The sequence below is a fragment of the Prionailurus bengalensis genome, chromosome B2 (genome assembly GCF_016509475.1).
Source record: "Prionailurus bengalensis isolate Pbe53 chromosome B2, Fcat_Pben_1.1_paternal_pri, whole genome shotgun sequence".
In the NCBI taxonomy this organism is placed as follows: domain Eukaryota; kingdom Metazoa; phylum Chordata; class Mammalia; order Carnivora; family Felidae; genus Prionailurus; species Prionailurus bengalensis.
Genome location: NC_057349.1, coordinates 100,153,372 through 100,441,729, shown reverse-complemented (window position 1 = coordinate 100,441,729; position 288,358 = coordinate 100,153,372). Strand labels below are relative to the sequence as shown.

Below are 288,358 nucleotides of genomic sequence, written 5' to 3'. Positions count from 1 at the left end.
GCTGGGAGCTGACCGATTGTCAGCATCCTGTGTTATCTGGGATACGGGCCAAGGGTTCCTTGAGTTCAGGGATTAACCGACTCTATCTTCCAATCTGTACTTATCTACAAAGTTCAGTTACTCGGAAACTTGCGGAGAGTGGCTGTTTCCCTGAGCTTTAAATCCCTCTCAGATGGGTTCCGGGGTGGTAGATACTCATGTTCAAAACGTGCACAAAATGCGGAGATTTTATAAAAATCCTCCCAAGTTAAACAGAGAAGTTTCGCTTGTTTTTTTTTTTTTTTTAATTGTTACAAGGCCAAATGAATGGTAGGTGGGATGGTCCTGTTTTCATTTTTCTCACTTTGTGACTGAAAGAAAACTTCTCCTAGCTTCTCATGGATTTTGAAAACAGGATGCTCATTCACCAACAGGCTCCAAGAACACAAGACAATGCTAAACCAGGTTGTGGCCAAACCACTGAACTGGGGAGAACTTGTACACCGGGGGCCAGGCCACTCAGTGTAGACCTGTCAAGCGGGGCTTACCGTTCAGCAGCTCCAACCCTCTTTCCGCTTCTGTCCTGCTCTAGTTTTCCTCCCCAAAGAGGCCCAGCACCAACGCTCCTGCCCCCCTTGTCAAGTCCCAGTTCCCCAGATGAGGCCCTGGGGGCCCCTTCACACATCACCTTACCTTTGACCCTAATAAGTAAAAAACGAATGGCTGAAAAACTAATTTAAGCTCTGGTGTCAGTGGAGGAAAAAGTTGCATGCGGTAATTTTCCCAGGTGAAACAGCATCACAAAGTTCAGGTGCTGAGCCATGCTGTGAGGTGACTTACGTCGGGTGGAAGGGTGGGCATTCCAAACTCGGTGGGCAGGGCCTCTCCACACCCAGGTTTTTAAAATTCAAGATTCCAAACCAGGTCTTTGGATACCAGCACATAGCTGTTTGTTGAAAAGGCACGTGAAGCAGAAGTCCCTGACACCCTAGTGTGAGCAGAAAGGTTCAGGTTCCATCACGCTACCATCTCTGTTGAGCCGGTCATTGAAAAGCTAATCCCCGAAAGTAACAGGGTGGGAACTAGGCAGCAGCTAGAGATCAGCAACCAATCTACAATTAGTTATTAAGTGCCTACGGTGTGCAAGGTACTATGCTTGGCATAAAGATGACTCATGCCCTTGCCTTCAAATTATTTCAAATCTAGGGACGTGGATAAAATTATTTCAAACCTAGGATGGCATGAGCCACGTGAAAAGACTGAATCAAAGCAGCAGGCAGTAGAGGCCAAGCAAGGGGCAGCTGCTCTCTTTTCCCCGACCCTCACTAGGACCCAGGACTGAGCCCACATTTAGGCAGTTTCAAGGTCAGATCCTCCAAGGAGCAGATGACTGGACATTTCTCCTAATAAACAGAAGACTTGTTCACTCCTCCTCCCCACAGACACCTTTGAGATGATAATATTCAAAATCCCTATGTATCACTCCAAGATTAGGAGACGCAATGTAAGGGACAGCTGAGTGGCCCGGTTAAGCATCCAACTCTCGATTTTGGCTCAGGTCGTGATCTCATGGTTCATGAGGTCGAGCCCTGCCTCGGGCTCTGCACTGAGAGTGGAGCCTGTTTGGGATTCTCTCTCTCTCTCTCTGTCCCTTTCCTGCTTGCTCTCTCTTTCTCTCTCTCTCTCTCCCTCAAAATAAATAAACATTAAAAAAAAAAGAGAGAGACACAATGTAAGAACAGGAAAGTAAGGAAAAGCATTGCAGAGTGTATATAATTAAACCACTACATGACAATGCAGCCTGCAGGGCATACATCAGCCCTCTCTAAAGACAGCCTAGGTCCATCTGGCAAGAAGGGCCAGACCACACTGTGGCGAGAGGGACGGTGGGGATGTGCTTTTTACACTGCGCCCTCCAATGATCTGGGAAGGCAGAGACCTGGCTGGCGATGGGATCAACGGGGAGAGAGGAAGTGGGTTTCTATACCCTACTAAATAGGGAGTGGGGAATGTTTTGAAGTTGAGCCTGTCAGCTAAATCCACAAACAACTGCGTGAGAAAGCAGAAAATGATAATTTGCTGGAGTGGGCAAGGAAGCTCTCTTCATGAATGAATATCGGCATTGTCCAATTTTCCCAAGCAAAATATGCGGCAGAAAGCACTGACCAAATGGACTCTGTCTTAACTAGCTTAACAAGTGTCTTAACAAGTTTCTCACTTGCGCATGCAGAGTAGCTTTGTAATCAGAAAAACCTGAGTCCCTGTTCATTTGTAAGTTGTGTGACCTTAGGCAAGTTACTTTCAGAGTTTCAGCTACAGAAAGAAGAGGACAGAACCAACTCCTGGGAAGACTGTCAGGGTGAGTTAAGGGTGGGGGCGGGGGGGGCTGGGTGGTTCTGTCGTTAAGCGTCTAACTTTGGCTCAGGTCATGATCTCATGGCTCATGGGTTCGAGGACCTCATCGGGCTCTGTGCTGACAGCTCAGAGCCTGGAGCCTGCTCTGGATTCTGTGTTTTCCTCTCTCTCTGCCCCTCCCCTGCTCATACTCTGTCTCTCTCTCTCTTTCAAAAATAAATTAAAAAAAAAAATAAATAAATCTTAAAAAAATTTTTTTTTAAAGATTAAGGTAAGATGGATTATATAAATCTTCTAGAGTAGTGCCTGGCAGGCAGTAAGTACTCAGTAAACGTTCCTTTCTTGCCCTTTGTGTCCTTTCTTTCTTGCTTTCTCCCTCATAACCAATGATTATTTATAGGGACTTTGAATATTTTCTTATTTCCAAAAAGTAAAACAGCAAATCCTAATGAAAAAAAAAAATCTTTCATTTTAAAAATGAAGCCTTAGGAGAGGTCAACGTATAAGCTTTTAAGCTAAAAACACTTCTATCTAGTTTTCCAGAGGAGCTAATCAGCTTAGTTTGTTTTCTTACTAAGGCCTGGACCACAGCAGACTCACACAACAATCACGGCATCTGGAGACAGCCTTCTTCCTTCTAGCAGGTTGCTAAGGAGCAAGCTTCTCAGCAGCACTGGCTAGGATGATTAAAGGTATAACATATCAAACCTGGCAATGATGTTTGACTTTAAAGGAAACTAACTTTAGAGATTCACAATGGGGCCTCAAAAATAGAATAATGGATTTGAAAGTATTTTGAAAAGTAATTTTAAAGGCAGTATTGTGTTCATATTATCCCCATTATTAAAAGGGAAATTTTGAATTCAGGCTGGGAAAACTGCTATGCTCTCTGTGGCTTTGCTTTTTTCAAGAAATGAGGTATCATTGTCACCTGCAAAACAGCCCACTCCAAGCTATCTAGCCTGGAAGGAAAAGAGGGGAGGGTTGCTTAAGCAAACATTTAAACTGAAACATAGTTACCATATTGACTGGCTTTTCTCAAACCTTTTTTTTTCCCCCAAAGAAAAAAGTTCTCTTGAAACTTTCCCCATGTTGGCTTAAGTAATTTTCATTATAATATTCCTTAAATATGTACCCATATATAATTAGGTATAAATGCTTCATCCTTGTAGCTCACTAAAAGCTACAAAAACACAAAATGAAAATGTTCTAGAGATCTGTTGTGCAACCATGTGAATATACTTAACATTACCAAACTATACGCTTCAAAATGGTCGAGATGGTGAATTTTATGTTACGTGGTTTTTACAATCTAAAAAAAACTATAAGAACAAACTAAACTTACAAATTAATTAAAAATGACATCACCAGATAAATTCAAATAAAAAAATAATTTAGTATGAAAATGGTAACATTTTGCTGAAACTAAATAACCAATGTTAGGTTTAATTTATACATGTAATTAAAAAAGCATAAGGAGATGCTTTTATGCACTTTATCTTTCAATTGTTGACTTAAATATTTGTGGAACGTGATGGACAGTCTTTGACTCACAATTGTTATCATTGTTACAATTTTTCCTCCCATCAGGTTACTCATTTTTTTAATGTTTACTTCTTTTTGAGAGAGAGAAAGCGTGAGCGGGGATGGGGCAGAGAGAGAGAGGGAGACACAGAATCCAAAGCAGGCTCCAGGCTCTGAGCTATCAGCACAGAGCCCAAGGCAGGGCTCGAACCCACAAGCCTTGAGATCAAGACCTAAGCTGAAGTCCCACACTTAACCAACTGAGTCACCCAGGCGCCCCTCAGGTTACTCATTTGAAACTATCAGCTGTTTATTTTAATTGGTCCAGCTGATTTTAAAATGTTTCTCTCCAAAATGTGGTATTGATAGATTTTTTTTAAAAAGCTCCTAACAAAAAGTTCTTCATGGAGAATGTTTGCAAGCTGGTATGTCATAAAAACACAGAATCAAACCAACACATCTGCTTATAATCTGAATTAAGTGACTGATTTGCCTAGTTTCTTTTGAATCCAACTCATGCTACCATGAGACCTGTAATGACTCAATTTTCTCTCCATTTTTCTCTTTGAACGACTGTAAAACTTCATTTATGCTGGTGCCACGAGGCCTTTGGCCTTCCCTTTGCATGAACGCATCATCTGTGTGTTCAGTCGGCCCAGTTCTTTTCTCATTAGCCTGTGACAATTAAAGTAGCATGGTTATTTTCATGACAGAAAAGCGAAATTAATTTATTAAATACATCAAGAGACTACATTGCATCTTACCACTGAAAAAGAGCAACTTTAGCTTTCTTATTGGTAAGATAGCTCAGTGTGATTTTTATCAAATGGAAAGCAAGACAGTTTTTGTTATTTTGATGCCAGCAATGCCCATCTAAAGATTACCAACACATTAAAAGTTGAATAGTGCCACATTAATGATCACGTGGTGCCAATTTTAAACACAAAGCACTAACACTGAGAGTATGTGGCTATAAAATAAACCTCCCAGTTGAACCAAATAAGCTTATATTGTATTATATAAGTGTTTTTAGATTGTCGTTGAAATGAAAACATTATTTGATGGACCATCAATAATATATAGAGACTTCTGTAGTGTGAGGAAAAACTGATATATAGAGAGATAAAAAAAATCTTCAAAGATTTTTTTAATGTTTATTTAATTTTGAGAGAGAGAGGAAAAAAAGCTCGAGTGGGGGAGGGGGAGAGAGAGGGAGACAGAAGATCTGAAGCAGGCCCCCCCGCTGACAGCAGCAAGCCCCACGTGGGGCTTGAACTCATGAACTGTGAGATCATGACCTGAGCCAAAGTCAGACGCTCAACCAAGCCACCCAGGCACCCTCAAATCTTTAAAAAATTTAAATAACACCACCAAAGCCTGCTTCAGGTTCTGTGTCTCCCTCTCTCTCTGCCCCTTCCCTGCTCATGCTCTGTCTCTCTCAAGAATGAATAAACATTAAAAAAAAAAAAAAGGTCTTAAAGAATTTAAAGAACACCAGAAAATTGGGGTGAGGAGGGCATGTACACGTGAGGGAGGCCTCGTGCAGGGTGTTGGGCCCAAGCAAGACAAAAGAGGCATTCCTGCAGAGGGTGGCATGGCTCGGTCTGAACCAAAGCAGGCTGAGTGGAGGGCTCGGTGCAGGTTTTTGGATACCAGGTGGGATTGGGGCGGTAGCCCAGCATGGGGTTTCAGAGCCCACGTGAGTTTTGTACCTTACTTGCAACTTTGTCAAAAATTTGAAATTGTCTCAAAATTTAAAATTTAATGGCACGATGTCGAGTTTAAAAAAGGATAAATATGCACGTATAAAGTGCAACCAATTATGCAGAATATCTTGCAAAGTAGTAAGAGTTCTCCTATTTGGGCATTTATTATGTGTCAGATACTGCGGGAAGAAGTTTGTATGTTTTATCTCATTTAAATTTCATACCAACCTTACAAAGTGAGTATTACTAGTTTCATTTTATAGATGAGGAAATCTGAGGCTCGGAGAGGTTAAGTAACTTGTCCAGGCTCTTAACTAACCTGGTGTGCTGCTCAGAGAAAAGACTGGGAAAAACCTCCAAAAAGATTGTGTAGGGACTAAGGGCATGCTACCCCATGATGGGCCCCTTTGGCATGAAGATTATTCTGAGCTGGGCAGTTAAGACCCTACTGGCTCAAGAGAAACTTCTACCCCTTCCTTAACTACATAGCAGAGCCTAAATTGGGGGTCTTTTCCAGAGTAAGCGTTATTAGCAGAGATAAATTTTATCTGAGTGACCCATCTGGATAGCAGGGCAAACATCTAATTATAATCATCTAATTATCATCTAATTATAATCTGCTCCTATCACTCCGCGAAGTACATTCCTTTCCTCTGAAGTTCTAGACCCTTCTCCCCTTCTCCTTAGTTCAGAATGACATATATACCTCATCTTGCCTGTCTTTGGAATTTCCATGTCCATGTGGATTTCCTGTACGTACGCTATTAAATTTTATTTTCTCTTGTTAATCTGTCTCATGTCAATTTGATTCTTAGTCCAGCTAGAAGGACCCTGGAAGGCAACAGGAATTCTTGGTTCCTGACAATTGGAAAATGTTCAAAGCAGAAGTCTCTGGGTAGTGGGACTATGAATGACTTTTAGTTTTTCCCTTTGTCGTTTTCAGTATTTCGCAAAAAATCTACAATGGCATGTTGCTTTTGTAATTAGAGACAAAGATAAAGCTTTCATTTAAAAAGTAAATCATTTGTTGTGGAGCAATGTTATAAAAATGTGCTGATTATTCAAAACCATATTGAGAAACCCAAATTATTGATAGTGATGTTATCTTTTTATAGTGGCATTATCAGTGACTTTCGCTTTTAAGTTTTTGCTTCACTATAATTTGTTTCTATAATTAATTAACTCATTCAACAAATACCGAGCATCTGCTATGATTTATTTTTATATGAAAAACAATTTTTAATGTACTATATAGAAGTCCAAAGTTGTACATTTTTTTCAAAAATAGCAGAAAGGAAGGACATGTATGCCTAGAAAAAGACAGGGCACCAAAATATTAATAGCAGTTATATTTTAGTGGAAATTTTATCTTTTAAAAATACTTTTCTGTGCTTCCCCAGTTTTCAACAATATGAATTACTTACATAGTCTATTCATGGCTGTGTCTTCAGTGCTTAGAACTTGAGCAGCACTGGCATGCACAGAGGAGTTCAGGAAGATTTGTTGAATGAATAAATGCTTTTGAGTACAAATATTCCAAAAACATAGTTTTTAAAAATAACATTGACTTTTACTGATTCATTCCCTCATGGTGGCTGGCAGACCTTGCATTCAACCTCTGCTCTCTTCCACTGGAAAAGACGTAAGAGGAGGCCCAGGGATGGTGGGGAGGAGGTCTAGTGCCATTTACCGGGTGGTCGTGAGATGGAGAGCCATGTTACAGGAAGACAGCATGAGCAGACAGAGGGACGCACTATTCCGAAAAACATCCCAATGTTGTTTTATTAAGATTCCTATTCAAACTATTTCTCGGAGGAGGTGACACCCTACTATACTACTGTCCATTGAGGACAGACCTCGTATTGTAATAGGTGGGTTTCTTGATAGTGATATCCAAGGTTCACAGTGGAATGGAGGGGTGGGATAAGGTGGGAATGGCTTAGTCATAAGCTCCCTTTTTGCCTGTAATTATGAAGCTCATTTCTCTGATTTTACAAATGAACTTGGATCATAAACCTTAAGGGACAGCAGATACAAGGCCAACGTGGGGAAAGAAGTCCCTCAGCTAGTGCGTAACTCAAGCCGACTGCCCAGCATGCACATCTCCACTTCGGTGTCCAACTCTCAACTCATTTATGGAGGAGGTTACACGTGATCGTGATATGCCAAATTTGATGGTTCTAAAAAACCATACCAGGTAATCCTCATGTATATCCAGGGATTACTGGAAGAAACAAGCCTTTGAAGTCATCCTGGAATCTTCTTTCTCTTTGGCAAATTCCATTGGTTCTACCTTCAGACTATCCAGAATCTGACCATCACCCAACCCCCCCCCCCCACTCCTTATCTCACTTGGAGATAAGAGCCTCTTAACTACTCCTTGCTTGGCCCCAAACAGCAGCCACAATAATCCTTTTTTTTTTCTTTTAATTTTTTAAGTTTATTTTTGTGTGTGCGAGAGAGGGAGAGAGAGACAGAGTGTGAACACGGGAGGGGCAGAGAGCAAGGGAGACAGAATCTGAAGCAGGCTTCAGGCTCTGAGCTGTCAGCACAGATCCGCATGCAGGGCTTGAACTCACAGTGAAATCATGACCTGAGCCAAAGTCAGATACTTAACCGACTGAGCCACCCAGGACCCCAACAAGAATCCTTTTGAAACCTAACTCAGACCATGTTTTTACACAAACAATTGTAATGGCCATACCTAGTGTCCTACAACTCTATGACCTCTCTGACCTGATTTTCTACTGCTTTCCCCTTGCTCACTCCACACTAGCCACCTCAACTTGCGATTCCTCACACACGCCAGGCACACTTTGCCCTTGCTGTATCCTCTGCAGGAAGTAGTCCCCACCCCCATCCAAATGGCTTTCTCTCCCTTAAGACCTTTCCTCAAATGTCACCTTATCAGAGAGACCTTTCCTGACCCCCTCTGTCAAGCAGAAACCACCTACCTGTACACCATCTCCTCTATCTTGTTTTTTATTTCATGGCAACTCTTATCATCCGGGACAGTTCTGCCCACAAAATGTGTCCGATTTTCCCAAACCCGTGGTATGATTACACTTCCTCACCTTTTGAAGTTGGACGCAGCCATGTGACTTGCTTTGTCCAGGGACATGTGAGAAGTGCCATGTGTCACTTTCAGGCATAAGCTTTAAGATCCAGTGTACAATTCACCACTCTGTCTTCTCCCTCTCCCCTGGAGTCTAGCCATACTCCGGCGGATGGTTCTCCAGGCAGCCTGGGCTTCAGAGTAAAGGTGCACAGAGCCCCCAGCTGACATGCAACGAACATGCAATATAAGTGAGAAACTGTTGTTTGAAGCCACTGATACCTTGGGTTGATTATTGCCCCCAAATAGCTAGCGTATCCTGACAGACTCTCTGATATAGTACATATTTATTTGTTTACTGTCTTGCGCCTCCCCCTCGAGAATGTACGTTTATGATTGTAGGACTCTGTTTACTGTTGTATCTCCAGTGCCTGGCACAGTGCCTGGCACATGGTAGGTATTCAGTAAATAGGTGTCGTCTGACTGAATGAATCATAAATTGATCACACCAACTGAAATAGGAAGATTTAACAATGGCAGGTGAATCTGATCCCAGACGCAGCCACAAAAACATTCATTGCACCTGCTCTGAATGTGAATGAACTTGCCGATTCGAGATCAGAAGTGTGTGTGGCTGCTTATCTCACCAGACACGGTTTGAAAGCACAAATCGCCTATGGGTACATGACATAGCTGGTCATGAAAGCCCATAAAGTAGTTAAAGTTACTACACAAATGGAGATCTGGCATACTGCTGAGGGGACTCAGTGACAACCATAAATAAAAAGCATTAGCAGTGTGTTGTGTCGATGCTGAATACTGATGCGGTTTCCTTTCCCTGTGTGGACATTAGCATTTGTAATGAACCGAGCTTCAGAGGACTGGGATTTTATCTGCCGTTATCATAAATTGGTGTATGAGCCCCTCTCAGGACTTTTGCAAAAGCTGTGTGTGCTTTTGTGAGCTGCTTTCTTTTCACGTGCTTCCTCCTGGTATGTCTGAATTTGGATGGGGATAATGCATTTCCTGTATCATGTGGCACAGCACAAGGAAACTCATTGTATCCCTTCAGAGGAAGAGTACATCTGTAAGTAGTTTTTAAGAGTGTACTGAAGGATCTTGTTAGGGTGACTTATTCTCCCAGTTCCATTTGGTTGATGAAGTGGATCACGTGACAGATGTGCATAATGAACTGCTTCAGCTGCTGCCAGTGGGAAGCTCAACCTATAAAACACGAAATCTCATGGACTCATTGAGGGCATAGCAAGCTGATCACATGAGAGAGAAGCCTGCCTCATTCCGAGCTGTCATTTCTTACTGCCGCACACAATGCACCAGTGTTGCCGAGGTTTTTGCTTTTACTTTCCCCCAAAGTCACAGCCTCCCCAGCTTAATCCTAATTCACTCTGGAAAGGTACTTCTTTCCGCATACAATTCCCTAAAAAGCTGAGGTTATTAGGATATGCAAGTCATTGTCTACAAAATGCACAGGCAAGGAGCCTTTATGTTGTGTCATTAAAAAGGGAAATATATTTATATCAGAGACTAAGATTGGTGGATTGTTTTTGTGAAGTTGGTTTTTATTTATTTTTTTGCCCTCTTCCTTGTCTCTTTTCCTCTCTCCCTTTTCTGTATTTTCTTTCTCTGTTCCATTACTTGTTTTTTCCTCTTTATACTCATTGGTAATTCCCTAATGACTGCAATCATAAAGGATGTAATTTGTCTCCCATTTTCCATGGTTGGTCCAGAATGGTGATGTCCCAAGCCAAAAAATACAAGTGATGAGTCTATTCCAGGAGTGATCCAACTTGCAGCTCACTCTGGATGCTTCTAGGTCACTGAGGGACACATAGGTAATGGAGAAATAAAAAAGTAATAATGCAAACTCTAGCTTTCAACGGAATAATAGAAGAAATGATGAAAAAGGCTATGTCAATTTAACTCCCTTCTACCACAAAGCGTTCACACGTGTTCACCACTATGCTAGGCGCTGTGCAGGGAGCTGAAGAGAGTATGTGTCCCTTGAAATGGAAAAAGTCAGTGAATAAATGATGGCGTATGATGACATATCCAAATGCCATAACAGCTGCATAAGAATAGGGCTTCAGATGGTCCCAGAGGGAAGATCTCAGTGAGAACTTAAGTTTTCAGGCAAGCTCTGGGCTGGAGGCAGGAACTGAACTAGATCTGGTACAACAGGCAAGTTTCAGATGCTGTCAGAAGAGCAAAACACTGTATTATAAAGAGGTCAAGAGTTCATGACATCTCGATCGATTTCAGCTGTTTGGGGCACCTTACTTCATAGCCCCAGTTTCCCAACTAACAACACATGTCAGGTGTACAGGTTATCTAAAGAACTTTATAAAAAAAAAATAGGGGCGCCTGGGTGGCTCAGTTGGTTAAGTGTCCAACTCTTGACTTCAGCTCAGGTCATCATCTCATGGTTCGTGAGTTTGAGCCATGAATCGGGTTCTGCACTCATAGCGCGGAGCCTGCTTGGGATTCTGTCTCCCTCTCTCTCTGCCCCTCCCCTGTTTGCTCTTTATCTCTCTCTCAAAATAAATAAAAAGAGACTAAAAAGAAATAGTCATCAGGGGCACCTGGGTGGCTCAGTCAGTTGAGCTTCCGATTCTTTTTTTTTTTTTTTTTTTTAATTTTTTTTTTCAACGTTTATTTATTTTTGGGACAGAGAGAGACAGAGCATGAACGGGGGAGGGGCAGAGAGAGAGGGAGACACAGAATCGGAAACAGGCTCCAGGCTCTGAGCCATCAACCCAGAGCCTGACGCGGGGCTCGAACTCCCGGACCGCGAGATCGTGACCTGGCTGAAGTCGGACGCTCAACCGACTGCGCCACCCAGGCGCCCCGAGCTTCCGATTCTTGATTTCAGCTCAGGTCATGATCCCAGGGTCATGGAATTGAGCCCCGTATTGCATTCTGCACTGAGCGTGGAGCCTGCTTAAGATTCTCTTTCTCCCTCTCCCCTGTTTGCATGCTTCTCTCTCTCTAAAATAAAATTTTTAAAAAATTTAAAAAATAGCCATCAGATGTTAGTGTAAGGCAATTAATCATGATATAAAGTACCAAGATGTTACAGCTGTAAGCTTTAAATTTATTATGAAGATAGCAGAATTCTTTTATATACCAATGGATGTCATGGATTAAAAATACTGCTGAGGGGAGCCTGGGTGGCTCAGTAGGTTGAGTGTCTGACTTTGGTTGAGGACATGATCTTGTAGTTCATGAGTTCAAGCCCCAAGTCAGGCTCTGTGCTGACAACTCAGAGCCTGGAGCCTACTTTGGATTCTGTGTCTCCCTCTTTCTCTGCCCCTCCCCCACTCACACTCTGTCTCTCTCAAAAATAAATAAACATTTAAAAAAACTAAAAAAAAAATGCCAAATTTAAGGAGAATAGAAAACATAATCTAAAAAATGAGAACTTAGTCTTCTAGTAGAAAAAACAGCTTACAAAACTTCTTTTGGAGACCTTTAAATATGTCAGCTTTGGCTTTAGCGAGTTCAGTGAATTTTCCTTTGTAGACAGAAAGCTGGCATCGGGCGCTATAGAAAGCCCCTTGGCACCTCAGTTACCCCCTCCTGACTTGGATGCTGGCTGGCGGCCTCTGGTGAAAACCCCTGGCTCTTCTCCACAGAGGAGTGGCCAGACTTGGCAGCGACTGTTGGGTTCACAAAGAGACGGGAGTCACTTGTTCTCAGGGTCATAGGGGGTGGGGGTGAGAGGCAGCTCAAGGCCAAGAGTTTGACTTCCTGACCCTTCCAGAAAAGTATGGCACTCTTTAATTTATTCCTAATTGGAATACTTTGCTGTGGTTTTCCTGGCCACAAGATGTGCCCTTTTAACCATTTCTTCTCAAAAGACCTTTGTTAGATCTGATTTTGTTATTTCAGTGTCAAAATAGCTTCCACGTTAAAATCAGTGCGAAAAAATGTCCTGTATTCCTGTTTCACATAACTAAGTAACATGCTTTCTGAGATCTTGAGCCCAGGACTTTTATAGTCCTTTTGGTTCTGAGGGATTGGAAGGAAAAATTAAATAGAGTTTATGAAAAATAGAAAGAAACGCTTTGAGACCACCTCCCTTGTTCTGAATGTCACGAGTACTTGAACGTACACGCACATGGTTTGCGTGCTTGTATGCGCACATACACACACACGTCCTCACACATTACCTATTATACTGAAAAATATTATCATAGCTTTATTATTTTTCATTAGGTCCTGGCTGTAGTCCTTCAACGATGGGCACCTGAGAGGCATAAGTTCGTAGGCTGCTGGAGGTATAGCTAAGTGGTCTGGCTGCAGCCTAAAATGAGATTGAGTTGATGATTCTACCGGGAGAAATTTTTCCCTGTGTTTTCATTCCCAAACTCCGCTACTCCCACTGCCTCTAGGGACTGAAGTCATGGTAGATAGTACTCAAAAGTAATAACTCCTGAGAGACTCTCTCTGGAAAATCAGCATGCAAAAGGCAGTTGGCCCCAGAAGCCAAGGACCCTTGGCTACAGCAGCAGAATGTTAAATCCACACAACGGAATAAAGGATTCTGGGTTTCCTATATTTTAAATTGTCTACTGTTTCAGCCTTAGCTTCAGTGAAATCCAGAGAATAAATTAAAGATTTTTCTTTTAGACTCTTTATAAAAATAAGGTATTTTTGTGGTTATTCCTTAAAAGATGATGAAAATTAGGTGCTGAAATTTAGGTGCCTTCTGAAAATGACTTGGAATAATTATATTTGTTAAACGGGGCAGTCCTGATATTGTATGCTGTATAAATCAACTTTCATTATTCTTTAATGACTCTTTGCAATTCTTTTTTCTAGAACTTTGCAAGCTTGACTTGTGTTCACCTTGCTGTGGAATGCTTTAAAGGGCATTTCATCTAATAGCAGAGAAAAATGATAAATTATAGATGCCAAATCATATAGTAGTGATTTAGGTAGCACTAGGGTAAGGTTGTAAGCAATAAAATAAAAATTTTCTCAATCAACCTCTATATTAGGAGCAAAAAAGAAATAGCTGTCTGCATAATTAAAGAGCAACATGTCAACACGCTTGTTAATATGCTAATCTGAGGGTTTTTTAAAAAAAACTTGAAATCACAAAGCAGAATACTGGGCATATGTATCAGTTTAAGTGAAGAAATTCTATATTTATGAGTGAGTATGAAGAAATTTCATTGTAAGTGTGCTCTTGAAATACAGATATCAAGGAAGGGGAAAAAAAAAAAGAATTTGGTCTCAATCTCTTAAGCATTTGTGGAGTCAGGACAATGAGGTGGTTAAGAGTGACCAGGTTCTAAATTTTGGCCAAGTCCCCGCTAGCTGTGTGACCTCAGGCAAGTTACTTAACCTCTTTGAGCCTCTGTTTCCTCAGTTGTAAAGTGGGAAAGATAATGGGTTCTACCTCACAAGGTTATTTGTGTAGATTACAAATAAAGCATTTATTTTTTAAACTTTTTTTTTTTTAATTTGAGAGAGAGAGAGAGAGAGAGAGAGAGAGAGAGAATCTTAAGCAGGCTCCACACGGAGTGTGGAGCCCAACACAAGGCTCAATCCCATAGCCCCGGGATCATGACCTGAGCTGAAATCAAGGGTTGGATGTGCAACCGAATGAGCCTCTCAGACGCCCCAATAAAGGATTTAAAATAGAATCCACAGAGTAAGCACTCAATAAGTACGGGTTATATTATACCTTGTCATTCCTCTACCCAAACTCCCTGGTGGTTTCTTTTCTTACTCTGAGTGAAAGCCAAAGACCTTACCATGTACTATAAGCCCCAACACAACCAGCTTGTTTTCTCTATGACCTGATTTCCAGCTGCTTCCCCGTCCCCCCTCAGCTCACACGCTGGCCTCCTGGCTGTTCCTCAGACACAGACACACTAGGCACCCTCCCATCCCAGGACCTTTGAAGTTACCGTTCCCCTGCCTTGAAAGTTGTTGCAGGGATTGTTCTAGTCACTGCTGCATCCCCAGTGCCTAGACATGTGTTTGTCACCATAGTAGCTATCGACAAATATTTGAAGGCTGAATGAATGATGTCCCTTAATTTCTAAAAAATAATTTTAGGGGCACCTGGCTGGCTCAGTTGGAAGAGCATGCAACTTGATCTCAGGGGCGTGAGTTTGAGCCCCACGTTGGATGTGGAGATTACTAAAAAAATAAGTAAACTTAAATAATAATAATTATAATTCTATCCTACACATATATTTCCTCACTTCACAGTTTAGTGAAATGTAATTTTTTTGCCAGAGAAGTTCTTCTTGGCTGTTACGATGACTGTCAACCATAGATACAGCAACAACCACTCCTTAAAGGCCTGCTAACTACATAACGACAGTGAAAAGAGCAAGGTTACTGCCCTGGCCATGGTGCAGCTGCTTTTCTAAGTCCCCACCAGTTCACCTGGAGGCAGAAATAATGCTGTTTGCTGGACCTCCCTATTTCCTAGTCCTTTATCCACAGATAAACCGGGGACAACTCCTGATTTGCCCTTTCTACCTTGTCCTTTTACTAGATAAAATGGTGAGGAAGTTTCTTAAGTAAATATGGCACATAATTTCCAAAATCTGAATGTATGCAAGGACAGAGTATATAAAGTATATAAAGTTTTCTCTCTCTCTCTTTCTCTCTCTCTATTCCCTCCACCCCCCAAGGGTTTTTTAAAAAGGCATTGCTAGGGGTGCGTGGGTGGCTCAGTTGGGTAAGCTTCCGACTTCGGCTCAGGTCATGTTCTCGCTGTCCAGGAGTTCGAGCCCCATGTCAGGCTCTGTGTTGACAGCTGAGAGCCTGGAGCCTGCTTCAGATTCTGGGTCTCCCTGCCCCTCCCCTGCTCTCTCTCTGATCATCCCCTGCTCATGCTCTCTCTCTCTCTCTCTCACTCTCTCAAAAATAAAGATTTTTAAAAAATTAAAAATAAATAAAAATAAAAAAGGCGTTGCTAAACATTGACCTGTTTAGGGCGTCAGAAAGGAAGATGGAACATAAGATTTCCTGGATGCCTACTGTGCTCCAGACCTTACACTAGGTACATCTGATTTATTCCCTCACCACAATACTGCAAGGGTGATACTATTATCCCCAATCTCTAGATGAGGAACTGAGGTGGAACCAAGGCTCAGAGAAGATAGGGACCTGCTCAAGGGCACCTGACTAGTAAGCGGCAGAGCAAGACATAGAGCATTTATCAGAAACGTGACAACCACTTTCGTTTTCTCTTTGCTCCTGTCAGCAGTTTCCTAGGCATTAGCCCAATGTGGGTGTCTTGAGCCAACAACTTCTGAATTAGGGGGTAGTAGATTTTCGTGATGGATTTCTGCGGCAGCTTACAGCTACTGGGGTCTCTCTCAGTAGCTTTTCTTCTCATCAGTGAGGCGAGGACCTACACACCAGGGACAGGCTGACGTCAGAGGAAGAGCAGCATCTGTGCCCGTCGGTGCCCCCCATTAGTAACTAGGTGAGATCGCTCCCTCCTCATTTTATTTTTTTTTTTAATGTTTATTTATTTTTGAGAGAGACAGAGAGAGAGAGAGAGAGAGAATCCCAAGCAGGCTCCGTGCTGTCAGCGCAGAGCCCAACACGGCGCTCAAACTCACGAACCATGAGATCATGACCTGAACCGAAATCAAGAGTCTGATGCTTAAGTGACTGAGTCACCCAGGCATCCCCGCATTTTACTTCTTTGATGACACTTACACTGCTCTGCTTTGTTTGATTAAAATATATGTATTCATCATATTCTAAACCCCTTACGAGTATAACTGCCCCTCCTACCTGATGTCAGATAGAATTCCACTGATAGGGTGTAATAGCCCCTGCATCCAACCACCACACAATGGTGGAGTGGGAAAAGATCAGCCAGTCCAACTTCCTAATGCTACTAATCAGGAAAGTGAAGCCTAGCACGGATATGTGATGTGGCCAAGGTCACAGAATTGAAACCAGAGCCCTGGCTTTTTAGTTGCTTAGTTTTCCAGTATGCCACACTACCTTCCTTGTCTTTAAGCAGAAGTACAATGTGAATGGAATGTGCTTTAAGAGAAAAGCTATCTGGGGGCACCTGGGTGGCTTAGTTGGGTAAGCATCCGACTTTGCTCTGGTCATGATCTCACAGTTTGTGGGTTCATGCCCCTCGTCGTGCTCTGTGCTGACAGCTTGGAGCTTGGAGCCTGCTTTAGATTCTGTGTCTCCCTCTCTCTCTCTGCCCCTCCCCCACTCACAATCTGTCTCTCTCTCTCTCTCAAGAAATAAATAAACGTTAAAAAAAATTTAAAGAAAACTATCTGGCAAAAGTTGTGTAGGCAGCACAGGGTCCTGCAGAGACTGCAGTGGGGACAGGATAGCAATAGTTCAGGAAATAAATAGCAATCATTTAACTAGGTTGGTGGCAGCAGAAATGGAAAAAGGGGGGCAAATGCGAGAAAACGTCATGATATGGATTTGCTAGGACTCATAACCGATTTGGGGGATAAGTTCACGGGGTGACAAAAGGAAAGTCAAAGTTGAGGCAAGAGCAAGTGGGGCATAGGGGTTAAGTCGATCTGCTTTCAAATCCCAGATCCTGTATGCTTGTTGTTTGACCCTCCATTCATTCAATAAATATTGATTGAACACCAGTGTGGGCCAGGTGTTGTTCTAGGCACTCTGGCTATATCAGGGAATAAAATGGACAAAGATCCTGAAGCGTATATTCTAGTTTTACCTTAACTTTGCTAAGCCTTAGTGTCCTCATACGTAAAGTAGATAGAATAGTAGCCATTCATACGGTCGTTGTGAGGATTAAGTACCCAACAAACATTAGGGATCATTATGCCCAAGTTTTGAGTAACTATGGTAAAAGTGATATCGAAGAAATTGTGAAATTGGAAACATAAGAGGGTCTTGAGGCAAGATTCAGCGTGGGCATATCAAGTTACAGTCCTATATCATCCCATCCCATCACGTATGTTTCTGACCCAGGATTGCTACAGAGTTTGGTCTGTGTATGTGCCTTGGGAGATGGTGATTTGAATTTGCCTATATTTAAATAAAAGAAAAGATGTCCTTTAAATAAAAGAAGTTGATACTGTAACCCAAAATCCCAGATTCTCTAGTTTGACGTGTGCTAGGTAGAAGTGAGTGGCCTCTGTGGAAGGACACTCGTTCTGTGCTGCTGGGTCTGGGCTCCGTCTTGATATGCAAGAGCCCTGGGGCAATTGGGAATAAGGTGGGCTATGGCTGGCCAGCAGGCAAAGATGAATCCCCAGCCATTCTCTGAAAAGAACTGTGGCACTCTGCTGTTGGAGCTTAAGAATGTACAACAAGCAATCTCCAAGGGGGCAGAGGAAAGAGCAGTTCAAACCTCGAGGCTGAAAGAAGACGACTGGACAGAAAACCAACACTGTTTGATGTCAGTACGTAGGTCATCAGGAGAGAGAGATTCTGGGGTGTCCATGAACTCAGTACAGGTGCAGATGGGAAAGGAACCTAAATAGCCAACAGTGTCTAAGAACACCCAGATTAATAGGAGCTACATGTCTAGCCACCAGGGGTTCTCAAAGTGTGGTCCCCAGACCAGCAGCATCAGCATCACCTGGGAACTTGTTAGAGATGCAGATTCTTGGGTCCCATTTCAGAATCTCTTGGGGTACAGACCAGTAATCTGTGTTTTCACCAGCATCCAGATGATTCTCTGATATTAAAGCGTGACAGCTACTGAGACACATTATTGAGCTATGAAATATCTTCCTAGCTGGGTGTCTCCGGCCTCCATTGCCCACCTTCCAAAATGTATCTCTTTTGATTGCCTCTGTGTTTACATATTTCCAGTTGGGTTTTTTTTGTTGTTGTTGTTGTTCTTTTTTTTTAATGCACAAGGTTTTTTGTTTTTTTGTGTGTTTTTGTTTTTGTTTTTCTATACAAGGTGCTGTGAGGTAAAGAAAAGATAAATACCGAGTTCCCACTAGGGCTTGAGTCAGTAAAGACCCTAAACTTTATCCTCTCACTCAAAATCTGACAAGAAGGTTGCATAGAGATATTTATCCCTATAGAACTGTCCACTTAATTTCATGTTCATAAGTAAGGTACTTCTGATTTTTCAGTCTTCTCTGTAGGACTGTGAACAGGATCAAATTGGGCCTTAAAACTAGGTGAATTAAAGGAGTCATGGATAATAAAGATAAAAATAGCAGCTATGATTGAACACTTACTACATCATAGGCACTGTGCTATATTTTATATGACTTACTTAATTCTCTAACCACCCTACATTAAACATTTTTTAAGTTCATTTATTTACTTTTTAGTAATCTCTACACCCAACGTGGGGTTCGAACTCACCACCCTGAGATCAAGAGCCACATGCTCTACCAACTAAGCCAGCCATGTGCCCTTACATTAAACTCTTTTTTTTTTTAAATGTTTATTTATTTTTGAGAGAGAGAGAAAGAGAGAGAGTGAGGTAGGGGCAGAGACAGAGAGAGGGACAGAGGATCTGAAGTGGGTTCTGCGTTGACAGCAGTGAGCCCAATGTGGGGCTCAAACTCACAAACTGTGAGATCATGACCTGAGCCCAAGTCAGACACTCAACTGACTGAGCCACCCAGGTGCCCCTACATTAAACTCTTATTAATAAATCTTACCATTAAGAACACGGAGGCTCAGACAGGTGAAGTACATCATCCAAGGTCAAATACCATGATGCGGCATGTCTTGTAGAGTGAACCCAAGCAATTTGACTCCAGAGCCAAAGTTTTAATCATTATGCCATTGGTCCATAACATTAGACTCAAAAGATGTTGCTTTTGAAAAATATTTTCATGACTTCTTAAATAATCTAAAGTTGTCATCATCATCTTCATCTTCTTTTAAAGGTTTGGCTTCTAGAAAGTATTCTGAGTATAATGGCAAAACACTCAGTTTTCCTATGAGCTTATAAATTGAAGTGGTTCTTTGGGATAAACAAAAAATCTTTTCATCTAAAAATTTAATTGAGACCAATTCAGTGCCCTGGGAATTAGCTCCAATGTTTGGCTCAGGTTTCTGGCACTGAGCACTGGGCCTTGGCCTCAAGCCTGCATTGGGTCACCTTACAGCTGCACCTCAGGGCTATTTGCCAAGAAGCTGGTCTCAAGGCAGCACTACTCTGTGGCTTAACACCAGAACACTGAGCCTCGATATCCAACCTGGCTGAAAGCAATTCACATGGTTGCAACTCTGTATAGCAAACAACCTACAGGAGTCATCTCGTGTAGCACTATAGCACCCTCTGACATTTCTGGGAGAAAAGAGGACTGATTTTCAGGAGTTTGTCTAGGAGCAGAGAAGGGCGTTTCTCAAAGTTTAATTTATAACCAGAAAGTTGTGGATTGATATAGCCATCACATAAAAGGGAAAACGTCTGTCACTTCCATTTGTAGCCAAGTTGGTAGCAGCTTTTTCAAAAAGGGAAAAAGATGATGGACCAGCTATCCTGGTTCAGGGACAAGAGAGATCAGGACTTGAAATGTGGTCTTCCCACTAACCAGGTAGGTTTAGGCAGATAACTTAATCTTATTGTGCCTCAGTTTCCTCATATGTAAAATAAGGTTTGGGCTCATTAAATGAATTCTAAATATCAGCCCTAAAATTGTATTATATGTATGAATATATATTTATAGTTTTTCTAATTTGGTATAACCACTTGAAACATCCCTTTACTAGAGAAAATCTGAATTTCTAAAAATCTGAGGTTGACATTAAGGATGGAACTTAACAAGAAATTGTAGATTTTTAGCTGTACAAGGCTATTTAGACAACGTACTCCAACTTGCTCATTTTATCTTCTCCCTTTCTGTCTCCTCTTTCCTTTCTTTCTTTTTCAACAAAAACTTTTTTTTTTCTTAATGTTTATTTATTTTTGAGAGACAGAGTACAAGCAGGGGAGGAGCAGAGACAGAGGGAGACAGAGAATCTGAAGCAGGCTCCAGACTCTGAGCTATCAGCACAGAGCCTGATATGCGGCCCAATGTGGGGCTCGAACCCATGAGCTGTGAGATCATGACCTGAGCCAAAGTTGGATGCTTAACTGACTGAGCCACCCAGGCACCCACCAAGTCCTTAGTCTTAAAGAATTTCCAGTACAGTAGACACAGGAAGCAAGTTATCAACACACAATGAAGTAAGTACTATAACAGAGGTGAGCAGAAGGGACAAGGGCAAACAGAGGCTTAGTCTCAGGGTCGGGTAGGGGTGCGAGTCAGGCTAGGGTTCCTGGAGAAATGACATCTGAGCTGAGGGCAGGAGAAGGGGCCACTTTCTAGGCAGAAAAGCAGGCATAGGCCTTTGCGTATCATAGAGGGAACTCCAAAACGGTGGGGAGGATTGCCCAAGGCCATGCAACTGACCACTGGCAGAGTTGGAGCTCAAGACCCTAACCTCCAAATTATAGGACTGGTTGAATGTCAATGACATGAATTAATAATTTTTGTGTCTGGGTTTTTTTCGCAAAGGTGGGACATTACAATGCCTGCCTTTGTTGCCATCAACTTAATTAAAATTCTGGACTCTTCCTAGGCTCTCTAGGCTTCAGCTCTCCCCTGTCTGGCTCCAGTGTTGTCAGCAGTAACTCATCAACACAACCACATCACAGACCCATCAACTGAGAAGCACCACCACCGATCTTCTCTAGGGATGAGGCTCTTTCAGTGGCTGAGGGGTGTGGATGAATACAGCTCCTACTGTGACTGGTTTAGGAGACAAGTCTTAGTGATGGCTCAGTTAAAGAACACTTTAAGTCATGATGATTGTCTTCAGATATTTGAAAAGTTGTAGGAGGGATTAGATCTATGCTGTGTGGAGTGAAGTCGGGAAGAATAAGAATCAAATGAAGGTACAGGTACAGTTAAGTATATTTCCATAAATAAGAACTTGAGGTTGGTTGTACTAATAAGTTTTGGGTATCCCTACACCTAAGTATTAAAAAAAAATTTTTTTTAATGTTTGTTTATTTTTGAGAGAGAGAGAGAGAGAGAGAGAGAGAGAGAGAGCAGGGGAGGGACAAAGAGAGAGGGAGACAGAATCTGAAGCAGGCTCCAGGCTCTGAGCTGTCAGCACAGAGCCCAACGCGGGGCTTGAACCCATGAGCTGTGAGATTGTGACCTGAGCCGAAGTCTGACGCCCAACCGAATGAGCCACCCAGGCGCCCTTACACCTAAGTATTTAAAAAGAGGGCAGAATGACTACTTAACTGGGATGTTACTAAGGAGATATAAGAGTTTAATTATAGAGGCCTAATCAAATCCTTCCAGCTCAGAGCTTCTGTATTCTCACAGTTGGCCCAGGCCAACCGAGACCTAATTGTTCTAGTTTCTTATCTATTCTTCATAAAGTATTTATTCTCAGTTCTAGTTAATTCACATTATTTTTACATTTCTTTCTTAAATTTCTTTTTTATTAGATTTTTAAAAAGTTCATTTATTTATTTTGAGAGAGAGAGAGAGAGAGAACATGCATGCGGGAGGAGCAGACAGACAGAATCCCAAGCAGGCTCCACACTGTCAACATGGAGCCCGGTGTAGGGCTCCCCAGGCACCCCTCCTCTTACATTTCTAAACAAAGAAAAACTTATTGTGTGGTGTGATATTTAAGAAGGCTATTTAGTGGGAGGTTTTTTCCCCATAAAGCATAATATATTTACTGGTAGGCAGTGAAACTGCTATATTTAAGTGAGAAGATCGTTGGTCTGGAACATGCACGTACCACACCCACCTATCTGGTCTGTTCGTGGGCACTGACCTATTTCAGGTATACTTGGCCTGTGGACTTACACCCTGTTCACACTAGTGTCCATCCTCTTACATACCCAAAAGAAACTTTATAAAGTCTTCCTGTCCTTCCCTTTCTTTTACCTTTGTTTTTCTTTGTGGAAACTGTTCCAGTTCTCCATTTGGTCTGAAGATATGGAGAGAAGGGAGAGTAGAGTCAGTGAAAATTGAAGATATTACTGGCAGTTCTGACAGGTGCAATTTAGATTTTGTTAACCCCAAATTACTTTCAGAGAACAGTGGTAAAAGATGATTTATATTGCTTTGTAAGGCAGACTATTCTGTTGCCAACGTAGTAAAATAAAACATATAATTTGTTTTTACCTGCTTTCTATGCTCGTCCATGTAATGTGTTATAAATCAACTGTATTAAATATATATTTTTTTAAATTACTATTTGGATAATATATTGCCTGAGGTCTAAAATATGTATGTTTTAAAACTACATAATAGCTTTTTTCAAAAAGAGAGAAAGAATGCAAGCCCATTTTCTAAGTGTTCAAAATCAAACATTAAAAGGACCAGTCAAAATGAGCTGGCTCTTCCCTAAAAGCCATGGAACATAAATTACTTTAACATATTATGCAAAGGAACTTGTCCCATACTAGCTCCCATAGTCTACCTTAGAAGCTTATGCTCAACTACACTCTGAAAGAAAAAGAAGTTCTGTGGCTGCTGGTTATAACGGTTTATTATGCATTAAGTGCAATGCTAGCAGCGGCTCAGACAGTCCCCAAGCACTCTGTGCAAAGTTACAGGGACAGGCCTCTGGTATAGCTGTTTACTGTGCATGGGATGAATAAACCTTTTCTCTCCAGGTAATCCTGTGGAGGACTTCCCCTCAAAGAGTCATAATCATCTGGCATCTGCATGCACATGTATGATTGTAGCTTTATAGTAAACTGATATGGTAGCACACTGAAAAAAGCACCACCAGAAATGACAAGCAGAGCTCGTGAGGGCAGCAGCAAGTGGCTATGTGTTGGCTGATGGACTTTGTTTTTTCCTTCTGTTGTTTTCCATGTGATAGAAATGTTTTTTTTTTTTTTTTACCGTAAAGAATGGTAACGGCAAGGGGACACCAGGCAAAGTCCCCTGAAATCACGGCAGGGACAGAGCCAGGACTCAGGTGGGGCACTGGGAGGAAGAGGGCAGTGCGCCATTTTGAAAGGACAACTGGGGGCGGAGGATGGGACAGTCTGCAAAGCAGGGGAGCAGATGACACAGAAGATTCTACAGCTGCTTGCTGCAGCTGCTCTAACAGCCTCCTCTGCTTCAGAGTAGAGGCAAATGTGTTTAGAAATGAAAGGCAAGAGGGGATAGGAAAAACGTACCTTCCATTTCTAACCAACTGGAATATATTCTTCACAAAGCTCACTTTGTTCTCATGAGGTGGTTATTTTTAGGATTCAAATATAGGCAAAATACTAACCAACAAACTCTATGTACTTCTTAGCTATAAGCACAATTGGGTACACCTAAATTACGTAGCAATTTCCAAGGACAAGCTTGTAGTTGGAGTTTTGAACAGTAGAAATGGTAGTAATGTAGTAATGTGATAGTTTATGGCCTTGCCCGACTGTTTCTACTCACAAAATGCTTTGACACATGTAGTTTTAATTTTCATATGCTTTAGGGCACATAATGGCTTTAAGCACTATTTCTTGTTTTAAACTCAATACAAATAAGGGTAGTTGAGCCCCACAAGATGATTTCCAAGAACTCTGGATCCTTTGGACTATCCTAAGGACTGGCTGTGGTTGAAATCCTATCCCGAGGAAATAAACACAGGGACGGGAGGATAGGGTGGGCCAGCCCCATCCACCCCCATGTTTTCTTCAGGATCCACAGTCATCTTAACCATAGAGTTTTCACCTTCTTGATAGCAGAGAGCATTTACAATCAAAAGAAGTTCCTCAAGAATGTCAGGGACTGAGAGAATTCACAAAAGAAAAGTAGGAGAGTTAACAGTAACTGCTTAGTAACTGGGCTGTTTTACAGATTAAAAAATAAAAGTCTTGGGGTGCTTGGGTGGCTCAGTCAGGTGACTTCGGCTCAGGTCATGATCTCATGGTTCATGGGTTCAAGCCCAGCATCAGGCTCTGCGCTGACAGCTTAGAGCCTGGAGCCTCCTTCAGATTCTGTGTCTCCTTTTCTCTCTCAGCCACTCCCCAACTTGTGTGTGCGCGTGTGCACTCTCTCAAAAATAAACAAAAATAAATAAAAATCTTATAAAGTTTAGTAAAGTCACACAGGAGGGTCAGAAATCAAATAAAGGTCTGTGAGACACCAAAACTTCTTTCTACAACCACAAGATGGCCAGGGGGTGGGGGTTCTCAAAATTCTATAGAGCTCTTCCCTCATAGGGTTTATAAAATGCAGACAGAAAGTATGTCACCAATTCTAAAAGGTGACGCCATTCCTCAGCCTATCTGCCTTTGCAGGTAGGGTGCTGTCCTCTCAGCTCCAGTCAGGCACTTAGAACCATGCAAGCTCACTCCAGGTGTCCACAGTGAGGCCTGAGTCTAGGGAGGCCTAGGGCCGACAGCTGCCTGATACCCCAGCTCAACGAGGCATGACACAACTCCAGAATGGACAGCAGTCCTTGGAGTATGTTGTTGTGGTCTGAGCAGCCTCAAAGAAAACAAACATGCTACTAAAGCAAAGCACTTAGTTCTGTTGAGATGTGTTCCTATAAACATGCTAGGAAAAATGAGATAACTTCGATGCACAGATCAACTACCAGAATAATAATGCTGACCTCCAGCATGAAGTCATACTTAAACTGGGCCCCTGTCTGAGCCTAAAATCTGTCCCATAAGTCCCTCAAATCTGTCTGTTCGAAGAGAGGATGTCTCTCCGTTGTTCCCACATGCTTCCCTCATTCTGGCTTCCCTGCCCCAGTTGCTGCCCTCAGGCTAAAACGCCTTCACATTGCCCCATCCAGCAAATCCTACCCCATCTCTCAAGGCCCTTATCAAATCCACCTTTTCTCTGTGGAGTTTGTTGTGATAACTCCTGGCAGCAGTGGCCTCTACAATCCTGAACAGCCATCACAGTATCTCCGCTGTTCATTTTCATATTTGATTATGTCCAGCTTAGAACGTGGCCTTGAGGGCTCTGTAAACTTTCATTAATTCATCTTTGGAAATCCTACCAGTCGCCATACTGTAATAGCATCTGTTGACACACTAAAAGCAAGCACCACGGCAGCATTTCTTAACCTCAAATCTATTCTTTTTCTCATTTTGGGTTTTTACCAGATGTGAGCTGAGGAATGCTGTCCTTTGAGACACAACTAAATTGGCTCAAATCCCATTCCTTTGTGCAGTGGGAGCCAAATCTCCTGTTGGAGATTCTGGAAGGGGATGGGGATAGTTGATAATTTCTTTTCCTAGTCACTTCTGGCTCCAAGTTCTTGCCTTCTGTAGACTTAGTTCAGTGGCTGGAAGAGTGCATTGCTCTCTCTGAACCAAACATCTCCAGATAGGAACTCAGCTCCTTTTTTTTTGCTTCAGTAAAATGGGCTTAAAGCAGGAATGATGCCCACTTAGGAGAAAAACCAAAAGTGAGGCAGATGTGTGCTAGGTCTTCAAATATTAATACTTCATGCACATGCTATTTGCTTTTGAAGATTTAGAAGAAAAATACTTCGTATTAATTAACTCTTTGTTACACCAAGTAGACGGCAAGAATTTTCTTTGCCATTTTCTAAGTGACTCTGATTTATTACTGTGCCATAACAGAAGAATAAATGAAAGCTGCTTCATTATTTTTCGTATATAATAGCTTAGTAATTGCTAATTAAACATGTACAAACTTTTGAAGTTAATCATAATTTTACCTCAAATACGGATTACTGTGTTTTCTGTTTCTTTGTTCCAAATGGGATGCTTTTTGTTGAGAGGAGCAGTTGAATATAGTGGATGAGTCCAGACTCTGGCATCAGACTGTGTGGATTCAAATCCTGTCCTACGATTTACTTTATATGTGACTCTGGACCAACTACTTAACCTCTCAGTAACAAACAGGGATAAGAATAGTTCTACCCCATATGGATTACATGAACGTGTGTAAAGTGCTTTTACACAGTGTTTGACACACAGTAAACCATATATAGGGGTTATTTTCTTTTTTATTTGGTATCACATGGTTTATGCTACAAATGCATCATTATGGGCTGAACTGTCTCCCCAAATTCATATGTTGAAGCCTTACCCCTCAGGATCTCAAAATGTAACTATATTTGGAGATAGGGCCTTTAACGAGGTAATTAAGTTAAAATGGGGTCATTAACCCAAAATGTGTTCTCATAAGAAGCGGAGATTAGGACACAAACAACACAGAGGGAGGGAAGACTATGAGAGGGCACAGAAAGAAGACGGCCATCTGCAAGCCAAGGAGAGAGGCCTCAGAAGAAACCAAACCTGGCAACACCTTGATCTCAGACTTTCAGCCTCCAGAGCTGTGAGAAAATAATCTCCTGTTGTTTAAGTCACTCGGTCTTTGGTATTTTGTTAGGGCAGCCTTAACAAACTGATACATGCATCAAAAACAAATTTGTTCACAAAAAATTAAATATGGTGAGAAACTAATGGTCTGTCATTACAAGTGAAATTACAAAACCTCTAAGAGATTTTGATTTTGGTGAGGCTGAAATATAAGTGGTTAAGAGCACTGGGTTCTAGCCATGGTTCGGTTACTTTCTGGCCACATACCTGTAGGCAAACAACTTAGAGACACATGTAAAGCCTTTCTGAGTTCCAGGACTTCATGGGTGTGTAAGAGTAAATAAGAGAATGTGTAGCACAATGCCTGGCAAGGGGTACCTGGGTGGCTCAGTTGGTTAGGCCTCCAACCTCGGCTCAGGTCATGATCTCACAGCTCGTGAGTTCAAGCCCCACGTGGGGCTCTGCGCTGACAGCTCACAGACTGGAGCTTGCTTCAGATTCTGTGTCTCCTTCTCTCTCTGCCCCTCCCCCACGTGCACTCTGTCTCTCTCTCAAAAATAAATAAACGTTAAAAAATATTAAGGAAAAGAAAAGGCTAAGTTTATAAATTCTATCTAGCTATTTACATTCTCCTAATAGAGGTGGTATAGTAGGGGAACAGGGGAGACGTTTTCTCAGGACCTAACATTTTCTGCTTTGGGTGTGTGTGTGTGTTTAAACCAGATAAGATGGGTGCCTGGGTTTCCCAGTCGGTTAAGTGTCCAACTTCAGCTTAGGTCATTATCTCACGGTTCGTGAGTTCCAGCTCTGCGTCAGGCTCTGTGCTGACAGCTCAGAGCCTGGAGAGTGCTTCGGATTCTGTGTCTCCCTCTCTCTCTCTCTCTCTCTGCCCTCCCCTGCTCACACTCTGTCTCTCTCTATCTCAAAAATAAGAGAAAAAATTAAAATAAATTTTAAAACCAGATAAGCTGAGGCCCTTAGAAATTAAGTGATTTCTCCAAGGTTATAGAGAGTATGGTGGAGATGGGATTCATAGGCAGGTGTATCTGACCCCAAGACTTATTCTCTTTCCACTCTATCACATTACCTTTCCCATTAATTTTCTAAAACCTTTAGGTTCTAGTATGCAGTCCACAATGCTCACCTGAATACATGCTTCCCAACATATTTTATTTGTGAGGGATCATGGGGCCAGAGCAAGAGGACATTAAATATCCTTCTCAAAGGGTCTTCTCATATATAAAAGAAAAGCAAAAAAATAAAAAATAAAAACCAAGCTTCAGGTAGAAGTAATTGTAGCTTTGGTAACTCTACTGTTCTGTAATGGAAACAGCCATGGTATAATGGTCTCATAAGAATATGGCATAAGTGATTATGTTCTCACATTGCAGTGTCCTGATATGAACCAAGAGACTACGATTTCTAAAGGATTATAACTTGTGCTGCTATTGGACCTCCCCCAATGTCTAATTTTAGCACTGAACTTGCTCCAACACTACTTAGTCCTGGTTAAATAAGCAAAGGGTGTTCTTACTGAATGATAGCTCTTCATTTCATTTTATAACTTGTACACACCATCAGTCAGGAATCACACACCAGCTACCTATGGAGATATTTTTAAATACCAAAACAAGGTGTTTTTCCAACTAGTTTCTTTAACAAAGAAACAAACAAATAAATCAATGAATCATACAGCTTTTACTAAATTACCTCCCAGAAAATACTTGATACTGTAATGTGAGCAGTTAACTCACATATTTACTTTATTATTTTTTAAATTTAGATTCAAGTTGGCTAACATATAGTATAGTATTTGTTTCAGGAGTAGAATTTAATGATTCATCACTTACATATAACCAGGGCTCATCCCAGCAAGTGCCCTCCTTAATGCCCATCGCCCATTTAGCCCATCCTCCCACCACTTCCTCTCCATCAACCCTCAGTTCTCCTTATTTAAGAGTCTCTTATGGTTTGCCTCCCTCTGTGTGTGTGTGTGTGTGTGTGTGTGTGTGTGTGTTAAGCTTATTTATTTATTTTGAGAGACAGAGACAAAGTGAGCAGGTGGGGGTAGAGAGAAAGGGAGAGAGAGAATTCTAAGCAGGGTCCGTGCTGCTGACCTGATCAAGCCTGATGCGAGGCTTGATCTCATGAACCGTGAGATCATGACCTGAGCTGAAATCAAGATTGGTTGCTTAACAGGAAAGAATATCCAATGGAAAAAAGACAGTCTCTTCAGCAAATGGTGCTGAGAAAACCGGACAGCAACATGCAGAAGAATGAATCTGGACCATTTTCTTACACCATACACAAAAATAAACTCAAGATGGATGAAAGACCTAAATGTAAGACAGGAAGCCATCAAAATCCTACAGGGGAAAGCAGGCAAAAAACTCTTGACCTCTGCTGTAGCAACTTCTTACTCAATACATTTCCAGAGGCAAGAGAAACAAAAGCAAAAATGAACTATTGGGACCCCATCAAGATAAAAAGCTTCTGCACAGCAAAGGAAACAATCAGTAAAACTAAAAAGCAACTGACAGAATGGGAGAAGATATTTGCAAACAGCATATCAGAATAAGGGTTAGTATCCAAAATCTATAAAGAACTTATCAAACTCAACACCAAAAAAACATAATCCAGAGAAGAAATGGGCAAAAGACATGAATGGACACTTTTCCAAAGAAGACATCCAGATGGCTAACAGACACATGAAAAAATGCTCCACGTCACTCATCATCAGGGAAATACAAATCAAAACCACAATGAGATACCACCTCACACCCGTCAGAATAGCTAACATTAACAACTCAAGCAACAACAGATGTTGGAGAGGATGTGGAGAAAGAGGATCTCTTTTGCACTATTGGTGGGAATGCAAACTGGTGCAGCCACTCTGGATAACAGGATGGAGGTTCCTCAAAAAATTAAAAATAGAACTACCCTACAACCCGGCAATTACACTACTAAGTACTTATCCAAAGGATACCAAAATGCTGATTCGAAGGGGCAATATGCACCCTACTGTTTGTAGCAGCAATAGCCAAAGCCAACATATGGCTGTCAATAATAGCCAAAGTATGGAAAGAGCCCAAGTGTCCATCAACTGATGAATGGATAAAGAAGATGTGGTATATGTATGTATACACACACACACACACACACACACACACACACATGCAATGGAGTATTACCTGGCAATCAAAAAGAATGAAATCTTGCCATTTGCAACTATGTGGATGGAACTAGAGTGTATTATGCTAAGTGAAATAAGTTAGAGAAAGACAAATATCATATGATTTCACTCATGTGGAATTTAAGATACAAAACAGATGAACATAAGGGAGGGGAAGCAAAAATAATATAAAAAGAGTAGAAGATAAACCATAAGAGACTCTTAAATACAAAGAACAAACTGAGGGTTGCTGGTGGAGTTTGGGGTGGGGGGATGGGCTAAATGGGCAATAGGCATTAAGGAGGGCACTTGTTGGGATGAGCACTGTGTGTTATATATAAGTGATGAATCACTAGATTCTATTCCTGAAATCATTATTACACTATATATTAACTAACTTGGATTTAAATTAAAATAGAAATGAAAATTCAAAAGAATAATAAAATAAAAGTTAAAAGTTAAAAAAAAAGAATCAGTCGCTTAACTGACTGAGACACCCAGGCACGCCCATCTCTGTTTTTATCTTATATTTTTCCTTCCCTTCCCCTATGTTCATCTGTTTTGCTTCTTAAATTCCACATATATATGGATGAGTGAAATCATGTATTTGTCTTTCTCTGATTGACTTATTTTGCTTAGCATAATACACTCTAGTTCCATCCATGTTGCTGCAAATGGCAAGATTTCATTCTTTTTGATAGCCAAGTAATATTTATTTTTATTAAAAATAGACTGGCTTGGGGTGCCTGATGGCTCAGTTGGTTGAGCATTCGACTGTGGTTCAGGTTGTGATCTCGTAGTTCGTGAGTTCAAGCTCCACATCAGGCTCTGTGCTGACAGCTCAGAGCCTGGAGCCTGCTTCAGATTCTCTGTCTCCCTCTCTCTCTGCCCCTCCCCCACTCACACTCTGTGTCTCTCTCTCTCTCTCTCTCTCAAAAATAAAGATTAAAAAAAAAGTAGACTGGCTCTTAAAGATGATACCATGCAATCCTAGTTTTTATTTTTTGTAAGTTGTATGTATTTATTTTGAGAGAGAGAGGGAGTGTGAGCAGGGAAAGGGCAGAGAGAGGGAGAGAGAGAATCTCAAGCAGGCTCTGCAATGTCAGTGCCGAGCCAAATGTGAGGCTCTAACTCATAAACCATGATATGAGATCATGACCTGAGCTGAAATCAGGAGTCAGATGTTTAACCGACTGAGCACCTAGAAGCCTGCAATCCTAGTTTTTAAATGTTTCCATTAGCATGGCCACATATACATTTCTACCACTTTAATTAAAAATAGAAAACTGGGGCCCCTGGCTGCCTCTATCGGAAGAGCATGAGACTCTTGATCTCAGGGTTGTGAGTTCAAGCTCCATATTGGGTATAGAGATTACTAAAAATAAGTAAATAAACTAAAAAATAATAGTAAAAACAGAGGACCAAAGCTGAGTGATGGGGATATTTTTCCATGTAGAGCTAACGGTTAGTGTGAACTACTATCTTGCTCTAGAAGGTATTTTTTGCTACTGCACTAGTTTTACACTGTTGCAGAAACTTGGTGTGCATAATAATTTATTTTTTTAGGTTTATTTATTTATTTAAGTAATCTCTACACCTAATGTGGGGCTGGAACTCACAACCCAGAGACTGAGAGTCACCTGCTCCTGGGACTGAGCTGGCCAGGCATCCTGTTTTGCATAAAATGTAGACACTTGGGGTTAAAATTTAAAAACCCTTATTTTCAAAAACTCTTTAATCCAGTAAATAAAGCAGGCTGTTAAATTACATAATTGCCTAAACTAAGACAATATCAAAGTGAAAAAGAACCAGCAGAATTTCCTGTCAAGGTGACACAGTAAATTCATGCTTCAATTCATCCTGTATACTCTAAACACACAGTAATGACAGATACAATAGAAAAAGAGAAAACTGAAAGGTCATTGCGGGGCTCAAAAAACAAGATAAACATCTTTGTGGATCAGAAATACAACAAAAATACAAAGCAGTGAGCTGGGCTAATGCTGCAGCCTATCAGGCTCTGACTCTTAAAGCTGCTAGTGGCAACTGGAAATTCAGCTCTGGTGGAACAGTGGGGCTAAGATGCTCTACTCAAGATGGAGACCAAAGCCAGCATTGTTACTGAAAGCCAGGAACTGGAGCAGACAAACAATCCCGGTTTTCCCAGGACTGTCCCTGTTTTAGCCCTGAAAATCCCAAGTCCCAGGATAACCCCTTAGTTCTGGGCAAATAGCAATGATTGGTCACTTGACTTTCCCTAGCCTCATGATAAGAAACTGAATGAAACTACTGCCAACATACTGCCTGGAGCTGTGGATTTATGGGAAGCAGTGGGCCCATAAAAGCAAAAGGACAAAAGACAAACATCAATACAGCAAATGAACTGAGATACCAGCTGGCTTAGATACTAGATCAGCCATATTCCTAATATGGATAAGGAGCATTAATGGCCTCTAAAGCCATTTTAAGGTCTTGTTCTAGAGTGGGGCATGGAATGGAGAGAAGAGCAGGTGGGAAATAGTCATCAAATAGGAGATCGGTTAAGAAAGGATGACAGAAATAACTCTCACTCAACGTGACTGCGCAAATCAAAATTCCAAAACATATAAAGAAGTTAATGCTAAAAGAGACAGTTGGGCAATGATGGAGGAAGTGGCACTAGACCACTGCTCCTGCTATAAACAGTTATAAAAATAGGCTATATATAACACAACCATTTTCAGAAGTTGAACAACAAGCACTATGGGACTGTGATCCCTGGGAGAAACAAAACAAATGAGTTCCATGAGTGCCCCAGCTTTCTGCCTGGAGGCTCTCTGTGGATCAACATACAGAAAGGCAGAACTCAAGCACAGCACAGTGGTTTTGCTGTATTTAAGAATGATTGGAACTCAGGAAAGTGACCACAATCTGAGTAACAGGGTACCGGAAAAGAGAAAGATATGCAGAGACAGAGCTCCAGAAATCTGCCTAAGGGTCACCTTGAGTGTTTGAATATTAAGATGCATAAGCATAAGGGAGGATCTCATAAAGCCAGGCAAAACAGCTACTGGGAGAAGAATAGCACTCGGAGAAAGAATTACTGGGGATCTGAGACTTGGGCAACACTTTCACAACCTGGCAAGCATTTGAGTTCCAACCAGTGGAGGGTCCTCATAAACATGGGGGGCTAAGAGACAATCTTCCCTGACATTCCTCCATGTCTTCTGAGAACCGTTGTCCCTATCTTGCTAAGGATATTTGTATAGTCAATAGCCTTTGGAAAGTATGGTATCACCTTCTAGGAGAAAGGGCAAATTTGTTTCCTGACCAAGATAATGGAAAATACCTCCTCCCAGGGCAAAGTTTGGACAGATTTGCTAGCAGCTATCTTATAAAACGAGGTTTTCTAAGCTCAGGATTCTACAGCTGTGATTCAGACCCATGGTGTATGTAACATCCACTTGGACCCACTCTGCATTTGCCTCATGAGGTTTGAGGGACAAGGGAAACCAATAGAACATGGAACTCATGCTGCCTGCTATGCTGTGAGTAGTAAAGTCTTTTGTCTCTGACCTAGAAGTCTCATGTCTTCTGCCAGCATCTAGGCAATCATTACCGGCTTGCAAGTAGGGTAAAATCTCAGACACTAACTAGCCCCTGACTTGACAACAGGCATTTAATAGAGACCTTAGAAAGGCCATCCAGCCCACAAGCTAAATCCAACCTATAGCCGGATTTTGTATAGCTTTTGAGCAAAGAGTATTTCTTTCTTTCTTTTTTTTTTTACATTTTTAAAAAGGATATAAAAAAATAAAAAACAACCAAGAATATGCAAGAGACTGAATATAGCCTGTAGAGCCTAAAATACTTACTATCTGGCCCTTTAAAGAAAAACATTGTCTACTTCTACTTTAGAACCATCTTAACAAAGCTTTAAAATACGACTTGAAAGGATCAAGTTGATGTGCAAGTAATTAACTGCTGGCTGAAACAATGCACTTTTAAAAAGAAGACAAATCTAGAAATTCAACAGCATGGTAAACACAGTGTCCAGCACCAATAAAAAATTATTAGACATGTAAAGAAGCAAGGAAATGTAACTCATAACCAGGATCAAATCAGTCAATAGAAACAGAATTGACAGCGATGGTAGAATTAATAGAGAAAGACTTTAAAACAGTTCTTATAAGTATGTGCAAAGATATAATGGAAAACATGAAATAATTTGGAAACAAATCAGGTATCTCAATGGAGACAGTAAAAGAATTTTTAAAAAGGACTATATATGGCTTTTAGAGATGAAGATATATTATTTAAAATAAAAATTTTTGGGGCGCCTGGGTGGCGCAGTCGGTTAAGCGTCCAACTTCAGCCAGGTCACGATCTCGCGGTCCGCGAGTTCGAGCCCCGCGTCGGGCTCTGGGCTGATGGCTCAGAGCCTGGAGCCTGTTTCCAATTCTGTGTCTCCCTCTCTCTCTGCCCCTCCCCCGTTCATGCTCTGTCTCTCTCTGTCCCCAAAATAAATAAACGTTGAAAAAAAAAAAATTTTTTTTAAATAAAATAAAATAAAATAAAAATTTTTAATTTCATTGGATGGGCTTAACAGCAGCAGATTATATACTACAGAAGATCAGTGAACCTGAAAAATGGGCAATGGGAATTATACAACCTGAAGCACAAAGGAGAAATGTAGGAAGGACAGAGCCTCAGTGAGAAGCAATACCGAGGAGCACGGTTCAGAAGAAGAAAGAGTATGGCAGAAAAACATATCTGAAGAAATAAAGGTTGAAATGTTACCAAATTAGGTGAGAATTTTAAACTCACGAATCCAAGAAATTCCATTTCTATGGAAACAAAAGAAAAAAAATAAAGGTTAATGATTGGAGAAGATGGTAATCCCAGTTTCTGAGTCTTGAAGGCAGCCAATGGAGATTTCTAGATTGTCAGGCTTTTAGTATCTTCAGATGGAGTGAGGGCAGAAAGTGGCAATCTAATAGATTTCCTGGTTTGCAGTTTGAATGTCTCTGGTGATCTCTCTGAGGGCCCACACAGTAACAGGCACAAAGATTTGTCCATACATCAGCTGTCGTCATTTCTCTTAAGTTTATATCAAGTCGTCCCACTTGTTTGCTTGGCTTTGGGAAAAGGGTGGTTTTAGTTCTCAATTCCAAGCCAAAGGGGTGGGAGAAAAAGCAGAAATATTAGTTTGAAGAGTTATAGTCAAGTATACGAGGAAATGAGAAGAATTCAGGATCCAGTAGAAAACAAAACCTCAAAGACAACAGAACTAGAATCTAATATCCACGAGTATGTATTATTCTACTGAAACATAACTTTTCTCTCTACAATCACCCTTGTTCCTATCAAAGATAATTGTAGAAAGACTAATTTTTTTCCAAATTAAGTCTGGTTTCAATATACTTGGCCTGATTATTTAAATAAATGCAACAAAAATAGTTATTGACCATTTAGGTCCTAAGTCTGCTTTGCTGGAACTTTTCATAAGGAATCTCAAGTTGAACTTTCAAAAGCCTCTCAAGGCTAGGAAGCCAAGCCAAGGACTCATCATCAGACTTTGCCTGCAATATCTATGGATTTGGGAGAATTTCTCTCTTTTTTGGGGTCCCCCCAAATATCTTTAGGTTCCTGCACCTACCAGGAAGCAGCCTTCCTTACTCACCTTGCAAGATGGCTGGGAACAGTATAATCAAGATACCAGGCAAAATTTTTCAAGGGGCTTTATTGGCTCCATAAAATCAATCTTAGTTCCTTAAAGCTGCCTGGTGATATCTGAGTTTGTACATACCACTCTCAAATATGACAATAAAATCAAAGCCTTGGTGATATAACCAATGTTTCCAAGTATGCCCTGTTACAGAGAGAACAGATTGTCATTGAGCTGATGCAAATAACTATATTGCCATGAAAATAAGAATATTCACTGAGAGTTTCTGAATCCTGGAAAGATTGGGGAAGGGGGAAAAAAGTAACTGTTCCATCTTTGTTCGCAAAGATACCTTACCAAATTGCTGTGAGTCATAGTTAGCTAAAAAAAATAATAACAACAAATAATTTTTAAATTTTTAAAAAATTTCCTTAAATCTAGAAAACAAAAGATTAAAGAACCAGCAATGTTTTTGAACAAAAATCCTATAAAATTAGAATCAACTCACTGGCTTATTCAGTCCTATGTAATTAATTTTTTAATTTTTATTTATTTTTTTAAAACTTTAAAAAAGTTTATTCATTTATTTTGAGAGAGAGCATGTGCACAAACAGGGGAGAGGCAGAAAGAGGAAGAAAGAGAATCCGAAGCAGGCTCTGCACTGTCTGCAGAGTCTGATTGGGGACTGGATCCCACCAACTGTGAGATCGTGAGCTGAGCCAAAATCAAGAGTCAACTGCTTAACCTACTGAGCCACCCAGGAACCCCTGTAATTAATTCTTGATCTTGATCTTTTGTTAGCAGTTGTATGAATTTGGTTTTTCCTTTGAGTTCTGTTAATTCTTTTTTGTTGTTGTTTTAAATGTTTATTTATTTTTGAGAGAGACACAGAGTGTGAGCAGGGGAGGGGTAGAGAGAGAGGGAGACACAGAATCTGAAGCAGGCTCCAGGCTCTGAGCTGTCAGCACAGAGTCTGACGCGGGATTTGAACTCACAAACTGTGAGATCATGACCTGAGCCGAAGTTGGGCGCTCAACCAACTGAGCCACCCAGGCTCCCCCAGAGTTCTGTAAATTCTTATCCTGTTCAGTGGTATGATCTGAAAAGTCATCAGAAACCTATACTTGTCAGAATCCTTTTCATGAATCTCCTCCAAGATGGACTACTTTTGAAAAGCATCAGAGTAAAACAATAAAGGTCTGTAAATGACAAAAAACTTAAAAATGCCCATGTTTAAGATCTGATGAGAGTTCATTATGTTACTGACAGAGAAAGTTGGTTATTTCTGCGACAAACATTCTAAGACAGTAACTAGAATTACAAATGTTTTTAGGTGAACTTTTCTGCAATTATTATGTTATATTATGTCTACTGAAAAATAGTTCCCCAAATTTTTGGTAGGACATATCAGATTTTTAGGAATTTCATACAATTTCTAGAACACTTATATAATAGCATTTGCCCATGTAATATAACCTAAGAAAGTTTATCATCCCTCATTTGATTATGTTTCTCATGTAATTTAATATGACAATATATGAGAGAGAGAGAGAGAACAAAGTTTTTGAGATGTTCCAGGGACTCTCTAAAAGTCTTAAGTTAGTGTCTTAAGTGTCGCCTGGGTGGCTCAGTCAGTTAAGTGTCCAACTTTGGCTCAGGTCATGATCTCACAGTTTGTGAGTTTTAGCCCTGCATCAGGCTCTGTGCTGACAGCTCAGAGCCTAGAAGCTGCTTCTGATTCTTTAGTCTCCCTCTCTCTCTCTCTCTCTCTCTCTGCCCCTCCCCTGCTTGTGCTCTCTCTCTCTCTCTCAGAAATAATAAAATGAATCAACTTTAAAAAAAGAGAAATTTTTGAAAAAGTCTCAAGTTAGTAAGAAATAAAAAATAGTTCATTTAGAATTTGAATTTTATAAGATTTGTCAAAATATCAGAAAGGCTTGGATGCAATACTTAATTACCCATTTAAAGTGACAAAAAAAGATTTCAAAAGCAAATATACAGATGAACATAAGGGAAGGGAAGCAAAAGTAATATAAAAACAGGGATGGGGACAAAACATAAGAGACTCTTAAATTTGGAGAACAAACAGGTTTACTGGAGGGGCTGTGGGAGGGGGGATGGGCTAAATGGGTAAGGGGCATTAAGGAATCTACTCCTGAAATTATTGTTGCACTATATGCTAACTAACTTGGAGGTAAATTTTAAAAAAAAATTAATAAAAAAAATTTTTTTTTAACTTTGACCAAAAAAAAAAAAAAGGCAAATATAGAAGGTTACATGGTTCTGAGCAAAACTTAGCTCTTTTAATACAGAAGACTTGGATTAAGTAATCAAAGACCCAATAAAGACAGTGAAGCACAGTTGATAAGACACAAAACCTTGACTTTCTAAGCTGATCACTTAAAAGGTAAAGAAAAGCCTTTGTTTAAATTTTGTGTTACAAGCAGACCAAAAATCTAAGAAACCTGTCTTTTGGCAGATGAAATAAAAATTAGTTTCATATAAGCACACTATTGGTATTAAAGCTTAATTTTAAAATCCTTATAAACAAGAATTCCATTTTCAGCCAACTCGACCACACAAGATTCTGTCTCTTTCCCCCCACCTCCTCCCTCCGTCTCTCCCTTCTTTCTAGGTATGTAGTTTGTCCTTCATTTTCTCCTTTCCCATTCTGAAATGACCAGCTTTATTTTAGAACAAAATCCCTTTCATTGCCCTCAACAAAAATGCATCTCCATATCTCATATCTTTTCTAACAAAAAAAAAAAAGGAAAAAAACAAAACAGAACACCATACATCCTCCTTTTCTTACATACAGAATTGTTTCCTGTATAATGTCTAGTAGTTAATTACATACATTAGAATCCTTAACACTTAAAAACTTAATTTCTAGTGAAAATTAATAAGTAGAAATTGTGAACTGTTACACCAGTACTCTTTAGACTGGCAAATTTATGAATACATTTCATGATTTCTAGAAACATACATTTCCTCATAGTATTTTTTTTTTAATGCAGCACAACATATGTTTTGTAACAGACCCAAATATCTTCATTTTCTCTGCAATAAGAGGTCAAACATAGGTAACCTTAAGTTTGTTTAACAATTAATGTTTCAGTATTTTATCTTATATGGAAATGATTCAGACATTCAATGAATTCCCATCATTTAAATGAACTTAGCAAAATTCTAAGGGTGGAAGTTACCAAAGTTTGGGAAACTATTTTGGTGTGGGGTGCAGGGAAGGGTTTATTTTTAAGTAGACATAACATAATGATTGCTGAAAAGTTCACTTATCCCACTTACATCTGTCTAAATTATTTGCTCCCAGCAATTGTGTTTAGACCACCCATGAAAACTTCATTAGACTCCAGACAAAGTCAGCCATCATACGAAGCTACTTTTCTAGCTGACAAATGTTGTAATAGAGAGAACATAAATTTGTTTGACTGGTAAACTCAGGTAGAATAAAAGTTGTTTATCTGCATAATATTTAATGCTGACAACTCTGAAGACACCCGAACTTAAACTAGCTTTTATTTACCAAAGATTATGCCAGATTGCATGAATTTGAAAAACATTTGGGTTAGTTTCCATATTTCTGAGTTTTGGAGATACTTAATACCTAAGTGTTTCTTTCTAAGCCGATTAAATAGGGCTCTTTTACAAATTAATTTTGGCAATACCATCCAGAGTTAGAGAGAAAGAAAAGAACAAGAAATCACATACATAACTTACATCTGCAGACACACAGAGAAACACAGATATAAACAGAGACCCTATAAGCTTCCATTTCAAACTTTTAGCCATGGGTCAGATACAATATAAAATTCACTAGTTATGAAAAACAGTTGAATCCAAACTGCTTCTGACAGAGGAACAAGTTATGGTTACCCACTCCATGGCTAAAGTTTTTTTTTTACTCTTTGTAGAGAAGACTTTTAAGTCTTTGTATTTGCCCTTGACAAATAATGTTAGGGATCATTATCAGCGTTTGGACAAGAGACGTTTCATAGCAGTTTATATTTTAAAAGGCCTCTTACCTCTGCCCCCCTTTTTTCCTGCAATCTCAGGCAGCGCTTTAGTTCCCTCCTGGGGTGTTTACATTACAAAGACATGGTAAGATTTACGTCTTCAAGGGACAGAGGAAGAATGTAACTTTTCTCCTGGGAGTTCCAGTGCCCTTTGGATGGTTTCGCAGTCCCCCCAAAATGTAGTAATGCCCTACTGTAGTTAGGGTGAGTGCCCTATAAAAATAATTTTCAGGGTCAAATGGGGCCTCTTTAGGTTGGAAATGCAGAAGGGGTCATCTGGGTCACTGTGTCAGGGGAATGATGAACGCATTGGATCATGGGAATTTTGTGCAGCAGGAGATGGGCTTCCTCTGTGAGCCTCAGCAGTAACCATGGTGATGGAAGGACGGGTGCAGTACCAGGCAGTATATATCCAGGTGAGTATATATCCAGGGAGGGCTCGGCTATGAGTATCAGTGGCTCTAGGGGCCTTTGCCTTCCCAGTTCCCTCTTCCTCCTCTAGGAGAGGCCTCGATAATCCTGTCAGCTCTTCCCTTGTTGGAAGGGACACCTCGTGAGGCATGCTTCTAGTGGAAAGCTGTTCAGTGGAAAGCCGAGGGGGCTCAGGATTTATGGTATCTCAGAAGGAAGGACAATATAGCCCCGATGGATCTCTGAGAAAGTTATGGATTTTAGGGTCTTTAGATACTGGCCTGTCAGTGCATTTTGGCCACTGTGAGGCATTTAGAGCCTGTTCCAAACAAACAAGAAAATCCACAATAGCCAATTAGCTCTCTTCTCTCCTTCCTGCTGCATAAAATCTTTAAGCAAGGTTTGAGTTTCATTAAGGTATAGTTTTTGATCTCGGTTTCTACGTGTTTTTTCTCCTGTGACCTTAATCTTCCATGTTGTTACCAGAAAATTTTGGATGACATCACTGTCAGCCCTCTTCATAGGTGGTCGCTTTCTTTTCCAGGGTGTCCCAATAGACATCTCCAGGATTGGAGTCTGTCTTCAGTAGCATGATATGCACAGGCTGTTTGGGAAAAGTCCCTGGGCCTCTGGAGCATAAACCAGAGTCTTGGCATGTTGGCGTGCATGACATTGAATAATACCCAGGAAGCATCCATGGGGTTTCACATTCATCAAGGAGCTGGTGTACCTCCTCGGGGTTCTTAGGAGGTGCTGGCTCCAGATGTTCAAAACATTTATGTTTGTTCACTGATTTTTAAAAAAAAATTTTTTTTTAACGTTTATTTATTTTTGAGACAGAGAGAGACAGAGCATGAACAGGGGAGGGTCAGAGAGAGGGAGACACAGAATCTGAAACAGGCTCCAGGCTCTGAGCTGTCAGCACAGAGCCCGACGTGGGGCTCGAACCCACGGACCACGAGATCATGACCTGAGCCGAAGTCGGCCGCCCAACCGACTGAGCCACCCAGGTGCCCCAACACTGATTTTTTTTAGTAACACCATACCAAGGAATTGAATCCACAATAAATATCTCATTGGGTCAGGAGAAAAGAGCAACAGTAGTGAATGAAGGGGTGACACAGAGGCTGTAGGCCTTTGTTGTATTTTCCTTCTGTGATGCCATTGGCTTCCAGTTGCAACACTATTTCACCCTTCTGGGTTAGGACACATAGTCCCGGCACAACCCACCGACTCAGTGGTCACAGACAGAGGTCTCCTATCCACACCGACAGGAATCTTTTTTTGTGCCTTTAGCCCAGAGCCCTCCTTGGGCAGTGACAACAGCCTTGCAATCTAATCCACCCTCCTTACCTCTCCTTGGTGTGGAGGACCCTTATGCACATTAATGGTCACTTAAGGCCTTTGTAACTAGTGTTCTAATCATCTTGTTATACCATATGGCCCGATCATACTGCTCTGGGAAGATTGTTGGATTATTATGCCAGCCTCTTGCACTGGATACTATAGGCAACACACGACAGAGGCAATATGTGAAAGCACACAGCAGCATGACAGACCCCAGCTAGTGGTGCTTCCTTCTTAGATGGTGTTACCCACCTGAGTTTGGCAGTCAGTAAGCAAGTCGCAGATAAAGACGTTTCCCTCAGTTAGTTGCAAGGGCAATCATACAATCCTGCCAACTATGCCAGTTGTGTATTGGTTCCAGCCTGTCAATAACCAGTGTTGTGGCCAGAGCGGTCCTTATGGTTCTGATCATTACTAGGTACCCTTCAGCAATAACTATCAGGAAACTTAAAAAAAATATATATATATAAAGGTTTATGACTCAGAGGACCTGGAAATTACACAGCACATTTGGGGCCACACAGCAAGGCCATGGGTAGAAAGAGGAAGAGAGCACGGTGCATGCAGGGGTCTGGGGTTCTGCTTTTATTGGGCGTCAAGGTGGGAGTCGAAGGTTTCATGCTCACGCTTTATTGATGAGTTTAAAATGTAAAAGCAGGAATTTAAAGACTGGAAAGAGGAAAAAACAAACAAACAAAAAAAAACAAGTGGCCCAAATGGTTAGATATCAAGATCAACCAAGATCTCTAAAACAAAGGAACCACACTTCGGGGAGGTGGCCTGGCTCTATGTCCAGTAGTGTGGCTGGTCAATGTATTTGTTAGATATGCCCATCTTTGAAGTGGATGCAATCAAAGCTTAAATAAGGCACTTGCAAACTAAACCAAACCAAACCAAAACAAAACAAACCAAAACACAAAAAGCAATCATCAGGGCTTATACTACACCCATGTTATTTTCCAGTTTTCCAGTTACACTTTCATAAAGACAGATTCATTCTTGGGGCCCCTGGGTGGCTCAGTTGGTTAAGCATCCAACTCTTGATTTCAGCTCAGGTCATGATCTCCTGGCTCGTGGTCTTGAGTCCCACATTGGGCTCTGCGCTGATAGCGCAGAGCCTGCTTGGGATTCTCTCCCTCTCTCTGCTCCTCCCCAGCTATCTCTCTCTCTCTCTCTCTCTCTCTCTCTCTCTCTCTCAAAAAGAAATAAACTTATTTTTTAAAAAGAGAGATTAAGGGGCGCCTGGGTGGCGCAGCCGGTTAAGCGTCCGACTTCAGCCAGGTCACGATCTTGCGGTCCGGGAGTTCGAGCCCCGCGTCGGGCTCTGGGCTAATGGCTCAGAGCCTGGAGCCTGTTTCCAATTCTGTGTCTCCCTCTCTCTCTGCCCCTCCCCCATTCATGCTCTGTCTCTCTCTGTCCCAAAAATAAATAAACGTTGAAAAAAAAATTTTTTTTAAAAGAGAGATTAATTCTTTCAACAGATATTTATTGAGAATTTACTATGTGCAGCATGCTATACCAGTAATATGGAAAGGAGGTAAAAAGGGGAAAAGATGTCCCAACCACTCATGGATTTTATTTGGGGTGAAGGTTACAGGCAAACAGACTATAAACAGTAATTAACAAGTGAAAACATATAGAATGTCACCACATGAAGAGAAGTGAAAAATAGAGCAGGAGAGGTAGGGGGAATTACAATGTTCAAGAGTGGGCAGAAAAGACCTTATTTGAGAAGGTGGTGTTTGAGGAAAGATCAAAAGAAAGGAAGGAATGGGGCGCCTGGGTGGCGCAGTCGGTTAAGTGTCCATGTCTGACTTCGGCTCAGGTCATGATCTCGCGGTTTGTGGGTTCAAGCCCCACGTCCGGCTCTATGCTGACAGCTCAGAGCCTGAAGCTGGCTTCAGATTCTGTGTCTCCTTCTCTCTCTGCCCCTCCCCTGCTCGTGCTGTTTCTCTGTCTCTCAGAAATGAATAAACACTTAAAAAAAGAAAGAAAGGGAACAATCCATGTGAAAATCTGGAACAAGAAGTATGTAGTATCCATGTGGCTGGTGCAGGAAGAGCCCAGGGAGAGCAGCAGGAGATGAAGTGCAAGTGAGAAAGGGAGGGGGAGTCCCTTCATCCCTAAACACCACTGTAGGGACTCCAGTTTTTATACTCATACATGTGAAGCCTCGGGAGGGTTTTTGAGCACAGGGGTGACAAGATCTCCTTGGATTTCTGCAGAAGCATGCTGGCTGTGGTGAGGAGTACAGACTGAAGGGGAGCAGAGGCTGAAAGAAGGAGGCCAGTTAGGAAGCCCCTGCAAGAATCCAGGAGAGAGCTGATAGCTGCTTCCACCAACAGTTATGTGAATGGGAATGATCCAGTAGAAAGGGAGGGAATGATAACTGTGGGAGAGAGTTACCGATTCACTATCCTGGAGCAGGGCAAGGGATGGAATCTGGCATACAAGCCGCAGAGATGCGGGGCTAGGAATGTCTCATTCAGAGTAACGAACAGGAAGACAGGAGGAGAATCTGGACGCAGGCGCTGGTAGGTGACTGTGGCACTGGCGGGGGGGGGGGGGGGGGGGGGGGGGGAGGGTCTGTGAAAAGTAATTCTTTTCAGATTACTCCTATTTCCCAGGGAGATAGGAAGCAAGGGCTGACAAAGAAGATGGGGGAGGAGGGATTGCTGGCTTGAGGAGGAAAAAGTATGAACCAGTAGAAGAGTAAGAAAACTAGTAGTTTGGGATTTGCCATGGTTGGTCTTTTCAACCCAACATACATTTGAGATGGCTCTCTAAACATTTTGCTCCTAAATCTATGGACATGAAGAAAGCATCATTTTGAAGCCAAGTAATTATCAGTGTCTATCATCTTTATTATGCCCCTTCTACTCCGGAGAGAGAGGGAAAATTCTGCCCTCAGAAATGTATAGCTAAACGTGAATGGAATGCTGGCAGATTTGTAGCTTTCTCGTACTTTCGCAGAAACTAGATTGAGTTTCTGTTTTGAATTCCTTCTTTATTACAAGACTCCTTTCAAAAGAGAATCAGCGTATTAAAAATGTAAATGCACTTATTATTATACTTCCCATTTCCCCTAAAATTACAGCTGAAGTAAGCACTTGAAGGAGAAATTAATGTCGTAGAGGGGAAAATGCTTAAAGGGCTGGTTATTAGAAATTTTTTCAAAAAGGCCATGAAGCTTTCTAATGACCAGCTACCATGGAAAGCTTAGAAAAAAATAAGTGGTCGTTTTTTTCACAGCCTGAAGATAGCATCTAATAATTCATCTCAAAATAAATAAGGGTGTAAGTTGTGTCATAAATATGCTATACATCAAAATTATAAATCTAGAAAACCTATGATGAAGTGACAAGACTAATTATCATTTTATATTTTTTCTATGGACGCAACTCAGGAAAATAGAAAAGCAATCCTGGTGGTTTACAAGACATGAGCTGTGTTGATTCTTCTAAGACATCTTATCCTCCTAACACTCTGTATTTGAGGGAAAAAAAAATCACACTTAAATTACATTATTGGACTACATTTACATGTATATATTTTTCCAGAATCTAAACCTTTTGTAAATGTCTCATCATCCCAAATCCCTCCATTAGGGGATCTTTATGACAGGAATTTCAAGACAAGAATCTCCTGCACCCTGCAACATGGGGATCCAAAGAACACGTATCTTTATAACTGATGACTTTTTAACAAGGAAATGATGAGTTTTCCTTTTGTGCATGGTGGGGTGGTGAGATAGCAGATTATTATTTTTAAAAAATTAGGCCACTTCCTATAAATAATTTACTGCTCATGCTTGGGACTGAGGTGTTTAAAATATCATTAGGAATATTCAAAGCCAACCGAAGACTCAATATATTCTACCTTTTGGCATGAATGAAGCAAAATCAAGGAAACAAACTCACTGCTTGCTAGCAAACATTTAAGGTTCTAGAAATGCTGTTTCAATTACTCTTAGAGGAAAGCAGTTATAATTTTTAGGCAGAACTATTTATTCAGCTTAGTTCAAGTTTTAGTTTTGAATGGCTTTAGGCAGTTTTTCACTCTTGGGCAAGGCCCATTTGGCCATTCGTAGGTAGGTGTGACTTTTTCCAGATGGGCAATTTAAAAAATATTAGTTGAAAATGAATAATACAAACGTTCAGATTAGATCCAACCCATGATCACATGGCCGTTGGGTCTGTGCATGTAATGAGGGACAGGTTAAAAATACATACCAAAGCAACCTGGATTCCTTTAACTATACTATAAATGGTTGAAACATGGCAGGAGGGCAGGGAGAAGACTCAGATTTTAACTAAAAAAATTAAAAAAATTTAAGGGTTATTTATATTTTCAGCCCATACTACGTCTTAAACAAAAATTTTCATAATTCACTGAAATGCTTTTTTTTTTTTTAAATGTCTATTTTTGAGGGGGGGAGGGGATCCAAAGTGGGCTCTATGCTGACAGCAGACAGCCCAGTGTGGGGCTCGAACCCACGAGCTGTGAGATCATGACCTGAGCTGAAGTCCAAAGCTCAACCGACTGAGTCACCCAGCCGCCCCTCGCTGAAATGCTTTATTATTTATTCTAAATTTGTCTTTTCACTCCTTCACAGAAAGGAAGTGTAACTCAGACAACAAATTTCAGTTGTGATGTCTCTGGTGTAAGCTATTCTTGATAAATAAGTTTTAAAAAAATCACTAAAATGAGCTTTTTGTTTTATTCATAGCTTTTAATCACCTCAGCACTTCTTGCTCCTCATTTGCACACATAATTGAAGGTTGATGGTGCCGCTGCTACGCTCTGAATTTCATTCTGCCGCCATCAACCGCGTTCAGAGTTTCAAAGTTTCTCAGGTGTAAACATTTGTGCTTTCTGGTAATTGTGTCTTTTGTGTGAAAGAGGAGAGGGGACAGCATGCCTTATGTTGATTCTTTAAATAAGTTAATCCTGAAGTCTCATTTGCATCCTTAATACCAAACAGAAGCTATCAAACCTGGGGAAACTTAGAGCCAGCCCAACAAGCCCTCTCTCGTGGGGCTTATCTGATTCTTCCTCAGGAAAATGGAGGCTGTGCTGGCCTCTGTGTTTGTGAGTCCTCTGTCAACATGCCTCATGGGGCCGTGTTACAGACCACTGTCATCATTCTTAGCTTCTTCAGGGGAGCCTCACTGTTGTCACTTACCTATCATGTAAGTATCTATTCAGCACTTACAGATATGAGGTACTGAATCCATCTTTGTCAAACTGATAAAGAATTCCATAAGACAAGGAGTCTGAACTTGATGACCTCAGAGTTTCCTACCTGGTCTAAAATTTTATGATTTTTATTTGTCTCAATCTCTACCTATAGATTTTCCTACGAATGCGAATATACAAAAGTTGCCAGTTTGGTCATTCATGGGGTGTGAATCCTTTTCCTCCATTATGTTGGTGAGCTTAGACCCAGAGTGAAGTAAAATCCTATTAATAGTTATTCTAGATCAGTGCTATCCAATAAAAATATAATACATGCCAAAAATACAAACCACAAATGTAATTTAAAATTTTCTAGTAGTCATCCAAATGATAAAAAGAAACATGTGAAATTAATTTTAATGATCTATTTAACACCATACGTCCAAAAAATCACCTCGACATATATTAATATAAAATAATTGTTAAGGTGTTAATACAGTCTTTGTGTGTGTGTGTTAAGTCTTCAAAAGCCAGCGTGTATTTTACATCTGCACATCTCATTTCTGACTAGCCATATTTCAAAGACTTAATAGCCACACGTGGCTAATTAGTGGCTGCTTTCTTGGCAGGGTAGTTTTAGAGCCTTGATACTCAAAGTTCTCTGTGGACCAGGAGCAGTGGAATCATGTGGGAGCTTGTTAGAATTCTAACACAGATTCTTGGAATGAGAATCTGCATCCCAGCAAGCACTATGGCTGATATGTGTGGACTTTCAGAAGCACTGTTTTAGAAGGTGTATCCAAATTCTTTTTTTCAGTGATACTTAATTTCAATATTTTTATAACATTCATATTTCTCATTTGTATACATTTTTTATGAGTCAGTATGCTTCCAGGTCTCCCCCCCCATTAAAAAAAACCTATTTATTTACTTATTTATTTAGAAAGCAAGCAAGCAGGGGGGTGGGGGGGGGGTGGAGAGAGAGAGAGAGAGAGAGAGAGAGTGTCCCAAGTAGGATCTATGCCATCGGCACAGAGCCTGATGCAGAGCTAGATCTCACCAACTGTGAGATCATGACCTGAGCTGAAATAAAGAGTGGGATGCTTAACTGATTGAGCCAGCCAGGCACACCCCCCCCCCCCCCCCCGTCATTTCTAAAAGTAATTCGTTTTTTTCTAGTTACAAAAGCGTAACTTGTTTATCCTGAAAAATTAGAAACTACAAACAGGAAAAAAGAAAACAAAACCACTTGTCACCCCACCAACCAGAGATAACTACTATTAACATTTTGGGTGTTTATCCTTCCAGTCTCTAAAATGTTGTTTCTTTCTTAATTACATAATATGTAAATAAATTATTAAAAATAATTCACAGGGCGCCTGGGTGGCTCAGTCGGTTAAGTGTCTGACTCTTGACTTTGGCCCAGGTCTTAATTTCATGGTGGTGGGATCAAGCCCTGTGTAGGGCTCCACACTGGGTGTGGATCCTGCTTAAGAATCACTCCCTGCCCCTCCCCCACTCACACTCTCTTTTCCTTTCTCTCAAGAAAAATAATTCAAACAGTAACATATAAAATAAGATCCCTTTAATTACTTCCCAAAATGCAGTCCCTGCCTGATTCACTCATCAGGTGAAGACCATTTGGATTGTTTGGGGCAATTATGAATAGAGTTGCTATAAACATTGACTTCCAGGTTTTTTAAATTTTTTTTTTCAACGTTTATTTATTTTGGGGACAGAGAGAGACAGAGCATGAACGGGGGAGGGGCAGAGAGAAAGGGAGACACAGAATTGGAAACAGGCTCCAGCCTCTGAGCCATCAGCCCAGAGCCTGACGCGGGGCTCGAACTCCCGGACCGCGAGATCGTGACCTGGCTGAAGTCGGACGCTTAACCGACTGCGCCACCCAGGCGCCCCAAGGTTTTTTAGTAAATACACAGGAGTGGGATTGCTATTAGAAAATATCTTTTTTTTATGCCACATTGTACTTCAGGACTTGAATGTATATGAAGATATATTCAGTCAACAAATACTGAATATGTGCGCTGTATTAGGCAGTAAGAATATAGCGAATGTAGTACAGGTCAGTGTTGGACCCAATCCTCATAGAATTTTTGTTAATGTTTATTTTTACAATTTTTTTTTTCAACGTTTATTTATTTTTGGGACAGAGAGAGACCGAGCATGAACGGGGGAGGGGCAGAGAGAGAGGGAGACACAGAATCGGAGGAAACAGGCTCCAGCCTCTGAGCCATCAGCCCAGAGCCTGACGCAGGGGCTCGAACTCCCGGACCGCGAGATCGTGACCTGGCTGAAGTCGGAAGCTTAACTGACTGCGCCACCCAGGCGCCCCTTAATGTTTATTTTTGAGAGAAAGAGTGTGCGAGCAGGAGAGGGGCAGGGGTGGGGGGAAGGGGTGGGACAGAAGCAAGCTATGCACTGAGAGCAGAGAGCCTGATGCAGGGTTCAAACTCATGAACCGTGAGATCATAACCTGAGCCGAAGTTGGACGCTTAACCAACTGCGCCACCCAGGCACCCCTAGAATTTATTTTTAATAGAATCTCTATTAATAGACATTTATTTTCAATTTATCTATTATAAACAATGTGTTTTAAAATTTCAGTTCAGTCACTACTGATCATCTGCTATCTGCCCAAAATTCTCCTAGGAGTTTTCAAGGAAAATAACGAGCAACTAGATAGTCTTGGTTGAGAGAGTCACCTAACTCTAAGCACTGAGCCTAGCACTGGTTAGAGTCGGGGCGGGGAAGGAGAAGGGAGACTCTACCCCCAGGCAGGTGTTGTAGGTGAATTCTAGGTTAATGTGGAGAACCAGGGATTCTCCTTCATCTTCCTAGGCCAATAGTTTTCACACTTTAGTGTATATCAGGATCACCTGGACAGTTTGTTAAAACACAGATTCTTAGATCCCACTTCTGATTTAGGAGGTCTGGGATGGGCCCAATAATTTGTATTTTTAACAAGTTCCCAGGTGAGGCTAACGCTGCTGATCCCAGGAACATACCTTGAGAACAGCCCGCTGCTATTTCTGGGAGTTTCTGGCCCTGATACCTTAAATTTGTACTCTCCTTCATCAGCAGTTAGGAATTCAGAGATCTAGAAGTAGCCATCCTTGAAGTCACCGGAGAAGTTACCGATGCAGAAGAAACTTCAGTGCGCCTAAAAGCTCCTTTGTAGGACTGGCTGACAACTCCAGTTCCTAGCATTTTATTTCTATTCCTCTTGAGCTACTACTTCATGCAGGCTTTTCCCCGAGTTGCACTGGTTGGCCGGGGAACTTGTCCTCCTGCACTCTCAGCACCCTCGGTGGGCAGGGAGGGGCTTCGCACTTGAAGGGTTCTTCTGGAACAGCATCTTGATATGAAGCTCCAGAGTTTCCTCCTCTGGGTTAGAGGGGACTGCGTTTCTGGTGGCAGGAGCCTTGTGAAAGCTGCAGGCCGTTCTCCTGAGACTTCAGAACGGCTGGGAGAGGACAGGCTTACCCTGAATTTGTGTGTGGGTGGGGAGGCCCTGAAGAAATGAGCTAGCTCTGGGAGCTGCAAGGGTCCAGGTCCCACAGGCAGAGGAGCCAGAGTTCTCAGAGTGGCTGGTGAGGGTAAAGCTAACTGCATAGAAGCCTTCTTAGTTTTCTCTCCTTAGCTAGCTTAGTGGGCAGGTTTAAAGAAGGGATCCGTAGCTCATTCTCCTCATAGCAGGGTTGAATGCAGTTTTACCATTCACTAACTCCATCACCAATGTTCCTAGGAAATTTCCTCATCTGTAAAATGAGGACAACACCCCCATCCTCAGGGTTACTGTGGCGATTAATACAGTCACATAAGTAAAGTGCCTCATTACTACAGTACTTAACACACAGTAGGCCCCTCTTTATCTGATGGGAGCACGGGTCAGTAGTGAAGCTGTTATACCATGCCGTGGGACCTTCAGTGGACTCAACACAAGAGGTTCTTTTTGTACTTAAAAGTATGGGCATCACTTCCTCTGGAAATGAGGCTAGCTAGCTTTGGGGGCCTGTTGTCAAGTGCTAACAAGCATACACATGGAGCCTAACATAGCTGACAGGATAACAGTCACACCATGCTAGCATTTAAGGACTTTACAGGGTCTACGGTGACAATTCACAGATGGGACTTTTAGAAATAGGGCTGATTCATTTCAATCATTCATTTTACTATTTTGGGAGGTTAAATGACTGTCTCAGGCTTAGAGAACATTGTCATGTTTGGAGTTCCTAATTCTGAGCTGGTCTTGTTTTCAGCTATTCCACACTTTCTGGATCTTGACTGTTGCTCTATCTATAAAGCACTTGCTCTATTCCCCCCCCCCCTTTTTTTTTTAATGTTTATTTATTTATTTTGACAGGGAGAGGGTCAGAGAGGGAGAGGGAGAGAGAATCCCAAGCAGGCTCTGCACTGTCAGTACAGAGCCCGACACAGGGCTCGAACTTATGAACTGAGAGATCACGACCTGGGCTGAAATCAAGAGTCGGATGCTTAATTGACTTGAGCCACCCAGGCGCCTGCTCTATTTCCCTTCTTATTTCATACTGCACACAAAGGGAGAAGAAGTTGATAAGCGCAGTTCTGTGGCTCCAAGTTCTTGCTTAGAGAAGGGTTTTGGAAGAATAAGAATTTAAGGTCAGTTTGCAGGAGTTAGAGTATAGGTTGGCATAATGAAAGCATAAGAGCCCATCTTTCTGTTTTGTCATTCCCAGATACTGTAAAACTTAATGCTACTTATAGGTTCCTATAAACATTATTGCAACAACCTGATTTTAGCTTATTGGCAATTTGATACTTATGTTTATATTCCAATTTTCTGTTTTAGTAGTCAGGAATCTTCTTGTTATTTTAGGCATATCTCAGCAGTGAAAATAGTTTTCCTCTATGTCAGAAACTTACCCAAAGAAGAAAGTAATCATAAGCCTACTTCTGAAAGTCTGTAAAATGTAAACTTTAGATACGACACAGAGTATTCATTTTATAAAGGAAGGTTTCTTTTTGATTTTTTTTTTTTAATAAAAAGGCCTTAAAAAAAAAAGGGCACAAACTCCACTAGCAGAAGGAAAGGTAAGTAAATTCAGAATGATATGTACAGAGTGCAATCCCACCCCCACCCCCTCTTATTGTCTTCTCAGCGTTCCCACTGGTGTTGCGGAGAGAATCAAGAACGCATCATGGACACGAATCTCCATCCCAGGTGCCTGACTCCCCACTTTCCTATCCCCCATACTTAGTAGAAGGGAAGATGGGTAGCAGTTGTCTGTAGCATTCCAATTGCAAAGGAAGTATCTTCCTACTGAAACGATGTTAAAAGAGGTGCACGGACTTCCCTTAATGTGAATTAGATAAATCACTGAGAGTTGGCCTGAAAAGCAAATAGCCATTTTAAGATTATTTCTACAAGAATCATATTTATACATCCAAAAATTAGCTGACCATCAACAAACATTTGAAATACAATCTGTCATAGGTTGGGAAATAGTTGGATATTTTTAAAATTTTGATTTATACAAATTCTTTCAAATATGCATTAGGCCACAACCATTTCTTGAGTTCCTGAACATCTGTTGCATTAATAAATGTGGTACCTATATTAACATATCACTTAAAGCTCAAACATAACTTGGGGGTTCATCATACTATTTGCTCTGCTTTTGCATATGTTTGAAATTTTTTGTAATAAAAAGGATATAAATTTCAAAATTCCCCAAGGATTAACCTAGGGCAAAATTAGGTGGCAATACAAAAAACTCTAATAAGAAGTAAAAACTTGAGGCGCCAGGGTGGCTCAGTAAGTTAAGCATCTGACTCTTGATTTCGGCTCAGGTCATAATCCACTGTGGTTTGTTAGCTAGAGTCCTGAGTCAGGCTCTGTCTTTACTACCAGTGTGGTGCCTGCTCGGGATTCTTTCTCTGCCCCAGTCCCATGCACGTGCACATGCACACGCTCTCTCAAAATAAAAAAACATTAAACAAAAGGTAAAAACTTAAATTAAAAAAAATTTTTTTAAACTTGAATTTCTAATTGCATCCATTATATAGACAGCAAACTAGCTATCAAAACATTGAAACTATTTCAAACGTGGACCTATTTTAAAGCCTCCAAAATCTCATGTCACTATTGTTTATAATTAAGAATATCTTTCAAATGCCTAAGTATGACATTTTTAAAAATCCATAGCAATTAATATAAAAAGGAAAATTAAATTCAGATTTTAAGCCTCTCTCTTTACCACATTTATCTCTAAAATATAGCTTAGGGGCGCCTGGGTGGCTTGGTCGGTTGAGCGTCCGACTTCGGCTCAGGTCATGATCTCATGGTCCCTGAGTTCGAGCCCCGCGTCGGGCTCTGTGCTGACAGCTCGGAGCCTGGAGCCTGTTTCAGATTCTGTGTCTCCCTCTCTCTCTGCTCCTCCCCTGTTCATGCTCTGTCTCTCTCTGTCTCAAAAATAAATAAACATTAAAAAAATAAAATAAAATAAAATAAAAATAAAATATAGTTTAACAAAAAAGCTACTTCTTAAGATATAATTTTATTAAATTCAGAGTTAAAACATTCACTCTTTAGATATCTGCAATCAGCTAATAAATTTTCTGTAACATCCTTTCATAGCTTTTATAAACAAAATATTTTGAAGACCTACAGCGACATGATAGAAAAGAGCAATAATTATAGTAGACAAAATAATAATAAGTGAAAATAATAAGTGAAATATGATATAGCTTCTGCTATACACCTATGAGTTTTACAAAATAATCATTACAACAGATGTCCTTAGAGAACAAAGAGGAATGAGAAAGTAAAAGGTGAAGGAAGGCATGGAAGATATTTTCTGTTATCTTCTACTGTGTGGTCTCTCGCTGCACTATTCTTTAAACAAAAAAAGGTCTCCACAAGGGCAGGTCCTGTTTCAAATGTCCCCTTACCCTTCTGACTAGAGAATAATGTGTTTGTGTAGTATATGATTACACCAGACAAGGCTGTGAACACATGTGACTTACTCAATGATCCTATTCTGCTTCCTTTTAAAGATAAAGAATGCATTTAAGTCGATTGTGTATGAGACTCTAGTAATTCCTTAGAAGGCTCCATTCAAACAGAGAATAATATTACCTTACTTTAAAATGTTAGGAGCATGGCCATTTCCTCAGTCTTCATTTTCTTTCCAGACAATATGAATTAATACTTTCATTTATTTTGAAGGAGAAAAATAGGACACATGTAATTGCTTTAAAATAGTTTTAATTTTTCTTTGTATAAGCAAAACACCCCCATAAAACATTTACTTTCAAAAATGTTTATATACAAATAACTGTAAGATGGAAGAAACAACTAAAAAAAAAACACAGCCACCAATACAACTCCTAACAGTAGGCCAAGTCAGGGTGCAGATCTCATGAAAACAAGCTGCTCACATTCCCAGAACCACAATCTCCTGGGAGGAATCTTGTCCTGTTTAACTCGCTGGGTGGTGGAGCCCAGAGGAATTAACTCAAACTATGAAAATCCCAAAGCATGGTCACCTATGGGGAAATGAGGAGAGAGATATAACTCGAGCATGGTAATTATTTTCTTGTAGTAACGATAAAGAAAACAACTGTAAATGGTAAAGGTTTTGTGGGCCCCAACCTCCACAGGTAGCTAATTGTGTATTTACCAAACATAAATTTGTTGGCTATGGTGGAAAACATACGACGTATGATTGCCATTTGTCTTTAAAATGATATTCTCTAGAGCACTAACATGTACTGATTATAGATGCATGTAAGTAGTATGTAAAATAATAAAACACAGCCCAACATTTGAGGGTTTACTGTGTCTCAGACATACTCTTCTAGGTTCTTCATATGGTTTGTTTCACCTAATCCCCACAAGAACCCTAAGAGGTAAGAACTATTATTATTCCTATTTTTACAAAGAGCTAAGGCATGGAAAAGTTAAAGGTTACACAAATAGAATGCAAAGCCAGGTGCCTTGTCTGCAGAGCTCTTGTTTTTCATTTAGGGCCAATGCTGTAATGTGAAACTGGATTTTATTTTTACTTTAAAAAAAATGTTTATTTAGGGGCACATGGGTGGCTCACTCAGTTAAGCAACTGACTCTTGATTTCGGCTCAGGTTGTGCTCACACCTGATGACAACAGTGTGACAACAGGTTCAAGCTCTCCCTCTCTCTCCCCCAAATAAATAAATATTTTAAAATAAAATAAAGTGTTTATTTATTTTGGGAGAGAGATTGAGAGAGCAGCATGAGGGAAGGGTCAGAGAGAAAGGGAGAAAGAGAAAATCCCAAGCAGGCTCAATGCTGTCAGCACAGAACCCAACACAGGGGTCAATCCCACGAACCGTGAGATCATGACCTGAGTGGAAATTAAGAGTCGGACGCTTCGCTGACTGAGCCACCCAAGCGCCCCTGAAATTGGATTTTAAACCCCATTATCATACAGAACTGTTCCTCTACAGAAAGTCCATTTCCTAACTTCTACCTCCTACTACCACTCTGACTCACTGTTCACCTTCTGCTTCCCAAGTCACCTTCTGGTTTCACCTGCTTCCATATACAACCTGGACCCCTAGTCATTTCAATTATACCCCAAAGTCCTGCCCTGGCCTCTCCTACTGAAGTCAAACCAAGGTGGTGGCCTGCACCAGCAATCTCTGGTGCTATTACTGCTCCCTAGCAGTGAAACATTACTGCTGATTTAATGCAAGAAAAAGTCATGCTTCCTCTTGCTAAGTGGGCCTTCACTGCTACTCAGCAATCCTTTCACTGACACTTCATAGCATCCACAGCAGCTGTTCCCAACTTCTTCCAGAATTAAATCCCCAAATGCACCCATCTATCCCTTTGTAGATTATTTTACTATGGATTTACTTAAAACTCATCCAAAGTCGAGTTGCCAGATAAAATACAGGTTGCCCAATTAAATCTGAGTTTCCAATAAACAAGGAATCATATTTTATTTTAGTTTAAGTATGTCCCAAATATTGCATTATAGAAACATTTAAATGGCATGTAAAATAATAATAATAATAAAAAAAAAAAACCCAGCAAGCTAGGTACTGAGAGCCTGCCAAATATTGTACAGAACATACCTAATACTAAAAATTTGCTCATTGTTTATCTGAAAATCGAATTTTACCTGGCATCACATATTTTAATTTGCTAAATCCAATCCAATCAAATTCCCTTCTTTCCATTCCCAGAAGTACCCTTCCTTTTTTCAAAGGTTAATTCTCCTCTGAGCTATGGTACTGGTCTCTCTCCGTAGTTCACTTTCTTCTTCATTCTACATATTCCTTCTTTTCTACCTTCAAGAATGCTCAGGTCATCCCTACTACAGTATTAATGATTCTAATTCTATACCCCTCCAGGAGTCCACCCATGCCCTTTGCCATGTCACTTTGCCTTTTCTCTGCAAAGGTAAGTTCTACTTCCTTAAATCTGAACTTAGCCATATAATCTGATCTGGTCAACAGAATGAGGCAGAAGTGCCAGTGTGTCAGTTTGGAATCCAGGTTTCCAGGGGCCTCGTGTATTTCTGCTCATCTTCTTAAAATTCCTTTCCACCTCCATGAGAAGAGTATGCCAGGGTAAGCCAGAAAGGAGGAGGATGTCAGGTGAAATAGAGTCAGCATAGAGCAAAGTCCCCCAGTAGGCTTGTAGATGCACAAGCAAGCCTCACTAAGATCAGCCAACCCTCAGGTATGACCTATAATTACAGTCTCAAGTCAGTGAGTTTTCAAGTGTTTGTTATGCAGCAAAAGCTAATGGAAATATCTACCCTGAAAAAGATCTTCTTGACCTTACTATTCTAACTTTTCTTTCTTGCACCCCCGAACTGCTGCAAAAAGTATTATTTTTTTTTTACCTCTGCTCTCTCACCACTTATTTTTGTTACCTGTACCACTTCTCTTAATTGACACCAAAAACCTCCTAATGGGCGCTCCTATAGCTTTGACTCTGTCCTGATCCACCTTGGCCTCTGTGTAGCACCTGACACTGTAGATCACCTGACACCTCTGTTAAATTTCCCCCTCCCTGATTGTACTGCACTGGTCTCAACGTCTTTGATTATATTGTCTATGTTTATTCATTCCCCCAACAGTAACTATCATACATTTGACTCACACATCTTTATCTCCACCCCAAATCTCCTTTCAAGCTCTAGTTGAATTGGTTCTCAAACTATAGTTTGAGTGCATTAGACTCACCCAGAGGGCATACTAATATTCAGGTTATTAGGGCCCCACTGCTTGAGTTTCATATTCAGTAAGTCTGGAGCAGAGCCTGAGAATTTACCTTATTAACAAGTTCTCAGGTGATGCTGATGCATGACTTTGAGAACCGCTAGTTTTATATTTCCTACTACATAACAGTCTCCACCTGGTTACCCAAAGGTGCCTCAAACATTACATACAGGGTCAATTCGGTTTTTTGTTTGTTTGTTTTAACTATAAGCCCTGGGAACCAATTTGGGCTAGCCAAAACAAGAACCAAGAATATATCGGGGAGCTCACAGAATCAATGTGAAGGCAGGTGAACCATGCTCCAAATAAGGAAACCAGAAAACAGACTACTTGACAGTAGGAGCATTTCCTCTAAATCTGAAGAAGTACACAGTGTTTCTTGTGTCTTAGTCCCTCTGTTCAAGATTCAATTCCAAACAAGAGTCCCCTACCCATCCTTTAGTTGTACCAGGGCAGGGATAGAAAGGATTATAGCGGAAGTAGCTACCAAGGATTGCTCGTCTTTCATACTGTCTTTATTCAGGCCCTCACAATCAAGCGAGTGGATTACTACAACAACCTCTTAACTGGTTTTCTTGCCCCTAATCTAACCTCCAATTCATTCTCCACATCAACCTCAGTTATCTCTTTAAAACACATGTCATTTTCTTCTTTGCCTTGTCTGGTAGTGTTCCTGTCTTATCTTATTTTAAGTAATAAATTGCTTTTCTTTATGTGCAAGTGGATGGGATACTTCTGCCTTAGCAGACTCATAAAATGGAAAAGTAGTTTTAAAAGGTAGGAAATACATTTCGTTGTTAAATGAGGACCTAATTCCTTAGTATCCAGGCAAGGGTCAGAAGTGGTCCCAAAATAGAGACCCTTCTAGGAGCCTTTAAAAGATCAACGCCTCACCAGATTGAAAACCCCCTCATGACACGGACTAGTCCTCACTGCATGACCAGCACCTAGCTTATAGCAGGCACTTAATGAGATGAATACAGTCTTCATCTCTGGGCCCTCCCTACTTCAGATTACTGTATTAGTCTCCTGACTTCCTGGTCTGCAATCTCTGCCTGCCTATCTCCTCACTACCAACTCCTTCCCGTATACCACTGTTAATCAAGCCAGTTATCATTTCCTGCTCGAAACCTTCTGACTTCCAGCTATGTTTGCCAACTCTAACCTTCTTTGTACTCAAACCCTTCCATTATAATCTGGTTCCAACCAGTTTCTCTAAGCTTTCTTTCATTTCTACTTATACTGTCCACTACTCTAGATGAATATTTTTTAAACACAATTTACTTTTTCTGTTCCTGTTTGCTTGGTTCTACTTTTTGGGATGCCTTTCTCCCATGGTGTTTATCCTACCCTACCTTCAAAGTCTGTTAACTTAACCTGTCAGTATTCTCAATCTTTTTAAACCCATGACCCACCACCCCAGGTTCTTTTGGTCGTGTCCCCTGGTACCCCATATCCCTCATTCCCTCGTTAGAAAGTTTTCTATTTGAAGCTTTTGTTAATTGATGTCTTATGTGTATACATACTTCCTAAGAGTTGAACACATACTATCTTAAATTATCACTATATACTTTTGTCTATTTGTCCTACCCAATTTTAAGAGCTTTCTATCACTAATTAATCTTCTATATTCCTCCAGAAACTACTCTGGTGGTTTACACATAGTAGTGATGAATGAAATCTGTTGAGCAGATGAATAAATGGATGTTTAGATTCTGGGCTAGTATTTGGGGCTGGTCTTGGAGGCAGCAGCCAGTGGCTATGCTAGGAATTCCAGAACTGCTAGAATCAAGGGGTATAAATCCTGGCAGCTTGGAAGTAGGTGAGTCTAAACCAAAGATGATCAGATCGAGCACAGAGTCAAGTGCCAACAAGCCAAAAGTAAGCATCAAGTAAAAAGATCCAAAGGTCAAACCTGACTTGAAGGGTAGAGCAAAGGGTTTTGGAATCAGGCAAAGACACAGTAGAAGCAACAATAGTTTAATATTAGGTTGATGGGGATCTGGAAAAGTGGACTTCTTTTAGGGGCTTGTGCAGAGGATTTATGGAATTAAAATGAGTGGTTTATTAGCAAAATGGAGTTGCCTAGGAGTCAGAAGTTGAGTGGGCAGCCATTTATCATTTCTAGCAAAGAAATACATGGAAACAAATGTATAATAGCAAATATGGTGAAATATAAATAGACCTGCTTTGAGAGTATTTCATCTGAGCTTCATTTTCTTGCTTCTGCCCTGTCATTTTAATTTGTTTCACACATTTGCATAAGTTCACATCCAAGTTCTAATGCATTTTTGATCCCTCCATATTATAGGTAAAGAAAAATATGTTTTAAGAGATGTAATATCATAGTACCCAATACCAAACACAAAAACTCACAATGTTTTTGCTGTATATTTTAGACTTTTAAAGTATCAGTCAATAAAGCTACAATAAGAATGCTGTACCTAATAACAACTGATTTTTTTTTTCCTACACTAACTGTTCATAGACTGGAAAAGTCTAAGAATATTTTACAAAGGTTTAAAAAATAAAATGTAAAACAAAAAAAATCCTATTTATAAAAAATGCATATTTTATTATTGAGAATTCTAAAAAGTTTAATTCCTACACCTACCTTTCCCTATAAAGAATTTGTTTGCTTTCAGTCTGTGAGGCTGGATCGAAGAGCTCTCTGCCACACACAGTGTTTCCTTGTACTAATTAGCAGCAAGCATTGTGGCAAAGACTAATGTCCACATGAAAAGCACAGCAAAATTCACTTTAAATCCTACTGTAAATGTGCAATAGTTCTTTGCATGAATTATAAAATAAATTTTGTTACTTTGAATTAAACAATGAATAAAGTACACTTTTCAAGCCTATTTTATTCTTCCTGATAAACTCCCATATTAGTTCCTTGATAAGTTAATATATTTTGGCAGGCAACATAGAAGAATAGTAAAATCAGTTATCCAGGAGCTAGGTGACCTTGATCCTACCAATTATATGGGGTCTTAGGCAGGTCATTTATTCTTTCTAAGTCTCACTATCCTCATCATAAAATACAAAGACTTGAATTACTTCAGTGGTTCTTGCAAGGAAGACTGCATTGGGATTGCCTGTGGACATTTTATTTTGACTTGGTAGATGTGAGAAGGGAGGGCCTCGGTAACTGGAGCTTTACAACACTTCATAAGTGATTCTGATGCATAAGATTGGCTAAAAACCAATGGTCTAAATAATTTCTTGACTCTTTTGCAATTCTAAAAGTCTACTTTTTACATCCAATCAATGGAATTTTAATAGCTCCTAGCTTTCATCATTAGTCTCTTCTTGTAATGAATAAATGTATTTTAAGAAATAGAGAAGCTGCCTCTAAATTATGAATAATAGCTTACAGTTACTGAGTGCTTACCAGTTCTAAGGTATTAACTCATTTACTATATGGAATTTAATCTTCACAACAACATTGTGAGGTTGGTACTAGTATTATTGTCTATGTATCACAGATGGGAAAACTGAGGCATACAGACTAATTTGCCCAAAGTTACAGAGCAGGTAAGTATAGAAACTGGGTCATAGAGCCTGCACTCTTAACCAGTATGCCACGGCCATTCAGTAAGTGACCTACACCTGCAAACAGTACCCACCACTGTTCCCTACCCAAGTAGCACTGTTTTCTCTGTCACTTGCAGAAAAAAGAGGGGTTTGTTTTTAGAAAATTTGTGGGATCAAAAATGATGGGAGGGGGAAGCTGGGAAAGGCAAGAATGAAATGACTCAAGGGACTGAGCCTAAGGCCCTTGACCTAGAGATTACTTAGATTCACAAAAGCCTTGCTTTCTAGGGTAATCATATGCAGGAGTGATTTTCCTTCAGTTATTACTTCATCCCATAATGTTTAAAACATGTCCTTTTGGACTGGTCAAATATTAATTTAAAAAAAAACATTAGAAATTCACCTTATTGGGTGAACTAGACCCAAAACTATAAAGTTAAAACAGGAAAGGGGCGCCGGGGTGACTCAGTCAGTTGGGCGTCTGGCTTCGGCTCAGGTCACGATCTTGCGCTCTGTGGGTTTGAGCCACGCGTTGGGCTCTGTGCTGACAGCTCAGAGCCTGGAGCCTGCTTTGGACTCTGTGTCTCCTCTCTCTGCCCCTCCCCTGCTCACACACTCTCTCTCTCCCTCAAAAATGAATAAACATAAAAAAAAATTAAAAAAAAAAACAGGAAAGTAAGCACAAAAGCTAGGATAGAGAGTCAGGGAGAAGGTAATGACAATTGAAATTATCCAGTCTATTACTAATTTGGGGTATATAAAAGAGAATTTATGACAACTGTACTTTGGCATATGGAGTAGAGTCTAGTGCATTATAAGGATAACCTTCCCTTCCCAACATCATGGACACAGTGACCTAACTGGTCTGTGGTCCTGGTTGTGCAGTGTTAAAGGCCAATCTGCACAGCCAAGCTATCTCTTCCTAACTGGGTGCATGCACTTAGCAATCTGGGTGAAGGCACCCAGTTAGAGCTGGTGTTTTGCCAGGTCAGTGACAGCAGGGCAAGCAGGGCAAAGGAGATGTGGTTTTTGGCAACAGAGGCAATTTAAGCTGGAATGCAGCAAAAAAAAATCAAAGGGAGTGAAGGAAGGAGAAGGCTGATAGGGAGAAAAAAGTGAAGTCTGGATCAGAGGTCTCACGTCAGAGAAATCTGAGAAGGACAAAAGGCTGAGGTAGAGAGAGGAAGAACACTGGAGACATCAGGGAACTGAGAATGATGTACTGGGAGGAACTGAGTGAGAGAGCTGGGATGAGTGTTGTGGCCAGAGAACGTGAAGTCTGCGTTTATGGAGTTAGAGGGGAAACAGACTGGGTGTGTGACAAGATCTAGCGTGTGGCAACAGAAATGAGTGACTAAACATCACTGGAGATGAGAGGTCAAGGGACTTCAAGACTGGTATTCTGGCTTTTTCGGCGACGCATTCACTCAGGACGAGGGTAGTAGTTAAGGGAAACAGGAAGACTGTAAGCCATGTGTCAGACTTTAATAATTTAAGTCTTGAAAGACTTTGGATATGCTTAGTATAGGGGACTGGATATTCTAGAAAGGGGATCATTCCCCCCTTATCTATGAGTTTTCAGTCTAAAAACAGTTGATACTACTGCAGAAGCAAGCAGCAGCTTAAGAAAAATAAGTAATGTTTTCCTTCATTCTTAAGACTAATCTTTGCTCCACTTTTCAGACTTGGTAAGAATCTGTGTTTCACATTTTCATCCTAGGGCTAGCTTAGTATTTTGCTAAAACTGAATAGAGAATGAAATTAACCTGCTAATTCAGGCAAGAAAAATCTCCGTTCCCTGTTCTCATAAGTTTGTGAAAATAAAGTTTAAAAAATAAATTACAACTCAGTTGCCCCACTCCTGATTTGAAAACATCTGGTGAGGGGCGCCTGGGTGGCTCAGTCGGTTAAGCGTCCGACTTCGGCTCAGGTCATGATCTCACGGTCCGTGGGTTCGAGCCCCGCGTCGGGCTCTGTGCTGACAGCTCAGAGCCTGGAGCCTGCTTCCGATTCTGTGTCTCCCTCTCTCTCTGCCCCTCCCCCATTCATGCTCTGTCTCTCTCTGTCTCAAAAATAAACAAACATTAAAAAAAAAAAGAAAACAACTGGTGAGATCACTGGGTATAGCTTCCCACCACTTTTTTAAGTGTAAAAAACACACGTACAAAGGTTTCTTATAATCTTGAAAGAACAGGGTGGCATGCTATTTACTGACAGGTTGACCTTTACACAAAGAACCTTCACCTTCAACAAGCTGAAATTACTGTTACTGATGCCTTCAGAATATCATTGCCTCAGAATGAAGCATGTTTTGTCCAAGCCATACAGAAGTGTCTAGATAGACACCATTTGGTCACCAAATGGTGCAACGCAGAGGGTAGGGGCAAATTATTTCTACAGTACCAACCATATGTCTGATGCTGTGCAAAGAATAAAAAAGGAAATGTCAAATATGATTCCTAATACCAAGAAGCTTACAATTTATTGGTCAATTACATAATACTTGAGCCCAGACCCATGTCTTACATTTTCGTAATTACTCACAGCATCTAACATAGGAATTTATATATATCAGTAAGAAGTGAATAACAAAATAACAATACAAAAAGTTTAGAATTAAGTAATAAAACACACGTTTAACATAGGTGACTGAGAAAAGAGAGAGAACAGTTGAGCTAGTGTCATTGTAATCTGTGAGAAATCTTGTTCCTATTCTATTTTGAGCAGGTACTGACACAGGAAGGTCCCTGTTCCTACTCACTGAAATCTTCAGGGAAGAAAAGAATCAGGTCAGCTTTTCCTACAGGTAGAAACTGAAGGTCAGGTTTATCCTGCACCAGGGCATCCAGAGGGGCTGTGTCCTTACCGGCATCTTTTCCCAGTTAGCCAAGGAAACTGGCCTTGAGCAAAAGCTCTTTTAAATACATAAAACTATTGGCCAACCTGTTATTGAAATCCTTTCCCTCTTGGATTCTTTGATTTTACATTGTTAACCTTTCATTCATCTATCAAAAAATTATTGAGCACCTACTATATACCAGCAATGTATTCCTATCTTTTTACTTCTGATTCCTTTGCTACCTCTTTTCTACTCTATGACCCCTCCCCTCCACCTCTTGTTCAGCTCTCAGCTCTATTCTTTCTCTCTGTATCCCATCCTTCAAAAGGTGAAGTTTGCTGAGGTTCACGTAGCCTTTAGGCTGATATCTACCAACCAACATATCCTACACATACAGATGGAAGAGGAGGTTCGAGTGTCTCCAAGGTCTTAAATTTCCTGCTACTGGTATGCTTCATTGATCGTTCCTTCTCAGTCTTTCCTACTGGCAATGCTTCCTCTAGAGAGTATTAGTTTTTGAAAATTTGTCAATACTCTGAATCTGTCTTTGCCCTCTATACTTTATCCTTACACAATTTCATCTCCCTCTCCCTATCACTCTCCAAGCTTAAGAATGAATTTCTTTCTATTCTTGTTCTTTCTATACCTTGGGTCTTCATTGAGTCTGTTGCCCCTGCTTTATCCAGGTAGTTCCTCTTTCTTAAATCTTAAGTCCTATTCCTTAAGGAAGTCTTTGTTCTTCTCCCTCAACTAGGTTACACAGCTCTGCCATGTGACTTTATTGCACCCTGTCCTTTTCTTTGGAAGTATTCATCATCTCATATGATCTGTGTAGTGGTTGTCTTGTCCAACAGACCAGGAGTAAACAATAGCCTATGCATCAAATCCAGCCCCACTGCATGTTTTATTGGAACACTCTTATGTATTGTTGACGATTGCTTTTGCATTTCAAAGGCAGAGTGGTTGTGAGAGAGGCTATATAGCCTGAAAGCCCCAAATATTTATTATCTGGGCCTTTACAGGAAAAGTTTGCCAAATGCTGCATTAGACTATAAGGACCACGAAGACTAAAATCATGCCTGTTGTTCTCATTTCTATATTCCCAGCACCTAGAATAATGCCTGACACATCAGTATTTCTGGACTAACTGTATTTCAGTCTCAAGCTTTAACCCATCTTGTCAGTGATCAGAATGAGATCACATTAATCAGCCTGTGTTTATAACAGCATTATAATCACTGCTTATCCAGATAATGATTGTAGTATTGTAGTCTAAGGGAAATTAAGTAATATACAAATGAATAGATTATTACAACCAGAGATAAGTGCTATGGAAAAAAGGAACACTGTACAATTAGAATATATAACAGAAAACCATAATCAAATATAAAGTTTGGGAAGACTTCCTGGAAGAAGTGGCCTTTGACTTGAAATCTAAAGAGTGAACTAAATGGGCAAAAAGAGGTAGACAGAAGGAACATGGTATGTACAAGGAATTGATGCTCATGTCAAATAATACACTATAAAGTAAGTTCCTTGAGAAGTTAAGGGTAGGGTTCAAAATGGAGCAAACGCTCAGTGGGACATTTATTATAATGTAAAACCTGAAACACTGTTGTTGGCCAACAATGGCAAAATGGTGAACTATCAAATGTCCATAGCCCAGCATATTCTGTATCCATTAAAACAATGGATATGAAGAATTTTAATGTATGGAAAATGATTTTACTATAATGCAAAGTTAAAGAAACGGGGACATTGTTTCAGCTAGGTAATATATTCATAGAAAAATTTTCTAGAAGAAAAATGGACTAAAATGTTAATTATAACTGCCTCCAAGTGGGAATGAGTATCCTATATTTTCTTTATGGTTTTCCTATTTTTTATTGAGAAAATAAATAAAAGCGTTGATCTTCATGCACACATCTGAGGACAGTCTTTCCTGAACCCTGGAATGAGGATGTAAAATGACAATCAAAACCCAGGAGAGTTCACTGTCAATAAAGATTATTAGTGGAAGTTTTCTTGGAATATGATTTAAACTGTAGGTATAAAAGTGCAATAGGGACATTAGGACCAGGAAAAACTATCCTGAGATACGGTGCTGTATATAGACACCTTGCTTCTGGGATTCTGTATCTTGACTAGTTAAATTGGGAACTTAATCTAACCTTATTCTATGTGTGTTTGGTCTCTTCCTGCCTAGCCATAATCCATCAGAAATGCTCAGTTTCAATTCTGGATACATAATTTAAATGAGGGTCCTGGAGAGCTCATGCATCAGTTCTAATACTACTCTATTCTGAAGGCTTCTTTTATTTTTTGTTCTGCAAATATCATCTTTAATTTATAGGCTCATTGGTCTCTCCCTTAAAACTATTACTGCTAATTTATGGAAGTGGGTGAGTTGAGAGTTGTTTTTAAAAAGTTTTGCTTCTTCCTGTAACTGAAATAAAAAGAGAAGAACAGAAATTCTCACCACAATGATTAATTTGACTTCCCTCAAGTTAAAAAAAATAATAAAACTCCATTCTTCTGGTTAAAATATATTTTATTAATCATTCAAGCAATACATATTTATGTGCCTATCTTATACCCAGGCAGGCACTATGAATCCTTTGGGGAAACCTGCATGAAGCCTTTTGATAGTGCGTAGTTATAGCAATTGCCTCCAGAGTTTGCCATACAGGGCTTCCAAATCCCTTTTGGGAGGGGGATGAGTTTCTTTTCCATCTTGATTTCCTACAGGCAACAGAGTGGATGAAGGGCTTAGTAAAAACTTCCTTTAGACTAGATCAAATTTGGCTCTACTGACATTTGGGGTCAGATAATTCCCTGTTATGGGGGCTGTCCTATGCATGATAAGATATTTAGCTGCATCCTTGGATGCTTACCTACGGGATACTGGTAGCAATCTTTCTGATATGATAATCAAAAAGGTGTCCAGACATTTTACCAAATGTCCTCTGGGGGTGGGGAGGACTTTCACTCAATTTACTGGAAAACAAACAAAAGCAACCAAACAAATTGGAAGAAAGAGAATACAAATTTTGCCAGATCACTATGCCCTTCTGGGTGTTCCCTAGATTAGAGGTGAATGGAAAGACACTGACAAGACAGGCTGTTGTACAACAGAAAGGATTGGCATTTAAACACTGTTCAGAAGATTCTCTGCAGTAAGGAGTAAAAGTAATAGATCTGGAGTTAGAGGACTTGGGTTCTCAATAAATAGCTTCATTTCTTTGGGACTCAGTTTCCTGATCTGTAAAATGGAGGTGGAGGGGGAAGGCAGTAAGAAGAGTCGTAAAAAGATCTTTTAATTAAAAAAGAAAAATTATGTTCATTTATTTTATTTTTTAACGTTTATTTATTTTTGAGACAGAGAGAGACAGAGCATGAAAGGGGGAGGGGCAGAGAGAGAGGGAGACACAGAATGGGAAGCAGGCTCCAGGCTCCGAGCCATCAGCCCAGAGCCCGACATGGGGCTGGAACTCACGGACCGCGAGATCGTGACCTGAGCTGAAGTCAGACGCTTAACCGACTGAGCCATCCAGGCGCCCCTGTTTATTTATTTTTTGAGAGAGAGAGAGAGAGAGAGCGCAAGCTGGGAGGGGCAGAGAGAGGGGTGGGGGGAGAGAGAAACCCCAAGCAGGCTCTGCACTGTCTATGCAGAGCCCGATATGGGGCTCGAACCCACAAACCGTGAGATCATGACCTGAGCTGAAACCAAGTCAGATGCTCAACTGACTGAGCCACCCAGGCACCCCAGATCTTTTAATTTTTTAATTCCATTAATGTTGAAGACTTATTCTAGCCACTATACATGTATATGAAAGATAAAAAGGGTCTCTTTCTTCAAGGAGATTATAGTCTTTTAGAATGACAAACAAGTAACTACAGTAATCTAAGAGTCACAACAGAATCATGTACAAAAAGCAGTGGAAGCCTGGAAAGAACACCTAAATTTGCTTGCAGAAATGAGGGAGACCTTTACAAGGGAAGTGGCATTTTAACTAAAACTTGAAAGATGAATAAAAATTTTGACATGAGACAAGGGGGAAGACATTCCAGTTAGAAAGGCAAAAGCAGAGAAATCTGATGCTTCTTCCGAAAAAAAAAAAAAAAAAAAGAGGTGTATTTAGGGAAATATAAGTACTCCAGTGGTTCTAAACGATATATGGAAAAGGTGAAATGACATATTCTACTGTAGATGATAATTTAAAATTTATGTGATCTATCACCCTTGCAATACTATAGAAAATAATTTTGGAGAGGAATGAGCCAAGAGGCCAATCAAATGACTATTACAACAGTCCACCTAAAGATAGTGAAAGCCTACAGAAGGCCAATTATGTGGGTAGGAATGGAGAATATTCAGAGAATGGACAAGATTTGTAGTCAGAATGTTGGAGGGATTATAGCTAAGACTTATTGAGCATTTTGGTAACCACTTTTTGTGTGTGTGCAATAGCTCATTTAATCCATATAATAAGCCTAATAAGTATTTGCTAAAAGTTAATTTGCCAAATGATCAGGTAGTTACATTTATCAAATACTTGTTTTACAGAAAATTCACATTAAGTTTACTGAACAAATGTATTCTTTGGTAAGATTACTTTTTAGTGCATTGGCTTTTGGTGAAATGATAACCTAAGATAATATACTATTATCCTCATTTTACTGAGGAGAAAACTGAGGTTCGGCGTTAGCAAAGGTAAGACCAGGTCTATAGAGCTAGTGCTTTTAATCTCTACGTGGCTAATAATAGTATGGCGATAAAGGAAACAAATGATCTACGATATCCTGTTTCAGCTCTAATATGCTATGATTTTAATAATCCTTTTTTTTAAGTTTATTTATTTTGAGGGAGGGGGAGGGGCAGAAAGAGCGGGAGATTGTGAGATTGTGACCTGAGCCTAAGTTGGATGCTTAACTGACTGAGCCACCCAGGTGCCCTATGATGTTAATATTCTTAAATCACAAACCAAAACTTAAAAAAACATAGACATAATGAAACTAAGTTCAAAATCTATTAAGAGTACCATAGCTTCTTATGGAAACTTCCTTAATTTTTCTGGAGAGCATTTAAAATTTTTCTCCCTTCAGCCCATTGACGAAGATAATGACAGTAAGATGGTTTTACTTTTCTGTAGTTCTCTGCTCTTTTTCTTAACTATCAGACATTGCCTTCTATCTGGAGTCAACTACCATCTATACCCACGTGACACATAAAAACCCACTGATCACCTTTAAACTGTCATCCCAAATATCTGTTTCATCACCAACGCAGATGGTATTATTTTTCTAACAATCGGAAGAAGGTCACCATAATTCTGTTCTCTCAGATAGGAGACTTGTGAAATTTTAAAAACTCAACTTTGTATTTTTCCCTGCCTGAGAATCACTAGCAAAAACTGCACATGACCTTTCCTGGATCTGTAATGACCATGGTTCCCAGCTGCAGACAGTGGAGTGCACTCCAGTTCAGTGGAAAGCAGTAACTCCTATTTGGGCACATTTTCGTTATAGTAGCATGTAGTGCCCAGGGGCCAGGATGTTAAATATCCTGCACGATGTAGAATTGTTTCACCTAAAACATCAGGAGAAGCCCCCCCCTTGAGAAACACTGAGCTCAGGGTCCACTTCATGGGCATGTAAACTGTGCAGTCCTACAGGGCACAGTGCTTGGTTTAGTGCTCTGCAGTCACCATTTTGAAGATCTTCATATTATGTTTGAACATCTATTTTATAAATGAAGTCCTGTGGTACAATGGATCACACACGCAAGCAGAGGAGCAGAGGAAGTGAGGCAATGTATGCCTCTTTTCTTCCTTGCCACCCCGTTTGCATATAGTCTTCATGGTGTCTCATAAACACAGGATTCTGATGGACCTAATGAGGTGTAGGAACTCAGAGAGTCACAAAGTGATTACAAGGCAAGCATATTACATCTATGGCTGATTTAGTGGACTCTTCCAAGAGGCTACACTTTCCATTTGAACCAGAACTTGCTTCAGATGCAAAAAGAAGGCAACGGCATCCTAAAAAATACACGTGACAAAAGAATCCTGTCATATCCTTTCTTACTAGTGCATATTACTTCCCTGTATTACTATTTACATTGAAAATGATGACACAGAAGGAAGGGGAGAGGTAGAACAACCCATGGTTCCCTTTCCTTTCAGTCCTCCCATATTCAGATTGGTAGGATGTATGCATATCAAAAAGGGAAACAAAAACAGGTGAGTTGGTTTTGTGCAGCATTTACGCATTCTGATAAGCACAAAATGCATATACATGTAAAACTAGGATATGAATTGTGTACTTTTAATGATTTTGTGTATGAGTTAATTGGTTTTTATATTTGCATTTTAAATGGCATTGCACAAAATAAAGATGAATGGTAAAACTCATTCTAATAATTTAAAATTCTAATTTTCCTTTACTTAGAATGACATTAAAAAGCAAATAAAACACATCATTACAAGTCAAAAGACAGATGACAGAAGAAAGAAAAAGCTTTATATTTCAGTACATACAATGGTACTTTTTACCTGCTTTTGGAGCAAGGGGCCCCACATTTTTCATTTTGCTCTGGGCTCAGCAAATTATGTAGCTGACCATGACAGAGCTAGTTTAAGCAGAAAGGGATTAAATGAGTACTTAGCTCACAGATCTCAGAGAGGACCGGAGAACTAGGCTTGGATAATACACAGCTAGCTAGAAACAACATTCCGGAAAAACCAAACCAGGAAGAACACTCATCCCACCTCACCAAGCTCTTCTAGTGGAAAGCTATCCAAACACCAACCGCCAGTCAGCACCTATGACTCTAAAAATGTGAGAGCCCTTCCTCAGCTACCCAGAAGAACCAGACATCTCCACTATGGCATTTGCCAGAAAATCCCATATCCCTGAATGCAGTTGCTCACCTTCACAAACAGGTCTTGAATGGGTGCATCTGATTACTGGAAACTAGGTCACATGTACTGATATGCTGAAGCCAGCTAGTGATTGTTAGCATCTTGTCCAACTAACTCCACATTCAGTGAAGTCATTTTGGTAGCTTGGGAGTATTCACACCATGAAAACTGGTCAATGCAACAAATCAGAGTGTTTTCCCTCCCCCAGCCGTTAGTAAACATTTACCAGCACACCATCATCTATAAGCGGCACTCTAGATTCAAGGGAGTCTGGAAACTGTCGTTTTTAACTTGCTAGTTTCTAATGTACAAGCTAGACAGGGGCTGGATGAGTGCTGGGTAAGCCATTGTATAATACCTGCTGAAAGGTTATAGCATCCATTGCCTTCTGCTCTAAATTGCTAGTAGGCAAATACTAATAGAGGTTGAACAGTTGTGGTACAGAAGGTTGGGCAGGCTTTTACTAAAAGCATGACATGATGAGTATACATCAGTGGACTAGAAGAGATATATATCAACTGATAAGACTAAAATACATTTCTATGATGCTAGACTATGAACTCTGTAAGAGCAGGGGCCATGTCTGTTTTGTCTTTCACTGTATCTTATATATCACCTGGCAAATAGAAGCCACTCAACAATAACAACAACAAAAATAACTTTAAGAATAGAGAGTTCAATTTTGGCATTTCCCTTATTCTGTGCACATAAGACAATGCCATATGATTTTATTTACTCCTTTTAGATGAATTAAACTTCTGGATGTCAACAGTTTACAATGATACTTTCATAGGTTATCTCATTTGCACCTATACCATCCCTGAGAAAACAGGAATTACTATCCATTTCATAGATGAGGAAACAAACTCCAAAAAATAAAGTGATCTTTCCAAACTCATTTAGCTAGTAAATGATTTAAAATTTTCATTTCCTAACTCAAAATTCCAGAACTCTTTCTTATGTCAGGAGACTGTATTTATAAAACACATTTGATAATGATTAATTAGGGAAGTATTGTCAAGTTTTCAATTTGAGCATCAACTTAAACTCAGTTACATGCAATGGACAAAATATCCTGATTTCATGCCACAAATGTTTTTCTTCAAAGTGAACATTCTTCCCTTGGCACTTTAGAAGGATTAGAATTGTGGTTGCAATTATCTTTTCTTAAAGTCAATGATGTTGATTCAAGAGGTAGGGGGAAATAAACCCTTTTCTAGAAATAGCTAATCCATGAATTCTATGCTTTTACTTTTTCCTAGCTAGGAATAGTATAACTTAAATGTTATGATGTACTTGGATTAAAATATAGTACAGGGACTCTCAGTTTTATATTACTTTAGAATCATGAGTGATGGGTGAGGAGGTTGCTAATACAGATTTCCAGGCCTCATCCTAAAAATGTGACTTTGTAAAGGCCAAAATATTAAATTCTAAAGAACACTCAAGAGCCCAGAATACTAAGAATGGTGCCTCTGACATTCAGGTTGTACAAGAGTATCTATTTTACCAGAAAATGCATTTTAGCATGGTAGTGCTATTTTTAAATCACTTCCATAGCCTCCTAAAATTTAAACCAATTTAAGAGATTTGCCTCTTAAAATTATTAGGTAATTTCCTGTATATTAGAAATCTTGCTACCTATGTTATTATAATCATGCTCCGAGGTTGAAAACTGCAGGTTAATTTACTGTCCTAATCAGTCTCAAATCTCTTTGAGTATAAATTCTTACTAGCATTATATGTCATGGAATTTATAGACAGCTTCTTACCAGTGATCTGTCCCTTTGAGTCTTTTGATTTCCCATTTGAAGAGACACAATGGTTCCAAACGAAGATCTCTTACACCACTTAAAATACATGGCAAACTACTAACCATTAAAATATACCAGTATAATACATAAGAGTGGATGCATGATCTCTAATTAGGGTAGACTGAAAATGACTGTCAAAAGTCCTTTATTCAGTGTCATACTTCGAACTTGAAACCATGGTTTCTCTCTCCTGCTTAAACCGTTTTGATAAGGTTCACCTAAACCGTTCTGGATTTAAGTGAAACTCTCGTTCCAGGGAGGAGAAAACTAAGGTTCCAAGAAACCAAATTATTTGTCCAAGGTCACACCCAGTATTAGTGACCAAGTCAGACAAAAACCCATCGATTCCAATATAATGGCCAACCCAACTCCTTCTGTTAGTACCCTTTTTTTTTTCGATTTCACAGCTGCACCCCATCTCCCAACCTCTTTTTGGATAAAGTTGTTTTGTTTAACAGTCCTTCCCCACCCCACCCCCGTTTGCTTTTATGCCTTTGGATGATAAAACCTCCCATAATCAGTTAGTGAATAACACTGGGTGTCCATATCTAACGCGATGACTTTCACGGGCCTTTTTCTTTGGCCGAATATTTCTCTGAAAGGCTCTTAATCCTGGATTCCGCCGGGGGAGGGAGAAGGGAAGGGAGGTCACCCAGTGCTGACAAGTCCGTACATGTACAACACGCGCGCGGGACGCAGCCTGCAGGGCCGAAGAAGAAACCGAGGAAGGATATATTCGGGCGGAAGGGCAGAGGCGGAAGAAGAACACCGTGGTGGGAAACCCCTGTGCACGGGATCTGCCAACCCCTGGCAAAGCTGAGCAGAGCCGAGCGTGAACAAACCCTTTTAGGTAGCCAGGCGCAGACACTGCAGCACAACGGAAAGGGAGGGGGTGCGGCGGCTGCAGCCGCACGATCGGGAGGGAGCGTCCGGGCGGCCCTTTTATAGGCCGAAGCCCGCGCTCGCGCGCCCCCGCCCCTCGCGCCGCCCCCGGGCCACGCGCGGAGCCGCGGCGTTACCTGAGAAGGGCCGGCTGCGTCCGCGCCCGGCCCCGCCCGTTCCGCCGCCCGCCCTCCCGCGAGGCCGCGGCGGCACGAGATCTGCGCCTCGCCTCCCTCCTCCCGCGGGCGGGTTTTCTTACCTTGTGAAAAGCCGTCTCCACGGCTGCCCCCGCCTCCTTCGCAGGATGTGAAATGGCGGTCGGCGAGGCAAGCGCGAGCACCGCAGCTCCGGCCAATCCCTCCTAGCCACCAAAACGGCCCCGAACACTGGCGGCCCCCTCCCGCAAGCCCCTACGAGCCCATCCATGACATCGGCGCTCCGCCGCCCCCCCCTGCTGCCCCCGCCCAGGTGGCCGTGCCCACCGGCCGAGTCATCGATTCCCCGCGCCAGGCGCTAGTCCCGCTTTCCACCGGCCTCCTCCCTCGCTGCGAGCCTGGGGGCGGGGGAGAAAACACCTTCTCGGCCCCCGCCTGGGTGTCCCGCTCGGGCGCCCGCCCTGCTCCCTCCCTTTCCCGCCGCGTCCCCTCCCCCAACTACTCACCGCCCTCCCTTCGCCACACACACAACCCCATCTCCCCTCCCCCAGTGGTTGCGTCCGTGACATCATCATCATGGCAACAAGAGCTGCAGCCTGGGACCGAGGAGCCCGTGTGACTCCCGGCGGCGGCGGCAGTGGCGGCAGCACCAGCACCGACGATAGCGCCAGGGCTTCTCTCCTGTTGCCCCTCGCCAGGTGCTCCTGAGGAGGCGGCGGCAGCAGTGCCAACACCGCCCGGCCCGCCGCCGCTGCTCCCGGTGTCTGTGTGTGAGGGGAGGGGGCCGAGCCGAGGAGGGGAGGGGGCGCCGCCGCCGCTGCTGTGGGGCCGTCGCTGCGGAAGAAGCCGCCGCCGCCGCTGCTGCTGCCGCTGCCAGATCGCTCGTGAAGAGAAGGCGGTGGCGGCGGCGGCGAACATGTTTTCAGTGAGGATAGTGACTGCCGACTACTACATGGCCAGCCCGCTGCAGGGGCTGGATATCTGCCAATCCCCCCTCACCCAGGCCCCTGTCAAGAAGGTGCCCGTGGTACGAGTCTTCGGAGCGACCCCGGCAGGTAAGCGGGCGCGGGGCGCGGGCGGGAGCCGGCGGGGCGCCCGGGCTGCCCTCCCCGCCGCGCACACGCGCGCACACCGCCGGCTCTCGGTGCATCGCTGCCGCCTCTTCCCTCCCCTCCGCCCTCCTCGCCTTTCCCCCGGTGCGTGACAAGAGGCGCAGAAATGTGGGTCCGCGCGAGCGCTGCGCCCCCTCCTCCCCCGGCGGGGAGGCGGCGGGCGCTGAGTGCCGAGTGTTTACACTGCGTGCGGCGGCCGGGGGCCGGATCCGCACTCCGGGTCTCGGGCAGGGGGGAGTGAGCGCCCGCGAACAGCGCTCTGGCCCTGCAGGATGGGCCAGGTGGCCGCGCCATGTCCTCCGTGAACGGGTTCACAGGGCTGCGCTCAGAGGTCGGCCGCTGGTGGGACTGCAGACAGCCCCCTGCGTCTCCCAAGTGCCCTTTCTGGAAATGGCTTTAAGAGGAGTGAGGAAGTGTCAGCTCTCTGTGGTCTGCCTCTCCTCCTCGCTTCTCGCCTGCGCTCTCCTCTGCCCCTTCCGGAGGTGCCGTGGGCTGAAGAGTGGCGCCTGGGGCCAAATAATCTTTCTCATTGAAGTGACCATGTGGTTCTGCTGTGAGTGCAGGTCGTGACTCCTTAGAGTTTAAGCCTCAGAGTCTGGGGACAGGGCAATATCCTCAGGTGCAATGCTTTGACGGAAACGTGGATCCATGGAAGTAGGAAATGTGTGTTTGTTGCCCAACGTAAAATATCCCACTCAGTAGCGTGAATTTCTTATGAACCACAGCTGAACTCAGCAACACAAACATTTAGAAATGCTCTGTGCTGAGTTGCAGTATTGCGTTTTAAATGCACGTATCTTTAAAACGAAAACTGTTTTTGATGAACGAGTGGGGTGGGGAGACAGCAGTGACAGAATCTGCATTCTCAAAAGCTCTTGGGGACTTAAGATAATATAAATAAGTAGTGGCCAAATTTACAAGGTTTTAAATTGTTTTGGTTTTCTACATGCTTTGAACTGTCTGCATGAAATAACGGAGCTGCCTCCTAGAAAGGGATGCACTTACCTCTAGCGATGTATTATTGCCCTATGGGATTTTAGAAGGCATTTCCCACTTGATGCTTCTTGCCCTAATCACCATTCCTCTTATTACTACTGTTTCTGTGGACTACCCAGATAATAACACTTTCCCAAACACAAGCACTCATTTTCAAGCAGTTATCTTTTACTGTGAATTCTCTTTGTTAAAAATTTCAGCGGTGTTAGTGAGATTTGACAGAGCATTCCTTTTTAAAAATAACGAAAACGATTTTGATGATAGGGACCCTTGTAAGATGGGGAATTTGAGTGCTGTTAATTTGTCGAAAGGATAACACCTGAAATTTTGGAGGCTGGAAAATAGAGGCAGTAGAGTTCTGAAGGATAGATTTTCTGCCCTTTTATGTGTTTATCGGTGCTGTCTTTGTTTCTAATTGGAATTTCAGTGTAATATACTATTTGTTCTCACTTCAGGTACAGAGAAATAATAAGGTAGTGACGTTGATATAGCTCTGTTTAGCCAGATTTCCAAATCGTAAAGTGACACGTTAATAGGATATACTGTGGCATCTCTGTGTATTAAAGTTTGTATGGTTTGGATTACTTTTCTACACATAGTTTTTTTGTTTTTTTGTTGTTTTTTTCCCCCCTACACAAGTCATTAAATATGTATCCCTGAGTGATTTTCAAGCTGTTTTATAGAAAACTTTTGTTTCTGGAAATGGGTGAAGATCTACTGTGATCTAGCAGTAATTCTATAATGTGAGAAAACATTCTTCAAGAAATAATGATGAGGAGGTACTTTTGTGTTTCTTAATATATAAAAAAAATAGACACAGGGACTATTCTGTGATAAATATTTATTTCTTCCCTCCTGGACATCTTACAATTGATTACCAGCTCCCTTAAAAAAAAAAAAAAAACTTTTAAAAAATATACTTTGAAATGTATAATGTAAATGAATATGAAATACTTTTTTGTACATACATTGAAAGATAAGAAACTTAATACAAAGGAACTGAAACTTTTAAAGGTGTATCAAATTGAGTTTGCTGTAAATATAGTTCAGTTACAAACAAAACTTTTGTGTTTCTTCAACAGGTGAAAAATTTGAAGTCACTGGCAAACATTTAGAGTTTATAGCTTTCAGAAATTAAGCCAGCATTTTTAACATGTTAGAAACTCCCAGTAAAATGAGTATTAATCATAAACAAAAAGTGTACAATATCTGCTTCCAAATTCTCTCCCCAAAGAAAACTAGTCCAGTGTTCCTAGTAAAATAAATTTGAAAATAATTAACATAAAAGGTCAATCTGGCTTAGTAATAGAAGTCTGAGTGCTAGAATTTTTAATGAAGACCATTTTATCGTTTGAAAGTATAAACTATGTTAATATGTTTATGAATTATATAAATTAATGAAAAATAGTAACACATGATAAATCTATGTTATATAAAGTACCAGAAACTTAAGTCTTTCATATATAATAGGTAATTTTGGAAGTCCTTAATTCTTTATCTTGGTTTGGAGAAAAGCTGTTTTTAAACTGAGTTTACTTTTTATAAATGAGTCCTGAAAAGTAGAATTTTCTCCCAAATAATGAGGCCATTTCATATTTGTATTATAAATTCTGAACTGATTGATTTTTCACATTTTTACTAGTTCAGTTTTTCTATTGCATAAAAGGTGTTTTTCTGCTTTAGAAAACAGTCCAGTTGACTTCTGATTGTCGTGCGTTTTGAGGGCATATCTTGAGTAATTTAAGAAATAAATTAGCTATCTTAGGTTTAAAAGCTCTTGTATCTTGTGTTGCTGAAATTTGAAAAGGTATTTTAAAAAAAAGTGGCATAGTCAAATTTGAATGGTAAATCCTGACTGATTTAATCCCTGAGGATGTTGATTCCTGAGAGAATCACTTAAATTTTCATGTGAGTGAGTGATGGAATTATTTTTACAAAAACCAAAAACTTGCTTTTCTTCACTCATTGAAAAAATGTCTTGAGCACTGTTTTGATGTCACAGTGTATTGAGCAATGTTAACAACAACGTTTTGGTAATATGTTTTAATGGAGAGAAGCAAGGTTATAAATAACTAAAGTACAGGGCAGTGTTTTTTCACTTGGATTTGAATACGGGTGTAACTGCTCTGGGAATTCACTTCAAATGAAATCCTAAGGCTTCATTGTGAGGACCTGACTCAGGTGGATCTGAGTTTCCATATCCCAACTCTTGCTTAGTTGCTTGACATAACTCCATGTTGAGCTTAGAAAGCTCTCTCAGTTTTCTCAGCACCAAGTTAAACAGAATTATCCTCTCAAAAAGCTTCCCTGCTGAGATGCAGAGTAGGAGTAAATAGAAGAGTGTGAGTGAGATGTTCACGTAGCAAGTAATTAAACAAAGTAGGCCAAACAGACTATAGAGGGAGCTGCTTGTCTTTAAGATTACTGTACAGAACTCTGCCACTCGCCCCCCCCCCCATTCTTCCTCCAGATAATGAAAATTTTAGTAGATTGTTCTGGATGCTAGCTGTTAAACATGAAATCAAGTTCTTCAACATAAGAAATTGGTTATTCTGAAATGCTATATATAAGTTTATGTCGTTGCTTAATACCTTCACTTTTTTTGTGAAGTGGCAGATCAAGTTTGAGATGAGTACTGTTTTGAAAACTATAGCATTTATCGACAACTCAAATTACAGATAATTTCTCTAATAGTCTTGTTTGTTCACAGCCTTTAAAAATTTTTTTTTCACTTAAACCATCTAAAAAAATTTAAGATCACATAATACCGATTTGATATAATTATTAGAAAGGTTTTTTTCAGGAGCACTGCTGAGATTTAGTGATTTTCCACAAACAAAATTAGTCACTCTATTTAAGTAGGCATTTGAAGCCCTGAGTACCAAATTTTATTAGCTTTAAAATCACAATCAGTAAATTAGAGGCTAAAGCAGGGAGGTCCCTCTTAAATCTGGACACAGTAGAATCTGGTAATACTCGGTTCATTCAGTGAACACTTAATGAGAACTTACTATGTATATTGAGCTATTTTTGGTGTGGTCATTTTAAACAACTTTTATCCTTCAGACTCTCACAATATAGTAGAAATGATAGACATGTAAGCATAAGTCAAATGTAGTTTGATTATGACAGATGTGTATAAGAAAGCAAGGACTCAAAGGAGAACATGTTAGTGACCAACTAGCAGGCAAAAAGGGGAGTCAGGGAAGGCTTCATGAAGGAAGTATGGATTAAGTCATTTTAAAGGAATTTCAAAAGAATTTTAAAATTCTGATAGAGGAACAGATAAAAGGTAATTCACGAATGAGTAAACTGCTCTTGGCAGGGCAGCTTGGCAATGCATATCATAATCCTTGAAATGTTGTTTTTTGACCCAATAATTCTAGCTTTAGGGATTTTAATCTATGAATGTAAATCTTTTGGCAAAATCTGATTATCTTTTGAATCCATCTACTTCTTTTCATTATCCATCACCACCTTAGTCTAAACTACTAGCATTTTTGGATGCATTTACAACAGTAGCCTCCTAATCTTGGCCTACACCCAGTCCACTCTGTTCCCTTCTAATCTGTTTTCTACACTGTAATCAGAGGGATCTTTTCGAAATGCAAACCTGATTATATCACCCTACTACTTGATATGCTTCAGTAGCTTTCCATTGCATTTAGGGTAAGGACAAAGCTACATGTCTTATGTGGTGGCGTCTACATGTCTTACAAGGTCTTGCATAGTCTGGCCCCTACCTTTCTATCCAGCCATGGCTTGAGCCATGTTCTTCTTGCCTTGCTCTTTGTGTTCCAGCCATATTGGCCTTATTTCAGTCCCTTATTCTTGCCATGCTCCCTTCCACAATGAGGCCTTTGTACCTGCTGTTCCCTCTGCCTAGAATGTTTTTCCTTTTCCTTCACCTAAACTCTGATTTACCTTTCCTCAGGGAAGCCTTCCCTATCATAGACTCTCAGAATTCCATAAACTCTCCTTCATAACACTTGCTATAGTTGTAATTTTATATATGTTGGAGATTAATGTCTGTTTTCCCCAGTAACCTCCATAAATGCTGGTAATGTGTTCATTTTTTGCACACTGTTATACAATCAGTACTTACCACAGTGCTTGAAACTCAAGCATTTTTGCAAGAATTAATCAATAGATGATAGTTATCACAGGGCACAACCTCAAATATTCAACAATTGGGAAATGGTTATATAAATTGGGCACATTCATATAGTAGAACTTATGTCATTAAAATGATATTTTAGAAGAATATAGAGTAATATGGGACAATGCTGTTAGTATATTATGTGAAAAAATCAGATTGCAAAATAGTCATTTATTAAAATCCAGAAAAAAATACACCAAAATATAAAGGTTGGTTATCTCTGGGAGATGTGTTTTGAATTTTTTAGATTGTCTACAGAGACTATGTATTGATTTTATAATTTGGGAAAAAAACTATGTACAAATTTAAGGAAAAACTGGCTTTTTAGGTATGGTACATAAATATAGCAAGAAAGACTTGAAGTTCATATTGGGCTCCAAAAAAAGTATCAACCACAATGCATGATTGATTGCATAATGATAGTATGGAACTTTATTCTGTAAATTCAGTTTAGGAACTGCAAAATGATTCTTACATTAAAATAGCCAACAAATTCTGGCTTTTTAATTTTACCATTTATATGTAAATTGATTTTAATTTTAAAATGTTTTGAAAAGTAATGCAGTTTTGGCACATGGCAGCAGTGAAACAGAGTGGAGGCCAGAAACTGACTTAAACATAAATAAGAACTTACAGTATCAAAATGTATGCTACCCTTACCTATTAGTATGGAAAAGAGTTATTTAATAAACAGTGTTGAGATAGCCAGTTAATCATCTAGAAAAATAGAAAGTTGGCTTCCAGGTGAGACAGAAGATTTAAATGTGAAAACGAAACAAAACAACATAGGATAATTATTTGTAATGTAATCTAGGCATGGCAAAGACCTTTCAAAGTATAAAACAGAACTGAAGCCAGATTGCTCACTTTTACAACATAATGAAATTCTATACAGAGAAAAAAAAATCATAAAGTTAAAGAGAAACAGATTAGTAATAGCTTATTTGTATACTTTTCACAAAGGAGTCCTTTCCTCTTGATACATAAACAGCTTCTAGAAAATAACTCAGTAGAAAAAATGAGCAAAGAGAATTCATATGAAAAGATGTGCAATTTTATTTATAAAGAAGATATAAGTTAAAACTACAACATACTATTTATCACCTATCAAATTAGGAATAATTGATTACATAATATAACTTGGGGAGGTTGAGAGGAAGGGGAAATGGGCATTCTCATATTGCTGGTGGGGATATAAAATGTTCATTTTCTATGGAAAGCAATATGGAAATCATTTTAATACAAGTATATTTTGATTTAGCAATTTCATTTAAGTATTTCATCCTCAAATATTTTACATATGTGTTAAATGAACATATAAAAATATTTGTGGCAGCATTGTTTGTCATTGCAAAAAATTGGAAACAACCTACACATAAGTCAGTAGGGGAGTGGTTAAGTAAATAATGCTGTATCTTTTCAATGGAATACTAGGCAGCCTTTAATGTAATGAGGCAATACTATGTATTCGGCTATGGTGCCATGTCTAAGTTATATTAAGAGGAAAAAAAGCAAGACAGGAGACTCCATGTTTAGTATGTTGCTATTTGTGTGGTTTAAAAAAAAATATATATATATAACATATAGGGGTGTGTGTGTGTATGTGTCTGTGTGTGTGTCAAAGGATACATGAGAATTTGGTAACAGTGGTTGTTTGCAGTGAGGGGAACTGGTAGTCTTGAGGACAACGGTGGGAGACTGTAATTTTGGAATATTTTTTTACCATGTGCATGTAATACCTCTTCAATTTTAGTTTTTTAAATTATGTTGTGTTTCCAGGAATTGGTAACGAAGAACAAAAACAAAAGTCTAATAGTTGTAAACAGTTATCAAATGATTACTCCAATACTGTTTAATTTTAGATTTTGCTAGAGGTCTTCTAATCCAGTGCTTCCCATTGATGTTATGTGGCTCACTGGAGGGTGGCCCTAGTGGAGTGGGATCTGAAGGAAGACTGTGGGGTTCCTTTGAGCAGATAACACGATGAGCAACAACCCGCAGTTACTGCTCCTTTTGATACTTTCAACGCATTAGAGGAGGTGCTTTATTATTTGGAATCTACTTCAGCTAACTACAGAGTATGCAACTGCCTCTTGTGGAGAAGGGATCATGGAGCTACTATTGGAGTTTATATTCCCGGTGCCTGATGAGCATGTCACACAGCACACGATGTAGTCCGCTGTCAATGAGAGCAGAGGGTAGCAGGGATGTTGGTTGCCCTGGGAAGCCCAGCTCTAGGCTTGAATTTCTTTCTGTATTCACCTGTATTGGATTTCCTAGTCCTGTGCATCTGATGTGTCATTTAGCTTGCTGCAAGATGACTGCTAATAGTGCATGTATGTTCTGCAAAAATAAACACCATTGTTATTTTGAAATATTGTTCCTGATGTGAAAAAGGTTGGATTTGAAATTAATTCATATTACTACAAACCTCATTTAAATTTTAATTTTCTTCTATAATTATGTAAAGGAAATGTGATAATTTTTTCACAAAATACCGTGTTGATGCCTCCAAATGCTCTTCTGTTGGTCTGTGTGCCGAACAAATATTATTTACAATGTGAAAAAGATTGGGAAACACAGTTCTGGTCAAATCTTCTCATTTTATATAAAGAAAACTGGAATCTAGGTAGGTAAGCTCAGAGATCTGTCCAGTGTCCAACAGTTGCTTGTGTGGGCTAGGTCTGAAAACTGGGAATCTTGACTCTCAGCTCTCACTGGCTCCCCAAATCTAAGGGGAAATTAGAGAAAGGCATTGATGGTAATTGAAAGGCGAACATACTGTACCTTAGAGGAATTATGAGAAGACCCACATGTGCACAGTTTAGAAATCTTTAAGGGCCTACAGTGTCCAATAGTGCTTAGAATCTTCCTGTAGAATAGGTTATAGTGGGATTTGTTTTGTGATGACTGTAGCTATCTTCTTTAAAAAATATATAGTAAAGGCTAGAGTATAGTAAGAGGAATTTAGGACAAAATAAACAAAAATTGATACTAGAGGTATGTGTATATAGTTTTCCAAAGAAAAAGAGAATGTATCAGGAGGCCTTTCAAGTTCCTCTGGTGCTTTAATTTTCTCTCACCTTGTTTTTGATTGGATTAGAATTTGTTCAATAAAAAAATGAATGAAAATTGATTCAGGTTTAAGGAGGTTGGGGTTAAATAGACTTCAAAGTGTGTTGTCATTAACCCTAGACATTTCAAAGAAATACTTAGCAACTTAGTAAGATATGGGATATGGTATATTGTATGTTACATTGGTACCTGGCTGCCATTTCAATGCCACAGTGATACTAAATAAGAGAGGAAATAATGAATGTTAAGGTACAGTAAACTTTGGGTAAAATGTGTTAATTAATAGTTTCCAGGTAAGATACAGATAGGGAAGGAGGAGTAGGTGTCTTAGGCAATTAAAACAAAGCTCCACTGTTAAAACATAAAGTAAATACATTTTTGAGATCAAAACAAATCATAAGTAAAAATCAAACCCTCTTAATAACAGTCTATTTAACCTTTTGGTGTACAGGTGTGGTTTTTATTTTTGTTGCTTTTTGGGTTTTTTTTTTTGTTTTTGTCATTTCTTTTAAGTTTTTTCACATGATCGTCTATATTTCTTCCAGTTGTCTGTAACTTTTTAAATATTTTTTCAATGAAAAATATTTTGTTAATTAGTATTGGCAAACTGGACTGTTTTCTGCAGCAGAAATTGAATATATGCCTAGCACAGTAAATTCTGAGAAAAAAGGGTAGTAATTGTCATTGTAAATGTTAGGGTTTTTGTTTTTGTTTTTTTGGTCCAATTCTATTTTCTTTTTAGATGATAGTTGTGGGAAATACTAAGAATTTGAGGTCAATTTCCTTGGGGGTAGTTATTTAATTTTCTTTGGGTTGAGAGAGCATTTACTATATAAACGATTCAATAATGAAAGAAAGCGTGTTACCTCAAAATGCTTGTGTAATATATAACAATATAACGAGAGTTTTCTATTTTTCTTCCATTTATTACGATTACCAAGGAAGTATAATTATAATTAAAAGAAATATTTTATTTTGCATATATATTTACACTTCAAAGCAATTTATATTTTAAATTAGGTTTTGTTTGAGATGGTGAAATGAAAGATTTTGTGAGTAAGAATACATGTTGATATGTGAAAAAATGTGAAGTTAAAACATGTTGGCATACTCCTAGTTTCTCAGAACAAGAAAATGACTAATCTAAATTTCATTTCAGAATAAAAACCAAGACAAGCCACATAAAAGCAACCTAAAAATTAAACTGTCATCATATTATTTGTTTTAAAACTATGGAATAATATATCTGAGGAAGATTTCTCTCAAAATTGTTTTTCTCAATTTCAAGTAAGTAATTTATTTTGGTTAATATATTGGGGATGAGGGGGGTTGGGGGTGAGCCTTGGCATTGAAGTTGGTAAATCCTACTCATCCTTAAAGTAACAATTAAAATATTAACCTCTTTTAAAGCCTTTTGTGACTCCTTTGCCCATTCCCAAAAGGTTATCTCTTTGGTTTCCCATAGTCTTAGCCCCCTTTCACATGGCTGATAAAGGACTTCCTACACTGAGTGTTGTGTTTGTCTGTAGGGATAGTCACATGGCACTACCCTTGTGTGCCTCCCTGCCCCCTCCCCGCCCTTGTACCCCCTACACTGCCTTCTGTTCAGAGACCCTCAGCAAGTTACTTTACTTCTATGAGCCTTAATTTCCTCATCTGTAAGATGAGTTTTAATAATTTTTACCTCATTGGATTATGATTAAATACAATAATCATCAAATGTGTGGCATAATAGTAATACGTTACTTTCTTTGCCCTTCTATTCCAGAATCTGCCACATTACTTCATATGTAATAAGCTCTCTTTAAAATAATTGAAATTAAAAATGGAATATTTGTAGCATTCCTTTCTCACAATAGGGCAAACTAGAATACCTGCACATTGTGGAATAAAGCTTTTTGCTGTTGGTCACTGACTCATATATCTTCAGGCTAGGTAATTACCTGTTTACAGTACTTTTTTAAAAATTGACTTTTTTTTTTTTTTTAACCTACTAGGCCTGATTTTTCTTTTTTAACTCTTGATGTATATATAGAGATAGAAAAGTGTCCAGGCCTGATCTTGCCTTGAAAAAGGGCAATGTTAAGCCATTGATCCAAGGAGTAACTATGATTTTCCAATGCTACAAATTAGGTTAAGTTTATTTCTTGTGAAAGAGCCTTATTTTCCAAAGCCTTCAGTAGTGCCTTCTTTTTTAAAAATGATGGTAGAATGAATTGAAAGTGTGTGTTCCAGAGATCACAAAGGTGGCAATAGAATTTATTCATCTCTTATTTTTGCCTTTTGTGAATTCATAAGACACAAGAAGCCTTTGGTATTTAAACCTATGTAGGATTGTGGAATGTGTACCAAATGAAGTAATTCATTATTGCCTGGAGTTTGAATTTCTTCACCAAAATTTTTTATACATATTCCCAGATTTTGTTTAGTTTTGTTTTAATAATGTTGTCTTTTAAATTTTTCATGAAGTCATTAGAAAGATTTTCAAATTAATTTTAATGAATCACAGTTTGTTTGATGATGCTTAATGATTTTACAGTAGAAGCCAGGAAGGGGCACCTGGGTTGCTCAGTCAGTTAAGCATCGACTTTGGCTCAGGTTGTGATCTCCCCTGTTTATGAGTTTGAGCCTTGCATCAGACTCTCTGGCTGTCCATGCAGAGCCTGCTTCAGATCCTCTGTCTCCCTCTCTCTCTGCCCCTGCCCTGCTCACACTCTCTTTCAAATAAAAATTTAAAAAAATAATTAAAAAAAAAATAGAAGCCAGGTTGGTCAAGAGACATTACTTTTACATCATTTTACTGACAGAGGTTATAGGCCATTAATTGACCCCTTACTATATGCCCAATGCTAAATTGTTTTAATCTGTACGACAGCTCTATAAAGTGAGTACTATTATCCCCATTTTACAGTTGAGGAAATGAGGCTTGGAGAGGTTAATCAACTTTTGCCTAAAGTTATTCACATATTTACCTCATAGCATGTGAGGATTAAAATGAGGGAACGTGTATTAGCCTAAACAGAAGGAACAAAGAAGCAAATTATGAAATGTATGTGTCCTAGCACTGTGGAATTTGATGATAACCATTATTGAGACATGACAGTGACCATGAATATATTCTTACTCACTTTTGTGTGTGTGTGTATGATAGTATACCCTGCTATTCTATACTGACCCTTTTTTTTCCTGAGCAATATCAATGTCTCCTCTCAAACTCATGTTCGTATTTGGACTGGATTGTTTTGTTTTACGTGTATGTTTTTATAAGGTGTTAGTGGGACTTTGTTATCAGTCTGATACAAAATATCTTTGTAAGTTTAGTTTGATTAAACAAGTAGTGTATGAATATATTCTCGTCGTGAAATTTAACAAACAGAAACAGGTAAAACATAAATTTTCCTTAATCGCCAATCCGACTGCCCTCTCCACTTGTATGAGTTTTTGCGTAATAAACCTCCCCAAAACATAGTGGTATAAAGCAAGCCTTTTGTTGACCTATGATTCTGGGATGGGCTCAGTCACGCAGTTTTCCTGCTGCTGGCTGGGCTGCTTATGTGGCGCAGTCGGCTGAGAGTTCAGCTGGACGCTGGTTGGTCTAGGATGGCTTTGCTCACATGTGTGGATATTGGTGCTAGCTGTAGACTAGGATGGAAGGCCATGTGTCTCCAATAGGCTAGCCTTCACCTGGAGGCAGTAGTAGGGTTTACAGAAGCAGCAAGTAAAGGCAAGCCCCGTATATTTTATCTTGTCCCATGGGCCACAAAGCACATCACATGGCCAAGCTGAGTCCGTGTGGCGGGGGTTTCCTAAGAGTGTGACTCATTAGGGGGCCACTATTCCAATAATCTACTATATCACTATTGCTGGCTGACTCATTTTTCAGGAAACGTTTGTCAGTGTGACAGTGTCCTGCTCTTCTTGAAAGAGTATAGTGTTTAAAAACTTATTCACCAAATCTGATAAATCTAGCTAATTCCTTGTTCTTAGTTGTTTTATTCCATTCTCATCACCCCTCAGCATCATTCCTGGTCCCGTGTACCCAACAAATACTTACTCTGAGCACCCACTAAATGCACAGTAAGCTATCAGGTGAGCAGTAGATGGAGCAAGACCACTGTGATCATCATCCAGGTTTCTTTTTATTTTTTTAAAGTTAATTTTGAGAGAGAGAAAGCATGAGTGGGGGAGGGACAGAGAGAGAGAGAGAGAGAGAGAGAGAATCCCAAACAGGCTCCACACTGTCAGCGCAGAACCTGATGAAGGGCTTGAACCCACGAACTGTGAGATCATGACCCAAGCTGAAATTGGACACTTAACCGACTGAACTACCCAGGTGCCCCAATCATCCAAGTTTTTAAAACTTGCCTACCTTTCTGCTTCATTATATGAACAGAATTCTATAAAAGCAGGCAATTATAACCATTTTTTGAAAACGACCAACAGCCTACACTAGGCAAAATATCTTGTGTACTAAATTTTTTAAATGTCTTACAAGAATATCTTCAAGAGAAGAATAAGTGTAACTCAGAGATTGTTTTGATCTGTACTCCCACCAGCAATATGAGACTTTTTCCATCCCCTTACCAAGATTATGTTCTCAAGTGTTTTGATCTTTGCCAATCTAATAGATAAAAACATGGATCTCAGTGTAGTTTTAATTTGCATTTCTTTTATTATGAGTGAGATCGAGTGTCTTTCCATATGCTTGAGAGCCATTTGTATTTCCTTTTTGGTGTACTACGTGTTTATTTTTTATCTACTTTCTGTTTTTGAGTTTTGGTCTTTTGTTTATTGATTCCTAGGAGCTTATCATGTAATAGGAAAATTGGTCTTTGTGAATGGACTTTCTGATATTTTTTCCCAGTTTATTCTTACAGTAAATACATTTTATTTAAATAATTTTTTCATTTTATAAAGAACTTTTTATATCTTACATGAGGCTTTAGCTCACATTTAGTTGAAATTAGTTTTAAAACATTAGGCATGGGAAGGGAAGAAAAAGATCCTGACTTTATCACTTCTTCTTTAAAGAACTTACTTTTTTTTTTTTTTTTAATTTTTTTTTTTTTTCAACGTTTATTTATTTTTGGGACAGAGAGAGACAGAGCTTGAACGGGGGAGGGGCAGAGAGAGAGGGAGACACAGAATCGGAAACAGGCTCCAGGCTCTGAGCCATCAGCCCAGAGCCCGATGCGGGGCTCGAACTCCCGGACCGCGAGATCGTGACCTGGCTGAAGTCGGACGCTCAACCGACTGCGCCACCCAGGCGCCCCAAGAACTTACTTTTTAAAATATTACGACTCAACTTAAAATGAACAGTTTCAAAAGGATCTTATTTTTGATTTGTTTTTTTCTAAGTTTGGGTCTGTTGTGAGACCACTCCTTTTGGGGCTATTTGTAGATGATTAGACTGTGTAGCATAGGTGGAGAAAATTTGTGTTACTTAGAATAACTTGTTAATAATATTGCTTTGAGTCTTGTTCAGTTTGTGTTTGTGTGTGTGTGTGTGTGTTTGTGTGTGTATAATGTGCACACATGCATAAATAACAGCGGTTCAGGCAATGCTCTGACTCATATATAACTCTTTACCTATTTAGCCAGCCTTTACCTAATCAACCATGTAGCTGTATTAGAGTGGCTAGATTAGACTAGCCTTTGCCCGGTGGGCCAAATAGAGGAAAGACAACAGACTCTGACCTTTTTTGAGAAAGTAGTAATGCTGCCCACTATCTAAACAGTGTCATTTTTAATCAGATTGCAGGGAGGTAGGAAGAGGGTAGCAGACGCATCTATGGTCTCCTGTGTGGCATCTGACATTGTGAAATACTTGGACTTTTCCCCTTGACTTCTGTATAAAAGGGGATTAGAAAACCTCAAGGCTGTAGACATGAATGTGTCTTGAGTCATTTAATGTAGTTTTCAAAAGTTTTTAAAGTGGTCAAACCTTTTTTTCATACATAATTTTACCCAGCAGGATACAAAAACAGAGAATCCCAAGTGACTTATAGTGGGAAATGGTAGAAAACTAGTTTTTGCCACGCTTTAGTTTTTAATTTTTCAAAGTTGTTGAAATGTTCTTTAAGGTCTGTTATGTCATCAGTATTGTTAAAAATGTTTCATTGACAATTACAAGGTTTTCCAGATGGTAACTGTAATTAAATCATAGTGAGCATTTCATAATGAATATAATTGTTGAATCATGGTTTTATACCTGAAACTAGTATAATATTGTATGTCAGCTATACTTCAATAAAACAGTTGTCCCTTTATTTGATACCAAATTGTGAACATACAATTCCTTGATTAAAAGAAATTTAGGTATTTCTGAGGTTGTAATACATCTTGCAGTGTATATATTTAACACAGTAATTTTCCCTTCTGAAAAGTTAATATTAAGTTGATGGGACATCTTCTAATGGACGACTTCCTAAAAAATATATATAACATTTCATGATATGTTTTCATCCTCTGTATACTTATACTTTTACATAATTACATCATGGAATGAATTGCTTCCCACTTCATTTTGTTCTTCATTTTTGCCTGACATCTCTAATTGTTTTAACTTTGTATATTTTGTATATTTTGATGTTGAATTATTTGGCACATAAAACTTCACAACTAATGGGTCTTTTATGGCAGTGCTTTCAAACTGTAGCGAAGAATAAATTTTTTTCTAATACATTAGAAAATGTACTTTAAAATACATTAGAAGTGAATTACTAGAAAAATGAAACAAGGAAGAAAAACCAAGCAAAATACAAGCTTCCTTTTTTAGCATTATATTAAACAGGTATGCAATTCCCCTGTCTGGTTGCACTAAGAGTTTCTAAATGCTTACTTTCAAGTTTTAAACTTGTCTTGTCCCAGACCAATAACAAACAGCTAGTTCATACACTGTATTTGAATAGCTTTGTAAACATTGTTGTCTCAGTTTACAGAGTCACTTTAATTCTTTTCTTCTTGAATCCTACTTTTTCTCCAACATCAAAATTGTTATTCCCGTTTCCTTTTAGTTTTACTATTTCCATGATAGTATCATTGTCTATCACTATTTCTAATCTTTTTTTTATGTCATTTCATTTTTTAACCCCATCTGAGGATTTTTCCAATAGAAAGGCTTTAAACAATAAAAATTTGTTGTTATTGATATTTTTGATTTTTACTCCTATAATTTTGTACATTTTATTAATTTTGTTTTACTTTTGGCTTTTTGCAGGATAGATTGTTTTATGTTTTATTTAAAAAAATACAAAAATCATCTTAAAAGCATAAATACAGAAATGTAGTTGTAACTATATAATTTAAGAACAACTCAAAAATATTTTTTCTTTTATGTAACACAGGGAATTTAGCTTTTTTACATTGTCAGCTTCCCAAGTTAATATTTAAGACTAACTTATAAATGTTGAATATTTTAGATTGTATATCTTCTTTTTCAAAAAAAATTTTTAGCTTATGTATTAAATTTCGGTAGAACAACTTAGACTCAACTCTACATGCTAACTTGGTATGGAGTACCACCACTCATCTATTTATACCATACCACTTATGCTCATTCTTGAGTTCCAATTTAGACTTTTTTTCCTTTGGTTGCCATGAGTATGTTTTCAGGTACTATTTTTCGGAAGATACTCTTGTGGGTTACTTTTCCTGAACCCTTTGAATATCTGAAAATGGCCTTTTGTTGCACACATGTATTAATGAAAGCCTGACTCAATATGGTATTCATGTGTCCCAGGCTTTTCCTTTATAATTATCTAGCCATTATTCTGGTTATCTTTTATTTTTGACTGGGACAAGAAAGTCTTTCTGTTGTAGAAATGCTGGTGCTTTTTATTTTGGGATGGTCTTCTATTATACCTTGGAATATCGCTTTCATTTCATTTGTTAAGCCTTTTTTAAAAAAAAAATTAAATACCTCTTATTGGTGGATTGGTTCACATTTCTTTTTTATACCTATCTTCTTATTTTTAACATTGTCTTTTGCATTCTCGGTGAACATTTTTATTTTCATCTTCTACATTACTGATAGGTTTTTTGCAATATTGATTCTGTTCTTTCTCAAGTGCAGAATTTAATTTTGTTGTTTATTCCTGTCATTTTTCTTATTTCTTAGAGTATAGGTTTGTATCTTAAGTCTGCATACATCTATTATGTTCTCATTTCTTCTTGGTGTCTTTTTAATGGATTATCTTTCCTTATGAAAGATATTTTATAGGAAATTAATTTTCTTGTATTTTACTGAGACACACAGCAGATACTTTCTACGTTTCTTTTGTTTCTTAATGTAACAGTTGACAATTTAAGAAGATGTTTTATCTATGCTGCCATTTGTGTAGGTCCCTTGTTTATCCTTCTATGAACAAGAGGCCATTTATTCATTCCTGGTGTTTGCCAGGAGGCAGAGTATGGAAAATCTGGTTGTCTTGTTTTCCACTTCTAAGCTGATAGAACTGCCCTTCCAGATACACAAAATTAATAATTGTGCACAACATACTTAGATGAAAACATTTATCTAATAGGTTGTGGTCAAGTCTTTCCTCTGTTCTCACTGTGCATCCTCTCTATCATGTGGAAGAAGAGAACTTATTACTGGATAATGTGAGATGGTGTTTTTGTTTTTAATCAGAGCATTACTTGAAAGTCTCCAGATTGTAAAGGCCCTTAGGACTTTTGGTGATTTCATCAGTGATGGAAACTAATTTAACATCCGGAATGAAGAGAGCTATGCTCCTATCAGTTACATTTTTAGGTGTGAAACATTCCCTGGGTTTGATAACTCTTGTAATTGAGCAAGTCTGTTGTGAGGCTCAGGAGACAGTCTATGGAACTGGAGATAGTGGTTGCTATTTGATATTTCTCAGCTAGGGTGGTTATTGCACCAACCCTCGTGATCTCATCCTCTCATGCTTTACCTGCCTCCTATGGCCTCTCATGCTTTACCTGCCTCCTATGGAGAGCCAAAGAGAGTATCTCTGAATTGCTCTGCAGACTCCTGATGAAGACTAACTACCTGACACTGCCTTGCTGGCATGTTATGTCATGTTTTATATCCTGTTAAGTATAACCATGTGGCCTTTTTGAGTCATGTGAGTGTCAGTGTCTAGTTGGGCCTAATGTATGTATTTGTATTTCATGATTTTTTTTTTTGGCTTGTTTTTAATATTTGCTGAGTGAATCAGTATTTATTGCTTATTCTTTGTAAGCATTTTAAATTATAAATATATAAAAACATGAGAGTATCTATCGTACATACAGATTAAAGAATATAACAATTATCTATTTTAATACCTAGGGTGAGAAATAGAATATTATAGATATCTTTTTTCAACGTTTATTTATTTTTTGGGACAGAGAGAGACAGAGCATGAACGGGGGAGGGGCAGAGAGAGAGGGAGACACAGAATCGGAAACAGGCTCCAGGCTCTGAGCCATCAGCCCAGAGCCCGACGCGGGGCTCGAACTCACGGACCACGAGATCGTGACCTGGCTGAAGTCGGACGCTTAACCGACTGCGCCACCCAGGCGCCCCTAGATATCTTTGAAGTATTTGATTGCCTCCTTCTCTCCTGTCTAATTTTGGTTTTGAATTTTGGTTAATCATTTCCTTGATTTTCTTTATAGTTTTACCTCAAATATATATGTCACTAAACAATATGTTGTTTTATCTTTCTAGAGTTATTTATAACGTGCTTCTTCTTCTGTGATTTTTTTCCCTCCAACATTATGTTTTTGGACATTATCTTTGTTGAATTATATAGCTGTAGTTCATTCATTTTCACTGCTATATAGTATTGAGTTATATATGACTGTACCACAATTTTATTTTTTCATTCTCCTATCTTTGAACATTTGAGTTGTTTCCTGTTTTTCTTCCCCAATTACAAACAATGATGTTATGAAAACTGTTGTGCATGCCTCCCAGTGCATGTGTATAAGAATTTATATGGTTATACTAGGGGTTGAATAGTTGAGGTAAGAGCATGCACAACTCTCCTTTACTAGGTAATGCCAAATTGTTTTCTAAAGTGGTTCTACCAAAGTGTATTCCCACCAGCAGCGTGCGAGAGTTCGGATGTTACACATCTTCACCAACATTTAGAATTGTCAGACTTAAGTTTTAAATTTATTCTTATAGGCATAAATGATATCTCACTGTGAGTTTGTATTTTTTTCTCTCACTAGTAAGGTAGAATTTTTCTTTATGTTTATCTATCAAATACTGAGAGAGATGTGTTGAAGTCTCCAACTGGTGGATTTGTCTAATTAATTTCTCTTTTAGTTCTCAGCTTTTGCTTCATGTATTTTGAAGCTTAGTTAGGGCCTTACATATTTAGGATTATTATGTTGTCTTGGTGAGGCGGCCTCTTTATCCCTGCTAATGTTCCTTGTTCTGAAATCTTCCTTGTCTGTTGTTGATATAACCATTCCAGTTTTTTTTTATTAGTGTTTACGTGATGTATATCATGTCAAGAATGAACTGTTTGAAATTTTATCTTCTCGCAAACTAATGAATTAACTTGCCACAAATTTCATAGATACTGTTAGTAGACATGAGATTTCTGGGATCTTCATTTTATTGACTGCAGATGGGAGATGGTTGCAGATAAAGTATGGAGAAGTAGATTGAAAAACTGCTACCCCAACAGAGACCAGTGTAGAATCGTCTCCCAGGACATCTTTTTTCATCCATTTACTTTCAACCCATTTATGCTTTTGTATGGGTTTCTTGTAGAAAGGATCCAGTATATAGTTGCGCTTGTTCATTTAGTCCAGTAATCTGTCTTTTAATTTGTGTGTTTAGATTGTTTACATTTAATGTGATTAGTAATATGGTTAGACTAAAAGTCTACCACAGTCCTAGCTGTTTTCTACTATTATCTGTGTTCTTTGCCTTGTTTTCCTGCTTTTGGATTACTTGGATGTTTTTTATTCCCTTTCTCTCCACTTTTTCCTTATTTATTTATACCTTTTGAAATTAATTTAGTGGCAGCTGTAGGTTTGAAATACACATTTGTAACTAGCAAAGTCTTCTATCACACAATAATACGTAGTTTTATATGTACTATAAGGGTACCCAATTCTTCCTGCTTATTTTTTGTGCTTTTGTTGTCTTACATTTCACTTTTATATATACTATCAACACACAATATGTTGCTACTATTTTCGATTTAGACAGTTATCCTTTTTTTTTTAAATTTTTTTGATGTTTGTTTATTTTATTTTTTTTTCAACGTTTATTTATTTTTGGGACAGAGAGAGACAGAGCATGAACGGGGGAGGGGCAGAGAGAGAGGGAGACACAGAATCGGAAACAGGCTCCAGGCTCTGGGCCATCAGCCCAGAGCCTGACGCGGGGCTCGAACTCACAGACCGCGAGATCGTGACCTGGCTGAAGTCGGTCGCTTAACCGACTGCGCCACCCAGGCGCCCCTTTTTTTTTTTTTAATTTTTTTTTTCAATGTTTATTTATTTTGGGACAGAGAGAGACAGAGCATGAACGGGGGAGGGGCAGAGAGAGAGGGAGACACAGAATCGGAAACAGGCTCCAGGCTCTGGGCCATCAGCCCAGAGCCTGACACGGGGCTCGAACTCACAGGCCGCGAGATCATGACCTGGCTGAAGTCGGACGCTTAACTGACTGCGCCACCCAGGCGCCCCAATGTTTGTTTATTTTTGAGAGAGAGACAGAGCATGAGTTGGGGAGGGGCAGAGAGAAGGAGACAGAATCCAAAGCAGGCTCCAGGCTCTGAGCTGTCAGCACAGAGCCTGACGCGGGGCTTGAACTCATGAACCGCAAGATCATGACCTGAGCCGAAGTTGGACGCTTACCCGATTGAGCCACCCAGGCACTGATAGACAGTTACCTTTTAGAGCAATTACAAATAAGAAATAAATGAAGACTTTCATTTATGTCGATTCTAGTGTTGTTGATTTCTTTGTGCGGATCCAAGTTTCTGTCTTGTATCCTGTTCCATCTGCCCCAAGAACTTTCTTTAACATTTATTTTATTGTAGTGCAAGTCTGGTGGTAATAAATTATCCCAGATTTACTTTTCTAAAAGAGACTTATTTTTCCTTTATTTTTATAAAATATTTTTTCTGAGTATAGAATTGTGGGTTGCTTTCCCCTCCCCTTTAGATACCACTCTGCTGTTGTCTGGCTTATGTAGTTTTGCTGTAATTCTTACCTTTGATTCGATGTGTCTTTTTTTTTTCTTTCTTTAAAATTTTTTGTCTTTGCATATGATTTGCCTTTACTTTTGAACATGATATGTCTGTTTGCTTTTCCTTGGTGTTCTCTGAACTGCTTGGTTCTGTGGTTTGGTATCTTTTATTGAATTCGGAAAATTCTCAGCCATTATCTCTTCATGTATTTCTTTCGATCTGTTCTCTCTCTTCTGTGTGATTTCAGTTAAGTGGATGTTAGAGCATCAGGTACTGTCTCATAGCTCTTACATGATTTGTTATGATTTTTTTCTTATTTTCCCCCACTTTTTTTTTTTTTTTTTCTGATATGAGGTTTATCTTTTAAGGAGATTTCCTTGATGATAATGATTGTTGCTATTCCTGAAGTATTGATATTTCAGAAGGTGACTCTATAGTATAAAGTCATGTACTTTTTTGGCATATCCTGAGATCTTTCAGATTATTAGTAAAAGTGTAAGTTTATAATAAATTTTGTCCCTACTAAAAACAGTCTGATTAGATTTGAAGGCCATGAGATTGTGGCTATTGTTATGAAGATAGAATATAATTCTAATGACTTAGGGACCACAGTATGTTTTAATTTTACGTTTTATGTCTTATTTTTCTACTTACGTTAATCCCTTGAAATTCACTAGATTTTTATTCTGAGCCTCAGTTATTGTGATAGTACATATTTAATTTGGAATAAAAAAATTAATACTACATATTATGAAGTAGCTAGACTCACATATGTTTGTTTATTACGCTCCTAGGACTATGTAGAATTTTTTTTTTAAGATTTTATTTTTACGTAATCTTTATTCCCCAGGGTGGGGCTCATACTCACAACCCTGAGATCATGAGTTGCATGCTGTACTGACTGAGGCAGCCAGGCACCCCTGGGACTATATAGAATTAAATAGACATGAGGTACAGTACAAGTAAGAAATCAATATGTTTTGGGTTTTGTGGTCAGTTAATTGAGAAAGTGTTGGAAGTTACTGTCTCTCTCTGTCTCAAGTGTTGGAAGTTTATATATATATATATATATATATATATATATATATGCTTTGAATTATCAAAAGTGATAAAAGACTTCTAGTGTTTTATTTTTTGATTATTTTTTAATGTTTATTTATTTTTGAGAGAGACAGAGAGTGAGTGGGGAAGGGGCAGAGAGAGAGGGAGACATGGAATCTGAAGCAGGCTCCAGGCTCTGAGCTGTCAGCACAGAGCCCGACGCAGGGCTTGAACTCACAAACTGTGAGAATATGACCTGAGCTGAAGTCAGATGCTTAACTGACTGAGCCACCCAGGCGCCCTAGAAACTTCTAGTTTTTTAAAGAATTATATGGTAGATGAATAAAAAAAGTAGTGTTATCTCAAAAAGAAAGTAAGATATGCTAATTTTTTTCTTCTACATCAATTGAGATGTGTCAGATTTACTAAATACAGAATCTTTGTATATGTGTGATTCAAGAATTTAATATTTAATTATAAAAAATCCTTACTTTTGAAATCTGAAGCTTAATGGATATTAGTATTTAAAAAAAAAATGTTAGGTGGAACTTGTTCATTGTAAGCATTTTTATGTGATCTCAGCTTTACCTAGTAAGATTCCTTGTCATGATACATTACACTTTTTCATAGAAAGGAAAAATGTTTTGTTTGACCCATGTTTCAGTAGCTGGCAGATTTTGAAATGGGGAGATCTCCAAGTTGATATTGGACACTAGCCACATGAAAGGACGAGGAGCCAAATGCATGAAACATTTGCTTTTTTGGCAGAAAGCCCCAGTATATGCAGATTCTTTTTAAAAACTGAAGTAAACCTGATCACGGGCAATTTCTTGTGTAGTGTGTTAAATTCCCACTACAGCCCCAGCTTATAACTTGAGAACAGAGGGTCAAGCTTTTGTTGACAACTGTGACTCTTTCTGGCTCTACTTTTGTAGTTGTACATTCAGAATAGGGAATTGTTTTTCCTCTGATGAAAAGGAAGACTCTAAATTACTTAAATGCAATTGGAATCCTGATCCTACGCATGCACATATACACAAATAAAAGAAAGTGCAAATGCGTAGTATTCTTCTAGTGTATTTTTCTTAGTAATCGTTCTTTGATACGTTGTCGGGCTTTGGTAAACATTTATTGAAGAAGAGGAATTATTTCTTTGTATATAATCTTAAACAGATGACAAATCTTTACATGTAGATTGTAGACTATCAAATCCACTCTCTGTCCATTTCTATTATTACTACTTAGAGTAAAATTTTAGGCCATCGTAATAGCCTCTCAGATTATCTCTGAATTCACCTCTTTTCAAATTCAGTCCTTATGATGTCACTAGAGTGATCTTTCTAAAACCCACATTTTATCCAAATGTTGACATATTGACAGTGGTGGTATAGGAAACTAGGTGAAAAATTGCTAATAACTTAAGTACTTAAAAAAAGGGTAGTTACATCTATATGATGCATGTGACCTGCCAGATAGCCATCAAAAATCTAAGAATAGAAAGAGGACATGTGCACATGCATGACTAAGTGAAGAACATAGAGTTTAGTCTGTACAGTATGAACCTTCTGTTGAAAAGTTTATATAGGGGCGCCTGGGTGGCTCAGTTGGTTGAGCGTCCGACTTCGGCTCAGGTCACGATCTCACCGTCCGTGAGTTCGAGCCCCACGTCGGGCTCTGTGCTGACAGCTCAGAGCCTGGAGCCTGTTTCAGATTCTGTGTCTCCCTCTCTCTCTGACCTTCCCCTGTTCATGCTCTGTCTCTCTCTGTCTCAAAAATAAATAAACGTTAAAAAAAAAAATTAAAAAAAAATAAAAGTTTATATAATATAAACATTAGGAAAATAATAAAATATTGGATGTGAAGGTTATGGATTTGAGTGGTGTTTTTCTTTTTTGGGCTCTTTTATATCTTATAAAAGCATGTATTACTTTATAAACGGGGGAAATTAATAAAACATATAATCTGTTCACATTATTGTCTTCTTTGAAGCCATCTTTAGTTTCCTGTTTTCTACAGAAGTATTTCCTGAAAAGTAGTTCATGGATATACTTGTTTTAGAATCACCTGGGGTACTCATTAAAAATACAGATTCCTGGGGCTCCTACGTGGCTCAGTTGGTTAAGTGTCCGGCTCTTGATCTCAGGTCATGATCTTACGGTTCATGGATTTGAGCCCCATATGGGGTTCTGCACTGATAGTGCAGAGCCTGCTTGGGATTCTCTCTCCCTCTCTCTGCTCCTCCCCCACTCGCTCCCTTGCTCTCTTTCAAAACACACACACACACACGCACAAAATAACTTTAAACAAATACAAATTGCTGAGGTCCATCTCAGACATATGAAATACAAACCTCTGGGGTTGTCTAGGAATGTGTACTTCTGGCAAGTGCCACTAATGATTCTTATATATTCTAAAGTTCTCAAACTGGCCTACAGTATAGAGTAAAACTCTGGATGACTTTTCCATAATCTGATACCTGAATCCCTTCCCAGCCTCATCTTATTTTTCCCCAAGCACTTTGCTTTTCAGTCTGAACTACTTAACTCTTCCTCGGATGTGTATCTCATGGTTCTGCATTTACTTTCAGCTTAGGGAAAGCAGGAACTTTGGCTCTTGTAGGTGTGGAGTGCTGGGTGTAGTGTTGTCCTTCCTTAAATGTTTGATGAGTGAATGAATGCCATTCCTCTGGAGGAAATGACCATTTCCATTTGATGAATTCAGTGAATATTTTTAAAATGTCCTGAGACATTACCTCCATTGTGAAGCTTTCCTGACTTTCCTGAGTTAATTAGTCCTTTGTGCCACCATTGTACTTTGTACCTCTGTTAGAGCTGTTATCACACTGACTTGCAAGGTTTTGTTTTTGACTTGTCTGACTTCCCTATTAAAGTGTAAGTTTCCTGAGGGCAGATTAGTATGCTGCCAGTCTTTGTGTCCCTCAGGGCTTGGTCCCTAGAGATGTATTAAGAATTAGTAGAAAATACTCATGATGGAAGGACAAATATTGTATGATTCCACTTACATGAGGTATGTGGTATAGAGAAAGAAAGCAAATTAGTGGTTACTAGGGCCTGAGGAAGGAGGAAATGGGAATTTAATGTTAAATGAGTTTCAGTTTGGGATGATCCAGATGTTCTAGAGATGAATGGTGATAATGGTTACACAGTATTGTGAATGTGCTTAATATCACTGAATTGTACACTGAAAAAGTTAAAATGGTGAGTTTTATGTGTATTGTAAAACATATACACACCACCTCATGAAGGTAAAGAACTTGGCTATTCACTCAGCTTTGTTCTCTACAGTTCCTAACATTGTTTTGTTTCATTATTAAATTGTATTTTCTTTTGATGTGATTTTAAAGATGTTTGAAATTAAGTTGAATATACAGAGAAAGCCCATAGGAAATTCTTTAACAAATCAACAGAATTTATTAAGAGGAGAATATAGCATATGCTTTTTAAAATCACATATTTAAAGAAACTATTGTGATTTACAAATAGTAATTAAGATCAAAGTGGCTGTCACCTGCTACTAACAACTAGATAGTGGTGAAACAGAAGCAATATGGCAACATGGAACTTCAAACTTGGTATGGTCTTGGGTCTTTTTATTTTCTTTGCTTAGAAATTGTCTATTTAAGTCCACGGTGATGGGAAGGCAATACGTTGAGTACATTGGGAGTTTCCTAAATGGTTTTGGTAGATGATCTCTTTTGAGATGCTTACATCTCCAGGAAGTAATTAAGGATGATTCTCTGTTCCCATAAGGAAATCATATGTTAGGGGCGCCTGGGTGGCTCAGTCAGTTAAGCCTCCGACTTCTGCTCAGGTCATGATCTCACAGTTCAGGACTTCGAGCCCCGCGTTGGGCTCCGTGCTGGCAGCTCAGAGCATGGACCCTGCTTTGGAGTCTGTGTCTCCCTCTTGCTCTGCCCCTCTCCTGCTTATGCTCTGTCTCTCAAAAAATAAATAAACATTTAAAAAATTAAAAAAAAAGAAAAAGAAACCATATGTGCTGTTTAATACTATTGACTTGGAGCTTTTTGCAAACCTAAATTGGGGTATGTGTGTATGCAAGCACATGTGTACATTCCTTCTAGTACAGTGTTTCTCTCTGATTCGGTTTGCAAAATAATTTCTGCTTTTTTTTTTTTTTTTTTTTTTTAAGATTTTTTATTTTGGAGCCCCTGGATGGCTCAGTCGGTAAAGCATTGGAATCTTGATCACAGCTCAGTTCATGAAATCACTGTGGTGAGACTGAGCCCTGAGTTGGGCTCTGTGCAGGGCATGGAGCCAGTTTGGGATTCTCATTCTCCCTCTCTCTCTGTCCCTCCCCAGCGTGTGTGCTCTCTCTCAAAAAAATAAAAAAAAATAAATTTAAAAATATTAAAAAAAATTTTTTTAAAGGAGAACAGAAGTTTGTTTTTTTAAGTTTATTTTGAGAGAGAGCACAAATGGACTAGGGGTGGAGGGAAGGAGGGGGGGGGGAGAGAGAGAGAGAGAGAGAGAGAGAGAGAGAGAGAGAGAGAGAGAATCTCAAGCAGGCTCTGTGCTCCAGGCTGAGCCCTACATGGGGCTTGATCTAATGACCATGAGATCATGACCTGAGCCAAAATCAAGAGTCCAATACATAACCGACTGAGCCACCTGGCTGCCCCAAGATTTTTTAATTTTAAGTGATCTCTACACCCAACATGAGACTCAAACTCACAACCCTGATATCGAGTCATATGCTCTACTGTCTAAGCCAGCCAGGCACCCCACAAAATAATTTCTTTGGGAGCAATTTAAGAGGTAGAGTGGGGACTGCACCTAGAGTTTCTGGCAGAGAAGGTCTAGGATGCTTCTGATTTAGGTATCCCTTAGAACATAATGTAAGAAATACTTTTAACAACAAAACATATTTTGGACTGGTCAAGGTGTCTTTTAGAAGCTGATTATTCTCATTTTTGGAATGGTTGAAACCTAATAAAAATGGCATATTATTTCTTCATTTGATTGCATCATTCCTATCGACTCCCTATCCTTTCTTGTCAATGATTTCCATGTCTCTACTTTCCTACCTGCTGCTATTTTCTGTCAACCGTTGACAAATCCTGGTGAGTGACAGATAAGATGAAGGAAGATGTGTTCATTATTTTTCCTTAATTAGTTTTATTGAGATATAACTTGTGTACAACAGAACTGACCTATTTTACGTATACAAATGGTGAGTTTTGGCAAATGTAGCAATCCTATAACTACTGTCACCACAATTGTGATATATAGAAAATTTATCACCCTAAGAAGTTTCCTTGTGTTCCTTTCAGTCAAACCTCTCTCCCCACTTTCAGCAACCATGGATCTGCTTTGTCACTATAATTACTATAGTTTTGCCTTTTCCAGAATTTCATGTGATGGAATCCTACAATGTGTAGTCATTTGTGCCTTTATCCATATTGTTGCATGTATGAGTAGCCGTGTTCCTTTACATTGCTAAGTCATATTCCATTATATGGATATACTGCAATGGTATATACTGGACATTTGGATTGTTTCCAGTTTGGACTATTATGAAAAAGCTGCTGTGAGCAGTCATGTACAAGTCTTTATGTGACTGTATATTTTCATTTCTCTTGGGGTAGGATTTCTGGGTCATATAGTAAGTTTAGGTCATAAGAAACTACCAAACTCTTTTCCAAAGTAGCGATACCATTTTGCATTACCTCTAACAGTGTATGGAAGGTCCAATTTCTCCATATTCCCAACATTTGCTTCTGGTTTAGTCTTTTTAAAAGTGTATCTTTTTATGGTGGGAATGTAATGATATCTCGTTGTCTTAATTTTCATTTCTAAGGACTAAGGATACTGTAAATCTTTTCATGCGCTTATTTGCCATTCACATGTCTTTTCTGGTGAAGTATCTATTTAAATCTTCTGCCCATAAAAAGAAGATTGTTTTCCTTCTGTCCAGTACTGGCACCCCCCCTGGCCTCCCCACCTGCCCCAGATTCCATTACTTGGCCCTGCTCTCTTTTTCTGTGTCCTTTAGAGATCTGATTTCTTACACTTAGAACTTTCCAAACTCTCAGCTCAGGCCTAGGCATTTCCTTACTCTTCATGTAGAACTGTGCATCTCTTTTATCTTATATGGGAATTCTTTGTGGTTCCATCTCCTCTCTGCAGTTCTTAATAGCTCATGTGGGATAAATTTAATAAACAAATAGTTTCTCTGGCTCTTTCTCTTGTGAGCTGACTAAAATAGTGTGTAGTTAATATCTTATTCTGCTCTTGAGCACTCTTAAGATTTAAAGAATGAATAATTTGCTGTCCCCTTTTTAAAACTTAGTTGTTCTACCCAGGAGATGCTATCTTAGTTTTCTTGGGTGTATTAACTTCTACATAACACAGTTTGGTTGGTTGTCTTTCCTAGCCAAAATAACATAAGCAACAGATTGAACAAAGGCAGATAGGAGAACCCAGCTTTCTCTTAGTAAGCCAGACATTAGAGAGATGTACAAAAATGTAAAACAGTTTGTATCTTCCCACCAATGTTTTTCTTTTAAAAAACAAAATGTCATTCATGTGCACATGTAATAGGTTTATTAATTTTAATGAATGAAAATGTCACTACTTTATATATTTCTCAGTTTTAATATCTAATATGGTAAATACTGATAGACTGCCCACATAAAATTCTTTGGGGTCCTCCATAACTTTTAAGAGTGAAAAATAGTCCTGAGACCAAAAGGTTTGAGAACTGCAATAACCAGTATTTATTAAGCACTTACTACATGTCCGAGTACTTTCCATGTTTTAACTCATTTAATTCTCAAAACAGCCCTATTAGATAGGTACTACTATATTCTACAGTTTACTAATGAGGAAACTAAGGCAGAGAGATATTAAATAACGTCTCCAACTTCGTATAATAAGTAAAAAATCTGGGATTCAAACTTAGTTTGGTCATTTTTGAAATTTAAACTTCTTAACATTGTCCTTTCCAGTATATAGTTAATCATGAATTCCTATTATTTCTTCCTTTAAAATGTTTTCAGTTCTCTCTTTTCTTACCATCACATCCTAATCTGGGTCCTTACTTCTTTCTTAGAGGCAGCAGCTTCTAGCTGTGTTACTTGTCTGCCATTGTCAGACACATGCCATTGCCATTTCTTTCCTACTCTCCATAATCCATTAGAGCTTGCTCTTGTGTGCTACTTTAAGCCCATACGTGCCTATCTTTCTCTTTCTCTCTCTCTTGCTTTTTTTTTTTTTTTTTTTGTAATTTTATATAGCACTTATCCTCCATCTTGAGGACTCAGATTACAAGTATATGAGACTGCTTGAAGCTCATGTATAGGTTACTAACATTTTCATTTTTTTTTTCAGGCTTATTTTATGCCTCATTTTGAGTAATTTCTATTGCTGTTTTCCAGTTATTAATCTTTAATTCTACCATTTCTAATATGCTATTAATTCCATTCATTGTATTTTTCATCTCAAACATTTATTTTTCATCTCTGGTAAGATGAAAATTTTGATTCACATTCTTTTTATGTTGTCCACATCTCTGCTTAACATGTCCAAGCATTCCTCTACCTTCTTCAACATACAGATTATAGTTATAAGAACTATCTTGAGGGGCACCTGGGTGGCGCAGTCGGTTGAGCGTCCGACTTCAGCCAGGTCACGATCTCGCGGTCCGTGAGTTCGAGCCCCGCGTCGGGCTCTGGGCTGATGGCTCAGAGCCTGGAGCCTGTTTCCGATTCTGTGTCTCCCTCTCTCTCTGCCCCTCCCCCGTTCATGCTCTGTCTCTCTCTGTCCCAAAAATAAATAAACGTTGAAAAAAAAAATTAAAAAAAAAAAAAAGAACTATCTTGATATTTTTATTCTAGTATTTATCAGTTTTTGCCTTGTTTCTATTGCTGCTTTTTCTTCTCATATTTTTCTATTTATTTTCATGCCTGATAATTTTTTATTACATGCCAGACATTGTGAATTTAACCTTGTGTTTGGGATATTTTGTATTTCTAGAATACTTTTTTTGGGGGGTGGGGGAGGGGTGGGAAGGGGAGAGAGAATCTTGAGCAGGCTCACGCCCACAAAGATCCCCATGTGGGGCTTGATCTCAAAACTGTGAGATTATGACCTGAGCTGAAATCAAGAGTTGGAAGCTTAACCGATTGAACCACCCAGGCACTCCTAGAAGTAGTCTTTTTTTTTTTTTTAATGTTTATTTATTTTTGAGAGAGAGAGAAAGAGAGAGACAGAGTGCGAGTGAGAGAGGGGCAGAGAGCGAGGGAGATACAGAATTGAAGCAGGCTCCAGAGTCTGAGCTGTCAGCACAGAGGCTGACGTGGGGCTCGAACTCGTGAATCGTGAGATCATGACGTGAGCCGAAGTTGGTCACTTAACTGACTGAGTCACCCAGGCACCCCACCCCTAGAAGTATTCTTGAGTTTTATTCTGGGACACTGTTATTTGGAAAGAGTTTGACACTTTCAGTGCTATTTTTATGCTTGTTCAGGTGGAACCTAGAGCAAACTTTATCTAGGACTAATTTTGTGCCACTACTGAGACATTATGATTGTTCTGCCTGATGTCCTGTGAAATATGAGATTTTTTTTCCTTTCTAGATGAAACAAATTATTCTTGCCACTGTCTGACCCCCTGGGATTGTTCCCTCTGTTCCTTTTAGTTCTTTTCCTAGCTTTGGGTAGATTCCTCACAAGCATGTGCTGATACTATACTACTCAATAGTCTTGACGGGGCCCTCTGCAGACCTACTCTACTATCTCTCTGCAACTCTCTCCTCTCTAGTACTCTCCCAGGCAAATTCCAGCAGTCTTGGACTCATACTTTCTCAGCTCAGGGAGATTGTTGAGCTTCCACTTGGCTTCCTTCTCCCTCTGCTCCCAGGGTGCTGACTTTGTTTCCCTTCTGTCAGGGATTACTCTCCTATACCAGCCATTGTCCAATGTGTGGAAACTATTGTTTCATATATTTCTTCTGTTTTTGTTGTTGTTGTTTCAGGCAGGATTGTAAATCTGTTCTCTATTACTCCATGTAGACTAGAAACCCTGTCTTCATTTTTTAAGAATTCATCTCAAATATTAACTCCTCTCCAAAATGTTTCATAATCCGTTTTCTAGTCAGGAATCATTTAACTGCAAAGAATAGAAGCCCTTTCAAAGAAGCTCTAATAAAAAGGAGATTTATTATTACAATGCAGAGAAATCTCTCAGATCTTCACTGCATGGTACAGACAGTTCTGTCTTTTCTTCCATTCCCTGCACACACATCTTCTCTGCAGGGTTCTTTCCACCTGCCTTTGACTCTCACTTGCCATGGTATTAATCCTGGCTTTAACTCAACATGACCTTTCAGCTCCAGTCCTTATACTATGTAATCAGATTACCTATTTATGTAAATGGCCTGGAAAAGCCAGAAAATTAGTATTAATCTTGGGTAGGCAGAGTTCAGTAGTGACATGATTAATATTACAATTAAAGGTTTTGTTTGTTTGTTTGTTTTTTTAATTTTTTTTTCAACGTTTATTTATTTTTGGGACAGAGAGAGAGAGACAGAGCATGAACGGGGGAGGGTCAGAGAGAGAGGGAGACACAGAATCGGAAACAGGCTCCAGGCTCTGAGCCATCAGCCCAGAGCCTGACGCGGGGCTCGAACTCAGGGACCGCGAGATCGTGACCTGGCTGAAGTCGGACACTTAACCGACTGCGCCACCCAGGCACCCCAACAATTAAAGTTTTTTTTAATGAAAAATATTTATATATTTTATGTGAGAAATATCAACCTATGAACTCTAACTAGAATAATAACTCACATAATACTCAATAAGCACGATGTTTGTCCCACGGTAGCTCAGACATTTTGCTTCTTTTTTGATTACTAAATAATATTCATCTATAAACATTTTCAGAGCGTATATTATGTACCAGGCACTATCCAAGACAAGAGTGATAAAAAGGAGCTTATATTCTAGAAAAGAGCTTATACTCTTATACAGCCCTGAGAACCAAATCCAATTGTAAGGAAAGTTTTACTGGATCACAGCCCTTTCCAATCATTTTCATATTGTCTGTAGTTGCTGTTGTGCTTCAGAAGGATAAAGATAGGGGTGCCTGGGTGGCTCAGTTGGTGGAGCGTCCAACTCTTGATTCTGACTTGGGTCGTGACCCCAGGGTCATGGGATCAAGCCCTGCATTGGGCTCCATACTAAGTACACAGTGCTCTCTGTCTCTCTTTCTCCTCTCCAAAAAAAAAAAAAAAGATGGAGAGAGATATGAATACTTGAAGAGACTCTATGGCCTACAAAGCCTAAACAATTTACTATTTGTCCTGTTAGGGGAAAAGTTGACCAACCCCTGGCATAAGGTGATTATAAATATAAATATTTTTTAATATCAAAAGTTTTGACTTCTTTTTGTTGTGGCAAGACCTTTTTTATCTGGTCTTAGACTTTGACCAGAATGAATATTTAGAGAGAAGTTAAATTAGGGGCACCTAGGTGGCTCACTCAGTTAAGTGTCCACCTTTGGCTTAGGTCATGATCTCATGGTTCATGAGTTCGGGCCCAGCTGTCAGTCTGTGCTGACAGCTCAGAGCCCAGAGCCTCCTTCAGATTCTGTCTCCCTCTCTCTCTGCCCCTTCTCCGCTCATACCCTGTCTCTCTTTCAAAAAATAAATAGGGGACACCTGGGTGGCTCAGTCAGTTGGGCGTCCTACTTCTGGACAGGTCATGATCTCACTGTTCTTGAGTTCAAGCCCTGCATTGGGCCTTGTGCCGACAGCTCAGAGCCTGGAGCCTATTTCAGATTCTGGGTCTCCCTCTCTTTCTGCCCCTCCCCTCTCATGCTCTGTCTGTCTGTCTCTCTCAAAAATAAATAAATATTAAAAATAATAAATAAGTAAACATTAAAAGAAAAAGAAAGCAGTTAAATTATTTTCCTCAAGTCCTGACATTAGAATTTCTTGGTTTGCTTGTTTCTTCCTTTCCCTGTTTTTCTTTCTTTCCCTTTTTTTTTCTTCCCCTTTCCCTTCCTTTCCCTCTTTTTCTCTTTCTTTCTTTTTCCTTCCTTCCTTCCTTCCTTTTCTTTTTTCTTCTCTCTCTCTTCTCTCTCTTTTCTCTCTTTTAGAAGTTCTTTGTTTCATTCATGAAGACCATATTGTTTTGTCTCAACTTCTGGATGGATTTGAAATATCTCATATAAGGGCATCTGGGTTTACTGGTGATTCAGAACACATGTGATGTGGTATTTGGCAAGAGGTTAAAGGCCAACTGTTGCAACCACCCACATAACAAACCATGAAGTGTTTTCTGTAATTTTAGCAGTAAAAACATTTTTTCTTTCTTGTAGTGTATTAAAACAAAAAGAAATATGCTTTGAGATGGTTGGTATAGTTGAAAATTAACCTGTTTTCAAATAAACACAGAAACTCTGGGAATACCATCTAAGTCTAAATGTGCTTTTGTGAGGTCAGTAATCAGTATGTAGTTCCTCTGTGCTCATGGTTGTTGTTAAAGAAGTCTTTGACAGATTTGCATGAAGTTATTCACCCTTCAAGTCTCTGTTACTATAAAAAGAATAGGTCCGTTATTCATTTTTAATGTGTGCCTATCTCTTTAAAATGCCATAGCCACTAATCTCAATATCAAATACTAGATTCTTCTCCTGCTTCATAGTAGGAGTTTCCCACTGAAGAGAATCTAAGAAGAAAAAGTAAGGAGGCCCTTTGATTTGGGGGGTTTTTATAATAAGGTTAACAATCCACCCCAGTTTGCTTGGGACGTTCCTAATTAATACTAGCATAATTAATAATAGTTCCCCTCCCCCTTTATTCTGAAAAATCCCAGTTTAGATGACAAATTATATGGTTACCCTATTTATTCTATAATCATATTGACCATTGAACAGCTGAATCTATTAAAATTTAGTGTTTAACTCGCTTCTGCATTTATTCTGATTCTAAATCTTGCAGGAGAGTTGGTGATTGATGGCTGTAAGATAACACAGTTGTTAAAGTGAAATTTAACTCGTACACAGGCTCATCTGATAGTGGGAGCCTAGATTCTGTGTGCCTCTAAGGCTCAAAATAATTTGAATCCCCACTGCTAAAAATGAAATTTTTGTGTAATGTTTAGGGACTTCCTTAATCTCTTTTTCAATCTGCTTTTCTAGGCTTTGCTTTTCTTTAATTTTATTTATTTATTTTGAGAGAGACAGAGACAGTGTGAGCAGGGGAGGGGCAAAGAGGGAGGGAGAGAGAGAATCCCAAACAGGCTCTACACTGTCAGTGCAGAGCCAGATGTGGGGTCAGAACTCACAAACCGTGAGATGGTGACCTGAGGCAAAACCAAGAGTTGGACGCTTAACCGACTGAGCCACCCAGGCGCCCCTCTAGGCTTTTCTTTTCTCATTTTTCTGTCTCATTGCTATGAACCCTATATTCCGGCCCCACTTATATACTTGGATTTTCCTGAATATATCCTACGCTTTTTCCTAATTTCCATACCTTTCATATATTATTCCTTCTGGCTTTTTTCTTGCTTTACCTTTTTCTGTCTTTGCCTATTAAATTCTTGCCCATCTAAAGCCCAGTGTAAATGGCACTTTGGTGAAATCTTTTTTGCCACACTCCCATTCTGAATAATTTCTCTTTTCTCTAGGCTCCCTGGGCATTTTGTTTGCCACTTCTGTAATGTTTTATATGTGTCTTTGTGCCCCAAACCCTATCCCCAGTTGGGAATGGGGCAAGAGACTATATTTAATTCATTTTAAAATCCAATTACCTATAAAAAACCATTTATGTACTATGTGGTCAGTAAAAATGTATGGTTGATAGTTTATTCTAATTTCCGTACAACAATAGGCAAGAAAATATTTTTAAAAGATACTTTCTTTGTAAGCTTTGTAAGCATAATTTTAATAATCCAGTTTCTAAATTTATTTACTACCTTTAATTGTCTTGTCTTTATTTTACCTGCATTCTTAACACTTTTTTTTTTTTAACATTCAGATAGAAGTATATTCTCATCGACACTTTAACTGGGACCAAAAGTTTCCATTTTTCCTTCCCTTCCAAGGCAATTTGCTGTGTTCCAAGAGTTTATGTTCTTTTCTCATTTCTGTCTTATTATCTCCAGTTAATTCTGGAAGATGATGGGATGATCAGTTGCCTGACTACCTAGGTTGGTTCTCTGGATTAATCATTGCCTTCCGTAAATCTCCCTTATTTTGGCCACTATATTTCTAGGGAAAGAAATAGGATGTAAATTATTACATTTTCTGCCAGTTGAGGAAAGTATGCCTTAAACATTAACCTACTTTGTAAAATTTTTCTAATAGCAAAAAGGAAAAATGAGCAGGTAACATTACAGGCCTGGCATTTTTTTTTTTCTTTCAAGTAAGCCTAATTTCATTATACGTGGAGTCCAGCTGTTTAGACATGTTATCTTGGCTATATCAAAAATTTCAATTAAAGTAGAAGTTCACAGGAATTTTCAAAACCTAAAACCAAAAGATGAAGCCATATTCTAAACAGCTGTCTTTGCCATAGCTGTTAATAATGAAACCATCATTTGTCCTTGATCTAGTGACTGGCATTGGGAAGTTTTGTTATAGAGTTTTATATTCACCACTCTGATTACATCTTAAATGTTTCATTTTCTTCACTTAAAATAATAATTGAATTTTATTTCATATAAATTATGAGCTAAGGGTTGTGGCTTATAAATGAAATAAGATAAATCAGTTGGTCTCATGTACCTTATTCATGTTATAGACTAAGTTCTTGGGCCATCATATATATGGTAGATTAGGTCTAAAGTTAATCTGTTCTCATGTTAGGAAAATTAGGATAATAATCCCTAACTTGTGGGAGCATTTCAAATTAAAATAGCATCTACATGTGCTCAGTACTTCAAGGTGCACTTTATACTTCACCATGTTCTTATGAGATGGATGTTGTTTTGGAATACCTGAGAGCTCTAGAAACCTATTAGAGGGGAACCATACAGTGGGACTTACACCAAATATAATAGATCCATAGATCCGTTCATATCTTCTGAGGAAGAGACCTCAAATTTTCCATTACTTCATGTTAAGCAAGTTCATTGAGATTGGGCCAAGATACAGGGTATGTATGTTTGGGGCAATAGAGGAGGTGATGGGACAACCCAAGCTAATGGCAGTCTCCCTCTTGGTGGTCTACTTTTGACCCTTCAGTCTATGGCAGTGACTTAAGGTCATGTTGAATGGTGCTACCATAAACTTTCATCATTAGGGGAAAGTAGTAGCATTTCATACTACAGAAAAATTATCATTCTTAGATCAGAATGACGCAGTCAATTGTAGTTTGAGAAGGAGCTTAAAGATGATGGGTTGAAGAAGAACTGTCTTTTATGTTATGTTTTAAGGAGAGATAGATTGATGGATTTTCTAAGTAGGGAATTAAAAATGGATGATTTGGCAGACTTGAGAGACTCAGAAGGCTAAAAATTGCTTACAAATGTTAGAATTAGGAGAGTATTCTTCTTGGTAGTTAATAAGTTTAAACTGAAGACATTAGTGAATATACAAATTACTTTCCTGTAATTGACTGAAGATAAGGTAAATGTTTAAGAGATATTTGAGAAATGCCAGGTAAATTTGAAATCAGCATTGGCAGAAGTAAGGATTAGGAAGGAGCATGGATTATGGAAGAAATGTCAGTGTTGTCACCTGTACAGATATTCTTAAAGATTTAAAAATATTTGATTCAATAACCTTTTAATTTTGGATATTTTTCATTTCCTACTAAGAATTTATTGAAAATTATCACAGTGATTTTTTAAAAAAAATTACATCTGTGATGTGATTATATAGGTATTTCCTTATAAATCACTAAATTTATATGATAAAAAATATATCCCTACAGTTTTTGTTGTTATTTTAAAAATTTGTTTGAAGTGGTGCTTTGGTAAAGTGAAAAGAACACCACACTAAGGATCAAGAGTTTATCGTACTTGTGGTTCTGAAGTCCTTGGAATTCTTCTCATCCAATTAACTGTGTGACTTTAGTCACTTTGAATCTCTTGTCTCATATATAAAATGGGTAAACAAACTGATACATCCATAGAAGAAGTTACTTTGGAACAACAAAAAAGGAATGAATTACTGATACATGTGACATTCTGGATGAATATTAACATCACAGTGCTGGGCAAAAGGATTCAGGCACAAAAGAATATTACACAGTGTGATTGCATTTTTATGAAGTGCTAGCCAAAACTGTTGTGAAAAATCAGACCACTGATTGCCTCAGAGGAAGTGGGGATTGACTGAAAAGCAGTACAAGGGAATTTTGGAGGTGATGAAAATGGAAAATGTTCCATAACTTAATAAAGATACACACATTTGTCAAAATTAATAAGGTATAGTTATTGTGAATTTCATTATCTGGAAAATTTACCACTCTTCCCCCCTACAAAGGAAGAATAAACAAATTTGCCAGTCATCCTTGCACGGGGGGCCATGCTAATCTTCTCTGTATCATTCCAATTTTAGTATAGGTGCTGCCGAAATGAGCACTAAACAAATACTTTGAATTTTAGTCAGTATATGTGCTTTTCTTAGTGGTAGTAGGTAGTAGTTCTGAAACTATTTATGTTTTTTAGGATTATGCAAACGAATAAATATACTAGGAAAATAAAAGCCAGGTTTCTCACTGTTGGACAAGAGAAAAACATGGATATAGGGACAGCTAGAATGTCTCTGGGGTGTTGGGTTGGATTTGGAGGTAGGAGTATGAACTGTTTTTACCATATGCAGAGAAGGATAGATGGATAGAGAAATATAGGATGTGTGTGTATGTATATAAATATATAAACTTCTCAGTGCGGTGCTTAGAGGTTCTAGAATTAATGATACCCCCGAGAGCAATGAGTATACTTCGTATCCACATCTTGATTTCTAAACAATATTCTCCACTAAAAGTAACCAAGACTCCCTTGAGAAAACTACAAGATGAATCTGGAACATCTTATTGTTCCAGAAAATAAAGTGTACAAGGAATGATGGAAAGACATCAAAAGGGCGTAAAAATTCTGGTTTCCACTCAGACATGAAAGAAAAGTCACCACTCTTGTCCTTAAAACAGGAACAAAGTTGAACAAACTAAAAGGCAACAATTCTTCTTAGATACATCATAGAACTGAGGTCACAGAGTAAACTAATGCCCCCCAAACTGGGGAGACAGGTGAATACAAAGAATCACAGCTTGCTGGGAGCATAAGCTAATGTAAGTAGGAAGTGGTAGGAGAACTGTAACTGATGACCAGCCAGAAGCTGAGTGTGGATTAGCTTGATAGTTAAAAACTCCTGGGGTCCAGTTTTAAGAGGGCTCCCCATACTTTTGTAAGTTTTTCCTCCACAAGCTCCACCAGGTTCTCACAGTTAAGATTGGGGATACAGTTATTTCCTCATGCTTCCAGCAGGAGAGGAGTAGTCGCCATGTTGCAGTGTGCTCACAGCATTCTGTTCTCTCCTTGCCCAAAGGGGAAACTCCCAGAACCTAACCAACTTGGGGAAATCAACTTCCTCTCTAGTCTTGCTGTCTCTTCTAAGAGGGGAAAAAAGACAGGCACTTTCAAAAGCACTCTAAAAGACTCAGACCTCATCATAGGGTTATGGAATACTTCCCTTCCCCCTACATTTTACATCAACAGGGCTCCTGTGTAATAATAAGGGATTACAGGTTAAAGAACTATGAGGCTTGCACTTTAAGGAGTTTCTAGGGAAACCCAAAGACAACAAGGAGAGATAAAAACAAGGACCTTAGGGGGACCTGGGTGGCTTATTTGGTTAAGCGTCTAACTCTTGATTTCAGCTCAGGTCATGATCTTATGGTTCATGAGTTTGAGCCCCACATTGGGCTCTGCGCTGACAGTACAGAGCCTGCTCGGTATTCTCCCTCTCTCTCTGCCCCTCCTCTGCTTGTGTGCTCTCTCTGGCTCTCTAAATAAATAAACTTAAAAAAAAAAAAAAAACCCACAGGACGTTTGAGGAAATTTTATACAGTAAATACAGCCTAATTCCTAGTGAGATATAGCAGAGATTTTGGAATTATCAGAAGGTGAATTTAAACTATGATCAATATGCTTAAGGCATCTAATGGAAAAGGTGTACAAAATGTAACATGTAAGAACAGATGGGTAATGTGAGCATTGGGATTGAAATCCTAAGAGAGAATCAAAAGAAACTACTAGAAATCAAAAGTACTGTAACAAGTGAAGAATGCCTTTCGTGGGCTGACTCATCAGAAAGAGGAAGGAGCAAAAGAAATACTTGAAGTAATAATGGCTGAGAATTTTCCAGAATTAATGACAGACTCCAAACCACCAATCCCAGAAGCTCAGAGGACACGAAATACGCCAGCTACCAAATCTACACTTAGACATATATACAAACTGCAGGAAACCAAAGACCAGGAGAAAATCTTGAAGGAAGCCAGAAGGGGAAGAAACACCTTACCTATACAGGAAGAAGGTTAGGAATTACTTTGGAGTTCTCTTCACAAACCATACAAGGAAGAAGAGAGAAGAGTGAAGTGCTTAGTGTTGAAAGAAAAAGATCAACAACCTAAAATTCTGTATACATTGAAATTATCTTTCAAAAGTGAAGGGAAATTAAAAAGTTTCTCAGACAAAAACTGAAGAAATCTGTCGCCAACAAGAACTGTTACCTTGCCTTGCAAGAAATGTTAAATTCTTCAGAGAAAAGGAAAATTAGAGAAGGAATAAATGAAGGTAAAATAAAACCTTTTGTTTTCTTATTCTTAATTGATGTAATAGGGAAGTTCAAAATAGAAACAATTTATTGGGTGATTACAGCTTATAGATAAGTGAAATTAGGTAGCAATGTTATAAGGGGCAGGAGAGAAGAATTTGGAATACTGTTTTAAGGCATTTACCCATGAAAGGCAGTATAATGTTATTTGACAGTGGAGGTAGTTTAGAGTAAATGTATCCTACAAACTCTAAAGCAATCACTAAAAAAAATTCAGTTTTTCTTTTAATAGTTTAAAGATGGTACTCCACTGACTTCTGGTATGCATTGTGTTTGATAAGTTTGGCAATATGTTTTTGTCCAACACTTTGGAATTCTAATTTTCATGACTTATAACTGCCTTATTCAGGCCCCCAAGTAACCAATTTTATGCTTAGTAGAACTAATTGGCCTTATCAGTCTGGTACTGTTAAGTAACTAAACACAGTCCTAAGAAAACTTCCATTTAATTCATACACAAAGTTGTGTGACATTTGGGGGGGGGGGGGTTTGAGGGTTGGGAAGAGGCTATGCTGCTTCTACCTTTTGACAGAGCAAATATTAAGTATGTTTGGTAGTTCAGTTTTATTGTTCTTAAGTAAAGTCTGAAAGTTTTACTGTCTGAAAAAACTTTCTTACATTGATAGTTCTTAATCTTTAACTTTTTATCTGTTTCTGGTAATGATCACGTTAAGTAGAACATCTCTCTGTAATTTGACAACATATCATAATGTGATTGAAGGTTTAAAGTAGTATACTTAGTGCATGATTAAATGGAAATAAAGATATGTAAGTTGTTTTAGTGGCTAATGTTCATACGTCTCTCAATATATGCATGATTTCTGTGATGCAAATCTAGTAATTCATTTTAAAATAATTTCTTTTAATGTTTATTTATTTTGAGAGAGACAGAGATAGCGCACGAGCAGGGGAAAGGCAGAGAAAGAGGGAGACACAGAATCTGAAGCAGGCTTCAGGCTCTGAGCACAGAGCCCAACGCGGGGCTAGAACTCACGAGATGTGAGATCATGACCTGAGCCGAAGTCAGACGCTCAACCGACCGAGCCACCCAGATGCCCTCCAATAATTCATTTTAATGTATGCATTGACTCTAATGGTATATACAGAATTAGATCTTCTTATTAGAGACCTCAAAAAAACAAAAACAAACCATGACTATGGGTAGGTTAAAAAATTATATAAGAGCTTCATTCAGATACAGTTTTACATATTTGCCTATTCATCCATGTTATACCATCTGTCAGTACTTCATTCCATTAAAATGGCTGAATAAACCATTGTATAGTTGTTCCACATGATATTTATCCATTCGTCAGTTGATGGACGTTTGAGTTATTACCACCTTTTGGCTATTATGAAAACTGCTACTATGAGCATTCATATACAAGTTTTTGTGTGGGTGTATGTTTTCATTTATCTTGCGCTATATAGCTATATATATTTTTTTTTCATTTATTTTGGGCTATATATATATATAGCTATATATACACACACACACACATATACATCTATTCCTACATATATATGCATAATATGTAGGAATATAATTGCTGGTCTTATGATAACTTTGTTTAATCTTTTGAGGACCTACCAATCGATTTTCCAAAGCAGCTACACCATTTAACATTCTTACCACTAGTGTATGAGGTTTCTAGTTTCTCTGCAACACTTGTTATTGTCTGACTTTTTGATTATAGCTGTCTAGTGGTTGTGAAGTGTATTTCATTGTGGTTTTGATTTGCATTTCATTGATGGCTACTGATGTTGAGCATCTTTTCATATACTTATGGGCCATTCTTATATCTTCTTGGAGAAATGTCTATTCAGATTCTTTGTCCATTTTAAAATTGGGTTGTCTTTTTAGTAATGAGTTGTAAGCCTTATCAAACATGATTTTTAAATCTCTTATTCCCTGTGTTGTCCTTTCACTTTCCTATATTTAGGTAAAATTTTCAGGTCCTTCAGTGTTCAGCTACCATAGTGTGGTTGTGCAGTTTAATAGATTTGCATGATTTAAATTACGTGTAATATTTTATTTATGTGTCCTTGAAAGAAAATTCAGGTATTTATATATACAAATTTGACTGGATAGTAGTAACCTTATCTTGGTTAGCTATTAATACTGTTTTATTTTTATTTACTTATTTATTTATTTCAAATGTTTATTTTTGAGGGAGAGCATGAACTGGGGAGGGACAGAGAGAAAAGGACGGAGGACAGAGGGTCCAAAGCAGGCTCCATGCTGACAGCAGTGAGCCTGATGGAGGGCTCGAACTCACAAACTGTGAGATCATGACCTGAGCCGAAGTCAGATACTCAACCAACTGAGCCACCCAGACACCCCTATTAATACTGTTTTAAATCACCAGAGGCAAATTTTCAGATATTAATCAGATTATTAATTTTACTTCAACACCTTGAATTACTTACCTTTCAATTGAAATACCACAAAGATTAATATGTGTGACCATACTGGCTGTAAAACATCTGAAACTAAAACAATATTTGTTTTTTTCATTTTTTGTTTTTTTAAGTAGGCTCTACTCCCAGTGTGGAGCTTGAACTCACGCCCCTGAGATTAAGAGTCACATATTACCGACCGAGCCAGCCAGGCGCCCCAAAACAATATTGGTTTTATAAGCCAGAATTTTATTTTTAGCAAAAGCTAATAGACACTAGTTATTTTTATGACATTTAGTCTGAAAGGTACACATTTTCTTGGAGATTCTGGCTTGAAACCACTGTTAGCAGTTTAACTTTTTAAGGCTAGACTTTTTAGAAAAATGTGATGATATACCATATTGTGTGAGCCTTTAAGTAGTACCCAAACTGAGGTGACCAGTCACTGTGAAGGTCAAAGTAATTACTAGTTTCCTTTCTATGATAATAATTGCAAACTAAGTTACATATGAATTTTGGACATGTCATTTCATCACATTTTGGATATATTAATCATAAAAATATTTGTATGTTACATTTTATTGCTGGTTAGTTTACTGTTATTTATTATGGAAAGTTGATCCTTAATTCAATCCCTTCTAGTCCCCTTGCAAATATGGGAAGGTAGGAGAACATTTTAAATATCTTTGTTAGGTTTTGAAAAAAAATTGTAAGGAGAAAAAAGCAGTCCAATTTTCTAGACTTAGTTGAAAGACATCGTATTTTGTTGGTTTTCCAACAACAAATTCTCAATTCTCTGACATCACCTGTGGGTGTTTTGTAATTTAGTTCAGTTATGACACTACTCAAAATTAGTGTAGACACCACAGGGTAAGGGATCAGCTCCACAAGACTGCCCCCACTTCAGATGCCAGCCATAAATGGATACCCAGGCTACCTGCACTTCTGCCGGGCCGATTACAAATTTGGGGGTTCTCTCAACCCTTCCTCAGGCTCAGTAAATTGCTAGAATAACATCTAGAACTCAGAACCCTATGTTTGCACAGTTTATTATAAAGTGTACAGTGAATAGCCAGATGAAGACATACATAGGGCAAAGTTCAGAAGGGTCCTGAGCACCAACCAGGAAGCTTTCCCAAGCCTTCATTGTTCCAGAATGTCTGTTGAAGTTTCATTACACAGGAATGATTGATCGAATCACTGACTATTTATGATTGAACTAAATCATAAGTCCTTCTCTTCTCCCTGGAGGTGAGGTGGCAGATGGGGAATTGGGGTTGAAAATACCAGTCCTGTAATGATATGGTTGATTCCTTGGGCAAGCAGCCCTCTGTTGTGAAGCCATCTAAAGAGTTCATCATGGGTCAACTCATTAGTATAAATTCCATTGTGATAGAAAGGGGTTCATTATTAATAACCAAAGATAGCCTATTCAGGAAATACCAAGGGTTTTAGGAGCTCTGTGCCAAGAATTAGGCACAAAGACCAAATATATGTTGTTGTTTTTTCTTTTTTATCAAACCACACATGCCTACCCAAATGTATCAAATACCTACTGTATTCTAGGCTCTCTGCTAGGCATTGAGAGTAGGAAGAATAAGAAGACATGGTACATGGTGTTCAAGGAACTCATGCTGTAGGTATGGAGACAAAGACAGTGAAGTTGTATCTTAGGTGGGAATTAGGTTTTGAAGCAAATGTATGAGATTAAAACCTTTTATAGGCAGAATTTCCTTGACAATCGCTTAAATTGTGTGAATTCTATCACACTATCTTTTAATAAATCCAACGGCTTAAATTTCCTTATATATAGACATAGGGGCACCTGGGTGGCTCATTCAGCTACACATATGACTCTTGATTTCAGCTCAGGTCATGATCTCATGGACAATAACCTCATAGACACTAATCACTTTTCTTCAGTTGAGCTCTAGTTGAAAGAGTTGGTCCCCAATCAGGGCCATGTTTTATGAAAACTGAACTGTATCTTTTTTTTTTTTAAGTTTGTTTATTTATTTTGAGAGAGGGAGGGGCAGAGAGGGAGAAGAGAGAGAATCTCAAGCAGTCTTGGTGCTGTCAGTGCAGAGCCCAACGTGGGGCTCAATCCTATAACCATGAGATCATGACCTGAGCCAAAATCAAGAATTGGACACTTAACCAACTGAGCCAACCAGGTGCCCCTGAACTGTATCTTTTAGACAGAATCACACTTACTTAGTTGCCTCTTTCAATAGGAGATGCTTCCATTTTAGAAGTACAAAGGAACTGAAACAAAATAAGGAATTATATAAGGATTTATATACCCCATCTCATGGTGCTAGATCATAAATTTATTAACTGGGCACACTGCACCATTTAGTTGTGTTCTCCTATTCATTCACTTTGTCTCTTTCTCTACCTGAGTCTCTTCCCATCCCCCTTGATCCCTTCCTACCCAAGTAAATAAAATGCATATATGATGTGATTCTACTGTATATAAACATACCTGTCACATAAGGGCATAATAGATTTATATATCATATAAATTCCTTAATTATTGACATAAATAAGGAAACAAGTCATACACTTTTGTAGGTAGAAGAGGGTGCGTATACTTGAAATACTTACTATTTCAAATAAGTAATAGCAAGTATTTCAAGTATATCTCTCCAGCCAGGGAGCTGGCTCTTAATAGATGCAGTTACAGTATTTTCTATCTAAATGTTTTTTGTGTTTTTCAGAAAATACTTTACATCAAACTTTTCTTCTATTTCCTCAGCGATGATTCTTCTGGTTATGGAGTACGTTAATTAATTCAAGGATGTATATTGAGCATGTTTGAGACATGGCTGAGACAAAAGATTCTGGTCCTCAGAGTTTTTTCTTTGGCTTGTGATGCTTCTATAAGTTGTCTTCATTTTGCGTAGTACTCAAATTGTACTGGTGAATGTAAAGTGGGAAAATTGATCTTCCCCATTGAGTTGAGAGCTGTAGGCCAAGATACGTATGTCCTTCAGCCACCTATCAGTTCTGAGTAGTTTCACACCTCCCATTTTGCTGTTTGTTTTCTCTGTCTTATGCTCTGTTGTTGTTTTATTCCTCCATTACAGTCTTCTTTTATACTAAACAGATATTTTCTAGTACATTTTAATTCCATTTCCCTTCCTTCCTTCCTCTTTCCTCCTATCTCTCTCCCTTTCTTTCTCTTTTAGTTATTTTCTTTATGGTTATTCTGGGTATTACAATTAACATCTTAATTTAAGATACTTTAGTTTGGATTAATCCCAATTTAATTTTCATACAGGCATACCTCATTGTACCTCACTTTGTTGTGCTTTGCCAATACTGTGTTTTTTACAAATTGAAGGTTTGTAGCAACCCCGCATCAAGCAAGTCTATCAGTACATTTTTCCAATGGCACTTGATCACCTGGTGTCTGTGTCATATTTTGGTAACTTGCAGTATTTTAAACTTTGATTATTCTGTTTGCTATGGTGATGTGTGATCAGTGATTTTGACTTGCTAAAACCTTACATGATTGTTAGCATTTTTTACCAAGAAGATACATATTTTTAAAATATTTATTTATTTTTGAAAGAGTGCAAGCAGGAGAGGGGCAGAGAGAGGGTGACAGAGTATTTGAAGCGGGCTCTGTGCTGACAGCAGGGAGCCCGATGTGGGGCTTGAACTCATAAACTGCGAGATCATGACCTGAGCCGAAGTCGGATGCTCAACCAACTGAACCACCCAGGTGCCCCAAGAAAATATTTTTTAATTAAAGTGTGCACATTGTTTTTTCAGACATGATGCTATTGCCCACTTAATAGACTACAGTATAGTGTAAATATAATTTTTAGATGCACTGGGAAACCAAAAAATTCTTTTGACTCACTTTATTGCATTATTTGCCTTATTGCAGTGGCCTGGAACTGAACCCACAATATCAGTATACCTGTAGTATATGAAAACTTTGTTCCATTATAGCATCACTTATGCAGATTACATCATTACACATTATAAACCTCTCGACACAATTTTATAATTATTATTTTATGCACCTGTCTTAAGGTCTTAGGTAGCAGAAGGAAAGAATTATAAAAATAAGTGTTTATTATCTTTTTTATTTACCTATGTAGTTATCTTGACTGGTACTCTTTATTTCTTAGTGTGGATTTAAGTTACTGCCTATTGTCTTTTCATTTTAGCCTGAAATGAAATTTCCTTTAATATTTTTTGCGGGTCAGGTCTGCAAGTGGCAAGTTCCTTAATTTTCAATTAGCTGGGAATATCTTGATTTCTTCTTCCTTCTCACCTCACCTAGGTCTCCTTTGTTTTCACAGGGTAGTTTTGCTAGTTACAGAATTTTTGGTTAACAGTCTTTTTTTTTTTTTTTTCATCACTTTGTGTTATCCCTCTGGCCTCCATGGTTTCTAGTGAGAAGTCAGCTTTTAATCTTACTGAGGAAATTTTGTACATGATGAATTGCTCTTCTTTTGCCACTTTTCTTTCTTTTTTTTTTTTAAGTGTATTTATTTTGAGGGGTGGAGGGACAGAGAGAGAATTCCAAGCCAGCTCTGCACTGACAGTGCAGATGCGAGGCTTGAACTCAAAACTGTGAGACCATGGCCTGAGCCAAAGCCTGATACTTAACCAACTGAGATCCAGGTGCCCCTCTTTTGCCACTTTCAAGATTTTCTCTTTGTTTTTTGGCAGTTTGGTTATGATACATCTTGGCATGGATCTCTGAATTTCTCCTGCTTGCAATTTACTAAGGTTTTTAGATATTCAGATTAATGTCTTCCATCAAATTTGGGAATATTTTTGCCATTCTTTTTTCAAATATTCTTTCCATCCTTTTCTTTCTCTCTTCTGCTCCTGAAGCTCATATTATGTATACGTTGGTATCCTTCATGGAATCCCATAGATCTCTGAGGCTCTGTTAATATTTTGTCATTCTTTTTCTTTTTTGTTCCTCAAATTAGCTAACCTGTCTTCAAGTTCATGGATTCTTCTGCCAGTTCAAGTATGTTCTTGACCCTCTTTAGTACAATTTTCATTTCTATTGTACTTTTCAACATCAAAATTTCTGATTCTCTTTTATAATCTCTTTCTATTCATTTATATTTTCTATTAGGTAAGACATGATTCTCAAACTTCCATTTAATACTTTAGACACAATCTCCTTTTATTCTTTGGAATATTTTTAATAGCTGGTTTGAAGTCTGTCTAGTAAGATGAACGTCTGGGCTTCTTCAGGGACAGTTTCTATTAACTTCCTTTTTCCCCGTGTGTGGGCCATGCTTTTCTTTTTCTTCATATGTCTTATGTTGAAACTAGATGTTTTGAGTAATATGACAGTTAAGGAAGTCCTATTCCTCCCTAACCCCATGATTTGTTTTTGCTCTGTTGTTGGTGATGTTGTTTGTTTCTTTAGTGACTTTTCTGAGTTAATTCTGTACAGTCTCTGTTCTTTGAAGTCCCTGTTCAGCTAACTTATTGGTCAGAATTTCCTTTAAATGTCTTGAGCCAATAGGTCTCCTTCCAGCTTTTGTTGAGGGGCTCTATATGCGTGTGTGTTGGTGCAGAGCCTCAAGGTCAGCCAGTATTGAAAGATTAGGGCTTTCTCAGCTCTTCCTGAGCATAACTCCACACATATACATAGCCTTATGAATTCCCAGGACTATACTACACCTTTCAAGTTCTTATGGACATTTCAGTCCTCAGTTTTTCCTTTTAAGCTTTTTTGTTTAGCCTTTTGTTAGCTGCAACTAGTAAACCCCCCTCAGGCAACTGTAATGTTAAACAGTTGCTGCTGATTGTTTTCCACAGTATGTTGCAGACGGAACTGTCTATACACATGGAGTGAGCTCTGCGTCTGATCAAATAAAGACAAGTCCTGAGAATGGAGCTTTTCATTTTCAGTGAGCTGCCAAGCAGGTCAAATAGTGACAGTTTTCTGGTGATCGGGCTTTTGGGGAACTATAAATCTGTTCGCTATTCTGTAGTTGCAAAGCTTTGGTTTTCAAGGCTGCTCTGGAGCTGGGGAGGTGAGGGGATTGGATTAGGGCAAGTTAGAATACCACAAAGCTTGCTGTTCTTGCTAAGATTCAACTGGTTTTCTTGCATAAACACTCCTTGGACTGTCACCAGCTTTTTAGGTAATTAATTTCCAAAGGGTTGAAAAAAGTTGATTTTGACAGAATTTGCCAGTGTTCTTGTTGCTTTTATGGAGGGGAGTGGCTTTTTAAAGGTTCTTCCTCTGCCATTCTGGAAGTGTCTCTTGCCATTTCTACATACTGTTATCTGCATCCTGCTTCCAGTCGCTGATACAGCCCGTCATTGCTTATGTTTCTCTTATACATTTCTTAAGTTTTTTTTAAATTTTAATGTTTATTTATTTTTGACAGAGAGAAAGAGAGAGAGACAGAGCATGAGCAGGGGAGGGGCAGAGAAAGAGGGAGACACAGAATCTGAAGCAGGCTCCAGGCTCCAAGCTGTCAGCACAGAGCCCGACGCGGGGCTTGAACTCACAGACCGCGAGACCATGACCTGAGCTGAAGTCGGACACTCAGCCGATGAACCACCCGGACGCCCCTCTCTTACACATTTCTAATGAGCCCTTGGAACTTTCTGGTTCCATGGCTAATACACTTGCCTGGCAACCCTCTCAGGGGCTCATTCTCTCATATCCCAACCACATAGATCAAAATCTTTTATTTCCTCCTTTAAATACGAGTATTCCTCAAGTTTCTGATCTATGCTCCTTCTCTTACCTACGTGTTCTCTTGGGCATTTTTTACCTGTTATTCAGACTCCCAAATCTGTCTTCTTCTCTAGCTCAGATCTCTCTCTCTCAAGCTCTTTATCTCTGTACCTAATTGTGCTTAATGTAAATCTCCATTTGGAAATTCTATCAACATGTAAAATTCCACAAGTTAAAAATAGAAATCAGCCTACTCTTCTTTCTTAGTTTTCTTTGAAAGACATTCACATCAGTCCAGTTGGCTAAACCAAAAACTTGCCTCATCTTTGATTCTTTTACCCTACTCCCAAATTCTAGTCAGTTTCCTCTAAATTCTGTGCTCTAAATCCATCTTGATGTTTTCTCCATCTCTACTGACTTTTCTCTCCTGAATTACTTCAACAGCCTCCTAAACAGATTTTCCTATTAAAGTTCTGTCCCTAGCTTTCGCACAATGTGTCCACAAGGAAACTTTGTAAAATGCAAATCCACACAGGTCACAGAATCTACACATGCCCACATATACACACATACACACTTTGCCTTTCTCCCCATTGAACTTTTTGCTTCTTCCTGACTACATTTTTCTTATTCCCAGACCACGTATGTTCTTACTTGCTTTCAGACTTTTGTATGTACTGCAACATTCTTTCTCACTTTGCTCTTTTTGTTACTTACTCTGGGAAGCCTTTCTATAGTCTCACAAATCTGAGTTAGATACTTTTTGATACTGTAACTGCCTGTTTACTCATCTTTATCTCTGAGTAGAATGTAAAAAGTTCATGAGTTCAGGGACTGTGATTATGAGCAGCCTGTGGTCTAGCACCTGACGTTGGGCTTTCACAAAGTATTTAAAGAACAGAGAATTTATGCCTACATTTATGAATGAAGAAACCAGTGACACTTGGGTGGCTCAGTCAGTTGTGTCCAACTCTTGGTTTAGGCTCAGGTCATGATCTCATGGTTCATGAGATTGAGCCGCGTCAGGCTCCACACTGACAGTGTAGAGCCTGCTTTGTATTCTCTCTCTCCCTCTCTCTGCCCCTCCCCTGCTCATGAGTGTGTGCATGTGCACTCTTCAAAATAAATAAACTAAAAAAAAATAAATGAGGAAACCAATCGTGTTTAACACTGGAAATACAAAGATATATTAGACAAGTGTGTAAATAAAATAGACCTTTGAAACATCTGGTGTTTGAAAGATACAGTTCTGTTATTAATGTAGGATTGATAACTTAAAGCCAGTGATTCTAAATAAAGCCAGGTATAATTTAGTTGAAGAAATAAAATGGCATGAATAAATGTGAAACCCCAAAGCATTATTTACAAACGAAAGGAGAAAATGAAGAGAAAGTGTCAGGAAGTTATATACGTACGCCCTTTGTATGGTTAATGATAATACTTAGGTTTTTGGTTTTTGGTTTTTGTTTTGTTTTTTAATTTCTGAGTCATTTAGAAGTAGATGACTTCTTCCTGCCTTTTTCTTACACAAACTGTATATTTAGAAAATATCCATAAGCAAAAAGAAAAGAAAATCTTTATCTCATTTAATATGTTATATATATATATATATATTAATAATTGAAATAAACCTGAATATTACCTGAAGTAAATATAAACATCTCTTCATGCCAGGAAACATACTTCTACACCATCTGTTGCTGAAGTTGGCACACTTTTTTTTCTGTAAAGGGCCATACAGTATATATTTTAGGCTTTGCAGGCTTGGTCTCTGTTGCAACTTCTCAACTCTGCCTGTTAGCAAAGCAGCAATAGCCCATTCCAAATAAATTTATTGGTGTGTTCCAATAAATTTGTATTTACAAAGACAGTAAGCAGGAATTGGTATAAGAGCCATAGATCTATGATAGAGATGCATCATAATTAATCTATTTTTGGAAGTTTATATTGTCTTCAATTTTTTTTTTTTTTACTATTGGTAATACTGTCTTAGCATCTTAATATCTATTTATTTATTTTAATGCTTATTTATTTTTGAGAATGAGAGAGAAAGTGTGAGCAGGGGAGGGGCACAGAGAAAGCGGGGGCAGAGGATCTGAGGCAGTTTCTACACTGACAGCAGAGAGCCTGATGTGGGGCTCGAAGTCACAAACTATGAGATCATGACCTGAGCTGAAGTCGGATGCTCAACTGTGACTGAGCCACCCAGGCGCCCAAGCATCTTAATATTTAAGTGTTCATGTATATTCTTAATTTTTTTTAGGGTAAATTCTGAAAATGTAATTTCTAGAGCTAAGAGTACTTAAGATTTTTTTTTTCATAGATGGTAATGGGTGATACAACATTTGCTTTCTGTGACTAAGTTTTGCTTGGTTCATTTTGTGGTTTTGTGGGAATGGGGAAAAAAAGGTGGAGTGAAATTTTAGAAAGAAGCAAAGAAAGACTGCTTGGAGGGAAACAGATTGAGGTAATTACAGTGATATAAAACTTAAAAAGAGATATTCCAAAAAGAAAATATGAAAAATTCCATAAATACACATTTTCCTGTTCACATACCAAGTTTTTCTGTTTGATAGCTCTGTAGAGTTTTGTTTAAAATCTTGTGTATATTGAGTTTGAGATTTGGGAGATGGGTTGCAAGTTACAAAATAAGCATTTCTTATTCAGTCTCCTAGGATACTCTTAGGCCAGCATGATTTTGATTGTGGTGACCAGTCAGCTTGTTTTAAAAAGAAAAGAGAAAACATAAGCTTTTCTGTTCTGGATGATGAAGTCTAATCAGTTGGAGCAGGGATTGGCAAACTACTATCCATGGACCAAATTCCTCCCGCTGCCTGTTTTTGTAAATGAAATTTTGTTGGAACAACACAGCCATGCACATACTACTGTCTGTGGCTGCTTTCAGGCTACAGTGGCAGAGTTAAGTAGTTATATCAGACACAGTATGGCCCGTAAAGCCTAAAATATTTACCATTTCCCACTTGACAGGAAAAAAATTGCAGACCTCAGAATTAGAGAAAAGATACATGGTAGTTTTTCTGTTTATCAAAAATGGATCTACAAAAAAATATAGGTAATTTTGCTATGGATAAACTAAGATTTTATGCACAATTTAATTAAGAGACCAAATCTAGGCACTTAAAATATAGAAGACAATGTGAAATGTTGGAATACAGAGGACTTAATATTTGGTGTACTTCTAAGTTCTGTAAAAGATTAGCTTCACAGTGCCTGAGTACTCTGGCTGTTACAGAGACACCTACCTTTGTTATAGAAGCCCTGCTTACACAGAGTTGGAAAGTAGCCAGCTCCACACAGTTTTGCCATGGTGTCTAAAAGCCAGCAGTTATGCTGTGACAAGTTTCTGTGGAGCTTTCCTGAAACATCTTTATTGCACTTTCTGAATTAGGCAACATCAGTCAAATTGCAAAGTCCAAACTCTTAAAAAAATTTGAAACCTGTATGTATGCATGTGTGTGTGTGCACACACACATACACATACACACACACACACACACACACACACATGCTTTTTCTCCAAATGGCAGTCTTTTTTCCTACTGAGTTTGCTGCTTTAATTCAGTTTGACATGACAGTAAGAGGGGACATTCAGAAATTAGAGATATAAAGAATGCCGGTTGCTTGCTTGCTTTGGGTACATATGTTACTTAGAAATAGCTAATACTTTAAACAGTTTAAGAATCCCAAATCATTTAGCAGGGTTTCAAAATAGCATAGTTTTCACTAGTTTTATAAAAGCATTCTTAAAAGAATCCTGTGTACGGAACTCTTTAGAGTATAGTGAAAAGGCCTCTGTATTGAAGATGCAAGTTCTTGTCTACAGCCATACCTCCCTGAATGCGTCCAGTCTCGCCTGAAGTTGCAAGTTCTTAACTAGGCAACTAACTAGATGTTGAAAAAATCCTAAGTGCCCAGTACCAGCTGCCTACCTGTGGACTTAATTTATGAGAGAGAAGCCACTGATTGAATGCTGAAGGCACTGATTTTAGGGTGTTTTTCTCATAGCTGAATCTGATCCTAACTGATGGGGGTGGGACAGAATAGTTTATCTCCAAGGGACTTTACATATGTGTGGCCCCACACATTTGCGTGGGGTAGAGCTGATCAGGGAAATCTATAGAAGTTGTCTGTACCTTGTCAAGATAAAGTAATACAATTACAGAACTACAAGTTTTACAATAATAAAAGACCTACTGTTGCCAAACAAATTGATTAACACATTCATTTTTATACATTTGTTTTTCCTTGCTTAACTTTTTGAACCTATTTTGTCTTGTTTCTCCTCATTTTCTTTTCTATGATAGTCATTCTATATTAGAGCCATCAGTGCAATGCCAAGAATTCTTTGTGCTGTGGTTGTTCTTCAGGAGGTTATTCTTGAGCAAGAGTGGTAAGGCACAGAGTCATCCCTAGCTTCTGGAGAACCAGAGGGGAATACACCCGTGTTAATGTAGTGACTACAGTGTAGCATGGGACTTTGGGTTATTCGGGGCAGGAAAGAGCAGTAAGCTGAGGACTCACCCCAACACCCATGTCCTTCAGTAGCTCTGTAATCCTTAGTTGTATCAAAGTCCCTCTGTTTTTATAGATTCCTTTTTTCAGATACTCAAGGCTTTTATACCATTCCTCTCCTCAACTAATAAATCTATTTAGCTGAGGGTTTGTTCATCCATTTAATAAATATTTATTAAGCACATATATGCTCTCTGCTAGGTCTGGGGGATATTATGATCTTTCAACCACAGTACCAGCTCCAAGGAAGTTTCAAATGAGAGTCAGATAAGGAAACAGGCGTTTACATTACAAAATAAGAGCTTAGGAGTTAAGGGAGCCAACATTAACTTTTAAAAAAATTGAACCAGCATGGTTAAATGAAAAGAGCATTGAGTTTAGATTTTATTGATCTGCTTTTAAATTTTGATTCAATTACCTAATAGGTACGTGATTTGGGGAAAATAACCTTTGTGATACTTGTAAGGTTGTTGTATGTTTTAGAAATAAATACACGTGAGGCGCTTAGTTCAGTGCCTGCTAAATAAATCATTTCTGCTTTTTTCCTAAATCATATACCTAAGTTTCAAAGCATATAAATAGATAATTGTTCTGGCCCCTACTTCACAGGAGATGGAAAAGTGGGAATTAAAAAAAAAAATTCTATGACCTTTGAATATCCTACCTGTAAAGAAACTTGGTAGGAATCAGATTTTATAATCATTCCTTGTAAAATTTATCTAAGTTTCCATTATCGAGATATAGGGACTATAAAATTAATACCTTAAGAGCTTACAGAATTGCTTGTAAAATACACTGTTACACTAAATCTGTAACCACTGGTCTTAGATCTGCCAGCTTAGAAGAGGATACTTCTGTCTCCACCTCCCTTACCCCCACGGTGTAACATCCCAGTTGCTCTTAACCAGTTGAGGTTTATATCTTGAGTGGTAATGGTTGTAACATTTTTTCATGAGATGTTTAAAAAGCATTCAAGTAGATCATCAGTAAACTATTTAAATATGTTTTTAAATACTCATAATTAGAATTTGATTTTTTTCTATTTGAAGAATTAAAAAAACAGCAACATTTAGGAAATAGTACCATGTTTGAAATGAAACAAAATAGCCAATGAATTTGCTTTTAACTGAAAGGGTTTTTTTTCCATTTCTTTGAGATTAAGCAGCATAACTGCTGCTAAAAATAGAAAGTGGTCTAACAGCAGTGCAATTTGTAATTGTTCAAAAGTGTGAAAGTTGGTAGTTGAAATTCCAATTCCACACTCGTGAGGCTATAGATCTTATTCCATTGTGTGATTGTGCTTTCCAGTTTTGCTATGCTGTATGTAATAACTGTTCCAGATTTATTTGTTAATTCTGTTGTAGCCGTACCTTAAAAATAAGATAAGCTGATGTTATTCACTATAGAAAGTATGAAATACAACAGAATATAGAACCATTTTCTGGGTATTTTATATAAATCATTCTGAATTATAAATAGGAAATAGTAAGCAAACAAATAGTTACTTTCCTACTAAGAAAGAAAAAAAATCTCAGTGAAGCAGAGTAGGGTAAGGGGTGGGGAAGAAGCCGGGGCTTATGTTGGCAGGGCAGTGCAGGGATAGTGAGTGACAGCCTGAGGAGAAAAATGGATATGTTCTTCCATCACTGCCATTCTCTCTGTTTGAAATAGACAAATGACATGTACCCAAGGGGAGCTAGGGACAGTGCTCTGAGGATAGGAGCCACTTCTGTACAGCCCTGCCAAATTCATGAGAGTAATGGTGCATCTGTTTTTTGTTGCTGCTGTTGTTACTTAACCTTGTCATGGATACATTACTGTTTCTGTGGCACTTCTTTTGTGGGTTGTTACTCATACTACTTTCTTTATCATGGCTGTGCTGGATTTTCTGTTGGCAAGTCAGCACCATTTACCCCTTCTGCACCTTGCCTGATACAGTGGCTTCCTGGGAAGTGTACATGCTTGTTTTTTCACCTCTCATTGTGTCTACCCCTGTCCACCAAATGTGCAGTTTAGATATCCAGAAGTCTATTATAGACAAATGATATGTTTTTGTCTTTTTTGATTTTGTTTTCTAATAGCAAAATTTCATGTTTACCCCTCCCAAACTCCCCTCCCCACCCTTAATAGCAAAATTCCACATACTGGAACTGCTTTTATCCTCTGAACAGCAAACGTTCAGAGTAGTCTGTCTCAGGAAAGTCTCTGGTTTGAAAACATTTATGCCAAGACAGATATCCATTGATTTATTTAATGAACTTTCAGTGACTTTTTATAAGGTTCATAACACTGTGCTAAGTGGTATTATTACAGGGCAATTCAGTGAAGTATATAAAGCTAGTTAGATTGTGAGGGTAAAATATTCAAACGTTTTCGCCAAAACTATTTAAATCATACTAGAATGCTTATGTTTATAAAATGCTTCTAAATGTTCTGTTGTAAAATGTAGGTGTAAAATGTAAAAAATAGGTGGCTTTAATTATACGTTAATTTTCTTCAACTGTTAGTTATCCTAGATAAGCCATGTTGTCATTAGAATGTTTAAATGACTTGCATTCTTTGCTTTGTAATGTTAAAAATTTTAAATGCATCTCAAACTAAACTTTATAATGTGTTACATTTTAGGTCAGAAGACATGTCTTCATCTACATGGCATCTTTCCTTACCTCTATGTGCCATACGATGGTTATGGACAGCAGCCAGAAAGCTATCTTTCTCAGATGGCATTCAGTATCGACAGAGCACTTAATGTGGCTTTAGGCAATCCATCTTCCACTGCTCAGCACGTGTTCAAAGTGTCATTAGTATCAGGAATGTAAGTATATGTTAACATCTTTTTAAATTTCTTTATGTTTTTAGTACTAAGTAAAAGAAAAGCTATCTGATTTAAAGATACTGTTTATTTTTCTTCTACTTCTAATGGGAGTGGGGCGAATTTTATGTTGTAACTTTAAAAAAATTTTTATCAATGCTTATTTTAGAGAGGTGCAAGCGCACGCATGAATAGTGGAGGGGCAGAGAGAGAGGGAGACAGAGAATCCGAAGCAGGCTCCAGGCTCTTAGCTGTCAGCACAGAGCTCGACATGGGGCTTGAGCTCACAAACTGTGAAATCATGACCTGGGCCAAAGTCGGATGCTTAACTGACTGAGCCACCCAGGCGCCCCTATGCTGTAACATTTTAAAGTAAATTTTTGTTGCAGTGAAAGATAGATGGTTAACAGTGATTTTTGTTTTAACCTTTTCCATTTCTACACTTTTTAGACCTGTAGAAATTCATGTAATTTATTTATCAAATACTTATTGAGCACCTTCCATGTGCTAGGCTCTGTTCTAGGTGCTTGGGATATATTGGTGAACAAAACAAAGATCCGTGCCACCGTGGAGGTTACATTCTAGTAATGGGAAATAGAAAATAACCAATCGATATAACATGAAATAAATTTATTCCTTTATTATGTGATAGTGCTATAGAATAAAGATGTAGAGCAGGATAAGAAGTTTCAATAGTGTAGGGTAGAGAAATGGACTGGTGGCAGTTTTATATAGGATAATCAGGGAGGGTGTTATTGACAAGGTAAATAGACTTTTGAGCAAAGACTTGAAGGTGAGGGAGTAGGAACAACATGGAGGCCAGGTAGCTAGAGTGGAGGGAAAAGAGAGTAGGACAAAATGAGATTAGGGAGAGATGAATGGATGGAGATTGTGTTGGCCAGTGGTTCTTAAAGTATGGTTTCCAGGATCACCAACTTCAGCTTTACCTGGTTTGAAAGCTATGAGAATGCACCTATCAGATCTCCGAATACAAGGAGCATAATTGAACAGTGGCCCCACTCTTGCACTGAAATCTATCATTCCATATAAACTGAAGCTGCTTTCCATAAGCTACTTCCAGCCAATGGCTAAGCCTGGGAAGGATACTAGGGCAGGCCTGTTCCTAGGAAGCACTTGGGAACTCTCTGAAAGCCTTTCTGCACTTAGTTTAGAATCACACTGCTAGAATCACACTTCTACATCGGTAGAAGATATTGCTACCGATCTTCCCTCTGTCCCTCTTTCTTTCATTTGGGACCAGATGTTATCTAATTTTGGTGGCTGTCCCAGCCTTTCCTGGATCCTGCTTCATTTTCTCTCACAGGTGTTTCCCAAATAAATTCCTTGCACATATTGGCATCAACTTCTCAGAGGACTTAGATTAACATACTGGGGAACTTATTTAAAATATATTCTTGGGTTGGGGCACCTGGGTGGCTCAGTCGGTTAAACGTCTGACTTTGGCTCAGGTCAAGATCTCACAGTTTGTGGGTTCGAGCTCCGTGTCGGGCTCTGTGCTGACAGCTCAGAGCCTGGAGCCTGTTTTGGATTCTGTGTCTCCCTCTCTCTCTGCCCCTCCCCTGTCCATGCTCTGTCTCTGTCTCAAGAATAAATAAACATTAAAAAAATTAAAAAATATATATATATATATTCTTGGGTCCCACCCTAGACCTAATGAATCAGGAACTCCGGTTGTGGGGCCCAGCAATTTGTGTTTTAATAATAAGCCTTTGTAATGATTCTGATGCATACTAAAGTTTTAGAAACACAACATTAGGCTGTTCTGAGGACTCTGGCTTTTACTCTGAGTTTTTTTTTGCAGGAATTTGAGTAGTCACAATCTAAATTAGGCTTGAAAGGATAACTTAAGCAGTTGTGTGAAGGGTAGATCATTGGGGGATAAGGGTAGAAGTAGGGGAGAACATTAGGAGACTTTCATTAATCTGGGTGAGATGAGAAAATACAGTAGCTTGCACTTGGGGAGTAGTGGGAGTACTGAGCTGTGGTCAGCTTCTGGATCTGTTCTGAGAGTTGAGTCTATGAGCTTTGCTGTCTGATTGGATGGAGATTATGACAGGAGTCAAAGATGACTATAAAATTGTGAGTCTGGAAGGTGCAGGTAGAATAATAGGCTGGCAGGAAAGATTTGGAGCTCGTACTAGAATGTTTTCAGTTTGATATGTGTATATTAAATTCATCTTAAATCTGTCTACGTTTTCCACCTTAATCTAGGCTTTCCTCTGGACCACCACAGTATCCTTTTAATTGAATTTCCTTCTATTTTTGTCTTGTTCCAGAGCTGCAAAAGTATTCTTCTTCTTATATAAATTGGATCCTTTTAAAATCATTTAAAATCCTCGAGTGGCTTCATATTGTTCACAGAGTAAATTGAAGCTTCTAACCACAGCCTGTGTGATCTGACCCCTGTTCACTACATTCCATCTAGAAACATGGGTCTTCTTCTTTCAGTTCCTCTGATGTGTTGAGCTCTTTCCCACCTTTGTGCATGCAGTTTGCTTTCCTTGAGTTCTCTACCCTTCTCCAATCTTTCAGATCCTTCACTTCTCCAGAGAAGTTTTTTCTGACTTTCCTACGTAAAATAGGTTGGGGCACCTGGGTGGCTCATTCATTTGAGTGTCCAACTTTGGCTCAGGTCCTGATCTCACAGTTCATGAGTTTGAGCCCCGCATCAGGCTCACTGCTGTCAGTGCAAAGCCCGCTTCCCCTGTCCCCCCTCTGTCCCCCTTTCTCACTGCCCCTACCCTGCTTGCACTCTCTCTCAAAAACAAATTTTAAAGACATTAAAAAAAATAAGTTGTCATTATAATTACTCTGTATCTCTGTCTATTCTTGTTTCCTTTAGCGCAATATAGTTGGCAGTTATTTTAATTTTTTGATTACTTAATTTTTATGTATTTCTCCCACCAGCATGTAAGCGCCATGAGAAAAAGGACCATGTTTGTCTTGTCCATCATTATATCCTTAGCACTTTTTTTTTTTTAATTTTTTTTAAGTCTATTTATTTTTGACAGAGACAAAGTGTGAGCATGAGCTGGGGAGGTGCAGAGAGAGAGAGGGAGACACAGAATCCGAAGCAGGCCCCAGGCCCCAAGCCGTCAGCACAGAGCCCGATGCGGGGCTCGAACTCATGAACTGTGAGATCATGACCTGGGCTGAAGTCGGACACTCAACCGACTGAGCCACCCAGGCACCCCTATCCTTAGCACTTTGTATGGTGTTGGGCACTTAGTAGATATGGCTCAGTAGCTGTTTGGTTGACTAAATGAGATGGAAGTTCACACCTGTCCTATGATAGTAACAATTAGGTTAAAGATAATTATCAGTTTTATATTCCAACTTTTTTTTATGTTTAATAGTTTCTAAGAACTTTCCTATACATACTCTCATTTCAAAGTTGAATCTCCAGGGGCACCTGGGTGGCTCAGTTGGTTAAGCTTCTGACTTCAAATCAGGTCATGAGCTCATGGTTTGTAAGTTCAGGCTGCCCGTTGGGCTTTGTGCTGACAGCTTGGAGCCTGGAGCCTGCTTCAGATTCTGTCTCTCCTTCTGTCTCTGCCCTTCCCCTGCTTACACTTTGTCTCTCTCTCTCTCTCTCTCTCTCTCAAAAAACAATAAATAAACATTAAAAAAAAATTTCAAAGCTGAATCTTCAAACTGCCCAGTGAATTGAATAGTCACCAGTCTTTTTTTTTTCTTTTCTTTTCTTTTTTTTAAATTAAGCAAGCTCTGTGCCCAATATGAGGCTTGTACTCATGACCCTAAGATCAAGAGTCACATACTCTACCAACTTGAACCATCCAGGCACTCCAGCCACCAATCTTTCTGTTGTCATATTTTTAAGAGTCTGAATATCTGGGGTGCCTGGATGGCTCAGTAGGTTAAGCGTCTGACTTCAGCTCAGGTCATGAACTTGTGGTTCGTGAGTTCAAGCCCTACGTCGGGCTCTGTGCTGATAGCTCAGAGCCTGGATCCCACTTCAGATTCTGTCTCCCTCTCTCTCTGTTCCTCCCCCACTAGGACTCTGTCTTGCAGTCTCTCTCTCAAAAATAAATAAAGAATAAAAAATTAAAAAGTCTGAATACCTGAGGCAAAAGATGAGCTGTTCTTTGGCTGCCATTCTTTCCTCTTACTCTAATTTTTTTCTTAACCTAATTCCCCTTTTCCTTACCATACATTCTAGCTTTGTGATTATTTTAGTCTTTCAGTTTTCCCTACTTTCTTAAGGTAGACAAGGTTGCATCTAGCTACCAAATTAAAATCTGTACAGGTTTGATTCCAGTCTTTTTAGATAATGCATTGTTCTGAGGCCAGGTCAAGAGATAGGATTATGACCTTAGGCTAATTTCTGGAATTCCTTGCCACTTAGCTACCATGATTTTAGAAAATATCCTATAAAGAGATTCTTAATCCATTTGAGTTAATTGAGTTTTTTGCTATCCATTTTCATTTTCCTTCTCACTGCCATATGAAAAAACTAACTCTTAATTATCAGATATAATTTTTTTAAGCCTAAAATATCTATTCTCAAACTCTGTTCCATTCTACTTTTTCCCTCCAAAGAGTTTCCCTGTTGAGGAATTCTTGTGGCAGAATTAACTGAAGCCAACAGCAAAAAGTAAGCGTTACAGGTTAAATTACACAGAAGCAGAAAACTGAATTTGTAGAATTTCCAGGCTATATTTTGGGTCAGCAGATGTGAAAACAGAATCCTAGGTGTACAAAGAATTTTAGAGGTTTGATAGTCTTACCATATTCAGTTTTTGAAATTTATGAGATTCTAATTGTAAAACCCTAAAAGATTCTTGCAAAATCAAAACAAGCAAAGATAACATGGACCACACTGCAGATTTAATTCCCCCCTCCGCCCCCATTTATTTGGCTTAAAATAACTCCTGTCTTCAGATAAATAGCTATATTTATCTACATGAAAAATACCATAGTAAGAGGAATAAATAGTTGAATTTTGCCAATGAGACAGAATGAGATCATTCATGTAACGTGTCTTTGTTTCACCCCTTCCTTCATGGCAACAAAAATGGAGTAAATAGCAAACTAGACAGGAAGTGGTTAAGTGTTACTAAGGGAAAAAAAAGTAAAGAAGAGTGAAGGGTAAGGGATAGGGAGTGATGGTTAGAGAAGACTTTTCTGAGGAAGTGAGTCTAAGTAGAGATGTGATTGAAGATTGAAAGCAAACCATGTCAGGGTTCAGGGCAGGCTTTCGAGGCAGAGAGAATGGCAAGTTACTTGAGTGTAGATCAAGTTAGAGAGGAAAAGGTGATTGGAGTGAGTAGCAAGGACAAGATAAAGAACCTTGTAGGGGTGCCTGGGTGGCTCGGTTGCTTAAGCGTCCAACTTCGGCTCAGGTCGTGATCTCACCATTCGTGAGTTCCAGCTCCACATCGGGCCCTGTGCTGATAGCTCAGAGTCTGGAGCCTACTTCAGATTCTGTGTCTCTGTCTCTCTCTGCCCCTCCCCTCCTTGAATGCTGTCTCTCAAAAATAAACATGAAAAAAAAAAAAAAAAAGAACCTTTTAGACCTTGGTAAATAGTTGGATTTTTTTTTCTCCAACGTTTGTTTATTTTCAAGAGAGAGAGCACAAGTAGGTGAGGGGCAGAGAGACAGGGAGACAGATTCCCAAGCAGGCTCTGCTCAGTCAGTGCAGAACCCAATGCAAGGCTCAAAGCCACAAACCATGAGATCATGACCTGAACCAAAGTCAGACACTTAACTGACTGAGCCACTCAGGCTCCCCTAGTTGGATTTTTTGAAAAATAGAAATTACTTTATAACAATCATATAGAAGGCTCTGACTTAAAAGCTTGAAAATAGCTAGTGGGGGGGAAGTTCATACCGCAAATAATGACTGCTACCAGATTACTCCTGTATTTGATGTCAGCTACACTGTCAGACGTGACAGAAATGGGGTCCTAATGAGGGTAAGTTCTACTTAGTGCCCATTAGATAGGCACAGTATTTTTTATTTTTATTGATTTATATTTTTTAAAAGCTTATTTATTTATTTTGAGAGAGATAGAGACAGTGTGAGTCAGGGGCAGAGAGAGAGGGAGACCAAGAATCCCAAGCAGGCTCTGTGCTGCCAGTGAGATCATGAACTGAGCAGAAACCAAGAGTTGGATGCTTAACCAGCTAAGCCACCCAGACACCATGGGAGAGTTTTTTTGTAAATGAAAAGTGAATAGGTTTATCTACCTAAAGATTTCACCAACCACTTATTTACAACTAAACTCTAGGGAGATATAAAACTTTTTTGCATGCAAATTCATACCTGTTTATATATTATTTCTAACTACATCATCTTTGAAAGTGATAGTCTGGGGGTACCTGGCTGGCTTAGTTGGTAGAACATGTGACTCTCAATATCAGGGTCATGAGTTCAAACTCCCATGTTGGGCATAGAGCTTACTTTATGTTTTTTATTTTGTTTTGTTTTTAAGTTTATTTATTTATTTTGAGAGAGAGAAAGAGGCAGAGAGAGAATCCCAAGCAGGCTCGGTGCTGTCAGCTCAAAGCCCAACATAGGGCTCAATCCCATGAACCATGATCATGACCTGAGCCAAGAGTCGGATGCTTAACCAACTGAGCCACCTAGGTGCCCCAGAGCTTACTTTAATACATAAATAAATACAGGTGCCTAGCTGGCTCAGTCGGTAGAACATGTGACTCTTGATCTCAGGGTTGTTAGTTGAAGCCCCATGATGGGCATGGAGCCTACTTTAAAAAAAAAATGAAAATGGTAGTCTATATCAGAGGTACTGGTGTAGTTTCAAATCCTCCTAAAATGATGTAACATGATATTCCAGCTTATTTCATCTTGCTCTGAACACTTGTTTCTCTCTCTGCCGTGTAGATTTTTGCTTCTTCCTTTCCCCATTCTAGCTGATGCCCTAGAGAAAAAGCCAGCCTCAACATAATTAGGGTCCTTAAGTAAGGTCATGGTCTTCTTAATCTCTTAAGTTCCTGTCTACACAGTTTTCATGGGCTTCATTTGACTTGCATGAGTGTTTTATACAAACACACACACACACACACACATGTACATATATATAATAGGCAAATTGTCTCTGCTTAGTGAATTTGTAAAATTATTAATAAGCAGACAAGCAAAGTGACATGAGTGCTGTTAATTAAAGGACTTTGTTAATGAAGAGCTTTAACGTTTGACAGAAAGTCAGAAATGGGTGAAGGTGCTTGAAAGGTCTCGGGTTTTCTCATACATGTTCAGAGTATAGAGAAAAAAAGTCATTTTTTTAATAGTCATTATGATTGAAATTAAGGTGTAAACAGTTTGCACTCCTTTTTGTCCCTAGTTTTTTGAAAGTGGTATTTTTTTTTTGAAAGTGGTATTTTTAAAAGAAGTAACCAGATTGCAATATTTTATATGTTAATCTGTGGTAAGTTTAATTGAAAGGTTTTGGAGCAGTTTTTGTTTGTTTTTTGAGGTTTTGGGTAATATTAAATATAAATAAGGCTGAATTAGGCTAGCTGAGTCTAATTAGAGCAATAAGTTGCATTACTTCATCTCTGAATGATAAAAATAATTTGAAATACCTTTTTCTTTTATTTCAGGCCTTTTTATGGTTATCATGAGAAGGAAAGACACTTTATGAAGATCTATCTTTACAATCCAGCAATGGTGAAAAGGTACAAAGATAAAATATGAATAGCTATCACTTAAGTATTTTAATAATAAAAAATAAAAATCTAGAAGAAAGGACTGTGTCATTTGTAGCATTATTAAAGAAAGGAACCATAATATGTGTATTTATGTGCAAAGAGAGATCTATGGCTTGGCCTCTGGGAAGGATGTTTTAAGAGTGAAGGGACCTTGCTTTTTATAGTCCCTAACTGCTGCTTTTCTGTTTTAGATTTCGAGAGCTTGTAGAAGTAGATAAGGAGAGATGATGGCTGCCTTGTAGGATCTTAGTGCTCTACTAGCCAGACCAATGTTCAGTACCAGGAGAAATCTACTCTTCAATTTCAAAACAAAAAGAAATGTATAAGAGGCCAGAGTGTAAGGGCTTCTGAGATCTCAGAATCCTGTTGACTCTTTATTAATGCTAGTGAAATTTTATATCCCAGATTTTTTGTTTGTTTTGTCTCTGGTTGTTTTTTGTTTTTGTGTTTTTGTTTTTGTTTTTCTTCTCTCAGTAAGTCTATCTGTCTGTATCTTATTCTGTCAGTCATCCTGGAGTCTAAGTTCCTGATGGCAAGAAGGGCACATACAGAGAAGACTTCATTCGTTCTCTAGGGCTCAAAACAAGGGTTTTCAGTCTGTGTGGTGACAAGCTAGGGTAGAAGTGTTCTTGGATAAATGCTGAGTGTCTTTTCAGAAGATCTTCTCTGTTAGTTAAGTACTAGGTTTCAAAAGGTAACCTTTTGATAAGACACAAATTCAATACTTCCCAGAGTGAATTTGGGCAAGAAGAGGAGCAACTATCCAGGATATGAGGTTTACCCTGAGTTAGGCCAACTGAGTGCTTCACTGAATCACTGCCCTAATTAATCCCTATGGTTATTTGCTTCTCCAAGTAACCAGTGAAAACTAGTTTTCTCTGTAATGTGCCCCTACCCTTATCCCAAACAGCTTCTGTTAGGTAGGGTACCAAAACCATTTTCCAGGATAGGCACTTAGAGACAATGATGTTTCTTGTACCACTTCCCTTTGGTCACACTTTCTCATATCCATGGAGTCCAGAAGAGTCCCTGTGAATTCTTAACCCGCTTTCTCATACACAGTGGTAGGAGAGTACACCTTAGTCATCCCAAGTCCATGCTAGAGAGGGAACCTTGAATAAAATTTGCATACATCTTTTATAAATAGCCTACAAACTGTTTTTGGGAGAAAATATGTAAATATAATCTGTTTTTCTTCCTTGTGACTATAGCAATCAAATATTTATTAAACTATTTCCAGTAAGTTTGCTTTAAATTACATAGTTTATCTCAGTCCTTATCTGATTTATTGAGAGACACATTCATTTATTCATTTCAAAATAAATATTTGTAAAATACCTACATTATTTAACGCACTATGGAATTTGCTGTAAACAGTGATAAAGTTTGCTTGGTTCCTGCCCTCAGGGATCTTCTAGCATATCAGAACATACAGACAGTAAACCTGTAACCCAAATATATAACAAAAAATTGTAATATATACTATTAAGAAAAAGGATTCTATGAAATAAAATACCTTCTCCCTTTTTAGTTATTTTTTTATAATACCTTTATACATGAATCATTTGCATTATAGTATTAAACTAATACATAATGTAATAGTTAAGATTGTAGATTCTGAAACCAGATTGCCTGTATTCAAAATCTGGCTCTGCCATAATCAGCTGGGAGTCTTTAGGCAAGTTATCTAATCTCTCTGTGACTTATCTTCCTCATCTGTAAATACAATTGATGTTAGTGCATATTGTTTTCTTGAATGAAAGTGCTAATATCTATAAATCACTCAGAACAGTGCCAGGCACATTATAAGTGCTGTGTAAATGTTGGCTGTAGTATATATGTAAAACGTTAAACTACAACGTACTCTTACCCTCATTCATAACCCTTTTCCCTAGAGGCAATAATTTTTAAGAGTTTGGTGTAAGTCCTTATATTTTTCGTAAATATATATGTACATATATACACATATCCTCTTTTTAAATTTTCCATATAAAATTGGTATCATGCTAGAATGTAAGTCCACATTTTTTTTCTATGTTTGCTGCTTAGTCCTCAGTGTTTAGAATAGTATCTGGCACATAATGGTCAATAACTGTTTGTGGAATGAATGAATGAATACTATAACGTATCATTTGGAGACTGGCCTCTTGATTTCTCTACTTGGCCATCTCCTATGAGCTTTACTTCCATTCTTCTTGAACTACCTACTCTCACCACACTCTAGAACTTGTCCTACCTCTGAGATTTTAAATGCAAACGTCTTGGCTTCTGACTGTAATCTTTTTTTTTTTAATAAATTTTTGAGATATAATTTTACTACCACAAAATTCACACATTTTAACTATACACAATTCAGTGATTTTTAGTAAATTTACAGAGTTGTTTACTTACGCACTATGATTCAGTTTTAAAACCTTTTCATGGCTCCAATAAGATCCTCTGTCTTTTTTCTTTTTAATTTTTTTTTTTTAACGTTTTATTTTTGAGACAGAGAAAGACAGAGCATGAATGGGGGAGGGGCAGAGAGAGAGGGAGACACAGAATCGGAAGCAGGCTCCAGGCTCTGAGCCATCAGCCCAGAGCCCGAAGCGGGGCTCGAACTCACGGACTGTGAGATCGTGACCTGAGCTTTTTTTTTTTTTTTTTTTTTTTAATCTTTTCAACTCTGTCCCTGAGTTACTCCTACTCTACCTGTTTTTAGGTTTTAAATTCTCTAGCTTCAGTACTACTGTCCCATTTTGTAGCCTTCTGCTGCAATTAATTTTTTTCCTTTCCATCTTAGATTCTATTCTTTATCTTCCCACCTCCTTTCTGCCAGATGAAACCATCAATTCTGGGTTAATCCATTTATTTACTCTCTTTCTCAGCTAAACTGGCTTCTGAGTACTGTAGGATACAAAACAAAACAAAACAAAACAAAAACAAAAACAAAAAAATCCCAACAGAATGGTGCCACTGTGAATTCAAGGTCTTCAATTTCACCTGGGCCCTTCCCTGCCGTGCCTTTTTTCTGCTTTTCTCTAATTATCTTACCATTCTCTACCCTCTTCACTCAAATGTTAACCAAGCCTGTCCCAAGGCTTTGCCTCCTACTTCATAGAGAAAATAGAACTCATCAGTCTAGCAAAGTGGTTGTCAAAGTGTGCACTGGGGAGTCCTGAGACCCTTTCAGAGGATGTGCGTGGTCAAAATCATTGACCTCCATGTTGTTACACTTAGTTAACACCTTTTTGTCCTTACCTTTTGAACTTGTGTCATTGTTTATAGTGCCTTAAAATAAGCCCAAGTGTTAAGTTTCTTTGATATAAACCTCCTCTGATTTTCCTCATACCATCTGATTATTCGTATTTATGTCATTTTGTTAGTTCCTCTTTGAACATCTGCAGCTGTTCTTGGGGTTGTGTCTTAGGCTTTCATCTTACCTCTCTGTACTTCCTCCTCACTGTATAGTCTTATCTACTCTCTTGGTTTGTTTTGCCTTTTTTCTTTGTTGATCTTCATGCATTTGACTTCCAGGTATATGTCAATAGCCTAAATTTTCTCCAGAGCTCTGGATTAATGGTATCATAAGTTTGTAGTGAGGATTACTTGAGAGTAAGCATTTAAAACACCTAACACAGGGGCGCCTAGGTGGCTCAGTCGGTTAAGTGTCTGACTTCAACTCAGGTCACAATCTTGCAGTCCATGAGTTCAAGCCCCGTGTCGGGCTCTGGGCTGATGGCTCAGAGTCTGGAGCCTGCTTCTGATTCTGTGTCTCCCTCTCTCTCTACCCCTTCCCCGTTCATACTTGGTCTCTCTCTGTCTCAAAAATAAATAAACATTAAAAAAAATTTTTTTTTAATAAATAAATAAAACACCTAACACAATGTCCAGTACATAATGCTTAAATAAATATATAATGCTATGTAAATAAAATTATTCTTACCTTCATCTTCATTGTCATTTGTCATTATTTTCATGGAAATATACCTTAATACCTTACTATACCTAAACCCCAGTATGTCTAAAACTGAGTTTATCCTTATTCCTCCTCCAAAAAATTCTGCAAAGAAACATGTTTCCTTCCAGTCCTTTCTCTTCCAATAAATGTGGCACCACCAAGAAATCAAGGCATCATCTTCAACTCCTCTATTCTGCCACACCCTCCACATCTAGTCAGTCATCAAGGCTTCACCATTTTATTCTTTGTATGTATCCTGAATCAACACATTGCCCTGATCTTTGTTAAAGCCACCATCATTTTAGTTTTCCACAGTAGTCTTCTCACTTGTATCTTTAGGACTGTGCGTTCTCTAGGTAACTTGGTCATTTCTCTTTTTCACTCTTCGGAGGCAAATTCTGCTATTTCTTGAGATGTCTTAGTAGGCTGTGCATGATCTGACTGTTCATTACCTCTCTAGGCCATCCCCTCCATAGACACACTCACCACAGCTTTTGTCACTAAGCCACACTCAGTGGTTTCAGTTCTTAAATAAGCCACATTTTCTTATGACCCTTTACATGTGTAATTTAATTTGTGTGAAATACTCTTCCCTTTCTTCACAGAAGTATCTTTAATTCATTAGTCTCTTGCTCAGAGACTTCAGGAAGCCTTTTCAGAAATAACCTCTATACCTTTATCTTATTAATATCCCTTCTGAATGTTTCATGTACTTCAATTCTTTTCTCAGTTTTTAAAAGGAAAAGCTCATATTTTAAAAACTTCTGACATTTTGGTTTTTTAATATAGTTAGTATTAAGTTGGTTTTAGAAGTCAAAATATTCTTCATCCAAGATTTTTATCATGTTCTTTCAGAGTGTGCAGCTGACTTTAAAACTTGACAAACTTGTCATTTCTAACAAAATACAAATTTCCGTAAAATTTAAATAAAAAATTTGTGTGCTAATGTGTTTCATTTTCTATAGTAGTGTAATTATTGTTGCACTTAACATTTTAGGAACCATAATTTTATAATACAACTTTCTTTTTTCTAACTTAGGATATGTGAACTTTTGCAAAGTGGAGCCATAATGAATAAATTTTACCAGCCTCATGAAGCGCATATTCCCTACCTCCTACAGCTGTTCATTGACTACAATCTCTATGGAATGAATTTAATAAATCTGGCTGCTGTCAAGTTCCGAAAAGCAAGAAGGAAAAGTAAGGTTAATTTCTCAAGTTCAAATTAAAGTTTGAGACAAGTGTTAATGTAATTAATGATTTATAAAATAACATATACTTAGAAAATAACTACTGGGTGGATAAAGAATAAAAAAGAAATATGCAGAATGGTATTAGGTTTTATCAGGAAAAGGAATCTCAAAAGAAAATTTTTTGGTAATTGATTGAAGTAGAATTCACATACCATACATCTCACTCATTGAAAATGGACAATTCATTGGCTTAGTATGTTCACACAGTTGTACAACCATCACCACAATCAAATTTAGAACATTTCCAGTACCTCTAAAAGAAACCCTGTAGTCTTTACTACTATGTTTTACTGGGAAAAAACATTTTTAGATTACATATCTGATAAATTACATGTATCTAGAACATACAAAGAACTCTTTCTTAATAGTAAGAAAGCAGAAACCCAATTAAAAATGGCCAAGGGGCGCTTGGGTGGCTCAGTCAGTTGAGCATCCAACTCTTGATTTCAGCTCAGGTCATGATCCCAGTGTCGTGGAATTGAGCTCCATGTCAGGCTCCATGCTCAACTTGGAGCCTGCTTAAGATAGTCTCTCTCTCGTGCTCTCTCTCATTCCCCCCCCTCCCCTGTCCCTCCCCAACTGCCCCCTCTCCTTCTCTCTCTAAAATTAATTTAATTTAATTTAATTTAATTTAATTTAATTTAATTTAATTTAATTTAATTTAATTTAAAAATGGCCAAAAGACCTGGACAGATACTTTAGCAAAAAAGATGTAAGGATGGCAAACACATGAAAAGATGATTGTTAACATTATGTATCATTAGGGAAATGCAAATTGACACCACAAAGAGCTTCCTCTACATACCTATTAGAATGGCTAAAATCTAAAAACTAGCAACACATGCTGGTAAGGATGTGGAAGGAGAGCAACTCTCATTCTTTGCCTGGTGGGAATGCAAAATAGTGCAACCACTTTGGAATACAGTTTGGCAGTTTCTTATAGTGTTAAACATAGACTTATTAAACATAACATTATAAACATAACATAAACATTCCTTCTCATTTATCCAAGTGATTTAAAAGTTGTATCTGCCCAAGAACCTGTATGCAAATGTTTATAGCAGCTTTATTCATAATTGCTAAAGGTCTAAAGTAACCAAGACGTCCACTTTGTTGTGGACAGTGGATAAACTGTGGGCAGTGGATAAACTGTGATGTAACCATACTGTGGAATACTATTTATCAATAAAAAGCATCAAGCTATTGATTCACACAACATTGGTGAGTCTTTAATGCATTTTACTAAGTGAAAGAAGCCTGACACAAAGGGCTACTAATTGTATGATTCCATTCATACAACATTCTGGAAAAGACAAAATGATAAAAATGGAAAGCATATTAATGGTTTCCAGGGATTGGAGGAGAAGGGAGTATTAACTACAGAGCAAATGTACAGAGGAACTTTTAGGGTGAAGGAAGGAATATAGACTGGCATGGGTCTATATATTTATCAAACCCATAGAACTATACCTTCCTTAACCAAATGTTGAAGGTTAACATCCCCAGTGGTGTCCTATATATTGTGTACCCCTCAGATGAGGTGATGAGGAGGACACTTCATCTCTGTGATATTCTTTCAGAAACCCATGACCACAGTCTAATGATGAGAAAAACATCAGACAAACTCAGATGGGAGTGAGGGAGACGTTCTACAGGTTACCTGTCAAGGCCATGAAAAACAAGGAAAGACTGAGAAATAGACCAGAGGAGACCTAGGGAGACATGATAAATAAATGCAATGTGGTGTCCTAGATTGCAAAGCAGACAACAATGGAAAAACTGGTGAAAGTCAGATATAATGTCTAGTCTAGTTAAATATTAATGTACCGGTGTCAGTTTCTTTATTTTGATATAGGTACTGTGGTAATGTAAAATGCTAACAGTAGGAGAGACCTGGTAAGCAATGTATGGAAACTCATACTATCCTTGCAATTTTTCTGTAAATGTAAAATTATTCCAAAATAAAAAGGTTAATGGGAGAAAAAAAGAATATAACAGGTTGGTTATCAGTATCAAATATAGATGAGAGTTCAAGTAGGATTGAGGATTGGAAAAGACTATAGACCGTGAACAGTAGGCATTTATAGGAAAAGGAAGTAATTTTCATAAAAGTTTGTTTCCAGTAGGTAAAAAGTGTGAGAAAAATTTGAATTCTCAAATATATGTAAGACATTTATTTCAGTTACTGAAGTTAGATGAGTATTAGAATGTTAATTGGAAGGAATTTTTTTCAAAATATGGAAAATTTTTACAACGCAGAAATACATGAAATTTAGTTGGGGGAAATTAAAAGGAAAATTGCTGTGAGTATGATGAAATAAAGTTGATATCTTAATTCATTATACTAAATAGCCCTCAGGTTTTTGTTTGCTTTATTTTGCTTGTTTTGTATAAAAGATTATAGTGAAATCATGGGAAGAATAAGTGAATCACTTTTTGTATTTCATGTTTCTCAGACACCATTAAACTGACAGTAAACTTCTTATTAAAACTTAATTCCTGGGGCGCCTGGGTGGCGCAGTCGGTTAAGCGTCCGACTTCAGCCAGGTCACGAACTCGCGGTCCGTGGGTTCGAGCCCCGCGTTGGGCTCTGGGCTGATGGCTCAGAGCCTGGAGCCTGTTTCCGATTCTGTGTCTCCCTCTCTCTCTGCCCCTACCCTGTTCATGCTCTGTCTCTCTCTGTCCCAAAAATAAATAAACGTTGAAAAAATAAAAAATAAATAAATAAATAAATAAAAAATAAAACTTAATTCCTACATATTACATGTATATATGCATAACTCAACATTTTTATCTTATAAGACAAGTTATCCTAGTACATAATGTAGTCTTACTTTTGAAAATGGAGTAAATTCAAAAGTGAAAAAGATGTAGAAATTTTAATAGTATATATGCATATACAATTTTTCTCTCAGTACTTCAGTTATATGATCATGTGTCAGATGAACTGGAAATGGTACTAATTACTACGTTGTTAAGGTGAAGTATATAAAGTAAATAGATTAAATATTTTGAGCACATAGAGGCAATTTGTATTTTTTACCATCCATAGTTGAAAAATTATAATAATATATATATATTTAAATTAGGGAATTTCCCTGTTCTTTAGGGAAATATGCTAAAACAATGTATAAGAAGTGTAGGTGAGATGTGAATTTTTTGTGATGTTATCAGTAACTCTGAATCAGTAAACTTGTACTCTTTATTCACATAAATTTATTAGAAAATAATATTTATGGTAATGTACAACTCTACAAAGTAATTTCATATCAATGCCCTAGCCACCTAATAGCAAAGCCTTTAAAAACTTCTGAAGATATGTAGAATCAGTTTCATGTTTTGGCATATGTTTTGCTGAAATAGCAAAGATGGTAGTACCTAATCTCAGTCTTAATTACACCATTTTGTGATCAAGCTAAACAAATAAGAAAAAGTATTAAATTTAGCTGGATTAGAAAATTGCAAATTTAGCATCTTTCTCAATGTTAGGATTCTTTCTATGCTACTCACTTATGCTTTCTCTTAGAATTTAAATTCCCACAAGAGATTGCAAAACAGTTGCTAAAATTTAGAGAATACTTTCAAAGCATGACCCCAGGACTCAGTTCCTGAAACTTAGACAACTAAGCAAACATGCATTTTCCCCTTCTACTGGTGGTCAAATTGTATTTGCATTTCCACTCACTGTTAACTGCCATCACTTCTGGAATGTGTTGCATATTTTCTCTTTGTTCAGGGATTAGTATTAAAGTATGTTTTGAATTTTATCTGGAATCTGAATTCCATTAGAATTTTAGTTTAGACTCATACAGAATACCCTAGGAATTTAAAGTCTATAAACAATCTTAACTCTTCATGATTTTCAAAGTGAGATTTTAATCCTACCACAATAGCACATTTAAATGTATCATACTAGCATGTAAGCATTGTAGCTGTTTCTCTTTCATATCGATATTAGAAATACTTTCTTCCCCTTTTACTTTAGAGCCACTATTCTCAACTGTGCATATGTGTTCCTGTGTGTGTATGAATTTTAAGGACACAATTGTAGGAACTAGTCATGTTTATATATTATTTTACTTAAAGGGTATTTATATGCAAGTTAAAAGTAGAACTTATCTTCTTTTACCTTTCTGTTCCTAGGTGATTCGATGCGTACAACTGGATCTTGCAAGGATCAGCTACCAGGAGATTCTCTTACTGGTACTTTATTTCGGTGGGAAGAAGATGAAATACCAAGGTTAGTTAATGTTGTAAAGGGAAAAAAAACCTATTTGTGTATATCCTACTGTATTCAAAACTCAGTGGTTATTATAATTTAATTTTAATCTTCATTTTTTTAATCTATAAGCTTGTCAGAGAAGCTCATCTCAACATTAGTATGTTACATGGAATCACAGATTTTATTTTTATTTTATGTTTTTTTCTTTTTATTATTTTCTTTTTTATTTTTTTAAACTTACATCCAAATTGTTAGCATATAGTAAAACAGTGGTTTCAGTAGATTTCTTAGTGCTCCTTACCCATTTAGCCCATCTCCCCCTCCCACAACCCTTCCTATAACCCTCAGTTTGTTCTCCATATTTATGAGTCTCTTTTGTTTTGCCCCCTCCTTGTTTTTATATTATTTTTGTTTCCCTCCCCTCTTATGTTCATCTGTTTTGTCTCAAAGTCCTCATATGAGTGAAGTTGTATGATTTTTGTCTTTCTCTGACTAATTTCACTTAGCATAATACCTTCTAGTTCCATCCATGTAGTTGCAAATGGCAAGATGTCGTTCTTTTTGATTGCCGAGTAATACTCCATCGTGTGTGTGTGTGTGTGTGTGTGTGTACACACACCACATCTTTATCCATTCATCCATCGATGGACATTTGGGTTCTTTGCACACTTTGGCTATTGTTGATAGTGCTGCTCTAAACATGGGGGTGCATGTGTCCCTTCGAAACGGCACACCTGTATCCCGTGGATAAATGCCTAGAAGTGCAATTGCTGGGTCATAGGGTAGTTCTATTTTTAGTTTTTTGAGGAACCTCCATTCTGTTTTCCAGAGTGGCTGCACCAGCTTGCATTCCCATACTTTTATTTTTTTTATATTAAATATAATTTATTGTCAAATTGGTTTCCATACAACACCCAGTGCTCATCCTAACAGGTGCCCTCCTCAATGCCCATCACCAGCTTTCCCCTCTCCCCCACCCCCCATCAACCCTCAGTTCCTCCCTCAGTATTTAAAAGACTCTTATCATTTGCCTCCCTCCCTCTCTATAACTTTTTTTTTCCCCTTTCCCTTCCCCCATGGTCTTCTGTTAAATTTCTCAGTGGAATCAGATTTTACTTTTTTTTTTTTTTTTTTTTTTTTTTCTGAAATTTATTGACAAATTGGTTTCCATACAACACCCAGTGCTCATCCCAACAGGTGCCCTCCTCAATACCCATCACCCACCCTGTCCTCCCTCCCACCCCCCATCAACCCTCAGTTTGTTCTCAGTTTTTAACAGTCTCTTATGCTTTGGCTCTTTCCCATTCTAACCTCTTTTTTTTTTTTTTTTTTTTTTTCCTTCCCCTCCCCCATGGGTTCCTGTTATGTTTCTCAGGATCCACATAAGAGCGAGACCATATGGTATCTGTCTTTCTCTGTATGGCTTATTTCACTTAGCATCACACTCTCCAGTTCCATCCACGTTGCTACAAAAGGCCATATTTCATTTTTTCTCATTGCCACGTAATATTCCATTGTGTATATAAACCACAATTTCTTTATCCATTCATCAGTTGATGGACATTTAGGCTCTTTCCATAATTTGGCTATTGTTGAGAGTGCTGCTATGAACATTGGTGTACAAGTGGCCCTATGCATCAGTGCTCCTGTATCCCTTGGATAAATTCCTAGCAGTGCTATTGCTGGGTCATAGGGTAGGTCTATTTTTAATTTTCTGAGGAACCTCCACACTGCTTTCCAGAGCGGCTGCACCAATTTGCATTCCCACCAACAGTGCAAGAGGGTTCCCGTTTCTCCACATCCTCTCCAGCATCTATAGTCTCCTGATTTGTTCATTTTGGCCACTCTGACTGGCGTGAGGTGATACCTGAGTGTGGTTTTGATTTGTATTTCCCTGATAAGGAGCGACGCTGAACATCTTTTCATGTGCCTGTTGGCCATCCGGATGTCTTCTTTAGAGAAGTGTCTATTCATGTTTTCTGCCCATTTCTTCACTGGGTTATTTGTTTTTCGGGTGTGGAGTTTGGTGAGCTCTTTATAGATTTTGGATACTAGCCCTTTGTCCGATATGTCATTTGCAAATATCTTTTCCCATTCCGTTGGTTGCCTTTTAGTTTTGTTGGTTGTTTCCTTTGCTGTGCAGAAGCTTTTTATCTTCATAAGGTCCCAGTAATTCACTTTTGCTTTTAATTCCCTTGCCTTTGGGGATGTGTCGAGTAAGAGATTGCTACGGCTGAGGTCAGAGAGGTCTTTTCCTGCTTTCTCCTCTAAGGTTTTGATGGTTTCCTGTCTCACATTGAGGTCCTTTATCCATTTTGAGTTTATTTTTGTGAATGGTGTGAGAAAGTGGTCTAGTTTCAACCTTCTGCATGTTGCTGTCCAGTTCTCCCAGCACCATTTGTTAAAGAGGCTGTCTTTTTTCCATTGGATGTTCTTTCCTGCTTTGTCAAAGATGAGTTGGCCATACGTTTGTGGGTCTAGTTCTGGGGTTTCTATTCTATTCCATTGGTCTATGTGTCTGTTTTGGTGCCAATACCATGCTGTCTTGATGATGACAGCTTTGTAGTAGAGGCTAAAGTCTGGGATTGTGATGCCTCCTGCTTTGGTCTTCTTCTTCAAAATTCCTTTGGCTATTCGGGGCCTTTTGTGGTTCCATATGAATTTTAGGATTGCTTGTTCTAGTTTCGAGAAGAATGCTGGTGCAATTTTGATTGGGATTGCATTGAATGTGTAGATAGCTTTGGGTAGTATTGACATTTTGACAATATTTATTTTTCCAATCCATGAGCAGGGAATGTCTTTCCATTTCTTTAAATCTTCTTCAATTTCCTTCAGAAGCTTTCTATAGTTTTCAGCATACAGATCCTTTACATCTTTGGTTAGATTTATTCCTAGGTATTTTATGCTTCTTGGTGCAATTGTGAATGGGATCAGTTTCTTTATTTGTCTTTCTGTTGCTTCATTGTTAGTGTATAAGAATGCAACTGATTTCTGTACATTGATTTTGTATCCTGCAACTTTGCTGAATTCCTGTATCAGTTCTAGCAGACTTTTGGTGGAGTCTATCGGATTTTCCATGTATAATATCATGTCATCTGCAAAAAGCGAAAGCTTGACTTCATCTTTGCCAATTTTGATGCCTTTGATTTCCTTTTGTTGTCTGATTGCTGATGCGAGAACTTCCAGCACTATGTTAAACAGCAGCGGTGAGAGTGGGCATCCTTGTCGTGTTCCTGATCTCAGGGAAAAAGCTTTCAGTTTTTCCCCGTTGAGGATGATGTTAGCTGTGGGCTTTTCATAAATGGCTTTTATGATCTTTAAGTATGTTCCTTCTATCCCGACTTTCTCAAGGGTTTTTATTAAGAAAGGGTGCTGGATTTTGTCGAAGGCCTTTTCTGCATCGATTGACAGGATCATATGGTTCTTCTCTCTTTTTTTGTTAATGTGATGTATCACGTTGATTGATTTGCGAATGTTGAACCAGCCCTGCATCCCAGGAATGAATCCCACTTGATCATGGTGAATAATTCTTTTTATATGCCGTTGAATTCGATTTGCTAGTATCTTATTGAGAATTTTTGCATCCATATTCATCAGGGATATTGGCCTGTAGTTCTCTTTTTTTACTGGGTCTCTGTCTGGTTTAGGAATCAAAGTAATACTGGCTTCATAGAATGAGTCTGGCAGTTTTCCTTCCCTTTCTATTTCTTGGAATAGCTTGAGAAGGATAGGTATTATCTCTGCTTTAAACGTCTGGTAGAACTCCCCTGGGAAGCCATCTGGTCCTGGACTCTTATTTGTTGGGAGATTTTTGATAACCGATTCAATTTCTTCGCTGGTTATGGGTCTGTTCAAGCTTTCTATTTCCTCCTGATTGAGTTTTGGAAGAGTGTGGGTGTTCAGGAATTTGTCCATTTCTTCCAGGTTGTCCAATTTGTTGGCATATAAGTTTTCATAGTATTCCCTGATAATTGTTTGTATCTCTGAGGGATTGGTTGTAATCATTCCATTTTCATTCATGATTTTATCTATTTGGGTCATCTCCCTTTTCTTTTTGAGAAGCCTGGCTAGAGGTTTGTCAATTTTGTTTATTTTTTCAAAAAACCAACTCTTGGTTTCGTTGATCTGCTCTACAGTTTTTTTAGTTTCTATATTGTTTATTTCTGCTCTGATCTTTATTATTTCTCTTCTTCTGCTGGGCTTAGGCTGCCTTTGCTGATCTGCTTCTAGTTCCTTTAGGTGTGCTGTTAGATTTTGTATTTGGGATTTTTCTTGTTTCTTGAGATAGGCCTGGATTGCAATGTATTTTCCTCTCAGGACTGCCTTTGCTGCATCCCAAAGCGTTTGGATTGTTGTATTTTCATTTTCGTTTGTTTCCATATATTTTTTAATTTCTTCTCTAATTGCCTGGTTGACCCACTCATTCGTTAGTAGGGTGTTCTTTAACCTCCATGCTTTTGGAGGTTTTCCAGACTTTTTCCTGTGGTTGATTTCAAGCTTCATGGCATTGTGGTCTGAAAGTAAGCATGGTATAATTTCAATTCTTGTAAACTTATGAAGGGCTGTTTTGTGACCCAGTATATGATCTATCTTGGAGAATGTTCCATGTGCACTCGAGAAGAAAGTATATTTTGTTGCTTTGGGATGCAGAGTTCTAAATATATCTGTCAAGTCCATCTGATCCAATGTCTCATTCAGGGCCCTTGTTTCTTTATTGACCGTGTGTCTAGATGATCTATCCATTTCTGTAAGTGGTGTATTAAAGTCCCCTGCAATTACCACATTCTTATCAATAAGGTTGCTTATGTTTATGAGTAATTGTTTTATATATTTGGGGGCTCCGGTATTCGGTGCATAGACATTTATAATTGTTAGCTCTTCCTGATGGATAGACCCTGTAACTATTATATAATGTCCTTCTTCATCTCTTGTTACAGCCTTTAATTTAAAGTCTAGTTTGTCTGATATAAGTATGGCTACTCCAGCTTTCTTTTGGCTTCCAGTCGCATGATAAATAGTTCTCCATCCCCTCACTCTCAATCTAAAGGTGTCCTCAGGTCTAAAATGAGTCTCTTGTAGACAGCAAATAGATGGGTCTTGTTTTTTTATCCATTCTGATACCCTATGTCTTTTGGTTGGCGCATTTAATCCATTTACATTCAGTGTTATTATAGAAAGATACGGGTTTAGAGTCATTGTGATGTCTGTATGTTTTATGCTTATAGTGATGTCTCTGGGACTTTGTCTCACAGGGTCCCCCTTAGGATCTCTTGTAGGGCTGGTTTAGTGGTGACAAATTCCTTCAGTTTTTGTTTGTTTGGGAAGACCTTTATCTCTCCTTCTATTCTAAATGACAGACTTGCTGGATAAAGGATTCTCGGCTGCATATTTTTTCTGTCTAGCACCCTGAAAATCTCTTGCCAATTCTTTCTGGCCTGCCAAGTTTCAAAAGAGAGATCAGTCACGAGTCTTATAGGTCTCCCTTTATATGTGAGGGCATGTTTACCCCTTGCTGCTTTCAGAATTTTCTCTTTATCCTTGTATTTTGCCAGTTTCACTATGATATGTCGTGCAGAAGATCGATTCAAGTTACGTCTGAAGGGAGTTCTCTGTGCCTCTTGGATTTCAATGCCTTTTTCCTTCCCCAGTTCAGGGAAGTTCTCAGCTATGATTTCTTCAAGTATCCCTTCAGCACCTTTCCCTCTCTCTTCCTCCTCTGGGATACCAATTATGCGTATATTATTTCTTTTTAGTGTATCACTTAATTCTCTAATTTTCCCCTCATACTCCTGGATTTTTTTATCTCTCTTTTTCTCAGCTTCCTCTTTTTCCATAACTTTATCTTCTAGTTCACCTATTCTCTCCTCTGCCTCTTCAAGCCGAGCTGTGGTGGTTTCCATTTTGTTATGCATTTCGTTTAAAGCGTTTTTCAGCTCCTCGTGACTGTTCCTTAGTCCCTTGATCTCTGTAGCAAGAGATTCTCTGCTGTCCTGTATACTGTTTTCAAGCCCAGCGATTAATTTTATGACTATTATTCTAAATTCACTTTCTGTTATATTATTTAAATCCTTTTTGATCAGCTCATTAGCTGTTGTTATTTCCTGGAGATTCTTCTGAGGGGAGTTCTTCCGCTTGGTCATTTTGGATAGTCCCTGGCGTGGTGAGGACCTGCAGGGCACTTCCCCTGTGCTGTGGTGTATACCTGGAGTTGGTGGGCGGGGCCGCAGTCAGACCTGATGTCTGCCCCCAGCCCACCGCTGGGGCCACAGTCAGACTGGTGTGTGCCTTCTCTTCCCCTCTCCTAGGGGCGGGATTCACTGTGGGGTGGTGTGGCTCGTCTGGGCTACTTGCACCCTGCCAGGCTTGTGATGCTGGGGATCTGGCGTATTAGCTGGGGCGGGTAGGCAAGGTGCTCGGGGGCAGGAGGGGCAGGCTTAGATCGCTTCTCCTTAGGTGATCCACTTCAGGAGGGGCCCTGTGGCAGCGGGAGGGAGTCAGATCCGCTGCGGGAGGTTTGGCTCCGCAGAAGCACAGAGTTGGGTGTTTGCGCGGAGCGAGCAAGTTCCCTGGCAGGAACCGGTTCCCTTTGGGATTTCGGCTGGGGGATGGGCAGGGGAAATGGCGCTGGCGAGCGCCTTTGTTCCCCACCAAACTGAGCTCTGTTGTCAGGGGGCTCAGTAGCTCTCCCTCCCTTTGTCCTCCAGCCTTCCCGCTTTCCGAGCAGAGCTGTTAATTTCTGACCTCCCAGACGCTAAGTCGCGCTTGCTGTCGGAACACAGTCCGCCCGGCCCCTCCGCTTTTGCAAGCCCGACTCGGGGGCTCTGCTTGGCCGGCGAGCCGCCCCTCCGCCCCGGCTCCCTCCCGCCAGTCCGTGGAGCGCGCACCGCCTCGCCGCCCTTCCTACCCTCTTCCGTGGGCCTCTCGTCTGCGTTTGGCTCCGGCGACTCCGTTCTGCTAATCCTCTGGCGGTTTTCTGGGTTATTTAGGCAGGTGTAGATGGAATCTAAGTGATCAGCAGGACGTGCGGTGAGCCCAGCGTCCTCCTAAGCCGCCATCTTCGGCAACTAACTCTGGAATCAGATTTTAAACACTGACCTTGAAAATAGGATGAAAATGGACCTAGTTATTACCTAATTAATAAAAGTAATTGGGTATTAATTTTTATACTTCTTTCCAACATATGTCTTCATTATGCATTCTGAATTGATATGCTAGAACTTGTCAAATAAAAATCACATGATCAAATAACAATTTAAAATCTAAGAAGCAAATTTTTTTGAAAAAATAACCCCCAAATTTCTAAATGTTTTTATGGAAAAAAGTGGGTTGACATACTGTATATGAATAAGCAGTTTGCCATTTTTTTTAATGTTTATTCATTTATTTTGAGAGAGAGTCTACACGGGGAGTGGCAGAGAGAGAATCCCATGCAGGTTCCATGCTGTCAGCCTGATGCGGGGCACTGTGCTGTCAGCGCAGAGTCTGATACGGAAGTTAAGAATCTCATTAAGGGCACCCGAATGGCTCAGTCGGTTAAAACGTCCAACTTCAGCTTAGATCGTGATCTTGTGGCTCCTGAGTTCAAGCCCCACATTGGGCTCTGTGCTGACAGCTTAGAGCCTGGAGCCTGCTTCGGATTCTGTGTCTCCCTCTCTCTCTGCCCCTCCCCTGCGCGTGCGTGCGCTCTCTCTCTGTCTCAAAAATAAACATTAAAAAAACAGAAGACGTCTAAGAAAGAATCTCATTAAATAATGATAGAAACACATTGTTTAATGACAGAAATATTGTGCCAGAATAAAACTGCAAGGACTTCAAAGTGAAATGACACCCTACCTCTTGATTGACCTTGACAAGTATCAGGACTTTTTGACAAACATGCACACACACTTACACATACGCTTACATGTGTACTTCTTGGTTCCTTCTCAGATACGGCAGAAGTATTTTTTAATCAGATTGAAATGGCATAATTTCTTTTCACAGAATATTACCACATCAAATTCAAGTTCTAATCATTCCAAATTGATCAACAAGCAACTTGCTTTCTTCATTTTTTTATGCCTGTGATACAGTTCCTCTATCTCTCTGAAATTGGAGCACATCAACTTGACTCAAAATTTTACCTATTCACTAGAGCCCTTGATTTTCAGAGTTCTATATTTTTTTTTTTTAATTTTTTTTTTCAACATTTATTTATTTTTGGGACAGAGAGAGACAGAGCATGAACGGGGGAGGGGCAGAGAGAGAGGGAGACACAGAATCGGAAGCAGGCTCCAGGCTCTGAGCCATCAGCCCAGAGCCCGACGCGGGGCTCGAACCCACGGACCGCGAGATCGTGACCTGGCTGAAGTCGGACGCTTAACCGACTGCGCCACCCAGGCGCCCCCAGAGTTCTATATTTTTAATAACTTGTTTTTGCATGATCAAATAAGACCAGAGTTTATTAGCATTTGAAATCTTTTTGTAAGCAAACTATCTTTCTAGCTAGGTCATAGTAAAGCTTTATTGGTTAGAAGTAAGTTTGGGGAGACCTTATATATTATAATGAAAAGTTTACATTTTAAAATGTTTTTAAAAGAGACCTATTTTATTACTCTTAACGAATGACAACTTATTAGCAAAGATATGTGTAGGCAAACTAGTGAAATTAGACAAGGTATTCAGAATTAGAATCTGTAATAAATACAGTATAGCTATATATTTTTGTCTCAGATTATCCCATATTTTTGTATTTTGGAGATGCTTACATTGTAATAAACATGAAAATCCATTATTTCATCAAGTACAAGTAACATAATGTCAAAAAATTTTACTATATATCAGTACTCTTTGGATTTTTATCAGTCTCATTTCTATCCCCAGTGCTGCTAGCACCATCTTGCTGGGTGCCTTTTTTTTTTTAATAAATATTTTATATTCCTTCACAAACATTATTACAAGGACTATGACAAATAGCAGCAAACTCATAAGAGATGGGGAGTGCTGAGTTAGCAGTTCTACTAAGCCTACTTGTTAACTCATTATAAATTACCACATATCATGGACCTTCAGAGTCATTTGCCAGAGTGTTGAATCTACAAATGTCAAGTATGCTGAGTAATCTCAACCCTGACTGCCCATCAGTTGATCAAAAGAGACGTTTTAAATTGTAGATGTCTGAGCTCCACCCTCAGTGATTCTAATTAGTAGGTCTGTTGTGTTAAGCTAGGAACAGAAATGTTCAGAGAGGCACAATTGTTACTGTCATATTACTTATCTATTTTTCATGACTATAATGAATTGTTTATATGTATTTGCTGACTCAAATTTTTACTTGCGGTGTTTTATCTACTGGAGACATTTTTAATTGTGCAAACTATTTCCTTTCCCTAGGAACACTTCCTATTCTGAATGTCTAAAGTAGTTTTGTAATAAGGGCAAGAAATGGTTATAAATTTCTACTATGAGATTGCATTTTGTGCTGTTATTGTTCCCCTCCTTTATCACAGATGTGCTACTCCTGGAAAATTCACTCTTGAAATTTACAATATAATTCTTCCAAAAATTGTGAAACTTTTTGATATAAGGAAAAAACTGTTGACTAAAAACTATTTTATCTACTACTTTAATTCATGGCAAAACTTATGTCATTAAATTATATGAATAAAAAAGACAAGCTACATTGAGAATTATTTTTTCTAAAAGTAAAAAGGCATATATTGTGATAGGTTGGCTAATATGTCCCTTCTGTATCAATGGTAAAAAGATATGTGTGTGTGTGTGTGTGTTTTATCTACATGTATATATGTATATACATACAGATTTATTTGAACTATAACAATTCTGTGGTTAAACAAATTTCTAAAGTTTCGTCAGATTTCTTGAGGGATAGACAACGGAAAATGAGGTTTTGCTAATATGTTTCTCTTAAAACATAAAAAAAAAATATTTCCAATAAAAATGTTAATCAAATCTGCCATCACCCACTTTCTAGTAAAAGTTCTCCTTTTCATATGGGGTCTGTATTAGTAGAAGATCTAAATTTTGGAATGAGTAAACTGGTATCCACATTAGATGTATATTCATTCCTTCAAGCAGGGACATATATATGGTGTCTTCCTGATTTTATTTATTTATTTTTTTGTGGCTCTGAAAAACAAAATGCTTTTGAGTCACACAGCATTAATGGGGAATAATCCTCTGCATTATTACAATCATTACAGCTATACAATTATTACAATTATTGTTACAACTATTATTACAATTATGACCATTTTGTCATAAAAATTAATGACCTCATGGTATCACCACTTCTCTTAGCCATGATCCCATTGTTGAACTCCTGTGATTTCTCAGTTTGCAGCTATAGAGACTTTTAAAGCATTCCTCAGCTCAGCAGTAGTTGAGGGCAGGGAGAACAGTATCATTTGCTCACTTTTCAGTATGCTCACTTCCCCTGATCTCTTGTAGCATACTCTGTCCTCATTTTTAACAACTGTCTGTGATTGCTAAGAAAGATGCCTCTGGGCAAGTGATTTTGCATATGTATATGGTTTTTGATGTATCCCTCTGTTATCCCTCTGTATCTAATCCCATTCTACCCTGAATATGACTCACATGCTAAAACATTGTACATTCTTTATATATAAAATATAATGAACCAAAATATGTAAAATATACTGCAAAAGTATCTCAACAGAGCAGGTTTTGTATTTTTCTCTTCCTGTTTTTTATTTATATGTACACACAGAGTATCAGTTGGGTCATGAATAATTGTGACTAAACATGAAAGTTCTATAAGCAAAGTCTTCAGAAAATTTGCTCTTATGTGGTTATTATATATGTATATTTATTTAATCTGTTATTTTATTATTTTTTTTAAATAATCTTGTGCCCAACTTGGGGCTCCAAGATCAAGAGTTGCATGCTCCACCAACTGAGCTGGCCAGGCGCCCCTAATTATTATATTTTTTTAATAATCTTTTTAATACAGCTCTTTAATACTGGAAGGTGTTGAACCACGGAGTACATGTGAATTAGAAGTGGATGCTGTCGCTGCTGATATCTTAAATCGGCTAGACATTGAAGGTATGTGCACAATTAATGTGTTTGTATTTTTTTTTTAAGTTTATTTATTTGGGGGTGGGGGGAAGGGAAGAAGGGCGGAGAGAGAATCCCAAGCAGGCTGTGCACTGTGCAGAGTGCAGAGCCCAACATGAAGCTCAAACTCACAAACCGTGAGATCATGACCTGAGCCAAAATCAAGAGACGCTTAACCAACTGAGCCACCCAGGCGCCCCTATGTGTTTTTATTTTTAAAATTTAATGACTAAAGTACAGTGGAAAAAGTAGGGAAGAAAACATTAGTAGAGAAGTAACATGTTATAGAAGGAGGATGCAAAATGTTACGAAGATTTCTTAACCTCTGATGAGATGGTCATTATTTTTTCATTAATATTTTCATTCATGTGAGTATGTTTGCATAGACATAAGCCTAAAGTAAGTGTGACACTAAATACGTTAGCCATCATTAAAGAATTTAATATACTCTGCCTTTTAAACTTACAATTTTCAGTTTATATAAAAGGGAGGGGACTCTTAGGTATATTGGCTGTCATCAGATATTTTGGTCTTATTGACCACTTGCTGGGTTTTGGGGAGCCAGTAGGAGGAAAACAAAAAGGAGTAATAAATGTAGGTTGGGTAGTTTGGTCATTATGTTACACAAAACAGGTAAATGGTTGTTTTTGTTTTTTTTAAGTCAGTATTTATTTTTTTAAAGTTTGGATTTCTTTTTTTGAGCAAGTATTTTTCACTTTGACCCTTGTCGTATTGAAGTATTGTTGTAATTATAGCTCAGATTGGTGGAAACCCTGGTCTCCAGGCCATATGGGAAGATGAAAAGCAACGGCGAAGAAACAGAAATGAAACTTCTCAAATTAGCCAACCCGAATCACAAGGTATAAACCTAATAGTATTCTGGTGACATTTTTTTTTTTACACCAGATATTCTAATGGAAAAGTTTAAGCCATTGAGTTTTTACCTTAACATTAAATTTTACTTTTCAAATTACCTTTCTGTTCTGTATATTTTTTCCTATTGTCATTGCTCTGAACTGTAATTCTTTACCTCCCAGGTGTCATTCATTGTTCTCTCCTTCTATCCGCCCCTGCCCGCCCAAGAATTGGCATCCTCATTGTCCTTGGTTTTTACCTTACCTCTTGTCCCACCTCTCTGCTCCTTTTTTATTTTCTAGTATATTCTAGCCTTTTGTATTTCCAAATGAGCCAGAATACTCACAGAAGATCATGGGTCCCAACTTAGAGACACCACACTATTTTGTTCATATAAACTCTCACTTTAATCATCTTATACAGCTTTGAAGAAAATACTCATTTTATATATTCTACAAAAAGAATTTGAGGGCTTACATAAATGCCATGTACACAACAAAAATTTTTAAATAAAAGTAAAAGAATAAAAGACCTAATTCAGAAGGTAAATATATTTGTAATATAGCAGTAAGCATACATTGAAGTCCAATTAAAATTTTTATTATGTCTTGGGCACTAAAAATGCTGTGGTAAATTTTGAATGTCTTCTAAAATAGAACTATTATATTTTATAGGGTAGAAATTTCTAGGTTCAGAGTGTGCAATACATTTATAGGTACAGAACAGTGTTTTTGTTTTAGATTTAAGTTATAATTATAGAACTTAATCTTGAACTGACTTTAAGTGCTTAATTTTATAGCTTCATTAACAACCATTTCTCTTTTGTTTGCTGTTATGGTAGAACTACTTTTAGGTGGTATTATGTGTGTCAAGAGAAAGATAAGAAATTGTTACCGTTTTAAAAGCCACTCTAAGAAAAAGGAAAATATTTCATTCGTTATCTACATTTTTTAATGCACTTTTGAAATTCAAAGATCGCAGGTTTGTGCCAGCAACAGAAAGTGAAAAAATTTTTCAGAAGAGACTTCAGGAAATTCTCAAACAGAATGATTTCTCTGTGTAAGTCGTTATTTATTATAGATCTCAAAACTAATTTTATTGCTTTGTTATCTAGTTTGTTATAAAGGATATGTTTTAATTAACCAGAACATTATCAGGATCTGTGGACTACAGCGATGGATCTCAGGAGTTCTCTGCTGAGTTAACATTGCACTCTGAAGTTCTGTCTCCTGATATTCTTCAATGTACGCCAGCTAATCTGGTAGAAGTCCACAAAGATACAGAGTTGAGCAAAGGTGAGGTTTTCAAGTATGCAGAAAATACTATAATAGACATCTGTATATCTGGCACGGTAATATTACTATTTGGTTGAATTAGCTAAGTTTCTCCCATTCCTTTACCTTTTCTTGATCTCTAGATGTAAGCACTATTCTAAGTTGGTGTAAACTGTTCCCATATATGATTTTACATTTTCTTATATATGTATGTCCATGATATATACTGTTATTTTATATTTAAAATCTTACATAAAATAGGGTCCTACTTGGCGTAAAGTAAGCAACTTGCTTTTTTCATTCGACATAGTTTTTTATTAATTGAGGTATAATTTGTATAATATAATATGCACTCATTCAAGGTGTACAATTCATTGATTTATCGGAAGTTTATAGAGCTGTGCAGGCATCCCCATAATTCAATTTTAGAACACCTGCTTCACCTCAGAGGATTCCTTGTGTCCATTTGCAGTCATATCCGTTCTCATCTCCAACCCCAAGTAACCTCTAATCCACTTTCTTGTCTCAAGATCTGCCTTTTCTGGGTGTATCATATAAATGAAATCATACAATATGTGATCTTTTGTGTCTTCTTTCATTTAGCTTAATGTTTCAGGTTCATCTATATTGTAGTATCTATCAATATTTCGTTCCTTTTTATTGCCAGATAGTATTTCATTGTATGGATATACCATATTTTATTAATTCAGTCATCAGTTGATTGATATTTGAGTTATTTTCACTTTTTGGCTCTTAATTCTGACGCGAACACTTGTATGTAGGTGTTTGTGTGGATGTAGTATTTTCATTTCTCTCGAGAGACACCAAGTAGTGGAATTGCTGGCTCATTTGGTGAACTTGTATTTAACTTTTGCATAAACTACAAAACTGTTTTCCAAACTGATTACACTGGTTTACATTTCCTCCATCAGTATGTGAAGGTTCCAATGATCCTGCATCCTCACTAACACTTGTTATTTGTCTTTTTTTGTATAGCCATCCTAGTGTGTGAAATGGCATCTCATTATGGCTTTAATTATCTTTTCCCTCATCACTAATGATGTTGAGTATCTTTTATGTCAACATATTATAACTTTGATCTATCTTTGTTCATACATGTTTCTAGTTCACTCACTTCAGCTGCTTAGTGTTCCTTTGTATGACTAAACAAGTTTATTAGCCCTCTACAACTATTAGATGATTTTCACTTTTGCACTGTTATTAATAGTGTTATTTCTGTCATTTTGTGGCTCTATGCAAGAGTGTCTCTATAGAAGACATATAGAAGTGTAATTTGCCAGGTCTTAGGGTATATGTACTCTACCTAGATAGCATATGTTCTAATAGAGTTTCTGTAAAAATGTAGTTAGCTTATACACAGTTGGTAAATAAAAGAATGATCAAAGTTTTATTCCATAGTCACATTGTTTCATATGCAGTTTTTCTAAGCAAGGGAGCCAGAGTAGCAGCAGTAAAATTACAGCTTTAAGCAGTAATAGAAAAGCCTCTTTTATACTGCCTCATTAGCAGCAGAGGCTCTTTTGACCATATATATTTTTAAAGACTTTATTTTATTTATTTCTTGAGAGAGGAGGAGAGGGATAGGGAGAGAGCGCAGAGTCCAACATGGAGCTCAATCTCATGACCCTGAGATCATGACCTTAGGCAAAATCAAGAGCCAGACACTTAACCGACTGAGCCATCCAGGCACCCCTCTTGACTATATTAAACTACAATTCAAAATGAGCATCTACACTCAGGGCTTCTCCCTCCCTAAGAGATGCATCCCAGCATTGTGCAATCTCTGACTCATGGCAAGTTACACCTGAGATCTCTTGAGCTCACCTTAATGGCAGCCTACTGGCTCAGAGTTCTGCTTGCATTTGCTTTTCTTAGCATCTGCCAGCCGCACTCTAATAAAAAATGTACCCAGCATTTCCATACTGTTATTTTCAGAGCATTTTAATATCCACTATAACAGCTTCTAGCCACACTGGGCTGATCAGAGTTACCTTCTTGGGTGCCAATTATTGGAATTTGTTAGTGCTGTGGCTACAAAGTTGCATTGGTTTTGCCTTAACCTTTCCACCCATAAGCTCTGTTATTTTTAGAGCTCCATTTTTCAGATTTCAAAGTATGTTAACAATAAAAATATCATTATAGTAGTAATGCCATATTACAAAAATTAGTCTGTAAAATGATTATATCTAAGTTTACATTCCCACAATGTATTAGAGCTTATATTTAAATTCTTTTATTTATTTTGAGAGAGAGAGAGAGGAGAGAGAGAATCCCAAGCAGTCCCCATGCCATCAGCACAGACCCGCCTGATACAGGGCTCAAACTCATAGGCCATGAGAGCATGACCTGAGCCAAGATCAAGAGTCAGACACTTAACTGACTAAGCCACCCAGGCACCCCTAGAACTTATATTTAAAAATTTTTGGGGCACCTGGGTGGCTCAGTCGTTTGAGCATCCGACTTCAGCTCAGGTCATGATCTCGCGGTCCGTGAGTTCGAGCCCCGCATCGGGCTCTGTGCTGACCGCTCAGAGCCTGGAGCCTGTTTCGGATTCTGTGTCTCCCTCTCTCTCTGGCCCTCCCCCATTCATGCTCTGTCTCTCTCTGTCTCAAAAATAAATAAACGTTAAAAAATGTTTTCTTTTTGCCATTCTGATTCTTTGAAATGGAATCTTCTTAGTTTAAGTTGCATGTCCTGATTGCTAATAACTTGGAGCATTTGTGTTTTTTATCTGAGAATTGCTTATTTATATTTGTGGCTCATTTTAAGTGTTTGCACATCTTCAATTTCGTTTTTTTGTTTTTGTTTTTTGACTGTAGTCACCATGTGTGCATTATGTTCTCATGACATTTTTTTGCTATTTTTTTAAATAATTTTTTAATATAATTTATTGTCAAGTTGGCTAACATATAGTGTATATACAGTGTGCTCTTGGTTTTGGGGGTAGATTCCTGTGATTCATCGCTTGTATACAGTACCTAGTGCTCATCCCAACGTGTGCTGTCCTCAATGCCCATCACCCATTTTCCCCTCTCCCCCAACCCCATCAACCTGTATTTAAGAGTCAGTTTGTTCTCTGTAATCACCAAGATTTGTTCTCTGTATTTAAGAGTCTCATCGTTTGCCTCCCTCCCTCTCTGTTTGTAGCTATATTTTTTTCCCCTTCTCTTCCCCTATGGTCTTCTGTTAAGTTTCTCAAGTTCCACATATGAGTGAAAACATACGATATCTGTCTTTCTCTGATTTTTTTCACTTAGCATAATATCCTCCAGTTCCATTCACGTTGCTGCAACTGGCAGCATTTCATTCTTTCTCATTGCCAAGTAGTATTCCATTGTATATATAAGCTACATCTTCTTTATCCATTCATCAGCTGATGGACATTTAGGCTCTTTCCATAATTTGGCTCTTGTTGAAAGCACTGCTGAAAACATAGGGGTACCTGTGCCCCTATGAATCAGCTTTCCTGTATCCTTTGGATAAATTCCTAGTAGTGCTATTACTGGGTTGTAGGGTAGTTCTATTTTTAATTTTTTGAGGAACTTCCACACTGTTTTCCAGAGCGGCTGTACCAGTTTGCATTCCAACCAACAGTGCAAGAGGAGGGTACCCATTTCTCCACATTCTTGCCAGCATCTGTTGTTTCCTGAGTTGTTCATTTTAGACACTCTGACTGGTGTGAGGTGGTATCTCAGTGTGGTTTTGATTTGTATTTCCCTGATGGTGAGTGATGTTGAGCATCTTTTCATGTGTCTGTTAGCCATCTGGATGTCTTCTTTGGAAAAGTGTCTATTCATGTGTTCTGCCCGTTACCTCACTGGATTATTTGTTTTTCAGGTGTTGAGTCTGGTAAATTCTTTATAGATTTTGGATACTAACACTTTATCCGATATGTCATTTGCAAATATCTTTTCCCATTCCGTTGGTTGCCTTTTAGTTTTGCTGATTGTTTCCTTTGCCATGCAGAAACTTTTTATCTTGATGAGGTCCCGATAGTTCATTTTTGCTTTTGTTTCCCTTTCCTGCGGAGATGTGTTAAGAAGTTGCTGCAGCTGAGGTTGAAGAGGTTTTTGCGTGCTTTCTCCTAGGATTGTGGTGGTTTCCTGTCTCACATTTAGGTCTTTCATCCATTTTGAGTTTATTTTTGTGTATGGTGAAAAAGTGGTCTAGTTTCATTCTTCTGCATGTTGCTCTTCAGTTCTCCCAGCATCATTTGCTAAAGAGAATGTATTTTTGGGGCGCCTGGGTGGCGCAGTCGGTTGACCGTCCGACTTCAGCCAGGTCACGATCTCGCGGTCTGTGAGTTTGAGCCCCGCGTCAGGCTCTGGGCTGATGGCTCAGAGCCTGGAGCCTGTTTCCGATTCTGTGTCTCCCTCTCTCTCTGCCCCTCCCCCGTTCATGCTCTGTCTCTCTCTGTCCCCAAAAAAATAAATAAACGTTGAAAAAAAAAAAGTTAAAAAAAAAAAAAGAATGTATTTTTTCCACTGGATACTTTTTCCTGCTTTGTCAAAGATTAGTTGGCCATATATTTGTGGGTCCAGTTCTGGGTTCTGTATTCCATTGGTCTACGTGTCTGTTTTTTCTGCCACTACCATACTGTCTTGATGATTACAGCTTTGTAGTAGAGGCTAAAGTCTGGGATTGTGATGCCTCCTGCTTTGGTTTTCTTTTTCAACATAACTTTGGCTATTCGGGGTCTTTTGTGGTTCCATACAAATTTTAGGATTGTTTGTTCTAATTTTGAGAAGAATGCCGGTGCAATTTTGATTGGGATTGCATTGAATGTGTAGATAGGTTTGGGTGTTATTGACATTTTAACAATGTTTATTCTTTGAATCCATGAGCATGGAATCTTTTTCCATTTCTTTGTGTCTTCTTCAATTTCCTTCATAAGTTTTCTATCGTTTTCAGCATACCGATCTTTTACATCTTTGGTTAGGTTTATTTGCACATCTTCAATTTTGATATCCATTTAACAACTTCTTTTTCCTTAATGGTTTGGTTTTTGTACCTGGTTTACAAGTCCTTTCCTACCCTGATGTAATGCAAGTGTTATCCGTAAGGCTTATGTGTGCTTACAATTTGGTTTTTCACTTTTAGGTCTTCAACGCATCTGAAATTTTACTTGAATATAATAAGGATCTAATTGTATCTATTTTTCTAAATATAAATAGCTAGTTTTTCAACATATTTACTGAAAAAAATTTTATTCCCACTGAATTCTCTCACTTCAGTCATGCAGTCACATTCCCCTATGTTAATGTCACATTGCTGTAATTACTATTGACATGTAAGTGTTGATATATATCAAGGGCAGACCTTAACTTGTTCAACTTCAAAATTGTCTTATCTGCTTTTGATCTTTTTTTTTTTTTTAAGATTTTTTTTATTTTAAGTAACCTCTACACACAACATGGGGCTCGAACTCACAACCCTGAGATCAAGACTAGTACACTCCACTGACTGAGCCAGCCAGGTGCCCCTACTCTTGATCTTTGAAAAAAAAACCAAAAAACAAAAAACTGTCCCCTATTAATTTTAGTATCCGATTGTTCATTTCTGGGATTTTATTGAATTTATATACTGATTAATTAACATTTTTAATCTTTCTGTGTGCAAATCATCTCCTCTATGAACATGATACATTTCTCATTTTACTAGATCTTCTTTCATATCTTTTAATAGAGTTTTGCCATTTTCTTTTGTAAAATTTGGTATCTTTTATTAGAGATACTCCAGGTGTCTTAATTGTTGCACTTAGGAGTTTATCTTTCAAAAGTCACATCTTCTAATTATTGGTATTTAGGAGCTTCACTGACTTTTGTATGTCAGTCTTATATACAGCAACTTTTATTACCGCGAATAGTTTTTTTTAATGTTTCTTTTTATTTTGAGGGAGGGAGAGAGTGAGCATGCATGCACACACTTACGCAGGGGAGGGACAGAGAGAGAGATGGAGTGAATCCCAAGGAGGCTCCGCGTGCTGTCCGCATTGAACCGGACCTGGGATCGCACGGTCCATGAGATCATGACCTGAGCCAAAATCAGGAGCCTGATGCTTAACCGACTGAGCCACCAACACACCCTAGTGCTAATAGTTTTATATGTCTTTTCTATTGGATATTTTGTGTGTAGAGTCATCATGTGTAAATAACAACTTTACTACTTCTTTTCCCATCTTCATACTTAAAATTTTTTTAATGCATTAAGAACTCTAGAGTAATGTTAGTTAGAAATGATGGTCTTTTTCCTGGTTTTGAAGGGAAAGGCTTCTATATTTCATCATTAAATATGAAATTTACTACAGGATGTTGGTAGATAACTTTAATTAGGTTAATATCTCTCCTCTTTCTTTGCTGTGAAGTTTAGTTTTTCAAAACTCATGAATGGGTATTAAATGAAATTTTACCAAATTTTCTGAATTTGAAATAATCACTTTTTTTCCCTTTTATTATCCCTCTGATAATATAGTTACATTAAAATAATTTTTATTTTCTAATGTCAAGTTATGTGTGCACTACTGAAATAACTCTTCTTTGTCATGGTGTGGTGTTTTTTGAAACATTGCTATGTCTACTTTGCTAACACTTTGTTTGGAATTTATACTTTTTGTTTTTAACCAAGAAAGATTCATACTTTGCTTCATTAAGTGAGTTGTGGAGTTTTGTTTATTTTGAACTTTTTTCAAGAATTTTAATGATGTATAAAATTGTCAGATCACTATGTTGAAAACCTGAAACAAATATAACACATTATGTCAACTATACTGCAATTAAAAACAAAACACAATTTTTATTGGATTTGTATAATCTATTTCTTAGAGATTTGATAGATCTCATCTATAAAAACATCCAAACTGGATAGTAGGTGAATTTTGTGTTGGGACTGAAAATAGAGTGAGTGGATTTTAAACTACTAGTTCAATTTCCATAACTGTTACAAGTCTACTCAAGATTTCTATTTCTGTTTGAGTCAGGTTTTATATCATGTTTTTCCTAAGAAATTATTCATTTTATCTGATTTTTCCATGTTTTTGGTATAAAGTTGTTCATAGTATTACTTTAGTATCTCTCTTATTTTTGGTACTTTAACTCTTATTTCTAACATTATTTATGCCTTCTATTTTGTTTTGATCTTTCTTGTCAGTCTTGTCTATTTTATTATTAACCTTCTGAGAACCAGCTTTTGTTTTTACTGATCCTCTCAGTTGTCTTTTGCTTGGGGATGAGCTATTTTTCACCGTTTGTATATTTGTTCTTTTGTTTTGATGAAATACTCTTTATTAGCCCACTGTGTCCTAGGATGTGTTAAAAATATTTCTTCCTGAGGGGCACCTGGCTGGCTCAGTTGGCTAAGCATCCAACTCTTGATTTTGGCTCAGGTCATGATTTCACAGTTTGTGAGGTTGAGCCCCATATTGGGCTCTGTGCTGAGAGCGCAGAGCTTGCCTGGGATTCTCTCCGCCCTCCCCCCCCCCCGCCCCTCCCCACCTCATGCACATGTGGACACATGCAGTCTCTCAAATAAATAAACTTTTAAAAAACTTTTTCCTGAAGACTTTAACTTTTTGAAAAACTGTTGAAAGCACTTAGTTTTAAGTCTGCATACCAGAAGTAGAAAAACAGAACTGTTTTCCAGTTAGCTCTAACTACGTGCCCTTTTTTGCTATAGTCTTTTTTTTCCTACTACTATTTGCTTTTTATTGTTACTCTCTCTCTTTGACTAGATTATAATATGAGACTCATTTTATCTTTTTTTTTTTTAATGTTTATTTATTTTTGAGAGAGAGAGAGAGACAGCATGATGGGGGAGGAGCAGAGAGAGAGGGAGACACAGAATTGGAAGCAGGCTCCAGGCTCTGAGCTGTCAGCATGGAGCCCAACGCGGGGCTCGAACTCACAAACCGTGTGATCATGACCTGAGCCGAAGCCGGACATTCAACCGACTGAACCACCCAGGCATCCCAATTTTATCTTTATTCCTAAAATTATTGAATCCCTTTGTACAATTAGACTTATAAAAATCAAATGTTGAAAGAAATTTTTATTTTTTTTATTTTTTTATTTTTATTTTTTTGGTGTTGTAAAACCGTTTTGAGTTCTTTTTTTTTTAATATATGAAATTTATTGTCAAATTGGTTTCCATACAACACCCAGTGCTCATTCCAAAAGGTGCCCTCCTCAATACCCATCACCCACCCTCCCCTCCCTCCCACCCCCCATCAACCCTCAGTTTGTTTTCAGTTTTTAAGAGTCTCTTGGGGCGCCTGGGTGGCGCAGTCGGTTAGGCGTCCGACTTCAGCCAGGTCACGATCTTGCGGTCTGTGAGTTCGAGCCCCGCGTCGGGCTCTGGGCTGATGGCTCAGAGCCTGGAGCCTGTTTCTGATTCTGTGTCTCCCTCTCTCTGCCCTTCCCCCGTTCATGCTCTGTCTCTCTCTGTCCCAAAAATAAAATAAACGTTGAAAAAAAAAAAAATTTTTTTAAAATAAAAAAAAAAAGAGTCTCTTATGCTTTGGCTCTCTTCCACTCTAACCTCTTTTTTTTTCCTTCCCCTCCCCCATGGGTTTCTGTTAAGTTTCTCAGGGTCCACATAAGAGTGAAACCATACGGTATCTGTCTTTGTCTGTATGGCTCATTTCACTTAGCATAACACTCTCCAGTTCCATCCATGTTGCTACAAAGGGCCGTATTTCATTCTTTCTCATTGCCACATAGTACTCCACTGTGTATATAAACCACAATTTTTTTATCCATTCATCAGTTGATGGACATTTAGGCTCGGAAAGAAATTTTTAAATCATGAGTTGAAAGCTGAAAAGTGTAAAATTTACAGTTTTTAAGCCATAGAGAATAAAGAATTGTATTACACTTTTCCCTTTGTATATTTTAATTTGCAATGATTTTTATCAGAGTAGTATAACTGTAACTGTACAAGGTGGGTAGGATTAATGAGATTGTAAATATTTAGTGAATTACAGATTCAAGGTCCTTGTTTATTTCTTTTTTTTTTTCTTAATCCATGTGACTAGATATTCCTGTGGCTTTTACTAAGTTTTATTATGTTTTTATTTAACATATATATCACTAATGCCTCAGATTTTTAAATAGGTTTGCATTGTCATGTTTCCTAATTTGCACAAATTCTTAACAATAAATTTTAGATTTAAGCCATTGCTTTAATGTTTTTGTATTTTTTGTCATCTTAAGGTCACACTGTACACAAAGTGGAAGAAGCTCTTATTAATGAAGAAGCAATTTTGAACCTCATGGAAAATAGTCAGACTTTTCAGCCTTTGACCCAAAGACTGAGTGAGTCACCAGTTTTCTGTAAGTAATGATTCTACCACAAATTTTCAGTATTTTAATCAATGAAAATATGTATGTGAGGGGGGATTTTTCCTTTGGTTTAAAGAGGTTAATGTTGCATGTTCAGTAAATCCTTATTGTAAGTATAAAAATGAAGCCTTGAATTAAATGAAGTAGCTACACAGCTTTTCCTAAAAAAACAATTGTGAAAGAAAAGAATTCCTTTCCTTTCTTTTCTTTTTTTTTTTTTAAGTTTATTTATTTTGAGAGGGAGAGAAAGCACATGTCGGGGAGGGACAGTGTGTGTGTGGGGGGGGGGAGAGAGAGAGAGAATATCCCAAGAGGGCTCTGCACTGTCAGCATGGAGCCTGACACGGGGCTTAAACCATGAACTATGTGTATGAGATCATGACCTGAGCTGAAGTCAGACGCTTAACTGACTGAGGAACCCAGGTGCCCCCACCCCCACTTCCCTTTTTTTTTTTTAACTTCACTTTGGTTGGAGAACAGCCATATTGTTTTAGGGGGAAAATGCATTCATTTTGAATTCAAAATTCTCCAAAGTTTAGTACATAATTAAATACCATAATTGAGTCTTCCTTTGTGAGTATCAGAAATTTCCTGAAAAATTCTTTTTGAGTCATTAGTTTTTGGCTAGTATAGAACATGACAGTTATTTCTGTGTGTCTTTGCGTTTCCCTAGATGCATTTTCATTAGCATCATAAGGCATTTGCTAGATTTCATTTCATTAATTTAGTAGAAATTACTGACATCTTATTCAGAAATTTATTTAAAATTTCATTATGGGGCATTGGGTGGCTCAGTCGGTTAAGTGTCAGGCTCTTAATTTTGGCTCAGGTCATGATCAAGCCCCACATTGGGCTCTGCACTCTCCTGCTTGGGATTCTCTCTTTCCTTCTATCTCTGTCCCTCCCCTGCTCATGCCCTTGCACTCTCTCTGTCTCTCAAAAATAAACATTAAATTAAAATTTCATTGCAGAAAGTGATATGTCATTGAGTTTCATGCGTATTGTTTTGCTTGGTGTCATGATTTTATGTTTCTTTTATTGTGAACTTTGTATTTTTTCCATTCTTACTGTATCAAATGAGAGATGGCATCAATTGTGTTCCCAGCTTTCTACAGTGTCCTCTGTCTGTTATCTTCATTTTCATTCGAATGGAACACAAATTGACTAGGACCAGTTCCAAAATTATTGTACACAGTCATATTTCAAGAACAATTTAGACAAGAGTAGGAAACTTTCTTCTTTTATAAATGAATGGCATATCGAGAAAGAAATGATCCAAAGAAAAAATAGGCAGCTAAAAGAGAGGAACACAGAGAAAATGAAAGAATTGAAAAAAAGAGTGAGAGAGGTATATCCTTATTTCATTACATTAGGCAAATAAAATGTATCATTAGTAGATAAATTCCACCTTGCCCTAAGCTTAGAATTTATGTGTTAGTCACAAATGCATTCTCTGTGTTAGTCAAAGAAGTGAAAGTCAAATATCTGTAGTTCATTTGGTAATACTAGTCTTGTTTTTAAGAATGAGACAGGAAAAATGGATTGCAGTTCTAGGTTTAAGAAAGATTTTTGCCAAACTGGCTTTTGCAAGCAAATATCTTTTATTTTGGCCTTATGTTTGGTAGCGTATGTGAACCAATTTCTTTAATGTCAGTGAAGAAAACCTGAAACCTGATATTTTAGTAAATAGGGAGTATATTATCTCATTTGACAGAGAAAAAAGTTATGTATTAGCTTCGAGCAAACCTCCATCTTCATGGTCTTTTTTTTTTTAATAATAGCTTTTATTGAAATATTTCACATAACCATAAAATTTACCTTCTGGTGTGTACAGTGAATTTTATCATGTTCACAGAGTTATGCAATCATTACCACTATCAATCCAGGACATTTTTAGCACCCCCCCCCCAAAAAAACCCATAACCATTAGCAGTTACTTCTCATTCTTCCCTCCTCTCAGCTCTTGACAACCTCTGATCTATTTTCTCCTTTACCGGATTTACCAATTTTGGTAATTTCATATAAATGGAAATCATGTAACTTTTGTTGGTGGTTTCTTCCACTTAGCATAATGTTGTAGCATGTGTCAGTACTTCATTCCTTTTCACTACTGAAGAATATTCCATCATAGGGATATAACATCATTCATTTATCCATTCATAGGATGATGGATATGTGAGTCGTTTCCATTTTGTTTGGCAGTTATGAATAATGCTGCTGTGGTTATTCATGTGTATGTTTTTGTGTGGACATATGTTTTTAGTTATCTTGGGTATATATCAAGAGTGGAATTTCTGTATCTTATGGTAACTGTGTAACATCTTGAGGATCCATCAAGCTTTTTTCCAAAGCTGCTGCACCATTTTACACTGATCAACAATGTAGAAAGGTTCTAATTTCTTTACTTCCTTGCCAGTACTTATGGTTTGTCTTTGATTTAGCAACCCTAGTACATATGAAGTGGCATCCTCATATGGCATCGTTGTAGTCTTCAAGGTTTTTTAAATAATGTCATTAGCCACTTAAAAGCTTTCTTGTGTCGTTCAGCTGCAGGTTTCATTTGTCTATACTGTGAGCTAAATAAAACTTAAGTGAGGATAAGATGTTCACATGTATTGTTTTTAAGGCACTTCTTGATTAGCATCAATCATACATTTATTACATATTTTGTGTTTGAACACTAGTGACTGGATGTTGTTTAGTGCTCCTCAAGCTTACTTGTGCAGTAACAGTTTGGGCAGCTTGTTAAATGCATATTCCTGGGCCCTACCTCAGAAATTCTGATTCCTTAGATATAGGATGAGGTCTGGGAAGACACAAAATCATTCCAGTGCAAGTAGTCCAAAGACATCACACTTTGATAAAAGAGCTACATCAACAAAGAAGTCAGCTGTATTCTTTCAGTGTGTGCCAGTATCTGTGATTCTGTTGTTTTATAACTGATCTGAATTATGTTGAAAAGTTATTTGTTAGTGATGCTTCACTTGTTTTATAGTGGACAGTAGTCCTGATGAGGCTCTGGTACATCTTCTTGCTGGTTTGGAAAATGATGGATATCAGGCAGGAAGAAATAGGATGCCATCACAACGTCATTTCTTTGGAAACCCTAAAAATTCCCAAAATAGTGATGATGAAGAAAATGAACCACAGATTGAAAAAGAGGAAATGGAGCTTAGTTTGGTGATGTCTCAGAGATGGGACAGCAATATTGAAGAACCTTGTGCCAAAAAGAGGTAACGTTTTAGTTATTTCCATTACTTTAATAATTTCCTATTGTCATTATCACTCTTCTTTAATTAGAAATTATTATTTACTATTATTCATAATGTTAAATACCTTATAAACTAATAGTCTTCTTTTAAATCCCTTTAAAGTAGTGCTTTGTTTTTCATGTAGCTTAAGCTTCATATTCTAAGCAAAATAAAAGCTACATTTAAAAAGATTAAATCTAAGTGGGGATTTTTGGCAGTTTTATTGAGATGTAATTATCTTACATCACTGTATGAGTTTCAGTTGTACAGCATAAAGGTTTGACACATATATTGTGAAATGATTACCAGAATAAGTTTAGTTAATATGCATCATCTCAGATAGATACAGTAAAAAGAAATGGGGGAAGGGGAGGAAAAAAATGTTTCTTCTTTTAATAAGAACTCTCAGGATTTACTCTAACAACTTTCCTCTTTATCATACAGGAGTGGTAACTATAGCCACCATGTTGTATATTACATCCCTAGTACTTATCTTATAACTGTAAGTTTGTACCTTTTGACCACCTTCCTTCAATTCCCATTTCCCCTATAAACCTAAATTACAGAAGTCATCTGTTTATATTATGTGTGGATCATAAATGGGACAAAGTAGAAGGCCTTCTTCTCTCTGAATTTGGGGAAAAAGAATACCTTCTGAGAGTTAAACTGTTAATGGGTTGGAGCAACAGTTATAGGGTCAGCTTGAAAATAAGAAGCTTTTAGGTCTGATTAGACTGAAGGAATTAAATATTAAAAATAAAAGAGTCTCAGAAACAGACACTGATATTCTGGTTCATTTCTCAAGCTAAATGAATAAGATGGCTGAATGCATAAGATAGTTTTCCACATCAGTCTCTCTCTTTTTTTTAATGTCTATTCATTTTTGAAAGACAGAGTGTGAGCAGGGTAGGGGCAGAGAGAGAGAGAGGGAGACACAGAATCCGAAGCAGGCTCCAGGCTCTGAGCTGTCAACCCAGAGCCCAACGTGGTGCTTGAACCCACGAACTGCAAGATCGTGACCTGAGACGAAGTCGGTGCTCAACCAGCTGAGCCGCTCAGGTGCCCCCACATCAGTCTCTTGTGAGCCTGATTGGTTTGAGTTGTATCTCTGTATGTAGAAAAAGATTAGGCTTCTGAGACTGAAACACTGAGTATGCCTCTCCTTTAAAGTTATGTAGACAATACTAAAACCTCCAAACTCTTTTGTTTGAAATTTTCACCCTCAAAGCCATTATTGAAGGGTGGAAGAGATTAATCCATAAATATTAAATATACATGTAAGATTTCCTCTAGTTTCTCAACACTACTTAAAAATAAAATTTCTGGCCCCTTGTTATCTGGGTGTATATCAGAATCCTTTCTTCTATATTTTCAAACTGTGTTCCTACAAAGAATTCCGTTTTCATTCTATGAGTAGAAAATTCCAAACCTGCATAATATTATTTAATACTTTTCCTAGCTTCATGTGTTCAGCTCCCTTTGCTGTGACAGTTATAAATCATTCAAAGACTCAGCCCTTGACCTTTGAAGAACTAATGCTGCCTGGTCCAGACAGAATCAGTGTTTGATTTCCTGATAGATTTGACCCTCGACAGTGTCATAAAATGTCTTTTGCCAATATTTCCTAATCAAAAAAAAAAAAAAGTATGGTGGAATTTAAGATACACAACAGATGAACATAAGGAAAGGGAAGCAAAAACAATATAAAAACAGAGAAGGAGACAAACCATAAGAGACTCTTAAATACAGAGAACAGACTGGAGGTTGCTTGAGGAGTATGGGGGGGTGGGGCTAAAATGGGTGATGGGCATTAGGGAGGACACTTGTTGGGATGAGCACTGGGTGTTAAATGTGAGTGATGAATCACTAAATTCTATTCGTAAAATCATTATTACACTAAATGTTAACAAACTTGTATTTATAAAGTAAAAAAAAAGAAAGTGAGGTGAAAGACATAAAGCTTTTTGTAGCTCGTCTGTATGTTGTTTTTTATATATAAACTTGATAAATCTTTCCATGAACTATCAAATGCCTCAACCACATCAACCTATAAAAATAGCTTTGTTCTTGTTTCTCTGTTATTTCTGTAATAATAAATTCTCTACCCTCACCTCACCAACTTCTGAAAGTTTGTAATTTCAGTGTTTTATTTGACTTGCCCTCCTTATACCCCTGTTTACTGTTTGGTCGTGTCGGTCAACTCTTGTCTCCATAGCCTTTGTTCTGTCCTACCCCACTCCTTCCCAAGGTAATATCCTAATTTAGGCCTTCATTATCGTTTATCTGGAATACTATGATTCACTTTTTAACTGGTCTTCTCCTTGCTACTTGTTTATAGTAGGGGTAATAATTATGATTATTAAATAAACATTTTATCGGCACTTAAGGAAGTAGAGAATATCAGGACCCTTCATGAGTCCAAATCATGCTCTATCGTCTTTATATCCTTTTTAAATATAGTCAGTTAAGGGAATGTTATAATCATATTGAGTCTTAATTTCAATAGGCTTTTTAGTAAAATCTTACATATCATCCTGATAGATAAGAATACATGAATTTGAATTTAAAAACTACCTAACTGCTTAAATGCCAACTATCATGCTAGATTAGATTGACGTTGTCACAAACATTAGAGATTGGTAATTCATTGGATGACAGAATATAGATTCAGAAATACCTTGAAACTAAATAGGTGATGCCTAATAGAGAGTCATATGTTTAGGTTCAGTGAATCAGTTGTATAAATATAGACTGGATAGACCTTTAGTTCATTCTGGACTTAATAATTTCTATGGGAACGCCATGATTTTACTTGATTAAGAGCACAGTAAGTCTGTAGTGTTATATGGTTACCAAAATAGTGAATTTAATTATTGGCTACCAGCTGTACCTGGGGTAACATTTATTATTCTAACAGATTTTGGATTTTATTAATAAAATAATTATAATAGTTACTTGATGTAGTTAAGTCTTGCTGTCTTGCTGTAATAAATTGGATTGTTTCTTTCATATTTTAGCAAAGTGTTGACTATTTGATATTTCTATTTGATCTTGTGGCATTTTACTTTTTCTTATTTCCATCTGTTTCTTCACTGTTTTATTTTGGTATTGTTTCTTTGATTTTTACCTCCAATATAACATTTTTTCTACAGTTCCTTAGATTCTATCTTGTTTAACTATTTATACCTTTATACCTGTATCCAGTAAATTCACATTCAAATATACAAAATTCTTATAAAGTCCCTCTCTACTTGTAATCAGTAATGTCACCCTGTTTATTTTTTTTTTAAATTTTTTTAACATTTATTTATTTTTGAGACAGAGAGAGAGAGCATGAATAGGGGAGGGTCAGAGAAAGAGGGAGACACAGAATCCGAAACAGGCTCCAGGCTCTGAGCTGTCAGCACAGAGCCCGACGCGGGGCTTGAACCCACGGACCGTGAGATCATGACCTGAGCCGAAGTCGGACGCTTAACAGACTGAGCCACCCAGGCACCCCAATGTCACCCTGTTTAAAATACTAGTCATGGTTTATCCCATGATTAATGCTTACATGTTCACTGACTGAATCAATTCTGTGAAAACCATGCCCAAGTCAACCTTGGGAAAACAAAACCTTTCATTTCATAATATTTAATAAACATTTCATAAATGCATATTAGATAGAGATTGAAAAATAGAAGTATGGTGTCTAGAAAAAGACTCATTCAATTCTCTTGTATAGTGGATGTTCTGTTCTGCCCTGAATACCATATTTTAAGAATCCTGAGAAAGTAAAGAGAAAAAAGAGGAAGAAAAGGAAGGATCTGTGAACATTCACTTTTAAAGAGCAGTGACAAGGGGCACCTGGTGGCTCAGCCAGATGAATGTCCAACTCTTGATTTCGGCTCAGGTCATGATCTCATATTTGTGAGATCAAGCCCCAAGTTGGACTCCGTGCTATGTGTAGAGCCTGCTTAGGATTCTCTTTTCTCTTTCTCTACCCCTACCCTACTCACGCTCTCTCTCTTTTGGAATAAATAAATAAACATCCTTAAAAAATAGGGGCACTTGAGTGGCTTAGTCAGTTGAACGTCCCACTTCGGCTCAGGTCATGATCTCATGGTTCGTGAGTTTGAGCCCCACATCGGGCTCTGTGCTGGCAGCTCGAAGCCTGGAACTTGCTTCAGATTCTGTCTCCTTCTCTCTGCCCCTCCCCCACTCATGCTCTATCTCTCTCTCAAAAATAAACATTTAAAAAAAAAACAGTACGAAGAATAGATGTTTGGTCTAATTAGAGAGGAATTATGGGGCAAATGATAAATGCCTTCAAATATTTTAAAGGTTATCATGTGAAAAATAGCATAGATAGGCTACACGTAGCAACACCAGACAAAAACAGGAATAATGTATGGAAATTGGAGAGTTTTGTGTAATATAGGAAGAAAATCACTAAAAATTAACAGTGGAAAAGATTAATTACTCTGTGAGACAGCAAGCTCCTTAAACTGAGAATGTAAAACTGGAGGTTTTAGCATCTATTAAAAATAAGGTTTTTGAGTAGAAAATTGGACTAGATGACCTCTAATAATTCTTTCAGCTCCTAAGAAAGTGACTTTAGGACAAATTGTGATTTGGTAAAGGCTTAATGGAAAATCTGTTCTATGTATAATTAAGGGACGTTTTCAAATTTTTGAGACAAGAGAAAGAAAAACTTAGGTATAGATAGAAAGTAAGTTTGCCCATCCGAATAGAAGGGAAAATATCAAGCCTAGGACCTAGTGAAAAAATTTTAATCAATAAAAGATGAAGTCATTCTGGATTTCACAGCCCATCTGAATTCCTTATTAACCCTCTTTACAGCCACTGCTGGGATTGACCCAACACCTTTACCACTTCCTAGCCTCTCTCTGATCCCTGTTGTTTTCTCTTTCAACCTGACCGGCGTACCCCCTTGCTTACCTATTTGTTTGTTTCCAGTTCACAGTATAGAGATTGTATATTTGTGGAGACTTCTTAAAATATGCTGAGATTCCACCTTTTTTAGATGTTACTGGGTTCTTACCCATGCTGTTATATGTGTATATTTAATGATAGGATGAAGGGGAGAATATATGGAAGAACATAACTTAGGGGTGCCAGGGTGGCTGAGTTGGTTAAACATCAGACTCTTGATCTTATTTCAGGTCTTGATCTTAGGTTCATGAGTTCAAGCCCCGTGTTGGGCTCTATGCTGGGTTTTGTGAAGCCTATTTAAAAACAAAAAACATGATTAGATATGATCATCCAGGACATTACAGAGCTTGGATACAGAAATGATGTTGTCTTGTAGCTCACATGAAAAGGATTTTAAGTCTATCTGCAATAACTTTTTATAGGACGTGATACTAAAGCAAAATAAATCTGCTTTTATTTTTAGTTACAATTTTCAGATCTTTTTAGTTTTACTATTATAGCATCACATTAGGCAGCTGTTCGAATCTGACATGCTTTTTTCTATGATCGTACTCACTAGTGAATTTTAATATTCTCTAGATCACTGTGTAGAAATAACCATAGAAGCTCAACTGAAGAAGATGATTCGTCTTCAGAAGAAGAAATGGAATGGAGTAATAACAGTTTGCTTCTAGCCAATCTTTCTATACCTCAGTTAGATGGAACTGCAGATGAAAATAGTGGTAAGTAAACTGATACACTATGAGCATTTCATTACGTAGGGGCTAAATATGTATTTGATTTTAAAACTGTAATCACACTTTCTTATGAAATTGGCTAACTGTGAGGCTCTGACAGTACTGTTACGTTTTGTCCTGCAAGATTTTTTCTTTGAGTATGTAGATATGTGATTCTTTCTCATTTCTAAGAGGATAACATTTGTAAATCACTGATTTAAAGTTTCATAAACTTTAATCAGTTGATCATGTTAACATTTAAGTAGCATAAGAAACTGCAAGAAATATGCTCAGATGTTAACTAACGAATTTAAATAAAAACTTGAAAAAAAGAAATAGCTTATTTGAAGTGATAATGCAAAGAAGCATATTGCTTAAGGAAAAATTTTCAAGATGACTGTATTTTTCCCTATTCCCCAAAAAGGCACTGAATATGAATATAATTTATTTCTGATCAAAGGAATATATGTTTAAAATAATGACTAATAATCAAGTATGACTGCCTCTTGATTATTTAGATTGAGTTATTATCCTAATGATAGGAACAACCTTTTTGTTGAGACAACCATTTTAAGCAAAGAAAATTTCATACAATTCCTTTCATGGTGATAGCATGGGAAAAGATTTTAAAAATTAAAATCACGGAGGTGAAATAAATTCTTTTTTCCCCCATTTCAGACAATCCATTGAACAACGAAAATTCTAGAACTCACTCTTCTGTGATTGCAACGAGCAAGCTATCAGTAAAACCTTCCATCTTTCACAAAGATGCTGCTACATTAGAACCCCCATCTTCTGCTAAGATTACCTTTCAGTGTAAACACACAAGTGCCCTTTCTTCCCATGTTTTAAACAAGGAAGATTTAATTGAAGACCTCCCACAGCCAAACAATATAGAAAAATGTCTAGATCATTCAGTTGCTTCTTTTACAAATGAAAGCACTTACTCTATGAAATACCCTGGATCTTTAAGCAGTTCTGTCCATCCAGAAAACTCTCATAAAGAAAGTAGTAAGAAAGATATCCTCCCAGTATCTTCCTGTGAAAGTAGTATTTTTGATTATGAAGAAGATATCCCATCTGTTACAAGACAAGTACCAAGTAGAAAGTATACAAACATTAGAAAAATTGATAAGGATGCCCCTTTTATCCATATGAACCGTCATAGTAGTGAAAGTACATTGGGCAAAAATTCTTTCAACTTTTCTGACCTTAGTCATTCAAAAAGTAAATTATCCTCTGAAGGAAATGAAAAAGGAAACAGCACAGCTCTGAATAGTTTATTCCCTTCATCATTAACTGAAAATTGTGAATTGCTATCATGCTCAGGAGAGAATAGAACTATGGTACATTCTCTTGATAGCATTGCTGATGAAAGTGGGCTAAATAAACTTAAAATTAGATATGAAGAGTTTCAAGAACATAAAACTGAAAAGCCAAGCCTCAGCCAGCAAGCAGCACATTATATGTTTTTTCCCAGTGTTGTTCTTTCTAACTGTCTCAGTAGACCACAGAAACTCTCGCCTGTAACATACAAACTACAATCCAGCAGTAAACAGTCCCGATTAAAAATAAATAAAAAGAAGCTCATAGGTCATCAAGAGACTTCTACCAAAACTAGTGAGACTGTATCCACAAAAGATAATTGTATACAAAATAATCCCTGTAATAGTAATCCTGAGAAGGATAATGTATTGGCCAATGATTTAATTAAAGTCACTCGTGGAGCTTTTGAAAATAAAACCCCCACAGACGGTTTTATAGACTGTCACTTTGGAGATGGAACCTTAGAAACTGAGCAGTCCTTTGGATTGTATGGAAATAAATATACACTGAGAGCGAAACGCAAGGTGAATTATGAGACTGAAGATAGTGAGTCAAGTTTTGTAACACACAACTCAAAAATTAGCCTACCTCATCCCATGGAAATTGGTGAAAGTTTAGATGGAACTCTCAAATCTCGAAAACGAAGAAAAATGTCTAAAAAGTTGCCCCCTGTCATCATAAAATATATTATTATTAATAGATTTAGAGGGAGAAAAAATATGCTTGTGAAGCTAGGAAAAATAGACTCTAAAGAAAAGCAAGTTATATTGACAGAGGAAAAAATGGAACTATATAAAAAGCTTGCACCTTTGAAGGATTTTTGGCCAAAAGTTCCTGACTCCCCTGCAACCAAATATCCCATTTATCCACTAACACCAAAGAAAAGTCACAGAAGAAAATCAAAACATAAGTCTGCAAAGAAAAAAACTGGTAAGCAACAAAGGACAAATAGTGAAAATATTAAAAGAACTTTGTCTTTCAGGAGAAAACGGTCACATGCTATCCTGTCTCCTCCCTCACCATCCTACAATGCTGAAACCGAAGACTGTGACTTGAATTATAGTGACGTTATGTCTAAACTAGGTTTTCTTTCTGAGAGAAGCACAAGTCCCATAAATTCTTCTCCCCCTCGCTGCTGGTCTCCCACAGATCCAAGAGCTGAAGAAATGATGGCTGCTGCAGATAAAGAAGCAATGCTTTTTAAGGGTCCTAATGCATGTAATAACAAGACTGTTAATTCTCGTATGGAAAAAAATAGTCGAGCAAGAGCGCAGGCTAAGAAATCCAAAACTAAGCTTGTTAATCCTTCTGTAGTTACTAAGAAAAGGAACAAACGAAATCAGACAAATAAATTAGGAGATGATGGAAAAAAGAAACCGAGAGCAAAACAGAAACAAAAAACAAATGAGAAAGGTATGTCAAGAAAGCACATAATGAAAGATGAAAAAATTAAATCTCAGTCTGGTGCTGAAGTTAAGTTTGTGCTGAAACATCAGAATGTGTCTGAGACCTCAAATAGTTCTGGAGGCTCTCAGCTACTTTTTAAACAGAAAGATGTGTCACTAATGAGCTCTGCTGTAGATCTTCCCCTTTCTGCTCCCCTGCCCACTGGAATTCATGCACAACAGAATTTATCTGGCTGCTTTTCTTCTTTCTTAGAAAGCAAGAAGCCTGATTTACAAACATTCCCCAGCTCACGAGATGATTTGCATTCATCAGTTGTTTGTAGTTCTTTGGGACCTGGAATCTCAAAAATTAATGTCCAGAGGTCTCACAATCAAAGTACTATGTTTACTCTAAAGGAATCAACTTTGATTCAAAAAAACATATTTGATCTTTCCAACCATTTATCTCAGGTAGCCCAGAATACACAGATATCTTCGGGTATAATGTCTCCAAAGACGGAAGAGAATGCAAATACACAAAAAAACTATTTGTCATCCATCGGAAAGTTAAATGAATATCGTAATTCTTTAGACTCAAAGCCAGACCAGGCATATGCCCCTAACTTTTTGCATTGCAAAGACAGTCAGCAGCAGATTGTGTGCATGGCAGAACAGTCAAAGCACAGTGAAACTTGTACTCCAGGAAATGCATCTTCAGAGGAAAGCCAAATGCCTAATAATTGCTTTGTAACTTCCTTGAGGAGTCCAATCAAACAAATAGCATGGGAGCAAAAACAAAGGGGCTTTATTTTAGATATGTCAAATTTTAAACCTGAAAGGGTAAAACAGAGGTCATTGTCAGAAGCAATTTCACAAACCAAAGCAGTTTCTCAGTGTAAAAGTCGAAATGTGTCAACACCTTCAGCATTTGGTGAAGGCCAGTCTGGACTGGCAGTTCTAAAAGAATTGTTACAGAAGAGACAGCAAAAAGCACAAAATGCAAATATTATGCAAGACCCATCATCTAGTAAACCTCAACCAAACAAAAATATTTCTGGCTCCCTTGAGCAAAACAAAACAATTAAACGAACACGATCAGTAACATCTTCAAGAAAACCTCGAACTCCTAGAAGTACAAAACCTAAAGAAAAAATTCCCAAACTTCTTAAAGTAGACTCTCTCAATTTACAGAACTCTGGCCAGGTGGATAACTCTCTATCGGATGACAGTCCCATCTTTTTTTCAGATCCAGGTTTTGAGAGTTGTTATTCACTTGAAGATAGCTTGTCTCCTGAACATAATTATAATTTTGATATTAATGCAATAGGTCAAACTGGATTTTGTAGCTTTTATTCTGGAAGTCAGTTTGTCCCTGCTGATCAGAATTTGCCACAGAAGTTCCTAAGTGATGCAGTTCAGGATCTTTTCCCAGGACAAACGATAGAAAAAAGTGAGTTTTTAAGTCATGATAACCAGAAGTGTGATGAAGACAAAAAACATCATGCCTCAGACTCAACCTCATGGATTAGATCAGGTACGCTAAGTCCTGAACTATTTGAGAAGTCATCCATAGATAGCAATGAGAATCATCGCCACAACCAGTGGAAAAGTAGCTTTCATCCTCTAACAGCTCGCTCTAATTCAATAATGGATTCTTTCTGTGTCCAGCAGACAGAGGACTGTCTGAACGAAAAATCCAGATTGAATAGGAGTTCAGTAAGCAAAGAAGTGTTTCTTAGCTTCTCACAGCCAGGCACTTCAGACTGGATTCAAGGTCATACCAGAAAAGAGATGCAACAGTCTCTTGACTCAGTCAGTGCCTCTTTTACTACAATACTGTCCTCCCCTGATGGTGAACTTGTGGATGCAGCCTCTGAAGATTTAGAATTGTATGTTTCAAGAAACAATGATATATTGACACCAACTCCTGATAGTTCACCAAGGTCTACCAGCTCTCCCTCACAATCTAAAAATGGCAATTTTACCCCTCGGACTGCTCACATTTTGAAGCCACTTATGTCCCCGCCAAGTAGGGAAGAAATTATGGCAACTTTGTTGGATCATGATCTTTCAGAAACTATTTACCAGGAACCATTTTGCAGCAATCCTTCTGATGTACCAGAAAGGCCCAGGTAATCAGAATTATTTTTTCCCTTTGAGTCACTCTGTATATTGTAGCGAGTATAACATTGGTACCTGAATGCTAATTTTCTGGCTGTAATACTGTATTTATAAGCAAATCATTGTAAAAGCTATTCATAATTTTGGACTTCTGAGAAAATTCACAAACTACCTGGATGATTGCCCCTTGAGAACTTTAAGTTGAAGAGTATTGGTCTTGGGTTATTAACATTGTGTCAACCTTAAGGATTAGAGATGCAGAGGCTCACTGTGACTTGATACCAGATTAAGAAGGATGTCATAATACTTGAAAAGTATATTTATCATTTTAAAAATGATATTTGTTTCTCAAAAGTGTAACTTTATAATTTTAAAAGAACTTTATTTTTTAAAAGTGAAAATGAGCATACATATGTTTTAAGTACTTTTATGATATATCTCTAAATGAAGATTAAGTTGTTTGTACTATATATCACTTTCTTTTCACGTTGCCAACATCTTCAATCATACTGTTACTACTGTTAGTTTGTATAGTTATTAGGGTGCAAGATGGACTTCAGTTCCTCTTATCCCTCCTTTTTTTTTTTTAAAGAATCTCCAGAGAAGCAGTAGACGGATACACACACGCACGCGCGCACGCGCACACACACACACACACACACACACACACAGCCGATAGCAAAATGCAAAGGAATCAGTATTGGTTTATTTATTAAACCAGTAAAGTAGGTATTCTGTACTACTTGCATCACCAAGGTAGAATATAACCGATAGGGGGCTAAGTTGGAGAATATGACTTAATCCATGTGGTTTAAGTGTTGACTTTGGGTCCTACCCACCTGTGTCTTGATTCCATTTACCTAACCAGTTGCAAGAAGAGGCAGTTCTTTTCAGCCATTCAGTCAGAAGCAGAGGAGGTTGGCTAGGACTGCAGAGGCCCACTTGGCTTAGTCTAAATGATGGGAAGAGATAGGAAGAATCTGCTATATACACTAACCTGACCATGTTAGTAAAAGCACCATGTTCTTGACTCTAGTAAAAAAGGCACAGTGAATGCCAGACTTTTACCGTGCAGATCAGCAATAACTCCTGCAGGAGTCCGTTTAAGAAAGGGTTGAGAAAAAGTGATCAGAAATATAGGGTAGAAGTTTCCTCTAAAGACTTAAAGTGGGAGACAGAAAATTTCCTTCCCACCCTTCCTAATACAGTTTTAGTTTTGTTTTGCTTTGCTTAGTTCCCATATGTGGTCTTTTAACATGAATGGGACTCTTTCTCTTTATTTCACTGACAGAATATATGAATATCTGTTTCTTACACATTAGTTTCCATTATATGAGGGGCTTTGGCTTTATAGGTGGTAAATATGGTATATTTTTAATTGACCTGTTTTTTCTGTCTCAGCCTTACTTACACATCTAGTTTTTAGTTCTCTGTTAACTTACCATGTGTTAGTCATTAATGCTGTGTTGCTGTTACTTGTCCAAATTTGAGACTTGTCGTGCGGCTGAAATAAAAGGATGATAGTCATCATTTTTGAAAAACACAATTTTTATTAAGTTTATTTATTTATTTTGAGAGAGAGAGAGAGGGAGAGAGAGAATCCCAAGCAGCCTCCGCACTGTCAGTGGAGAGCCAGATGCGGGGCTCAAAACTCAAACTGTGAGATCATGACCTGAGTTGAAATCAAAAGTCAGATGTTTAACCAACTGAGCCACCCAGATGCCCCTGGCATAATATATATATATATGTTATATATATTATAATATATATTATAAAACATCATTGTTTTTAGTATTATATATAATATATAATACATATATAATATTTAATATACAACATTAAATGTATATAAATGTAATATTAAAAACAATATTTTAATATTAAAGTCTTCACTGTAGTAAATTTAGGAGGTATAAAAGCATAAAAATCACACCATTTCTCTACCTAGTAATGACCATTCTTAATATTTTAATTTTTTAAAATTTCTTTAAATTTATAATTTTTATTTTGTTTTATAAAATGTAATCTTACTATAGTCATAGTATTACAGATTTTTTTCACTTAATATTATAAACATTTTCTAAATTTATGAGTTTCTTGAAACATTTTAATGGCTACATAATAATCCTATCATATATATATATTATTGGACAGAAACTTTGTTCCTTATTCTAATATGATAGATAATTATGTGATTGTTTTCTTCATAAAGCATTTTTTTGTATTTTGGGGGTTTTCCATATAGTCTTGTAAGTAGGATTACTGTTATATGTAAATGATGAATCACTAAATACTACTGAAACCAATGTTACACTATATGTTAACTACTTGAATTTAAATTTTAAAAAAAAAAGGATTTCTAAAAAATTTAAGGCTCTTAATATATATTATGACATGCAATTATCATGCTGCTGACAATATTTAAGAGAGCTGAACTTACTACACCTCACCAATTTTGGGGTTTTTTTGTTTTGTTTTGTTTTTTTACTTGATTATGATCTCTATACCATTAATGTTAGAGATGGGCATGGCATATAATATGTACTCATTTTCTTCAGTAGCAGTAATTCTTCTAGTTTTTCATATAGCTGAGAGGCGGATACAGGAAAGGTGTAGATTTTGGTTACAAAGTTAATTAATAAGGGCCAAAGTCTTACCATGTAAAGAGGAAAAGGAACTGTGGTAACCCTTCAGTCCAAATTAGAAAACGTGAATCCAGTTCATTGAGTTTTATGTAGGGAATGACTACGATGTTTGGAAAATCATGCCCTAGAAGAAGTGATTGAAAAAACTAAGATCTATCTTCATATCCATGAAAGAAATACCATAAGGAAGAAAAAGTTGACTTCTCTTGCTGCAGATGATAAGTAGTACCAATGGATATGTTAGACAAAGAGAGAGGTTTAGCTTGATACTTGCAACTATTGGAAAACTAAGCCAGGCTACTATTTAATAGTGGTTCCCCACATACACAAACATTATCAGCATTTATGCTATGCATTCTGTGTACTCTGGTAACTCAAAGTTCGGATGTAGTGTTAAACTTTGCCATGTAAAAGGGAGAAAGAATTATGGTAATTTACTTCAATTGTATGTGATTTTTTTTTTAATGTTTGAGGGGATTTGGTCGGGGCGGGGAGCGTTACAAAGATATGTTTGAATTGACTGGTTTTGCTAAACTATTGTAGCTATTAGAAAATGTCTAGAGAGGCTATAGATAAAATCCAGGCACACAGTCTCTAATGATAAATTCTTCCATTGTTTTTATTCATATGTGGTAACAGTGGAAAGTTATTTAAGATGAGTAGAGGAAAGTAGAGGATCAGTTTGTGCCATCTCCTTGAAGAAAAGAAAGCTTCATGGGTCACTTAAAACAAAAAATACCTTCTTTCCCTGGTATTGATGAACTTAATTTAGTCATATACCTGGAAATTAATTTAGTCATATACCAGTGAAGAAAAACATATTAAGACTAAAGAGGCTGTACCTGCATAAAGTATGTAGGGGGAAGGTGTAGAAAGGGAAGATATGGGCATTTTTAAGAATCCAAAAGGGACTTTAAAAAATCTCTAGAGGGGTGCCTGGGTGACTCAGTTGGTTAAGTGTCTGACTTCCACTCAGGTCATGATCTCACAGTAGGTGGGGTCGAGCCCTGCGTCAGGTTCTGTGCTGCAGCTCAGAGCCTGGAGCCTGCTTCGGATTCTGTGTCTCCCTCTCTCTCTGCCCCTCCTCTGCTCACACTCTTGTCTCTCTATATCTCTCAAAAATAAGTAAAAATGTTTAAAAAAATTTTTAAACATCTCTATGATAGGGAGCTAAATATTTTGGTAATTGCTCTTTGAGATGAAACAGTTGTTCTAAAATATGTTGTTTGTAGGGAGATTGGTGGACGGCTTCTCATGGTAGAAACTCGACTTCCAAATGATCTGGCTGAGTTTGAGGGAGACTTTTCCTTGGAAGGACTTCGTCTGTGGAAAACAGCATTCTCAGCAATGACTCAGAATCCACGACCAGGGTCACCCCTTCGCAATGGCCAGGCAGTGGTCAATAAAGGGTCAAGTAATAGCTGTAAAATGGTTGAAGATAAAAAAATTGTGATTATGCCTTGCAAATGTGCCCCAAGTCGACAACTGGTTCAAGCATGGCTTCAAGCCAAAGAAGAATACGAACGTTCCAAGAAACTGTCTAAAACTGAGCCAGCTGGAGTCATAAAATCTGCTGAGAACTTCAGCTCTTCAGTTAACCCAGATGACAGACCTGTAGTGCCTCCAAAAATGAGTACAACTCCACATACACTCCCCACTACAGCACATACCAAGGAAGATGTTGATACTTCTCAGATTGCTTTACAAGCGCTAACCACAGGATGTAGTCGAACTGTAAGTGAAAGTCAGACACTGCCACCAGTTGCTTCGGCAAATGATCCTGAGAAAGGTGAAGAGGATGATGATGACTATTATGTTAGTTACAGCTCCCCTGATTCTCCAGTAATTCCGCCTTGGCAACAAGCAGCATCCCCAGATTCTAAAACATTAGATGGAGAGGAGAGACCTGCATCACAAGTAGAGGAACTACATTCCCTGACTATTGAGAACTTCTTAAAACCAGTAAAAGATGATATACAGAAAAGCCCCTGCACTGAGCCTTTGGAGCCTCTAGTGATATCTCCAATTAATGTTAGGGCAAGAACCGGAATATGTGAATCACTTTGCCTTCATAGTACACCAATTATACAGAGAAAACTTCTAGAAAGGCTTCCTGAAGCAAGTAGCCTGAGCCCTTTGTCAACAGGTAAGGTTACAAAGAAGAGGAAGACTTCATAATTCTTCTTCAAAGATTAGAAATTAAATGAAAACATTAGACTATATAATGAAATTCAGAGCTTTTTAAATGAAATTTTAACTCTACTAGTGAGGTGTTATTATGACAGTTTCTTGTAAAGTCATCGATCATCTCATGGAAACTTAATTTTTATCTTTCTGCTGTGAAATCTACTTATATATGCTTCCATCCTATCTTCTTACCTTCTGGGTGAAATATAGGAGGCCTCTCAGAAGTCTTCCTTTTTCTCAACTTGATTTTTCCCACTGGCTTTAATATATACCCAGGTCTTTCTCACCCTTTAAGATATAAGGAAAACCAAAAACCTTCCTTCACCTTAGATCTGTAGCTTCTACTCTTTTTCCTCTTCTTCAAAGCCAGATTTCTTAAAAGATTTCTGTAATTTGACAACTCCCATTTCTTTTACCTTCATTTCTCAGCCCATTCAACATTGCATTCAACCCCCATCATTCCACCAGTATTGCTCTTGTAAAGAATGTCAATAAGTTTCATGTAGCTAAAGCCAGTGTGTATTTTTTGTTCTTACTGTCACATGGCCTGTTAAACAGCCGTTGTCCTGTCAACCATTACCTTGGAGCCTCTTCTACCCTTCGCTTTTCTCCTACTCCTCTGTTTCTGCCTACTTGATTTCCTTTGAAGCTTTACTCTATGTTTTCTCCCTAAATGAGTGAATTCCTGCCCACAGGATTACTACAGATAACCCACAAGTTTAAATTTCCAGTTCAGAACTCTCTTAACCTCCAGAACACTATATCTAACTGTCTATTTGGGATTTCTACTTGAATGCTCAAAGGCACCCCAACCAAGGTCAATATTTTTAAAACTCAATTCATGATCTACAGCATATACTCACTACCAATTGTGTGTACTCATAAACACAAACATGCATGCCTACACATAGAAGCCCATATGGTCCTTTCTGGGTTTTCCTTCAATAAATAGTACCACCATCTCTTTGTCACTGAGTTATGCAAGTCAGAAGCATGGGGTTTATTTGTAACACCTGTCTGATTCACCTCACTGCCCATCCTGTGATTCCTAGTCCATTACTAATTTCTATCACTTTGTTCCTAAATTACCCAAATCTCTACTGTTGCCTCTGTCTCTACCACCACAACCTCAGGCCAAGCTATCATCATCTGTCACCTGGACATCTATCCTAGCCTTTTTATTCACCCATAGTAATTTCCACTTCTTTTGCTGGGTAATCGGGAAATCCTCACTCTGTTCCTAGGTAATTACTACTCTTTCTCCTGATTTTTAGCACAAAAAAGCCTTCCTAATCTCCCTGACCTGTAAAAATTCCCAATTATATTCCACTTTGTTATACTTACCCCAATTATAATTTTATTTTTCTGTATTGGATGAATATATGATTCTCTTTCTAGACCGTGTGAGAGAAGAAACTGTATCTTTTCTTCCTCTTCATATGTTCTCTACAAATAAGTAAATGAATTAAATGATTGCCTAGGATATGACTGAAGTAAAAGCTCAATAATTAAAATAGAAACATTTTTATTTAAAAATACAAAATTTTAAAGTTATTTTGCTGGAGATCAGAGATTTGAATTAGTTTTGTTTTTAAATTATGAAGTTTTAGGGAGGAATTAATAGGACAGTATTCATAGATGGTACTCAAGAGTTTGGAACAGCAATTTTTTTTTTTTTAAAGCAGGCAATTTTGATGTATATGTTAAATATGATCTTTTTTTCTACAGAACCAAAAACCCAGAAATTGAGTCATAAGAAAGGAAGTAATACTGACACTCTTAGAAGAGTACTCTTAACACAAGCAAAGGTAACTATGCTAAACATATTTAATGTTCAGTGGACGATCCATTCTTATCTTAGATTTCAGTTAGATAATTGATAAATTTGTGTCTCATTTTTTAAAATTTTATTATATTTTTACATCATTTTATTTACATATCTTTGAGACAACAAGAAATTGCCTAATTTTTTTTAGTTTATTTTTTGTTGTTGGGATCTAAAAGATTCTTATATGTAAATACAAATATTACAGAGAAAGTGAATATGATAGCCAAAATGTGGATTATGAGGATACAAATACATTAACTGATTACTGGCAAAATCAGAACAATCCAATGACAGCAGAGCTCAAGTAAGTGATTTTTGATCCCACCAAAAATATATCCTTTTTCTTGGTTTATTACTTTTTTCTCAAATATAACATTGACTTTTTTCAGTTCATTTTACTAAGTAGCAAAGGAAAGCAACATTGTTTACCACTGAAACTCTGAAAAATCATAAATATCTTTATTTAAATACTAAAAATATGGTAATACTTAGAAATATATGGCTATATAAAAAAAGTAAACATTAGACATGTATCCTTAAAAATAGATGACAGAAATCACTTCCATATTGGCTACATTTCATTAATATTAACCACATGAAATACATTTCAGTATTTCTATTTTAAGACTATAAATACGTTTTTAAAACTTTTATTTTTAAATACTATTGAATTACAAGCTATTTATGTCAAAAAATAAATGCAAATGTGTTGTGGACATAAATCAACACTTGGGGGAAATGGTTAATGGATTTGGAAATCAGAAAATATTTTAAAAAATAGATTCTATTTTTTCTAAAGCCTTCAAGATTATATATATTTTCATTCATCTTTCAGACACATGTTGTGTTTGGGTAAAATACAAACCCAGAATTTCAAATCTTGTATAAACTTTAGCCAAAATTAGTTGCAAATATATTGCCTGCTTGTTTGCCATACTTCCCAGAATTTGGTCAAGATCAATGTCCATGTGGTGTAAATGTCAACTCTCCAACAAGACTATTAGTTTCGTTATTTGGAGTTTGAAAACTCAAAGATCAACATATGGTTTGCTTACAGATTGTATCAGATATTTCTACATATATCCAGTTCTGCTATCTTGAATTCCTAGCATGAAAAGAATGTTAATAAAATACTTTGTTTCTTCTTGGGCCTAAAGAGGTGTTACTAGTTTATCATGTATTATTTTACCAAACACATAAAGCAGATTATCTAGGTAGAAATAATTGATTAAAAAAAAAAAGATTGCTCATTTATCTTTTTCTGGCTGTGTGTGTGTTTTTTCTTTGATAGAATCAATTTGCAGCAGTAAATACCCCAAAGAAAGAAACTTCTCAGATTGATGGACCATCTTTAAACAATTCTTATGGTTTCAAAGTCAGCGTACAAAACTTACAGGAGGCAAAAGCTTTACATGAGGTAAAACTGCAACAGTAAGGACACATCCACTGTTTAACTCTCATGTTTTATTTTATAGAACAAGTATGGGAATTTCTTACTGAGGGAGGAATACATTGAATTCTGTTCCTGTTAATCTTCATTTTGTTATTATTTATGTATCTATATAAAATAGATGAACTTTTAAAGTAGCCATCAGTTAGACTGCTTTGTGGTTTCACAATTTTCACAAATCTTATAGCTGAAATTCAGGTTATAGAAGCTAAAATTGGAAAAGCTTTTATAATTATTAGAAAATCTCTATATTATTCTGGGATTGTTATATTAGGATGTTATATCCTAAATGAGATATTTACTAGTATTTTCTGTTTGGTTGGTTCAGTGGATTAGTGCTTGCTAATTCATTTGCTACAATTCATTTGTTCACATAATCTCTATATAACCCAGTTCCCTTCACAGCACAGACCATATGCCAAAGAGTAGGAAGCTATTTTGTAAGAATGTAGGTTGGTCACAAGATGGAGTAGAGAATATGTGCAAATGGATCACTGTAAATTTATCTGTATTAAAGAAAACACAACTCAGAACACATATCTGACTGGCAGTAAAGTGGAAATTAGAGTATATTTTCATTGTTTATACCTGTGCTGGCCACCACTAGCAATGTGCCTATTGAGAATTTAAAATTTACCTTATCCATCTAGGAAGTGAATTCTATATTTTATTTAAATAATTTAGATTTAAAACTGATACTTGACTCGTTTACTAGAAAACTTTTAAGTATGTGTGGAACAACTTAGGTTTTTAAAACTACTTTTTCAACTGTAAATTTTATGATATCTAAATACAGGTCAAGTATTTATTTCCATGCAGAAATTTAGCACCCACATTGAAATGTGCTATGAATGTAAAATGCACACTGATTTTGAAGACTTTAAACAGGAAGAAAGGATGTAAAATATTCATTAGTAATTTTTATATTAATTACACATGTTGAAAGGATGATATTCTAGATGTATTGAATGAAAATATTTTTAAATTAACCTATTTTTACTTTTTAAAATGTAACTACTAGAAAATTTTAAATTATATGTGACTTTCATGTTACACTTTTTTTTTAAGTTTATCTATTTTGAAAGAGAGAGAGTGCACATGAGGGGGAGCAGGGGAGGGGCAGAGAGAGAGGGGAAGAGAGAATCCCAAGGAGACACAGGTCTGGATCTCACAAACCATGAGATCATGACCTGAGTTGAGACCAAGAGTCATATGCTTAATCAACTGAGCCACCCAGGCACCCCCATGATATTTCCATTGAACAGTTGTTTTAGGTCCTTGTCCTCTTTAGAGCACAGAATTCAATTTATTTTTTGTGTTTTTGTTCTCAAGTCAATTCTGTCTTAAACTGTTCTAAGGATGAGCATAAACTAAAAGAAATATTCAAATATTGTCCTCATTTTTATCCTAAATTTGAAATAAGATTTGTACTTTTTTTTTTTTTTTTCAACGTTTATTTATTTTTGGGACAGAGAGAGACAGAGCATGAACGGGGGAGGGTCAGAGAAAGAGGGAGACACAGAATCGGAAACAGGCTCCAGGCTCTGAGCCATCAGCCCAGAGCCTGACGCGGGGCTCGAACTCACGGACCGCGAGATCGTGACCTGGCTGAAGTCGGACGCTTAACCGACTGCGCCACCCAGGCGCCCCAAGATTTGTACTTTTCTAGAAGTAGATTAGAACATAGTCTAATTGCCTAATTGTTTGTACATTTTTCCATTCAACAGCATTTCATTTAGTTCCTGAATTTTACCTACTTGGCCCTGTACTATTCTCTGTAGCCAAGATAAACTAAGTAATAAACATAGGAATACATGTCTTAATGAAGAATACACCCAAAATTAGAAAAATAAAATACCATGATAAAAAAATCTTTTATTAATGCAAATTTAATAGACCTTAGCAAATACATGTTACATTTGATTATCCTTTATTTATTTGAAAAACTTAATCTTCTTCTTATGCTCTTTATTTTCTACATAACCTCATCTCAGAATTATGGGCCCTCTTGAAGTTAAAATCACTTGGGAGGACTGGCAGGTTGCTCACACCTTCTTCCCTAAGAAGGCCTCAAGGCATACTACAAACAGCCACCTGGTGGTCAAATAGGGAATGAACCATAAAAAATCTGCACTGTGTATGCTGTCCTTTTTCTAGGAAATTGTGCCCTCAGCACTTATTCTTCTGTGTCCCATTATGCTACACTAACTTCTCTCTCTTCTGCATATAAATACTCAGGGTAGAAGAGAAGGGGTATAATCCTCATCCACCTTTGTCCCCTACCTCTTTCTTAGTCATACTCAGTAAATCTCTCCCCCATCTCTTCATTTCATATATTTGCTTATAAAGAAAATGCCCCTAAGATCAGTGCATTTTATATCAAAGAGTAGAAAGGGCAAAATTTTATTTATTTTTTATTTTTTTATTTAAAAAAAAAATTTTTTTTTTAACGTTTATTTATTTTTGAGACAGAGAGAGACAGAGCATGAACGGGGGAGGGTCAGAGAGAGGGAGACACAGAATCGGAAACAGGGTCCAGGCTCTGAGCTGTCAGCCCAGAGCCGGACGCGGGGCTCGAACTCACGGACCGCGAGATCGTGACCTGAGCTGAAGTCGGACGCTTAACCGACTGAGCCACCCAGGCGCCCCGAAAGGGCAAAATTTTAATGTGAAGTTTGACCTACTAAATAAATAAACCTCCACAAATCTTTTGACCTGAAATTGTCTTCAGTCTTCTCCATAGTCTTTGCACATGTTCATCCTTTTCTAACTAAACCAGTTTTTTGGTTTTGTTTTGTTTGAGTTAGGGAAAGGTTTTCCAGTTACATTTTTTTACTTACTAAATTAATACGTGCTTTGTGTTAAAAATATATGCTCTTTAGGTTTATATATATATTTAAAAGTAGAAGTTCTTTCCATTAGCTCCCCATTTTATTGGTTAGATTTTTTTTAAGTAAAAAAAATTTTTTTTTGACATTTATTTATTTCTGAGAGACAAAGAGAGACAGAGCATGAGCAGAGGAGGGGCAGAGAGAGAGGGAGACACAGAATCCAAAGCAGGCTCCAGGCTCTGAGCTGTCAGCACAGAGCCCGATGGGAGCTCGAACTCACAAATTGCAAGATCATGACCTAGGCGGACATCAGACACTTAACCAACTGAGCCACCCAGGCGCCCCTTAAATAATTTTTTTTTAAGTTTATTTTTATTTATTTTGAGAGAGCAAGTGGGGGAGGGACAAAGAGAGAGGGAGAGAGAGGATCCAAGCAGACTCCAAGCTGTCAGTGCAGAGCGCAACACAGGGCACGACACAGGTTCAAGCCCTGTGTTGGGCTCTGCGCTGACAGCTCGGAGTCTGCTTGGAATTCTCTCTATCCCTGTCTCTCAAAAATAAACTTAGAGAAACAGCAATGTATAAGGAAAGTGGTAGATTTGTGGATATTTGTTTTATTATTCTTTATGCTTTCTATCTGCATAGTTAATGTTCTTTATAGTTTAAAAAGTACTTAACTACAAATTTACTAACGAATACACACAACATTACATGTATATGGTAAAAAAAATTCAATCAGGACCAAAAGATTTACAATGAAAATTAAGCTTCCCTCCTACCTCAGACTAAGTAGCCCTCCTACCTCAGACTAAGTAGTCTCCTTCCCCAAAGGCAGTAGAAGTAGTTCTGTGTTGTTATGTCTCTTTGCAGAAATTTCCTATGCATGTGCTTTAACATTTTTTACATACATATACACATACTACACTCACTGGTTCCACTTTTCAATGTATTATGGTGATCTTTTTGTACTAAAACATCCAGATCTGGCTAATTCTTTTGAAAATTTTAAAGGTTAAAGAGTATTCCATTGTATGTAGCCTTCATGGAATGTCACATAATTTATGTAACCAGTCCTCAACTGATAGATATTTATGTTTTTAGTCTTTTATGACTTATGAAAGATTAGAAATATCATAATTTTTAATGCACATCCTCATACATAAATTTTGGCTACATGTATGATTATATCTGCAGGATATATTCTCAGGAATAAAATTGCTAGATCAAAGGGTACGTCTATTTTTAATTTTGATAGATAACTTCTAAATTGTCCTCCAGAGAAGTTTACTAAATTCTACTCACATCACTAGTGAGAGCCTTATATTGATTACATTTCTTCAACAGCTGGCATGCAAAATAAATACAAAATACAAATCGTTCATTAAATCTATATGACTTCAATAATTACCAATATTGTAACAGTAGTCTACTGTTTTTCTATTGCCAGGTATTACTGGTACAGTGATGGTTATAATTCCAGCTGTAATCATGAATCTAACTTAAGTTGTTTTTTTTTACCCAGAATTTCTACTCAATTACAGTTAAATCCTTTTTTTATCAACATAGGAAAGTAGGTATAAAAAGCAAAATACTACCTTTTTTTGCATTTTTGCCAAAGAGAAAGTGTGTATGGGCAGAAATCTAGCTATTGTTGTAGTTGATGCCATAATATTCTTATGATATTTTTTAAAGAAAAACTATTATAAAAAAAACTTGCGGGGCGCCTGGGTGGCGCAGTCGGTTAAGCGTCCGACTTCAGCCAGGTCACGATCTCCCAGTCTGTGAGTTCGAGCCCCGCGTCAGGCTCTGGGCTGATGGCTCAGAGCCTGGAGCCTGTTTCCGATTCTGTGTCTCCCTCTCTCTCTGCCCCTCCCCCGTTCATGCTCTGTCTCTCTCTATCCCAAAAATAAATAAACGTTGAAAAAAAATTCAAAAAAAAAAAACAAAAAACAAAAAACAAAAAAAAAAAAAAACTTGCCCAGTACATACAGAAGTAAATTGAAGTAGTAGAGAATTAATAGGAGCTTCAAACTAAAATACATCTCTCTTTTTAAACTATAGGTGAAACCATAGTTAACTGGGTAGAAAGTAAAAAGTAGCAGACTTTGATTCAAATAAACAACCACTTGGACTAGTCATTCTCTTTCTCAAACAGGAATGAAAAAATTGAGAGGCACTTGCATGTATTTTAAAGAAATAGTTTTAAGTATGTATTGTCACTGAGAAATTATAGCATAAGCAGTTTTTCTAGAATAAAAACATGAATTAATTTAATCTAATCTTAGTGAAAATCCTTAATCCGTGGAGTATTAAACTGTGGCTGTGTCCTTTATGGGTTTTTTTTTTTTCAATTTTACACATATTTCCTGGGAATCTTTGTGAAACATTTCTTTCAGCATGTCCCAAAAAATAATCTAAAATCCTAATTTTTATTTCCTTTTATAGATACAAAATCTTACCCTAATCAGTGTGGAGTTACATGCTCGAACTAGACGAGACTTAGAACCAGATCCTGAATTTGACCCAATCTGTGCTCTGTTTTACTGCATTTCATCTGACACTCCACTACCAGATACAGACAAAACAGAACTCACAGGTGTAATAGTGATTGATAAAGACAAGCCTGTCTCCAGCCAAGGTATTTATTCATTTTTATTAATTTTGTACCTACCCACCCTAGGATGAACCTTTTAATGGGGCAATTTCTGTGCTGGAGATCTAAGCCAAGCAAGTATAAGGAACTCCTTTTATATTGTTCTAAGTATTGTTTTAGAGTATATTAATTGCTAATACTGAATTAAAATGATAATCTGTAGGTTGGGTGAACAGTCTTCCTTATGTATGCATTGCTGGTATTTTGCTGCTAATATAGAGTTTCTCTTTGCTTTTAAGAAGTTATTAGTGTCAATTAATGGATTAAAAGAGACTTTTAAGATGTATTCCAATTTTGTTCGTATGTATGTTTTTGGCTTAGATGTTCTTCATATAGTATACCATATAAAGGCATTTTATAAAATATCAAGTGTCCTTCTGCAGTTTTGAATAATAATACATGAATTCAGTCAGCTGAGAAGGAAGTCTTAGCACTGAACAAAACCATGTAGGAATTTACAGTTTAATCAATGGTGTGCTTGAGCTGACTTGTACCAGCTCACAATCCAGTTACTAAATTTTTATGAATTCTTTGAACTAGTTGGTGTCACATTGGTAGTTTGAGATCAGCATGGAGAGGAGTCTTTTATGGAAAAAGGCAAGCACTACAAAGCAGGTCTTTTTTTTTTTTTTTTTTTTTTTCCTTAGGAGGTAGTTATAAACAGTTACCAGCATACCATTGATTAAAATATTCTCTACTAGGGGCACCTGGGTGGCTCAATGGGTTAGGCATCTGACTTTGGCTCAGGCAATGATCATGTTGTTCATGAATTTGAGCCCCCCATTGGGCTCTACTGTAAGCACAGAGTTCAAATCAGATCCTCTGCCCCCCTCTCCCTCTGCTCTTCCTCCACTTGCATGCGTGTGTGCACACACTCTCTCTCTCAAAAGTAAACATTTAAAAAAGTAAATAAAATATTCTCTACTAAACAAAGCTCTTCCTATGGGAAGAGTAAAGACAGGAGCAAAGTAATGAAATTTTTTGAGGTGACACATTATTACTTGAGGAATTTGGTGACTGTAGACTTTTCAGGAAAATAACGGAATGAAATTTGAATTTTCAGTTGCATATTAAACTAGGAAAACTTTAGGAAAGTTTTTAAGAAATAGACTTAAATTATGTATTTACTTTGGGGAATGCTCTTTTTTTTTTTTTTAATGTTTATTTTGAGGGAGACTCCATGTGGGAAGGGGCAGAGAGAGAGAGGGAAAGAGAGAATTCCAAACAGGCTCCACACTGTCAGCACAGAGCCCAAGGAAGGGCTGTAGCTCATGAACCATGAGATCATGACCTGAGCCGAAGTCAAGAGTTGGACACTTAACCAACTGAACCATTCAGGCACCCCTGGGGAATGCTCTCTTAATTTAAAGTATTTCAGTAGCATAATTTCACTCAAAATTTAGGGTTTATATTATTTACACAATGTGTGTAATAAACATTTTGCTTATTTTTTAGATATCAGGTATCAGACCCCATTACTGATTAGATCTGGAATTACAGGACTAGAAGTTACCTATGCACCTGATGAGAAGGCACTTTTTCAAGAAATTGCAAATATAATAAAAAGGTATTGTTTTGTATTTTCTGATTTTTCCAGCTTTTGTTCAGAGGGTCCTTTCTTGCTCTTGATTAATAACATGGGCAAAGGTAGGAAAGAAGAAGAGAATTTCTTCCTGTGGCCCTTAAAAGTAAAATTATCCTTGGAAAAATTTTGCCCTTACCTCTCATCACCATCCATCACCATTTTCAGCAGACTAGGGACGGCAAAACAATATTCGGTTCTCAAGATGGAAGAAGAAATATTGGTTTAGCAACTCTGGCTTTCCCAGTTGGATTTTAGTGTGATTTTTCTATGGTAGTGAAATAATGGGGAACTGTACTAAACTTAAATTGTATTATTCATTAAATAGGCTTCTACCTTGGAAGTCAGCCACATTTCAATACATTTTTTTTTATGTTTTCTGAGTTCTAAACCAATGTTTTCAAAAAGTGTTAGTATGCAATCTATTCGTAAATCTAGGATTATGTGGTCCATACTCTTTTGTAATACATAGTTCCTTAAAAATCTCTTTTGATCATTTGATGGTTGGCCTGGATGATTGATAGTAGAATCTTGTCAAAATTTATGAAAAGGATTTTTTAAAACAGAAGTATTTTAATTTAAAAATAATTAAGTGAATCTTTTGCATTTTCTAAAGACTATAACTTTTGGTAACTATGGACCCTTCTGTTAAATGCTTCACTTTTCCAGGCACTTAAAATTTCTTCCTATTGCTAGGCTTAGCTTTTTAAATACCTAAAGCAGGCTGGAAAATAGCCTTTGTATCTTTATGTCTGGATAAAAGCTCTCCTTGAGCGTGTCGTTACACTCACCCCTTTCTGTTTTGCTTTCTGTGGTTTGCTTTCTGTAGTTGAACTCTTTCCTGTAGAACTGAGACAGTATTCTGCATGAAAGATCAAGATGATATCCTACAGACTGAATATCTGATTCAGTCCCACCCAGATGCGTTAGCATAAACCATTTTGAAATTTAGAAAACCAGAACATGTTTTCAACAAAACAAAATTAAATTAAATGTCAGGACGTCAAAAATAATGCACTGCTTACCCACCACTCTAGGGAGGAAACAAGAGAAAAGTATTTTTACTCTTTATAGTACTGGTGACTGGATGGATTCCCATCCATTTGAGTCTTGCCATTGTCATTCCTACCTTTTATCTTCTCACAGAGGTTGTCATCAACATGTCAGATGCTTCAGTGCCCACACTTTTATTTCTGCAAGCAGCTTAGCAAAAAGAACATGCAGAGTTTTAGTCAATACCATTTTGTGTGCCAGCACATGTTCAATAATGTCCCTGGGCTTTGTATGCTTGTGTACTCCTTGTTAGATATATTCCCAACAACAGGCTTATCTGCCAACATTGAGAATTTTAGCAATCATTTGCAAGTGTAGTAACTTTCTTCATGTCCATAACATGAATTATATTAGTCATTAAGAAAAATATAGTAAACAAAATAAAACTAATTTCTGGTTCTTACACTAGAAGATCATATGATTACTAAGTGCCTAAATAGCAACATTTCAGTTCTGTAATGTCCTTTATAATTATTCTAAACAGGCCCCTAAAAGATTATTTTATTCCTTCAGCACTCAACACAGGCTTTGTTAACAACATAGATTTTGGTTTGGGTTTTTTTTTTTTTTTTTTTTTTTTTTTGAAAATTAACAAATACATTTATTTATTTTTTTTTTACTTTTTTTCAATATATGAAATTTATTGTCAAATTGGTTTCCATACAACACCCAGTGCTCATCCCAAAAGGTGCCCTCCTCAATACCCATCACCCACCCTTCTCTCCCTCCCACCCCCCATCAACCCTCAGTTTGTTCTCAGTTTTTAAGAGTCTCTTATGCTTTGGCTCTCTCCCACTCCAACCTCTTTTTTTTTTTTTTCTTCCCCTCCCCCTGGATTTCTGTTAAGTTTCTCAGGATCCACGTAAGAGTGAAAACATATGGTATCTGTCTTTCTAAGTATGGCTTATTTCACTTAGCATCACACTCTCCAGTTCCATCCATGTTGCTACAAAGGGCCATATTTCATTCTTTCTCATTGCCATGTAGTACTCCATTGTGTATATAAACAACAATTTCTTTATTCATCAGTTGATGGACATTTAGGCTCTTTCCATAATTTGGCTATTAACAACATAGATTTTGAAGTCAGCCAGCTCTGTTTTGTTTTTTTTTTTTAAGAATATGGCTGTTTTATATGCTTCTGCATCTATATTTTAAACTTATATATCTTAATGGAAGATGTTACTGGAAGAACAGGGTTTTTTTTAAGTTTTTATTTTAATTTCCAGTTCGTTAATATATGGTGTAATATTAGTTTCAGGTGTACAATATAGTGATTCCATAGTTCAGTACATCATCCCTTGCTCATCACAGCAAGTGCGTTCTTTAGTCTCCATCACTTATTTCCCCCATTGCCCCACCACCTTCCTTCCACTAATCATCAGTTCTCTATAGCTAAGAGTCCATTTCTTGGTTTGTCTCTTTTCCCCCCCTTTTTTCATTTGCTTTTGTTTCTTAAAGTCCACATGTGAGTGAAATCATGTAGTGTTTGTCTTTCTCTGACTGACTTATTTTGCTTAGCATAATACTCTGTAGCTCCAAGTCATTGGCATATGTTTTTTTGTCTTGAGCAAGTTACTTATCTCTCTAAGCTTTAGTTTCCTCACCTGTAAAATGGGTAATAGATATGAAAATTAAATGAGATAATGCACATAAAACTCTTAGCCTGGTCAGTACATAAATGTTAACTCTGAGTGTAAGGTATAGTAGTAGGTGCTAAATATAAAATTGAATAAAATATAGAGGCACACTTTAAGAGTTTTATTGTTGGGGCGCCTGGGTGGCTCAGTCGGTTGAGTGTCCGACTTCAGCCAGGTCACGATCTCGCGGTCTGTGAGTTCGAGCCCCGCGTCAGGCTCTGGGCTGATGGCTCAGAGCCTGGAGCCTGCTTCCGATTCTGTGTCTCCCTCTCTCTCTGCCCCTCCCCCGTTCATACTCTGTCTCTCTCTGTCTCAAAAATAAATAAATGTTAAAAAAAAAATTTAAAAAAAAAAAAAAAGAGTTTTATTGTTTGTATTTTTCCATTCTTAATATTATATGTCCTCAAATGGCAAACATAAAAAGTAGTATGAAATTATATTAGACAAGTAAAACCAAATCCATTGTGTTGTCACAATCATTTTTTTCCTCTGTATTTCCTTGAACTTATTAATAATTTTCCATTTTTCCCAGCCTTCCTAACTTGGATATAAGCTTTGACTTCTTCCTTTTTCTCTTTCCTGCATGCATATATTACATTTATCTAACCTCAGAATTATGTTTCAAGATTATTCCTTTCCCCCACCCCACCCTGCCATTGCCACTGCCTAGTTAGAACCCCCTCATCTCTCTTCTGTACAGATGTTAATGGGTTATTTAAAATTCTAGTTGCGGGGGCGCCTGGGTGGCGCAGTCGGTTAAGCTTCCGACTTCAGCCAGGTCACGATCTCGCGGTCCGGGAGTTCGAGCCCCGCATCAGGCTCTGGGCTGATGGCTCGGAGCCTGGAGCCTGTTTCCGATTCTGTCTCCCTCTCTCTCTGCCCCTCCCCCGTTCATGCTCTGTCTTTCTCTGTCCCCAAAATAAATAAATGTTTTAAAAAAATAAAAAAATAAAAATAAAATAAAATAAAATTCTAGTTGCAGAAACAGCTTTTTTTTTTGTTTTTTTTTGTTTTTTTTTTGTTTTGCCTAAGCAAGTAAATCATTTTCATATTTCTGCTGCTTCTGTTTTCTCCAGTTTTATTTTTTCCTTCACCACTAATCCCATCTACCCAACCTTGTTCTTTCCATAGCTTTTAGAAACCAGGTACAGTTGATAAAAGTCACCAAAATTGAAGAACAAGTCACAAAGATTTTGTTATTGTCACCAAATGTTTTCACAGAAGAAATGAAATTCTTGTGGTTTTGAACTTGAGTTGAGACCTGTCTTATCAGCCTTAAGAGTCTCTTTAGATGAAATGGCCTCTAGGTCAAAAAATAAATATACATAATAGATCTGGAAAATATTGAAAGGACTAAAATCTAATCAGTTAAGAGAAGCTGAGTGTTTTCTGTTTTTTTTTTTTTTCAGCAGTCATCTCTGAGCAGTAGCAGTTTATAAAATAGACAACTTTTTAAAATATACATATTTTTTCAAAACATCAGAAAATAAGTGTACTTAACCAACTCTATTAGGTGCTGCAACATAGCAGATAGCTAACTGGAATAATAATCCTTGCAGTAATAAGATATTTTATGAATCTGGGAAATTCAGATAAAGAAGTCAGAACTGCCTTTATAGAAGAAGAAGGGCTCTGTAACCATCTGGCATCATCTTCATGTACCTGTGCTTAGAAATATATGTAGTAGGCATTCCAGCAATCTTCCACATTCTTAAGATCAAGGCCAACTGTGGCCACATTGTAATGCCTGTTCTGGTTGTTCTTGGTATTGAGGCAGTCAACTGCATGGGTTCTGGTATATGTGTATGGGAATCCTTCAAATCCCTGATAATCCTTAGAGCCACTTGATACGGTATTTCTGCCCCAATTTCTCAAATTTAGATGGTGCATAGTTTTCAGGAAGATGCACTTGTCTGTCAGATAACTGCCCTGAAGAGAGTTTAACTTAATTGAAGAATTGATGAAATTGCTATCAACAAAGATATGTTAACCTATTAGATGTTATGTTAGAAGACTAATGAGCAGGAAGAGTGTTGAGAGACTTCTGTTTTCTTGGGTGCCTAGGATCTTTCTGGACTTTTTGTTTAAGAATTAGTCTACCTTTTTAGCCTTTAATCTCTGAGATTAAATATTTGCCTCATTGTTGCTTATTGCCTTATTTTCCTTTGCTTCCCTGTACTCATGTCTTACCCCTACCCTTTGTTCCAGAATTGCCAGCCATGAGGCACTTTCTTCCAAGAAAACACTTTTTTGTAGGTTGGTGAAAAGGTCCATTTGGCTGTTCTGTTAAATTGATCAAGTGGTTTTCTCAGAAATTTCAACCCTATTTGTATGGAGAAAAACACATGGATAATATATACATTATCTTTTTCTCCTGACAAGTTTGAGAGCTATTCTGTAAGTCCATGGTATAATAGCAGGTCACAAGCAGATTACCAGATATTGAAATTTATGTTATAGAATGTATTTTGATAGGGCCTTTAAGGGATGGAGAGAATAAAAAGAATGATGTTGCAAATGTTTGAACCTAATTCTTTTGACATCAGCCATTTAAATATACTCCAGGATTAAAAATGAGACATTTTTGTGACATTCTTATATTCGTTGACTAAGTGAAAACTAAAGCCATTCAACCCCATCATTTTAAGAAAGCAGTTATGGAAGTATGGTAAACTATTAGCAAACCAGTTCTAAAAATAGATCTCATGATCTGCTTATGATTCATTGTTATACCAGAGACTTCCAGAGTAGCCATTTATAGCTTGCATCAGTAAATTAGTAGGATCCTACTACTAGGATACTTTGAGTGATACTTCAGGTGTTAAATAATACCATATGGACAGGCTGCACATTCCCCAATTCAGAGTGACTATAACCAATGAGGTAAAACCCAAATTTATAGGTTTTTATGATTTTTCACTCTGCTTTTTGGCTTTTATCAATAAGAAAATAATCAGTAATTTAGAGCTTCTAATTGGGAGCATAATCATAGCTTTTGCTCTCAAAGTTTTTGTTCTCATACAGTTTTTCCATTGAAGTAAATCTTCAAGTTTATTTTTCCTTGCACTGTAACCAAACATTTTCCTGTGGTGGTCACTATGAAAGTCCTAAGAGGAGCCACAAAGAGGCTCTTTCTGAGTTGGATGCACATTATCAGTGCAGTTTTACCAGTGCAACTGTGTGACTGCTGAGCACCTTTTTTCCCTAGTTTCTGTTGCTTAGCTTCCCCACATTAATCTCACCCCTGTTAATATTTCATTCTTCCATTAAGCTGAGTCACCTTCTTCTTAAGTTTAGAGGACAAACTTGTCATTACCAAGGCCTTACTTCCTGTAAGGAACAAGTCATTAATTAAAATTAAGTGGGAAAAGGAAGATGTTTTCATTTTCTTTCTCAGCATTAAAACTGTTTAAGGACAATATAGGTTAGAGGGGTAGGGAAGTAGCAACAAAATGACCTGGGGGGATCTTTTTCAAAACATGTGTCCACACATGCCCTCACACTTCACCCTGCCCCTACCCTCATGATATTCTCAATCATTCTCTCATTCTTGTACTTCAGTGGTAATGCCTCTCTCGTCCCAATTTCTATCAGCTTCTTTCCAAAGTCATATCAAATGAATATGTAGTCTCAGTAAAAACTATGTTTGCTTTATAAAAGTAGCTTCCAATCAGAAACTCTAATCTATTCCTTCTTATATAGAAAGTGTATAGGTGCCATTGTACCATCCCTTCTCCATCTGAGAAACCGAATAGATTTTTATCTTTTGCACTTTATATCACAAAGAAACAATTCTTCTGATTAAAGCTTCAAATGTGTGGTCCTTGTTCAATTTTTTCATTCCTTTAGGTATGATCCTGATATTCTGCTAGGATATGAAATTCAGATGCATTCCTGGGGTTACCTCTTACAAAGGGCTGCTGCCTTAAGTGTTGATTTATGTCAGATGATCTCTCGGGTGCCAGGTACGAAGCCTTGTGAATATTTTATGGTTCAACCACAGAGTAAATTACAAAGTGAATAAAGACAAGGTGTTAAAAAGTACTATTGTTCTAGCCTGATTTTAATACTAAATTATGTAAGCTCTAGATGTATCGTAACTCCATTATGGACAAATTCAAAAATCAAGAAAAAAGAAAAAACACCCCCATGTTGCTGTTATATATGCTGTTAATATATTTGTTGGTATCTTTTCTTTCAGTCATTTTTCATATACATATGTAAGCCTCTTTTATATAACTTTAGTCACATATTTCTCCCATTTTTATTATGCTTCTTTCATCTAGTATCTTATTGTGAGTATTTTTCTATATTCTGAGATAGTCTTCATAATCATTATGAAGCACACAACATTTCTTTGGTTGATGTACCATAATTTTATTTTGTCTGGTTCTATGTTTTATGCTTTTGGTTGGAACGCTGTTTATTTTTATTTGGGTATCAGGCTAAAAAATTTGCATGAATTTTGAAGGCTGTTTCCCACAAGTCTGATTCTGTTCGAAGGAGGGAGGCAATAACATTCATACCAAAATTAAAGTTGATAAAGCACCTTTCAGAGTTATGTTTTTCCTTATAACTGTAGAATTTTTAATAACTTGGTTTTAAAGTCATAAGTCTGACTAGGACAACAGCATATACTTTGGGTATATTGATGAAAACTAATCAAGAGAACTCCTGGGAGAGGTTATGACTTCAGTACCATGTCTTAAGTGTTAGTAATTTTAAAGGGAAAGGCTGAAGCTAGAAGATTCAAAGACCATAAATATTTTGAACTATGCAAAAAGCTTGGAATAAAAAGGCAGAGATAATTTTAGGTTTTCACTGCATAAATTTCTTGTAGCTTTTGTGTCCCTTGGGTGCTAGGAATAGTGTGGTATATCTCAATTTTCTTAACATTCATTTGGGATAGGTTTCTGAATATTCAGGAGAGGCATCATGAATGTTCAGGTGTACATATTAGTTTAATTAGCTGTAACAGGTAAGGTATATGACTTAAGATCAGAAGAGTGAATGAAAGCTCGTCCTTTATTTATATATATACACACACACACACACACACACACACATATATATGTATATATATACACACACATATATGGCATACACATATATATACACGTGTGTGTGTGTGTGTGTGTGTATACATTTTTTTTTTAAGTAGGCTCCATACCCAATGTGGGGCTTGAACTCACAACCTTGAGGTCAAGAGCCCCATGCCCTACTGACTGAGCCAGCCAGGAGCCCCAGGGTCTTGTCCTTTAAGAATACCACAGAAGCCATTTTTATGAGGCAACATGGTACAGTAGAAAGGGGATGGTTAGGAAGGCAGTAAAGAGCACAGATTCTGGAGAAGGACTGGCTAGGTTCAAATCCTGGTGATCCTGCTAACTAGCTATGTGATGTCAAACAAGTTACTTAACCTATTTATACTTCAGTTTGTTCAGCTGTAAAACGAGAATGATAACACAACGTATCTCATAGAGCAATTGTGAAGTACAGAGCAATTGTGAAGTACTTAGAACAGTGCCTAAGACCACAGTAAACATTATGTAAGTGTTAGATGAAAAAAACTTGTAAACATCATCTCTTTAAATTAAAGAAGAGGGATGAATGTGTGTACACGGTCTCTCTGGAATCAGGTAACCCTGGTTTATAGTACTGGTTCTGTTTCTGTATGACCTGGGACAAGATATAACATTTCTGAGTAAAATTTACTACAATGCAAAATGCAAATTATACTAACATAATAAAGTGGCTAGGTTAAAGTAAAAGAAACAATAAAGTTCTTAGAACATAATAGACATTCAGCATATAGTAAATATATTTATTATTCCAGATCTTCTAATTAACAACATTTGTATATATCCAGTGTCATATAAGAGAAACACATTTTAATTTCTATTCTAGGTAAAGTCATCACCTAAGAAACTAGACTCAGAACTCTACTCTTCATCTAGTGGTCCATGCAAAGTTAGAATTTCATTCTGAATAGGAATGTCATTAATTGATGTCAACAAATTTTCAGAGAGTTTAGGTTAAAAACTCTACCATGTTTTCCAGGAAGTGACCAGTGTAACTATAAACATATTCATCCTAATACTAAAGGAATGCTTTAGTGTTAGGTGTTCATAAAAATGGCACCAAAAATTAACCAAATTTAAAGTAAAAAGAATATTATTTTTAAAATATGTGTGTATGCACATTTTTATTATTTAAAAATATATAATTTTCAATTACATTTCACAAAATTTCTTCATAACTTAGAGTCTTTTTTAAGTTTCATTTGTTAGAGCATGAGCAGGGGAAGGGCAGAGAGAGGGAAAGATCACATCCAAAGAGGGAGAGATTTTGCCAAGAGAGTCCACTGATAGTGTTGAGCCCAGTGCAGGGCTTGAACTCACAAACCATGAGATCATGACTCGATCTAAAATCAAGTCAGAAACTCAACCAACTGAGCCACACAGGCGTCCCACTTTCATAACTTAGAGGAAAGAAAATTGTTTCATTAATCAAAATAGTGATATTCACTCTCTAAGTCTAATACAAAATAGCGAATTATGTTTCATCTTTAATCTTTCTCTTTCATTTTTATTCTCATTTTATTTGGCATAATTTGCTTGGAAATTTGGTTCCTGTGAGTCCTGATACAGTCTATTCATTTCTGTAGATGACAAAGTTGAGAACAGATTTGCAGCTGAAAGAGATGACTATGGATCAGAAACAATGAGTGAGATAAATATTGTTGGCCGAATTACACTAAATCTTTGGAGAATCATGAGAAATGAGGTAAGGTGCTTCATCTAAAATTTCATTGGAAATAAGAGATTAGGTCAGTATAACTTTCATTTATTGTAGAGTATTAGTATAGTCCACCATGTAATTTATGCTTCTTTGTGAATTATTTTTATTATACTTAAGTAGAGTTACAAAAATAAATACTACCTTCTAAAATGCAAAGCTCCAAGAGTATTTAATGTTGTTGATGTGTTAATTTTTTTTTTTTTCCATTTGTGTCTAAGGTAGCAGTAGCTAGGAAAGTCTACAACTATCATGAAGTATTATGTTGTATGTGTCAAATGTTATATAGTTTCATCATTTTTTTCACTTAATACCAGATAAATTCAGCTTGGCCTTTCTGATTTATTAAGTAAGAAAAATTAGTTTACACATAAGAAGGAACTAAGGATATTTAAAAACTGGGTCAGACGAAGAAGGTAAATTGGAGAGACAGTACTTGGAAATAGTTAATAGCAGCTTCCAAGTGAGGCTTTGGGGGTCCAGATAAGGATTTTTCGTAGTATAAATTTCAACAAATTATCTCATTAGTTTGCAGTCACTCAGAAAAATAATTGTTTCACCAAAAATGTAAGATCATAGGATCTTAAAGTATGTTTGCATTCTTGAAGTTGCTTGAATGTAAACTTTTATTAAAATGCAAATGTAAAAAATGTAAAAATGTAAAAAATTTTATTAAATGTAAAAAAGGATACCTACTGTAAATTGGTCTGTTCTCAAATTTTGGACTTTAGGTAATATTAATACAGAATGTTTATATTTAAAAGAAAGCTGTGTTCTTCAGTCGCTTCTCTTTGAAACTACTTTCTCATTATATACTTTTATTATACACTCATCATTAACTATGATCTTTCTGACTCTTCTAGATTTACATAAAACATTTGACTTTCCAAACATGCCCTCTGCAATTCTTTTGGGCACCAAGACACAGTAATCCTTTCACATAAAGAAATACATTCTTTATATAAAATTCAGGTGTCCTTATTTTTCTTATTTCCTCTCTATACCGTGAGCCTAACGTTATTCTCATGTTTCATCCAATTTGAAAATGTTTAGTATATGTAACTGCTTGAAGATGATTTTATGTTATTTTCTTCTCAAAATATTATCAGAGCATAAGAATCCCTAATGACTTCAAAATAGCTCCTAATGACACAGCATAGGATATGGAAGGTACAAGAGATTGTGGTGTATTTGGTTTGTTTATTCCATTATATAATTTAAACTGTGGTCTCTGATATTGTCTGTGATGAACACATAAATTATGTAAACACAAAATTAAATTCTTGAATCTTAGTTTCATCCTTGAAGATCCAAAAGGCAGCTATACAGTTATTCACTATTAGCTTAGAATCAGAAATTGGAGAGTAATTTTTTTTTTTTAATGTACAGCTTTCTTTAGTCCTTTCAGAGGCCTCCTCTAATTATAAGCTGAATATATAGTCTATCTGATCTTTATTTGTAAATAAGGGAACGACTGTGAGAAAGTATGAATTGGATAATTTCCTAGATGGGCCAAACTGCGAAACCGGATAGTCGCTTTTTTTTTTTTTTTTTTGCTAATCCAAAGTATTCCCGATAATTTGGAAATTTCCAGGAAATCCTGAATGAACCTGTGGGAAGTACTATCTTATAACTTAAATTGTTTTGGAACTTTAAGGGTTATGACTTTGGACAGAAGCTGGCCCTGAGAACTTTCATATTAGAGATCCTCAAACTATTTTTTTCTGGATTTAAACAGTTCCAGAAACTCCTTTTTTTTAATCTTTATTTCTTTTATCTATATCTTCCTCATGACACTTAGCAGTTTCTAACTAATTGATTTTAATATGCTTTTTGTTAAAAATAATTTGTATCCACTATTAAAACAAAATGAATGCAGACAAGTATGCAAAATGAAAGTGAAATCCTTTTGTCTCTCTAGGACATCTCCTCAACTGTTACACTCTCCTGATATAGTTTACAGTTGAATGAATATCTTTCCTTATATGCCTAGTTTGAGTTTTTTAAATTTTGTTTATTTTTTAATATAATAGTTTTCACTCTCCTGCTAACTTTAACATAAAATTACTGCTAGACTTTGAATCCTCAGTAACAAACACAGTGCCTCTTAAATAGTGCTCATGACGTACTTGTTGATTGCTTGAATAAAAGAATAAATGAGTCTTCCCCAGAAGATGGTGTTTAGAGGCCTTCTGGATATCAACTGAATCTAGACCTTTCAAGAATTTGCCACCAGATACTTATTACATGCCATCTCTATAGCCCAAATTTGAGCCAGGGGGTAGATCAATTAAGAGCTTCCTCTATTTTAATAGGCAGAGAGGCATGTTATATGGATGCAGATGTTGGTAGGTGGGTAGATGTAGCAATGTGTGGAAGTTCTCTTCTGACCGCTTCAATTTTCTCAGTGAAATAGCAGTCATGGTTCTCAACTGAGCGTGAGCATAGTGGAGGGACTTGATGGGTTTGAGGGGAGAAGAAGAGTATGAAATAGTTATCTAGGAGAATTTGAGGATAGTTATTTAAGAAAATAAAGTATAAAAGCTAGGCAGTGTGGACAGCACATTTGAGATTCACATCATAAAATTAAAGTGATACCTGCCAGCTATGTTCAGATTCACAGATACAAGCGTAGATAAGACAGGGTTAGATTCAACCACCACTCATAAGCAAAGGATTATGACTTTGTGAAAAAGTAATTAATTGCAGAGCAGGTGAGGGGCAAAGAAGGAAATAGTAGTGAAAGGTTGTGATTATGATTGTGCAAATTGAGCTAGATGGGAGCTCGGGGTACTAGAGGGAGTAAACTAGGAGGATGAGAGATGGTGGTCAGAGAATGGGATGAGGAGGGGGTAATTATTGGTAATAATAGAACTTGGAGTATGATCATGGGACTGGATGGCTAAGGTGGGATGGAGGCAGTGACAGGTGAATTTGCCTCATACCTCGCTCTCTGGTAGCAGTATGGAAGGGGACAAGAACAGAGGTAAGGAAACCAGGGAGAAGATTATTGGGGTAGCTCAAATGAAAGTTGGCAGTCATGTAAGGATTTAAAAAACAATTTAGAGGATAAATCCACAAGAAAAAGATGAAGAGGAGGAGGTGTCAAGAATGAGGATCAGGGTTCTGACATAGATCATGTTTAGGTGGGAAAATGATTTAAGAATATAGAGCATGAGATATCAGTCAGATAACCAGGTGAAGGAAGATGCGCAGCAGGCATATACCTAAGTCCCAAGTATGGGGTAGAAGTCTAGATTAGAGATCCGGCCTTGGAAGTCACATCAGAGTAGATGAGCTCACAAAGAAGCAAATACAGGGAGTGATCGAAATTGAGCCAAGGACATTTTTGTGAATGAAACCCTTTGAGTAGACAGAGGAATCAGCTCCTAAGAAACAGTCATAAGATGAAGAACCTGGAGAGAATATTCCTAGCAGAGCCACTAAGGAAGTCTGATGTTTCCACATAAGCATGTAAGCCTCCCATTATCTCAATTTGGCAACATCAGAATCTGTTTGTAATATGTCCTATTAAAATCTCAGTCTGTCAATAAGCATGTCAGGTGCTTTAAAAATTTTTTTTTAACATTTTATTTATTTTTGAGAGACAGAGAGCACAAGCTAAGGAGGGACAGAGAGAGGGAGACACAGAATCTGAAGCAGGCTCCAGGCTCTGAACTACTAGCACAGACCTTGACATGGAGCTTGAACCCATGAACTGTGAGATCATAACCTGAGCCAAAGTCAGATGCTTAACCGACTGAGCCACCCAGACGCGCCCAGCCTGTCGGGTGCTTTTAAACAAAGACAATGTGATGGGCAATGAAGATTAGGTAGAAGTAAAATAATATACTTGCTACCATTCATATATTGTTTTATCATTTATAAGGCATTTTTACAGACTTGTCACTTTTACGTTTTGCTACAAACTTGTGGTATAAATAAGACAACAGAGTAGTGAGGTACTATTCCAGATAGAGAAAACTGAAATTCACGGAGGTTAAGTGACTCGTCGAAAGCCTCATACCTAGTAAGGGGTCGAGACTCAGACTCATTGTAGGCATGCTGTCTGTCTTTAGAGAGCTTAGTGTACATTTTATTTTAAATATAAATATGTATAAAATATAAAATAAAATATAAGCTCTCTGAAGATAGCCTTCCAGTGTCCTAGAAATTTCTTACATCTTCATATTGGTACTGGTTACATGGTTGTGTGTGTGTGTATGTGTGTGTATAAATTTATGAGTTGTTCACTTTAAATTTTAATATAATTCTTTATATAAAGTATGTGTCAGTCAAAAAAATTTTTAATTGGAGACTGAGGAAATGAGCAACTGAGGGAATAAAGTGATGGAGGATATAGGGCACAGGTGCTTGCTTATGATCTGCTTCCATTTTTCTTTGATTTCATCTTTATTTCCTCTATTCCCCTTAACTAATTCTGCCTCTCCCAGTTCTGAGTAAGTTTATTTCTAAAGTGATTAACCATTGTGTTATGCACATTGACTCTGTGAATGGATAAGTGTAACCCACCTCTGTCAGACCATTACCTAACAATAAATAAATGGACAAGCATTGTAACACTTTACTTATATCAGTTCTGACTTTGATCTACATATTACATTTATTCAGTGTTGAAGTTACTTAGATTTCCCCTGAAAACAAGTTGCAAACTCCTACTTCATATTTCTGGATTCATATTCCAACTTCCACAGTAAATCACTCTCTATAGATTAGAATATTCCGAAGATAGATCATCTTAGAGTTCACGTTTCCTTCCTTTAGTTTTACTCACAGCTGAGATTATATAGCTAAGTATATTTATGTTCCTGTGAACACCAGGAAGACTCAAAGTAGAGTGGGTGTCATAAGGTTATATTTGTGTAGTCTTAATTCAGTTTGTGAAGTTGTTCTATTTGAAATAAAATCAATCCAGAACATAGATCTGCCATCTGCCTCAGATATTGGGGACCAGTTTCTTAAGATTTTAAGTTTACTTTGAGTCACAGAATCCCCTAGTTAGTACTTATAGGTCAACCTACATGGCAAGCTTCAAAATGTTCCCTAATGAGAGAGCTACAGGACAAGAGGACCTTTTCTGAAGAGGTTTCTTTCTTTTTTCTTTTCTTTCTTTCTTTCTTTCTTTCTTTCTTTCTTTCTTTCTTTCTTTCTTTCTTTCTTTTTTTTTTTTTTTTGATTGCTTGTGTTAATGAGGATATATACTCCAGCAGGAGTTTAGATTTGGTCTAAAGTGATATATGTGTATTAGGTAATCATGTAACTACCTGAAATCAGATGTTTGGCTACATTTTCTATAACATTAAATGGTAATTTTTTTAAAAAACAAAACCAAATGAAAATATTCATTAGAAAGTAGAAGAGTAACTCAAATATGGGGATTTAATAATAAAAGGAGTTATTCATTTATTTTTGAAAGAAATATTCCAGGTCATTACTGATTGTTGAAAAAAATGATGATTAACTTCCAAGATAATGGGTTAGTACCTGCTTTATACTGGTGACTCTAACTGTGTGTGTGTGTGTGTGTGTGTGTGTGTGTGTGTGTGTGTGTGTATGTTTGCAAGTATACTAATTCCAGTGCTGTTGAAGTAAGACCAAAGATCTTTTGATTCTTTTGGAGATGAGCTTTTAAAATTCAGTCCCTGTTTTACACCTGCTGGGTATAGAAGTGGAAAAGAAAATATTTTAAAATTATAATACCCAAATGTGAAGTGCTTCTGAACTATTCCTCAGAATCCCAAGCTGACCTGAGAATGAGGACTGCTGATTCCTCAGTTTCCATTATGCATTGAAATACCTGCCATTGTCTAGATTGCTTCTGTCCTATAGGTATTTTTGAGACATTGTCTAGGTAGAGGTATGTGTCATGAATTTGGACCTTTTTAAAAAAAGTATTCTTTTCCCATTAACATACTTTTCCCTACATATTTTGAAGATGGGGAAACATTTCTGCCATTTCCTTTCATCTTTTGCTTTTGGAATGAAATTAACTGACTCTATAATGTCCATGTATTGGGTCTTAGTACCAGTGTAATTCTTGGAAGCAGAATGAATGCCTGCCCTTAACTAGATAATTCATTCTTGAATCTGTGGAATTCTGTTAATCAGCATGTCATCACAGACCAAAAAGTAGGTGTGCAAAAAACAGAAAATTAGTGTGTTTAAAAATGCTTCTTACTGTAAGAGGTGCCTGAGTGGCTCAATGGGAAGAGCATTCAATTCTTGATCTTGGGGTCATGCATTCAAGCACCACATTGGGTATAGAGTGCTAAAAAAGATAAACTTAAAAAAAAAATTTAATGCTTCTGTCAGTATTTGCATTGGTATAGAGTATAAAAAGAAGTGATGAAAACTGAGATCTCTGAAGTATGTCATGACCAAGTTGAACTCATCAGGTGTGATTGTTTTCCAATTAAATGGTAATTAATTCTGGACAGAATATTTCTCTCTAGAAGGCTATATATATGTAGTTTTAAACTATTTATAGTTCACTTGTAACATTTTTGCAGGTAGCTTTCATGCCTAGTATGAAAAGTTTCAAGTACTATTTTGGATCTCTTAGAACCAAATTTGCTCGTAAGTACAAACATTATTATAATGAAGTCTTGGTTCTTTTGGTTTTTTGTTTTTTTTTTAGGTGGCTCTAACTAACTACACCTTTGAAAATGTGAGCTTTCATGTTCTTCATCAGCGTTTTCCCCTCTTTACCTTTCGAGTCTTATCAGATTGGTTTGATAACAAGACAGATCTGTACAGGTAATGTTTTATAACTCTGAAAAGGATAATAACTCTTTGTTAGTAAAATCAGTATCATTAGAGTGTGATTTACATACAATAAAATGCACACATTTAAATTGTATTGTGCAATGACTTTAAAAAAATGTATACACCCTGTAGCCACTACCCCAATCTAGACAGTGAACATTTCGAACACCCAGAAAATTCCATCGTGAGCTTTGCAGTTAAGCTATCTATCCATTAATCATCCAGGTAAGTGCTAATTGAATTTCTGTTACGATAGATCTGTTTTGCCAATTCTAGAACTTCATATAAATAGAGTTATTTACCATCTACCACTTTTTGTCTGGCTTATTTCAAGAACTCAGCATGCTCTGTTTTGAGATTCAGCCTTGTTGCTGTGTAAACCAGTAATTTGTTCAGTTTTATTAAGAAGTAGTACTCCATTGTATGGATATACCACAGTTTATCCAGTCACCTATTGATGGACAATTGAGTTGTGTCTTGTTTGAGGCTATTAAGAATAAGACTACGTGCAAGTCTTTGTGTGAACATACATTTTCATCTCTCAAGGAGTGAAATTGCAGGGTCCCATGGTTAGTGTGTTTAACATTTTAAGAAACTGCTAAATTGTTTTCTTTGGCAATTCTTCTAGTGCAAGTCCGCTGGCAACAAATTCTCTCAGCCTTTATCTGTAAATGTCTTTATCACAACCTTATTTTTGAAGGGTATTTTCAGTGTCTAATTCTGGAGTTGAGTTTTTGTTTTTTGTTTTTTGTTTTTTTTTTCTTTCACCATTTTAAAGATTTCACTCCTTTTTTTTTTTTCTGGCCTCCATTGTTTCTAATGAGAAATCAACAGTCATGCTCCTCATTTTTCCAGTGTATGCAAACAGAAGGAATTACTCAGCTCTCCTGGTCCAGAGTCAGGCTTTAGAAGTTTCTATTCTCCTGAGGCTCAGGGATGAGTCTTTCTCAACATTCCTGCACCTCCCACAGTGCAATGGACTTCTGCTTTGTACCCTTGCCAGGTCTTGGCCCCAAGCAGACTTCTGACTCTCCCCCAGGGGGAGAGTCCTTCTCTCCTTCCTCAGCAGCGCTGTTTCTTTGCCTGGAATCTATGATGGGAGGGTCTCCTGCCTCTTTTCCAGTGGTAGACAGCTGCTGCTTGTTACTTAGTACAAGGCACACAGTTGGAACAGGGGAGGTTGCCTGCCCTTCCCAGCATTAGACATCTTTTGCATTTATTCTTTCCCCAGAGATAATGGATCTCTGCTTAAATCCTGAGGATTAGAGTTTCTTGCCAGTCCCATAGCACCTCAAGCCTTTGCTTCATATGAGAGATGAGTCAGAGGAAGATTTCAATCCTTTGTGCCCTGCCCCCAGTTTTCATGGGGGGCCCATGGAAAACTACTCTTCTGGTATCTGGGGTTCCTAGTGATTCTAAACTATCATGCATCCGATGCATGACCTTTAAGAATTTATTAACATTTTAACTTTCATTCTTAAATGATTTTATGGCAGCTGCCTTGGCTGCCAGTGCTCTGCCAAAGATGAAATAAGTTATGTGTCCTCAGATGTGTTTGTCACCCTGTGAAATTTAGTTCACCTGATTCTCTTGTAACTGCAACTGTCAGATGGCTTCCAGAAAACATGATTGTGTAGATTTTCTTGCTTTTTATTATTGTTAGACTGGAGTGATGTACTTTATAGCTTTCAATATCTGAAGCAGAATTCTGTAATTTTTTTTTTCCTGGCTGCTTTCAAAGTTTTTCTCTTTGCTTTTGGTTTTCAATAATTTCACTATTGTGAAATTTTAAAAATTTACCTACCTTTCTTGGTGTTTGCTGTGCTTCCTAGAGATTTAAGTTGATGTTTTTCATCAAATTTAGGAAATTTTTGGCTATTTCTTTAAATAATTTTTCTGTCCCAATCTCACTCTTTTGTAAGACTCCAATTACACGTGCGTTAAACTATTTGACAGTGTCCCACAGATTTTTGAGGCACTGTACAGTTTTCTTCAGTCTTTCTCTAACGACCTATCTTTAGGTTCACTAACTTACTTCTGTCATCACCAGTCTGCTGTTAAGGCCAGCGAATAACCTTTTTGAATTTCAGTTATTGTATTTTTAGTTCCCAAATTCTCACTTGGTTCTTTCTTTTCAGAGTTTCCATATTTTGTTTCCCTATTCATTTGCTCATTAAGACTTTATTTTTCTTTTAATTTTTTGAATATTTTTTTTCCTTAGATTCCTGAACATACTTGTAATAATTACTAAATGCAACACCTGGCTCTCTCTGTATTAGCTTCTGTTTAACTGCTTATTTTCCTAACTGTGGGTCATATTTTTGTTTGTTTCTTTGCATAATTATGTAATGGATATTGTTGATGTTCTGTTGTACAGATTCTGGAGATTTATTATCTTCCTGTGAAGCATGTTTATCTTTGCTCTAGTTTGCAATTCAGTTATTGGCTGATCACTTATTGAACTTATGCAAACCTAGTTTTTATTTGTTAAGGTGGTTTTCTGGAAAGCCAAGGTGTTTCCTACATCCCTCAAACTTGGCAGGACTCTGTCTCCAAACTCTATCCCGTTGGCATGTTGCTAGTGCTTAGTTTGAGGTTTGTCTAGAGTAGGCCTTGTTCTAGGACAAAGGCCTCCGAAGGCACAGTTTTTCTGGGCTCTCAGCTGGATGCCCAATTGTTAATAAAGGGATAATGACATCTCTCCTCTGGCATTGCTAGCCCTCCAACCCCAGCACTGTCTGAATAGTTTAATTCCAAACCCAAGCCCACAGCAGCTCTCCTTAGTAAGCTTCATATGGTTTCATCTTCCTCATTTTCAGTGCCGCCCTGGGCCAGTCACTCACAGGAACCCCCCACCTGGATTACTGACTGCTAACCTCTGCTCCTTGCACATATACCCTGTCCCATAGATTCCAGCTACAAACTGCATAACTCTAATCTCTGTCTCCGTGGCTTAGCAAGACAGCCACACTATACTTAGACTGTAGTATACTGCAGTATATTTTAGGAAGTTTTCTCCTCGTGGGCTGGGGTTCACCTCATGGGTTTTTCTTCTCTTGAGAAGCACAGTCTTGCATTGCCTATTGTTTGTTGCCCAGAAACAATCATCTCAACTGTTATAGCAGCTTCAGACTAGTCCAATACCAGTTGTTCTGTCATAGTCAGAAGTGAAAGTTCCCACCTCTACTTTTCCTTAAGTTGAAAGTAAAATGATAGTAATAAGCTTAAAAAATAGTTATGTAAAGAAAAAAAGCCATGAAATTATTGTGTCTGATGTTTGAAAGGAATGAAGCTCTGCTTATTGAATTGGAAGGCCACATGATGATGAGGCTGGAAAGATGTAGCCTTAGAAATAACTTGATGTGTTTAGGGGAACTGCTTTCTAGCATGTCATCTGCAGTCTCCTTTGAGGAATCTCAAGTAAACTGAAATCACAAAAAGCACTAAGCTTATAATGAAAGCCTTATAGAAACAGAAGTTTAGAAGAAGTTATCTACCAGTAAATAAAATGAAACTTTTATTATTTTTTTAATGTTTACTTTGGGGAGAGTGTGCATGTGAGTGGGGGAAGGGCAGAGAGAGGGAGCCAGAGGGTTCCAAGTGGGCTCTGCGCTGACAGTTCAAACTCCTGAACCGTGAGATCATGACCTAAGCCAAAGTCAGATGCTTAATCGACTGAGCCACACAGGCACCCCTAAAGTGAAACTTTTAATGGTAATATTAAAGTTACCATTGAAAACTACATTTATTGGTTTATTTTTAAGCCCTAAGTGCTGTAAATGCATGTTTTGCTACCTCTAATTAGGATGATAAATAATTGCTCTTGCCAAGTGAAATCAAGAGCTGGACCTCACATATTACATAAGGGACTTGAACTAGACATTAGACCATTTATGTTAGATGGCTTGTGTTACATGGAGAGTCCATACAGTCTTTCTTTGGAGATACTTTGGAAGATCACACAATTTTATTTTAAAAATTTAAGTGGATTTTTACCAACAAAGTGAGTCATACTCTTTAATTTGCATTTGCTTTGTACAGTGTTTTAAGTAAATATATACATATTTTATAAATGGTCTCAGAAATTAGAGTAACTTGCTAGTCAAGAATTTCTTGTATTAAATCTGTTTGTAAAGCTTGGAGGAGCCCTGATTATCACTTTGTTTTTATGAAGTCACATTCGGTCTCCTGAAAACCCTTGATTTATATAAACAAGTTATGTTCCTGAAGTTTTGTTGTTTGGGACTTAGAATGTATTTTTTCATAAAATACTATGTTTCATGATTAGATTCCTCTATCAGTCTATAAAACCTCTCCTAATCCCTAATATTACTGATCTAGAGAACTCATAGTAGCATTCTGATTTCATCTACTTTCCAAGCAATAGTTATTAAATACTATCCCAGTTTCTGAGGTAGGAGCTCTGTGTTGGTAGTAGAGTTACGTAGCTCAAGAAGATAACGTTCAAAATGTTTTTCTTCATTTCCTGGATGTAGATAGAGCCAATCCAAAGAAAAAAGTTCAGAATAAGAAATTTGTACTTAGAATTCTTAAATCTCCTTTTTTTGTCACCTTCTTACATGCCCTGTCCCAAAAAATACCCTGTACCCTCAAAATGCTCTAAGTTCACCACCTACCCAGGCCTACATGAATAGCTTATACTTTATATTTCCCTTCCTCTTCCTCTTTTGTGTTGCCTATCACACTTGAGTTTCACAAAGTGTTAGGAGGATGGCATAATTCTTTAACGACAACAACAAAATTACCTAACAAAATTCTGCATTGTCACACTATGTTTATTTTTTTTAAGTCCACAGTGTAATTCCATTCTCTTTTTATATCACTTGGATAACCAAATAGGTCTAGAAGTTAGGGATGAAGGTGATTTTATGTTAAAAAGATTGCTTTTTTAATTTAAAAAGTCCACGTTTTAAATACTTTAAAAATATACATTAGGAAAGATACAGAGTGACATCAGCAAGATGGTAGAGTAGGAAATCCTAGGCCCTCCTTCCCCTATAAACACACTGATTCAGCAATGCTTCACAGACAGATTCCCTTTATGAGAAACCCAGAAACTGATGGAAAGATTCTTGCACCCTGGGTGAATGCAGAACCAGACTCAACAAAGCTGGTTGGAAGATTTGGGACACCCTCTTGCTAGGGACCCTGCCTCTGGCGCAGGGCCCTATGATCAGGAAAAGGCCCCTAGCTTCTCTAAGGGAAGGGTATGGGAGGGTGGTTTGCATGTCCAGCACCCCAACTTTTCCAAGGAGTTTCTAACAACCAGCACAGTCTAGCTGGCAGAGCCAAATGGAGATGGTGGTATGGGCTGGTAGATGCCATAGATCCTTCCCCCTGCCCAGAGTGAGTGGATGAAAAATCCTACCTCCCAGCTTACCCCTGGGGAGAGAAAGAGATACATGCATCCAGTGCCCCAACTCCTCCACAGCTACACAAAGAACTTCCATCTGTCTTTCTAGTCTTAGAGCTCTGACAAGTAGGACATGGTCCAGCTGGCCAGAGGAGAACAAAGATAGTGGTTTGGACTAGCAGATAACATAACTCCCCCTTCTCAGCACAGTGGATGAACAGAAACCACAGCTGCCTGCTTCTTCCTGGGAAGGGAAAGAGTTGGTAGAGTTCCTCAGAATCTCTGGCAGGGCTAGACTATAAGGCTAGTCCATGGACTATAAGGCTAGTCCATGAAGACTGGGAGAAACGCCTGCTTTGTCTAATGTTGGACACCAACATAAAGAGTCAAGGAAAATGAAGAATCAGGCAAAGATGCTCCAGACAAAGGAAGAAAATAAATTTCCAGAAACTGACCATAATGAAACAGAGCTATATGGTTTACCTGACAGATGTCAAAATAGCAGTCATAAAGATGCTCACCAAGGTCAAGAGAACAGTGCATGAGCAAAGTAAGAATTTTATCAGAGATAGAAAATATTTAAAAGTACTAAAGAGAAATCCTGGAACTGAAGAACACAGTAACTGAACTGAAAAATTTATTAGAGGGGTCCAACAGTAGACCAGACTAAGCAGAAAAAAGAATCTGGGAACTCAGCAGGTCATTGACCATCCATGACCACAGAACGCATGAGTCATTAGATCTATTTTGTTTTATTTTAAAGGGACTGACTGAATCCACATATAATGTGTTATCTCAGATTCACATTTGCCAAATCTGTATTATTGAAGGATTACCTTAATAATCTGAAACAAAATATATTAAAATGGGATACATTTTTTTTTGCCTATAAACTAGTAATAACTTAAAAAATTATAATCCCCAATATTGACAGAGATGCAAGAAAACAAGCACTTTATCATCTCTAGTTTGAATGTAAATTATTAAAACCCTCTGGAAAGTAGTGTGAGACTAATATTAAAAACAAAATCAGGGTTCCAGGGTGGCTCAGTCCGTTGATCCTGATTTTGGCTCAGGCCATGATCCAAGGTTGTGGGATCAAGTCCTGCATTGGGCTGAGCATGAAGCCCACTTAAGATTATCTCTCCCTCTTCTACCCTTCTCCCCTGCTTGTGCATGCTCTGTCCCTCCTTCCCTCCCTCAAATAAAAACTTTAAAAAATTTAAAAACTAAATCATAGCAGACCTTTGACCATATTTAGGCATTTATTTTAAGGAAATATTTCAGCATCTGTACAAAGACTCAACTGTAAAGATATTCATTATAGCATTGCTTATGGTAATAAAAGATACTCAAAACCAAGCCACTAAATTATAAATGATGTAATAGTCATGTAAGGTAAATATCATAAACTCATATAATAGTCAATAGCTATAAAATACATAAATATGGGGAAACAGTCACAATATATTAGGTTAGAAATACAAGTTATAGAATAGTATTTCTGTTTATTTTATTTAAAAATTGAATAATTATATAAAGTTTTTAGGATAGGTTTTTGTTATTTCTTTTTAGCTGTTATTCAGATATAATTCACATACCATATAATTCACCCATTTAAAGTGTACATACAGTTAGGGGTGGTGAGTGACTCAGTTGGTTAAGCACCCAACTCTTGATCTCAGCTCAGGTCTTGATATCAGGGTTTTGAGTTCAAGCCACATGTTGGGCTCTGTACTGGGCGTGAAGCCTATTTATGAATAGATAGATAGATAGTACAGTTAGATGCTGTTCGTATATTCAGTTGTGCAACCATTACCACAATAAATCTTAATATTTGCGTTATTCCAAAAAGAAACCCTGCATCTCCTAGCCATCACCCTCCAGTCTTCCCTTCTCTACCCCCACCCCTACTAATCTACTTACTGTCTCCATAGATTTGCCTATTTTGGACATTTCTTATCAATGGAATCATATAATGTGTTGCCTTTTGTGACTGACTGCTTTCAGTTTATGTTGTCCAGATTAATTCATATTGTAGCATGTGTCAGTACTTCATTTCCTTTTGTTGCCAAGTAATAATTCCATTGTATGAGTGTATACCACATTTTATTTATTCATCACTTGATGTATACTTGGGTTATTTCCACTTTTTGGCTATGAATAGTGCTGTTAAGAACATTCATGTACAAGTTTTTGTGTAGATGTATGTTTTCATTCCTCTTGGATATATACTAAGGAGTGGAATTGGTGAATTACATGGTAACTCTATGTTTAACAATTTGAGGAATTTCCAGACCATTTGCCAATGCAATTGCGCTATTTTACATCTAGTTTTTCTACATGTATGAATCATGTATCATGACTTTTAAAACTTTATTGAACAGTTATGACTATTCTAAAAGATATACTTAAAGGTTGCAATATATTTGAACCTTAATCATTAAATGAATAAATTTTATTCTTTAAAACTTCTGTTTATGGCTTTGGGGGAAGGTTTATTGTTGTTATTTGTTTTCTTAACAAAAAAGGTAAGGAAGGAGCACCTGGCTGGCTCAGTCGGTAGAGTATGTGACTCTTAACCTCGGGGTTGTTAGTTTGAGCCCCACGTTGGGCTTGGAGTCTATTTAATTAAAAAAAAACATGTTAGGGTAAAGAGTTTAATTTTTGTAAAGGTTTAAATCAAAGAACAGAATATTAGTATTTTCATAGAAAATACTGATTTGACATATTTACCCCATGTATAACCTCACTAAAGCTATTTTCCTAACTCACCAAATTATTGTATTTTTTCCCATTAACAGACAATGCATGCTGTTAGACTGGTAGTTACGGTGATATCCCAAAGCCTTCACATTCTTTTTTTTTAATTATTTTTTAATGTTTTTATTTATTTTTGAGAGAGAGCACAAGTGGGGAAGGTGCACAGAGAGAGGGAGACACAGAAACTGAAGCAGGCTCCAGGCTCTGAGCTGTCAGCACAGAGCCCTACGCAGGGCTCAAACTCAGAAACCATGAGATCATGACCTGAGCCGACGTTGGACACTTAACCGACTGAGCCACCCAGGCACCGCCCCAGCCTTTATGTTCTTTAAGAACGTATATGTGGTAAATTATAATTGTGTAATTATTGCATCAGCAGCAGTGGCATCTAAGAGAGAATGTTAATTTTTTATAACAAAAATAGAGCAACATCAAGCAAAATACTGAAAATAATTATCCTTAATCTTACCACCTTATCGCAAGTACTATTTTAAACTTTGATATTTTCACTAGGTTTTATGCCCTTGAAATATATGAAATTTTCTAATGTTTAACTCCTTTACATATTTTGCTAAAGACTCACACCATGACTCCCTCCTTAAATCCTCATTTTTAATGTGTAGGTTTTGGCAAGAATTAAAACAGTACTAGTTTCAAGTGTCCAAATTTTTTCTTAATGTTCATAGCATGGATTCTCTTTTAACAGATGGAAAATGGTTGATCACTACATTAGCCGTGTCCGTGGAAATCTCCAAATGTTAGAACAGCTGGACTTGATTGGGAAAACCAGTGAAATGGCTAGACTCTTTGGCATTCAGTTTTTACATGTACTCACAAGGGGTTCACAGGTAGGAAATCAGTTTTCCCTATATACCACGAAAGTTATGTGTGAGTGATAACTTGTGAGATGTTTGAGGTGATTTGATATTTTGAACTTTCTATGTGGTACGAACTAATATATAGCTGGTTAATCATATCTTGTAATTTATTTTCTGGAAAAGCTTTAATTTCACTTAACAGCTCCACTTTTTATTTACTCTCCATACCAACTTTCTGGCCACTGCTAAGTTTTTTATGCTGTTGAAAAACTCAATGGCTGTGTCCGTGAGAATATTTGTGCCTGAATAATATCAGTGTCATCAGGGATGCCTTCAAAGGCCCCTTAAAACTAGGGAAGCATCAAAGAAAGTCAGCCTCTCTTGTTTTATATTCCTAATTTCAATGTCTCCTATTTCCCAACAAATAAGGTTTTTTTTTTTTTTTAAGTTTATTTATTTTGAGAGAGAGAGAGAGAGAAAATCTCAAGCAAGCTCTGTGCTGCCAGCACAGACCCCAGTGCAGGGCTCAAACTCACAAACCCATGAGGTCATGATCTAAGCTGAAATCCAGAGTCAAGCACTTAACCGACTGAGCCACCCAGGCGCCCCACAAATAAGTTTAATATAAAAATAAAGAAGAGGATTTGGGAATCAGTATAAGTGGCTGTATCACTTTTTTAAGAAGTTAAAAATAGGATCATAAAGTTATTTAATTCATATCTTTTTAATTAATTTCCCAGGGATATGAGAGATTTCGTCAGATGCATCACCCAAAAGGATTTCATGCATTCATTCAACAAATATTGATTTGAATACCTTTAGTGTGTTAAATAAACACTGTGCTAGACATCAGGGATACTACATTAATTCACTTAGGTTCCTTAACCCCACAGAGCTCTAATTTGGCATGTTTATTAATAAACAAGTATGTTTATGGGGCGCCTGACTGTCCGACTTCGGCTGAGGTCATGATCTCACAGCTTGTGAGTTTGAGCCCCGCATTGCGCTTTGCACTGACAGCTCAGAGCCTGGATGGAGCCTGCTTTGGATTTTGTATCTCCGTCTCTCTCTCTCTGCCCCTCCCCGACTCGCACTGTGTGTCTGTCTGTCTGTCTGTCTGTCTCTCTCTCTCTCTCTCTGTCTCTCTCAAAAATAAAACATTAAAAACGTAAAATAAACATGTTTGTTTATTTAACTGTATTAATTTTTTAATTTATATCTCCCCACAAGTTTTTAATTTATATCCCTCCACAAGTTTTAAAAACAATTTGAAAAGGCAAAGATACCTTAAAACCACATGAGAACATTTCTGTGATCCATGCTGGTTCTTGTGAGTGCTTTCTTTTTCTAATACTCCAAACTATCTGCTTATTGGTGGATGTTATAAACAGTTAGTAATTGCTTGATTCAGTTTTGTGAGGAACCAGTATTAATCTGACTACTGTTCAGTTCTGGAATCCTTGTGTTTCCTTCCTTCTCGGGAAATTGGAGTAACTTGAGATTTATCCATCTCAATTCTCCCGACTTTCACTCTCTAACTTTCTCAAATCTGTCAAAGACCACTGGCCAACTTTTCAAATGAAATTGTTAAACTATACAGTCTTTCCTGTATCTGTTTATTATTAAATAGATGTATTTAAATATAAGAAGAAATCTAATTGTGTCTCTTTCCAAAATTGACTTATAAGATACTTAATGTATTTTACAGTTTTTATATAAGTTATAGGAATACAAGAAAAGGATTTATGAATGCCTTCTCTGGCACCTGAAAGCTGACTAAGTAACCTATATTATATAACTGCATTGTAAGAAAGCAGCCTTCTTCTGAAGAGCAAAACATCCCCTTAAATAATTATCAGATGTTCAGAGACCAATATATTTTTATTTAAACTGTTTCTTCTTTTCTTCCTACTTCTACCTCTCTGCCTGCAGTACCGTGTGGAATCAATGATGTTGCGTATTGCTAAACCAATGAACTATATTCCTGTGACACCTAGTGTTCAGCAAAGATCCCAAATGAGAGCCCCTCAGTGTGTTCCCCTAATTATGGAGCCTGAATCCCGCTTCTACAGCAATTCTGTTCTCGTTTTGGATTTCCAGTCACTATATCCTTCGATTGTGATTGCATATAACTACTGCTTTTCCACCTGCCTTGGCCATGTGGAGAACTTGGGAAAGTAAGTTTTTTTTTTTTCATATTTATAATTATGTTGTGATTGTACTTCTTACTAAAATTAGACTTTTTTTGAGTGTCTCTTTGCATTTGAGACTGTCCTTTTGAGCAAGGTGGATGGGCTGTAGCATAGCTAATTCATTCTTTGTTGTTACCATACTAATTGACCTGGATTTGGGTAACTGTATGACTAATTCAGCATCATGAATGGATGATTTATATGAAGAAGATTATGAATAGATCAGTCTTGCAGCTCATTTGTTTCATTCTCTGTGTATGTCTATGCATGCTCTCTCTCTCTCTCTCTCTTTTTTTTTTTTTTTTTTTGAGAGAGAAAGTGTGAGCAGGAGAGTGGCAGAGAAAGAGAGAGAGAGAGGAGAGAGGAGAGAGAGAGACTCTTAAGCAGGCTCCACACTTAGTGCAGAGCCCGACACGGGCTGAATCTCACCACCACGAGATCACCACCTGAACAAAAATCATGCTTAACTGACTGAGCCAGCCAGACGCCCCCTGTGGTCTCTTCAAATGAGAGTTAAATTTAATTTGTTGATATAAATCACTTTTCAGTGGAACAGTTTAAGGATTATGATCTTCTGTCTCCAGCTATCGCCTCTTCTTGACTTTTCTTAAAAATAGTCTATGATTTTTTTAAGTTAAATTGTTAAATGTTAGGTTTATATATTCATGTCAACTGAATTGTATACTGAATGAGAATAACATTTTTAATACTCAAAGGAGTATGTATTTTTCTCATATAAGAAATAGTCTTCATTTATAATGATTATTGTATGTGTAAAATCAAGCATTGTAGTGTTAACCTAGAGTATACTCATTCCTTTCTAGAAAGCATTTGTGGAAATTATGTTGGTAATCCTGTCTTTTTATTAAGAACAGAATTTGGAAAAGTTATTTATAATCTTTTTATTTAAGGCTTAAAATTTTTCTTTAAGGAACTTAGTGTAAGGTGATCATATGTTGAGTTGAAATCTGGTATTTCAATATAGATTACCCATAAATTTTAGGATAATGCCATTTAAGAAATGTTTCTTTTAATAATTTGTGAAAATTTGAAGAACTGCTATTTGGTAATTAAATAACGATATTGCTAAGTAAATAAATTCATGCTTAGATATTTGAAAATGAATTTCTAATGGAATCAGATTCCTAAAATTGTCTAGTATCGCTGTTCTGTGATTTGAGAAGTATTTGCTTAATGTTTTCTTTCTTAATAGGTATGATGAGTTCAAATTTGGCTGTACCTCTCTAAGAGTACCTCCAGATTTACTTTACCAAATTAGGCATGATATCACAGTGTCCCCCAATGGAATAGCTTTTGTCAAGGTAATACTCTCTTATAAGTGAAAGGTATCGACTGTGGCTTAACCTTTGGAGAGCTAATGGTTTAGATGCTGTTGGCATAGAATACAAAGAAAAAAGCCCAAGTCTGCTTGAATATCTTATCTTAAAAAGTAAAGATTATAGGAATTTTCTAAGAAATTATTTTTAAAAACCAGTTGTCTTATTTTGCATGAATTTAGATTTAAAGTCTTTTGTTAGATTTTAGTTTTTAATAAAATACTGAAAGAAATGTGCATATGTGCCTTCTGACCTCTATTAGAATCTGAGATTAGCTAATTGACGATCACAACAATGTTAAAAGATTTAAATTGCTCTAATATGTAAATTCTAATTGTCCTACAGTATTTTAAAGTAAGACTGCCTTAGAAATGATACTCTAATATATTTATTGATTGCATTTTTAAGATACCCAAACCAGTAATAGGATCTCTTTTCTTCTAGCCCTAATCTCCCCATAAAAGAGACAAAGAAGAGCCTCATAAATGAATAAATTAAAGACAAATAGAGGAGAGATTCTAGGAGAAGAGTATATTGCCTCTTTTATGCCAACTTCATTCCTTTTTTGTTCTATTTCCTTAGCAGTGAGTCTGTATTAGAATCACGGTACAGTAGGGTGGTTGATGGTAGCATGGACCCCACAAGCCCTCAGATTCATTCTGGTGTACTTAGCAAAAGTAGCATCATTTTCTACCAGTAAGAGAATGCTGTGTTTGAAGAGTACCTAAAAATTAGCTATTTAGATAGGAGGAAGATTCTCACCAGAGACTCATGACATACTCCTCTGAAAAATATTACCTCTTTAACATAACATATATTACATCTTAACAAAAACATTGTGACTGCTTCATAAGGTACACAGAATGAATTAGAGGTTAGAATATGTTTTCGTTGTCACATATGTAGCAGCTTGTTATATATGATTTCCCTTTAACAGCATTTTTAAAACTTGCATCTACATTTTGACCCAATATGTAAAGCTTAATAAAACTAAGATTTTTTAATATTCAGGAGTGTGATTATCCTATACCTAAGGTTTAATTGTTCAGTCCGACATGCATTACCTTGCACGTGTCTGTGAATCATCTTCAAAGTTAATACTGTTTTGTGGTTTTCATTCCTACTGGAGTTCTCATAAATTCTCCCTAGTCTTGATTAATACAAATGATTTTTTTTTTTTGGCATCAACAAATTTTATCACCTCACTATTCATCCCCTCTTCCAGATTGCTAATAAATATAGGCCGGAGGGGATGGCTTAGTGGTCTAAGCATCAGATTTGAAATACCTAGAGTCCCTGGAACTGCAGGTTTGAATGTCAGCAGAGTCAACCCAGCTCATCATTCTTCCAAGGTAGATAAATGGAGTTCCATGCAGATTACTGTGTGGGGTCATTAGGATGAGATCTTTAAAAACTGAGGTTTGTTATGAGTGATACAAATCCCGTGTGTCTTTCTGAAAGAGTGGGGGTTTGGATCAAAGTTTTGGACAAAATTTCCCTCTGAACTTGTTGTATGATCTCTTATGCGCTAGCTTGACATCCTCCTTTCTGGAGGTCTCTGAACTCACATAATAGTGCTACATTAGATTTATAAACATTATAGGAACCTTTTAGGAAAAAAGTGCTCTTCAAAAGAAGGAAAATGTGATGATTTTGTATTGATGGCCACTGGCCCTGTGGCCACTCAATTGTTAGTATGTTTCAGTTCATGACAGTTGGCCATTGTTATACTTTGTACTTCCTTCTTAATTATCTAAATCTGTAACTATTAAGGGATTTTAAATATTCTTTTTTCTTTACAATAGCCTTCAGTAAGAAAGGGTGTGCTACCAAGAATGCTTGAAGAAATTTTGAAGACTAGACTCATGGTGAAGCAGTCCATGAAGGCTTACAAGCAGGACAGAGCCCTTTCACGAATGCTCGATGCACGTCAGCTAGGACTTAAGCTTATAGCAAATGTCACATTTGGCTATACAGCTGCAAATTTTTCTGGGAGAATGCCATGCATTGAGGTAAGTCCTAGAAATCTGTAGTTTTTTCAAGATACTAAAGCAGCATTAAATGAATATCTGTTCATTAAAGTATTTTGTTTTATTTTAAAACTTTAAAGATTTTCATTTCCGTGACATAAGATCAGCTTTTCTCAAACTGGAACTTGTATACATAAAAAAATCTTCTGAGTTTTGGGCTTTTCTCTATGAGAACTCTTTATCATACATCTATTTCTACATAGCTCGATGAGCATACTGTAGCAAACTATTATCATGAGATTTTAGTGCTGCATTTATAGCAGTGTTTACAACAACCTTGGTACTGAATAATTCCTTTTAAATTTTTTTTTTTCAACGTTTATTTATTTTTGGGACAGAGAGAGACAGAGCATGAACGGGGGAGGGGCAGAGAGAGAGGGAGACACAGAATCGGAAACAGGCTCCAGGCTCTGAGCCATCAGCCCAGAGCCCGACGCGGGGCTCGAACTCCTGGACCGCGAGATCGTGACCTGGCTGAAGTCGGACGCCTAACCGACTGCACCACCCAGGCGCCCCTTCTTTTTTTTTTTTTTTTTTTAATTTTTTTTTTCAACGTTTATTTATTTTTGGGACAGAGAGAGACAGAGCATGAACGGGGGAGGGGCAGAGAGAGAGGGAATAATTCCTTTTAATGTGTTGACAAATCTGATGTTAGGTTGGCTTCTCCGAATGTCAGAATGACCAAACATTCCATGTTTACTAATGTACCAATAGATGTAAAACAAAACCTTTCTTTTGCCGAGGTAGTTGCAATTCAAAGATACTTTTCATAGAATAGGGCTAATTTCTTGCTACTCACTAAATTAGGGTGTAAATTTAACATGAATACAATATAGTGTGACAGAGTAATGCAATAACTTACTAGTGATTGAGAAAAGAACAGAGTAGTATTATTTTATTGGTGCTCTTTTTATGCCAGATGAAAGCTGGAACATTGCAGTATACCATGTTAGTAGTTCAGGAAGGGAAAAGCAGTGGAAGGATAAAGTCCCACATAGCCCACAATAGGCAGAATAAACTTCAAAAACTTGTGCAAGGGACTTTCAATTTCAGGTCCAGCATATAAGAAACTCAGAGGAGCCACTTTCTCCCCACAAGTAAAAAGCTGAACATACTAAAAAAGCAACCATTCTGAGATCTGTCAGAAGTGAGGTCACAGGGCAAAGCACTACCCCCAAAATTGAAAAGACCCAACAGGTAAATACAAAGAAGCACAGCTCACAAGAGCAGAAACCTCTGCAGGAACCAGTGCTTGAGGTAGGGAAACATCAACTGATGAATTGCTGGAAGTTCAGTGTGGACAAATCTGAGAGACTACGACTCCAAGGGACCTAGTCATCAGGACCCCCACACTTTTGTGATTTTTACCTCTAGGAGCTCAACCAAGTTCTCACAAGTTTTCTCTCACACAAGAAAAATTCCCTTGTGCTTCTGACACGGAGAGGGGAAAGGAACCATGTTGAAATACACCAGAGCATCCTGTTCTTAACAAGGTCTGCCTTCAGGAGAAACTTTAACTAGAGCCTAACCTGCTAGCGTTCTGTCAGAGCCTAACTGACCTGAGAGAAGGGAAATACCCAGCTCCGAGTGCTCTGGCCTTCCATGTGGAGGAAGGGAAATACTCCAGCCTCTTCTAGCCATCCTGTCCCACCAAAGGTGGGGAAAAAGACTGAGAAGCACATGTAAAGTACATAGTCCAGAGGTACAGTTTTACTGAAAGACTAAGTCTTACTCCTAGAACTGTAGAAGACTTCCCCTCCCCCCGCACAGATTACCACTGTATTACTAAAGGCCTATTTCTAGCAATTCCTTTTTACTTGATACTTCATGTCTAGCTGTCAAAAAAAAAAAAATTACAAGACATATCTAAAGTAAAAGACACAGTTTGAAGAGACAGAGCAAGCATCAGAACCAAACTTAGATGTGGCAGAGATGTTGGAATTATTAGACTGCAAATTTAAAACAACTATGATTAAGGTGCAAAGAGCTCTAATGGATAAAGTACACAGCGTGCAAGAACAGATGGGCAATGTAAGCAGAGATGCAGATTCTACAAAAGAACAAAAAAGAAATGCTAAAGATGAAAAGCACTTGAACAGAAATGAAGAATGCCTTTGATGGGCTTATTAGCAGACTAGACATGGCTGAAAAAAGAATCTCTGAATTTGAAGAAATCTCAACCCAAACTGCTAAAACTGAGAAGCAATGAGAAAACAGACTAAAAAAAAAGAACAGAATATTCTAAAACTGGGACAACTACAGAAGTTATAACATACATGTAGTAGGGATTCCAGAAGGAGAAGAAAGGAAGGAACAGAAAAATATTTCAAACAATAGTGACTGACAATGTCCCCCAAATTAGTGTCAGACACCAAACCACAGATCCAGGAAGTTCAAAGAACACCAAACAGTGCAAAAAAATAAACCTAGGGATATCATTTTCAGACTACAGAAAATCAGTAAAAGTGTTAGATCCTGAAAGAAGATGGGGGTCAGGGATAACTTACCTATGCAGAAACAAAGATAAGAATTACATCCAGCTTTTCCTCTGAAACCATGCAAGCAAGAAGAGAATGGAGTGAAATATTTAAAGTGTTGAGAGGAGAAAGTGCTCCAACCTGGAATTCTGTACCCTGAAAAATTACTGTTCAGAAGCAAAGGAGAAATGAAGACTTTCTCAGACAAACAAAAATTGAGGGAATTTGTGGCAGCAGAACTGCCTTGCAAGAAATGTTGTAAGAAGCTCTTTAGAAAGAAGGAAAATAATATAGGTCAGAAATTCAGATCTACATAAAGAACAAAAGATCCTCAGAGAAGGAATAAGTGAAGGTAAAGTAAAATAAATACTTTTATTTCTCTTATTCCCTTTTTCTTTTTTTTTAAGCTTATTTGAGAGAGAGAAGGGTAGGGGCAGAGAGAGAAGGAAAGGGAGAATCCCAAACAGGCTCCACACTGTCAGTGCAGAGCCCAACATGGGGCTTGATCTCACAAACTGTAAGATCATGACCTCAACCAAAAAAAAGAGTTGGACATTCAGCCGGCTGAGGCACCCGTTTTTCTTATTTTTAATTGATCTAACAGATAACAATTTGTTCAAAATGATAATAGCAACAATGAATTCGATTAGGTATATATATATGCAGATGCTTATGTATAAGTAAAATGAGTGACAGAAATGACATAAAGGCTGGAAGAAATTAGAATTATTTCATCATTATGAAGTACTTGCCCTGCTGTGAAGTGGTATAGTGGTATTTCACAGTGGTATATTGAAAGTAAATGTATTATTGCAAAATCTAAGGCAACCACTTTTACAAAAAATAAAAAAATATGATTGATGTGTAAGAAAAGAGAAAAATGGAATCCTATCAAATAGAACCACAAGAGGAAGAAAAAGAGAAGAAAACAAAAATAGGAACAAAAAACAAGGGCAACAAACAGGAAAAAATAAGCAAAATCAGTAAGAATGTAGTTGAACTCAGCAGGACAACCAAATGAATATAGTGGGCATTTATATATAGACTACTTCATTCAACACCAGAAAATGCATTCTTCTCAAGCTTGCATGGAACATGCACCAAGACGGATCTCATTCTGGGTCATAAAACACACCTTAACAAATTTGAAAGAATATAAATCGTATAATGTCTGCTCTCAAATCATGTTGCAGTTGATAGGCTAGATATCAATAACAGAAAGACAGCTGGAAAATCCCCAAATGCCTAGAGACATTCTAAAAGAAATTTTAAAATATTTTGAACTAAATGAAAACACAATTATCACAATTGGTGGAAATAAGCAAAAGCAGGCGTAGAGTTAAATTTTTATAATATCGAATCCATTATTAGAAAAAAAAGAGAAAGATCTAAAACTAATCCTCTAAGCTTCCACTTTAGGAAACTAGAAAATAAATTCAAAGTGAACTAAAAAAAAGTAATAATAAAAATTATATCAGAAATCAGTGGAATTAAAAACAAATTGAGAAAAATCAAAGAACCCAAAAGCTAGGTTTTTTTAAAGAATAATAAAATCAGTAATCCTTTAGCCAGCCTAAGAAAAAAAAAGAAAGAAGACACAAATTACTAATATTAGAAATAAAAGAGGAGACATCACTTCAGGCCCCATAGGACATTAAGAAGATAATAAAAGAATACTATGTACACAAATTTGATAGCCTAGATGAAATGAACCAATTATTTAAAGGACATAATCTGCCAAAACTCACACAGGAAGAAATAGCCTGAACAGGCTTTCTCTATTAAAGAAATTGAATCAGTAATTAATAACCTCCAAAATAGAAGGCACCAGGCCCAGATGGGTTCCCTGGTAAGTAAATTCTACCAAACATTTATGGAAAAAATTATACCAATTCTCTACAATCTCTTTCAGAAAATAAAAGCAGAGGAAATACTTTCTAAGTCATTCTGTGAGGCCAGCATAATCGTAATACTGAAACCAGGAAAAGACATTACAAGAAACTACACACCAATCTCTCTCATGAACATAGATGCAAAAATTTTCAACAAATATTAGCAATTCAAATCTAACAATATATAAAAACAATTACACACCACAACCAAGTGGGATTTATCCCAGGCATGCAAGGCTGGTTTAACCTTTGAAAATCAATTAGTGAGATCCATCACATCACATGCAGGGAAAAGCCACATGATCTTAACAATAGATGCAGAAAGAGCATTTGACAGAATCCAATATCCATTCATCATAAAAAGCCCTCTGTAAACTAGGAAGAGGGGAACTTTCTCAGCTTCATAAAGAATATCTACAAAAAAACCTACAGCTAATACCATACTTAGCTATGAAAAACTTGAAGCTTCCCTACTAAGATCAGGTACAAGGCAAGGATGACCCCTCTCACCACTGCTTTTCAACATCATAGAAGTACTGGAAGTTCTAGTTAATGCAGTAAGACAAGTAAAGGGCATAAAAAATACACAGATTGCGGGGCACCTGGGTGGCTTAGTGGTTGGGCAACCGACTTCAGCTCAGGTCATGATTTCACAATTCGTGAGTTCGAGCCCCGCATCGGGCTCTGTGCTGCCAGCTCGGAGCCTGGAGCCTGCTTCGGATTCTGTGTCTCCCTGTCTCTCTCTGCCTCTCCCCCACTCGCACTCTGTCTGTCTCTCAGAAATGAATAAACGTTAAAAAAAAAATTTTTTTTAAATACACAGATTGGGAAGAAAGAAATAAAACTGTCTTTGTTACATATGACATAATCCTCTATATAGAAAATCCAAAAGAATTAGCAGAAAATCTCCTAGAACTAATAAGCAGTTATAGCAGGGTTGCAGGATGCAGGGTTAATACACAGAAGTCAGTCGCTTTCCTATATACCAGCAATGAACAAATGAAATTTGAAATTAAAACTGTATCACTATATTAGCACCCCACAAAATGAAATATTTGTTATAAATCTAACAAAGTATGTATAAGATCTGTATGAGGAAAACTGTACAGCTGTTGAAAGAAATGAAAAAGCTAAATAAATGGAAAGATATTCCATGTTGATAGATAAGAAGACTCAGTATTGTCAAGAAGTCAGTTCATCCCAGGGCACCTGGGTGGCTCAGTCAGTGAAGCATCCAACTTCGGCTCAGGTCATGATCTCGCGGTTCATGAGTTCCAGCCCTGCATTGGGCTCTGTACTGACAGCCTGGAGCCTGCGTCAGATTCAGTCTCCCTCTCTCTAACCCTCCCCTGCTTGCGCGCTTGCGCTCTCTCTCGCTCGCTCGCTCTCTCTCTCTCTCTCTCTCTCTCAGTAATAAATAATAAACATTAAAAATTAAAAAAAAAATTCAGTTCATCCCAAATTGATGTATAGATTGAATGCAATCCTAGTCAAAATCCCAGCAAGTTACTTTGTGGATATTAACAAACTGATCTTAAAGTTTATGTGAAAGGTAAAAGACCTAGAAAAACAATACAATTTTGAAGAGTAAACTCAGAGAACTGACAGTACCTGACTTTAAGCCTTACTGTAAAGCTACGGTAATCAAGGTAGTGTAGTATTGGCCAAAGAATAGACAAATGTATTAGTGAAACAGAAGAGGTTACAGAAATAGACCCACGTAAATATAGTTAATTGATCTTTAACAGAGGAGCAAAGGCAATACAATGGAGAAAAGTAGAAGATAGTCTTTTCAATAAATGGTGCTGAGATAACTGGATATCCACAAGCAAAATAAGTGAATCTAGACACAGACCTTACACCCTTCACAAAAATTAACTCAAATTGGATCACAGACCTAACTATAAAACACAAAACTATAAAACTCCTAGAAGATAACATAGGAAAAAATCTAGATGACCTTGAATTTGGTAATGGCTTTTTACTTGGCAACACTAGAAGCATGATTTATAAAAGAAAGAAAGAATTGATAAGCTGGACCTCATTAAAATAATTTTCAGCTCTGCAAAAGACAGTCAAGGGTGAAAAGACAAGCCACAGACTTGGAGAATGCAGGGATTAAGGGCACTGACCCTCCCCACAGAGTTGAAAATCCACATATAACTTTTGACTCCCCAAAACTTAACTATAAATAGTCTACTATTGATTAGTAGCCTTACTGATAACATGAACAATTAACACATATTTTGTATGTTGTGTATATTATATGCTGTATTCTCACAATTAAGTTAGAGAAAAGAAAATGTTACTAAAATCATAAGAGAAAACACATTTACAATACTATACTGTATTTATTGAAAAAATCCACATATAAGTGGACCCATACAATTCAAACCTGTATCATTCCAGATGATTTTCTTTGTGCATTCATCTGTCAGTGGCCACTTTGGTTGCTTCCATGTCTTAGCTATTGTAAATAATGCTGCAGTGAACATAGTGGTGTATATATCTTTTACAGTTCGTGTTTTCATTTCCTTCAGATATATACCCAGTAGTGGAATTGCTGGATCATAATGGTATTTCTATTTTTAATTTTTTGACGAACTTCCGTATTGTTTTCCATGTTAGCTGCACCAATTTGCACTCCCACCAGTGGTGCACGAGAGTTCCCTTTATTCCTCATTCTTACTAACACTGTACTTATTTTTAGAAATTTTGTACTTAAATATTTTTCTTATTATGACTTTTCAGGATCCCAACCATTGCCTAAACTGTAAAACCAGTTCCTTTCCTCTTTCTAAATCTAATCTCTTAGCCCTATAATGGAGTAATGTTCAAATTAGGAACCATGGCACAAAGTAGCAGAATCACTTTTAATTTAATTATCACTCCTTCCTTCTTCCATCTCCCACCACTAAATCCTTCACAATGCAAGGTCTTCGGGACAGCTGCAAGAGTTCTCTTTAAGAACAAGAGTTCTGTTCTTCCAGGTGTAACTTAAATGGGCCAGAGTAGGTAACAGGAGGCAGACATTTAGGGTCAGTATGTGTATTTATTCATATGTGTGTAGCTTAAAAGCATATTTGATTCTGACACTAGATGGTTTACCCTTCCAGCTATTTGCCATCACATATTTTTAAAGTTTATCTTGTTTTGAAAGTGGCAACAGATGACAAATTGACCATTTTATTCAAACATGAGTTTCGATTAGATAACATGACTTTTTTTAATGTGTCAGGATATATATAGTTTACATTCTCAAGGTTTTCTGATATACTAAAGGTCTCAATAGAATTCATGGTTCTTAATTTAAACCCAATAAGTTTCTGCTACCAGTTTAAATCTATTCCTTTGTTCATTTAACATTTCCTTTGTAAAGCAACTATAAAGAGCCTTTTAAACACTTATTCAATCCTACATTTAGTTCAGGTGATTCAAATTTTACAGTAAAAAGAGAAAGATCATTATAACTGTTGTTGGCTTCTTAATACAAAGAAAAAGTGCATAATTCTTCTAAAATTTTAAAAGGAATGCTCCATTTATGCCAGATGGAAGTTTTCCCCAGCTCTTAGTTTTAATGAGTTTAGTGGATGGAGGCACCTGGCTGGCTCAGTCTGTAGAGGATGTGACCCTTGATCTTGGGGTTGTGAGTTCAAGCCCCACGTTGGATGTAGTGATCACTTAATATATATATAAAGCAAGCAATAGTCCTATGCTGGTCTCCTTAATTTACTTAACTATAAAATATAATCAGCTTGTTGTATTTGTCAAGATCTGTCATCTTTTTGTTTTGTCATTATGTCATGATCTTTGTTTAAACTCACTAATCACCAATGAAACTGTCCTTGTTAGGAGAGCCTTGTTGGCTCAGTTGGTAGAGCATGCAACTCTTGATCTGGAGGTCACGAGTTCAAGTCCCATGTTGGATGGAGACATTACTCAAAAAAAAAAAAAAAAAAAGTATTCTTGTTAGACATATCTGTGTACTTGATTTAAATTGAACACTTATATTTTCCATCATAGAATTATACATTTTTCATTATATTCTGTATTATCTAAAAATTATGTATAGCCAATCACTAGGATTGAAGTTCACCATTAACTTTAATGATATTAAAAGAAATTATCCTAATACTCCAATAGAAAAATTTTGAAAGATATACACACACATACTCATACACATACACAGTGTAATTTCCTTCTGAATTGGTTATAAAAGCATATATGAGGGGCACCTGGGTGGTTCAGTTGATGAGGTGTCTGACCTCAGCTCAGGTCATGATCTCATGGGTTGTGAGTTCGAGCCCTGTGTCTGGCTCTGTGCTGACAGTGCAGAGCCTACCTGGTTCCCCTGCCTCCCTCTCTCTCTGCCCTTCCCTCACTAGTTTGTGTGCTCTCTCTCTCTCTCCTCAAAAATAAACATTTTTTGGAAAAAAAAAAAAACAACAACATATATGAAAGTCCTTGAATAAACCAAACTTATTCTTCCAGGAATCAGATGTAACTGTATACCTTGTATAAAATATAATCCATTGTACTTATTGATACACTCACAGGTGAGTCTATATATCGATTGATTCCTTTCTTTATATTCTTCACCTCATTTTCTTCATGAGTACTTGTAGAAAGAACTATGACACTAATGACTGTTTTCTTTTTTACGTTCTTTTCTCCTTGTTTCATATTTAGAAATAGTAGTGAAAATTAAGTATTATATGTTAAAGTCTACTGATATATACTAAGCTGTGTTAAGAAATTACTTCCAATGTGTTTGTACCAACAGGTTGGTGATAGTATTGTTCACAAAGCCAGAGAGACCTTGGAACGAGCTATTAAACTGGTGAATGATACCAAGAAATGGGGTGCCAGGGTTGTATATGGAGATACTGACAGGTAATTAACTTCCTACTTTATAGTTGTCTTTTTGCATATCTTCAGATATTCATTTCAGTGTTTGAAATGGCTTAAGGGTAATCCTTCCTAAAAACAGAGTTCTACTTAAGTCTTCCTCAGTCCTTATGATCTTGTGATCAGAAGTAGCACAAGTCCTGAATTACCAGATATGATCTTAAGAGACAGAAATTTTAAGTGTCCTGAGCCACAGACTTATGGAGATTCCCATGGCATGCCTGCAGGTAGCAAAGTAGATAGTGATCTGCAAAAAACTGTATACACAGGGGTCTAGTCTAGTCTTTTTAAAAAACAATAGCTCTTAATGTAAATGATTCTTCATATAGCTTCAGCTCTGTGAATTTAAATACATATCTTAACTTTGGAAGATATCTGCCAAAGCTATGAGTGGTTAACTTTCCTTGGCCCAAAATACTTTTGACCTTCTACAAAAAGTACATGTAGGCAGATACAATTTTCCATTTGATTCCAGAGGGCTCACAGACTTCCTGAAGTCCATCATCCATGGGCTGACAAAGAATAGGACTGCCTCTGGGTCCTGAATTAATAACCTCAGCTTGGTTGCCTGCCTTGGTATTTTTTTAGGGCCCAGTTATTGATGTAACATCTTATTTGTATGACTTCATAAATTCTTCTAGATTATAAGTATTATGCAGATTTCTTAGAGTCTGATATTTTTCATATTGAAGGCTTAGATTCACAGTGTGATCATGCTTAGAGCACTTGCCTCAGGGACCTCTGATGACTTTACAGCCCAGTGAAGCTATAGGACATAATGCTTCTAATCATTAAAAATAGCTTCTAGGTAATCTTTGAAGAGCACTTAATCTTCTCCAGTTCTTTAAAGCACGTATAATCAGCATAATCATATTAATGCTGAATGAGACTTGCTTCATACAGCAGCTGTTTCATTACTAACAGGTGGGTATACTTTCAGGTTATCCAGGCCCCAGCTATCCATAGTGTCTACTGTTCTCCATCAAAAGCGACTCTTCAGCTTGACTTTAGTATTTCACTGCTCTGTAAAACCACTTCTGCTGAGTAGTCTAGCAAAATAAAAGTTACTAGAACATGGTTTTGTACCTTGTTAGCAGAGCTCCTTGCAAAAAATTTAGGGAAGAGGAAAAAGTTAAACATTGAATTGTTGAGTTTAATTCAGGGTCATACATGTCATGGTTGATGACACACACAATCAGAAGTTGGCATGGTTCTCATTGTAGTTATCTTTGTTTAGTATATAAGATCTTTAAGAATTCAAACCAAAAAAACAGACGCACAGAATGTCAGAACTGAAAGACAGCTTTGGTGCTATTGAGGTCAGCAGTTTTCACATTGCTGGAGGGAACCCTTAGAAGCATATTCTTATGTGCTGCTTAAAAGCACATTTCCCTAAGATAAGAAACTTGTCTAAGATCACCTGACTAGTCAGCAATGGAGCCATAAATTAGTACTCAGTGTTTTTTGATTCCTAGCTGGTACTGTCTCATTACATCAGAATTCACAGGTATTTTATGATTCCAATCAAAGAATTTGCAATATTATTAGAACTTTTGCTCTCCATTCACTAATTCATTCAACAAATGATAATTGAAATATACTGTATGAGGGCAGTTCATTCTTGAGCATGCATTATCAATGGTAACAGTATCACCCTAACCCAGTACAAATTGGTTCTCAGGGAGCAAAACCACTTAGATAGTACAATGGATTTTTGGCCCTACAAAGTTCAACCACCCAACAGTATTTTATTTCTTAATAATTACTTTCTCTTATTAAATTTACTTTTGGGGCACCTGGGTGGCTCAGTCAGTTAAGCATCTGACTTTGGCTCAGGTCGTGATCTCATAATTTGTGGGTTTGAGCCCCATGTCAGGTTCTATGCTGACAGTGCAGAGCCTGGAGCCTGCTTCAAGTTCTGTGTCTCCCTCTCTCTTTGCCCCTCTCCTGCTCACTCGCTCTCTCTCTCAAAAATAAAACATTAAAAAAATCTTAAGTTAAAAAAATTTTTTTAAATAAAAATAAATTTTAACTTTTTTGAGAGAACAATAATGATAAAAGATTGAGAAACACTGCTTTAGGGATAATAGATAATGCTTGGTGAAGTGAAAAAGTTCTTAACTGAGAGTGAGGAGATCTGGATTTGCTTTCTAGCTATACATCTAGTCGGTGCATGGCCATTAACAAGTCTTTTAGCCTCTCTGAGGCTCAGTTGCCTCATGATCAGAATAAAGGAAATCTGATAGATGATGGTGAATGATCATTGCCTCCCTCCGATTTCAAGACTGCTGATTTTATGAATCTTGGGAACTAGCTAAGGGCAATCAGTTACCAAAGCATCAAAATTACTGTTACAGAAAGGTGTTTCTGTCTCTAAAGCAGTTATGCATTATTGTCCATTTAGAAAGTATAATAAACACACTATTTCTTTTTTCAATTAAATGATATTTTTTATGAAAATATAACTGGGAGTGCTTGGGTGGCTCAGTTGGTTAAGCATCTGACCCTTTTTCCCCCCCCCCACATTTATTCATTTTTGAGAGACGGAGCATAAGTTGGGGAGGGGCAGAGAGAGAGAGGGAAACAGAATCTGAAGCAGGCTCTAGGCTGTGAGCTGTCAGCACAGAGCCCGACGCAGAGCTTGAACACACAAATCGTGAGATCATGACCTGACCCAAAGTCAGATGCTTAACGGACTGAGCCGCCCAGGCACGCCAGGTGTCTGACTCTTGATTACAACTCAGGTCATGGTCTCATGGTTCATGAGTTCAAGCCCATGTTGGGCTCAAGCCCCACGTCATACTACACACTGACAGTGCAGAATCTACTTGAGGTTCTCTTTTCCTCTCTCTGCTCCTTTCCTACTCATGTACTCTTGCTCTCTCAAAAATAAACTTTAAAAAATAAAATTGACATACAGTATTGTTTCAGGTATATAATACAGTGATATGACCATTATATACATTACAAAGTGGTAATGTGGTTTATACAAAGTTTGTAATGTGTATATACATTACAAAGTGGACAAGTGGTTTAAACAGTTATTTTATAGAAGAGTGGTTCTCAGTCATATTTACTACACCCTAGTGGAATATGACCTACTCCCATCAGTTATAGGAATTCTCTATAGTAGTGCTAATAGCTCTTATATAGAGTGGCAGCAGAAGAGTGGTGTGGAGCTAGAATCCGAATCTCTAGAAAAATTCATCTGAGTATAATTGAGAAAGGCTTTCTAGGTTGTTCTAATATCCCCACTCACGCCCTACTATGTGAAAATCACACTCTGTATGTGTGCTTGGATCTCTCAACCCAAAGATGATTGTTACTTAACTAGATTAAAAGCACCAGTGACAGACAAACTTATTTTAAAACAGTCTTTCTCTTTTTTGTAGGACAGTCACCTCCATTCTGTTAAGTGATCAAAAATTTCCATTAATCTTGGCCAGCAGTCTTGAAGCTTAGCTCCAAATAAAACTGGCCAAAGCAACATAGATGGACTCAAACCCACTAACTACTGGGTAAAATCTCATACATGTAGCCTATAATAATATTTTTTAAGATATCAACTTCATTGAGGTATAATTTTTAACAAAACACATAATTTAAAAAAATGTAATGTTTGTTTTTGAGAGAGAGACACACACAGACAATGTGAGCAGGGGAGGGGCGGAGAGAGAGAAGGAGACACAGAATCCCAGCAGGCTCCAGGTTCTGAGCTGTCAGCACAGAGCCCGACATGGGGCTCAAACCCACAAGCCTTGAGATCATGACCTGAGCCCAAGTCAGACATTTAACTGGCTGAGCCACTCAGGCACCCCAGAAATCCTTCCGTCTTGACCTGCGTATACTGCTGGTGGAATTGTACATCAGAAATTTCTTTCTGGAATTCAGTTTGACAGTATCTTTCAAAAAATATTTTTGGAGTATACATTTACCCAGAAATTTCACTGATAGAAATTTGTTCTAAGGATACAACCAGAGGTGTGCCAAATTATTATATGTGAAATATTAGCAAAAAAATTTTAAGTAACCTAAATTTCCAGTGATTGAGGTTTGGTTAAATTACGATACACCTATACATTGAAATACAGTACAACTGTTAAAATAATGTAAAAGAACTAAGCAGTGTGAGAAAATATTAACAATTAATTGAATTAATTAAACAATTAAATGAAAGAAGAAAGTTATCCAACAATCTGATCTGTGATCCCGAAGGAGAAGCGATTTACAGATATACAGAAAGGTTTGTAGTGCCTATTTTCTGAATGGTCAGATTAGGTGGCTGTTTTCTTCTTTGTGCTTTCTGTTTTCTGACATTTTCTTCAGTGAACATATATTATAAAATATATGTGTGTCTTTTTTAAGTTGGGTGGTTCTGGAAGGAAATTTCCTCCCATATCACAAGTAAATTTTTCATTTCTTTATAATCACATTTTCTTTTATTTTATGACTGATGTAATGGTGCATCATATAAAGCCATTATTGTCTAGGAATGACCCAAGACCTTCTTGGCATCTCTGACAGCTGAGCTGGTCTATGTGAAGCTAAACTAGAAATATTAGATGTTTTTAAAATCTGTAATAATACAAGGGAAGTATGATAAAGCAAGAAAGCTTAAACAGGAAGCAACTTCATAAGCAAAAGGGGCAAAAAAGCTTTCTTTGGTATTAGGGTATTATCCAGGAAAGTAAAGTTACTCTTGATGAAATTTTTTGTTACAACAATCTCGTTTTTAACCCTCTTAGTATGTTTGTGCTACTGAAAGGAGCTACTAAGGAGCAGTCTTTTAAGATTGGTCAGGAAATTGCTGAAGCTGTAACTGCTACCAATCCTAAACCAGTGAAATTGAAGTTTGAAAAGGTAAGAGAAATATAATTAATACTGGAAATAACAGATGAAATTCACATACCTCATGGAGATTTTGGTCTTGCATAATACATTTTCAGAATCAGTAACAGTATAATGCCTACAAATTGTTGTATTTAAAATATTTTCCCTGAGTTTTGTATAATTTTCTCAAAAAAAAAAAAAAACGCTTTGTTCCAATTAACTATTGCTGTGTATCAGACACCCCCCCCCCCCAGCCAAACTTAATGATGTAAAACAGCCACTCTTTTATTATGCTTACGGATTTTATGGGTCAGGAATTCAGAAGAGGTGCAGCAGGGATGGCATGTCTCCGCTCCACAGTGTCTAGATCCTTAGCTGGGAAACTTAATGGCTGAAGGTGATACAACTTGAAGCTTGCTCACTCTGCTGTCTGGGGGTTGATGCTGGCTGCTGTTGGGAACATCAGCTGGGGCTGTCAGCTGGAACACCTGCATTTGGCCTTTCCCTGGGATTATTTGTTCTTCCTCACAGCATGATGGCACTGAGTTCCAGGAATGAACATCCCAAAGAAAAATAGACAAAAGCAGTTTTGTTTTTTATGACCTAGTCTCAAAGTCACACCACATCATAGCCTGTCTAGATTTAAGAGAGAGCATAGATTCCCATCTCTTAATGGGAAGAATGTCAGAATCACATTGTAAGGTCATGTGGAATGGCAGATATTATTTATTTGGACAGTACAGTCTGCCATAAGGACCTTATTAGACTCTTTTCACTTTACCTTCCATATCATATATGTATTTAGTTCTTTCCATATAAAAGCTACTAAACTAGGAGAGGTGTGGAATGCAAAGAAGCATAACACACAGTCCCACTAAGCCGATAATCATGAGAGCAGTCTCCCTAAACACTGTAAGAGCACAAAGAAAAGGAGGTATTATGTCATCTTGGGCTGGATGAGGAGACTCCATGGAGGAGTACTTCCATGAGGAGGTAATATTGCACTGTGTCTCAGAAAATGGTTAGAATTTCAATGGGCAGCCATGGGGCTGCAGTCATTCTGCATAGAAGAAAATGGCGTGTAGGAGGATAGGGAGTTGGAAAAGCATAATATGGGAATATAGAGTAGTGGGAGAGAACTCTAGAAAATAAACTTAAGACCAGATTGTAGAGTGTCTTGAATACCAAGCTAAAATGTTTAAACCTGATTCAGAAAAGTGTATCAAACAAGAACATGACATGATCAGAGCTGTTTGGGGAGGATTAGTCTCACAGTGGTATACAAGATGGTTTGGGAAGGGGAGAAGCTCAGGACAGGATGCAGCCTGTATAACCTGAACTAGGGAAGATAAAGAGCAATTCAGGAGATACTGAGAAAGAAGGATCCGTAGGAATTAGAAATGGTTGATTTAAGAAAACGGGTGTGAAAAAAAAAAAAGAAAACGGGTGTGGAAAGGATAAAAGTACCTACTATGAAGCAAGAATTGTCATAGAAGAGATTCAAAGAGGACTCAGATATGGTATCTGCCCTGAAGAGTGAGCATTCTGATTGGGGCAGAGATGGGGAGAACAGTTAGAAAACAAAGTAAGAATGAAGTACATGTATGGTAGTATGGACACAACCCATCTGGCAAAAATGAAGAGTATGGCCTGCTTAGAAAATAGCACCAGACATGAAAACTTACCTGAAATAGATCACAGACCGAAACATAAAAGCAAAAAACTGCAAAACTTCTTAAAGAGAATAAACATTAGTTGAGAATTGTGATGTATAGTTTCATGATGAATATTGTAGTTTTTTTCTTGTATTGTCTTTGGCTTTGGGACAAAAAAAAGAGGGGGGAGGGCTGGTTTCATAAAATGAGTTGGCAATATTCCCATTTCTATTTTCTGGAAAAAAAAAAAAAAGTAAGATTAGTACAATTATTTCTCTTAAAAGTGGTTGATAGAATTCATCAGTGAAGCTCTCCAGTCCTGACATTTTATTGGGGGAAAGGGTGGGTCATAGATTTTTAATTACAAATTAAACATCCTTGATAAATACTGAAATACTCAGGTTTTCTTATATCAGTGTTGATAACTTGTGGTTGTCAGCGAATTTGTCCATTTCTCCTAGATTGTCAGATTTGTTGGCATGAATTATACTTCCTTAATGTCATTTTGAGATCTGTAAGATCCTTAGTGATCTCCCTCCTTTCACTTTTGGTATTGATAATTTTTTTTGTTTTTTTCCCCACAATCATCTACCTAAAGGTTTATCCATTTACTGAACTTTTTGAAGAACCATTTCTTCAATTTCCACTCTTTATTCTTTCCTTCCTTATACTTACTTTGGGTTTAGTTTGCTTTTCTTTTCCTGTCTTCTTAATTTAGAAGCTTGAATCTTTGATATTAAACAAATATTTTTTAATGTAGGTGTTTAAAGATATAAATTTCCCTCTAAATACTACTTTAGCTTTGGGGTGCCTGGGTGGCTCAGTCGGTTGAGTGTCCGACTTCAGCTCAGGTCATGATCTCACAGTCCTTGAGTTCGAGCCCCACATCAGGCTCTGTGCTGACAGCTCGGAGCCTGGAGCCTGTTTCAGATTCTGTATCTGTCTCTCTGCCTCTCTCTCTCTCAAAAATAAGTAAACATTAAAAAAAATTTTTTTTAAATAAATATACTTTAGCTTCAATTTTTGGTATCTTGTATTTCCATTATTATTCATTTGTTTCAGTGATAAAGACCCATACATCATTTAGACTTGTGTTAAGTTCCAAATATTTAAGGATATTCCAGAAATAATACCATTATTTCTAATTTAATTCCATTGTGGTCAAAGAAGATACTCCGTATGATTTTAATGCTTTTATTAAGTTTATTGAAATTTGTCATTTGGCCCAGCCAGTGGTCTATCTTAGTGATTATACCCATGTGACCTTAAAAGCTTTCTGTATCCAGCTTTTTGGAATGTCCTATAAATAGTGATGTTGTTAGGTAAGGTAATAGTGATGTTGTTGAAGCCTTCTGTATTCTTAATGATTTCCTGTCAATTTCTAAGGGAGAGGTGCTGAAGTTTCCAAATATAATCATAGATTTGCCTTTTTCTTCCTTTTAGTTCTGCCAGTTTCTATTTCAGATATTTTGCAGTTTTCTTTGTAGGTATATACACATTTAGGATTATGTATCTTCTTGGTAAATTGTTATTTTTATCTTTGATAATATTTGTCTTGAAATCTACTTTTTTCTGATGATAAAACACTCTTGTTTTGGTTAGTGTTAGCATGTGTATCTTCCATTTTTTATTTTTAACCTTCTTATGTCCTTGTATTTGAAGTGGATTTCTAGTAGTTTATTGCTTTGTCTCATTTTTTGATCAGATCCAATCTGATCACTTCTGCCTTTTAATTGGGATGTTTAGACCATTTTATACTTAGTATAATTACTGATAATGTTTGAGGACAGAAGAAAGGACCAGTTTGGTAGGTCCATTGGACCCTTAATCTAGGAATTCAACTTCAGGGAATTTAGTAGATTAATCCATGCAAGATTGTTCACTGGAACACTATTTGTAATAACAAAAGATTGGAAACATCCTAAATGATCCACAGCAGTAGGTAACTGGTTACATAAATTGTGATATCCTCCCGTCATGGACTACTATACCTACAAAATAAAAGGAGCTTTCTGTACAAGGATTGAATATTCTCCAAGATAAATTATTAAAATAAGCAAAGTACAAAATGATGTATACACTAAGCTACCATTCATATGTATAAATATCTCTGGAAGGCTATACAGGAAATCAATAGAGGATGCCTCTAGGCATCTCTCGGTCAAAGACAGTAGAGGCTAGGGGATGAGGACTTTTCATTATATAGTCTCTTATAACTTTTAATGTTGTACTTAATAACTTTTAAATATATAAGTGTTACTTAAAGTGATTTTTAATTTTTAATAGACTTTTGAGAGAGTAGCCTCAGTTGCAGTAGGGACAAAATTTGATAGTGCAAACAAAGGAGTTGAGTGGGAAGGAAATAAAGACAACTAACTAATTTTGTGTGCTTTATGTTTAAATGTTATATCATGAATTTCATTGGTGCTGAGCCATATTTAATGGGGGTTTTTGGAATTGATTTTTGATTAATTTGGTTAAAGAGAGAAAAAGGGCGCCTGGGTAGCTCAGTTGGTTAAGGATCTGACTTTGCCTCAGGCCATGATCTCATGGATCATGAGTTCAAGCCCCACATTGAGCTCTCTGCTATTAGCACAGAGAGAAAAAGACATAAAAATAAGATATTCATGGTAGGGAAAAATGGTTATTTAGAGGCGTTTTGTTAATCCATCACAGGTATATTTGCCCTGTGTCTTACAAACAAAAAAGAGGTATGTGGGTTACATGTATGAAACACTGGATCAAAAGGACCCGGTATTTGATGCAAAAGGAATAGAAACCGTCAGAAGAGATTCCTGCCCTGCTGTTTCTAAGGTAAGGTTTATCTATCTTGTGTTCATCGTTAAGAAATAAGTAGGATTTTCACCAGATTCTTTAGCTTAAACACACATGAGGTGGTCCTCCTAGTCTCTTTGTATGTAACTATCAGTGGAGGAACTATATGATTTTGAGAATTTCATTTCTAATGAAAACGACTTATTTGATTTTAGTCCTTAGTTTCTGACTTCCTCCCTCACCTTACCTTTTATCACAATTACTGAAAAACAACACATGAACTTGACAAGAATTTCCTGCCTATCACCTGGATGATGATATGTTATCATATAACAACACCCAAAAGCTAGGGAGCAGGATAAAGAAAACTAGCAATGGAAAAATTTTATAAGTAATCCATTCTAGATAAACTGAGTTACTAACACAAGTTAGAAAGATTTCTGAACAATGGTACCATAAATTACCTAAATTTCTCAACCACGGTAATTTTAACCATAGTATTTTATATTTTTTATTTACTCAGGTCCAGACTCCTTCTGTAACAGACTAAAAATAAATGGTATAAATGGAATAGTACTCTACACACTGAGTTTTTTAAGAGCATAAAAAGCGTAATAGATGGACTATTGTCAGTGTGTCAGTATGTTATGCTATATATGTAATGTTATGTGAAGTTGAGATATTATTTAATACTAGTCCCTGGAAGAGAAATCCACTGCATTCTTTCTCCAAGGGTAGAATTGTGCTTAGGCTAAATTAGCAAACTTAATGAGTAAATATATATTGGTTCCAGTATTCACAAAATACAGAACTTCCACCCAGAACTAATTAAATTCAATCCATTCCATAAATCCACTGCATGTCAGTCATTTCCTAGTAGAAATATTTCCAGAAAATATAGCAACAGTGATTAAATATACTAGGGGATATTTTATCTTTATGAATGTATCTTTTTTTTTTCCTTAAGATACTTGAGCGTTCTCTAAAGCTGCTATTTGAAACAAGAGACATAAGTTTAATTAAACAGTATGTTCAGCGACAGTGTATGAAGCTTCTAGAAGGAAAAGCCAGCATCCAAGATTTTATCTTTGCCAAGGAATACAGAGGAAGTTCCTCTTACAAACCTGGAGCTTGTGTGCCAGCCCTTGAACTTACAAGGTAATGATGGGGGCACCTGGGTGGCTCATTTGGTTGAGCATCTGTCTTAGCTCAGGTCATAATCTCACAGTTCATGGGTTCAAGCCCCATGTTGGGCTCTGCACTGACAGTGCAGAACCTACTTCGGATTTTCTGTTTCCCTCTCTACCCATACCCTGCTCATGCTCGCTCACTCTCAAACAAACATTAAAGGGGGGGGGGGGGCAGTAATGATGCATACAACAGCACAACTCTGTACCTAACAAGTGTTGTCCTAGGATGCTGAGTGGTTTGAAATAGATGAAAAGATACCTAGTCCACAGGCACATAATTGTTTCTTCACCTGCCCCAATGAAGCCTCACTAATGGTAAATAGATGCTCCCCCATACTTTGTAAGCTCTGAAGAGGAGGAAGGAACTCCTTTTCTGGGCTTCTCTTGGGAAACTAAATTCAGTGAAATTTTAATCTTGTACAGAGCTTGAATTGTCATTTTCCCACATCAAAATCCCTAGGTAGTCCTTAATAGGGATCTACCAAAGCACTTAGATGGCATCATTCTAGAATCAGATCATCTAACGAGCTAAATTTTCTCTTTCACTGTTAGATTTATGATCATTCTGACTCTTAGGAGATAGAAATTAATACATTTTAAGCTAGTTGATATATGGCAACTCATGTTGTTTTTCACAGCAATGATTTACAGATCAAGTTTTAAACTCTTAACATTATATCCATTTGGTGCTGAGTCAAATGTATATAGCTCTCAAGAAGGTTGTAACTCGAAGTTGTAATCTCGTGGTTTCATAATTATTTCACTCTCCCTTAATCTGCTAGTAAGATGCCTTCCATAACAGCCTTTGAGTGAATATTTATGTGGTTTTAAATAGGAAAATGCTTACTTACGATCGGCGCTCTGAGCCTCGAGTTGGAGAGCGAGTGCCATACGTCATCATTTATGGGGCTCCTGGAATACCACTTATCCAGTTGGTGAAGCGCCCAGTGGAAGTGCTGCAGGACCCGACTCTGAGACTGAATGCCACTTACTATATCACCAAGCAGATCCTTCCACCCCTGGCAAGAATCTTCTCACTTATTGGTATTGATGTCTTCAGCTGGTATCATGAATTACCCAGGGTAAGCCTACTAAATAGTATATACCTGTGCTGTGACTTGCAATTTCTAGTAGAACTAAAGATTTTATTTCTGTGCTGAGAGGCAACGTGGATGCTCTATTATCCTACACTGACAAAGGTGCCACACTCTTCTGGTTTCCTAAAAAAAAAAAAAAAAAAAACTTTTAAGTTTTCTACAAACACCTTCCCAGTTTCTGTCAGACTAGCCAGATTGTAGAATATTAAAATAAATCCCACCACTATGTCAGTAGTAAATACTTAATAAACCAGCTAATAAATAAATGGAGAACCAAAATTCCTTAAAAGTGGGTGTTTAGTATATAGAATACAGTGTCTAGACATAGTGCTGAAGAAATCAAACTAAAGAAGTAATGTTAAAATAGCATTATACTAAAGTAAAACATGGAATGTGGAATCTTAGCAAAGGGAGTTTTGCTTGAACTCTTCTTAGTTAGCTCATTGGAAGCCTGAAGGAACTATAGGTGATTGTGTAATAATCTGCGCTACATTAGTCGAGGAGAGGAGCAGTTTCAGTCTGCTGTTGAGAATTAGATCTGCTCAGTCATTTGCTGTTATCTCAGACTGTGAAAGACTGATGGTATTCAGGGAAACTGGTGAAAGTTGATCTTCAAATTACTTTTACTTTCTCAGCAAGCACGTATGGCCTCAAGGAAACTAATACTGAGGTTGAGGCTGTGCTTCAGAGAAGCTGTGCTGGCCAACATCTGTGATGCTGTATCCTGGCTTTGCACTGGAACGCTGTTACTGATTTTCATTTCGTCAGCAGGAAGAATGTTAAACCAATGGCATTTGTTAAGAGACTGACCTAATAATCTCTATGAAGAGTGATTTGTAAGATACAGGAGGAGACACCAAGGGTATAATAACCACATGATAATGTTATTTCAGTGTAAAAACAGTTCCAGAAGTCAAGTCTCTGAAACCAGTATTAACTTCAAATGAAGAATGCTTAGGTGACACAGCCTAATTACATTTGAAATTCTCCAGGTTTACTTTTGCTTGAATTTTGCACCCTACTGCCTACCAAGTTACTTTTAACCCTTTTCTTGCCTTGTTTCCATGGCCCAGTTGTGCAGCCTTAAACAGTATCCACTCTCAATGTGGATTTCTTCCATTGCCCTCTCCAGTCTCCAGTGCCCTGGATGATCTCACACATCTATGTATCTCAACCAAAAAACTGAGTGGCAGGAGACTGTTTTTTTCCCAAAAGAAAAAAAGAAAAACATCATATCTGATGATATTAACACATAAGCTCTGTAAAAAGGATTTTGTCCATTTCTATAGCCCCATTATCTAGAACAGTACCTGACATTGAGTAGCTACTTAGTACTTGTTGGAAGAAGGAAATAGTGCCTTCGTAAACCTGCAGTTAGCATGAGAGCAGTGGCTCTACTGTGAAGCTGGATCAGAGTTTCATTAACTTTTTAAATTTTTATTCCACTATAGTTAACATACAGTGTTCTTTTATTTCAGGTGTACAATATAGTGACTCAACAATCCCATACATTACTCAGTGCTCATCATGATAAGTGTGCCCTTAATCCCCATCACCTACCCCCCCCCCACTTCCCCAAAACTTATTTCTGAATTAATGTTTTCATAGATACAGAAAGCCACCAGCTCCTCTCGAAGCGAACTTGAAGGGCGGAAAGGCACTATTTCACAGTATTTCACTACTTTGCACTGTCCTGTGTGTGATGGCCTGACTCAGCATGGCATCTGTGGTAAATGTCGGAGCCAACCTCAGCATGTTGCAGTCATCCTCAACCAAGAAATTCGGGAGTTGGAACGTAAACAGGAGCAACTTGTAAAGGTACGGCCTTCTTTGCTAGACCTTTCCAGGAAATATCATCAACCCTTGAGGTATAGTTTGAGATACGAAACTGGTATGAAAAGTAGGAGTAAAAATTCTAGTATCAAAATATATAATTTGATTATAATATATAATCAAAATATCAAAAATATAATTGAACTAAATTACTTCAAGATGGCTTGGTAAAGATTTTGGATACTAACCCTTTATCAGATATGTAATTTGCAAATATCTTCTCTGGGTCCATACAGTGTCTTTTAGTTTTGTTGTTTCATAATTTATTTTTGTTTTTATGGAATAGTGTATTGTTTATTAAAACCTAGAACTACAATGTACCTCTACCCAATTTCTTTTATAATATTTACCAGTTTCTCTATCATGTCTGTCTATTTACCATTCTCATAAAAATCTGGTTGTCCTAGAGAATTGCTGGTAAACTTGAAAGGTTCACAGTCTAAGAGTCTAGATAGAAAATTAATAGTTAACATGATTGAGTCTTATTATATGCTAGAGACCTCTTACAAATGAGTAAACAGACACAAGAGGGCTAAGTATTTGCCCTATGTTATGCTGCTGATAAGTAGCCAGGCTGGGATACAGACATAAAATACAGAGATGACTTTTCAAATGTGGGAATTCTACCAGTAATAAACAGCAGAAACCTCTTTAAGTTGGAAAATGAAATCTGAGGAAACATTATCCTAGCACATTAAAAAAAAAAAAAAAAAAAAAAAGTATTTCTTAAAGGAGCGATTGTACCTTTTAAACCATTGTATTGCCAGTACATTTTTTGCTTTCAGGCTAGAGAAGAACAACTTCAGAGTGAAGTTTATTTTGTGTTATAAGAGCAATATATAAAGTTATTGAAATGTTTAAAAACCAACCAGATAATTGAGAGGCAGTATGATTTAGTGGAAAATGAACCATAGGGCGCCTGGGTGGCTCAGTCGGTTAAGCGTCCGACTTTGGCTCAGGTCATGATCTTGCAGTCCCGTGAGTTCAAGCCCCGCATCAGGCTCTGTGCTGACAGCTCAGAGCCTGGAGCCTGCTTCAGATTCTGTGTCTTTCTCAAAAATAAACATTAAAAAAAAAAGGAAAAAAATGAACCATGCTGATAATAAGGAGGGACATCAGGATTCTAGTCTGGACTTCATTATATTGGACTTGTCCTTCCTTGGTTTTATCAGAGTTCTTTCACGGGTCCTGTCTACTTCCAACGTTGTAAATTCTTTTATAAAATCATTCCTCACGGTCCTAATAGAATTCAAACCAGGATGTGAAGGCCAGCCTCTGCACCTTGTCCTCAAGGTAAAGAAGCTTTTGAACCAAGACAGAGTATCAAACTTAGCTGCCATGAAGGTGAACAGGGAGAGAAACCATGTCTTAGGAGACAAGGCTCTTAAAAAATTTGAGCATCAGGGGCGCCTGGGTGGCGCAGTCGGTTAAGCGTCCGACTTGAGCCAGGTCACGATCTCGCGGTCCGGGAGTTCGAGCCCCGCGTCAGGCTCTGGGCTGATGACTCAGAGCCTGGAGCCTGTTTCCAATTCTGTGTCTCCCTCTCTCTCTGCCCCTCCCCCGTTCATGTTCTGTCTCTCTCTGTCCCAAAAATAAATAAACATTGAAAAAAAAAATTTTTTTTTAAAAATTTGAGCATCATATGAAGATGATTAAGGATTGATAAAGCATAGACTATTTGCTCTGTACCATTCTAGCTGCCACATTTTGTACTGGCAAAATTGTTAAGTTTTAGAGAATATAGCCAGTCATCTAGAATCCATTAAACATTTCATTAAGGATGGTAGAATCTTAAAGGTATGATTATTTTGATGCAACCACAGAAACCTAGCTATTGAAATAAGTTGATTTTTTCCCCTCTCCCCTTTCATCTCCTATATACTTCTTAAATACCCTCACTTTTCTCCTTCCTTTCTTTTATCATCCTAGTCCAAACCACCATCCTCTCTCCCCTAAACTCCTGCAGCAGCTTCCTAGCCTGACCCCCTGCCGCTGTCTCCATTCTTAAAAAAACAGATCATTCTAGCCAGTGTTAAGTTTATTTTACCTATTTTGGGCGGGGGGGGGGGGGGGGGGGGGGGGCGCCTAGAATCCCAAGCAGGCTTTGCACTGTCAGCGTGAAGTCCGATGTGGGGCTCGAACTCAAACTGTGAGATCATGACCTGAAGAAATCAAGAGATGGACGCGTAACCAACTGAGACACCGAGGCGCCCCTAAAATTACATTTTAAAAGTAGAAGTCTGGTACTTTCTCTTTCTGTCTGATAAAATTCAAACTCTTTAGTATGCTTTATTAGTCTTTCTCCATTCTAGCACCTACCTGCTACCTTTCAGTCCATTGCTTAACCTTCTCCCTGTTACACTCTTCAATACAATGCTATAAAGCTAGAAATTCATTATAAACTCAGAAAACAAAACGATTGTTGCCACTTGGGGAAATTTTAACTCCCAATTAAACACTACATGTAAGATTCTAGACAGCCATAGCAAATCTCAGAGAAAATTTCCATCACCTCAAACACTTTTAATAATAAACAGGAAAGAATAAGGAATGAAATAAGCATCTGATTGGCTTACTTTTTCAAAAATTTTCGGAGGAGCAAAAAGAAAGACTAAAGCAGCCTTTTTTTTTTTTTTTTTTAAATGAGCTAAGTAAGTATCCCGGTTGTGGTGTTTTGAGTTTTTAAACATAAGCTGAATTTAGCTATAGTGCTCACAGTTGAAATCACCAGTAACAGATCTTGAAACTCAACATTGAGTTAAATTTAAAGAGGCAAGTAATTCCATCCTGGCTTATTTATCAGACAAGCACAGAGAGTTGCATAAACATTTATCAGTTTGTCCTGACACCTGAATATAGCTGCAGTACGTATAGCCTCAATACAGAACTTCTGTATTTGGGGATAGTTTTGAGTCTCATGGCAGAGATCTCCTTAGTGAAAGACTTCATAGAAGAACAGCATACTTTGTCATCAGAGAACACAGAGTAAGTACACAGTTTCTCAGCAGTTTGTTTGGACAGCATCATAATAATTGGTACAGTAGCCTCAGGAAAACTCCTCTTCACTTGACTAATACAGATGAGAGAATGAACCAGAGCAGTTTGATTTTTCTCTCAAAAGACATATCTAGAGCAGAAGCAGCTATTTGGTATCCCTTTTGGATAACTTTTTTATTGGCGTCTGAAAAGATAAATCTGAGTAATGTGAAAAAATATTGTTTATGGCTCATTTAAAAGACGGTCTTTAATGGTAATTGGATAGCTTATTATATGAATCTTAACATACCTTTGACCTTATTATATGAATCTTAATATACCCTATGAGGTACATAGGAGTTAGGGGTAACTACTCTCTCCTAGACAAAAATCCACATATGAATTTTGACTGTCCAAAAATTTAACTAATAGCCTGCTGTTGACCGGAAGCCTTACTAATAACAAATAGCTGAGGAACAATATTTGTATGTTACATGGATTATACATTGTATTCTTTCAATAAAGTAAGCTAGAAAAATCATAAGTTAGAGAAAAAACATTTATAGTACTGTACTGAGTTTATTGAAAAGAAATCCATGTATCAGTACTTACCTGTTAGAAATGCCTCAACATAGGGTAGGTGAGGCTTCAGGGATGAAAAGTAATGAAACTTCTTGTAATAAGTGTTATTTGTCTGCCAGTAATCTGTGGTGGGTCAGAGAGGAGGGACTATAAAAGTTTGTTAACACATATACATAGGACCTCTCCTATTGTTTTATGTATTCCTCTTATACTTTCAGATATGCAAGAACTGTACAGGGTGCTTTGATCGACATATCCCGTGTGTATCTCTGAATTGCCCCGTACTTTTCAAACTCTCCCGAGTAAATAGAGAATTATCCAAGGCACCATATCTCCGGCAATTACTAGACCAGTTTTAAATTGTCAGTATCACAGAATTCCAGGTGCTATTTTTTCAGTGTTTACCACTAAACTGTTGTGCATGGTGCTTTTTCAACTTTCATCGAGTCAAGTGTGTTCACTGTCTATTATCTGAAGACTATGAAGGCTTTTATGCTAACTGAATTAAAAATTGTTCTTATTGATCTCTGAATAGCTCACTTCTTACAATGTACAAAGTCTCCATCCTTACACCTTTTTAACGTTGTTTTATAACGTATGTGTTGAATTTGCTCCCGTATGTGTAACATCTTGTAAATCCATTTGCGTAGATCATACTGACTTCCCTGTGGAAGGAGCACTGAAAACCTCTTTAAAAAAAAAAACAAAACAAGACAAAAGAAAAAAAAAACCCATTCGTGTGTTTTCCTTGAACTGTCTGTATCAAGACGTGTTACTTAGAGATACTCATTCACTTTATAATTTTGACTGCGAAATATTTTGTAAATACACTTTTTTACTTTTCAGACAACTGAGTAAAATAATGTGCAATGAATTTTATACAAATGATTTTCAAGTTGTTAGGTATATTTCCTCTAGGTTTTGCTTGACTCAGAGTAGAGTTGTTATTTTGATCAAACTGTGCAAACAATAGTACCATGTGTAGCATTTTGAAACCTTATTTTCTAAAACCGCTGTCTTGCTTTAGCTATTAATGGGGCATTGTGAGGAACTGTGCAAAGACATTTTTGTTACAAACCTGTGGGCCTGTTGCAATACTTTAAAAATAAAAATTTTATTCCATTTTTGCTTGTTTTGTATAGACATTTCTATTGCTTCTAAATATGCTTAAAATATTTTCTTTCCTTATGTACTGTACAGTTAATCTTATTTGCCATCATCTTGAACACAAAATGTGTATTTAGAATATTTGTATAACTGTATAAAATTAAAAAGGAATTATGTGGTCAGTGCATTGTTTTCTAAACTGGAAATCATTTTGTTTTAAAAGTTAATAATGGAAACCATATTAAAATTGAATAAAATATGAAATATGGCAGTGTGATTTTATCTTGGTCTAAGTGGTATTTCTCCACCTGTTGTATTAGCCTGTGATGGTTGCATCTTAGTAACGAGGTGAACTTAATTCATTGTTATATTCCAATTGATGCTACAAATTCCTTCACCAAACCATGCAGATTAAAAGGGAGGAGGGCAGCACAAGTAGTCTAATCTAGCTCTCATCCTTTTATAGTTGTAAGAAGCTACTTGGTAGGGTTTCTGTGCACATTTTCATTTAGATATGACTAGTCTTGAAGCCAGGACTTTGCGGAGGGAAAATAATTACATTATTCCTTTTAAAAAAATTAAACACCAATTTTTTTCAATAGAAAACAATATGGAAATAAGAATTACTTTCTCTTTTCTAAGTTCTGTGCTATTAGGATTCCCACTCACATCAGCTCTCCCCTTGAAACTGGACATAGTATTCTCAACAGAATAACCATTCTTAATATCTTTATTAACTGAACACTTTATAACTCTTTATAACTGAACACAACCAAACTAATCATTGTTAAACCACAAGTGCCCAAAGCTAGCTAGGTTTACATTCTTCCCCTATCTCTGGATCCCTTTTCGGTAGGGAAGTATGTCCCTTGTAACACCGTCCTCCGAGTCTGTTAGACTACCTTTTTAAAGGAGACTCCTTTGCTGTTTAGTAACTGTCACCTGTGAGGGTACTGAAACTTGGACTTCTTTGACCAAAAAAATATTTTGCAAGAAGCTTGCGGCATACTTTCCTAATTACTTTCCCTGCCTTTTTGATCAGCTGTTAATACAAGTTTTGTATTTCACCCAGACCACAAAAAGAAAACATTCGAGTAATGCTGGAGAGAGAGAATGTCATTAACATTGGCTTAAGTTTGCCCACTTCCCACCAGTGTGTTCCTTTCCCTAGATGTGAAGTCTTAACAAAAGTTACCCACAACTGTCTCTCTTCCCCATTCCCACAGCCCAGTCAAGAGTGGGAAACAGGCAAATGCTGAACCTATAATACTCCATTCTGTATGAACTTCAGTCTCCTAAGTGTGAAGAAGGCTAAGACACTGGGAAAAACTGATAAAAATGTGAACAGAGAGCAAATTGGAGAATTTTGAGAGGAGGTAGTCCTGTGAGGGCTGAAGCAGGCCACCCAGAGAGTTTGTGGACTCTATTAAGCCCTGCTAATTGTCACAGGTACATCTCCATTAGTCTCAGGAGGCACACAGTCCCTGCCAGCAATCACACTGCCCTGATGACCTAAAGGTCTCTTCCAGAGCTGTATTTTATCGAAGTAAAGTCTTCGAGCTATGTAATCTTTATCCTTCCATTTCTGTTGTTTACCTTTTCAAAATAACTATAGGGATATTCCTTTAGGGCCTATCAAATAAGCTTTTAAATTGATTTCTCAATTTCAGAACAGTATTTCTTAAAATATACATATATTTGATTTTATAAAGTAAAACACTTGGCTACAAATGACATTAGGGCTCTGCCATGAACAGAGGGAAGGCAGTGGTACACCAGTAGCTATTTTTAGGCTACATGTGTTCCATTCTCTCTCAGCAAGACCTACACCTCTTAGAGTACAGTCTGCCTAGAGCACCATGATGAGACATGTTACCTCTAGCCATTTGGGGTTTTATAAAAGTGAATGAAATCTAATACCATTAATGCCCCTGAGTTCTGTTCATAATTGCTCTATATAGGAAAATTGTCATGGATTGCTTCTAGCATTTGAGATCTGAAGAAGTCGTCAAAAGACAGCACTGAGTCCACTGTGTCTTCCTCGCCCATACCTATAGCTGTTTTCTCACGTTGGCAAAGCTCCAAGGGGGGCTAAAAAGCAAAATATCTTGTAGAGGAGCTCTCGGGTTTATAAAATCAGGTTTCTGCGTATATTTGGGGAGAAGAGAATGTGACCAGGAAGATAGTTGAGGCATTGTTAAATCAAAATACCATCTTATTGCCTCAGAGTCTTTACCTGACTTGCTATTAATACCATCACAGGTGCCTTTGTTGGAGGGAAGCACTGGGAGGTTCCAGGAAAATAATATGCTTGGAGTAAAGAAACCCCATGCTCTGGTCTTTCTCTTGATTGCTACTGGAAATGCAGCCCTTTCGAAAAGCTACGAATTTGGTCATAGAGATTAAGAAGCTTAAAAATAATCATTCTTACGGACTTCAAGCTGTATTACAAAGCTGTAACCATCAAGACAGTATGGTACTGGCACAAAAACACATGCAGATCAATAGAATAGAACGGAGAACCCAGAAATGGACCCAAAAACGTACGGCCAACTAATCTTTGCCAAAGCAGGAAAGAATATCCAATGGAATAAAGAACAGCCTCTTTAGCAAGTGGTGCTGGGGAAACTGGACAGCAACACGCAAAAAAGTGAACGTAGACCACTTTTCTTACACCATACACAAAAATAAACTCAAAATGGATGAAAGACCTAAATTTAAGACAGGAAGCCATCAAAATCCTCAAGGGGAAAGCAAGCAAAAAATGTCTTTGACCTTGGTCACAGCAACTTCTTACTCAACACGTCTCAGGAAGCAAGGGAAACAAAAGCAAAAATGAACTATTGGTACCTCATCAAAATAAAAACTTCTGCACAGCGAAGGAAACCATCAGCAAAACTAAAAGGCAAACGACAGAATGGGAGAAGATATTTGCAAATGACGTATCAGATAAAGGGTTAGTATCCAAAATCTATAAAGAACTTATCAACTTCAACACCCAAAAAACAATCCAGTGAAGAAATGGGCAAAAGACATGAGTAGACACTTCTCTGAAGAAGACATCCAGATGGCCAACCGACACATGAAAAAAAATGCTCAACATCACTCATCATCAGGGAAATACAAATCAAAACCACCATGAGATACCACCTCACACCTGTCAGAATGGCTAACATTATCAACTCAGGCAACAACAGATGTTGGCAAGGATGCAGAGAAAGAGGATCTCTTTTGCACTGGGGGTGGGAATGCAAACTGGTGCAGCCACTCTGGAAAACAGTAGGGAGGTTCCTCAAAAAAATAAAAATAGAACTACCCTACAACCCAGCAATGGCACTGCTAGGTATTTATCCAAGGGATACAGGTATGCTGCTTCAAAGAGGCACATGCACCCCAATGTTTATAGTAGCACTATGGACAATAGCCAAAGTATGGAAGAAGCTTAAGTGTCCATCTATGGATGAATGGATAAAGAAGATGTGATACACACACACACACACACACACACACACACACACACACAAAATGGAGTATTACTTGGCAATCAAAAAGAATGAAATCTTGCCATTTGCAACTACATGGATGAAACTAGAGGGTATTACGCTAAGCGAGATTAGTCAGAGAAAGACAAATATCATATGACTTCACTCATACGGGGACTTTAAGATACAAAACAGATGAACGGAAGGGAAGCAAAAATAATATAAAAACAGGGAGGGGAACAAAACCTGAGACTCTTAAATACAGAGAACAGGTTTACTGGAGGGTTTGTGGGAAGGGGGAATGGGCTAAATGGGTAAGGGGCATTAAGAAATGTACTCCTGAAATCAGTTGCACTATATGCTAACTTTAAATGTAAATTGAAAAATAAACAAAAAAGAATAAGTGAAGCCAAAAAAAAAAAAAAGCGACATGAGATATCACTCCATACTTCTTAGAATGACCAATATCCAGAAGACTGACACTACATCCTGGTGAGGATGTGGAGTGACAGGAACTCTCATTTGTTGCTGGTGGGACTGCAAAAATGGTACTGCTACTTTGGAAGACACTTTGGCAGTTTCTTACAAAGCTAAACAATACTCTTACCTACAATCCAGCAATTGCACTACTTGGTATCTACCTAAAGTTGAAAAATAAAACCCACACAAAAACCTTCAAGTAGCATCTTTATTCATAATTGCCAAAATGTGAAAGGAATATATCCAGACAATGGAATGTTATTCAGCACTAAAATTAAATGAGCTATAAAGCCATGAAAAGACACAGCAGAACCTTAAATGCATATTACTAAGTGAAAGAATACAATTTGGAAAGGCTACAAACTGTATGATTCTAACTACATGACAATTTAGAAAAGTTGGGGGGCCTGGGTGGCTCAGTCGGCTAAGCATCCGACTTCAGCTCAGGTCACAATCTCACAGTTCGTGGGTTCGAGCCCCACGTCAGGCTCTGTGCTGACAGCTCAGAGCCTGGAGCCTGTTTCAGATTCTGTGTCTCCCTCTCTCTCTGACCCTCCCCCGTTCATGCTCTATCTCTCTCTCTCTCAAAAATAAATAAATGTTAAAAAAAAAAAAAAGAAAAGAAAAGAAAAGGTAAAACCATGGAGGCAATAAAGACCAGTTGTTACCAGGTTGGGAGGAGAAGGGGATGAATAGGTGGTGCATGGAAGAATTTTAGGGCAGTGAAACTACCCTGTATGATACTACAGTGGTATATATGTATGTCATTATACATTTGTCTCAATCCATAGAATGTACAACACCAAGAGTGAACCCTAATGTAAACTATGGACTTTAGGTGATAATGATGTGTCCATGTAGGTTCATCAGTTGTAACAAATGTACCACTCTGGTAGGAGCTGTTGAAAATAGGTAGCTATGCATGTGTATAGGGCAGGGGATATATGGGAAAATCTCTTTACCTTCCACTCAATTTTGCTGCGAACCTACAATTGCTCTAAAAATAAGGTTGCTGTAAACACACACACACACACACACACACACACACACACACACTCAGTCTTTGAAAACAACACCTTCTGCCCTGATTACTTGATAGAGGCTTTATGAAGGGGAATATGAGTGAATGCAAAGATTTACACAAATGTAAATTATTAGCTGTTCAGTAAATATTTACTGAGCACCTAAGTTGTGCCCTGCATTTTGCTCATTTAAAGATACCAAGGTAACCCACTGCATCAAGTATGTCACACTATTGGGAGAGATAGATAAGTAATGACATTATTTTCAAGATGATGACATAAAGATGTTTTTGTCTCTTCCTCTTCTGTTGGATGAACCCAAAAATAAGAAAGAGAAAGCCAGCATTAGAGAACTCCAGAAAATTTTAGGAACAGAAGACCCCAGATGTGAACTAATTATTTAAAGGGAGAAGTTAGACCTCACAGATCACCTAGACTCCACATACTCAGGTGACCACACCCTAGCCCCCCTCTCCCCCCCACCCCGCCACACACACACAGTTGACTTTAGTTCTACTCTATAGCAAATGAGAACCAGAGAGGCACTGAACTTGAGGATGCTGGGCACTGACGGGGACAGGACTAGGTATATACCACTAAGAACAGGGAGATGAAGTCTGAAGTGAGACCCCACACCTCGCCAAGGTGCAAAACACCAAAAGCCAAGTCCACGCTCCCATATCACTGTGTGCTTCTTTGGCTTATAATAATTACATTTGCTCATTTATACCAACTTTTGATATCAGTCTCTCCATTAAATTCTATATATCATGAAGTCAGAGATCATGTCTGATATGCTCCCCAACATAACCCACCACCAGCATAACACCCTCATATTACTGATAAATAACAGTGAATTGAAGGGTTTAAAATGCCCATCTGGTGAAAAACTGACAGTATTTCCCCTACTGTTATTCAGCAGAGTACTGGAAGTCCTAGCCACAGCAGACAAGAGGAAGGAATAAAAGGCATCCAAATTGGTAAGGAAGAAGTAAAACTTTCACTGTTTGCAGATGACATGATGCTATATATACAAAACTCCACCCCCAAAAAAAAGAAAGAAAAGAAAGTAAAAAATAAATATTAAAAACAAAAAAAAATTTTTTTTAATAAACTCCACCAAAAAAACTACTGAGACTGATAAATTCAGTAAGGTTCCAGGATACAAAATCAATATACAGAAATCCATTGTATTTCTATACACGAATAAAGGAACAGAAAGAGAAATTAAGAAAATGCTATTTATACCTGAGTCAGAAGTAATAAACTACCTGGGGATGAACTGAACCAAGAAGGTAAAAGACCTGTACTCTGAAAACTATAATGTTGATGAAAGAAATTGAAGATGACACAAATAAAAAGATATTCCATGCTCATGGATTGGAAGAACAAATACTGTTAATGTGGCTATACTACCAAAACCAATCTACAGATTTAATGCAATCCCTATCAAAATGCCAATAGCATTTTTTCAAAGAACTAGAATAATCATAAAATTTGTATGGAACCACAAAGGACCTCAAAGAGCCAAAGCAATCTTCAAAAAGAACAAAACTGGAGGTATCACAATCCCAAATTATAAGGCATACTACAAAGCTGTAGCAATCAAAACAGTATGGCACTGGCACAAAAATAGACATATAGAGCAAGAGAACAGAACGGAGAGCCCAGAAATAAATCCCCCATTATGTGGTCAACTAATCTTCTAAGAAGTCAAGAATATTTAATGGGAAAAAGCCTCAACAAATGGTGCTGGGAAAACTGGAGAGCTACATGCAACAGAATGAATCTGGACCACTTTCTCACACCATACACAAAAATAAACACAAAATGGATTAAAGACCTAAATGTGAAACCCGAGCCATAAAAATCCTACAAGACAACACAGGTAGTAATTTCTCCAATAATGGTCATACCAACATCTTTCTAGATATGTCTCATGAGGCAAGAGAAATAAAAGCAAAAACTGTTGGGACTACATCAAAATAAAAAAGCTTCTACACAGCAAAGGAAACAATCAATCAAACTAAAACACAGCTTACTGAATGGGAGAAGATATTTGCAAATGACATATCCCATTAAGAGTTAGTATCCAAAATACATAAGGAATTTATATAACAACACCAAAACAAAAAGAAATCCAATTTAAAAATGGGCATCAAACATGAACATTTTTCCAAAGAAGACATCCCCATGGCCAATAGACACATGAAAACGCTCTCATCACTCATCATCAGTGAAATACAAATCAGGGGTGCCTGGGTGGCTCAGTCAGTCAAGCATCTGATTATTGATTTGGTCTCAGGTCATGATCTCAGTCATGAGATCAAGCCCCAGATTGGGCTCTGTGCTGACAGCGTGGAACCTGCTTGAGATTCTCTCTTGCTCTCCCTTTCTCCTCTCTCTCTCTTCCCCATCTCCTGCTGTCTCTCTTTCTCAAATAAACATTTTTAAAAAATTAAAGAAACAGCAAGTGTTGGCAAGGATGTGGAGAAAAAAGAATTCTCATGATCTGTTGGTGAGAATGCAAACTGGTGCAGCTGCTGTGGAAAACAGTATGGAAGTTCCTCAAAAAGTTAAAAATAGAATTAATATTTGGGTAATTTATCCAAAGACTGCAAAAACACTAATCTGAAAAGATAAATGCCCCCCTGTTTATTGCAGCATTATTTACAATAGGCAAATTATGGAAGCAACCCAAGTGTCCATCAATACATGAATGGATAAAGAAGTACATACATACATATATACAGACATATACACACACATATACCTACAATGGAATATTATTCAGTCAAAAAAAGAATGAAACTTTCCCATTTGGATGGAGCTAGATAGTATAATGCTAACTGAAATAAGTCAGAGGCAAACATATGATTTCACTTATATGCAGAATTTAAGAAACAAAGAAAGAAAGAAAAGAAAAGGGTCAAAAAACCAGCGGGAGGAAGGGAGGGTGAGAGAGAATCCTAAATGTATAGAACTGCTGGTTACCCGAAGGGAATAAACTGTTGGGGGAATGGGTGAAGGGGATTAAGATTACACTTAATGTGATGAACAGTGAATAATGTATACAGTTGTTGAATCACTGTATTGTGCACCTGAAACTAATGTAACACTGTATGTTAACTGACAACCAAGGCCTAGGAAGGGTTGAACAGTAAAGATCATCTCCTACAGGAGACCACCCCTTTATGAAGTGGCTGGTTTTTTTTTTAATTTTTTTCTTTAATGTTTATTTATTTTTGAGACAGAGAGAGACAGAGCATGAACGGGGGAGGGGCAGAGAGAGAGGGAGACACAGAATCAGAAGCAGGCTCCAGGCTCTGAGCCATCAGCCCAGAGCCCGAAGCGGGGCTCAAACTCACGGACCGTGAGATCGTGACCTGAGCTGAAGTCGGACGCCCAACTGACTGAGCCACCCAGGCGCCCCAAGTGGCTGTTTTATCTAGAAACCAACACAGAGAGTCAAGGAACATGGAAAATCAGAGAAATGTGTTCCTAACAAAAGAACAAGGCAAAACCCCAGAAAAAGTCATGAAACAGATGAATGATTTACCTTGTAAGGAGTTACAATAACAGTCATAAAGATGCTCACCAAGATCAAGAGAATAATGCATGAACAGAGAATTTCAACAAAAAGATACAAAATGTAAGGAAGTACCAAACAGAAGTCACAGAACAAAAGAATACAATAACTGAACTGAAAAATACATTTAGAGGGGTTCAATAACAGACTAGATGAAGCTGAAAAAGAATCAGCTCAAAGACATAGCAATGTAATCCATCCAATCAGAGTAGCAAAAAGGAAAAAGAATGAAAAACAGTGAAGCTAGTTAGAGAGACTGATGAGACAACATCAAGAAGACTAATATTTGCAGTACGGGAAGGAGGAGGGAGGGGTCCAGAAAGAGGAGAGAAAGAAAGGAACAGAAAATCATTTAAAGAAACCATGGCTGGGGCACCTGGGTGGCTCAGTCGGTTAAGTGCTGACTTCAGCTCAGGTCACGATCTCACGGTCCGTGAGTTCGAGCCCCGCGTCGGGCTCTGGGCTGACGGCCCAGAGCCTGGAGCCTGCTTCCGATTCTGTGTCTCCCTCTCTCTCTGCTCCTCCCCCGTTCATGATCTGTCTCTCTCTGTCTCAAAAATAAATAAACGTTTAAAAAAAAATTAAAAAAAAAAAAAGAAACCATGGTTGAAAACTTCCTTAACCTGGGGAAGGAAAAAGATATCCAGGTCCAGAAATCACAGAGAGTTCCAAATAACATGAACTCAAACAGACCCCACACCAAAACACATTATAATTAAATTGTCAAAAGTTAAAGACAAGGAGAGGATCTTAAAAGCAGCAAGAGAAAAACTTGTTATGTATAAGTACATCCTACTAAGACTAAAAGCGGATTTTTCAGCAGAGACTTTGCAGGCCAGAAGGGAGTGGCATGACACAAAATGCTCAAAGAAAAAAAAACTGCCATACAAGAATCCTCTACCCAGTAAAGTTGTCCTTCAGAATTGAATGAGAGATAAAGAGTCATCCACACAAGCAAAAGCCAAAGGAGTCGGCGACACTAGACCAACCTTACAAGAAATGTTAAAGGGACTTCTTCAAGCTGAGATGAGGGGGTACTAATTAGTAAGAGAAAATATATATGAAAGTATAAATTTCAGTAGTAAAGATAAATATATAGTTAAATTCAGAATAATCTAATGTGATGGTGATAGGCTAATCACTTGTAAACCTAGTATAAAGGTTAAAAGACAAATATAGTAAAAATAATTATAACTACAATGTCAATGGGTACACAAGATAAAAAGATTTAAACTATAGGGCACCTGGATGGGTTAGTCAGTTAAGCATTCAACTTCAGCTGAGGTCATGATCTCACAGTTTGTGGGTTCGAGCCCTATGTGGGGCTCTGTTCTGACAGCTCAGAGCCTGGAGCCTGCTTTGGATTCTGTGTCTCCCTCTCTCTGCCCCTCCCCCACTCATGCTCTGTCTCTCTCTCTCTCTTGAAAATAAACATTTAAATTTTTTTTTTAAGATTTAAACTGTGACATCAAAAACAAATGTGGGGTAGGGAGAGTAAAAATATAGAGCTCTAAAATGCATTCAAATGAGACTTGGAGGGGAAGATGGTGGCACAGTAGGAAGATCTTGGCTCACCCTGTCCCACAAATACAACTAGACAACTATCAAATCATCATTAAATACCCCAGAAACTGATCTGAAGATTGCCAAGTCTCCACAACTAAAGATAGAGAAGAGGCCACATCAAAGAAGGTAGGAAGTGTGGAGATGGGGCTTAGGAGAGAAACAGATTATGGCCGCTGTGGTGGGAAGGGAGCCACAGTCATGGAAAAGGGCAAGAGGTAGTCTAACACACAGGGAAGTACATGGGGGAAATAGAACCCACAGCACTGGCTTAGAAAGCAAGAGGGGCCAAATTTTTTGAGTTCTTGAAACCAGTGGGGCATAAAGCCCGGAGTTTTAAAGGTCAGCATGCTTGCCTGTGGGAGAGCTTGGAAGACATTGGGGCTGCTCTTGGAGAAAAGGCAGGGCAAACAGCCCAGGGACTGGGAAACATGGAAACAGCAATCTGAAGGGCACCTGTTACACACAGTGGGGAGGTTAGTTGCCCATCTTGGAGCATGTCCCAGAGAGGCAGCATTCACAGAGAGATCTCTCTGGGATCAAAAGGACTGGCAGGTGCTATTTCCCTTCCCTGCCCCTCAGCATAAATAGAGCCATCTGTGGGAGCCACCAGAGGGCCAACACTCACTACCTAACTTGCTTACGCCAAACACGCCCCACTGCACTCCAGAAGAACCATGGTTCCCAGTCATGTTTGCCTCAGTCCCAGCATGACTGGATCCTTCCCCGAGAAGACCAGCCCAACCCCTGCCAACACTACATCCCCTGACTGGGAAGTTTTGCAAGGCTTCAGTTCCAGTGGCAGTGGCAGCAGGTCTCATTTCACAAGCAGACCAGAGCACACCTATTTAAAACATACCACATTCAGGTCAGGGACCAAACACTGCCCATAGCAGGCATCTGTAGATAACTGGCCTGAAGGATAAAGAGGCCAGGACATAACAGCAGAGTGTAGGCAGCACACATTAAAGACACTCCCAGAATTGCCAGGGCCTGGAGAATAGCAAACACTACATAGCAGGGCACTATAGAACCTCTTCTTCACAAAGCCGTTACCCTTGGGGTGCCTAGGTAGCTCAGTTGGTTAAGCATCTAACTCTTGATTTCAGCTCAGGTCATGAGTTCACAGTTGTGAGATCAAGCCCTCTGTTGGTGTCCACGTTGAGCACAGAGTCTGCATAAGATTCTCTCTCTCCCTCCCTCTCAAAAAAAAAAACAAAACACCCAAAGCCTTTATCCTCAAGAACAGGAGACATAGCTGACTTTCCTAACACAGAGAAACAGGCACAGGACTTAGACAAAATGAGAAGACAAAGGAATTTGTCCTAAATGAAAAAACAGGGTAAGGCCACAGCTGAAGATCTATAAGGACACTACAAGAAAAGAAAATTACAGGCCAATATCCCTGATGAATGTAATTACAAAAACTCATTAAGATTTTTTTTTCTTTTTTTAAAGCAAGGGGGTGCCTGAGTGGCTCAGTCAGTTAAACGTCTGATTTCAGCTCAGGTCATGATCTCATGGTTCATGAATTTGAGCCCCTCATCAGGCTACATGCTGACAGCTTGGAACCTAGAGCCTGCTTCGGATCTGTACCTCCCTCTCTCTGCCTCTCTCCTCCTTGTGCTCTTTCTCTCTCTCAAAAATAAACATTACAAAATTTTTTTTTAGCAAATTGAATTCAACAACACATTAAAAGGATTATACACCATGACCAATGTACCTATCAAGTGGGAGGCAAGGATAGTTCATTATGTGCAAATTGATCAATGCAATACACCACATTAGCAAATGAACGATGAGAATTATATGATCATCTCAATAGAAACAGAAGTATCTGACACAGTTCAACATTCATTCATGATAAAAAGTCTCAACAAAGTGGGTACGGAAGGAACATACCTCAACAGAATAAAGGCATATATGACAAGTCCGTGACTAACATCATACTCAGTGGCGAAAAACTGAAAGCTTTTCCTCTAAGATCAGGAACAAGACAAAAGATGTCCATTCCCACCACATACTACTGGAAGTCTTAGGCAGAACCATTAGGCAAGATATAAAAGTCATCCAAATCAGAAAGGGAAAGTAAAACCATCTCTACTTGCAGATAATATACTGTAGAAAACCCTAGACTCCACCAAAAAACTGTTAGAACTAATAAATGAATTCAGTAAAGTTGCAGGATACAAAATCAATACACAGAAATATGTTGCATTTCTATATACTAATAATGAACTTTCAGAAAAAGAAATTAAGAAAGCAATCCCATTTACAATTGCACCAAAAAGAATAAAATACTTAGGAATAAGTTTAACCAAGGAAGTGAAAGACCTACTCTCTGAAAACTGTAAGACATTGATGAAAGAAATTGAAAAAGACACAATAAATGTACAGATATTTCATGCTCATGTGTTGGAAGAATAATGTTAAAATGTCCATATTACCCAAAGCAATATAAAGATTCAATGCAATCCTGAATTCCACATATGGCATTTTCACAGAACTAGAACAAAGAATGCTAAAATTTGATAGAACCACAAATAGCCAAAACAACCTTGAGAAAGGACAAAACCAGGTGAATCATGATCCCTGATTTCAAACTATTTTACAAAGCTGTAGTAATCAAAACAATATGGTATTGCCATAAAATCAGACACATCAGTCAATAGAACAGAGAAGGAGCCAAGGTGGCAGAACAGCATGGAAGTTGTTGGGATTTTCTGTTTTTTGTTTTGTGTGTGTGTGTCATGCCTGAAATGCAGCCAGATCAATGCTAAACTATCTTGCACACCTAGAAAACTGATTTGAGGATTAACACAACAATCTGCACAACCTGAACCACAGAACTCAGCAGGTACATGGTGCAGAGAGGTGAACTGGGGGAGAGAGAAGCCACGGAGGGCAGGGAGATGTTTTTGCTTGTGGAGAGAGGATGGAGATGTGGGGAGAGTATGAGAAAAGCACCCCCCCCAAAAGCAGCTGGAGAGAAAGTGGAAAATGGAAACAGCCACAGGGACTGAACTAAAAAGAGAGAAAGGAGAGAGTTTAAATTCCATTAAGACTCTATAAACAGGAGGAGTGCAGAGTCTGGACTCCACAGCTTGATACCTGGCAGTGCTCTGGTGGGAAAAGCAAATCACCAGGAGCAGAGAGCGAGTTCCGAGGGGTCCTCCGGCCACACAGGGAGAGGTGGTTTCCCTGCTGGGAGGGCATTTGGAGAGGCTGTGTGACCTCCTCACAGGCAAAGGTCCCAGTGGACCCCAGAGAACAACCACATTCACTGGTGTTGGAACAAGGACATAAAAGGTGAAGCCTGGTGCCAGATGTGTGTTGTCATTTGCCATAATCCCTGAAATGCTGTAGCTACATGATCACAAGAACTTTTTCTGGGATGGGCTGGAACCCACCCACAGTCTCGGCATCAGCAGCAGCACAGTCTTGTGAACGTTCCTGGGGGTGGGCTGGTACCCGGCCATTGCTCAGCGAGACCCTCCCCCAGAGGGTCTGAGTGGGTCAAAGCTGCAGTCCCTCAGAAGTGAGAGGTTGGGAAACGCAGCTGCATCTGAGATAAAACTCAGGAGGGAGGTGCCACCTAGCAGACTGACAGCCTGGTCACAGACAAAGTAGAAGCAAGAAGGAGATGGGAAGCCAGAGACAAAGGAGCGGTGCTTGATTGCCAGTCGGGGAGAGCACAAGAGTTCTGATACTAGAGACTGGGTAGCTGGGTGACGCCATTTTCACCCCTTCCATGCATGTGCATACATGCCTACAGGCACCACAACAATTGACCCCAGTAAGCTAAGCAGCACTATATAGTGGAGAATGGAGCCATTACACTAAGCCCTGCCCAACTGGGCCAACCACACTCTTAAGGAACACCACAAGTCTCTCTGCCTGCTTAGTTTATGGACTATAAAGTGCTTCAATAGTCTGACTTCTAAGGGAAACCAAATGTAATCTCAATTGTATTTCATTCTTTTAGCTGGTCCATCTATTCAATAGTTTTTTTTTCTTTCTTTTCTTATTCTTGAATACAGAAAGAAAAAATTTTTATTTTACATTTTTATTAAAACTATTTTTGTTTTCTACTATATTTTTTATTTTTGTAAAAATTTTAAATTCTATTTTACTTCTATTATTTCATTTTATTCTATTTTATCATATTCATTTTTGCAAATTTTCAAACGTTTTCCCTTCCCCCCCCCTTTTTTTTATCTTTCCCTTTTTTCTCTAATCTATCAAGTTTATTTCAACAACCAGACCAAAACACACCTAGGATCTAGCATCATTTATTGATTTTTTGTACTGTTTTTAATTTTTAATTTTTTTTTACTTTATTCCTTTTGTTCCTTCAAAATGACAAAATAAAGGAATTCACCCCAAAGAAAAAACAGGAAGAAATGACAGGGATTTAATCAACACAGATACAAGCAAGATGTCTGAACCAGAATTTATAATTATGATAATAAGAATACTAGCTGGGGTTGGAAATAGATTAAAATCCCTTTCTGCAGAGATAAAAGAAGTAAAAGCTACTCAGGATGAAATAAAAAATGCTATGATGGAGCTGCAATCTCGACTGGATGCCATAGTGGCAAGGATGGATAAAGCAGAGCAGCAAATCAGTGATGTAGAGGACAAACTTATGGAGAACAATGAAGCAGAAAAAAAGGGGGGACACTAAGGCAAAAGAGCAGATATAAGAATTAGAGAACTCAATGACTCATTAAAAAGGAGTAACATCAGAGTCATAGGGGTCCCAGAAGATGAAGAGAGAGAAAAAGTGTAGAAGGTTTATCTGAGCAAATCATAGCAGAAAACTCCTAACCTGGGGAAAGACACAGATATCAAAATCCAGGAAGCACAGAGGACTCCCATTAGATTAAAAAAAAACCCAACCATCAACAAGGCATATCATAGTCAATTCACAAAATACTCAGGCAAGGAAAGAATCATGAAAGCAGCAAGGGAAAAAAAGTCCTTAACCTACCAGGGAAGACAGATCAGGTTCGCAGCAGACCTATCCACAGAAACTTGGAGGCCAGAAAGGAGTGGCAGGATATATTCAATGTGCTGAGTTGGAAAAATATGCAGCCAAGAATTCTTTATCCAGCAAGGCTGTCATTCAAAATAGAAGAAGAGATTAAAAGTTTCCCAGACAAACAAAAATTAAAGGAGTTTGTGACCACTTAACCAGCTCTGCAAAAAATTTTAAGGGGACCTCTCTGGGAGAAAAGATGAAAAACTAAAACAGAAAGACTAAAAGCAACAAACTCTAGAAAAGACCAAAGAACATCACAAGAAACTTCGACTCTGCAGGCAACACAATGGCAATAAATTCATATCTTTCAGTACTCACTTTAAACATCAATGGACTGGGGGGACCAGAAGATGGCAGCTTAGGAGGACGCTGGGCCCACTGCGCGTCCTGCTGATCACTTAGATTCCACCTACACCTGCCTAAATAACCCAGAAAACCACCAGAAGACTAGCAGAACGGAGACTCTGGAGCCAAGCGCAGACGAGAGGCCCAAGGAAGAGGGTAGGAAGGGCGGAGAGGCGGTGTGCACTCCACGGACTGGCGGGAGGGTGCCGGGGCAGAGGGGCGGCCCGCCGGCCAGAGACCCTGAGTCTGACTTGCAAAAGTGGAGGGGCCGGACGGAGTGTGTTCCGACAGCAAGCGGGACTTGCTTAGCATCTGGGAGGTCATAAGTTAACAGCTCTGTTCGGAAAGCGGGAAGCCTGGAGGACAAAGGGAGGGAGAGTTGCTGAGCCTCGGGATGACAGAGCTCAGTTTGGCGGGGAACAAAGGTGCTCGCCAGCACCATCTCCCTTGCCCATCCCCCAGCCAAAATCCCAAAGGGAACCAGTTCCTGCCAGGGAACTTGCTTGCTCCGCGCAAACACCCAACGCGGTGCTTCTGTGGAGCCACCCCTCCAGCAGCGGGTCTGACTCCCTCCCGCTGCCACAGGGCCCCTCCTGAAGTGGATCACCTAAGGAGAAACGATCTAAGCCTGCCCCTCCTGCCCCCGTGCACCTTGCCTACCCACCCCAGCTAATATGCCAGATCCCCAGCTCCACAAGCCTGGCAGTGTGCAAGTAGCCCAGAGGGGCCACGCCACCCCACAGTGAATCCCGCCCCTAGGAGAGGGGAAGAGAAGGCACACACCAGTCTGACTGTGGACCCAGCGGTGGGCTGGGGGCAGACGTCAGGTCTGACTGCAACTCCACCCACCAGCTCCAGTTATACACCACAGCACAGGGGAAGTGCCCTGCAGGTCCGCACCACTCCAGGGACTATCCAAAATGACCAAACAGAAGAATTCCCCTCAGAAGAATCTCCAGGAAATAACAACAGCTAATGAACTGATCAAAAAGGATTTAAATAATATAACAGAAAGTGAATTTAGAATAATAGTCATGAAATTAATCGCTGGGCTTGAAAACAGTATAGAGGACAGCAGAGAATCTCTTGCTACAGAGATCAAGGGACTAAGGAACAGTCACTAGGAGCTGAAAAACGCTTTAAACGAAATGCATAACAAAATGGAAATAACGACGGCTCGGATTGAAGAGGCAGAGGAGAGAATAGGTGAACTAGAAGATAAAGTTATGGAAAAAGAGGAAGCTGAGAAAAAGAGAGATAAAAAAATCCAGGAGTATGAGGGGAAAATTAGAGAACTAAGTGACACACTAAAAAGAAATAATATACGCATAATTGGTATCCCAGAGGAGGAAGAGAGAGGGAAAGGTGCTGAAGGTGTACTTGAAGAAATCATAGCTGAGAACTTCCCTGAACTGGGGAAGGAAAAAGGCAATGAAATCCAAGAGGCACAGAGAATTCCCTTCAGACGTAACTTGAATCGATCTTCTGCACGACATATCATAGTGAAACTGGCAAAATACAAGGATAAAGAGAAAATTCTGAAAGCAGCAAGGGATAAACATGCCCTAACTTATAAATGGAGACCTATAAGACTCGTGACTGATCTCTCTTTTGAAACTTGGCAGGCCAGAAAGGATTGGCACGAGATCTTCAATGTATTGAACAGAAAAAAATATGCAGCCGAGAATCCTTTATCCAGCAAGTCTGTCATTTAGAATAGAAGGAGAGATAAAGGTCTTCCCAAACAAACAAAAACTGAAGGAATTTGTCACCACTAAACCAGCCCTATAAGAGATCCTAAGGGGGATCCTGTGAGACAAAGTACCAGAGACATCGCTACAAGCATAAAACATACAGACATCACAATGACTCTAAACCCGTATCTTTCTATAATAACACTGAATGTAAATGGATTAAATGCGCCAACCAAAAGACACAGGGTATCAGAATGGATAAAAAAACAAGACCCATCGATTTGCTGTCTACAAGAGACTCATTTTAGATCTGAGGACACCTTTAGATTGAGAGTGAGGGGATGGAGAACTATTTATCATGCTACTGGAAGCAAAAAGAAAGCTGGAGTAGCCATACTTATATCAGACAAACTAGACTTTAAATTAAAGGCCGTAACAAGAGATGAAGAAGGGCATTATATAATAATTACAGGGTCTATCCATCAGGAAGAGCTAACAATTATAAATGTCTATGCGCCGAATACCGGAGCCCCCAAATATATAAAACAATTATTCACAAACATAAGCAACCTTATTGATAAGAATGCAGTAATTGCAGGGGACTTTAACACTCCACTTACAGAAATGGATAGATCATCTAGACACACGGTCAATAAAGAAACAAGGGCCCTGAATGACACATTGGATCAGATGGACTTGACAGATATATTTAGAACTCTGCATCCCAAAGCAACAGAATATACTTTCTTCTCGAGTGCACATGGAACATTCTCCAAGATAGATCATATACTGGGTCACAAAACAGCCCTTCATAAGTATACAAGAATTGAAATTATACCATGCATACTTTCAGACCATAATGCCATGAAGCTTGAAATCAACCACAGGAAAAAGTCTGGAAAACCTCCAAAAGCATGGAGGTTAAAGAACACCCTATTAAAGAATGAGTGGGTCAACCAGGCAATTAGAGAAGAAATTAAGAAATATATGGAAACAAACGAAAATGAAAATACAACAATCCAAATACTTTGGGACGCAGCGAAGGCAGTCCTGAGAGGAAAATACATTGCAATCCAGCCCTATCTCAAGAAACAAGAAAAATTCCAAATACAAAATCTAACAGCACACCTAAAGGAAATAGAAGCAGAACAGCAAAGGCAGCCTAAACCCAGTAGAAGAAGAGAAATAATAAAGATCAGAGCAGAAATAAACAATATAGAATCTAAAAAAACTGTAGAGCAGATCAATGAAACCAAGAGTTGTTTTTTTTATGTTTTTTTTTTAATTTTTTTTTTTTTTTTTTTTTTTGGGACAGAGAGAGACAGAACATGAACAGGCGAGGGGCAGAGAGAGAGGGAGACACAGAAACGGAAACAGGCTCCAGGCTCTGAGCCATCAGCCCAGAGCCCAACGCGGGGCTCAAACTCACGGACCGCGAGATCGTGACCTCGCTGAAGTCGGACGCTTAACCGACTGCGCCACCCAGGCGCCCCCAAGAGTTGGTTTTTTGAAAAAATAAACAAAATTGACAAACCTCTAGCCAGGTTCTCAAAAAGAAAAGGGAGATGACCCAAATAGATAAAATCATGAATGAAAATGGAATTATTACAACCAATCCCTCAGAGATACAAGCAATTATCAGGGAATACTATGAAAAATTATATGCCAACAAATTGGACAACCTGGAAGAAATGGACAAATTCCTAAACACCCACACTCTTCCAAAACTCAATCAGGAGGAAATAGAAAGCTTGAACAGACCCATAACCAGCAAAGAAATTGAATCGGTTATCAAAGATCTCCCAACAAATAAGAGTCCAGGACCAGATGGCTTCCCAGGGGAGTTCTACCAGACGTTTAAAGCAGAGATAATACCTATCCTTCTCAAGCTATTCCAAGAAACAGAAAGGGAAGGAAAACTTCCAGACTCATTCTATGAAGCCAGTATTACTTTGATTCCTAAACCAGACAGAGACCCAGTAAAAAAAAGAGAACTACAGGCCAATATCTCTGATGAATATGGATGCAAAAATTCTCAATAAGATACTAGCGGGGCGCCTGGGTGGCGCAGTTGGTTAAGCGTCCGACTTCAGCCAGGTCACGATCTCGCGGTCCGGGAGTTCGAGCCCTGCATCAGGCTCTGGGCTAATGGCTCAGAGCCTGGAGCCTGTTTCCGATTCTGTGTCTCCCTCTCTCTCTGCCCCTCCCCCGTTCATGCTCTGTCTCTCTCTGTCCCAAAAATAAATAAACGTTGAAAAAAAAATTAAAAAAAAAATAAGATACTAGCAAATCGAATTCAACGGCATATAAAAAGAATTATTCACCATGATCAAGTGGGATTCATTCCTGGGATGCAGGGCTGGTTCAACATTTGCAAATCAATCAACGTGATACATCACATTAATAAAAGAAAAGATAAGAACCATATGATCCTGTCAATTGATGCAGAAAAGGCCTTTGACAAAATCCAGCACCGTTTCTTAATAAAAACGCTTGAGAAAGTCGGGATAGAAGGAACATACTTAAACATCATAAAAGCCATTTATGAAAAGCCCACAGCTAACATCATCCTCGATGGGGGAAAAACTGAGAGCTTTTGCCCTGAGATCAGGAACAAGACAGGGATGCCCACTCTCACCGCTGTTGTTTAACATAGTGTTGGAAGTTCTAGCATCAGCAATCAGACAACAAAAGGAAATCAAAGGCATCAAAATTGGCAAAGATGAAGTCAAGCTTTCGCTTTTTGCAGATGACATGATATTATACATGGAAAATCCGATAGACTCCACCAAAAGTCTGCTAGAACTGATACATGAATTCAGCAAAGTTGCAGGATACAAAATCAATGTACAGAAATCAGTTGCATTCTTATACACTAACAATGAAGCAACAGAAAGACAAATAAAGAAACTGATCCCATTCACAATTGCACCAAGAAGCATAAAATACCTAGGAATAAATCTAACCAAAGATGTAAAAGATCTGTATGCTGAAAACTATAGAAAGCTTATGAAGGTAATTGAAGAAGATTTAAAGAAATGGAAAGACATTCCCTGCTCATGGATTGGAAGAATAAATATTGTCAAAATGTCAATACTACCCAAAGCTATCTACACATTCAATGCAATCCCAATCAAAATTGCACCAGCATTCTTCTCGAAGCTAGAACAAGCAATTCTAAAATTCATATGGAAACACAAAAGGCCCCGAATAGCCAAAGTAATTTTGAAGAAGAAGACCAAAGCAGGAGGCATCACAATCCCAGACTTTAGCCTCTACTACAAAGCTGTCATCATCAAGACAGCATGGTATTGGCACAAAAACAGACACATAGACCAATGGAATAGAATAGAAACCCCAGAACTAGACCCACAAACGTATGGCCAACTCATCTTTGACAAAGCAGGAAAGAACATCCAATGGAAAAAAGACAGTCTCTTTAACAAATGGTGCTGGGAGAACTGGACAGCAACATGCAGAAGGTTGAAACTAGACCACTTTCTCACACCATTCACAAAAATAAACTCAACATGGATAAAGGACCTGAATGTGAGACAGGAAACCATCAAAACCCTAGAGGAGAAAGCAGGAAAAGACCTCTCTGACCTCAGCCATAGCAATCTCTTACTCGACACATCCCCAAAGGCAAGGGAATTAAAAGCAAAAATGAATTACTGGGACCTTATGAAGATAAAAAGCTTCTGCACAGCAGAGGAAACAACCAACAAAACTAAAAGGCAACCAACGGAATGGGAAAAGATATTCGCAAATGACATATCGGACAAAGGGCTAGTATCCAAAATCTATAAAGAGCTCATCAAACTCCACACCCAAAAAACAAATAGCCCAGTGAAGAAATGGGCAGAAAACATGAATAGACACTTCTCTAAAGAAGACATCCGGATGGCCAACAGGCACATGAAAAGATGCTCAACGTCGCTCCTCATCAGGGAAATACAAATCAAAACCACACTCAGATATCACCTCACGCCAGTCAGAGTGGCCAAAATGAACAAATCAGGAGACTATAGATGCTGGAGAGGATGTGGAGAAACGGGAACCCTCTTGCACTGTTGGTGGGAATGCAAACTGGTGCAGCCGCTCTGGAAAACAGTGTGGAGGTTCCTCAGAAAATTAAAAATAGACCTACCCTATGACCCAGCAATAGCACTGCTAGGAATTTACCCAAGGGATACAGGAGTACTGATGCATAGGGGCACTTGTACCCCAATGTTTATAGCAGCACTCTCAACAATAGCCAAATTGTGGAAAGAGCCTAAATGTCCATCAACTGATGAATGGATAAAGAAATTGTGGTTTATATACACAATGGAATACTACGTGGCAATGAGAAAGAATGAAATATGGCCCTTTGTAGCAACGTGGATGGAACTGGAGAGTGTGATGCTAAGTGAAATAAGCCATACAGAGAAAGACAGATACCATATGTTTTCACTCTTATGTGGATCCTGAGAAACTTAACAGAAACCCATGGGGGAGGGGAAGGAAGAAAAAAAAAAAAAAGAAGTTAGAGTGGGAGAGAGCCAAAGCATAAGAGACTCTTAAAAACTGAGAACAAACTGAGAGTTGATGGGGGGTGGGAGAGAGGTGAGGGTGGGTGATGGGTATTGAGGAGGGCACCTTTTGGGATGAGCACTGGGTGTTGTATGGAAACCAACTTGACAATAAATTTCATATATTGAAAAAATAAAAAAATAAACATCAATGGACTAAATGCTTCAATCAATAGACAGAAGGTAACAGAATGAATAAGAAAATAAGATCCATCTATATGCTCTTTACAAGAGACCCATTTTAGACCTAAAGTCACCTTTAGATGGAAAGTAAGGGGCTGGACAACCATCTGTCATGCTAATGGTCGCCAAAAGAAAGCCAGAGTAGCCATACCTATATCAGACAATCTAAATTTTAAAATAAAGACTGTAACAAGAGATAAAGAAGGGCATTATATCATAATTAGCAGTCTATCCACCAAGAAGATCTAACAATTATAAACATTTATGCTGCAAACGTGGCACCATCCAAATATATAAATCAATTAATCACAAACATAAAGAATCCATTGATAATACCATAGTAGTAGGGGACTTCAACACCCCATTTACAGCAATGGACAGATCATCTAACCAGAAAACCAACCAGGAAACGATGGCTTTGAATGACACACTGGACTGGATGGACTTAACAGACATATTCAGAACATTTCATCCTAAAGCAGCAGGATATGCACTCTTCTCCAGTGCATATGGAACATTCTCCAGAATAGATCACATACTGGGTCACAAATCAGCCCTCAACAAGTACAAAAAGATCGAGATCATACCGTGCATATTTTCAAACCACAACACAATGAAACTTGAAATCAAGCAAAAGAAAAAATTTGGAAAGATAACAAATACTTGGAGACTAAACAACATCCTACTAAAGAATGAATGGGATAACAGGAAGTTAAAGAGAAAATTAAAAAGTACATGGAAGCCAATGAAAATGATAACACCACAGCCCAAAACCTCTGGGATGCAGCAAAGATGGTCATAAGAGGGAAGTACAGAGCAATCCAGGCCTTCCTAAAGAAGGAAGAAAGGTCTCATATATACAACCTAACCTTACACCTTAAATAGGTAGAAAAAGAGCCAATAAAACCCCAAAACAGCAGAAGATAGGAAATGATAAAGATTAGAGCAGAAATCAATGCTATCGAAACCAAAAAAACCAGTAGAACAGATCAAAGAAACCAAGAGCTTGTTCTTTGAAAGAATTAACAAAATTGATAAACCCCTAGCCAGTTTGATCAAAAAGAAAAAGGAAAGGGCCCTAATAAATAAAATCAAGAATGAAAGAGGAGAGATCACAACCAACACAGCAGAAATACAAACAATAATAAGAGAATATTATAAGCAATTATATGCCAATAAAATGGGCAATCTGGAAGAAATGGACAAACTCCTAGAAACATATACACTACCAAAACTGAAACAGGAAGAAAAGAAAATTTGAACAGATTCATAACCAGTAAAGAAATCAATTTAGTAATCAAAAATCTTACAAAAACAAGGTCCAGGGCCAGATGACTTTCCAGGGGAATTCTACAAAACATTTAAAGAGTTAACACCTATTCTTTCGAAGCTGTTCCAAAAAATAGAAATGGAAGGAAAACTTCCAAACTCATTCTATGAAGCCGGCATTACCTTGATTCCAAAACCAGACAAAGACCACACTAAAATGGAGAACTTAAGGCCAATTTCTCTGATGAACATGGATGCAAAAATTCTCAACAAAATGCTAGCCAACCAGATCCAACAATACATTAAAAGAATTATTCACCACAAGCAAGTGGGATTCATAACTGGGGTGCTGGGCTGGTTCAATATCTGCAAAACAATCAATGTGATACATCACATCAATAAAAGAAAGGACAAGAAGCACATGATCCTCTCAACAGATGCAGAGAAAGCATTGACAAAATACAGCATTCTTTCTTGATAAAAACCCTCAAGAAAGTAGGGATAGAAGGCTCAAACCTCAAGATCACAAAAGCCATATATAAAAGACCCACTGCTAGTATTATCTTCAATGGTGAAAAACTAAGACCTTTCCCCCTAAGGTCAGGAACACGACAGGGATGTCCACTCTCACCATTGCTATTCAACACAGTATTGGGAGTCCTAGCCTCAGCAGTCAGACAACACAAAGGAATAAAAAGCATCCAAATCAGCCAGGAGGAAGTCAAACTTTCACTCTTCGCAGACGACATGATACTCTGTGTGGAAAACCCAAAAGATTCCACCAAAAAACTGCTAGAACCGATCCATGAATTCAGCAAAGTCGCAGGATATAAAATCAATGCACAGAAATCAGTTGTGTTACTATACACCAATAATGAAGCAATAGAGATATCAAGGAATCAATCCCACTTACAATTCCACAAAAACCACAAAATACCTAGGAATAAATATAAACCAAAGAGGTGAAAAATCTATATACTGAAAACTATAGAAAGCTTATGAAAGAAATTGAAGAAGACACAAACAATGGAAAAATATTCCATGCTCCTGGATAGGAAGAAAAAATATTCTTAAAATGTCAATACTATCCAAAACAATCTACATATTCAATGCAATCCCTATCAAAATAACACCAGCATTCTTCACAGAGCTAGAACAAACAATCCTAAAATTTGTATGGAACCAGAAAAGTCCCAAATAGCCAAAACAATCTTGAAAAAGAAAACCAAAGCTGGAGGCATCGCAATCCCAGACTTTAGCCTCTACTACAAAACTGTAATCATCAAGACAGTATGGTGCTGGCACAAAAACAGACACATAGATCAATGGAACAGAATAGAGAACCCAGAAATGGACTACAAATGTATGGCTACCTAATCTTTGACAAAGCAAGAAAGAATATCCAATGGAATAAAGACAGTCTCTTCAGCAAATGGTGCTGGGAAAACTAGACAGCAACACACAGAAAAATGAACCTGGACCACTTTCTTCCACCATACACAAAAATAAACTCAAAATGGATGAAAGACCTAAACATAAGACAGGAAACCATTAAACCCTAGAGGAGAAAGCAGCCAAATACCTCTTTGACCTCGGCCATGGCAACTTCTTACTCAACACATCTCCAGAGGCAAGGGAAAATCAAAGCAAAAATGAACTATTGGGACTTCATCAAGATAAAAATCTTCTGCACAGCAAAGGAAACAATCAGCAAAACTAAAAGGCAACCAACAGAATGGGAGAAGATATTTGTAAACGACATATCAGATAAAGGGTTAGTATCCAAAATCTATAAAGAACTTACCAAACTCAACACCAAAAAAACAAATAATCCAGTGAATAAATGGACAAAAGACATGAATAGACACTTCTCCAAAGAAGACATTCCAATGAATAATAGACACATGAAGAAATGCTCAATGTTACTCATCATCAGAGAAATATAAATCAAAACCACAATGAGATAACATCTCACACCAACCAGAATGGCTAACATTAACAACTCTGGCAACAACAGATGTTGGTGAGGATGCAGAGAATAAGGTTCTCTTCTGCGCTGCTGGTGGGAATGCAAACTGGTGCAATCATTCTGGAAAACAGTATGGAGGTTCCTCAAAAAAAATAAAAATAGAACTACCCTATGACCCGGCAATTGCACTACTAGGTATTTATCTGAGGGCTACAGGTATGCTGTTTTGAAGGGGCACATGCACCCCAATGTTTCTTTTTTAATTAAAAAAAATTGTTTTAAATATTTGAGAGAGCAAGCAAATATGATCAGGGGAGGGGCAGAGAGAGAGAGGGAGACACAGAATCCAAAGCCGGCTCCAGGCTCTGAGTGGTCAGCACAGAGCCTCGTGCGAGGCTCGAACCCATGTACCATGAGATCATGACCTGAGCTGAAGTTGGATGCTTAACCAGCTGAACCACCCAGGCACCCCACCCCAATGTTTATAGCAGCATTATTGACAATAGCCAAAGTATGGAAAGAGCCCAAATGTCCACTGATGGATGAATGGATAAAGAAGATGTGGTACATACATTCAATGGAGTATTACTTGGCAATCTAAAAGAATGAAATCTTGCCATTTGCAACTAAGTGGATGGCACTAGAGGGTATTATGCTAAGTGAAATTAGTCAGAGAAAGACAAAAATCATATCACTTCACTCATATGAGGACTTTAAGATACGAAACAGATGAATATAAGGGAAACGAAGCAAAAATAATATAAAAACAGGGAGGGGAACAAAACATAAGAGGCTCTTAAATATGGAGAACAAACAGAGGGTTGCTGTAGGGGTTGTGGGAGGGGGAATGGGCTAAATGGATAAGGGGCATTAAGGAATGTACTCCTGAAATTATTGTTGTACTATATGCTAACTTGGATGTAAATTTAAAAATTAATTAAATAAATAGAACACAACAGAGCCCAAAAATAAAAATACCACTCATATTGTCAGGTAATATACAATAAAGGAGCCAACAAGATACAGTGAGGAAAGGACAGTTTCTTTAATAAATGGTGCTGGGAAAACTGGACAGCCACCTGCAAAAGAATGAAACTGTGCCACTATCTTATACCATACACAAAAAGCAACTCAAAATATATTAAAGACTTAAACCTAAGACCTGAAACCATAAAATGTCTCAAAGAAAAAATAGGTGGTAAACCCCTAAACGTCAGTCTTAGTGATGATTTTTTAAATTTGACACCAAAAGCAAAAATAATCAAGTGGGACTACATCAAAGTATAAAAGCTTATGCACAAGAAAGGAAACCATAAGCAAAATGAAAAGGCCATCTATAGGTTTAGAACTCATCTCTCAATGACAGAAAGTATTTACAAATCGTATATCTGATAGGGGGTTAATATTCAAAATACATAAAGAACTTGTACAATTCAATTAAAAAAAAGCAAAAAAAAATCTAATTTAAAAAATGGGCAGAAGATCAGAGAATCTGAATCAACATTTTTCCAAAGAACACACACGATGGCCAACCAGTACATGAAAAGATGCTCAACATCATTAATCATCAGGGAAATGCAAATCAAAACCACAAGATATCATCTCATACCTGCTCAAATGGCTGTTATCAAAAAGACAAGAAATAACAAGTATTGACAAGGATGTGGAGGAAAGGGAATCCTCATGGTGGGAATGTACTTTGGTATAGCCAGTGCAGAAAACAGTATGGAGGTTCCTCACAAAATTAAAAACAGAACTACCATATGACCCAGCAATTTCACTTCTGGGTATTTCTCCAAAAGAAATGAAACCACTTTCTCAACAAATGGGTAAAGAAAATGTGATACACACACACACACACACACACGGAATATTAGCCATAAAAGTAAGGAAATCCTGCCATGTCATACATGAATGAAACTTGAAGGCATTATGGTAAGTGAAATAAGTCAGATAGGGAAAGACATATCCCGCATAAATCTCTTATATGTGCAATCTAAAAAAAAAGAAAAAACAAAGCCAAAAAAACTCCTGAACTCAGAGAACAGATTATTGGTTGCCAAAGGTAAGGGGTCGGGGTTGTGTAAAATGAGTGAAGGTGGTCATTTCAGAATGCATACATATATCGAATTATGTTGTACATCTAAAACTAATACAGTGTTACATGTCAATTACTTCTCAATAAAGCAGAATATATTTATATTCATTTTAACGTTTATTTTTTTGAGACAGAGAGAGACACAGCATGAACGGGGGAGGGGCAGAGAGAGAGGGAGACACAGAATCGGAAGCAGGCTCCAGGCTCTGAGCCATCAGCCCAGAGCCCGACGCGGGGCTCGAACTCGCGGACCGTGAGATCGTGACCTGAGCCGAAGTCGGACGCTCAACCGACTGAGCCCCCCAGGCGCCCCTATTTATATTCATTTTATATATGTGCATATAAACACTTTTTTGTATATGCACAGATATCTCTAGATGATGCACAAAAAGGACAGTAAGAGCGGTTGCCTTAATGAGGGTTGGGGTCAAGGGTGAATAAGATCTACTTTTAATTTACCTCTGTATTGTTACTGATTCTGTTACTGTACACATGCATTCTCCATTAAAAATAATTGTGTGCTTTTGCTGTTTCTCACTCTTTTATTGCCAGGGGCCCCATTTACCTTAGCTATTTGGTCAGGTCCAAGGAAGTCCATCCTTGGCATAGTACCTAAGCAGAGAGCTCCCAAGGCCAGGTGTGTGAACTCTCAGCCATCTGTCTTCTTACTGGTGTGGCGGGACAACTAAATAAATGTTCTTGTGACCCATACCTTGTTAGCTTAGTTAGGGTGTCCAACCTGGCCTTCCCAACCAGTTATTAAAAATTCTTATCATTTCCATTTTGTTGGTGGTCTCTTTTACTAATCTAGTGAATATTCCTTTATGAATAAAATTCCCCATTTGTGGCTGCTTTATTTTTTCTTTTGGCTTAGTGGTTTGGAAACAATAAAAATAGTAATAGTAACTAACCTTCACTGTGTACTTATTATGTGTATTAGTTCACTGGGGGTGCCATAACAAAGTACCACAGAGTAGGTGTCTTAAACAACAGAAATCGTTCCCACAGTTCTGGAGGCTAGGAGTCTGAGATCAAGGTATTGGAGGGCTGGTTTCCTCTGTGGCCTCTCTCCTTGGCTTGTAGATGGCAGTCTTCTCCCTGTGTCTTGACATAGTCTTCCTTCTGTGCCTGTGTCCAAATTTCCTCCTCTTATAAGGATACCAATCACGTTGGATTAGGGCCCAGCTTAATAACCTCATTTTAGCTTAATTGCCTTCTTAAAGACCCTATTTCCTGGGCACCTGGGTGGCGCAGTCAGTTAAGCGTCCGACTTCAGCCAGGTCACGATCTCGCGGTCAGTGAGTTCGAGCCCCGCGTCAAGCTCTGGGCTGATGGCTCGGAGCCTAGAGCCTGTTTCCGATTCTGTGTCTCCCTCTCTCTCTGCCCCTCCCCCGTTCATGCTCTGTCTCTCTCTGTCCCAAAAATAAATAAACGTTGAAAGAAAGAAAATTAAAAAAAAAAAAAAAGACCCTATTTCCAAATATTCAGTCTGGGATACTGGAGGTTAGGACTTCAACATACAGATTGGGGGGGGGAGAGGTGCAGGCACAGTTCAACTCGTAAATGTATGTATGATGCAGTATACTACATGCATTCAAGTCTCACTGCCTATCCCATGAAAGAAAATAGAGGCCAAGAGATCGAGTAATGTGACAAAGGTAGTAGGTGGCAGTCAGAATTCAAATCCAGTCTGACAGACTCCAGATTCCACACTTAACCATTACACCACACATGAGCTTTTGTTGTGTGCCCTCTAGGATCCATTCAAGTTTCCCAAAGGACAGAGAATGAAACAGTTGCTATAGTGAGCAAATAGAAAAATTCCATCTCCCAAGCCATTGTCTTTTCCAGTGGGTGGTAGCCAAGAGCCCCATGTCTGTGTCCTTGTAAACCACATCTCTCACCCTATCCTTCCCGCCCAGGGAACACTTAAGAGCAGGTGCTGTGGCCATTTAATCCGTTCTCATGCCCAACCAAATCCATGGAAGATGAAGTAGGAGTGGAACTATAAACGAAGCCCCTGCTTCATCAGGGAAAGCATTGGGGACCCTGGATATCACAGCCAGTTCACTTGAAATCCTATCCTATCTGGCCCAATGCCAAGGCTTCTAGAGTTTTGTATTTAGGAGGAGTCAGAAAAGGCTAAGCTTTGCCCAGAGTCCCTGGCATGATGCAAAGGTACAAGATCCCTGCCCAGGGCAAAGTGCACAGCTGTAAACTTAGATCACCGAAAGCTGAGATGGCAGCAGTCAAATGAGGACACCTACAGTGTCATTACTAACTGCTCAGATAAGACCAGGGAGAGTGTGCCATTTAGTTTCTCTCAGCTCAAATGCTCCCACTTTAAAAACGATCTTTTCCCAAGACTCCAATACAGTGTGAGGGGATGGGGAGGCTGCTATACACCTGAATCACACTCTAAGTGAGAAGCATTTAACCAGATCACTACCACAGTTGTGTTAAACAAGACAAAAAGGGCTGTGGTCACTAACAGCGGGCTTTCAGCTGCAGGGCCCTGTATGAACGAGAAGCAAGGAGAAGCACCCCCGTCTCTGCTTGACGCACAATTCTGAAGACCTTTTTCCCATTCTGAGACAGAGATAGAACTGTAATCATCTTAATTAGGGGATTATTCTTCAAATAAAATATTAATGAAGAAAAAAAATATTAACAAAGATATCCAGCTAGCAATAGCTTCTTTGGTGGACTTGGAAATTTAGAAATTGGATCATAGGGGCGCCTGGGTGGCTCAGTTGGGAAGCGCCAGACTCCAGCTCGGGTCACGATCTCACAGTTCGTGGGTTTGAGTCCCGTGTCAGGCTCTGTGCTGACAACTCAGAGCCTGGAACCTACTTCGGATTCTGTGTCTCCCTCTCTCTCTGCCCCTCCCCCCCATGCACTCGGTCTCTCTCTCAAAAATAAATAAATGTTAAAAAATTAGAAAAAAAAAAAAGAAATTGAATCATAAACCTAAGAGAAGCTGAAGGGCCAGAAATGTTAGACATTATCAAAAGATGTTAGGTGTCATTTCTAAAATATCCACGTGAAGTGAAAAAATACATACTACTCACATTTTAGGAACTCAATACAACTACCGTATACGTTTTGGAGCACTCACAATCTGAAGTCTGGCAATATTCTTGACTAATCTCTGGAAATGCCAAATTCATTTTTAAGCATCCATGAAATGAAACACCAATCTTATCTGAAGCCAACATTACCATTTATTTATATCAATATTTTATTCAAATAAGCTTTACATTGTACAAAGCCATGTAAGTAGTGAGCAGTCTTAAATACAGAGGTACTCAATTTACAAGGTCATCCCTACCACTTCAAGCCCCCCAAATCAAAACTAGTGAAAATCTGTCTAGAAGGGCAACCTCCAAATGGTCCAGGTTTGGTTTCATTTCAGGCAGGATTTCAAACAAAGAAGCTCTCAAACACTTACTCAATGACTGAATAAAAAAAAAAAAAAAATTCTGAAGTAGAGATAACAAACTTTGAGGTAGATGTCTGATAGAATCTTCCATCTACTCAGGATGTGGGTGATACTAACTTGATTATAACGGGCTAGAAGTCTGCCTAGAGTTTGAAACCGTACTAACAAAAGCATGGGGTTTCTCCATCCTCTTTCCTATAGTTGGTTTCTTCTGAAAAAACAGATATCTAAGCCAAATAATGAAAGCACCCAAAAAAATCAAAAACAGAACTACCATATAATCCAGCAATCACACTTGTGGGGACAACCAAAAGAATTACAAGCAGAAATTCAAACAGATGTTTGTACACCAATTTCCATAGCAGCATTATTCACAATTGCCAAAAGGTGGAAACCCCAGAGTCTATATAATAGATACACAGATAAACAAAATGTGCACTCAAAAGACTATCCCTTAGCCTTACAAAGGAAATTCTCACACATGCTACAACATGGATGAAACCTGAAGACATTATGCTAAGTGAAATAAGCAAGCCATAAAAGGACAAATACTGTATGATGCCATTTATATGAGGTACTTAGAGACAAATACTGTGTGATGCATATATGAGGTGTGTAGAGTAGTGAAATTTGTAGAGATAGAAAATAGAATGATCGTTTTCAGGGCTGGGAGGGTGGAATAGGGAGTTAGAGCATTTAATGGGTTACAGAGTTTCAGTTTTGTGAATGATGGCAGTGATGGCTGCACAATAATGTGAACGTACTTAACTAAAAATAAATAATTCTTTTAAAAAGCACCCTATAATCTCAACAAATTGTTCAGAGGCTAAAATGCCTTAAGTCACTCATGTCATCTGATAACTTCAACGTTTTTTATTAACATATATAAACACATCAAAGGCAATTTGCCATAAACTTAGAGACCAGACATGAAAGGCATTCTGCAATTAAAAATACAAGCCAAAAGGAAGACAATATATGAGAATTAACAG

General features: G+C 37.9%; 1 protein-coding gene and 1 non-coding gene across 5 annotated transcripts; one reads left to right on the top strand and one right to left on the bottom strand.

Annotated features, from left to right (window-relative positions):
- Positions 1–73,331: 73,331 nt before the first annotated feature.
- On the top strand, positions 73,332–256,894 carry REV3L (REV3 like, DNA directed polymerase zeta catalytic subunit). 4 transcript variants are annotated; one of them, XM_043592124.1, is made up of 32 exons: positions 73,332–74,141; positions 129,707–129,896; positions 137,503–137,577; positions 142,590–142,750; positions 146,947–147,043; positions 157,998–158,092; positions 158,860–158,964; positions 159,934–160,018; positions 160,106–160,254; positions 169,461–169,580; positions 172,585–172,822; positions 178,355–178,497; positions 179,170–183,334; positions 187,201–188,114; positions 189,884–189,963; positions 191,275–191,400; positions 196,710–196,902; positions 198,373–198,484; positions 205,042–205,157; positions 207,860–207,978; positions 214,649–214,767; positions 223,620–223,761; positions 225,664–225,908; positions 227,137–227,245; positions 229,066–229,272; positions 238,443–238,552; positions 243,313–243,427; positions 247,729–247,866; positions 248,795–248,985; positions 249,853–250,099; positions 251,723–251,932; positions 255,724–256,894. In XM_043592124.1, exons 1-32 carry the CDS (start codon positions 74,003–74,005, stop codon positions 255,862–255,864), a joined length of 9,396 nt encoding a protein of 3,131 aa, XP_043448059.1. In that variant the 5' UTR covers positions 73,332–74,002; the 3' UTR covers positions 255,865–256,894. The 4 variants fall into 4 exon arrangements, 3 of the variants coding, with proteins under 3 accessions (XP_043448059.1, XP_043448061.1, XP_043448060.1); XM_043592125.1 differs by lacking the exon at positions 73,332–74,141 and adding an exon at positions 83,591–83,715; XR_006299027.1 differs by lacking the exons at positions 238,443–238,552; positions 243,313–243,427; positions 247,729–247,866; ... (2 more) ...; positions 251,723–251,932; positions 255,724–256,894 and adding an exon at positions 228,486–228,612 and having other exon boundaries at positions 229,066–229,175.
- On the bottom strand, positions 111,106–111,210 carry LOC122490661. The gene has a single exon (XR_006299205.1). It is a non-coding gene; the product is annotated as a U6 spliceosomal RNA (small nuclear RNA).
- Positions 256,895–288,358: the final 31,464 nt, after the last annotated feature.

Coding starts and splice junctions, on each gene's coding strand:
- REV3L (XM_043592124.1), top strand. CDS start 74,003: ATGTTTTCAGTGAGGATAGTGACTGCCGACTACTACATGGCCAGCCCG. Junction 223,762..225,663: donor TACTCACAAGGGGTTCACAG/GTAGGAAATCAG, acceptor CTCTGCCTGCAG/TACCGTGTGGAATCAATGAT. Junction 227,246..229,065: donor ATGGAATAGCTTTTGTCAAG/GTAATACTCTCT, acceptor TCTTTACAATAG/CCTTCAGTAAGAAAGGGTGT.